Source organism: Pinus tabuliformis, chromosome 8 (genome assembly GCF_031772625.1).
Source record: "Pinus tabuliformis cultivar Carrire ecotype Pingquan chromosome 8, CPIR1, whole genome shotgun sequence".
In the NCBI taxonomy this organism is placed as follows: domain Eukaryota; kingdom Viridiplantae; phylum Streptophyta; class Pinopsida; order Pinales; family Pinaceae; genus Pinus; species Pinus tabuliformis.
Window position 1 is genome coordinate 839,248,028 of NC_142294.1, and position 288,358 is coordinate 839,536,385.

Below are 288,358 nucleotides of genomic sequence, written 5' to 3' on the forward strand. Positions count from 1 at the left end.
TCGACCGATTACATCACCATGTGGGTCGCCCATCATCATTGTGTTGAAGAAGGATGAGACTTGGCATATGCATATAGATTATAGGGCATTGAACTAAATCACACTCAAGCACAAATACCCCCTGCCCAAGATAAATGATTTGTTGGATCAACTACAACAAGTAAAATACTTCACCAAACTGGACTTGAAGTCTAGATATCACAAGGTTCAGGTCAAAGAAGAATACACCTAGAAGGCCACCATTAAAACTAGGAAAGGTTTGTATGAGTGGTTAGTCATGCCATTTAGTCTATGTAACGCACCAACTATGTTTATGATATTAATGAATGATGTATGGCTCACTTTTATAGATTCATTTGTTATTGTCTATTTGGATGATATTTGGTATATAGTGCTACCTAGGAGGAGCATATTTCATATTTGAGGCACATGCTAGAAACATTGAAGAAGCATCGACTTCTAACAAATCTTAAGAAGGGTGAATTTGTAAAGTAGCCCTTGGTTTATTTGGGGTATGTGATTGGTGGATGAGAACTAAAGATAGATGCTTTTAAGATTAAGACCATCATAAAATGGTTGGTGCCTAGTAATGTTTTTAGGTCACGATTTTAATTGGGGAAGCACATTACCTAAGGAAATTCATAGTCTCATTTTCAGTGATAGAAGCACCACTCCACACGATAAAAGCAAGTGGAAAGAGTTTCTGGTGGGGAAAGCATCAGCAAATGGCTTTCAAGGAGATAAATAAGAAGATTAGTCAAGCATCAATTCTAGTATTACCAAACTTACAATGACCCTTTGAAGTGGAGACAGATGCAAGTGGATATGCAATGGGAGTTGTCTTGATGTAGGGAGGAATTATTGTATATTACCATTCTGAAGTATTGCATGGGGAAGTCCTTAACTACCCTACCTACTACAAGGAGCTCTATGCCATGGTGCAAGATATGAAGAAGTGGAAGCACTATCTAAAGGGAAAAGAGATGTTAATCCACACAAATCACTAGCCATTACAGTACTTTCAAGCCCAAAGTAAGTTACAAAAGACCAGGCATTACAACTGGAAGTTGTTTTTATAGCAGTTTCATTTGTTAATCATGTTTAAGAAGGGAAGCACAAAAAAGTTGGCTGACATGATTTCTAGGCCACCCACATCAAATATTATAGCTTTGGGGACTCTTATGGTCATGGAGACATTCACGCATGATGGATACAGAGAGGCATATCGCAAGGGCGAGGACTTCAAGAAGGTGTATCAACAGTTCCAGAGTCAGAGTCATGTGCATGATGATGACAAGACTATTGACTACCATCTCTAACATAGGTTACTCTACAGGTAGGATAAGCTATGTGTTCCTAAAGGTGAGTGATTCTAGCTTATTAGAGAGGCTCACACCTCTAAGTTTGTAGGAACTTTGGTGTAAGGAATATCATGGGTAACTTGCAGAGGTATGTGTATTGGTCTAAGATGCGAGAGCATGTAGCTAGGTTCATAAGAGGATGTATGCTTTGTTACACCAGTAAGCCTAGCAATAGGAAATTGGGTCTATATCATCCCTTACCTATACCTACTCATCCTTGGGAAAGAATTTCCATGGAATTTTTGGGAGGTTTACAAACAACCAGGAATGCACTGTCTACATGTTTGTGGTAGTTTGTTCTCATAGGTTCAACAAGATGTGTTTTCTGATGCCCTATAGAAATACCATAAAAAAGAAAAAATCAACAAACTTTTTCTTTAGATAGGTTTGGGTGCACTTTTGGATACCAAGGAACATAATTTCAAACAACGATACAATATTTCTCAGTGCATTTTGGACTACATTGTGGGAGAAGATGGACACAAAGTTGAAGAGATCTACAACATCCCATCCATAGATATATGGGTAGACAGAAGTAGTCAATAGGACATTGGTGAAGCTTCTCATGGGATACAACCAAGAGCATCCGAAGACATGGGATGAAAATATGGTATATATACAACATTCTTATAATACAATAACCCACACTTCTACATGAAAGTTTCCCATTTGAATTTTTTTTGGATATTTACCACCTTCACATTTGGATATTGTATATGGGAAGCAAGGCAGAGTGAGGGAAAATCTTATAGAAGATGATTTGAGGGCTAGAAAAAATATAGAGAAGATTAGGAAGATCCATATATATGTACAAGAAACATTTAAGAAGTCACAGGAGAAGTATAAGGGTAGGCATGATAAACAAAAAACAGAGAATTCATTCAAGGTGGTAGACAGAGTATGGTTACACTTGAAAAAGGAGAGGCTATAAGGGATTGGTAAGAAAATCAAGGCTATGAGGTATGGTTCATTTCATATACTAGAAACTGTGGATGATAATGCTTATCAGCTCAGTTTACCACCATATATGTGCATTTACCCAATATTGAATGTAGAGAATTTGAAACTCTATGAGCCTTCCATGCTAGGTTAGGAAGAGGAGCAAGTCCTACCTTCTATGGAGGATTGGGAACCACATGCTCATGAAGAGTTGTTAGAAGATAAAATTTTGTAGAAGAGGTTTAGAACTGCAAGACAGGGACAATGTGACTTTTGGTAGATTGGGTTGAAGGGACAACTTATAGGAAAAGATAAATGGTACATCAAAGAGAACGTGGAGGAAAAATTTCCTCACCTCATTCGGCAAAAACTTTTTGGGACCAAAAGCCTCCCAAAATGAGGAGGTGTTATCTGGATTGGATCATTGTATTATTTTTCATCCATATCGATACAGTTGGAGTGGAAAACAAGGAGGAATCATACCGACAATGCATAGTATGGCGATACGAGATTTGAAACATTTCAAGAGAATTTTGAGGCATAAACTGATGCTTTTGGGGGGGTAAGACTTTATTTCTATAGTTTTTCACCACTCCATGTTATTCTACACACAAATATATTTCCAACGACACAAGAAGCACATCAATTAGAGTCCATATACAAAAGTTATGCCACTGAGAAGTTGACCTTCCTGTTTTCACACTTATAGTTCAGGAGGATGTCTTGTTAGCCCCCATTATTCATGGAAAAGGAGCTAGCCGTGTGATTATTATGTAAGAAAATCTAGAATAGTCTATTTTGTAACTCTGGTTAATATTTAATGTAGTCAAAATCAACCACAGTGGGCTATCGAGCTATGTTATAACTAGACCACAAAAAGGAAGATGAATTTGATTCTTTTGAGAGAATTTTGTTCCATAGTTGAGAAAAGATAGCCAAGAATGATAGGATGTAGAGAGCACATAGATGATCTGTGAAATATAGTAGCCCACAACCACAAGCATTACTTCTTTGTACCTGCATTCATATTTCCAAATAGAGAAAGAGAGTGAAGAAACCTCACCTTCTAGTTGGGTTTTCTCCCTAAAGGGTTTCCTAGAGAGAATATCTTGTGTCTTATTTGTGTGTGTGTGCTTATTTTCTTGTTCTCTACTTTTTTGCATAATTTTGATTCACATGCATGCACTAATCATAGTTAAATCTACAAATCTAGAATTTTAATAAAACTGTAATAGTGGAAAATTTCAGTGTTTTAATATATTTTTATCAAATCTTTTGTGATGAACAGTGTAGTGGAATATCCACAACTAATTACAGATCTGTAGCAACATCTAATTTTGAGGTCTTTATGGAGTATTGATTCAATGAAAAAATATATATTTTTTGGTTTCCTTGTTAACATAATATACCTAAGGCTCAAAAGAGATGTAGATGTGCGATATGTTAGTGAACAAAGTCTAATATCTCTTTTATTGTAGAGTGATCAAAAGATCTATTGAACAAATTGGAACTAACGATTTTTGGTCAATTTGAGTGTGATATTTTTGTTTTGGGTTGTTGGAAAAATTGTAAAGCTTCTTGTAACTAATTCTTGGGTCCATGGTTCCATTAACCTCATGGAGATATTTGAATACAAATTTAGTTAAAATAATGCAATCTCAATGAAATAGATATAAATCTATTTGATCTTTGAGTTTTATTCGTAGTTAAAGACTAATACATAATTGTCTTTGGTTCATACTAATAAGTATTCGTTGTGCAATATTACTCTATTTCAGTTAAATTTTGGTTGCCTCATTTGTGGCTTGGGTTTGACAAGCTCATTGTTATGTTAGTGATCACACTTTTGGTTTAGTTTTGACCAAAGTTTTATTAATCTCACTACGATTATGGCTATGATATGTTTTACCGCAAAATAATTTTCGGTTAAACAAGTCGTTGAAAAGCCTTGGCATCAAATTGACATGTCATAGAGGATTACATGAACAACTCTATTTGTGCAACATGGACTTATGGTTGATTGGTCCATTACACCATAGACAAAAAAAACTCTTGATCTGGAAAAAGCTATATCGTGTCGTAGATGACAGAAAAATTGTCATAAATAGAAAGATCCAACATGGAAAACACATAGCATTCACTGGTCAACAAATAATTTATGTGGCAACCTATGCTAGATGGTTGAAATTCTAAGAACATACTTAGCTGGCCCTACATTGGCAGGTCTTGTTACATGAGTTGACATATCCATTTGAGGACCATCACATTTCAAGTGGTTATGAATACAACGTAGCCAACATAAAGGTATGGTATTCTTGCTTTTGTAAAGCCATGAATGATACATCATTAACAAATATGGATAGAAGGAAAATATGTTTTGAAGTAACACAAGTAGCACACTTGGATTTTGGTTTTAGTGATTTTCCCAAGTCATAGGTTTAATACACAAATCAATAGGATTTCTAATTTATTTATTATTACCATTTTGTCAAATGATTAGTACTTTCTATTGACCAGTGCTTAAACCTATTTGTCTATTGAAAACGCCCACAGTAGAGTAGTCTATAGAAAATTTTATTTAGTTTATGCTTTATTATTGTTACTTTAAGTTTTTGGAGTCATTATTTTTCGAAATTGAAATTTGTAAAAAGTTTGGTGATAAAGGCTTTAATATTAATGCCACTAGAGGGGTGTGATGCAATTTTGACTTATTTGATGACCAAAATATCTTGTGATCTTTTGGAGGGTTCATAAGCATGTTGCAACGTGTTTTGAACACGTGATGTAAACAAGTTTCAAGGAAGGGTTTGAATGACTATATTGAAGTTCTAGTTGAATCAAAATATGGAAAGTAGTATGGAAACTAACAAAAGTGATTGGTGTGACCATTTCAATGTTAGTTGTGTAGTAGTACATTGGTTGTAGGTTATAAGATAGCAGTTGCAGGTTGTATGGTGATGTAGTGGTTGTAGGTTGTATGGAAGAGATAGTGGAACTCACTATATGTAATGGTTAGGAAATTAATTATCATTTAGTGATATATGATGATAGTGGATATATTTTGAAAATGAGATGAAATAGAAGTCCACAAAGAGGTATAGAAATGAGGTTGGAGCCTCAATTATATTTTAGCCTATAGTGAGAAGCTAATTTCATTCTCAAGCTCAATGTCTTAATTAGGTTGTAGCCTACCGTAAGTGGCATCTTGCATATTTTGGTGGTAGTCGTATCCTGCTAGTTGGGGCTTGCAAATTGATGTAAATGCATTGAAGACTCACTAGAGGAAGATTTTGGGGTTTTCTCTCTCTTTGGTTTACACCAAAAATGTGTTATGTCTCCTTATGATGTGTTTCTTTCATGTGTTTCTATTTATGCTACTTATGAGGTGATGCATTATGATAACCGATGATACAATTGTTGTTAAATAAATGTATGATTGATTAATATTGTCAAATTGTTAAATTTTATTTACAGTAATTCAGCTCCCGCCCCCTTAGTGTAACTTTTGGGCCAACAAGTTTTACCAGAGAAGGTCATTGTTGAAGGGAAAAGTTCACAAGGGTTAGGATTAAGAGCCCTAACACAGTGCAATAAAACATAAAAAAGAGAACTAATGCAATTAGATCAAGCACTCAAATTCATGAAGGTATCGACTTGAGACATACTCATATGTCTTACATTTGAAGTAGATCCATCAAGTTACAAACCCTCAACTTTCTTCCAAAATGTGGAAGTTGCAAATATATCATAGAAACACAAGCAAATGATCGAATTCAAAGTCTCTCTCTCTCTCTCTCTCTATCTAGATATATGTGTGTGTGTGTGTGTGTGTGTGTGTGTGTTTGTATGTATGTATATATATATGTATATGTATGTATGTATATATACATACATATATATATATACACACACATAGATATATATATATATATATATATATACACACACACACACATGTATATATATATATATGTATATATGTGTGTATATATATGTATGTATATATACATACATACATATCTATATATATATATATATATATATATACACATATATATACACACACACACGCACACACACACACACACATATATATATATATTAATGAGCTGACATAGCCTTTTATGGGCCACCAAATTTCAAGTGATTAGAAAGAAAACTTAGCCAACATAAGGTATTGTATTTTTCCTTTTGTAAATCCATGACTAATGCATCAATGAAAAATATGGTTATAAGGCAACAGATTTACAGTTAACGCACATAGCACACTTGTTGTTTGGTTTAAGCTATTTTCTCAAGGTCATAAGTTCGATACACAAATCAATAGGTTTGACTTATTTTTAATTTATCGATTTATTATTATTTCTTTATGAAAATTCCTTAGAAATCCTTATGAATAACGAATTCCAATTAATCATAGACCACAGATTCCCTTAAATATATTGCTTCTACAATTGTATTAGGAATCTCTTTGAATGAAAAGATAAAAACAAGTATAACCATGACTGGTTGATATTTAAAATATTTGCCAGCCCCATATTAGAAGAACTGGTCATGAATGGCCTCAGATAAAATTTGATTGAATTTAAATAAAATTTGTGGTATCTTATTTGGAAAAAATGTTGACAAAAAACCTAGAACTCCTTCATCCACTTTCTCATCACTTTGATATCCTAAAATGCAACACCAATGTATATGATTTTCCTTGAAAAATCTGGAAACACTAATGAAGGGTATGGTGGACTGTAAGTGGGATTGCATATTCCTCCAATCACGAATAACTAAAAGCTAAAACCTCTTTCTTCAAAGGTTAACTTCTGATATATTTCACTAGAGAATGGGTGAAAAGAGCTGGACAAAGATATTCACAGGGTCTTTAAAATGGACTCAGAAGTTACAGAAAACAAGTTTTTTCTGTTTTGTGCAATTATAGCTTCCTCACTAAGCAAGTACCCACCTACACACCATACCATGAAATCCGGAAAGAGAGGATTTTGTGGAAATATGAACAGTGGTGAAAATGACTCCCACAGAGAAGACGCATCGCTACTATCTTGAAATATTTGGAAAGCCCAATTATCCAATTCATATAGGTCAAACTCTAATTTAGTGTCTTCTATTTTGATTTCTCTATGACCTAAGGGAAAATCATCAATTTTTTGTGTCGTTTAAGCATGGAGGGTTTCAGACTAGACCTCAGGCTCTTTTTCTTAAGTTGAACTAACCGTCAAAATATTGGTTTGTAGCAATGAACATAATTATCTATAAAATGGATTGATGTATTCCAAATTGTCATTGACGGTTGACTGTAATTATGTACTTCAATCTCTACATCTAGTGACCGAAGAAAAGGCTATAGTAATAGGCAATGGCAGGAGAAAGTAAATTATGATCAGGAGTGAAAATGCAATGAAATTGACATTTGGATAATGAGAGCATGTAGAATTAAATGGAAAAAAATCAAGAAAATAATGGTGGGAAATGTTTATTACCTAAAATCAAGAATTGTTTTTTGCACGGGGGAGGTAGGCAAAAACTAGTAATAGGTGAAGGGGAGTGCACAATTCATATGATGTTTCCACATTGAAAAATATCTTTTGAAAAAACAACATTTTTCCCACTCCCCTTTGTTAAATGTCAGGTAAGTAGGGGGGGTTCGTGAATAAAACAAGAACTATTAATTGCCAAGATTTAATCGCCACCAATGAGAGATGCATGATATTTACTGGGCACATGATTAGACCATTTTATTTACAAATAAAATAAAAGAAGAAAAATAATATATCACATTATATCATTGTGCATAATTTTATTACAAGTGCATAATTTTATTTTATTTTTGGAAATTTTATCATAACAAAGAATGTTACAACAACAACATCAATTGTTGTAACATTTTCAGCTAATTTATCATTGACATGTTTTTATGGCATTTCTTGTTACAACATCTGCTATTATAATATATGCTTCTCAATCTATTGTTACCTATGTTTGCTTCTCAATTTGTTTTCTTAATCCCCTAAGTGTTGGTATAATGTTGGGTGGCATAGAAACCTCTTTGGTTGCTCACTTTCAAGCTTTGACAAGAAAGATGAAATAGCTTGTTACAAAATCTATTATGGCATATGTTGTTACAACATTCCTTGTTACAACATTTTCTTCTCAATCCATCATTACCTATGTTTGTGGTTGTCAATTTGTTTTCGTGATCCCCCAAGTGCTAGTGTAGTGCTAAATGGTAGAAACACCTCTTTGGTTGTCTAGTTTTAATCTATGACAAGAAAGATGAAATGGATTTCTACCCCCTCTATTGCCACAACATATGTTGTTACAACATCCATTGTTGGATCATGTGATGTTCCGTCATCCATTGTAATGGTCATTGTTTCAGTAGATTCAATAATGGTAGTTCTTATAGCATCAACTTCTACAATAATTTCTGCATTTTCAACAGTAATGGATGTTACAATATCATTTGTTACAAAATTTTCAACAGACTTAGCATTGAAATGTTGTTATGGTATCCGTTGTTACAACATCTTCTGTTACAACATTTGTTATTATGACATTCATTGCTACAACATATGCTTCTCAATTTATTGTCACCTATGTTTGGGCTTCTCAATTTGTTTTCTTGATCTCCCTAGTGGTGGTGTAGTGTTGGATGACATAAACACCTCTTTGGTTGCCCACTTTCAAGATTTAATAAGCAAGAGGAAATGGCTTGTTATTACAACATCCATTGTTACAAAATATGCTTCTCAATCCATTGTTACCTATGTTTGTGCTTCTGAATTTGTTTTATTGATCCCCCATGTGTTGGTGTAGTATTGGACAGCAGAAACACCTCTTTGAATGACCACTTTTAAGCTTTGACAAGCATTATAAAATTGCATTCTACCCCCTCAATTTTCTCCTCAAGGTGCTACATATCCTTCAAGGTCAAAAATTTAGCTGCTTTAATAGCATATAATCCATAAACAATAGGCTTATGGCATGTTTATCTCATCAACATGGATCATTATAGAAATAAATATAAAAGAAAGCAATGATGTATCTAAAACTAAATGATTTCTTCCATGCAATTCATCAATCAGTTGTCAATGCAAATCATTTACAAAACCATAATTTTGTCAAGTTGATTTCAAGGATCCTTTGTTAGTTCAAGTGAGTTAAAGGATCCTACCCATGATGCATGGATGTAATTCACATAACCAATTCTCAACCTTCAACTTGTATATAATTGACTAAAAGAACCATTGGTTGGGATCAATCCTCTTGATCAACAAAGCTCATAATTGACTATGCTTGCATTAGGTTTTAAGCCTAGTTCCAAATGGATTCCAACACCATTCTAATTCATTAATAAGAGGTTATTTCATAAGTAAGTTTTATTATTTAGTTTCAAATTGTTGCAACATATAAAATCGATATTTTCACCTATGAATAGAAGCACATCATGCCCAATTTGTGAAGTGAATAATGCCAATTCATAGATTGCAAGGATTATCTTGATTTTTACTTTGAACCCTAATTACTAGCCTTGGAAAACTCTACCTTGAATATGTTCTCAAACTATTAGGAAAGCACAAATAATTTGGAACAATCATCTATATGGAATTTTTTGACCCTGTAGAAGTTGCAATGAACAAACAACATACAATTTTAGTGTAGACCTGTAGCAACCTTTTAGGACAACCTTAGGTCACCTCTAAGTCACCTTCCTTTCTCTTATTCTTAGACTAATTTCAAGTTCCTTCATCCTCCCACAAGTCTTTGACTTGTTTTGACCAGTATGATTCAGCCTAGGGTAGAACAATCCCTCTATCTCTTAGCTATTCTAGAAGTGAGTTTCAAACACAATTATTTCTCTAGGAAGTGATATAGACAAAGGGAAGTTCCCTTTCACCACTTCTTACAACTAGAGAGTCAACACTACCAGTCACAATTACACATGTGCCATTCCTGTTGATACTTCTGCTCCACCTAGGCTTGACTTTAGTCTCATTCCCCATAACCATTTCATCTTCAACACCTTTACTACATATATCTACTCAACATTGAAAGGAAACATTGAACATCCTTTCACTTGAGTGTGGAAATGTAGTGTATATATAGCACAAAATGGAGAGGATTTTTACTTAATATTATGTAATAGAAATTACAATTGATAGTTAAATTGTATAAGAAAAAATTATGATCTTTACTAACACTTTTTAGAATTGTTAAATTTTTTACATCATTGGAATCACATCTTAGTTGTAACTTCTTTCAAATTTAATTATCATATGTGCACTTTGATATGATGTAATATGATTATTGTCTCACTACATATGTTGTAATATTAGATATATAATAAAGAATTTAACTATTGCATGAAATAAATAATAACTTTTCATTCTAAATGTTTTTTTTTGTAGAACAGGGATCTTGTAGAAGATTTGAATGATCCTCATCACATAGATCTATATCATGTTGGGTTTGATGCTAATATGGAATATGACACTCATGATGACATAGATATAAATCACAATGAGGTCGATTTCGATATAGATGAAGATGATGATCATCATGATGATCATAATCACGATGGTGATGATGATTATGAGGCAGTTGTTGATAGCAACCAGTGACATTTTAATCATATATATTGCACCATGGATGATTATCTATGTACTTTTACGATGCCAATTTTCATGGTTACTATCATATGTATCATTTTCACAGCCTCCAGTACCATATTATTGAGTTGTATATTTTTGAGATGTGTCATTTTGACTTATACCATTTGGACATGACATATGATATTGACTTGTATCATTTTTTTGTACATAATTTATCACTTTTATTTATATCATTTGTACATGATGTATCACTTTGACTTATGTCAACTATTGAACATGTATCATTTTCACATGTTATTGATCTCATAGTATATGTGAATTTCACTTGTTTTAGTTATATATGATGATAATCTTATTATTATTGACTCGTTAAGTTTAATATATTGAAAGTGGCTGATGATTTGCATGCATATTTATTACATAGGATGGTTTTGACTTACTCCTCATAATGGATGTTGTCAAATTCACTTAAATTATTGATATTTGAGTCACTTGTTTTAATTATATATGATGATCATGTTACAATAATTATCTTGTTATTTTATATATAATGGATGTTGTAGATTCTATTTTTATGGAGATTTAATAAGTATAATTATTTTGTTAATTTGTATGAATGTCTATTTCCCTAAAAATTATGTACAAATGTTATCCTATAAAATATTTCAAATGTATTTATACGACTTATTGTATATTCATATAAATTATTTAAGAGACATGATATATTTAACTAATTAAATTGAAATGAAACATATTAATTTAACTATATGCAAAGCAATAATGATTTTTCAAAGAAAAAAGGTTGCAGAAACAATAGAAGCCAAATTCAAAGCAAAATTGGAAGCCACACTAGAAGGAACATTGGAAGCCAAATAAGAAGCCAAACTGAATCCAAATTCCAGTGACAAACATGGCACTATTCCCAGTAATTGGAAGCAAACAAAGAAGAAACAATCAAAGCCAAATTGGAAGCCACACTAGAAGAAAATCTAGAACCAAAACAAGAAGCAAAACTAGAAGAAAAACAAGATGCCAAACAAGAAGCCAAATTGGAAGAAAATCCTAGCATTAATTCTAGTGCTAAAACTGGAACTATTCCCAACGCTCTTTCTGGTGATATTCTAGGTGTTATTTTTATTGTTATGCTTCTCACTATTTATGATGTAATTTCCAGTGAAACTTCCAGTGAGATTTATGATGCTATTTCTAGTTCTATGATGAAAATTCCTGACTGCATCCTTTTTTACACCAAAAGAGGTGTCCAAATCCTGAATTGAAATACACTAAATTCCAAGTTATTTATGTGTTTTGTTGTAGTGATTCAAACCCAGTCACATCACATAAGACCTATCAAATAACTGACCCATAGAGTATTCAAGCAATGTCAACATTTAATCAGCTGGTATGGGTTTTGGATTTTCATGTAAGAAAAGAGGGAAAGCAACCTTTAGGCATTAAAGTAGATTTGGGTAAAGATTATTAAGCAAGAAAGTTTCCCCTTAGGACAAGGATCTACAAGGTTGTACAACCTTTGATTGTGTTAACTGATTATCAATAAATGTTATTGTTTAATGATAATTTCAACTATCATGGTCCTTTCATGATCGCATTGCAATCACATTGCAATAAATGGGGGTTGAAGAAGTGTACTTTATAGAAGATATTTCATATTAATTAATTTTTTGGTTTTCTTTTTTAAGTGTTTCCATGTATATCTTGTGTTACATTTCTATTTTATGACATTGATGTTTTATGATGTTTGAATGGAATTAAATAAGTAATAACTTTCACTATATAGATTCCCCCCCTCCCCCTTTAAATATAATTGTGAATTACAACACTCTCTACCTGGTGACACTTGACCTCAAAAAAATATTCATTATGGAGTTTGATTCCTTAGGCTATGGAATTGTTGTGGTTTTGATGCAAGAAGAAAGTCCCCTTTTCTTTGAAAGTAGTGAAAGTAAAAGAAATAACTTACTCAAACCCATCCATGAAATAATGTTGGCTATACCACATGTAATTAAGAAATGGCATCCATACCTAGTAGGGAGACAATTCAAAGTAAAAACAAATCATGATAGTGTGAAGTAATTTTTGGAGTAAAGGCTATATTGAGAAGAACGAAAATGGGTCACTAATATGTTGAGTTATGACTTTGAAATGATCTGTAAAAATGGAAAAAAATAAATGTTGTGCACATGCAGTGAACAAAAGAGGAAGACACAAATGGTTTGCTATGTGCTATTTACACAAGAAAATCCAATTAGGAAAGATCAACATCAATAGATATATTATTATCAATGAATAAACGCAACCAAGATATTGAAGTGAGCCTCAACCACTCACCTCTGGAAATATTAATGGAATTTATCAATCCTATTTAAAGGTTCCATTACATCAAAATCAATAGTTAGAAATTCATAGGCTAACACAACTATGGGCCTAGAAACCACCATTGTTTACCTTATCATAATGGTTCATTTTTCGATTTAAGTTTAACCTAAGGGATCCTTCACCTCAAATGAAACTCGTTGAATGGAAGTGGGTCTAAAGAACATGTAAAAAATAAATGGCTCCCTTAACAAGCACAAAGTGAGGCTTGTAGAAAAGAGGTTTACATAGAAACAAGGCATAGACTATTAGGAAAATTTTCTGTGGGACCCCCATAGAAAAATGGATGAGCAATTATGCAATGTTTTATTTGATTGCATAGAATATTTGGAAGACTGATTACATGGATGTGAAGACAACATTTTTGAATGGTGACCTGAAGGAGAATGTCTACATGTCTCAACTAAAAGGATTTGTTGTCAAGGGTTAGGAAGAAAAGGTATTAAAGCTCATGATGTCTTTGTATGGCCTAACGTAAGCACCTTGCACATGTAATGAAAATCTAACAAAACATATTATGAAAAGAAAAATCAAGAATGTTAATACTTGATGATGCAACTTTGATTATTAAGACAGCTAGAAAAATATTGTAAATTTTATGTTGCATGTATATGATATTTCAATTACAGGGAACAATGAAGCATATAATGCACCCATAAAGAAACAATTGAAAAATGATTTTGACATGAAAAAAATGGAACATCTTCACTACTACTTGGGTATTGAAGTAAATCAAAATCCAAAGCATATATTCATTTATATATAGATATATATATATATATATATATATATATATATATATATATATATATATATATATATATATATATATATATATATATATATATATATATATATATATATATATATATATATATATATATTGTAGAATTATTGACAAAATTTGGCATGGTTGACTGTAACTTATTTCTACTCCAATGAGAGAAATATGAATGTTATATCAAAAGAAGGGATTGAATTTAAGGATGCAACTTTGTGGAGAGTTTTTTCTACCATACGACTACCAAGCCAAATATTTCATTTGCAGTAGGGATCCTTTCTAGGTTCTTATAAAATCCTTATGGACACCAGTTCAGTTCAAAGTGTAAGGTCCCACCTTACCAACCATCAATGTAATAGATATGTAAGGGTGTTACTGAACAAAAGAATTGAAATATGACTTCTTTTTTTAATTGTGTCAATGGTGCTTTCAACAATATTTAATTTTCAATAAAATGGTGTGAGCAATAAACATTACATCATAATACTCCCATGACTATCATGAGGAACCATGTAAACTTAGAGTTATATTTCAAAGATAAGATATAACTGTATTGCAATGTTATCACAATATTTTACGTTTTGTTCCAAACACAATTGATAAGTGTTAAGCCAAGTGCTATGACGATTCTTATGACCAATTTTTAAAATCAAGAGTTATTAACATTGGCTCTATAATGAATTTTATAATACCTATATTATTGGGTTATAATACCCATATTGGGACTTCACAAGACCGATTCAAGCTTTTAGAACATCCCACAAAGCTATGGAAACAAACAAGATTTCAAACCCCTTCCATCGATAGGAATGTGATCAATTTTTTTCTTGGACTACTATTTTCGAAATACGATTGACTTACCCTAATAGTAAATTGGAAAAAAATAGAATATTTCTCCTATGCTCCTTAATTTGTAGATTAATTCACATACTCCATGCTATCCCTTTCCTTGGAAACACTAGCAACGCGAGGCCATAAAAATTCAAGAAAAACGAAGGTATGTACATAGAAAGAGTATGTGTGATCAAAATAGGGTATAGGCTCTAGCTATAGCCTGCCACTCTTGCCACATGCAAGTGCCATGTCATCGATGCTTCTCTTTCTCACTATCCTTGTGTACTGTACTCACTGTTTGAGTTTTCAATTTTTTCAAACCATCCTAAAATTTGTTTTTCTCCATTATGCGTCCATAATTCCTCCCCGACGAAAAATGTCAATGTAATTTCTACGTTTCTTTGTAATTTAATTTTTTTAGTGCATTAAAATTGTAAATTAGGAAAAATTTGCCACTACTTTTCAATTTTGTTTTCACCTGCATGGTTTGTTTAATACATTCATCTTGCATTGATAGCCATGCGCCCTTTAAAGTTATAGGGTGAAGTTAGTGTGTGATCATAACACATCATTGTTGCTGCATTGTGTTTTGTAAACTAAAACACACCTATATTGATGTGACAAATTTCATGTCAATGCATCATGCTCGGTGTGTTTATATTTACCAAATGCACTAGAAATTTTGTATTTTAAAATATAGCCATATTTTACATCAATGCATCACTCCCGGTGTGTTTATATTTACCAAATGCACTGCAAATTTTGTATCTTAAAATATATCAATAGCTCGGCACATTGGATAACCAAAACATTATATAATGGTCTGAAAAGGTTATCTGTGTGCACGAATTTATTTTTTTTAATTAAAAGTTATGTTTCAATATTTATAAAAACATGGTTCATTTAATAAAAAATAATTAGTTTATGTGTGAGGATGATGTATTTTATATGTCAAGCATGTAGTAGAGACATGAGAAGAGGGAGCACTAGTAGGATAAGGAGGAGTAGGAGAACCCATAAAATATGGTCAAAACATGGCAAGCCAGAGAGAGGTAGAGGGATTTATATCTTCACCCTATTACTATAGTGACCCAAAAACTCTTGAGGAATGTAGACCTCCTCAATTACTATGAGGAGGCTACATCCCTAAAGGCACACTATGTCTTTTTGGCACATATGATCCACCGATGGAATATCAAGGAGTAGGCTTTCCATGTCATTCCTACGGCGTTGTATAGGCCCACTTAGGAGGACATATACTTTATCACTAACCTATCCAAGAGAGGGGAGGATTTTCCCTAGTTTCCTTATGTCCTTGATGGGGTTGTATCTAGGAGGAAGATTGCCTACATTCAGAGATATGTCATGGCTCATGCAATCTACCTATCGGGTTTTCAGATTGTGGTCAACAGCTAAAGATTTCTTCTTTTGCTGCAAAAGAGATTAAGTGCCTCTCATTATTAGTCACCAAGATTGCACACTCTAGTAGTGATGGGGAGCACATTGACTTCCTCTTTTATATTACGTTGATTCTTTGATTCAGGTGCCATGTTGCATCAGATGGTCTACAATTTCCTTGAGGCGCTTTTGCATGTCATTATATAGATGTCGTGTATTGCGAAATGGGAGGAGACCTTCACTTTTGCTTCCTAGTTGTTTTGTTTATTTTTTGAGAGGTTTCTGGAGATGAGGACTACGTTTCACCATCACCCTCTTCGGCTGATCACTGAGGTATAGATGAGCATGTGGGGGCAGATGATTCCCAAGAGGGGCGTATAGGATTATTCGGCTAGGGATTTCTCCTAAGACGCTGGTGCTACTAGCCAATGAGGATGACCTTGTGTTTATCATGTTAGAGTTTCCATACATGGGGATTAATCAGAGAGGGTGTCCCAAAATATTCTTCACAATGGTTGAGCCTCCAAATGATAGAGGTAATATTAATGTTTTCTTTAAATTGGTCAATTAGTTTAATTTTCTTATTTTAATGAATTAGAATAAAATTTATTCTAACATGTTATTTAACTTGTTTTATTAAATTGTATAAGGAAATTGTCTAATTATTTATCTGTACTATATTTTGTAGATATTGACACATTTGATGGGGACATGCCTCCCCCCCACTGAATGTCAGAGGAGATGAGGAGATGGGTGAGGCCCAAGAGGTTAAGGCACATCCTTAAGCGGGTGTGGGCCGCCAAGGTCGTAGGCCTAGTTTTTGAGTTCGAATGGACTGCTACAATAGATTGGCTAGAGTTTCGATTGATACAGGAGTCCCCCCTACAAGGCTTTGAGATATCACCTTGGATCCTAGATTCGTGTTTCTGTATAGGGACTATCCATGCGAGATGATGTCTATTATGCATCATATCATCAGAGCTAGTAGGGTACTAATAGTAATGACGGATGCATGCCAACATCATGTAGCTATAGATACATTAGACGAGGGTGGTGATGATCATGATTAGGGTGATGATCATGATCATGATGATGAGGGTGGTGATCATTATGCTTAAGGTAGTACCACGCCATCGGATCATGGCCTTCAGCATGTTGGTGATCCTTCTAGTGTCACACCTCCTTGTTAGTCACTTGATGATGAGATGCCATAGCTAGAGGATGTGCCTCATTTTTCTCCTTACAGATCATACCAACCAGCTCCCCCCCCGTGATACAGTTCGCTAGACCACATTTAGGGTGCAGAGGTAGTTGACCATCCATCGCCTTATACTCATGTAGACCATCCACTTCCTTTTGCACCTCATCTAAGTTAGACATATGTTGATCATACAATGGCTAACTATCCATCGTCTTCTACTACAAACCAGCCTGGCACTACATCTATTTTATCAGATATGTGATTCCACTTATTTGACTTGATGTAGTTGTTTTATGGTGCAAGTTTTGTGTTCATGTTTATGTTCTCAATTTATACATTGGGGTTGATGTGTATATTGTTAGGTCATATTAGATATGTTAATTTAATGTGCTTGCAAATAGATGTGTATGTGGTAGCGGTTAATTGACATGAGATTTATATTCATTTGACGATGTGTGTGGTGATGATGTCAGATTAGGATGTTTGCGCTTTTTTAGATGTGATCACAATGATGATGCTCTGGTTGATTATTAGATTTTTGTGCTAGCTAATGACGTTTATATGTGCTAGAAGTGTATATAATTAAATGATGGTAGTCAATTTGAATGTGTATCTTATATGATGTTTATAATTGTTCGATGGTTATCATCATGATGTTTATTTTTATGAAATAATATTTATTATAGGTTATGTATTGGTGAAGTTATATCAAACTTTTATATATGAAATTGCATGCAAAATGACTTACTTTAAAAAAATGCAAAGATATTTTTTTAAATTACAAAGTTTAGTATGGTTGAAACTATGATTATAAAATTAGGTTGATATCATAGATTGATATGGCATTAGGCTAGTATAATATATACGGAGTTGACATTGAAATATTTTATTTATAATTCACGTTCTCCACATTAAAATGTTAATATCCCCCCTCATAATATTTTCCTGTGTGTATATATTATATTATTTTTATTATTAATATTTTGTAAAATATTACATATCAAATCCATATTAAACATTGAAAAAATTACAAAAATCCATTGTACATTGAATTAGAAAGCAACTATTAATGGAATAAGAATTCCCTCAATCTTTTTCAGTAAATTGAAAATATAATAAAAAATCAATTGAAATTATTTTACTTTTCTCTATATAAAGTATCTATAAAATTATGTTAATAATATGGATATTAAAATATTTTACTTGTGGTTGTGAGTAAAATATTTTTTGTTATAAATATATATATATTTTTAAATATCACATGTAAATGGAACATAGAACCAATTACACATAATGTGATATCAATAATACAATTTCTTGTCATGTGAAAAGATTACATTTCTTCCTTGTAGTAAAAAGTAAATTATATTTTTTACTCATTACATTTCTTCCTCATAATAAAATCTAAGTTATTTTTTTCTTATGTGTAGTTACTTTATACCTGTATATAAAGCTATATAATATTAAGGTGTAAATTGAAGTATTGAAATTATGGCCGGCGTTAATTTATTTTGTTATTACTATTTTTAATTTGTTAATTTAAATTATTATTTTATTATTTTTAAATATAATGTTAAGTGACAACATATCTTCCATGTTGAGTTGTAGAGCATCTCTCTGTGTAATTAATTTAGATTTAACATAACTTAAAAATTTATATTTTTATAAAATTTAATTGATTACTAAACTTATGATATTTTCAAGCAATTTAAATTTAATATTTATTGCAACTCTTACCAATTTAAATTAGAATGTTCTCTATCGAAATACAAGGATAAAGAAATGTAACATGATAAGGCTTCATGTGAAGTTACTTGTAGCTGGATATTTCCTTTATTGGAAGTTCTCCCTTAAAGAGGCGATTGGATTTTTTTTAGTAATAAAGATATAACAATTTGATGTTATTTTGGTTCTTTATTGGCTATTGTACTATTGGTTTAAATTTAACTCTTTTTAATAATAAATATGAGTTAAATAATACAAAAATGATAATAAATTAGATTTAAACTTTTGACAAATAATGTATTTGATTATTTTTTAATGAACAAGTGAGAAAATAGTATTTTTTCCACATACTTGTCACAAGATAGTCATTAGAATTCATGTTTTTCACATTTCTCCTAGTTAATGTTACATCATGTTCACAATGATAAAAATATGTCTATTTTAAATAATTTATTTAGAAATACATAACAAATAGGTATTTATTTCACATAAATAGGAGACAAAAATGCATCATCGAGTCTATTTCAGTGTGTTTTGATATGTTCTTGAGAAGGGTTGTGACCTTGAATCCTTATTATCATAGATAATGTACGCAATTGGAAATACTTAGTTTTAAGTAGTGTAAAATGTTTCCATTGCAAAAAAAACCTATAAAAACATTTGTGAATCTTAGCAATCATATTAAAAAATTTCAACCAGGCGAATAAAAAAAATAATATAATTAGTGAAATAATGACAACAAAAACATACAACAATAGTATAAATGACCAAATAACAAGTACATATCACTCTCCATTTTCATCACCCTCATTACCTTCCTTTCTTGGCATGATAACAATGTTGTTCTCAAAAATATGTTTTGATCTAGGGTCGTGTCTTAATACGAACCACCAATCCCTATCCAAAACATCTGGGTAAAGACACACTTGGTTGTAGTGTTTTGAAAAAACTTAAGGCTCCCTAGCCTCATGCCACATATTTCTAGAGTTGATAGACGTTAGCCCACTATCGTGATCCTCATTTATATTATTCCGAGCAAAGGTGTTCCACCACTTGCACCTAAAAATAGCACATTGGAAAAAAGGGAAGTCCACTTAAATGATCTTTTGTATCTTTCCAATATAACCTAATGTATCCTACATTAGGTTTTGATCACGGTGGCTAGCATGGATAGATTGGTTGAACTTAATTTCCACTCCATAGTCTTGTGTAATCTATCCATCATTGAAATCCTCTATGCGAAAATGATGTCCATATGCCCACATAGATGGGAAAAAATACACCTATAAAAAAGTGAAAAAAATCACAGTTTCATGTGTCTAATAACCGAGACATAATTAAAAATAATATGTGTGTGTGTGTGTGTGTGCATGTTACAATTCAAAGGTGCAATGTGAAGTTAAAATTGTACACAAAGAGAATATAATTACTGAATTTCTGCGTGCAATCCCCATGTTTATCACTTCCTCTTCAACACACGAGTAACGACGAGATGCACTGTATTTCTCTCTGACTTGATCAACGACCTAACTGTTAGGACATGTCTTTGGCATATTTTCTTTTAAATGATTAGGATAAGGCACTATTCTGCCATTCAATTGTTTGAATTATTTTCAGTCACAGTCTCATTTCTGCCTCTTCTTTTCATACAATGTGACTCACGATTTTTTCGTTGCCATATTGTAAAGAATGAACTTGTTGATGGCTTAAATTTTTGAATTCGTTGACGATCAAATCAAGGCAACATATATATATTTAGTATGTATGAGATCAAACTATGCACTAATATGAATCTAAGTGTGAATATTTACTATATAGCAATTTGAAAAATGATAAGCTTTCATTTACTCTTTATCACGCACCTCTTTCCATTTGTTTTGAGAAGCTCCCCTTCTATTGTTTCTTCATCCCTTTCATCATCCCAGATCACCGCAACTGGTGTTTTGTCGATATGCTTGATGTAATCACTCGCATAATAAAAACACTCATACAATATATACCCATCTTCCATATACCCCTCATATTTTTCCCTTTGTCGAACAAAACCTTTCAATTTATTCATATACCTCTTTAAGAAGAACATCCAATGATAAGAAACAATGCCAACTAATTCAACCCCATTCACTAGGTGAATTAGAATATGAACCTGCAAGTCCATGAAACGCGTCGGTAACTCCTTCTCAAACATACATACAATCTCATACATCTCTTGATGCCACCATGGAATGATATCCATATGAATCGCCTTTGATTTGATCCAACATACAAATGCAGATAATTTAGATATGGCACATTGTAGGTCTTGGGGGAAGTGATTGTTCACACACCCATGCACAAGCAGAGGATAATGTCACTGAAATATAAATAGTACATTATACAAAAATTAATTATAAAATATCCAATTACATAAATTAATAAAAAATAATAATTCATGTTTTTGACATATGTACACTTAAAAGGTTCAAATGGTCATGTGATTTCAACCTCGACAAATCTCCCACAGTGAAGTGGCATCATAGTGAATACTCATATAAAGAGGGAACCCTCACACTCTTTGTAACTTCCTTTCCCAGATAAAGATCATGTTTCTTTAGAATCCATGGGATATCACATTCTTTGAATGACAAAGAGGGACCAACCTCTCCTGTAGTTTCCTGTCTTGGCCAATGTTTCTTCATAGTTTTTGAAGAAATAAGATCTCTACTAATAGCCAATGTGTCACCTTGTTTCGGTGAAACATTTTTAAATATATGCATGGCATCTAGTAAGTGGGAAATCTTAAGATACTTATACTATGGGACCTCATAAAAGATAGATTTCCTTTCCATACCAATGGGAAATTCTCAACATAGGTGTCGAAGAATTATGGATCATCAAACATAGGCTCCCCATTTCAATAGAACAATTCTGCAAACTCCTTCTCCTTCTCTCTCTCATATTATTTAAGTCATTGAGTTGCTGTTGGGTTCTCTCTGATTTACCATTGAAAGCAAGTGTTTCTCCTTTGTAAAGGTGTTCTTCTTGGAGGAATACCCTTGAGCAGTTGTACATTGGATTTTGTAAGTGGTCAGACCACCTAGCCTTCAGAGAAGGTCCACAACATTTACATCCATGATACCTTTTTGTTACAAGACATGTGAAATTGTTGTATATAGGTCAACACGTTAGCAACCATGAATATCTAAAAAATTGCAGTGAATTAAACTAATATGCGAAACAATATTGTTACTAAAAAAGTCAATAGGAATGTAATTTACCAGAGAAGACTCCTAAGCTTGGATAATCATGTATGGTGTAAGCATATATGCCATACAAAGTAAAATTCGTCTTTTTTTCAATGGTTCTTGATACATCGTACACATGTATCCTTTCCTGTAATTCCTTCAATTCATCTACTAGTGGTTGTAAGAAGACATCTGTATTCTTCACTTTTATTCTACCACGGGTTATGAGAGCCAACATAAGATTTTCATTTTTCATGGAAAACCATGGGTGGATATTGTTATTGATCACTACTACAGTTCAAATAGAATAGTTGTTGTTTTGGACGAAATATGGGTTAACATCGTCTATAGCTATATTGAGTCATAGAATTCCTACTTCATCCTTTAATTTCTTAGGCCATGTATCATCTATATGTTTCATGGCTATTGAATCTATTGGTATTCACATAACTCTTGAATGACTTCTATGTGAGGCATGCCATTCTTCCAACATAGCTAATTCTATGTAATGAAAGATTCTTTGAATCCTTAGGATTATAGGCATGTTCCTCAATATCTTATCAGGAGGATAATTTTATTTAACCATTTTTTTTGGATTATAGTACCTGTCATGCCCACATTTTGGACATATCTCTTTGTCTACATGTTCTCCTCTATATAGAATACGATCATTTTGACATGCATGATATCATATGTACTCAAAACCCAACATTTTCAACAACTAATTTACCTCTTCGTAGCTACCTTGAAATACATTATCATTCAAAAGAACCTTATCTTTAAATATCCTGTATTTGGTGGGAATATAACTGTACAATGCCAATATTTAACATCCATAAAATTGACCATTTTTATTTTTGATTGTCTGACAAAATACAAGGAACTTGATCAATCATGCAATACAATTACCTCAATGTTTCGAAGAAACATGCTTTAAACATGCCAAACTTTACTTTCACATTGTACAAAAACATCGTTGTCCCCAATTGAGTAAACTTTGACTTGCCGCCAAGTCCAAAGAGAGGGTGGTGGAGCTATATTTTAGGCTTTCAAATAAGGTATTAGTGATATGAGCATCATCCCCTAGCTCATCATTCTAGAATGGATCTAACAACATTGCCTCCATGGAAGTCATATCTCGTAAGTAATCATCCATACCAACCTTCATTTGATTTCCTCCATTGCCAACTTGTGATGAAGAACTACTATTGTTATAGTCATTCCTAATTGTTGAATCTCAATGTAGTGGGAATTGAGTAGATGGTTGATTCAACCATTATCTGTATGCTTCCTCTCTGATTCTTGCTCTTAATGCAACCTTCTCTAGAGCTGACATTGTAGTGGGATGCTTCGAAAGGTTGTACGTTGGTTTCTCACCATCACTAGAATCCTAATTCTAAAAAATATTGAACATCATTAATATAATATCAATGATATTAGTAATAAAATAAATTCAATTGGCTTGTTGAAATTACATTATACCAGATAGTTATTACCATTATTGATCCATGATTATAGTTAAAAGATGCCATGTTCTAATTGGCAGGGTGAAGAAGCTTTCCATTTTCATCTACCAACTGCTTGTGATATGCTTCTCCTAATAAGAGCTTTTGATGTTTTCTGAAAACATGGAGTAATATTTTCTGCATCTAAGGTTGATTTTGAATTAGATTCCTAAAAATTTTGATACATTTATATTCAAAATGACATGCATTGAAAGAGAACAAATCAATTAGATAATCGAAATATAAATAAAATCTGAACTTACTGGGGAAAGGGACAAAATCATGAAGGAATTTGATCAGCAATATGGAACGAGCTAGAATTTAAGAGTTTCCCAATTGTAGATATTATTGAGATTTTGTCCTTGCATTTGAGAAAAATCAGAAATTAAAAATTTGTGTGCATATCCAAAATTAATCTCAACTACCATATAACCACAATTTGAATTTCAGTATAGTTTTCAAACCATTTTCCATGAATGAGGAAAATTTAAGGAGTACATTTATATTATGAACACTATAATTCATGTCAATGCATTCTAAAGGATAATTTGAGATTAATATGACATTTTCTATGAAATTAAAATTTTAGATAGCTTTTAAACCAAACCAGTGCACTTATCTAAACAAAATGCACCGATGCATTTAAAACATTAATAACACAATGGCGTTCAAATAATACCTACACCATTTTTTGACATTCTGGAAAAAATATGTTATCATATCAGTGTTCTTCTACAAAAACACGCCTATGAGTTAAAAAAAAAAAAAAACAACAACGACAACAACAACAACAACAACAACAACACTGCAATGCACATGTTTCCCAATTTTAAAAAATAAAAATGAATTCAACTAACTCAATGCTCTTATATGATTTAGAGAATTGACACTTTTAAATAGAAATCATACCATAGCATTAAAAAAACTAATCACATCATTTCAGGATTTAAAAAAAATATGTATCATGTAATTGCATTGAATTTTTTTTCTAGCCTAGTAATGTGAGTGCACCTTTTAGTGTGCTTCACAATCAAACACACTGATGTGCAGAAGAAATTGGAAAAAATACATGATTTTTTCTTTTTTAAAATTGAAAAATGACCGACAATTGGTTTTTTGAAATCTAATTTCATAAAGTCTTTTAAATAGTAAACATTTATTCACCATTTCATTATTTTACCCAAAATTTCAAGTTAGTGATTTGCAACAGAGACATACCAAGAGCGATGTGTAGTAACAAAATACTTTGGAGCATCAAAACTATTTAGAAGACTAAAAGTTGAAAGGTATGGTGATTCTGTCAAAAACCCGCATAGCAAAAGTTTTAAATTTTATTGTTTATCTTACTAATAAGAAATTTTACAATTTCTATTAGGGTTTAATTAAAAGACACATTATTTGGAGGAGAGACATACTGAGAGCATTGTGGAGTTTCAAAACATTTTGGATCCTCTGAAAGATCAAAAGTTGAAAGGTTTGGTGATTCATTGGAAACCCTAGATAGAAGCATTATTAAATTTTACTGTTAAAATATTTTAAAATTTCTATTATATTTATTCACAATTCAGAAAAAAAATTAAAATTAAAAACTCTATCAAAAAAATATTATGATAGATTTTACTTGTAAATTTTTTTATGATGTGCTTTCCTATTTAAATTTAATATATATATATATATATATATATATATACCTTTAACTCTTGCTTCTTCGGGCTAAATTTCACCTTATAGTTAATCTTCCTCTCCAATTAGGGTTTCCTCAATTTAGAGATTTTAGATTTAATGGGTTTGTGCACTTACTATATATAGGTTATCTAACATGTAAAGTAGGGGAATCAATTATTAAATTAGATTGAAATGCTGCCATTCGTCTCCAATATTTTTTAAATAGCTATATGTTCCACCAATGCTCCCTCTTAAACAAAGTGCACCGACATATTAGAACACTCTCTATTTTGTCTATTTTGTTAATCATTCCTCCCGATGTAATATAAAGCACCAACTCACCTCTTCCAAATAGCACCATTAAATTAGTTTGGTGTGTTTATCCTTACCAATCACACTCTAATAATTTAAAATTAATTTTCCATGACGGTGAGCCTGAACAATTTAAATGCTCGGTGCGTTTAATGTTCTAACCACATCAGTGCATTTATCTAAATAAACACACGAATTACCAGAGCTTTTTTGGCTGAAAACTATTTTATTTATTTGTAAAATATATTTAATGACTTTTATATTGAATGCTAGAGGTTGTATATTGATAAACAATGTCTCTAAAGGTCTCAAGTAATACAAATATTGATCGACACAGTAATAACACATAAAAAAACAGAAAGGCAAGCTCTTTGTAAATTCTTTACAGAATTAATATGTTTAAGTTATATATAAGTTTAAATAATATGTGTTGGTTGGTGTGTGTCATTCATAGCTGCAAAATGAACAAGGTCAATACGATTATTTCTAATCTAAGTGCGGAAGAGTGTAAAAGCCTGATAGAAAAATTGGAGAACGATGATTCAAGTGAATGAAAAAATACTATTAAATATGGTTTTTTTTTTTTGAATTTTCATTAATAATATACTTAAGAATATTATATAACATGTTCCAAACAACTATTAATTCATATATGTTTAATGTTCTATAGGGAGAAACAACGAAGGAAAAGATCAACGACCTTCTGTTGAAGCCCTGAACATCGGGTCTACAACAAGGGGGATACCCACCCGGTCCGGACCTTGGTTAGCAACTCCTTTTCCATTTGGTATAGTGGGTCCGACTAGGGATATGGAACCAGTTTCCCAATTTATGTGTGTGTGTGTGTGAAGAATTGATATTTCCTTTCTAAAAGTTCTTAAGTGAGATGCTCTAATTCTTACTCTAATCTAATAACATGAAAATTGTATTCTAATAAGCAGAAATATCTAAGTCTACACTAACCCAAGGTGTAATCCTTCTGTTATGCGATCTAAAATGATTTCAGATAACAATCGATAATAAATATCATTCAACTGTTATGAGAAAAGAATTCAATATAGATAAATTTACTTCATATAAAAATTTAGACGAAACAATTATGAAACGCATATTGCATAATAAGCTACTCATACATTAAGCATAAATAAATAGCTATCATCGTACAAAAGTGCCAAATGATAACTCAGACATTCACGCATCAATATATAAACAGTTGAACATGAATATCACCTTTAACACAAAGGTAGAAATAGTTAAGAGATAGAAGTACCATTTATAACTAGTTCTACTCATGAGCTTCAAGCGATAATGATTTATCTCTTCTTAATCCAACATTCACTAAGAGTACAGAAGTGCAACATCAGTAGCAGATATTAAATACAGATATCAATAAATCTTGTTCCATTCATTCATCAAAACCTTCTTGGAGGGTGCAAAAGTGCATGTTCTGAGGACAAGCTTTTGATAAATTTCAGGACCCTTCTCTAAATGCATGAGAAGGGTTTAAATACTACTAACTAAATCTAAAAATAAATTATTACAAAAATGTAGGATACAGTTTAAATGACCATCCTCATTTCAGGAAAAAATAAAGCAAAATTAAAACTAACATTGAATCTAAAATTAAAACTAACAACTAACTATTTCTATATTTGTTCCTTGAAATCGCAAGCGTTCAGCATTTGTTTGAGAAGAGTCGGCTGGCCAACTTCTGACTTTAGCTGTCCTACGAAAACGGCATCGACAAGAGCTGGCACCATCTTCTTGGTAGAATTGATGATACATTTGAGAGTCAAGCATTGGCTGTGTGGTTTTACCGAATGTGCCCAGTAAGAATCCAATTCAACTTAGTTAATATTTTGATCGATTCTGCCTTTTCTTGAGATTTCTGTCTCCAGCCTGTCTGAAGTTGTTGTGCATATATACATACCATTTTGAAGATATTTCTGACAAATACCATTGGTTTTAGGATTCAATCTTTACTTTTTTACCTCTAGCGTTGCTTTCTTACAAATTTCTGGGTTTATAGGTGATTGAGCAATTAGAGGCTTTCCCTTTCAAGAGGTTTTACTCAGTGATGTGCGATTAGTGCTAGGCGCTAATCGCGCATCAGAAACTGCCTCCGTTTCTTGATCTGAGCTTCTTTGGTGTGATTTTTTGCCTCTTGCGCGCTTTTTGTTAGCAAATATAAAGCTTAAATTTTGTGAAAATAATGATTCCATAAGTTGCTGACACTGAGTCTTAAATTGTTTGTTTGTGATGTCAGCGTTGTCCAGTACCCAATTAACCATGTCCGTGTATGGAATAATTTTGGGCCTCGCCGCTATCTGGTGTAAGAATGAGCAAGCTAGCTTTGTAATAGATGCCTCAGAAAACCTGTGTGAGCCTATAGTAGCTGTAACCTCCATTATTTTGGGATTCTCTTTCTCAAGCAGACTATACATGACTTCCCAAGTAGTAATACCAGCATCTCTATTACAGGCGATGTCTATATACAAGGGCGTCATTTCTTGATCTTAAGTACTTGGAGCTTTTCCTTTCTTTCCCATGGTATCCTGAATACTACTTTTTATCGTTCTTTGTTCTTTCTTCCTACAGTTTACAAATGAGGTGAGAGTCATGATAAGGAAAAGGTGATGGGAAAGCTTTAAATGCTGAAGACATATAAAATACACCACCTTACGTGAAATGGCTCTTCGATAAGTACGAAACCCTATTTCATTAATGAATGGCAACTAACTCATTAATTAGCATTAAAGCACATAACTAGGTCTCGGTTTATGGAAAATACTTTTTTGAGCAACGATCCCGAAAGATTTGTGATGAAGCGATTTTGTGATTTACTTCACAATATCACAGATCGCAAAATCGCAATATCGCTCTATCTCTTTATCGCTTTATTGCATTATCGCAATATCACTTTATCGCTTTATCACTCTATCGCTTTATCACTTTATCGCATTATCGCAATATCGCTGGAGCATAGCATATGACAATCATCTGTTAATGTGTTTTCCGCGAAATGCAATTTGTGATATGCGCCATCACATATCAACAGTTTGAGGTTTTTCAGCGTAAATGATATTTGATGCATGCAATGCGATGAAGTTTCGCATTGCCATCTCGCAATCTTAGAATTGTGTTTATAAGGAGGTATCCATTATCCTTTTTGCGATGCGATATTTCTTAAGGAGTGATTTTATCCTACCTTATCATAAAACTTAAGCTTTTTTAGATTTTTCAAGGGTATTCTCATAAGTTTATGATGGTAAGTTTTATTGAAAAAGGAAATTCAAGGACTAATTGATTTTTTAAATTTTTTGACTAAGGGTCCCCACTTATTTAATATTATTAATAACACTAATAATAAGGGGGTTGTTGTTGGCCACAACAATTGGCAATTCACTTGGAAGAACCAGTTATCTCTGCTTTTTTTTTAATTTTCTAAACTTTAAAAACAGAAAATTTTCCAGAAAATCAAACTTTATTATAAAAAGACAAAGTACATAATGCTTTTACCTATCAATGATATTTCATTTCTTCTATTTTTAATTTTGATTATTTACTCCCTCAAGCTAGTCGTTGTATCTACATCAGTCACTACTTGGTTTATAAAGATAAAAACAAAGCCTTCTCTGTAAATCAGTTTTAAATATGCTCATTTGTCGTAGGTAGACCCTCTGCTACCAATAGGCATTTATAGCCTGGACAAGGTTACCTATTACCCAGCAATGATCATGTATCCTACTTAGAGAAATTTACAACTTTCAAAGAGAAATCCATATCCACACTTATTTCTTTCATTTTCCTTTTTACCCTTAAAGAAAAATGTCTTGGTTTGATAGCCAATTTATGACACAGTCAATCACTTGATTTATGGCTTTGCTGAACAAGTTGGCTCACGATGAGATCCCTTGTTTTTTGATTGCAACAATCTTGAGTGATTGCCCTATTGCGGTATGCAGTATTGGCAAAGTTAGCAAGCTATAATATCTATGATCATGATAAGTCGGCTCGTGATGAGACCTCTTACTCTTTAAGTTAAAGTGTATCATTGGATTATTCTCTGAACGTTGAAGTTTCCTAGGTGGGGAGGAAGTCATTGTTTCCTTAAGATAGCTCTGGACGACAATGGTAGAGTTTTTTGGAAAGTGCTTTTCTACAGAGAATCTTCGTTTTGTTATTTACACCTTTCATTGGACTGATATAAAACAATTTCCCACTAAAGGTCGCTTTTCATCAAAATTTACAAGGTTGAAACTAGTATCACTTCTAGGCCTAGAGCCTTTGACTGTATCTTTTAGTGATAATGATCAATTTTCTAAAAGAATTCTATCTATACAAGTGAAAAAGAAAAATCTAAAAGAGAATTTGTGTCTTTTTCGTGAATTCTGAATTTAACCATTTACAACTAGTTTTATTATGAAAAAAAAAAAAACTAATCTACAAGATAGAAGAATGATCTCCTATGGAAAATGTTTTTTGAAGATCTGTCCATTAACAGGTAAAGATTCTCTTTTTCCTGTTAAATCCTGTAACATGAAAGTAGACGAACCTATGACTTCTGCGATTTGGAAAGGACCAAGCCACATTCTTTGAAATTTTGTATGTTTCCCTTTTTCCTCATGAGCCTTGTCCCATTTTAAAACTAGATCTCCCATCTGAAAGTCTTTTCTGGATATCATGTTTGAATCAAAAGAGGCTTTTACTAATGCTTGATGATGAGCTTGAGTTATTTTGGCCTGTTCTTGTTGTTCTTCTAACTTAATTATTTCCAGCTGCCTTAGTTGTAAGGAAGAAGTTGGTGCTTCATCAATATATTGAACCAAGTCTAAAGAGGGAATTGCCAAATGAGTTGGAAGAACCACTTCTTTCCCATAAACTAAATTTAAGGGGGAAGTGATGATGGAGGCTTTCTACATTATTCGATCTGCCCATAAAGCATATATTAAAGATTTGTGCCAATTTTTATGATTTTGGTCAATGGTTCGCTTAATAATTCTGATTAAGTTTTTATTTGTAGATTCAGCTAATCCATTCCCCTGTGGATAGTAATTTGTAGAATATTTAAACTTGAAACCCCTTTTGAGTGCAAATTCAGTCATCGCATTACCAAAAAAATATGATTCATTATCAAACATTAAAGCAGAAGGAAACCCAAACCTGGTGATTATGAACTGATCCATAAACTCGATGATATGTTCATCATTAGCCGTCTTGAGTGGAACTGCTTCTACCCATTTAGTAAGGTAATCTGTTGCTATAAGGATATATCTATGTTGTTTAGAAGAGTGAGGAATGATCTCACCTATTATGTCCAATCCCCACTGATCGAAAGGCTACTCAATGTTAACTGGTTGTAGTGGCAACGATGGTTTCTTTTGTCTCCCAGCAGTGGTTCTACTGACTTGACATTTCCTCACATAGTTATGTGAGTCTTTGAATAATGTGGGCCAGTAATAGCTTGAGCGTAATATTTTATGAGCAGTAGCATCTCCAGCATAGTGTCCGCCTGCTGGCCCATCGTGGAGTTCTTGCAAGACTTTTTCAGCTTCAGATTTCTCAAGACATCTAAGGGGAACAGAATCATAATTTATTCTAAAAAGAACATCATTCACGAGCTGATATTGTTTGGCTTTCAACCTTAGAGCTCTTTTCTTGGTATGATCGAGGTTTGAAGGAGCGTATCCATTCTTTATATAATAAATGATATCAGCGTATAATGACTCAACATCGTTTAGGCTTACCTCGTACATTTTTATCTCTGCAGATGGAATTTCGAACATAAGTGATGCTCTGGCCAACATTTTTCAAAAGCCTTGACCTTTTACAATACTTGCTGGTTTGATTTCTACGTCATATTCCTGTAAGGCAGTAACCCAATTGGCTCTTTTCTCACCCACGTCCTTCTGTACTAGAAGATTTCTTACCGCTAGAAACGGTACTATGATTTTTGTATGTGTTTTGAGTAAAAAAGGTCTGAAATATTTAATTGCTTTGAAAACAACATAAGCTTGTTTCTCCACATCTGAATAATTTAACTCAACCCCTTGTAAATTGGAACTGAAAAAAGCAATTGGGGCGTCTACCTTTTCTTGATTTTCTTGAGTGAGTATTGCAGCATATGATCTATCAGAGGCAAATGTATATAAAATAAAAGGATCAGAAAATTTTGGAGCTACTAATGATGGAGCATTAACAATTGCTTGTTTGATCAGATTGAATACCTCATATTCATCTTGGCCCCATTTAAAGTTTGAGTTCTTTTTAATCATTGCTTGTAAAGGAGACACGATTCTTGAAAAATCTAGAACAAATATCTTTACAAAGTTAATCTGGCCAAGAAAAGATTGCATGGCTTTCTTGTTGTGAGGTACGGGTATTGCGGAAATCTCCTTGATTCTGTCAGGCTCAATGTGAATTCCAGATTTTGACACTATGAATCCGAGAAGTTTTCCTTCACTTAATGTGAAAAAGGATTTTCTCGGGTTAAGTGAAATTCCATACCTTTGACAATGTTGGAAGATTTGTTTTAAATCTCTAAGATGATTCTTTCGTTTCTTGGAATACACAGTTATATCATCCAAATATATTACCACTGATTTATTAACTAACCCCTTGAATGCAATGTCCATGGCTCTCTGAAATGTGGCACCAGCGTTAATTAGACCAAATGGCACCTTTTGATATGCGTATGTGCCACATTTAGTTCTGAATGTGGTTTTTAATTGATCATCGGGATGTACCAAAACTTGATTTTATCCTTAGAATCCATCCAAGAATGACATTAATTCTAACCCCGTGACTGCCTATAGTATTTGTTCCATGGGAGGCAAAGGAAAATTATCCTTTTGGCAGGCTTTTTCAAGATTTTGAAAGTCAATGCAGATTCTAATGTCTCCATTTTTCTTTCTAACAGGGACCATATTGGAAACCCATTTGGAATGTTGAATGGGAAAAATTATTTTGGCTTTCAATAACTTATTGAGTTTAGATTTGATCTGGTTTTCTAGATTGGGATGGATCTTTCTCAACTTTTGTTGGACAAGTTTTTCATCGTCTGTCATTGGAATAGTATGTTGGATGATGGAGGTGTTGTACGTTTTGAGTTCATCGTAATTCCAAGCAAAGAAACTTTTGTATTGTCTCAAGAAATGAATATATGATAATTTTTCTTCAGGAGCTAGACCAAGGCCTAGACTGATATTCTGTGGTTTGGTATCAGTTCCTAGATGTACTAATTCATAGTTCAAAGTTGAACTTTGGAGTTTTGAAATTGTAGATCTTTTAAACCGATCTTTCAAATCATAAAGGTCTTCTAACTTGACTATTGACTTAGGTATGGCATTGTTAATGCTATCTTGTTGCAATTGTCGGTCATGTTGGTCTTTGTCAATTATTTGATTGGTGTAGGATCCTTCAGATGTTAGGAAACTCATGATATCAGGATCGTCGTTGAAAATCCTCCAATTCGTAATGTTATCAGGAATAGATGGTCTAAAGATTAATTCAATTGAAAATCGATCAGGGCTAAAATATTCTAAAGGAATGAGCTTGGAAGCTATGTTAGCTAAGAGGTCTGCACTAGCATTCTGGAGTCTGGGAATTGATGAAATATTAAACGCTATAAAATGTTCAGTCAGATCTTGAACTAAAGATTGGTAATGTTTTAAATGACCTGATAAACAATGTATAATATTACATACCTGTCTGATTACAATTTCAGAATCTCCGAAAACTTGAATGTATTTGATGTCTAATCCGATTAATTTGTATAACCCTTAGACTAAAGCCTCGTATTCTGCGGTATTGTTGGTGCAATCAAATTCGAGTCTACAAGTTAGCATAGTTTTATCTCCCTCTGAACTTATGAACACGCATCCTGATCCTGCTCCTTCGTTAGACATAGAACCCTCAAAAAATAATTTCCAAAATAAAGATTTATTTAGAGGATTATCTATAAAATTAATACACTTAGAATTATCTATTTGAGAGAATTTTATACTTGAGATAAAATAGAATGTTCTAAGTAAGGTGAAGTAGGAGCATTAAAATTTCCTAGGAAAGAATCAACTAAGTAGTTGCCAATTATGTTATTGTTGTATGATACTGGTTCATTTTCTCCCTCCAGTTCTGTTACTATGTATTTCTGATGTCTTTCCCACTCAACTTTTATTTGATTTGGTTTACCATTGCAAGGGAGCTACATGTGCGACCAGTTAGTTGTAAATTATCCATGAAGTTTTTCTGACCAATCTCTGCTAAGAATTAAGCCATAAAATTCTGGAATATCAGCAACTAAAATGTCGAGAGCTTGACATACCTTTGGATTGGATGACAACCTTGTGGTAACCTGATTTAATTCGCCGATCACTTCAACTTGTGATCGATCTAGCTGAACTATGCGCACAACATATTTTTGCGGTTGAACGTTCAACTTTGCACATATTGATTTTGGTAGAATATTAGATGAAGCTCTAGAATCCACTAAGCAATTATGCATATTTTTATTGAAAATTTCATAAGTAAGAAGAAATGGGGAAGTATGAGATCTTGACCTTCCTTCAATTAAGGTGATATCGTTTGGATCAACTTTATTAATCGCATTAGTTGGAGGTCTTCCCATGTCATGGGAAGCTTGAGAGGTTATAGTGGCAGGCAAAGGTGCAACTGGTACAACATGTAATTCTTTCAAAAGTATCTTTTGCTAGTGTTTTAACTTGCTCAATTCGTAAAAAGTGATATTGGCCCTAGTCTTTTTCATGTCTTCTATGATATTATACTCCATTTCATCCAAAACGATCAGCATTTTAGATGGAGTTGATGGTTTTGTTTGGACTAGGCTGGTTTGAGTCTCTTTAGGTGTCATTTTCTTGGCTGCAACTTTATCCTTAGTCATCGAGCTTGCGCTCTTTGGCTTAGGTGTAGGTTGAGGAGGATCAAGTTGATTTCTACTGCAAGTACTAACCGGGGATGCCTCTTGATCCTCTTCATTTGGGAGGATGCAATCCCACATACCTTGTAACTCTACAACTTCTTCTTCATCGGTATGTTCTTTAGTAGCGATTTTCTCTTCTTCTTATTCAGATTCAACACTTGTAATAGTGTTAGGGCATTTGGAATTGGTTGAAGGGTTTCTTTTAAAAGGTCTGTATGGCTTTTTAGAAGAAGTTTCTGCCACTTGTTTATTAATGTCGATCATCTTGTTAGACATGGTCTTTAAAACTTTTTGTAATCCTTCTAAATCGAATGGATCTTTCGATTGTTTTTTCTTGGGATCTTCCTTGAAAGAAACCTTCTTGGATTTTCATTATTCTATCACGTTTTTCTTTTCTAGGGCTATAATACGTTTCTCTACTGCTATTGCTTCTTTCATATTTTCAGCTAAAGTTGTTTTGTTAGCCCTATCAACAATGATTGCTATGTTTGATGGTAAAGTAGTGATGTACCATTCACTTTGCACTTCTTCGCTAGGCTTGGAAGCAGTAGTAATTTTGTCTAAGAGTTTATTGAAACGTGAATTGAAATATTTGATAGGTTCTTTTGACTCAGCCCTAAGGTTAGATAGGTCATTGATCAATGTCACCGTAGACCTATCATCAGTAAACTTAATAAGGAATTGTTCTTGGAAGATATCCCAACTAGTGATAGATCCAGATGGTAATGAAAAATACCATGATCCGGCTGCTCCTTGCAGAGTATAAGGAAAAAGTCGAACAACAAAGTCGTCGTTGGTAACTCCATTGAGATTTATGGATAGCATAAAGTTATTTATATGCTCTTCCTCTAGCATGCCTACCTCAGGATTAAACTTAGGTAGCCATTTTTCAGGATGGGCCAGTAGTTGACTCAAGGGTGCAGGCATTAAGACTGCCCCTGGGTTATTCCATGGAGATTGGGCCATTGCTAATCTATTAACAGAGGAAAGTGCAGAAGATGATCCCTGCGGTTGAGAAGATGAGGATATTATGACTCCAGATGATTGAAAAGGAGATGTGGGAGTACTAGTGGACTGATGGACAATGATCTGAAGTGGAGGAGTGGATGGTTGAATTCATGGTGGAGAGGTTGAGATGGATGATTATGATGAAAGAGTCTCACTATCGGATCCTTTAGGAGATTTCCTTGCTCTCTTCCTTGTGGGTAGAGGTAACTCGGTTGGCTGAACGCCAAATTTTTCGCTCTTTAATCTGGTAAGAGGATGAGCAGGGTTATATTGCGAAGTCACGTTGCCTTGAGATTTGTCAGATCTTTGAGATGATATAGAAAATCGCTGAATTTTATGGATCAAAGATTCAAATTCAGGAGGTTCAATAGTAGATTGTTCTGAAATGTCAGGGTTTGTAGCAGCGGCTGTTGTTCTTTCGACTTCTAGCTCTATATTTAAAGATTCTTAGTGCGATGGAGAAGTCGAGGGAGATGGTGAGGGTGATTTACTCTCAAATGGTATTTAGATTTAGACTTACTTGCCATTCACAGTTCGAAGCCCTCCTTCTAGGGCCAAATATGTTGAAGCCCCAAAAATCGGGTCTACAACAAGGGGAATACCCACCCGGTCCGGACCTTGGTTAGCAGCTCCTTTTCCATTTGGTATAGTGGGTCTGACTGGGGATATGGGACAATTTTCCTAATTTATGTGTGTGTGTGAAGAATTGATATTTCCATTCTAAAATTTCCTAAGTGAGATGCTCTAATTCTAACTATAATCTAATAACATGCAAATTGTATTGTAATAAGTAGAAATACTAATTCTACACTAACCTGGGGTGTAATCCTTTTGTTATGTGATCTAAAATGATTCCAGATAACAATCGATAATAAAGATCATTCAACTGTTATGAGAAAAGAATTCAATACAGATAAACCACTTCGTATAAAAAGTTAGACGAAACAATTGTGAAAGGCATATCGCATAATAAGCTACTCATACATTAAGCATAAATAAATAGCTATCATAGTTCAAAAGTGCCAAATGATAACTCAGACATTCACGCATCAATATATAAACAACTGAACATGAATATCACTTTTAACACAAACGCAAAAATAGTTAAGATATAGAAGTACCATTTATAACTAGTTCTACTCATGAGCTTCAAGCGATAATGATTTATCTTTTCTTAATCCAACATCCACTAAGAGTACAGAAGTGAAACATTGGTAGTAGATATTAAATACAGATATCAATAAATCCTATTCCATTCATTCATCAAAACCTCCTTGGAGGGTGCAAAAGTGCATGTTTTGAGGACAAGTTTTTGATAAATTTTAGGACCCTTCTCTAAATGCATGAGAAGGGTTTAAATACTACTAACTAAATCTAAAAATAACCTATTACAAAAATGTAGGATACAGTTTAAATGACCGTCCTCATTTCAGGCAAAAATAAATCAAAATTAATACTAACATTGAATCTAAAATTAAAACTAACAACTAACTATTTCTATATATGTTCCTTGAAATCGCAAGTGTTAACATTTGTTTGGGAAGAGTCAGCTAACTGACTTCCAACTTTACTGTCCTATGAAAATGGCATCGGCAAGAGCTGGCGCCATCTTCTCGGCAGAATTGATGATACATTTGAGAGTCAAGCACTGGCTGTGTGGTTTTACCAAATGTGCCCAGTAAGAATCCAAATTCAACTTAGTTAATCTTTTGATTGATTCTGCCTTTTCTTGAGCTTTCTGTCTCTAGCCTATCTGCAGTTGCTGTGCATATATACATACCATTTTGAAGATATTTCTGACAAATACCACTGGTTTTAGGATTCAAGTTTTACTTGTTTACCTCTAGTGTTGCTTTCTTACAAATTTCTGGGATTACAGGTGACTGAGCAATTAGAGGCTTTCCCTTTCAAGAGGTTTTGCTCAGCGATGCGCGATTAGTGCTAGCCATTAATCGCGCATTGAAAACTACCTCCATTTCTTGATTCGGGCTTCCCTGGTGCGATTTTTTGCCTCTTGCGCGCTTTTTGTTAGCAGATATAAAGTTTAAATTTTGTGAAAATAATGATTCTGTAAGTTGTTGACACTGAGTCTTAAATTGTCTATTTGTGATGTCAGCGCTATCTAGTACCCATTTAACCATGTCCGTGTATGGAAGAATTTTGGGCCTCGCCGCTATCTAGTGTAAGAATGAGCAAGCTAGCTCTGTAATAGATGCCTCAGAAGACCCGTGTGAGCCTGCAGTAGCTGTAACCTCCATTATTTTGGGATTCTCTTCCTCAAGTAGACTATACATGCCTTCCCAAGTAGTAATACCAGCGTCTCTGTTACAGGCGGTGTCTGTATATAACGGCGTCATTTCTTGATCTTAAGAACTTAGAGCTTTGCCTTTCTTTCCCATAGTATCCTGGATACTGCTTTGTATCATTCTTTGTTATTTGTTCCTGTAGTTTACAAATGAGGTGAGAGTCATGATAAGGAAAAGGTGACGGGAAAGCTTTAAATGTCGAAGACATATAAAATATACCACCTTACGTGAAATGGCTCTTCGATAAGCACGAAACCCTATTTCATTAATGATTGGAAACTAACTCATTAATTAGCATTAAAGTGCATAACCAGGTCTCGGTTTATGGAAAATAATTTTTTGAACAACGAGCCCGAAAGATTTGCGATGAAGTGATTTTGTGATTTGCTTCACAATATCGTAGATCGCAACATCGCAATATCACTCTATCGCTTTATCGCTTTATCGCATTATCGTAATATCACTTTATCACTTTAACGCTCGATCACAATATCGCTTTATCGCTCGATCGCAATATTGCTGGAGCGTAGCATATGACAATCATCTATTAATGTGTTTTCCATGAAATGCGATTTGCGATATGCGCCATCGCATATCGGTAGTTTGAGGTTTTTCAACGTAAGTGATATTTGATGCATGCGATGCGATGAAGTTTCGCATCATGATCTCGCAATCTTAGAATTGTGTTTATAAGGAGGTATCCATTATCCTTTTTCTGATGCGATATTTCTTAAGGAGTGATTTTATCCTACCTTATCATAAAACTTAAGCTTTTTTAGATTTTTCAAGGGTATTCTCATAAGTTTATGATGGTAAGTTTTATTGAAAAAGGAAATTCAAGCACTAATTGATTTTTAAAATTTTTTGACTAAGGGTCCCCACTTATTTAGTATTAGTAATAACACTAAATAAGAAGGGGGTTGTTGCTGGCCACAACACTTTCTAAGAAAAGAAAAATTATAGAACATGTAAATGACAATGAATGAGTCCTTAGCTGATCTAGAGTGGTGCTAGAAGTTAATGAAGGGGGGGTGGGAGGATTTACAAAACTATGAGGGATCTAGTGGAATGAACGTATCGACATGCTTTCCACTTACAGTATAAAATTCAATCCAATGATTGTAAGAAACAAATTATATCTATACTATGGGAAGCATTTCAAGAGAAATGGTCAATGAGACATGTCATACTTGCAATAGGAAAAACATACAACAACAAAAAAACCATTCAAAAGGTAATATTCCTAATTATATAAAATGGTTTTCTATAATTAGATGTATATATTACTATAAACCATTCATTTATTAATATCGATTTTGTTATATATAGTTTTCATATATCATTATAAAAATAGTTTATTACTTTTCTCACGAAGATTATGAAAATCCCAAATGATGAACACGTTGATATGAAAAACATGTTAGTAGGAATGTCCAAAAATGTGTATAAGGCGATGGTCAAAGAAAGGGACATGATTGCATCATAGGAGGAGCCACCTCAACAACAATGTGCTTCAAATGTATGTAATAGTGATTGACTTTGTACATATAAAAAATAATTTAACATTAAATATTAATTTTCAAGTATTTTTTGCAGAAAAAAAAACAAGATGGAACTCATTCAACACATAAAACATGATGACAAGGAAGAAAATGTTTGATTTCAAAATTTGTGTGTAATTGTTAATATTTCCTTATAACAACTCAAGGTTCCATTTTTGTATATTTTAAGTTGTTTAATTTACAACAATGATCCTTGAATGTCTTGAAATAGGTGTTAACATACAAAGAAGAGCCATTAGAAGAATTCATTGACATTGGGTTAAATAAGGGTTGTGAGTATATGTTGGCATATAAAAAATTAATTATGGAATTTGTAAGTATCTATGTTGTTTTACTTCTATGAGTTTATAATTAATAAAATAAAAAAATCCTTTATATTAAATCTATAATTTATAATGGGGTTTAAAACATGTAGGAAACAAATTATGGAACTACGTCAATAGAAGACTTGTTGCGACAAGGCATGAAAATTTGTTTTGAAACCATGTGCACAATTTATGAGTAAATTCTTGCTGTTGTGTATTACTATTAGATTTACATTGATGCATATTATTTATTTCACTTTTCATTATTCTCACCAATGTAGATACACTCATTACACTTTATTTTTATGTTTGCATACGGATCAAGATCAAGAAGATGAAAATAGTCAGTACAATCAACAAAAGAATCCTCCAAATGACCCAAGTCATGGAAGTAGCTCAAGCAGTGACAACAATTCTAGTGAAGAATGATGATCGATTTGGATATCAATGCAACTTGTTGTATTTTTTGAAATAATTGTCTGTGAAAATCAAACATTTTGCTTAATGTAATGGAGATAGTGTCCCAATTTAAAGACAAGGCGTTACCAATAACAATCCCATTTTGTATGAAAAAAAGCCTCTTATTGATATATAATAAAATACATTTTAATTTATTCTATTGTCTTATCCAATGTTATTGTGAAATGTTCACCATTGACTAAATATATGGATGACTAAATATTATAATGAAGATATGTGAAATATGATAATATAGCAAATTAATACAAACATCATATACAAATGCACTAATCAAATATTAATTTATATGAATATTATTATAATATATATGTCGAATTTTCAACGAATAACGGATTTAAAATATTATGACAATTTCACTATCATAGGTCAACCTTTCCAAAAAAGAGAAAATCTCACTCAAAAAATAAATGCATCTATAACATAAAAAAGCATTGGTGTGGTGGGTTATATCAAAAGAACCATGACAACATCTTTTTTCATGCTCAATTCCTTTTAAGAAAACGAGAGCATCATCATGTGTAATTGTTAAAACACTAATCCTATTCGAGATGAACGCTCGAGTGCACTGCAATTCTTAACACAATAGTGCTTTCATATAGCTAACTCCCTAGTCTTACAAAATATTATTTCCAACCCAGGGCTTTATTAAAACTAACAACACTAGTATGTTTGTATAACTAATGCATTGTGGCCTTTATACTAACGATATGCATTGTCACTGCAAGTTTAAAAAAACTACCAGCACAAGAATTATTTTTCATGTGCCTCGGTGTCATTACTTAGGATAACTCCCTAGAACTTTTTTTATCTCTTAGTACCGGTGCAGTAAATATTACGCACTAGTATTCTTTGCATTCAATTCCTTAGTGCTTTTAGTTATGTATCTCGCCAAGTGAATTTATGTATCTATCGCATTGGTGCAACTTGTTCCATTAAGCACACCAAAAAAAAACATCTGCTAGAGCCTCCAACCACTTATATTTTTCAACTGTAATGAAATTCCATTAAAACCTCTTATAAAAGGTCCACTATACCAAATATATGTTTTAGTGGATGTTTTTTTGATAAATTTTTCCAATTTTATAACACTAAAAACCTCCATTATAACCTCTACTAGAAGTTATTTTACTTGCACTTGTGACATGTTATGAATTAATATTGTTAGTGCACAAAGAATGACTTCAATTTCATCTTCTCATAGCACAAAGGCCACCTACATTGTGCCTTTTCTTAGGCATAGGTGCTCCGAGTAGGAAATCATCTCTTGCAAACTTAGTTTTAGCTATAACACCTTCAGAAAGCTGATCTCCCATAGCCAACTTAGTAGTGCTAAATCTAGCTTTAGATGTTGACGAGTTAAGAGTATATTTTTTACATATATATACTCTTATTGATGATTAATTTAAAAAAATTGAAGAATCCATGTTAAATGTTGTCGCCACCCTTTATTATTAAAAAGAACAAAATGAAAATGAATAGAATAATAATTATTGCAACATACAACAAAATTGCTTCATAAATATAAAAGTACTAGTAAGATAGGAACAAAATAATAAATTCTACAAAAGGAAATTAAATTCATTCATAAACAGATATGTACTAGTCAAATATGTTTAAATTGAGTGTTTCAGTTGGCTAGAAACTAGTAACTTTATTTACAATTAAAACAAAGAACTTCAAACTGAAAACAATAACATAAACACTTGTAATGGGTAGAAGGCATAGGAATTACAATTCTCCTTACCATATAGTCGAAAAACATCGTAATCTATTTAAATAATGGAATTATTATCTAGAGATGTGTTTCACCCGTGAGCTAAAACAAGCCTACTCATGTATTTTTGTAATTTCAAGAAATATGGAAAACCATTAAACGTAATCAATTTTTTTACAAAGACATGAGCTATCTAGATAGGTAAACTAGCTACAATCTTATCAAAAAATTTAATTAATACTAAATGTAACAAAAATAAAAATTATAATTAAGAGATCAATCGATCGATCTATTCAATAGCTTCCCTTCCAACTCCAACAAACTAATCATTCTTTACACCCAACCATATCTAAGGGAAATATTTCTCCCTTAGAATCCTTGAGCCATATGAGCTAAGAAACTGTACCAACTTCAACAATAGTTAGAAAGTTCAAGAAAATTAAGGAACATATATGATCATCCTCTCACACAACTCAATCTCCATCAAATAGGTCTACATGGATTTTTTTAGTTTAGGCATTGGGGAATCATTTTGGCAGCATCTTGTTACTCACCCCAGTCTCTCCCGCATGGGTAAAAGTCCTTAATACTTATATGCATTGAGCGGAGTGAAACCTCACCCCCTTCATGTAAAAGTTAAAAAAAAATTATTTTTATTTTTAATAATTCATATTGTTCTCCAACACCATCCCCTAAGGTCGCACTTCACCAAATTTTATTTTTTTAAATTTCCTAAATTATGCAATTTTCATCGTCCATGTATCCACTCAAAGAATTTTCTTATTTATTTTTCTTCAAAAATAGATAATTAATATGTATTTTTCTTGTTATTCATTTTTCAAAAATATGTAATTCATATTTTGTAATCAAACATTGTTTATTTTAAATTCCCCTCCATGGAAATTATTTGGGACTAATATTTGCAGGTGGGCTAATTTTCCATGAATTTTCCATGAAAAATATTTGCCAATTTCCATTTTCTATAAAAGCGATTCACCCAAATTTTACAATATAAAAATATTTTACCTTAAAATTTGCCAACATTGTATAGAGACTATATATAAAATTGAATAATTTTACAAATATATCAATAAACATTTTATAGTTTGCATATCAGGGACTAGTGAGATTCGCCAATGTTTTTAAACTTCAAGAAAACTTCCTTTGTGTCCTTCTAACATGGGTAAATTGAATTTATTTCAACTCAAATTTTAATTTAGATTAATTCCCTTTATTTATGTAAGCCCTTGAGTGGTGTTACTCTGTATGAGAATACATATTCTGCATGCATATTATGCACTTCTCTTGATTCATTAAAACTTCACACAATTGCCCTATACTTAGGAATCTGTGTCCTAATAGAATAAATACTCTCGTCCTTGATCTATTACAAAGATGCAAGGCTCCACACCTTTATCTTTCAAAATGCTATGAATTTTTACCCAAACTTTTCCCATATATTCCATCTATACTTCTTTGGAGCTACATTATTTGCCTCAATATTGATTGTGAACTCATACACATCTCATGATCTGCTAGCAATGTATTGTTTCCCTATACCTACATATATCTAAGCCTTGTAATCTAGAATATTCAATTAAAATCCATAATGAATTATCTCAATCACACTCAAATGTATACATGACCTCCATAGTCATTTGAGCACCCTTTTTGCAAAGTAACTAAGTTCCCTACCAAATCCTTCTAAATACAGGATTAAGCATGAACAATAATGTAAATCATAGATCATCAACAAGATTATGGTCAATTAGATGCTCCACACAATAGCTTTTATTCATATGTCACAACCATATTTCATAAGCTAGATATAAAACAAAAGGAGGCACATGACAACATAGATATGATACACATAATCAATGGTGTAACCACACATAAGAGGAAATATAAATTTGTATGTAATATATGCAACAATGTTCCCCAATCAAGCAATCAATCCAAGTTCATAACACATAAGTCTTCCATACATAATCTGTCAAAAAAATTGCCCTCAATATGGGTCACAAAAATTTACTAGGAAAAATAGGACACTGAATAAAGAGAGTTCCACAATACAATCAAAGAGAGTTCTACAATTCAAAATTTCATGGTGATGAGGAGAATGGAGTGTCTAATTTAAGATATTCAAGATTCTTCGAATATTAGCTATATCTCGTGGATCATGCAAATAATTGATTCCATCGTATTCCTCTATAGAGGTAAAGTATGTGACTACTACAAAAGCAATAGAGGATATTTTGTGGCTCAAGAAGATACTAGAGGAACTAGTGGTGGAAGTGGGACTGTATGGGTCCCATTGAACATTTACTTGGTCCACCATGCCATGTTTGAGCTATCAAGTGTGATGGTCCAAAATTAAAACATTCTATGCCTTCAAATCACCCTTGTTTGTTACCTATAATTGATGCCATTCTAAATTGTCAGAAGTATCATGAACAGACTTACATATTACTGAAACATTAAATATATTATGCATATGATGAGAAACTAGTGGTTGAGAAAGAATGTTTGCTACATGTCTAATCCTTTCAATGATCTCAAAAGGCCCAACAAACTGAGGATAGAGCTTAGTTCGATTCCCGAATCAAATAGATCTCTTATGAGGTGTTACTCAAAGAAAAACAAATTCCCCTTCTTCAAAACTACAATCCACTCTTTGCATATCGACATTTCTATTATTTCTAACTTGTGCATCCTTTAATATTTGCCTAATATGACACACCTATTTTCCCATTTCTTGGAGCATTTCAGGACCTACCAGGATCCTTTTCTTCAACCTATCCAAACTTAAAGTTGTTTTTCATGGTCTTCCATACAATAGCTCATAAGGTGCCATAGCAAAAGAGTAGTGATAATTGGTGTTATACACAAGATCAACTAACTGAAGACAATATACTCACTTATATTGTGATCTATTACATACATTATAAAGATATCCTCCAACACTTTATCTACTCTTTCAGTTTTACCATCCATTTTTGGATGATAAGCTATACTGAAATTTAATTGAGATTCAAGAACTCCCTCAAAGTTAGTCCAAAATATTCCTATGAAAATAGAGGCCCTATCTGATATGATTTTCTTAGGAAATCCATGAAGTCTAATAATCTCCTTGATTAATACATGTGATATTTTAGATGCTTTATAAATATCTCTAACAAATATAAAATGAGCACTCTTAGTTAGCTTTTCCACCACCACCAAAATCGAGTTATACCTCCTAGTTGTTTCAAGTAATTCAATAATAAAATACATATATATTTCTTCCCATTTGAACTCAGAAATGTTATGTGGTTGTAACAATGTTTTTTATTATTTTATTTTATTTTAGTTATTTTTTTATTTTTGTATTTGTGTTTTTCTATTATATTTATTTTATTTGTTTTCTCCCTTATACAATTAGTTTTACTTTTTCTTTAGTTTTGGTTTGTTTATTTTGTAATATCTACTTTTATTCTTATTTTCATTTTTTTAAATAGTTTCATTTTAGTTTATTTTATATTATTATTATTATTTCATTTTTTTTATTTTAATATGGTTTTATTATTTTAGTGGGCTTTATTGTTTTATGGTTTATAACTTTTTAATTAAATTTGTGGCCTTTTGTTTGATTATTTTTTTTTATTTTTTTTTTATTCCTTAGGTATTATTAAGCAGACTCTCTTTTTTCTCTCTTCCTTCGATGTCCTATTTATAACCTCATAATTTTCTCTTCTTCTCTCAACATAATTGTCTTGATGATGAGGCTGGTTGGAGACTCGAAACATAGACTTTAAAAATGACACCTATGGATTCTATTATGAAATATCACTCTTCAAATCTCAACCATAGAAGTCCCCAAATAGAAATATAACCTAATCATCAAGCTAACCATCATATAACCAAAACATGTTAACCTATAACATATTCATCAACAATATATAACATAATCACCAAGTTATCTAACATAAAACAACAATAAAAATGCATACAACCACAGGTTACTATCATTCATGACGATCTAACACATGTTTATATGACTACAATAATCAAATAACATCTATCATGTATGTAACCATAATGTCAATAGAATGAAAGGCATACACAACCATAATGCATATAATAACCCTTAACCTACATACCTGCATGCCCAACATACAAACCTATATGACGACATGCTCTTGCCTTGAGCTCCATTGATTCAACTTCATTTTGATGGTATGCATCTCCTTCTTTATCTCAACCAACTCATTAGCATCATAACATACCAATAATATCATGGTGACCTAAATTCATACAATGACCTCACAATGCATCTCTGACCTACCATACATGCATAACCATAACCATGAAAACGCATTGATAACAACATATAGACAGTGACATGCATATACAATTGACATGAATTCATGACTAACACATCCCAACAGCAACATCATCAGCTTCCACATGGCAATACAACTGTAGCAATGAGCATTACCATGCATACATAATAAGCACATATACAACCTACATGCATGCATGACAAACACATTCTACCCATCAAGTCCAAGTGTTGAACTTGGCTCTGATACCACTATGTATTATCATATACGACCAAAAGAGATCACAAACCACTCTGATAGCATTTTGTAACACCCTCCTCCCACATCTACCCAAGCAACCGGCCAACCAGGTTAAAAATGTGAGGAGAAGTTACTATGATATGAGTTGATTCCTATGTATCAGTTAAGAAAGTGGACCGAGCTGAACACTTCACACAGACCTTCCACGTCAGCAACAAAACTCTGAGGAGCCATCCCAACCTCTCAGGTAACCGGCCCCTAGGTCCCACATAGTTTTTAGAACACTAACCCCCAACCATTCCCTTGATATGGAGAAGCATGTGTCTAGGAGGCTCCATATGCTCCCACAACATGGGTATGGATGCATCTAGGGACCTTCCTCCTCAGACCTGTGTTTGCGATTCCGAGATTTGTGCCACCTTTTCATGCCCAGAGCCCGGGTCACTGCCCAAAACTCAATGAAACCTTCAGAGATGAATTTACACAATGGAAAAATGATACATTTGAGAAAACATTGAAAAGGATTAGACTGGACCCCTACTAGCCATGATAGCCATTTTATCAAACATGTCACAAACATGAAAGCTACACCTCTTAACAACAAAATTGAGCATAGGGGTCTCATACTTATATGAGAATCACTAAGAAGCATTGATGCCTCAAGAAATTAGCTGCAATTTTATCCATTAGGCGATAGATACATTATTCATTCATTTACTAGTAAAAACATGCTTAGAGCCATACATAGCCACTACCATAATACACATTAATAACTAGCATAATAACAACATATATGCCAAGGAGACAACTGCCATATAATCCACATATAAACTAGTACAATACTCATGAAATAACAGGAGAAATAACCTCATATTAATGATGAAAAGGCCAACAAGGTTTGAGACTTCCACAAACTACCTGACCATACACATGGTTGAGCAAAATCTCTCTTCAACCAGTAACCCCCATTCCATATTCCAAGGATGAATGCGGAATCTCATTAAACACATCAATAAAAAATATCCAAGGCTCCCAAAGGCCAAACCACCTCAACCCATCAAATGGTGATTTCACCTCATGGTCAGACATCACAAACCATCACGAGATCGGTCTTTACCCAAGTTCTAAATTGATTCAGAGCGTTTGTTCCAACAAAGGCTTCTAGGACTATTATCTCAACCCACAGTGGCCACTAGGATTCCAGAGTGTTTTTCCAACTAGGGCTTCCATGGTTGGTAATTTAACCCACCAAGCGCTTCAAGAGTATTTTTCCAACCAAGGCTTCTAGGACTAGTGACTCAACCCAAGCTGTTACAGGGCTTCCATAACATTTTTCCAGCCAAGGCTTCTAGGACTAGTAATTGAAACCACCAAGGGCTTCAAGAGTGTTTGTCCAACCAATCCTTCCATGACTAGTAACTCAACCCACAATTGTCATCAGGCTTCAATATAATTTGTCCAACTGGGGCTTCCATGACTAGTAACTCAACCCACCAAGGGCATCCATAGTGTTTGTCCAACTAAGGCTTACAAGACTATTAAATCAGCCCCAAGATGTTACATGGCTTCCTAAGAATTTTTCCAACCAGGGCATCAAGAAAATAGTAACTCAACGCAAGATAAAGAAAACATTAGAACCAACTAGAAAACTAAAGAAATGAACCCACAACACCATGACTATGCTAGAAACGACAAGGCTAGGAAAATCCACTATCAATGCAGGCAATCCTCCATGCCAATGATAGATCATGACCAGTAAATGACATGCATGTGCCATGTATGCCAAAACTAGTGAGGAAAATAGACATGCAACTCGGGACCTGCAAGAAAAACCCATTGTAGTTGTTGATCCCAATGTCTTCTTTCACTTTCCTTCTCTTCTTTTTCCTTCTTTCAACAAGCATCCAAGTATGTCACACTCTCCAAAAGTTCTCTAAGAAAACTCTGTGTCCAAGAGTATGAGATAGAGAGAATAGAATGAGAGCTCCAAAATTGAACTGGTAAAAGGTTACACTGACCAAGCCTTGAACAAAAGCTTGCCAATTGATCCTCATAAGCCTTTTTATCGATAAGGCCTCTATTTTCTTCATTTTCCATTATTTTCCTTTAATTTTCTCCTCACATGCAACCTGTAACCTTTCACCTTCCTTTTCTCCTAATTTCCATTATTTTCATAAATAAATGTGCCAAAAATGTTGTTTTTCCTTTCCAAATCCTTTTCCATTTCCTTTGCCAAATTCCTTTAGCCATAATAATTGAAATTAATGCCCACTAGGATGTTTTTCCCACCATTCAACTTGGAGTATGTGTCCCATAACCATGGTCTTATATATTTTTACATGGATTTTGTAACCACTAGGATTTTTTTCCCACCATTCAACTTGGAATATGTGTCCCATGACCGCGGTCTTATATATTTTTACATGAATTCTTAACCAAGGCTATTAAAAATTGAGCATGTTTTGATGATGTAAATGTTTCTCAAAACAAAAGTGCACAAATTGTAAATAATACTAAAAATAAATATTAAATTGAAACACACAACCCCCTACCCAAGAAGGAAATCAATTTTCAAAGGACACACACAATGGCTAGAATATCTCATGTCTAAGGGACTCAGTTATAGAGGAAACAATCTATTGAAAATGGTGTAGAAAACTAGCAAAAATCAGAGGTGAAAATGTTGGAAATGTACAAGAAAGAAGCTCCAAAACCTAGGATACAGAAGGGCATCCTAAGGGGGAAAGGAAACACCATACTATAAAGGGAGTAAAATTTTGAATAAACCTATACAAAAGGGTTATAAAATAGTGGGAAACCCCCTAAAAATTAAAGGCTAAAAATGTTGCTTACTAGACTCCTCAACTTAGGAAAACTCTTCCTAATTGGTGGAGGTGTACTCCAAACCCTACCGGGGATTTTTCCTTCCTCAACGAGAAACTACCAAGTGGATATAGGCATAGAGGTGGATTAGAAAATAAAAAGAACCCTTCTCAGCACACAGGCAACACTACCGGCAAAATTGGAAAATTTTGAAAAAAAAATATGAAAAATGACAAAATGCAGAAGATGACGTGAAGAGTGCATTGGCACAGGTTTTGGGAACAAAAGTGTGTTATGGGTGCATTTATTGCTACACAAATTATGCTTTATTCTGATTCTCTCACTTGGGAGATCTAGTCCAGAATGTGTCGTTTCCTGCTCAATTGGTACTTGTGATTTGCGGAAAGATGTGGAACCGCAACACAAACGACGAATTTTATAGAAAATAAAGTAGATCAAAAAAAGAAATTGAGAGGGCTAAAAATAACTGGAAAAACATTGAAGATAGTTGAAATATCAGTCACCAAGGTTCTAAATTACTACACTAGTGGAGTCATCATTTGTTGATGACTACGTAGTTAATTCCCGAGAGGAGTCGTCATTTGTTAGTGTAGACATTTGAGAGAAGTGTAATCAAGCCAAAGGGTGGGCCAATATTTAAAAAAAAAAACTTTTAAATTAAAATTATAATGTTATTTGAAAAACAAAATTTAAATTTAAATTTAATTTTACATATATATAATTTAATAATAATAATAATTTATATATAAAATTTTAATAATAATTTTTTTTTTTAATTTTAAAATAATAAAAATAAATTCATATATAGATTTTTATTAATAATGTTTTTATAAAATTTTAAAATAATAAAAAAAAGTTTATATAATATTTTTTTATATATAATTTTATTAATACATTTTTTATAAAATTTTAAGATAATAATAAAAAAATTATATATAATTTTGTTAATAATTTTTTATATAATTTTAAAATAATAAAAAAGAAAAAAAAAAAAAAATATATATATATATATATATATATATATATATATATATATATAAAATTGTTGATCTTTAATAATTTAAAATTGAATATCTAATATTTTCTTATATATATATATATATATATATATATAGTTAATTTTAATAATTTAAATTTCAATATATAATTAATTTTTTATAAAAATGTAGATATAAACCATTTAAAATTGTTTTTTTTTTTAATTTATATTTAATAATTTTTTTAATAATTTCAGAAATATATAAATAAAATTTATATATAATAATTTCTTTATAAATTTGTAGATATAAATTTTATAACATTTTTTAAAAATTACATATAATTTAACTTATTTTTATATTTAAATAACAATTATAGTGTTATTTTTTTTATTTTTTTTTTAAGTAATATATATGGGTTTTTGATTAACTAATTTACTTGTTTATATATATAGATATATATTTGTTTTTCAAGAATATGGCATCAAGGAAGGTCTCTGTGAATATGTCTGGAACAAAGACAACAATTCCATCATCTAAAGTTGCAGGTGGACATGCTTTGAAGACTATCGAACATACCAAAACTGAGAAACAGCATAAAACTCGACCAACTAGCCCATCAAGTGCACCAAAGATTATTTCTAAATTGATGAATTCATGAGAAATAAATAAAACAAATTTTACATGGCATGTTAAAGATGTTGAATCTAATGATAGTACACATCTCTATCTATATTGTGGTATGATTTACATGGGTGAACCGTATGAGGTGATAGGTAGAGTACGAGACATATGTTTGGTGCCGAATTCAAACATTGTTTATGTTCTTGCAAAATTGTCCAAGTCACATGAAAAGGTTAGATATCGTCTCTCAAAGAAAAAGTATGACACAATTGAAGAATCTACACCATTGTGTGAAGACATCTCATCCAACATTTCAAATAACATTGTAAGTACGCTTATTTATATTTATGTGTAATCTATTATTGTAATGATCATTAATTTTTTTATAAATGATTGATCATTGACATATTGTATTTTCTTTGATAGGATTTAGCTGTGAGTATTTTAATGATGTTGGAGGGTATTTATTATATGGAACTAGATATTATACATGTAATCAACAATTTCCATATAGATTCAAAACAAGAAAAGAGAATGAAGAAAAAAGATCAACAATCCATGACATTACAATGGTACATGTACGAGATCAACAAAGAATCTATATGGTGGGTCAATCTAACACAGATAAACATGTTTCTTTTGAAGATGTGGAAATTGTATCTCAAGCTGAAGCTCAAAAAAATGTTTCCATTAGTGAGGAGGAGGTTAGAATTGTTGCTGAAAAGGAAAAAAGAAAAAAAACACCGAAAATAAAAATGCCCATGGATTTCGCTCTTCAACTTGATGATGAGGACATTATTTCTATAGAAGAAGATATGTTAACTACGAAGAAGAAGAAATAAAAATTGGTGAATTTGTTAAAATCATAAGCAACAATGAAGAAAAAAGTGAAATTTATGAAGGCAACAAAGAAATCATAACACCAGGTGCTGATTTAGAGGATGACACTATGAAAACAAAATAAAATGGCATTTAGAATCACTAGAAGAAGAATAAATTAGTTAATAGTGGCAAAACATTTGAGCTTAATGTCACGCAATTCTATAGGTCAGATGAAGGACAATCTCAATATCAAATTAGAAAGGCACATTACCTACATGTCCATAATTTGAAAACATTGTTTAGGTACAATCCATATGCACATGTGGTGGACTATGTGGTTCTTGTTGATCCAAACCAAGTTCCCAATAAGGAGGCATTTGATAAGACACAAAGTTTTGACTACAAATATTATGTAATTAGAGGGAACCATTCAGCAGAGGTCAAAAAAAAAATGATCGAGGAATATCCTAGAAACTATCATTTTGAAACAACGAAATGCATAATTTATGTTGGTTTAATAGAAACAAAGGCAAAGTTATTGGCATGGGATCATAATGCAAATAATGAGTATAGAATGTCTATGAATTTCGTCCAAAGGGTCAGATTTATTGATAATGATTTTTTAGAAAACTGTGATGGGGATAAGACAAAGGTCAGTTTAAGCTTTTGAAAGGAATGTTGTATGGAAAAATTTTATCAAATTGAGATAGAATCAAATGAAAAGGTGAAAAAGTAAATTCAGAATTATTCAAAGGCATATAACATTTTCTAGTTGGCATTTAGAACAGGGGAGATATGGGAATTGATTCATGGCATTTTCGAAAAGTGGGAGAATATTGCGATAAAAAATCAGAAGGTTAAAAGGTCTAAACCCATAATATGTACCAACAGTAAGACAGGTCATGAAATGAAGCAACTTTCAGATGGTATGACTATCATACCTTGGAGAACATTGCAAGGTGTGAAAGATGACAAACTAGTCAAATCAATATTATGTCGTGTGAAGTCAAGTGAATTGTCATTGGAGGAAATGTGCTCGAATTTGAAAAGTAAGTTTGTTGAATTACTTTTACTTTTTCTTGGATTATAATTTTATTTTAAATATAACATATTGTTGTTGATATTATTTGTTATACATGTCACTATATTAACAACTTAAATTACTTTATTTATTGAGTCATAAGATTTATATGAAAATACAAAAACATATGGTTAAAATGTTGAATGAAGAGAGTTTGTTGTACTCAACTACCCAGAATCAGGTTCTACAACAACACTTAGAGATTTTTATCTTGCGTTCAAAAAGGTGGGTTGATTTTTATATTCATTTTATTCATATAATTTTTTATTTTATTATATTACTTATAATTATATTTATTTCATTAAAGATGTTGAAGAAGGATGTGAATGGAGTAACAAATAATTTCAAAAGTTTCATTGAAAAAATTAAGTTGGAAAGGCTGAGAAAGCAGCATCTTTGGAATGTTGAACTTGATCATAGTCTTACTCATTTCATTTGGAATGGGCTGGACACCATTCAATATCAAATAATACAAGGTGACTATGAAGACATTCAAAAACTCGTACCTAAAAGGGAATTCACCCTAGTTATTGCATACATTCCTCATGGTTTCAGTTTCCTAAACATTTAATATGATATTGATGGGCTTTCAAGAAGTCACAACATTTAGAGATTTATGACATTTCATTTAGACACACAATTTGCAATGTTATTAACAAGCTTCAAGGGGAAATCAAACTCAAGGATAAAGCTTACATGGTAATACACTGAAATTGTATGTTTTATTGATGTAATTTTTTTTTTTTGATGTACAAATGGATTGAACTTTTACTATGTTGTGTTAGAGGCAAAAGTCAAATCTTATTTCTTCCAGAGATCAACCAATTACAAGTGATTGTGAGTTCATCCATGTTGAATGTTGGGCAAAAGATGATAGCTATAAGTCCATTATTCTGAACCAAGTAGATGGAAAGAGTCATAGCCAAATACTTGTTCATGATGTTGTCGTAAAAAAGTTAACATATGAGGATAAAGATGCAAAAAGAGAGATAGTTAACATTTATCAAAAACCACAAACATTGATTAACTATCTTATAGATTTATGTTCAAATGAAGGAGATTGGGTTTTGGATTTATTTTTAGGCTCAGGTAAGCTTTATTATATAAAATTGAATTTTAATATTTAGTTTTTTTTGTTTTTATGTGTTTATACCAATTTATTTATTGTTTTTGTACTTGATGATTAGGTACAACACTTGCATGTTTCCTACAAAAAGGAAGAAATTGCATTGCAATTGAAAGAGACCCACTACAATGCAATTTTATTCAACAAAGAATTAATGCTCTTCAAATTCTTCCAAATGCAATGCAAGAAGTTGGTTTGAGGAAAGGAGATTTTAATGAGTCACATGTGGCAAAAAAGGCAAAGGAACATTAACCACCATTATATGTAATGATTAGAAAAGGTGACTTTGGGAGATTTGCAGACATGAAAGATCCATTAGAAGAAGAAAATGAGGAAACTCAAGTAGGAAATATTGTGGAATAAGAAAATAATGAAGCTAAAGAAGACGATGAACATGGATTATATGATATTCTTGATGACATTTAAGTTATTATTGCAAATCAAACTCAATTTGGAGAGAGCTTCATTAGTTTTACTTGTAATGTTTTGACTTTGAGATTTCATGAGAAGAATGAACATTTGATTATTGTTGTTATATGTTCAATATTTGTATTATCTCATTTTCACTTCAATTTTTATGTGAATCATTTTTTTTTTCTGTAAAAAAACCTATGATTACTATTATTTTTAACATAAAATTCATACAAAAAAAAAACTATTTTTTAAAGTTATTTTGTTACGATTTTCCCATAAAAATCGTTTATTTGACATGTCATTTTTGACAAAAATTCTAAAAATGTGTATATTTATTCATTATATTTATATAGAAAATGTGCTTTTTTAGTCAAATGTTTAAAATTATTGTGTTTTAGTGACAATTATCTGATGTCCATTGAAATATTAATTAACATTACATAAACATATAGAAAATACTAACTTTAAAATATTGACCATTTTTTTTTTTTAACTATATGAAAAAAATAAGATTTCATTACAAACAAAATTGAAAAGAAAAATGAAAACACACAAACACGAAAAATACACTCAAAAAAAGTCTTACAAGAAGAAGAAGGCATTACAGAATTTTAAAGTGTCAAAAATCAACCTTCTAAAAAAAGGGGTCGACGCTGCATTAGCACTTTTCAAAATCAACATGAAAATCACTAACATCTAAAAAAAATGTTCATACTTGATACATAAGAAAATTTAAAGTGCCAAAAATATGCTAAAAGAAAAAGTGTATTATGGCATAACCACTTTTCAAAATCGGGTGATTTTTTGCTACCTCAAAAAAACAGGTACCAATTCATTTTCTCATTTGATCGTTAACTATGTTGGCATTCTATACCAATAAAGAATTAAAGAATTATTAACCATTGCAAGTCAATAATATAAAAATAGTTGTTAACAATAGTAGATTAAAGAAGCCCAGATTACACGAATAAAAATATATATATATTAACCATTGTCTTAATGATATGACTCTCTAATACAATAAATATAAGTTCTTCATGTAAACAAAATAACTCATGAATAACCAAATTTGGACTTGTCATAGTTGTGTAAGAAATATAATCATTTCAATGTTCAGTAACCAAGATAATAAGAGCCAATATATTGCTAAATATATAATGTGATACTTCAATAATTTATGTGATCATAGAGCATCCCAATTGAACCATCCAAGTATGATTTTTTTGGAAAATAAAAACTCAAAAGACATTAACTCCACGTCTTAGACATTCAAATTGTTAGCACAAAAAGTACAACTTCAATTTCTTCTTCTCATAGCCCAATGACCACCTGCATTGTGCCTCTTCTTTACATATAGTCACTCTAAGTAGGAAATCTTCTCCTTGCAAAATAGTTTTAGCTATGAGCCCTCTAGGGATGTGATCTCTACCAGCCAACTTAGCAGTACTAACTCTATCTTTAGATTTCGACGAGTTAATAATATATCTTTTACATATACATATTCTTACTACCGGTGAATTTAAACAGTTTGTAGAATTCATGTTAAATGTCGTGGCCAAACTTTATTATTAAAAAAACAAAACATACATGAATAGAATAATAATTATTGCAATAAACACTGAAATGCCATCATGAAAAGATAAGTAATAGTACTATAGGAACAAAATAATAATTTCCCCAAAAGATATGAAATTCCTTCATAAACACAGATGTATAAGTGAGATACATTTAAATTGATCATTTAATTTGGCCAGAAGCTATTAAGTTTATTTATAATTAAAATAGAGAACCTCAAATTCAAAATAAGAATAAAACACTTGTAACGGGTGGAGGGAACACGAATTACAATTTTCTCTACCATATACTTGATGAAACCTTGTTATCCATTTAAAAAAAGAGATTATTATCTAGAGATAGCTTTCACCCACGAGTTAAAACAATACTCTTGTAGTTTTATAATTACAAGAAATATGGAAAGCCATTAAACATAACTATAACTTTTAGAAAGACAAGATCTATTTAGATAGGTAAAGTAACCACAACCTTATCAAATCATTTAATTAATATTAAATGTAAAAAAAAATGAAATTATACTGGAGAATTCAATTCATGTGCCAATAACTCCCATACCAACTCCAACAGACCAATCATTTTTTACACCCAACCATATCGAAGGGAATCCTTTCTCTCGTGGAATGTCTAATTTGTATGAGATCACAAACAATACAACTTCAACGACAGTAAAAAATGTTGGGAAAATTAAGATATATTATCTTCCTCTCACACCACCCAGTCTCCATCAACCAGGTTAATCTATTTGGATTTTTTTCTTCCAGTTTAGGACTTAGGGAATCATATCGACAACATCTCATTACTCCCTTTTGTCTTTCCCCCATGGGTAAAAATCCCTAAATATTTATATGCATTGATTGGAGTGACACCTCACTCCTTTTATGCAAAAATTAGCCTATTTTTAATTTATAATAATTCATATTATTCACCAGCCCCCCAAGCTGGCACTTCCCAAAATTTTCATTTTCTTTTTTTTCCCAAATTATGTAATTTTCATCACCTATGTGCCCACTAAAATATTTTTCTTATTATTTATTCTTAAAAAATAGATAATTAATATGGAATTTTCTTATTATTTTTTTTCCAAAAATAGCTAATTAATATTTTGTATTCAAACACTATCTATTTTAAATGAACCTCTAAAGTGGATAAATTCAATTTAATTGAACTCAAAAGTTTAATTTATATTGATTCCATTGGTTATGTAAGCCCTTGAGTGGTGTTTCTCAGTCGAAGAAGAGCAATTCTACACCCATATTGTGCATTTCTCCTAACTCATTAGGACTCTACACCATTTCCCTATATCTATGATGTTGCATCCTAGTAGAATCAAGATCAATGCATTACAAAGATCCAAGACACCATGCTTTGATATTTCAAAAAGTTATGACTTCATGCCCTAATCATTACCATATATCCTGATGCAGGAAAACCCTGCTTTTACCCATAGTATGCATATTGAAATGCATAAACCATTTTGCTCCAGGAATTAATATGACCTATTCAAAACTTCATTAGATAATGGTTAAGGCCCCTTTTATCAAAACTCAGTGGAATGATTTATTAAACTAACCATAGATCAACCCTAAATCAATCCTTTCAATTGGGACATTGTTTGACCCTCATAGCCTTCACATATAACTTTAATGAACCCTTGATTAAACCTTAATGCCCACACACATATAACCTTACCCATTCTTTATCCATTGGTTATATTGGACTTAGCCACAAATCTATCTATTGGCATTATTTTTAGCATGATTCTCATACAACAGAAATATTCATGAAAACATGCATAACCATACCTTTTCCACTTATTCCTCATCTCTGCACATTTCTCGATGCATGCCTTATCACAATCGCAATCCTCTATTGGTCACACTAACATATGACTTCCTCCATCGCATCCAATATGTGATAACACATCAGATTCCAAACTATAATAAATTGTGTTCATTACCTTTCGGGTCTGCTCTCATTACATGTCGCAAAGTTTCTCGGTCCGTTTACATCACACTTCACAATGTCGCACATCGCAATTGCTTAGGGATCAATACATTACCATGGAATATTTGAGATCCGATCAAATCTTCGATCACATCGGATATCGCATATCGCACACCGTACTTGCTTGTGGTTGAAGATTCATTCCTCATAATTGAAGCATTGTGATGCAGGATTTAACAAAAATTCTCCACCATTGATCAGATCATTTGATCCAATGGTCAACAATCATTTCACATGTCATAATCGTCCATCGCTTAAGGCCACTTTACTCACTCTTGAGATATATTGCAATGCGATTTCACTTATTCTGTTCTCTGCGACTCAATCCTGTCCGTTGATCTATTAGATCCAATGGTTACTGTGTATCGATACTTTATGTCATCGTTCCTCTTTTCACTTGGATTTTATGCTATTTCTTCAGTTCAACCATGGTTTCAGATTACTCTAAGGTTTCTCTCCCTTCCACTGTTCACTGCGCAACTTCTCCTAAGCTTAACTCTATGTGTTTCTTTGATTACCGTCCCTCCAGAGCTTTCACTTTGATATTTCGAATGGTTTCAAAGGTCCATTACGTTCCTTTGTATTATTCTTCTCCTTTATGTATTCATGTTGACTCTACTTGCACACATTTGTTATACAAAATACTCTGATTCATTCATAATTCATCATTCAATACTCAAAACACACACTTATACAATCTCGAAATTAATCTTTGTATATATAAACAAACATTTACACAGTCTCACTATGTTTGGCCTGATCTTCTAATGTCAATGGCCTCTATTACAATTTACCCATAGGCTTACAGTCACCCTCCAGTTAGCTTAACTTTCTAACTATCTCACCATCTAATCCACCTTTATCTCTGACTTTTTAGCTTGCATTTATATAAAAGGATTCTAGAACCAATTCCTGGTTTAGATCCATAAGCTTCTCAACAAAATCATAAAATCTCTTCGTTATCCCTAAGGATTATCTTGAATCCACAAAATCATGAACTAACTCCTAATCTGAGTTTTACAATTAATTCTCAAATCCCTCAGTTGTCCCAACTATCATAAATCTCTCATATTCTCCTATATTCGAGAATATTTACAAATATGTATCACAATATTCAATTAAATCCTAGTCTAGCTTCTCTCATTAAAATCACTCAAAACTCTTAATAATTACATTAATTCAATACTTAGGCAACCAACTTCCCTAAAACACAAGGCCCCCTATGTCTACAAAAATACAATGATAATGTTGAGCTGAATGCTCCTACATCAAACTCCCCGTGTAAGGAAATTTATGACCACCTGGTCATAAGTCTGGATAATTGATTCCTCCTAGATCCCATATTTTATTTTGTAATCTGTCTTTGTTGGTCAACTGTTCTATTGTTGCTGTCATCTGCTACTATTTTCCACGTCTCCATACCTTATGTTGTAATGCTCCACTTGCCATGCTTTCATAATCTACTACTGTCTTCCTCTTGTTGTCACTCTTTCCTTTCTTGTTGTTATCTTCTTCTGAGACACTTTCATCATTAACCTTCTTATCAACTCAATTTCCCTATTTAGTATATCCTCTGTCTGTTGATTGTCTTCAACTCTTAATTTCTGAATTTCCATTACTACTGCCACTCTTTTATCCTTACTCTCTTATTCATTATTGTCTTGCACCTTTTTAGTTGTTCCATATTGTCTTTTAATACAATTTCTTGCTTCCGTTTCCTGTACCTGTCAACTTCTTCTTGTCCTTTATCAATGGAAATTTCTTTGTCATCCTTCATCAGTAATTTATCCTGAACATTTATCCTCTGCTCTTCCAACTTCCTCCTTTGAAAGTCTAACTCTCTATATAATTCAATGATTTTATTTGGAGTAAATTTTGGAAATTTTACACAATCTCCCATTTCTTCATTTTCTATTGACCCATCATCACATGGTCCTTCTTCCTTTTCTAAATCTTTCTTAACATCCTTCAGTAGATGTTATTCCTCTTCTTCTTTCATTTAGTTGTCCACCTATGCCAAATATGTTCTAGTTTCTGCAACAAAATCTGCACTCATAAGACAATTATCAAAATAAAAAATATAAGGCCTCTCTACCTCTTCTTCTCCTTTTGGAAACCTTTCAGTATGTTGCTCTGATCTCTCCTTTAACTTCTTTATCAGCACATCATTATGCTAATTCAAACTCAAAGAACTCTTGAGACTATCAGCAAGTCTCATTCCAACACCATCTGTTTTAATGATGCCTCTCTGTTCTTGTTCTCTGTAGTGAACTATTTCTTTTCTAGTCTCCTTGTCATATTCTACTTCAAAACTTTCATTTTCAAGAAGGTATTCTTTCATGTTTTTGACAGTTTTAGAAGACTGCCTATTTTCTTCCAAACTTACAACCATACACAAATTATCAGTTTTAAAATCACAAATCCTTACGGTCACATTTGATACTTCAGTCATCAAGTCTTTTGGCTACTCTGAATCATTCATATGATCCAACTCCACTGGCTCTTCATTACTTTCAAAAAGTAATGGTCCACATTCTCATTCACATATAAAAACTCCAACATATTCTTTAGCATCTCCCTTTTGTTGTAGCTCAACCCTTTCAAACTTCTCTGTCTCCAATTTGGCATCTAAAATCTATTCAAGTTCCATCATCTCCTTTATTCACTACATATTCACTTGTTGATTCCTCTTCTCTTGTAGCCTCTGCCACTTCACTTTTTTTCTCATGACATAACCATATTTCTGGTCCGTTTCATTTTCCTGCAACATCTCTACTAATACTTCAAGCTAAACTGCTATCTCATCCATTTCTTTATCATATTCTTCATCACTCATTCTCATGCCATTTTCCTTGGCATCCTTCTCCTTTTGTCCTTTGCTATGATCTCTTTCAGAACCTCTGTTATGACTATCACTATTCATCATCCTCTCCATTTCTATGAGTTCCTCACTGACTTCACTATGAGTTGCACTAAATCTTCTACAATAGCAATTCTTGCTTGCTACCACTTACCTCACCAAGCTCTCCTTTGTACTTGGTCTTTTGGCAAGCACTTGGTTCTCTATCTCTAGAACCTCCTTTGAGAAATTCTCTTTGCTCCTTCTATACTTCAACTCATCTGCATCTTCTAAGAACAAAACTGTCCTCTTTATCCAATCCCTGTTGGAATTCCTGAAGGTTTTGCCATATTCTTCTTTCACATAGAAGCTTTTACCAGCTTCTTTTATCTCTTAGCAATTCTACCCACGTCCTTTGTGGAATTGCCTTTAAGATCTCTCTATGATCTTGTCTACCCATTCACCTGCACTTTGAATGGACTGTTCTTTTCACTAGCCTTCAGTTGTATCTTCAAAATCTGTCACTTCAATAACTTGCAAACATCCCTCTTACAATTTAACTACTGTAATCCTACTCTAAATTTCACATATTCAATATCTGCCATTAGAAAAATTTACATACCTTCACCTATCTTTAGGATCTCACTCTTATCACCCCAAGAAACTCTCCTAGGTTGTAGCTCGAAGATGCTCGAGAACATTACAAACTCAACTTAATGTTGGAAATGGATGAATGGAAGGAATAATGCTTGTTCAAGCCAATAACCACTCCTACTTTGCTTGACTCCAACATGTGTGAACACCCCTATACTACAAGGCTTTAGACAACCAATTACTCATAGTTCAAGGATTGGGTGAATATGGAGAATACTGACCACACTAGTAGATGCACAGGACCCTGTGATGGCTGGCTACAACCAATAAAGAGGTCTGCAAATCTAATTCCCTAGTGCACAGACATGATGACAGCTCTATGTCACTAAGTGAAAAGAAACCTAATTAACACATTCACTGATACATGCAAGATTCAAACACAAAGGTAGGATGATAGCTCCTCTAATGCTATACATCAAGATTTCAGGAAGACTGCATATCAGGCACAGGCTGGAATAGAATAGAAATGGAAAGTGAGCAATTAATAGCAAAAGAAGCTTGTATTAGCTGAAAATAAAGACGAGACGCTGCAAGTATCAAAGCAGTTACAGTCTCCAAAAGTTGAACCTTACATCAAAACAACAACCATCAACCCTGATTACATCTTGTTTCTGGGTACATATAGAGTTTGAATACAAAGGCACTCGGCCATTCTAAGTATGAGGAAGTCATAATTGACCACCAACCGCTTTAACTATCTGATGGAGTTCTCGTGCAATTTTTCTTCTTCAGTGAATGATTTGATCTTCTCTAGTGCTCCGTTGTCCTTCTCGAGCATGTGGAGTGTTATATGGGATGAAGTCCCATAACTATTGAATGCATTTAGTTGCTAGGCTCAGTACCTTTCCTTCTCAACCATACTACCTCTTGAATATGGTGGTTGAGGATCTATTACAAACGGTACTGAGAACTGGCTATATTCATCCTTTGGGTGCATGGGACAGTTCAAGGACATGGACTACATAGTAGGTTGACGAACTAGATGGAGGAACAAGATTGGCCATCGGATTGAATAGATGGACGGTGGATACGGCTTGGCAAGGGATATCAAGAAGGTGAGGCAGAAGATGATCGTGAGTCGTTGGATCTCGAGCGGACAAATCCAATGGTCATTGAGCTTCGAAGATGAATTGGCATTACCCGGCGGGAACTTGGGTCTGAGCGGTAAGTGGTATTGCCCGCACCGCTTTCGGATGATGGGTGGTAAATGTACAAGGGCTTACGATACCATTCAGATGGTGACACGTGGTAGCGGGAAACATGGAAACCACTTTTCATCGTGAGTTAACGTGCGGTTGGTTCACAAGAGCGGGGAGAGCGAACGCTGTTCGATCGCGGCAGAGATGATTGGACGGCGGGGAACAAACAGGTAGGTTATTCACTGACTATGGCGGGGGGATCGCTGGATCGAGGTGCGGCAATCAACAACTGCGATTAAAAGATGATGATGAGTTATAGAGGCGCGGGGTCATGTGGATATAGTCTGATGGGATTTTAAACTTAGCGTTCAGGCTTAAGAGTGAGGGCACTTTATTATGGTTTTTAGCCAAGAAGCATGAGAAATGGAGATAAGAGGAGGAGGGAGATAGAGGAGGAGGGAAGGGAAACCACCATAATCCTTTCTCCGAGCATGATCGAGGACCAAACTTGCCTCCAGCCCTTTAGGACCCACGTTATATAGTGAAGCTAACACTGGCTCCTTCTGGGGATGAGATCCTCCCTGCAAGGTCTCAAGAACTTGTAGATCAATGCCTTTCATATGAAAACAAATTAGCAAAATTTCCTAGTGTTCCATTGGGCATGGAGTCTAACTGAGCTTATACTAAAAACTAATAAAATAACATATTTACAATCTTAAGGCCAGAAGACCTTAAGCAACATAAATTTTCAGAAAACACACATTTACTGGGCCATCAAAAACTGTCTCCCCTCCCATACTTTGTAGTATGAAAGTGTTGTTCCCTTGAATATGAGAAATAATAAAAGGCCCTGTCCAGAAAGCATCAAACTTCCCATGGTTGCCTTTCTTCTCTTTCAGTGCATTCCACTTCAGAATGAAGTCTCCCACTAGAAAGTTATCTAATTTTGTCCACCTATCAAAAACTTCCTTGATTTTCTGCTGATGTGCTGCTAACCTTTCAACTAGTTGTTCTTTGAATTGATGTACCTATGCTAAATCAGTGGTCCTTTTTGCCATGTCTTCTTCCTCATTCTGGTCTTCTTGTAGGAACTTTGCCACAGGGAAAGATAACTGAATTGGGAACACAGCCTCAGTACCATATACCAGCTTGAATGGAGAATTCCCTGTGGATTTCCTAATAGTCACTCTGTCAGCCCATAGTGCATATTTGAGCTTAGAATCCTAATTCTTTTTGTTGTCTTCCAGTAGTTTTTTAATTATCCTTATCAGGCTTTTGTTGGAAGATTCTGCTAGGCTATTTCCTTGAGGGTAATATGAGGTGGAATGAACCAACTTAATGCCCATTGAGTCACACATATCCACCAATTCTTTTGCCCTGAAGGCTACTGCATTATCTGTGATTATTTTATGTGGACACCCAAATATGGTGAAGATATGCTCTGTCAAGAACTTCATGACCACCTGGTGATCAACCTTTTGGTAGAGATTGCTTCAATCCATTTAGTGAAATAATCAGTGGTTACTAAGATCCATCTGTGTTGGCCACTGGAATGTGGATTGATTTCTCCAATGAAATCTAAGCCCCACTGCTGAAAAGGGCCATTTTCATGTATTGGTTTCAGGGGCAGGGACTTCAATTGTTGTTTCCCTTCAAATATTTGGCACCTGCCACAAGATTTAACAAATGAAAAGACATTAGAAAATAAAGTGGGCCAATAGTACCCAGATCTGAGAATCTTGTGGGCTGTAGTTTTCCAATAATGATGTCCTCCACACATGCTGGAATGAAACTGATGCATGACTTCAATGGATTGTTCTTCATCCAGACACCTTAGCAGAATTCCAGAGGGGTCCCTCCAATAGAGCAGACTTTCATGGATGCAATATTTAGCTGCCCTGAGCTTAAAATTCTGGCTTGTCTTGCACTAAGACCTGGAGGGATTTCTAACTTCAGCAAGAATTGGGCTATTGCATAGTACCATTCACAAGAAGCTAGATTTTTTTCTAATGACTATTCTTTCCCTGGTTTAGCTGGTACCTCTTTTGTCTGACCATTCTCTGGAATCATGCTCATGAGATTTATGTGCAGCGTTCTGCAATTTTCTTCTGCCATCAGTTTGGCAAGGCCCTGACCTCTGCCCAGTTTGGTGGGCTTGAATTATATATTAAATTCAATCAGTTTTGCAATCCATTTAGCCCTTCTTCCATTAGCATTAGGCAGCATTGGAACATCCTTTATTGAAGCAGAGGGTACATATGCAATTATATTGGAATGCAGAATGTAAATTCTGAAAGCTTTCAAAGACTTGATAAGAGCATAAGCCTGTTTTTCAATGATATCATACTTTAGCTCAGAATCCCTTAATGTTTTGCTGAAAAATGCCACTGGAAGCTCTGAGCTTTCTTCATCTGCTTGCAATAAAACTGCTACAAGGGTGTCTTCAGAGGCAAATGAAAATATATGGAACTCCTTGCTGTAATCTAGACTTCTTAAGGTGGGAGCTTCCATAATAGCTTTCTTAATGGACTCAAAGGATCTTCTTGCTGCATCAGTCCATTTTATCTCCGACCCCTTTCTCAACATGGAGGTAATATGCTTTATAAGATCCACAAAATTTGCGATAAACCTCCTTACAAAATTTATCTTGCCCAAAAAGGACTGAATATCTTTCTTTGATCTTGGAACAAATAATGTTTGTATTGCTCTTACTCTTTCTGGGTCAATTCAAACACCTGTAGTAGAAACGACATGCCCTAACAGCTTGCCCTCTTCTAAATAAAACTGTGACCTTTTAGGATTGACTGAAATTCCAAACCTTCTGCACTTCAGGAACACTTTCTTTAAATGTTGTAAATGGTCTTGATGGCTGTTGGAGTACATTGTTATATCATCTAGGTAGACAAGGACAAACTTATCCTTCTCTCCAACAAATGCTATATCCATAGCTCTCTGAAAGGTGGCTCCAGCATTCATCAACCTAAAAGGCATCTTGGAATACATAAAAGTGCCCCAAGGAGTGGTGAATGCAGTCTTCTCTTGGTCATCCGGATCTACAACAACCTGATTATAGCTTGAAAATCCATCCAGCAAGGACATCACTTCGGCCCCTGAGATTTATACAACCAATGCTCCATCTTGGGTAGATGATGATTGTCTTTCTTGGAGCACTTGTTTAAGTTTCTGAAATCAACGCATAGCCTAATTTCTCCACTTTTCTTCCTTACTACCACTAAGTTGGCTACCCATTTGGAATATCTGAGAGGAACTATGTTTTTGGCAGCCAGTAACTTCTTTATTTCATTTTCAACCAGAGGAAGGAACAAAGGATTTATGGGTGGTGTCTGTCTCTAAAGGGATTTTATGCTGGATGATCTTTTTGTCATATGTTTTCAGGTCACTATATTCCCAGGCAAAGACATCAGCAAATTGTTTCATTAAATTGTAGTATTCAGCACTTTGGGCAGCAGACAGATGAGTGGATAAATTTATGTATCTTGGTTGTCCTAGATTCCCTATATTATGCTTATAGACTGCAGATTGGTCTTCTTTTTGGGCAGCCTTATAAGGCACGTCGTTTAGGTCAAACAAATTTTCTAATAGAACTAGACCCTTAGGTATATGATTGCTAGGCAGTTGGACAATGCTATTTTTACCAATTCTGTTTCTAAGCTGGGATTGGGGACTTTCTTCCAAGGCTTCATTTTCTTGGTCAATTTGCATTTCAAAAAATTCATTAATGACTTGCAAAATCTATTCACTTCATCATCATCTTCAAAGACTTTGTAATGCTAGACATTATCAGGCAAGGATGGTCTGTATTTCATTTGAACTTCATAAACTAGTCTAGGAGGCATGGGAGGGATAAACATGCTATCAGACACAACAAGGGAATCAGAAAGCTGATTTTTTACTCTAGGGATATATGAGATACAAAAATTATCAAAAGAATCTTTAAGTCTCCATACCTCATCTCTGTATGCTTTCAACCTTGGGTGCTTTGCTTGGAATGTTTTATTCACTTGCTGAATGATAAGATCATCATCTCCAGACACCTTTATGTTCCTGATTCCTCTGTCTTTAGCTACATTGAGACCCAATATCAAAGCCTCATACTCTGCTATATTTTTGGTAACTTGGAGAGCCAGCTTAAAAGATAGATTTGTGCTTTCTTGTTTTGGAGACATTAGCACCACCTCTGCTCCTACAGTCTCCCTAGAACATGCTCCATCAAAGATCATTTCCCAAACCTGAATTCCTTGCTCTCCGTCGGCTTGATTCACTGGTTTCTTGATCTGCATTGAGGCCTTCTGAGACTCTTCTGTTTGGAGGATACATGCCCCAAAATCATTGTCCACAACATAAATAGGATGATTAGAAGGATTCTTCTCATCACTGATGATGTATGCCAGTTGTGCTTCTCTGTACAATCTCTTGCTTTCTCCTCCAAAAACTAAGACCGTGGCATAAGACAAATCATTTTGTAGTGTCCCACCTAGTCTCTTAATCCACCCTCTAGACAACAGCATGCCAAACATAGGAGGGACATCTGCTACCACAATGTCCATCACCATACTCTTCATGGGCAACTGAGTTAGGGTGATAGCTAAGTCTTTGATTAATCTTAGGCATTTTACCTTCCTTGAATCAAATGAGAATAAGTCATTATATGGTCTAGTGATATCAAGGCCTAACTCTTCCATGACAGCTTTAGGCATCAAATTGTGGAGGATTTTGTCATGAATGGTTAAGGAGACATAAAATGATGGAGAATTATCATCAGTAGGTTTAGTCATTGGGCTAAGCACAACTGCAGGCTTATCATATTGCAAATTGACATAGTCAATGGGGGTTTGTGTGGCTTTCAGCTCAAGGGCATCAAGGATATGCTTTCTAAAAACTTCACTCTTTACTAGTTCTATCAGAGGTACAGATATTTTTTAACTTTTGGACTTTTGACTCAAAACTAAAAGGGGAAGGGGACTTATCAGGACCTCTTACCTCCTGTGCTGGTGCTTTGAGGATGACTGGATCAGCTACTAGTCTCTTTTGTCTGATACTCTGTTGCTCTGTTGGGACAACAACTCTTTGGGCAGGGTTCTCCTTGACATTGTTTGCTTTTGACCTCAGGTTTTATCTTTGTTATTCACTAGTCTGCAGAACAGCCTCTCTGTCCCATTCTTGACTGGTTTGGTCCTACAACAATGATTCTTCATATGCAGCCACTATAAAAAATGTAGCATTGCCTTTATCTTCCATGCAATGGATTTCATCCTCTTCTTCAAACTACTCTTCCTCCATGACTACATTCTGGAAAGGAGCTCTCACTCTTTGTTCCTCATTTGCTTATTTACCCCTTTGAATGATTTGCAACTGTTCATTTACTCTTCTGAATGGATTTTGATTTCTTGGAGAAAATGTGTTTTGAAGCCTTGTCTTTCTAGAGCTCTGCTCAACCTTCAGCTTAGATATCTCAGCAGCCAATGACTCTATCATCTTAGTCATTTTATCTAGTTTAGGTTCTAAAGATGAAGCAGAGGAAGAAGAAGCCTCACCTCTCTACCTCCTTCTATCAACATGGCTTTTAAGCTTTTCTGCAGCCATAATATTTGATTCCACCTCCAGTGCTACATCTTGCATATCAGCTAGAGTGGCACATCTTATTTCTCTCAAAAGCAAGCAGAAATCCGAGTCAAAAGCATTAGCATAAGTGAGTTTGGCAGTGGTGGGGGTAGGCTTTACTTCAGTTGGTATCTTACTATACATACGGTTGAATCTTTTATTGAAGTCAAGCAATGATTCCCCATTTTCCCTCTTCAGGTTACCAAACTCAGTATGGTAATATAGCAAGTCCTTCCTATCTCCCCATTGCTTCAGGAATGTATCATCCAATGCTTCAATGTCTACTATGGACCTATTGGGCAGTTCTCTGAACCATTTTCTATTCTCTCCATCAAGGTTCTGGACAAACACTCTCATCCACCCATCATCCTCACCGATATCTAGGTTATCAACATAGCTATAAAAAGATTCCAGGTGTTCTTCAGCTGTTACTCCCTCTGTACCAGTGAATTTGGGTATTTATTTCTGATATTCTCCTACAGGCATGGCATTCAAAGGAATAGGAAAGACCAGGGGTCCATACCTAGCAGCTATGATTCTTTCCATCTTTGTGGGAGCTTGCTGGCTTGCCATGACTGGGATAGGGGGAAGGATACTGGCAGATTGAATGGTAGGAAGTAATGAAATAGATGACAGACACGCAGGAATATGATTTACTATATGGGAGGCTTTCTTCGGACTGAGATTCAAAGGGGAACTGACCGAACAAGGAGCTTTATGAATCTCTGAAGGTATTTCTTTACTAGCAAAGCTAGGCTCTAAATCTTCAAACTGTATATTTTCAGCTGAAATATTTTCTTTCAGAGATGCATAAGATTTCTTAGGCTTACCTGATCCTGATGCTCCTTTCTATGATGTTTTCCTTTTCTTAGAAATCTTCTCAAGGTCAGGCACTGGGTCAGCTGGTGCTTTCTGAGGATTTCTCTGAGTATGCCTCACAAACTGACCTAGAACTATAATGTGGAGTCGCCAAAGGTTTGTCCTCCAGTAGGGTCATCAGATAGATGACTACAACAAAAAATGTGTCTAGACTTTGTCTATCATGAAAGCTAGAACTATGTCATTTCCCAGGGAAGCTGAGCTTCAATCTCCTCTCCCCGTCAATGGCACCAATTTATGTTATCACCCCAAGAAGCTCTCCTAGGTTGTAGCTCGGAGATGCTTGGGAACATTACAAACTCAACCTTATGTTGGAAGTGGATGAATGGAACAAATGATGCTTGTTCAAGCCAGATAACCACTCCTACTTTGCTTGAGTCCAGACATGTGTGAACACCCCCAAACTACAAGGCTTTAGACCACCAATTACACACAGTTTAAGGATTGGGTGAATATGGAGAATATTGACCACACCAGAAGATGCACAGGACCGTGTGATGGCTGGTTGTAACCAGTAAAGAGGTCTGCAAATCTAATTACCTAGTGCACAAGCAGGATGACAGCTCTCTGTCACTAAGTGAAAAGAAACCTGATTAACACATTCACTGTACATGCAAGATTCAAACACAGAGGTAGGATGACAACTCCTCTAATGTTATACATCAAGAGTTCAAGAAGACTTCATATCAGGGACAGCCTGGAACATAATAGAAATGGAAAGTGAGAAATTAATAGCAAAAGAAGCTTGTATTAGCTGAAAATGAAGACGAGACGCTGCAAGTATCAAAGCAGTTACAGTCTCCAGAAGTTGAACCTTACATCAAAACAACAACCATCAACCCTGATTACATCTTGTTTCTGGGTACATATAGAGTTTGAATACAAAGGCACTCGACCATTCTAAGTATGAGGAGGTCATAATTGACCACCAACCACTTTAACTATCTGATGGAGTCTCTAGCACAATTTTCCTGCTTCAATGAATGATTTGATCTTCTCTGGTGCTTCGTTGTCCTTCTCGGGTAGGTGGAGTGTTATATGGGGTGAAGTCCCATAACTGTTGAATGCATTTACCTGCTCAGCTCGGTACCTTTCCTTCTCATCCATACTGCCTCTTGAATATGGTGGTTGAGGATTTATTACAAATAGTACTGAGAACTGGCTATATCCGTCCTTCGGGTGCATGGGACAATTCAACGACATGGACTACATAGCAGGTTGACAAACTGGATGGAGGAACAAGATTGGCCATCGGATTAAATAGATGGATGGCGAATACAGCTTGGCGGGGGCTATCAGGAAGGCGAGGTGTAAGATGATCATGAGCCGTTGGATCTCGAGCAGACAACTCCAACGGTCATTGAGCTTTGAAGATGAATGAGCACTACCGAGCAGGAACTTGGGTCTGAGCGGTAAGTGGTATTACCCGCACTGCTTTTGGATGATGGGTGGAAAACGTAAAAGGGCTCGCGATACCATTCAGATGGTGATGTGTGGCAGTGGGAAACACGGAAACCACTTTTCATCACGAGTTAATGTGTGGTTGGTTTGAGGGAGTGGGGAGAGCGAACGTCGTCTGATCGTGGCAGAGATGATTTGACGACAGGAAACAAATGGGTAGGTTATTCACTGACTGTGGTGGGGGGGTCGTTTGATCAGGGTGCGGCAATCAACAACTACGATTAAAAGATGACGATGAGTTACGAAGGCACGAGTTTGTGTGGATACAGTCTGATGGGGTTTTAAACTTAGCACTTAGGCTTAAGAGTGAGGGCACTCTATTATGGTTTTTAACCGAGAAGCATGAGAAATGGAGATAAGAGGAGGGCAAGGGAGATAGAGGAGGAGGGAAGGGAAACCACCATAAGCCTTTCTCCAAGCATGACCAAGGACCAAACTTGCCTCCAGCCCTTTAGGACCCACGTTATATAGTGGAACTAACACTCACCATTCTGTAAATTTGTTTTAACAAATCTCCATGCTTCCATTGGTCAAACTTTCAACATTCAACTATTGTTAATCAGATTTAGAATCTGGTTCCTTCTTTCGATATTTTGGCTTTATCTTGGCAAAGCTTAACTATCGGCAACAATTTCTCCTTCACTGAGTTTTCTTCCACTCAAAAATCCTTACCAGCTTCTTTCATTACTACTTCTTTTGCTGAGATACTTCATTTGCTGCAATTATCAATCTTTAATCTATTTCTTTATCCAGCAAAACTCAAATCAGAGTAAAATAAAAAAAATACCTGCATGATTTCACAAGTAGTCTCCATCCACTCTTCAGATTCGAGTGAACCTCCATTCATCAAAACGTCGTTGTGGATTCTTTATGTTTCTATAATCTCTTCTTAATTCTTACTCACCTTCCTCTAAGAACTTAACTGTTCCTCTCCAATTTCGATTTCAAACATTTCACAATTCCAACTATACAGATTTGTTGGCTATAAATCACTTGCTCTACTTTTCTCAAAATCTGAACATTCTATTAAAATGCAGAAATTACAAGATTAGTATTCCTCTTACCAATCTCCCAACTTTACCCTGGTTGAAATCACCAACTGTCAACAATACTATGTCCCTTATTTTGCATGGGAATCTTCTTTTGCTCTGATATGACTTTGACGCAGCAAAAACTCTACTTTTACCCACAATATGCATATTGAAATGCATATACCATTTTCCCTGGGAATTAATATGACCTACTGGGTCAAATATCCATTAGATAATGATTAAGGCCCCTTTTATTGAAACTCGGTGGAATGATTTATCAAACTAACCACATATCAACCCTTAATCAATCCTTTCAAACGGGACTTTGTTTAACCCTCATAACCTTCACATATAACTTTAATGAACCCTTCGTTAAACCTTAATGCCTGCACATATATAACCTTACCCATTATTTATCCATTGGTTATATTGGACTTAACCACAAATCTATCTATCAGCATTATTTTTATCATGATTCTCATACAATAGAAATATTCACAAAAACATGTGTAACCATACCTTTTCCACTTATTCCTTGTCTCTGCACATTTCACTATGCATGCCTTATCATAACCACAATCCTTCACGGGTCATACTAACACATGATTTCCTCCATCGCATCTGATATGTGATAACACATCGGATTCCAAACTATAATAAATTATGTCCATTACCTTTTGGATCTATTCTCATCACATGTCGCAAAGCTTCTCGGTCTGTTTACATCACACTTCGCAATGTTGCACATCACAATTGCTTAGGGCTCAGTACATTACAATGGAGTATTTGCGATGCGATCAAATCTTTAATCGCATCAGATATCGCATATGACACATTGCACTTTCCTATGGCCAAATATTTGTTCCTCATAATTGAAACATTGCGATGAAATATTTAACAATGATTCTCCACCATTGATCAGAACATTTGATCCAATGGTCAACAATGATTTTGCATGTCACAATCATCCATCACTTAAGGCCGCTTTACTCACTCTTGAGACATATTGTGATGTGAATTCACTTATCCCGTTCTCTACAACTTAATCCTGTCTGTTGATCTGTTAGATCCAACGAATACTGTGTATAGATACTTTACTTCCTCATTCCTCTTTTCACTTGGATTGTACGCTATTTCTTCAGTTCGACTGTGGTTTCAGATTCCTCTAAGGTTTCTCGCCCTTCCATTGTTTCGCTGCGCAACTTCTCCTGAGCTTAACTCTATGTGTTTCTTTGATTACTGTCCCTCCAGAGCTTTCACTTTGATCCTTCGAATGGATTCAAAGGTCCATTACGTTCCTATGTATTATTCTTCTCCTCTGTGTATTCGCCTGGACTCTACCTGCACACATATGTTATACAAAATACTCTGATTCATTCATAATTCCTCATTCGATACTCAAACCACACACATACAATTTTGGAATTAATCTCTGTATATATATAAGCAAACATTTATACAGCCTCACTATCTTTTCCCTAATCTTCTAATATCAGTGGTCTCTATTACAATCTGCCCGTAGGCTTACAGTCACCCTCTAGTTAGCTTAATTGTCTAGCTATCTTGCCATCTAGTCCACCTTTGTCTATGTCTTTTTGGCTTGCATTTATACAAAAGGATTAAAAAACCAATTCCTGGTTTTGATCCATAATATTCTCAACAAAATCCTAAAATCTCTTCCTTATCCCTAAAGATTCTCTTGAATCCACAAAATCATGATCAAACTCCTAATTTGAGTTTTACAATTAATTCTCAAATCCCTCAGTTGTCTCAACTATCCTAAATCTCTCATATTCTCCTACATTTGAGAATATTTACAAATATGTCTCATAATATTCAATTAAATCCTATTCTAGCTTCTCTCATTACAATCACTCAAAACACTTAATAATTACATTAATTCAATACTTAGGAAACCAACTTCCCTGAAACACAAGACCCCGTATGTCTACTAAAATACAATGATAATGTTGAGCTGAATGCTCATGCATCATATCCTCATCTATACTCCTTTGAAGCTACATGATTTGCTTCAAGGTATTCACTATGAGCTCATACACATCTGATGTTCTGTTGGAAAGGTCTTATTTCCCAAGACTTGCACACATCATAACCTCATAAACTAAAAGCACCAATTAAAATTCATAATGAATTAATTCAATCACATTTTACCCAAAATGTATAGATGACCTCCATAGTCATTTGCACATCCTTCTTGACAAGTAACTAAGTTCCAAGCCAAATCCTACTAACAAGGTTAATCATGCATAATCATGTAAATCATAGATCATAAACAAGATTTTGGTGAGTTAGCTACTCCACGTAGTCGATTCCATTTATATTTCACAATCATATGTCATAGTCTAGATATAAAATAAAAGGAGGCATACATCAACATAGATATGATACACATAATTATACATAAGAGGAAATATAATTATGTATATAGTATATATAAAAGTGTTCCCCAATCAAGTGATTATCCAAGTCCATAACATAGAAGTCTTCCATACATAGTCCGTAAAAAAAAACACTCTTAATATGGGTCTGAAAACTATACTAGGGAAAATATGACACTACATAACGAGAGTTCTACAATACAATCAAACAGAGTTCTACAATTTAGACTTTCACAGTGATAAGGAGAATGGGGTATCTACTTTAAGAGACTTAAAGAGTCTTCAAATAGTAGCTATACCTTGTAGATCATGCAAATAACCCATTCCATCAAATTCCCCTATAAAGGCAAAGTACGTGACTACTACAAAAGCAATAGAGGAGATTATGTGGCTCAAGAAGATACTAGAGGAACTAATAGTAGAAATAGGACTGTATCAGTCCCATTGGACCTTTACTTGGTCCACCATGTGACATATGAGTTGTCAAGTGAGATGATCCAAAATGAAAACTAGCTCAACCTCAAAGCCCCCTCAGTTGCACCTGTAATTGATGCCAATCTAAAATGTGAGAAGGATCATGAACATACTTATGTAGTACTAAAACATGAAATACGTCATGCATACACTGAAAAATTGGTGGAAGGGAAATATGATATGCCATAGGCCCAATCCTTCCTATGATCTCAAAAGGCCCAACAAACTAAGGAGAAAGCTTGGATCCTTTCCCAAACATAATGGATCTTTTCTGAGGTTTCAATGGAACAAAAACAAATTACCCTTCTTCAAAACTATGATCCACTCTATGTATATCAACATAGCTCTTATGTATACCATGTGCCTCTTTTAATATTTGTCTAATATGAGACACTTGTTATTCCATTTCTAGAAGCATTTCAGGACCTGCCAAGATCCTATCCTCCAACCTATCCTAACCTAAAGGTGTTCTTCATGGTCTTCCATATAATAGCTCACAAGGTTGCATAACAAGAGAGTAGAGATAGCTAATTTTGTACACAAACTCCACTAAATGAAGATAATCTTCTGACTTATTTTAGTGATACAATACATACATTCTAAGCATATTCACGAACACTTGATTTACTCTTTTAGTTTGACCATCAATTTTCAGATGACAAGTTGTACTGAAATTTAATTGAGTTTGAAGGTCTCCCTAAAAACTAGTCCAAAATGTTCCAATGAAAAAAAAGGCCCTATCTAATATGATTTTCTTACAAAATCCATGAAGTCTAATTACCTCCTTGATAAATATTTGTGCTATCTCAAATGATTTATAATTATCTCTAACAAGAATAAAATGGGAACTCTTGGTAAGATTTTCCACCACCGCAAAAAATGGAGTTATGCTTCCTAGTTGTTTCAGGTAATTCAACAATAAAATCCATAAATATTTCTTCCCATTTGAACCGAGGAATGTTGTGTAGTTTTGAAAATCCTGCTCGATGACCATGTTTTTCCTTAACTATCTCACATTCTAAACATTTAACCACAAAATTAGCTAAATCCTTCTTCATTCCTTCTCAAAAGAAAATTTGCTTTAAATCAACATACATATTTTGGACTCTCAGGTGTGTCGTATACACTATTTATTTTTAAATCCCCTGTAAGGTGGGTAAATTAAATTTAATTCAACTCAAATTTTCATTTATATTAATTCCCTTGGTTTATGCAATCTCTTAACTAGTGCTTCTTAGTTGGAGAATAGGGATTCCACACCCCTATTATGCACTTCTCCCAACTCATTAGGACTTCTCACCCTTGCCCTATACCTAGGGCTCGTCATCCTAGTATAAGCAACACTCCATGTCTTGATCTATTCCAAAAATCCAAGACTCCATGCGTTGATCCTTCAAAAAGTTAGGACTCATTCCCTAATATTTCCGATATATTATCATCTATATTTCTTTGAAGCCACATTCTTTTCCTTAAGGTACTCATTGTCACCTCATAGAAATCTAATTATCTGTTGGCAAGGTCTTTCTTCCTGAGACATACACACATGAAAACCTCATAAATTAAAAGTGTACATTAAACTTCATAATGAATTAATTAAATTACATTTTACTTGAATGTATACATGACCTCTAGAGTCATTTGAGCCTCCTTCTCAGCAAGTAACTAAGTTTTGTGCCAAATCTTACTAAATGCAGGGTTAATAATGCATAATAATCTAAATCATAGATAATAAAAAATATTATGGTGAGATAACTACTCCACATAGTGGCTTCCATTCATATGTTGCAATCATATGTCATAAGCTAGATATAAATCAAAAGAAGACATAAGTCAATGTAGATATGATACACATAATCAATCACATAAATACACAAAAGAGGAAATATAACTATGTATATGATATATACAATAATGTTCTCAATCAAGTGACCAATCCAAATCGGTAACATATAAGTATGCCATACATAATATGTAAAAATAAATCACCCTCAATAGGGGTCATAAAATTGTAATAAAAAAATAGACACTACATAAAGAGAGTTCCACAATACAATCAAAGAGAGTTCTACAATTGAAACTTTCATGGTTATGAGGAGAATGGAGCGTCTAGTATAAGAGATTTAAGAGTGTTGGATAAGTAGCTATGTTTGGTAGATCATGCAAATAATCCATTCCATCAGATCCCAATATAGAGGCAAAGTATGTGACTACTACAAAGGCAATAGAGGAGATTATGTGGCTCAAGAAGATAATAGAGAATTTGCAAGAGAAACACGTAAATGGTACTATACATCTAGTTTATAATACTTCTACAACCAACTTAGATAATAATTTGTTATAAATAATTAATAATTAATCAAAGAATGATGAATTTAGGTTAAGTACTTTTGGGGAAAGGTGCCATAGGCTATATTTAAGGTGGGGTAGACATTGTAAAAATAACCTATTAATTATTGTTGATTATATATATATATGCATATTCAAATTTATCTACAATATCTTGTACTAGATAAAGCAAAATTATAAAATCATATCAAAGACATTAATTGCATCATATATTCATCAATTGTTTTGTATACACTTTGATCTCATATTGAATGTAATGTGATCACCTCTACTTTTCTTGTAGTCATTAATACAATTGTTCACACACTATTCTATTGCCACCCATACATAGTCCCAGTGCTGCTATACTTGTAAATCATTGTACAACCATAATATTGAAATTTCTATCTATACACTCTCATCACGGTTGCCCTATCAACCACCATATGAATGAACATTATCAAGTATTTCTTTTTTTTCAAAAACCATATTTGTATGGTGAATGATGCAGGAGCATCCAGCTAAGGCACCATGACCGAGTGTTGGTCTCTGCCAGGTTGGAGAGTTGAGTTAACATATTGTTTGTCTTATATGTTTAGTTTGTCAGAGTAGGAGGTAGGATTTTGTTTTTATCTTAATCTTTGTATTAGTCAAAGGTAGTTTGGTCAATTAGGGTTATTTACTTGTCTATCTTTAATAAACAATAGATTAATAATTGTCCTGTCATTTTAAGAGAAAAAGACAAATGTGTCTAAATGTAAAATTTTGCCATATAGATAGAATTGAATACTTAAAAGTTATGTAACTATAAGCTCTACAACTGAAAGTAACTACACAGTTTCATTAATTGTAGACAAAGCATATAAATGTAACAATGAAAATCATGGACAAGGTTCAGCATTTTCGGATACAAATAATAAAAGAGACAGAGCACAAATTTAACTATTATCCATCTGTATTATCGTCTACATGCTGTGCAATTATGTTTTTATCTATTATTTAATAGAATTCAAAAATAACAAGCAGAGTGCAGGCCTACAACTTTATGTTGTTTTTCCTATCTTAAAATAAAACAAACTATTGTAGATCGCATGTAATTTCCATGACTAGAATGGATAAGCACGCAATGAAGCTCGCAACCAGGAGAAGGTCCATATAGCGAAACAATTAAGCAAAGAAAATAGAGTCCAGGCACTGGTTGAATAAACCAAGACAAGTAATTCATTATGAACTATGTTACACCATTTTCGTTCCCTTAAACAAAAAAGAATTAGAGAGAATATATAATTGTTATTAGATAAAAACAATTATTGTCAGTGTTACATTATCCAAATGAATGGAGTAAACAGTGACTGCTAGACAGGGCAGACCCTAGTTAAGGTTTGACATTGTGAAACCCTCGAGCCTAACTAAATAGCTAGACCAAAATGAAATACAAACTAGGATTTGTAAAAAGAAGTATGCCCAGGTCGTGAAACTACTCAAATCATACACAACAACTGAATAGCGAGGAGGAGCCACCATAGAACTACAAACCCTAACTACAATTCGACAAAACTATGGCGACAGAGCCTACTGGCAAAGCATTGTAGGGTTTGAAGACCAAAACGTTGAAATCATCCACACCCAAGGTCGAGCCCTCAACCTGTGAACCAGAACGAACCAAAGTCGAATATACGACACTTAACAATGAACAAACAGTGATACAATACAAGTGAAAGGAGAATATCACTCACCTAGAAGTGTGATAGAACAAATACCCTCATGCAATCAAGCCATAGAATACAAGAGAAGCTTGAGACAAGAGGAGCGGACATTGATTAGCCCCTAAACCAGAAGAGGGCAGAGGTAAAGCAAGGAGAGACAAATTATCTGAAGATATAGCCGAGTGAGCCATTGTTCCTAAACCTGTGCACACAGGAACCATAATATAAAATGATTTTAGCAGCAGAACAGTACCAAGAAACATAGCCAACAACAGGAAAGAATAGCTGGAAGCCCGACAAACAAAACTAGAGATCGATTCCAAGTACCAGCAGATGAAATAACCCACTGTGCAGAAGAAAACAAGCAAACTAACCTCCAGAGTTCAAAATAGGTTCATACAACAAGGAACACAGTTGCCATAACAACACAGGCAAGTCTGTGAAACCATATACACTCGCAGACAGGACCAGAACAGAGCCTTTCCAAAGAAATCAGGACCAGAATAGAGCATTTCCAAGAAACCCTCGCAGAGCTCCCACAGCAGAGCGAAATACCGAAAATGACCAGAATGCCAAAGGGTTTTGTGTAAAGACCAAGCGGGAAACGAGGACCGAGGCAGGAGTATAGGTCAGGTTCATATTTATGAGCCTTATTAAATGATTGCAACCACCAACATAAATATCCATAGTTCATATCCATAATCGAAAGCCAAATCATCAACCAAATCCGCATTTATCATTAGCACTAGACAGACCTTATATTAAGTTATACATTGGAGTGTGGGTTGGGTCCCATCATAGTGGTATCAGAGCAAAATTTTTGTTTTTAAGGTCAGTTAGAAAAATGGAGGTAGGAAGGCGAGGTTGTGGCAGAGGTGTTCGAAGGGTAGCAGAGGAAGGACTGAGAGAGGAGATCAGGATTCTTACTGCCCGTTTGGAGGCAGTAGAGGCAAGGAGAAGAAGGGACCCAGAGGTAGGTGATGACAGCGAAGAGGAAGCTGAAGTAACAACAGATGGATCAGATGGAGAGGGCCCATAGATGAGACTATTGAGATCTATCTTAGTGGCAAGCAGTAAACCCAAACCAGAACTTCCAAATTATGACGGAAGCCTATCCCTAGAGGTTCTATTAAACTGGATCAGTGAGCTAGATAAGTATTTTGAGTGTGAGGAGGTCAGTGAAGACCACAGAGTTACGTTTTCTGTGATGAAGGTAAAGGGACACGTAGCCCTGTGGTGGGACATTGTCCAAACACAGAGAAGGAGATTGGACAAGTTGCCAATCAAAACCTAGCCAAGGATGGTGGCCAAGTTAAAGGGCAGATTTCTGCCAAACGATTATCAGATTGCACTACACAGGCAAGTGTAGAATCTAAAACAGAAAGGAATGACAGTAAGGGAGTACACAAAAGAGTTTTATTGAATGAACCTAAGGGCTAGTTATACAGAGGATACCACAGAAAAGACAACCAGGTACGTAAATGGTTTAAGGCTAGAAATTTTAGATGAAATTAGTACTCTATCTCCAAAGAACGTTAAAGAAGTGTATCAGAGTGCGATGGAAGCTGAAGAGAAAATTACTAGAAGGCAGAATGCCCGGAGATGACGAGGAACTGGCAAGGGAAAAGGCCAATCATATGGCAGAGGATGGACTGCTAGTAGTAATGAGGAAGGCAGCAATTCCAGAGTTTCCAGATCAGCAGATAAAGATGATAATGCGAGAGGTGGTAGGTCATATCAACGAGGCAGGGGAAATGGCTGAGGTAGAGGAGTTGGTTATCAATGTTATAGGTGTCATAAGTGGGGACACAGACCATTTGAGTGTCCTGAGGTAGACCAAGTTGGACGAAGAGGTGCATATGTTTCCCAACCAGAGGAAGTAGAGGCACCTCCCCAAGAAGCAGAGAATGCTCTAGAAACAGGGGAAGCCCTGGTGCTGAATGATGTGTTGTTAAAACCAGCCAAGGAAGCCACCGAACAAACACATCAGAAGGATTTGTTTAGAATAGTTTGTAAGTCACATGGTAAGTGTTGTAAGTTAATTATTGACAGTGGTAGTACAGATAACTTAGTGGCCACAGAGATGGTGGAAAAGTTAGAATTGAAGTGATTGAAACATCCCACCCCTCACAAAGTTTCATGGTTGCAAAAAGGCCATTAGTTGCTGGTGGATGAAAAATGTGAGGTGGAGTTTCAAATAGGTAGATATAAGGATAAAGTCATTTGTGACATCATGCCAATGGATGTATGTCACATATTGCTAGGCAGGCCATGGCAGTACGACAGAAAGGTGGTGCATGATGGATTGACAAATTGTTATAAGTTTGTCAAGGATGGAATCAAGGATATGCTTGTGCCCATCAAGGAGGAAGGGACAACAAGGACAAGTGAGGCAAGATTATTTTTGATTAGTGGAAAACAGTTTCTGAAACAAGTTGAGGATAGCGAGATGGGTTATGCAATTGTAAGAAGAGCAAAAATAGTGTTGTTGCATGTAGAGGCATCAGATTTACCCCCAGAAATTCAACAGATGCTACAGGAATTTATAGACATAGTGGTGGATGATTTGCTAGAAAAATTGGCCCCCAAAAGAAGCATAAGTCACCATATTGACTTCATACTTGAAGCCAGTTTCCTGAATAAGGCAGCATATTGAATGAGCCCCAAGGACAATGAAGAGATTAGGAAGCAGGTGTACGAACTGCTAGACAAAGGATTGATAAGGGAGAGTTTGAGCCCTTGCGCAGTTCTAATGGTTCTTGCTCCCAAGAAGGGAGGAGAGTGGTAGATGTGCACAAACTCGAGGGCCATAAAAAAAATCACCATCTGGTACAGATTTCCACTGCCATGGATGGATGACATGATGGATGTTTAAGCAGGGCAGCATATTTTTCTAAGATAGACTTGAAGAGCGGGCATCATCAAATCCGGATACGAGAAGGGGGCAAGTGGAAGACAAACTTTAAGACGAATGAGGGACTGTATGAATGGCTAGTTATGCCATTCAGACTGAGCAAGCGCTCAGTACATTTATGTGGTTAATGAATGAAATGTGGAAAGAATACATTGGAAAATTTGTGATAGTATACCTAGATGACATACTAATTTTCAGCAGGACAAAGGAGGAGCACCTTCGACATGTTTGAAAAGTGTTGGAAAAATTACAACAGAATAAACTGCTGATAAATCTAAAGAAGTATACTTTTCTGTAGAAGGAATTGATTTATTTGGGCTTTGTAATAGCAGAAAACGAACTAAAGATGGATCCAGAGAAGATTGCAGCGATAGTTAATTGGCCATCTCTGAAAAGCTTATTTGAGGTACATAGCTTTCATGGACTAGCGAGTTTTTACCGGAAATTCATAAGAAATTTTAGTGAAATTTGTGCACCTATGTTGGACACCATTAAAAAGGCCAGTCATCCTTTTCGATGGACTGATGCAGTGGAGAGAAGTTTTCAGCTACTAAAGAAAAATATCACAGAGAGGCTGATCCTGAGATTGCCAGACTTTAAGAAGCTTTTTCAGGTTCGCTATGATGCTAGCGGTATGACTATTGGAGTTGTACTTAGCCAGGAGGATAAACCTGTTGCATTTTTCAGTGAGAAGTTAAATGAGAGCAGGCAGAAGTATTATTCCTATGATAAGGAGTTTTATGCTGTCATCCAAGCACTTAAGCACTGGAGACACTATTTGCTGGGAAACGAATTTGTGTTGTTTTCAGATAATTCTGCACTATAGTATGTAATGCAACAGTATAAGCTGAATCACAAACATACCAAATGGGTGGAATATTTGCAAAGTTTCACCTTTGTGTTGAAACACATCAGCGGGTAGGCCAACAAGGTGGTGGATGCACTGAGTAGGAGAGCTTTACTTCTACAGGAGAGTACTTTACAAGTGTTGGGTTTTGAGTACTTGAAGGATTTATATCAGGTGGAAGTAGATTTTAAAGAAGCCTATGAGGCATGTTAGAATCCCTTGGTGAGAGATAACAGTCCATGGTTGGACTACAACTTGAAAGAGAAACTGTTGTTTAAAGGAGGATAGATATGCATTCCTGACTGCTCAATGAGAGAGAACATTATTCGAGAGAAGCACAGTGGAGGTCTAGCCGGGCATTTCGACATAGACAAGACACTTGAGCAGCTCAGTCATTTCTACTCTTGGCAAAAGATGTGAAGGGATGTACAACGATTTGTGACCAGATGTAAAGTGTGCCAGTTGGTGAAGGGTCACAGTCAAAACATGGGACTGTACACACCGTTACCAGTTCCAAGCTAACAGTGTGACTCAGTCAGCTTGGACTTTGTCTTGGGTCTACCTAGGACACAGTGAGGTTACGACTCGGTGATGGTAATAGTGGACAGATTCTCGAAGATGGTAGATTTTATCCCTTGCAGAAAAACCAGTGATGCCACTCACGTGGCCCACTTTTTTTTCACAGAGGTTGTTAGGCTACATGGGTTGCCTAAGTCTATTCTTTCAGACAGGGATGTGAAGTTTACAGGGCACTTTTGGCGTACCCTGTGGAAGAAGATGGATACACAGTTGAGTTACGGCTCTGCTTATCAACCGCAAACTGACAGAAAAATAGAGATGGTAAACAGGAGTCTCGGAAACCTGCTACGAAGCCTGATTAGTGAGAATTCACGGATGTGGATTGAGTGCTTGCTCAGGCAGAGTTCACTTATAACAACTCGCCTAATTGTAGCACCGATTACAGTCCATTTCAGATCTTGTACGGCATGCATCCTTGCGGAGTGCATGAGTTGTGAGATCTTAGACTACAAGAAAGGTGAAGCGTAGATGGAGAAGATTTCGCTAACGCAATGAGAGATTTGCATGAGCAAATGAAAATTAAATTGCAGGACAACAGCCAAACATATAAACAACAAGTAGATTTCAAGAGAAGGGAGGTACAGTTCAATGTAGGAGATGAAGTCCTCGCACATTTGTGCAAGGAACACTTCCCTAGAGCTGTATACAATAAGCTGAAGTATAATAAAATAAGCCCATACAAAATCCTATGGAATTTTCAGCGAATGCCTATGAGATACAGCTGCCACCAGGGATAGGCATTTCACCCATCTTTAATGTAGCAGACCTATTCCCTTACACTGCTAACCCAAAAGAAAAAGAAGAAGAAGACATAACTACACTGCCCACACGGAATACCCAGGATGGAGGAGAAACTTGGATGAGACAGATGCCTTAAGTTCAGCCTCCCGAGATCGAGAGCATCCTTGATACTCAGGTGGCCAAATGAACTCGACGGAAGGAGTATCTACAATACCTGGTCAAGTGGAAGAACCGTCCTATTGAGGACAGTTCATGGCTTGATGCCAAGTAGATTGAACAAACGGTTTCTTCAGTCGAGAAGCTTATGGACTGGAGTCATGATTTATTTTTGCCCCAGAAGCCTGATGCAGGAGCATCCAGCTAAGGCACCATGACTGAATGTTGTTCTCTACTAGGTTGGAGAGTTGAGTTAACATATTGTTTGTCTTATATGTTTATTTTGTCAGAGTAGGAGGTAGGATATTTTTTTTTATCTTAATCTCTGTATTAGTCAAAGGTAGTTTGGTCGGTTAGGGTTATTTACTTATCTGTCTTTAATAAACAGTAGAATAATAATTGTCCTGTCATTTTAAGAGAGAAAGACAAATGTGTCTAAATGTAAAATCTTGCCATATAGATAGAACCGAATACTTAATAGTTATGTAACTATAAGGTCTACAACTAAAAGTAACTACACAGTTTCATTAACTGTAGACAAAGCATATAAATGTAACAATGAAAATCATGGACAAGGTTCAGCATTTTGAGATACAAATAATAAAAGAGACAGAGCACAAATTTAACTATTATCCATCTGTATTATCGTCTACATGTTGTGCAATTATGTTTTTATCTATTATTTAATCGAATTCAAAAATAACAAGTAGAGTGCAGGCCTACAACTTTATGTTGTTTTCCCTCTCTTAAAATAAAACAGAGTACTGTAGATTGCATGTAATTTCCATGACCAGAACGGACAAGCACGCAATGAAGCTCGCGGCCAGGAGAAGGTCCATACAGCGAAACAATTAAGCAAAGAAAACAGAGTCCAGGCACCGGTTGAATAAACCAAGATAAGTAATTCATTACGAACTATCTTACACCATTTTCGTTCCTTCTTAAACAAAACAGAATCAGAGAGAATATATAACTGCTATTAAATAAGAGTTCAGTGTTACATTATCCAAATGAATGGAGTAAACAGCGACTGCTAGATAGGGCAGACCCTAGTCAAGGGTTTGACATTGTGAAACCCTCGAGCCTAACTAAAGAGCTAGACTAGAATGAAATACAAACTAGGATTTGTAAACAGAAGTATGCCCAGGTCGTGAAACGACTCAAATCATACACAACAACCGAATAGTGAGGAGCAGCCACCATAGAACTACAAACCCTAACTACAATTCGACAAAACTGTGGTGACAGAGCCTACCGGCAAAGCATTGTAGGGTTTGAAGACCAAATCGTTGAAATCATCCACGCCCAAGGTCGAACCCTCGACCTGTGAACCAGAACGAACCAAAGTCAAATATACCACACTTACAGCAAACAAACAATGATATATTACAAGTGAGGGGAGAATATAACTCACCTGGAAGCGCGATAGAACAAAGACCCTCATGAAATTGAGCCACAGAGTACAAGAGAAGCCTGAGACAAGAGGAGCGGACATTGATTAGTCCCTAAACCAGAAGAGGGCAGAGATAAAGCAAGGAGAGACAAATTACCTGAAGATATAGCCGATTGAGCCATTGTGCCTGAACCTGTGCACACAGGAACCATAATATAAAACGATTTTAGTAGCAGAACAATACCAAGAAACATAGCCAACAGCAGGAAAGAACAGCTGGAAGCCCGAAAAACAAATCCAGAGATCGATTCCAAGTACTAGCAGATGAAATAATCCACTGCGCAAAAGAAAACAAGCAAACTAACCTCTAGAGTTCAAAAAGTTTCATACAGCAAGGAACACAGTTGCCATAACAACACAGGGAAGTTCGTGAAACCATATACGCTCACAGACAGGACCAGAACAGAGCCTTTCCAATGAAATCAGGACCAGAACAGAGCCTTTCGAAAGAAATCAGGACCAGAATAGAGCATTTCCAAGAAACCCTCACTAAGCTCCCACAACAAAGCGAAGTACCGAAAATGACCAGATTGCCAAAGGGTTTTGCGTAAAGACCAAGCAAGAAACGAGGACCAAGGCAGGAGTCCAAGTGAGTCTCATATTTACGAGCCTTATTAAATGATTGCAACCACCAACATAAATATACACAATTCGTATCCATAATCAAAAGACAAATCAACAACCAAATCCACATTTATCATTAGCACCAGACAGAGATTATATTAAGTTATACGATGGAGTGTGGGCTGGGTCCCATCAATTAATGATTTGTGTCCATATGATTAATTTTGATTGAGGCATATTTTAATTAGAATAAAAAATTAAAGTTAAGAGAGAGAGAGACCATGTATGATCATAATATTGAAATTTCTATCTATACGCTCTCATCATGGTTGCCATGTAAACCACCATATGAACGAAAATTATCAATTTTTTTTTGGAAAAAACATATTTGTATGGTTAATGAGTTGTGTCCATATGATTAATTTTGATGGAGGCATATTTTAATTAGGATAAAATTTGAGGTTAAGAGAGAGAGAGAGAGAGAGAGAGAGAGAGAGAGAGAGAGAGAGAGAGAGAGAGAGAGAGAGAGAGAGAGAGAGAGAGAGAGAGAGAGAGAGATTTATAATTAGTTTCAAACAAATTTAGTCAAAATAAGTCAAAGAACTACACCAACCATTATGGCAATGTCTATGAGAAAATCCAGTATGAGGTTGACCAAAATTAAAGGATGCCATGATGCAGTTCAAAAGGATTTGGAAAAGAAATATGCATAGTTAGAAGAGAATATCAATCAAAATCGTGATGTCATATAACAACATCAAGTAGAGTTAAGGAACTTGGTCAACAAAAATCACAAGGAATTAAAAAGCTAGTTCACTATATTACAATATGTCATAAAAAACATTGCCACATCACAAAATACGGCTAATCCTAGACAAAATTCTTTAGTTACATCCAACCCACAAACCCCGCCTAATATTTCAAATCCATAGTTAAATATACTGAATTATGGCATGATGATCTATAAACAATGCATACATTATAACTAAAAAATATTTACATATCCAGATAAAGAAAATTCAAAATTATTAAAATTCAATAGGAGTGGAAAATAAATTGTGGTATGGTTCAATAAAACAAAAGAATAATTTTAAATCTACAATATTTATAATGATGATGAAAAGATAAAATATGCTAATATGTAATAGGAAGAAGATACGTATAATGGGTATATACGGTTGAAAAAGTCATTGTATTCAATAAATTGAAATAAATTTAATGATGAATTCTTTAAAAACTTTGAAGGTATCAAGAAAGATTATTTTTTCATGTAGCTTACTAGGATACAACAAAAGGGAATTGTGGATTAAATTACTCATGAATTGGAAACACTAGCTCTAAGAGCACCTAGATTATTGACTAGATGTCTACTTTGATCTCACATCACTAGAATAAAACCACACATATAGAATGAGATAAAGCTAAATGATATTATACCTATGGAGGATGCAATACAAAAAGTCAAAGATACAAAGAAGATATTTGAAAGTGTCACGACGAAATTTGAGAAAGACTATTCAAGATAAAAGATTCCCAAAACTACAAAAAAGGAAAATTCAAAATACCTTTCATCATAGTTAAGAGAAGGAAGAAAACCTAATTTGGAAGCACAATGAATAAAATAAGGTAAATGCAAACATTGTGGCACAAAATCGGACCCTAGACATACATTCCATAAATGAAGTAATACAAAGAGTTTATATAAATGTGAAGTGAAACATGATTCAAATACCGAGGATTTAGTGAAGGAAGAAGATGAAGACCCTCAAAATTTCTCCTAAGATATAGATAATGAGAATACACCACAAATATCAATACTAACCATGATAGGAATAACTCAACCCGAAACCTTAAAATCAAAAGGGAACATCAAGAATAGAAATGTCATGCTCCTCATTGATATAAGAGGTAGTCATTATTTTGATGACACAAATCTCGCAAAACAATTAAACTTTTTTTATATATTGTATGTATAAAATGAAATTTATGCTAGTAAATGGGAAAACTAATCGAAGGTGTAGGGAAATTCCATAAAGTTAAAATATAAATTCAAGGCTACAATTTATAATCTCAAATTTACATTGTACTTCTAGGAGGAGAGGATGTATTCCTAAACATCCAATAGTTGAAAACTTTACACACTTACTCTACCAACCATAAAAATCACTTTATAAAGTTTCAACAAAAAGGAGAGAGTATAAGTTACATGGATTTGAACTACCCCAAAAATTAAATTATATCCTCCCATCAAATGGTGAATTTAATCTAAAAAATAGAACTAACATATATAGTATAACGTAATCAAATAGAAATATTAGCTCATAACTAATTAACATCATGCCTACATAGATTCAAGAATTAATTTAAAAACAAAAAATGTATTCTAATATTCTCATGTAGAGATGACTCCTAAAAGAGAGATTGAGCACATCAACTAAGTGAAGACAAGACCAAACCCTATAAACATTAAACCATATTTGTATCCACAACATCAAAAAATAAAACTAGAGAGAATAGTCCAAGATTTAGAAGCTCTTATGCAACTCTTATACTCCTTATTTTAAATAAGGATAGGTATTAAAGGATAAGAATAGATTATAAAGGAACGAATAAAATAAAAATACAAAAACAAGTTTCTTATTCCCTTCATAGATGGAATTTTAGATGAGATTCATGGAGTTAAGTAATTTTCTAAGATGGATTTGAGATCAAGATACAATCAAATTAGAGCACAATTAGAAGGTGTAATGAAAATTTCTTTCTAAACTCATGAAGAACACTATGAATTCAAAGTTTTGCACTTTGGAATAACTAATTCTCAAACCACCTTCTAAGAAACCACGAATGAAGTGTTCCAACCCTACCTAACGAAATTTGTGCTAGTCTTCTTTAACGATATTCTTATATAGAGTATAACATGGGATGAGCATATGAATCACTTGGAGGAAGTTCTTTTTTTTTTCTATAAAAGAATCGATTTTATGCAAATATGTCTAAGCTTACTTTTGGAAAAGAAGAAATAGATTATCTCGAACAGGTGATATCAAATAAAGGCATAAAGGTAGACCTTAACAAAATTAAGGTGATCACATAGTGGCATATGCTAACTAACCCCTAACAAAAATTATAACAAGGAACAAGTTTTAATGGGATGATAAAGCATAATGATGTTTTAAAATATTAAAGGAGATGATCTCCGGCACGTGTATGTTAGAAACCCTAGATTCTTCAAAAGCATTTGTAATCAAGTGTGATTCTTCGGGTTTTAGAATCGCGGTAGTGTTGATGTAGGATGGACTGCCTATACCATTTGAAAATAGGAAGCTCAGTAAGAGATAATTTCTAAAATATACATATGACAAAATGTTGTTCATAATTATGCATATTCCATCCAAATGGTGACAATATCATTTCGGAAGCAATTTTTTGATATGAACCAATCATACTAGTCTTCAGGATTTTCTCCGACATGAGACATTTTCTCCATAACAATAGGAATGGGTCACAAAATTTTCCACTTTTGATATGTATATACTACACAAGAAAGGAAATAAAAACATAGAAATAGGTGTTCTCTCATGAAAATATGAAGCGGTAGCATCACACTTTTTTAAATTATTACTCTAGAATGGCTAAATTAAATTTAATGTGAATGAGCAAAGAATCCATAAAAATAAAAAATAAAAAAAAATTATAATCAATAATCCTATTCAAAACTCTAATTAAGAATGGAAAATGGCATGCTTTGGTATAGAGGAAGCATTTACCTAAGCCCCACTTCAAAATTTAAATCTAAGGTTCTTAAGAAGTCTCATGACTTGCTAGCAATAGGACATGTGGGTTTCTTTAAAACCTATTATAAAGCACAACGCTCATTTTTTTTTGAAGGGATGAGTAAATATGTTGAAAATTATGTACGAGAGTGTAATGAATGAAGAAATCAAATTGAGAATATTAATATTCCCATATTGCTTCACCCCTAAAAATTCGAAACCAAGAGTGTCAAGAAATATCAATGAACATTATTGAAGGATATAACACTTCATATGGACTGGATAAACTTCTCGTAGTAGTTGATAGACTCACAAAGTATGCACACTTCATGGGAGTAGAGAAATCATGTTTTTCAAAACAAATCACTGAAGTATTTTGCAAAAATGTCCACAAAATGCATTGGATTTCCAAAAATCATTGTTATCAATAGAGATGCCAAATTTAAAGGAAACTTTTTGGAGGATTTTTTTCAAACATATTAGGACATATCTCAACACTAGTTTAGATTTTCTTCCCCAAATAGATGGTAAATAAGAAATTTTCAATATATGTTTGGAAGTTTACATTTGTTGTTATTTAACAAATAAATATAATAATTGATTTTAATGGTTATTCCTTGTTGAATAGTGGTACAACTCACTTTAGCTAAAATGAATCCATTTCAAACTCTTTACAATTATGAACCCCCTAAATGGAAGGAATTTACTACAAAAGAAACAAATTACCAGAATTAATGATCAATTACAAGACAATCAAAAGGTCCTCAAGACACTCAAGTAAAATATAAATATGACAAGAAATTGTATGAAACAACAAGGTGACCAACAAGAAATTGAATGAGAATTGGAGACCAAATATTAAGTATTTGTGAAGCTTCAAACTTACAAATATTTATACCTAAAAACAAAAGGAAAGAACAAATTAGCACCAACTTTTATAGACCACATCAAATTAATAAAAACACCAGCATGGTAGCATACATGTTGATCCTCTTGGAGAAAATATGCATTCACAATGTTTTCCATGTATCTTTCCTTAAGATATAACTAGGTAATAATGAAATAGCATAGACAACAGTTCCCATGTCCAATGATGAAGGGAGTATCATTTTAGAAGTCAAAGGCATCATTACCATTAAAGAAAATAAATTATTATCATGAGTAATTAAAGAATATTTTATTAAGTGGAAGAACTTACTGAAAGAAGAAACTTCTTTGGAGACATAACCTTCTCATTAATAATACTCTTTCTTAACAATACCTCATGGGCACAACATTTCTTTGGAAGGGAACGAAATATTATATATAAATTATAATTAATTAAAGGGTCATAACTATTTGGGAAAAGGTGCCCTAGGTTATATTCAAGCCCAGATCAAGCGTTGTAAAAATCATCTATCAATTATTATTCATTATATATGTGTGTATGTGTACCATTTGATTTGATATCATCTGGAATTCAATACCATTCAACTTATACAATGCTCCATACTTACACTCATCAGATTGTGAACATCTTCATCTAATCACTTGGAAAAGAAAAGTTCAAAAAGTCTAGAAAAATACTTAGACTCACAAACACCCATTTATATTAAGAGGATAATGTTAGATACCTAATCCTTGGGATTACGATATTTTTTAAATCATTAATTTAGGAGAAATATGAGAAATTAGGTGAATATAAAGATTTATTAAGCATCTTGGAAGATGCAATCAAAATTCACTTCACAATGTATTCACAAATTACTCATTTGAATTAAAAGCTCTTAATGTGTGTAGTTACTCAATACTTTGTATTCATAATTATTTTAATAATTTAACTTTTGATATTTTCTAGTTTCCCTTGAACTTGTAGCACATTAAACTTTTTTCATCAGAAGACTTTCTAGATTGCAAATGGGAGGTTTATAATTAACTTAGTATCTATAACTTTTCCTCCATTGACAACTTATGTTAGTGACTTCAACTAATAACATTAATTAAGGATGGAAGATTAATGTGCTCCAAGTGCACTTTAATGTGCACTTTAAGAAAGTAGAACCCCCCTATCTACAATTCTCCTTGTGCTTGCCACTTCTCCCTCTTTTACATTAATGGTAAAGGGATACTCTCCTTGAACTTGTGCTTATCCTTATGTGTAACTCTTTGTGCAACATTTCTTAGTGTCCACAACTCTCACTTTATTTCCATTTGTTAGTGACTCCAGCTAACAATGACATCAATTAAGGACATATGGCTAATGTGCTACAAGTGCAAGAGGAAGTGTAGAGTTAAAATAAGCATGGCACTAATTAAGAACTAGCTTAGGGGGTGGCATGGCATTACGAAGGTACTTAATGAAAGTCAAGGAAAAAAATATATAAACCCCCTTAACTTTTGATGAACTTTTAATAATAAGAAAACATAATAAAATATAAATCTCAAACAAAATCCTCAAAATACATTATAATTACACTCTTGTAATCACTAGCACGTACCCCATTACACATATTTACATTAAATATCATAAAATTAACTTAAATGTCATAATGCTTATCAAATTATAAGAGATGCATTTTCATGGGAACATATAATTTTTTATAAAAATATTATACATTTTCTTAATTTTTAATATGGTTGTTGCAAGTTTTTTCTGGAATTTATTATTGATATGAAATATATCTTTTTTTACTTTGTATTACTCTTAAATTTTTGTATTTAAAAAACCATATATCTTTTTGATCTCTCTTTATTTTTGTATTGGTTATTGGAAGATTTTGTTCTCTTCCTTATCCTTGTAAGCAAAGATTTAATATATTTTTTTTCTTAATATAAATTTTAATAACAATAACTTTCATAAATAATATTTATAATGATTTTAGTTATTCATCTCTGAACTCCTTTTCTATAATCCTTTTAATTTTTTGGTTGATGTATTTATAATGATTTAATTATTCATCTCTTATTATTCATCTTTTGACTCCTTTTCTATAAACTTTTTAATTTTCCTTTTAGGAGTTATTTATCAACATAAAATTCATTCTCCAAATATATTATAGCGTAAGTTTATTTTATATTTTTTATATCTCATAAAAAAAATGAAATCTTAGATGGTAATTTATTATAAAATATAATCATCCAATATGTTATAATTAAAAAAAAATACTAAATTAACTATTACTTAAATACTAATAAATTATACTACATTAACTATTACTTAAATACTAATAAATTCACATTTTAATAATTATGTAGTAGTTTTTAAAATGAAAATATAACTAAACCTTTTATAATTTCTCTCGCACCTTTTTTGTACACGACAAATCTCGTGCAGTATGGTATAAAATAAGAATGACTCTGCACTAAACACAGGTTGGATTTGTTGTTTAGCAAATGAAATATAAGCATGTAATTAGTTAAGTATTATAAATTATAAATTTTTAAGTGCATCTGAAACCCAATCTTTATATAACTGCACTCATGCAATGTGTTTATATATATAAAGAGTTTAAACATGTGATACACTCGCATGAAAAATATGCATTCTTTTGCTTTCATCCATATTTATTTAATAAACAACAAAATTATATATAAAATCGATACATATACTCTGACTTAGACATGATGATATAAATAAAATCATACATTCTTTCAGTTCAGACATGATGATGTAAATAAAAATGATAATTGTTTATTCATACTTGTTTAATGAACAATAAAATTATATAAAACACAAGATAAAATAAATAAATAAATATACCAACTCTTCACCTGTGTTGCATATACTTTATAATTTAATAGATAGTCGATATAATTTTATTGCTCACTGAACAATATGGATATATCTCCACACACCGAGGCTAGAAGACATGCATAGCACAGAGTTGCACTAGATGTTATGATCAAGTTTAGCAGTGCTGCAATACTGTAAATCTTCTTAATATATGGATCGGCAAGGTGCCCACTGCCTACCTAAAGATTTTTAACGATTTTTAACGGGACTTTTTAAATGTAAGCTTTTGTAAAGTGACTTTTTAAAGAAATTTTACAGAACTTTTGAAATCTGTACGGAGATCTTGCCACTATCGGATGTTCTTCAGATTTTGTTTATTTTAATGGTCGAGACTTTCATGAGTTGCAGTCAGATTTCCTCCGTGGCCCCTCCAATGATACACTGTATTGCGCCAGATAAAGCAAATTCGAGATGGGGAGTACGGATGGAATTTGATTGGTAGTTGATCGGTCATTAAATACAATTATTTTTTTATTTTCGCTAGTAAATGTTGTGTTAAAATGAATGGGTATTAAAGCAAGTTCAAAGGAATGAGGAGCAGGGAGGGAAGGGATGGAATTTGACTGGTAAATGGTGAGTTACAGGGTGATTTGTTTTTTAATATAATTATTTTTTTACTTGGTAAAATTGTGTGTTAAAATGAATGGGCATTAAAACAAATTCAAGATAGATGAGAGCAGAGATAGAATTTGACCAGTAAATAGTGTGTTATCTCGTGATTTTTTCATATATATATATATATATATTTATTATTAATATTTTATGTTAAAATAAATATAAAATATAAATTTAATAAATAATTCAGATTTAAAATTCTTACCCAATTTCGCATATTGATACTCTTTGTTTGATTACCAATCATATAAAATAAACATTTTGGTCTTACACTCTCACAGAATGGACAGATTTGCCAGAACAGAGTAGTTCATATGCTGAGTGGGAGCAGTACTGAAAGAGAAATAGGAGTTGTCTATAATGCGACTTTTTGGAGATTCCGGTGACAGAATCCGGCGGAAGAAATTGAGGTTAAATCTTGATTTGTTGTAGTTAAAATGGTTTTTTAACTGCATATTTGGATTCAGCACCCTGGAAAACCCCTGGGACGCTTTCATTGTGCAGAAACTAGCTATCAAACTTGCGATTCCAATAAATTCCTGCCGAATTTCTACCGGAAAAACCCGCCGGAAAAGCTTTCAAAAAGTCGCGTTATAGACAACTGCAGAGAAATATGGTTATTAATATTGTACATGGACGACAACTGCATTATTTTGCGTGTAATAGTGTAGCGCAGGCAGGCAGGCAGTATGTTCAGAACTGCTGAGCAGTCACAATCTCCTGTCATCTATATACAAGTCGATCCATCATTGATTCCATTTCCAAATTTCGAGTGATCCCAACTACTATCGGGTTGCTGTCCTGTATGGCGGAGGCCATCTCTCGGTAGAGTTAGATTTAGGAAAAAGAAATAAGAAAAATGAAAGACATGGTTAGATAGATCATTTTAATAATAATTTTGATAAGGATATTTTTATTTTTGGCTTTATATTGTGTTTATGAATGGAAATGTCCAAAATCTGTGGTAAACACTTCACTTATTATTTTTATTAACTTATTTTATTAATTTATTTTGTGTTTCATATTGATGGATGGAGTGTCTACTTAAAATTGTGAATTAATTTATGTTTAAGTATCATAAATAACAGTGAAAATTTATACAATCAAACTTAATAATCTAAACTTATATACCATATGAAATTGTATTGTATAAATTAAGATTCAGCTAGAAAACAATGAACAAAATAGGTAAGGAAAAGAATTAATAAATTCAAAAAAATAAAGATAGAATACAATTCAACCCCATATATTCTAAATGGATGAATCAATATAGTAGTAAACTAATATATATGGTTAAATGGGTCAACTAATATAGTAATGAGTTTAGTAGTGAAGCTAGAGAGATGTGAATATGTATAGAAGAAAACTGAGGCCTAGTTAACTAGCCATGCATTCATCAGTTAACTATCTCACCTAAGTGAAGAATAATAGAACTCATATGATAATAATGAAGCTAGCTGAAGTACAGTTATAATTAAGTGTATGTTCTCTCAAATATTATTAAGCCTTAGTCTAAGTTTTGAAAATATTATTTAGTAGTAGTTATATTTTGGAGTTTTCCCAAACATATTTTCTAGTCAAATTTACATAGAATCTAATATGAATTTATTGGAACTACAAGTTTGAGTTTTAAGGTTTTTCAGGGTACTTAATTTATATATACAGTAAAAAAACACATTTTAAATGATACAAAATAAAATTTGACCATATTTCTCCTCATTCCAATCCAAAAATAAAATAGTGAAACAATCATTATTAATAATATCTAAAAATTTAAAGACTTATATCAAATTTGTTATTATATATATATATATATATATATATATATATATATATATATATATATATATATATATTATTTTAAATATACCTTTAGTGAAGTAATAGATGTTATACGTATTAGAATATAAGAGTAAGTGAATCTTAGGGAACTTTTTTTGAGATTATAAGAAAAGAAGTTAGCAGAAGTTTTAGTTCGAATTGAGATTTATCATACTTAAAATTATGAAAGTTAAAACATCTCTTAAAAGATTTTATCAAATCTGATTTAAGTAATACTTAAACCATTAGAAGCTTTATTTTTCTTCTGTATGGCAGATGACGAGTGAGAAAAAATTCTACAAAGACTCTGGATACGCACTGTCAAATTTTAAATATTTCAAATCTGAACCCGAATGTGCCAACATGACTCTGAAATATGATGGCAGTTATATGTGACGATACAATAGTGGAACAATCGAGGAAGTCGTTGGCAGTCACTTTCAAGGAACGAATCCCTAGGCTCCCACTTGTGTGTATTATTATTTTTGTCTCTTACAACACAAATCAAGTCATAATAGAGAATGGTTCAAGTTTCAACGGTCCTATATTGTCGGCTGCTGGGCAAATTGGTGAGCAGAGATGGGCCATTGCACTTTTGCCATTTCAGGATAATTGAGAGCCAGAGCTGCATGTGCGTGACTTGGAAACATTATCGTTATTCATCTTCCCGTCTCGCTTTTTCATTGAAAGCTGGGGCTTTGTCTAGTCAGGATTGCAGGAAGCACGCCCATGGCACATGGCTTAGCTTTCATGGATGACAGAGTTTGTGGGTAACTCGTGTTTTTTTATTTACAGAATTAAGGATATCAGTGACTGTTTTTGTTCGCTACAGGTAGTCTGAAATGCTCAATCCTCGTTTTTTCAGGATAAGTTTGTGCTCAATCACGTTGCAATTATTCCGGAAGTCAGAGTTTTAAGTGTTGCGTTGATTTTAACATGATGTGAACTTAGTTCGAGTGTTGTTTTTTTTTTTTTTTCAAAAGGTGGAAAAATCTATCAAATTCAGTTTGTCAAACCAACAGTGAGGACAGCCATCTCTGGCTGCTATCCGCGAATGTCAGTTGACACATCACTGTTATCAAGGAAAACCACGCCACCTGAAATAACCCGCTGGTGGTCCGTAAGGGAGCAGGCTTTCACTCCTGCCAGATGCCTCTGGGTCTTGGGCTGTTAACCTGTTTCCTGTCTTGGGCTGTTAACCTGTTTCCTTACGTCCGAGGAAGACGAGCTCTTAGCTAAGCAGAAGCAGTTTTAGGGCATATCCAGGCCCGTTCGAGTGTTGCTTTGATTTTAACATAACGTGAACTTAGTTTTTTTTAAGTTTTTTATAATTTTTTTAAAATAATAAGTTTAAGTTGTGTAATTTATATAATTTAGATTTGTATGGTTTTATAACCTAATTTAAAGTTGTGTAATTTATACTATTCAAAAATATATTTTAAAGAATGAAAAATAATAATTATAAAATAGGTATACTGTGATCAGGAGTGGAATGCTCATCGAATGCAATAAAAAAAAAAAATCAGACAATATTTTGTTTTAAAACAATCACAACAGAAATTACCTGAGTGTTCAAATTTGAAATTCCTACTTAAAATTAGGGAGATTTGAATTCTGGATACTGGACACCATTTTTGACAAGCTCCTACAGATTTACTTCTTCAGTACCATTAGTTTCTAGTGTTATATTTGTGATCATATTGATAAGCTCAAAAGTTAGTGAATTTATTGTAAATGTGATTACCCAACAATGTAATGACTGGTATACTTTTAGAAAGTTTAAAGATTAAGAATATATACTTTTATTTTAAATTTATATATGTACTTGTAAACTATGAAAGAATCAAATCTCTTGAGTTATAAATACTACAGAATATAAAAAAGGTTTAGTTTATATCTATATATATATAAAGAGAGAGAGTGTGAGAGAAAGAGACACAATATGTGATTTTTCAATATTTAAATTATATGCATAAATAGATTCAAATCTTAAATTGAATTTTTTTAATGCATAAATGGATTCAATATCTTGAGAATCTTTTTTTGCCCCAGAATTGTGTACATTGCATAGCTTATTCCACCGAATATTTATTAGATTTTCAACAAACTGACTAGAAATATATCTCAAAAAATTCAAAACGTAAAACAGTAAGACTACTATATCTTAAAAGAGTTAAAATGTAAAATAGTAAAACTACTTGAAATGTTTTTACCATAAAAATATAAATATTTAATTGTTTTAGTTAAGTAGGAATTAGGATATTGTACTTGGCTACATTATCTCATTAAAATGTTATTTTGTTATTAATATATTTTGAAATATAACTCATTATTATTTAAATTTATATGTTAAAATATATATTTATCACCTACATTGAATATTATTATTAATACTACTATTTTTCCATATATTACTTGTATATTAGAATTGAATGAATTACCCATCTCCTTCTTATTAAAAAGTAATTGATTTTTTCTTACTTTCAATTATATTTTTATGACATTAAAATATTTTTATTTGATGAGAGTTATACATCTTTCTCACACTATAAATTGAACATATAAGGTTTTAATTACTTTATTTCTATTTTAATTTTTATATAAAATTATGTTACATGATATGGACATCAAAATATTATATTTATACATGACAATGAAAGTGAAATATTTTAGTGCTAAGTTGTAATATCAGCATGTAAGTGTGGGAATAGAGTGAGAGTGAGGTTATTAATATTTTACAATCTTTTTCATTAAAGCTAACCAAATAAGTATATTCACAATAGTTTTTTTATTATGGCCAATATTGTGTTTTATTTGGAAAGTATTTTACTTTTAATTATAATCTAGGTGGTTTTTTAATATTTAGAGAATATTTTTTTCTCTTAAAAGAAACATGTGTCAAGTCAAGATTGAGCATATAAAGAATTACACATCTCCCTCATATTGAGTTGTAAAATATGTCAATATACCAAATCACATAGTTTCAACTTCTAAAAAATAAATTACCTATATTACATTAAATTAAAATAATCCTTCCATAAATTAAAAAATATACCACCTTATCAAGAAAACAAAAGAAAAAAACTTGTATCAATTTAATTGGGACTATGTGATAACCTTAAAATTAGATTATTCTTTTTATTCTATTTTTATTTCAAATTTTATAATTAAATACCTATGTCAAATTATAATGAATAGATAAAGCTTTTGTTGGTAAGCAAATAGGTAGTGCTTAATTTAAAAATTAGTAATATTATTAGATAAATTTCAAGCTAGTGGGACTATGTTGCCTTTCTTTCTTTACATAGTTATTGAAAGCTTCATAAGTCCATATTTCTAATTTCTTATTTTTTATAAAATTTCTCTTTAATTGTCAAAATTCTGTAGTATTTGTGTTTATTTAGAATTTGGAAAACGTATATTGAGGCATTCTTCCTATTTAAAGGTTTTGCATCTTGGTAAGACTTTAGTCATGTTTGAAATTTCTTCTTCATTATTCATAGAAATGGAAAAAAAAAAGGTAATTTTGATTGTTATATGTGATAGTATCACATTCTAAATACATCATTTATTCTTTATCTTTAAACAAATAGATCTAAATGTGTATTAGGTGGTTTGATTATTAATAAGGCTAATTCGAAGCATGAAAAATAGTCTGCTAGTTATGCAAATGCAGTAGTTAGTTATAGGTTATTCTATAAGTAAACATGTTTTTCTCTTATATGTTATCCTCTATATGATTAGAAAACACCCAACACTAATTAGGTTGCCAAAATAATGTTCTATATAATAGATTTTGGGTATACATATAATCTCATAGTGCTGAATTAGTAATCAATCGTCCTCTTAGACCAATAGCATCGCCCTCCACTTTGAATCTATGATAAAGTACTTTCAACAGTGTCAAAGTGCATCTACACAATGACTGTATGCCCTCTACCACCTCATCTAGATATTGAATATCTTATATGAAGGTCTCTGATTTTAAATTTTCTCTTGCACACATAATTTTGACATTGTGTGTTTTGAACCCATAAATACAACATCTATATAAGATAAATGGGATATTGTTGCAAACAAGTTAATTAAAGGATTAATAGGTCAAGCATTTTGAAAGATAAAATTTATTCATGCTTAATTATTCCACTTTCCTCTCTGCCTACATATACTTATGTGATCTCCGTATATACTTTTAAACAAGAGCACCATAAAATTTTAGTACCTATATAGCCACCCATATAGTTGATTACCACCATTTGTGCCACAACCTACAATTGATGTGAACAACATACTATTGTTGATAACTAGAGTATTGTCACCCTCCTTACCAAGAAATAAGTTACGATGGAAGATGTTTTGATGGCTTGGTTAAAGATAACATGATGGTTGATTACTGAGAATTGGAGTCCCTCTAACAAGTGAAGTCAAGCTTATGCACCTTCTTAGGTTAATACTCACAAATTAAGAACTTTTATATTGTTTATGGCCTAAGGTTGGATCAAAGTTGTGGAAGGTCAATTCACCACTCGATTTTCCATAGATTGACTATAGGTGGAACTCCTTAATGAAAATGTCCCAAGTGCTTCTAGAGATTATGCCCTCTATCATGTCACGATAAAATAATAATGACAAGAGCATTGCTTGTTATCCCTAACTTAAGAATTCTGTCAAAACCTCTCATTAGTGTTTCCCTATGCACTAACAAGTGGAGATTGTTAGTTGGGGGCTATAACCATCCATTTTGGTGAGATCGTTATCAATTCATGGTTATCATTTTACCCTAATAAAATTGGTTATTAAAGGGTCCACTATAAGAGAATCATAGATAAAGTAAATGAGAAGCCTCATTGTCAAATTGTATTTAAATTCCTTTATTTAATTATCAATTAGAGTTCAGTTCATATTCTTGTGAAGCATAGACACTATATGTGTAGGAATTAGTGTAATGAAACAACTTATAAAACTATTTAAACCTAGTACAAAGATTAATCTCATTATGTGATTTGAAATTTAATTTTATGTCTAGAGTTGTAGTTTATCCTATGCACTAAAATGCGATCTTTTGAAATTTTTATGAAAGTAATATTTTAAATCATGAATAAAATCTTAAGTCAAAATCAAAATGCAAGGACATCGATAATTTCTAAAACTCAATCAAGTAAAAAATTAGGTAAACAATAGTTGCAAAATAAAACTAGATGTTAGAATGAAATTCAAATTTAAAATTGCATGTAAAACAAAATATGAATTCTAAAATAAAATGAGAAATGAGTACTTGCACAAGGGTCCTTCTTTCATCGGTCTTCCTTGCCTAAATAAGTTAAAAACCATTCGCAACTCATCATACACACATTTGAGAGAAACTCGTATAAATGAGTTAAAATGTTGTTTTATATTATTTACAGTATTTGAATAAAGGTATTTCTATAAACAATTAAGAATCATATCTACAAATTTAGAATCGTGTGTGTTTGGCCCTTTTTTCATAGAAGAGACTCACATCTAACCAATCATATCAACTTGATCTATAATTGCATATATTTGTGCATAATATTGGATATGAAATAGGGGATCCATGACCATAGAACATAGTATCTTGGCATCATTTATTTTGCATGATCATTTTAACTTTGATCTTGCTAACAACTATAATCTTAATATTTGCATATGCTAATTCTTGATGTTTTCCAACTTGGCCACATTGAAGAGGGGCTAGATGTGTGGATACTTTACCATTGAATACTTTCTTGACCAAACTACTTGAATGCCCACTTCATGCGATGAGCAAAAATATGTTTCCATAAAGCATGCTACCTTCTCCAATTCACACTTTATCTTCTAACTCCTTACAACCATCCAAATCTATAGTCCTTCCATCATTGAGCTATACTTTTTATGTTTGTTAAAAAATTAGAAACTTTTGTAGTAACCTCTCACGAAACAATACTAACTATAATCCTCATTTATTTTATAAAGATAAAAAGTGTAAAATTAGGAAATTAAGAAAAATACCTTATAATTCACTTTTGATGCATTATCATGAGAATTTGGGGAAACAAGTAATATTAAAAATGATGAAATTATAGAGGCCAACATCTCTCCACATTGAAGGTGTTGCATGTGATAAAAATGGCAATGTTGTATTAAAAGAAATAAAACCCACTGGTTAGCTCTACGAAAGAGAGTCTGAACCAGGAGAGTCTGGCTCTGCAGAACACTCTACATTTTTCATGTACATCACACATTATATAGTAATCATGGTTTTTAGGGAAGTTAGAACAATAACCTAAGAAATATAAACTAATTCCTATCGTGAGGTCATGTGAACCAACTCACACTATTCTAGGATATTCTCCATTATCTTCAACACTCCCCCTTAATGGAGAATGGGTTCACAAATATGCCTAACATCTCCCTAAACATTTTAAACTTAATCCTGCCAAGAGGCTTAGTGAAAATGTTTGAAAAATTATCACATATATTACAATATACCAAATGGATTTCTTTGGATTGCACTTTCTCCCTGACAAAGTGGAAATGTGTATCAGTATGTTTAGTGTTTTTGTGGAACACCAGATTATTAGCAAGTTTGATTGAACTCTAATAGCTACATCTAATTGTTGTTGCATCTATTTATTCTTCCTCGACATCTTGGAGAAGTCTCCATAACCAAACTGCCTAACATGTTGCTACACACATGGCTTGACACTCTTCTTCCACTGAGGACAAGGAGACTATGTTCTGCTTCTTTGTTGCTCCATGTGATCACCCCGGATCCAATGCTGGATGCATAACCTATTATGGATCTGCGATCATCTACATTTCTAGCCCAATCTGAATCTGCAAATCCTATCAATCTAACATTAGAAGAGTTAGTGTAAATAATACCATAATCTACAGTACCTTGTAGATACCTCAAAACACTTTTTGTTGCATTCCAATGGCTTTCAAGTGGCTTGGACATATATTGTCTTAGCACACTAACTACATAAATCAAATCTGGTCTAGTAGTGGTTAGGTAGATTAGACTCCCCACAAACTGTCTGTAAAGTGTCGCATCTACCTCCTTCGAGCCATCTTCACTTTGTAGTTTGATGTTTTGTTGTAATGGTACTCTTGTAGGTTTACAATGATCCATCCTAAATCTTTCTAATATGCCTTTGACATACTTTCCTTGGGATAGAAATGTTTGTCCTGAATCTCTCCATATCTCAAGAGCCAAATAGTATCTTAATTCTCCAAAGTGTTTCATTTCAAATACGTTTGACATTTGTTGCTTGATTTCTTTGATCAGATATGTAGCATCACCTATAATGATCAAATCGTCTACATACAGAGAAATCATCACTATGTGTCCTTGTTCATCTTTCATGGTGTAAATATTAGGGTCATTTTTTCTTCTGTTGTAGCCAACTTGCAAAAAAAATGAGTCAATCTTTTCATACCAAGACCTGGTGCTTGCTTTAGTCCATAAAGTGCTTTCTTCAATCTACAGACTAAATGTTCTTTCCCTTTTTGGACAAACCCTTCAGGTTGCTCTAAATAAATGTCCTCTTTTAGTTCTCCATTTAAAAATGCAGACTTTACATCTAGTTGGTGTATCATCCAATGTTTCTTAGTAGCTAAAGCAATTAACATTCTGATAATGTTTAGCTTAGCTACAGGGGCGAAGGTTTCTTCATAGTCTATACCTTCTTTTTCTGAATACCCCTTTGCTACCAATCTAGCTTTTAATTTTTCTATGGTTCCATCTGCATTAATCTTCGGTTTGTATAACCATTTACAACCTATGGTTTGTTTTCCTTTAGGAATTTCAACTAGTTCCCAAGTCTTGTTCCTAATTATTGATTCATATTCCTATTCCATGGCTGTTTTCCATTCTCTACATTCATTTGCTTCTTTATTACTACAAGGTTCAACCACAATCATCATACTAGTTATAAGAGCATTTTTCCTATATCTTGCAAGAAATTGAGCTTTCCTACCTGATCTCCTGAGAGGTGGGGTATCCTCAAACCTTGTCTAATCATCAATCTCTTTTTCTTCCTGCTGTTGTTGTTGCTACTATTGCTATTGTATCTGCTGATGTTGTTGTTGTTGCTACTACTGTTGTTGTTGTTGTTCGTCTTCTACCTTTGTCTCCTATTGATCTTGATTGTTTTCTACTTCTTCTTCCACCAAAGATTGAATATCCCATTCCTCATTGTGCTCATCAGATTCTTCATGATCCTATTCATGGAATTTGACATCTCTACTAACAAAAATTTTGTGAGTAGAGAAATTACAAAATCTATAAGCTTTATGTTGTGAACAATACCCTATAAAGGTACATCTCACGGCTTTTAAATCTAGTTTTCTTCTGTCTTCCTTTGGAATATGGGAAAATGCTTTAGACCCAAATACTCTTAAATATTTTACTGTAGGCTTAAATCCATATAATGCTTCATAAGGAGTTTTAAACTCATGACTCTTTGTAGGACTCCTATTTTTCAAATAAACGACAGTATTCAATGCTTCAGCCCAAAAAACATTCGAAAGATTCTTACCTTTCAACATGCTCCTAGCACATTCCACCAGTGTTTTGTTCTTTCTTTCAGTTACTCCATTTTGTCGTGGAGTATGGGGTACTATGAACTACTGCAATATTCCATGGTCTCTACAATACCTGATAAGCTCATCTTTCTTGTATTCTCCCCCTTGATCGGACCAGAGAATTTTTATCTGTTTCCTGGTTTGCCTTTCAATCATGTTTTTGAACTGCTTGAAGTATTCAAATGTGTGACTTTTCTTACTCAAGAAATATACCCACAAAAAAATTGTGTAGTCATCAATAAACAGTAAAAAATATAGTGCACCTCCTAATGATTTTGTTTGCATGGGTCCACACAGGTCTGTATGCACTAATTCAAGTATATCCCTTGTTTCTTTTCTACTCGAACAGGGAATTCTTCTCTATGCATTTTTCCTAATGTACACGCATCACAATCATTATGTACTTGCTTTAGCATAGGAAGATCTCTTACCATTTCCTTCTTCTGTAGTAACAACAAATCATTGTAGTTGATATGGCCAAATCTCTGATGCGACAACTCTTCTGTAGTCAAACTTGTAGCTGTCAAGGCTCGAACTGGTGCAGCTCTTACATCCAACTTGCACAGACCTCCTGTTTGGATTCCTGTAGCAATTGTCTTCATGCCATCTAACAAATCTTTAATATAACAATTAGATTTTAAAAATTCAACTTTAAGATCTTGATCTATGATCATGGATACAAAAATCAAGTTCTTTGTTACGCCAAGCACATACATGACATTATGAATTTTTTTTACATTACCATTAGGTAGAATGCCACAAATTTTCCCACACCCTTTGATCTGATGACTTCTATCATCACGTAGGTAAATTTGTGCTCCTTCATTGATTTCCTTAAAATATTTTAACCAATGCTTGTTCCCTGTCCTATGAGTTGATGGTCCCAAATCTACATACCAGATGTGTGCATCAAAATTCTCATCAAAATATGCCATAAAAATTCTAAAATTATGCACATGATTTTCATTTACGAGATGACCTGCATGTCATTTCTACTTCTGTTGTTCTTCATGATATTTCTTCTTCTTGCACTCCCTAGCAATATGACCAATTTTTCCGCAATAAAAATATTTAATTTCAGAGTTGTTTCTATTTGGATGCATACCTTGGGTCTGACTCAGTCTTTTTTGTGAATGTCCTCCGTTTTGCTATTGTGGATTTCCTTTCCCTTTGAAGAAGTTCTTCTTCACCATCAATGCAAGATCAACACTCTCGGGCTTTATATTTGATCTTCTTTCTTCTTCTTTCATTAGTATTCCTGTCAACTCTTCAAAATTCGGGATTTTCTCTCTCACATTTATCCCAGTGATGAAAATTTGGTAGTCATTGATCACACCATTCATGGTAATTGTTACAAGATCTATATCGTCAACTGTATGACCAATGTCTCCCAACTTGTTCTTTAGATCTTTGATCCTTGATATGAAGGCAGCAACTGTTTCATTCTCCTCCATCTTCAGGGATAAGATTTTGCTCTTCAGAAACAGAAGACGATTTGTATTCTTGATCTCATACAGATCCTTCAGAATTCCCCAGATCTCGTTAGCTGTCTTACACTCTCTGATGTGTGGTATGATGCAGTCTTTCACTGACATCTTCAATAGTGTCTTTGCTCTACCTTCTCACTTCTCCCAATCTAGGATCGATGTTGATCCAGCCGCTAGCTTCGGCTCATCACCATTTACAATCATCCAAGCACTCTACACTTCTAACAGAGTCTGCATCTTAAATTTCCAATTTGCATAATTGGAACCATCGAGCTTGTTATTCTCATTCAAGCATGCTTCAAACATATTATTATTCATCTTGGCGTTTTACACAAAAAAAAATAATTCGATAGGTAAAATAAGATGTTAGATTTACCCCAGATCTGTGATAAAGATAGATCACCGATCTTCAATGTTGTTTGATCTCACAGCACACCCGCAGATCATCGTGGCTTCCTTCACAGCCTCTAGACAACCTCTTGTTGTCAGCCTCTGCAGCCTTCTCCAAGATGCAACCTTCTCTCGACCTCCACGGATCCTTTTTGTTGCTTACACGATCGTCTCAGATATGCACCACTTATCTAAGACATCGTCATAGGTGTACACCACTTATCTACAACGTCATAGCAACTATACGCCTAATATCAGAGACGGTGATGTTAAGAGTGTTTGAGTAATCATCGCGTTTATTCTCCTGAAACCTGCGACTATTTCGGTTTAGTCACACCCTCCTCTCAGTGTACAGGATCCTCAGCCCTCACGCTCTGATACCATGATAAAAATGGCAATGTTGTATTAAAAGAAATAAAACCCACTGGTTAGCTCTACGAAAGAGAGTTTGAACCAAGAGAGTTTGGCTCTACAGAATGCTCTACATTTTTCATGTACATCACACATTATATAGTAATCATGGTTTTTAGGGAAGTTAGAACAATAACCTAAGAACTAGAAACTAATTCCTATCCTGAGGTCACGTGAACCAACTCACATTATTCTAGGATATTCTCCATTATCTTCAACAACATGTCCTTATGCAACAAACTCTCTCCTTAAAGTTTGTGTTCCTACGCAAAATTTTGAAGCAACGAGGTTGTCACTTATTTATCTCTATATTCTTTGTGGAATTAAGCACAATATTTAAACGAGAATTGTTGGCTCATTGTTCCTTATTCTATATGAATTCAATTTTAAATTTTTGATTCTCGACTTTTGTCTCCAAACTTTTCTTGTACCACTTTTTTTCTTATTTTCCCAACAATTCTCTCTGCATCTTTTTAAGCTTCGATTTCTCCTCTTGTAATTTTTCCACAATAGCCTTTAATATTTCATTGTCATATTAGATATATTTATTCTAAATTTCTAATTATTGAATTTCTTCCTTTAATATTTTGATGTTACTTACATTTTATCCTCTCTGTGTCGAAGGTATGGATTCCATTTGTTTTGATGACTCATTTGTTAGTAAAGTTCATCTAAACTCTTATTTTATAAAGATGTTTTCAAATTATGAGATTGTAGAAGCCACCAATTTTGTACCTTGTTTTCTTTTGTCACCCAGTATTTTGTAAAACTTTGGTTCTAATGGAGTTTTTGAATAGGAATTTTTCTTGAAATATTTATCTAAAATTCTCAATAATATGTTTTTGTTGGAAATACTCACAGGGGATGAATGAATATTTCACTTTAATTAGTTAATTTTAAACTTTACATAGCATTAATTGTCATTATCATCCTATAAACATAAACAATCATCAACACCATTCAACAATGCACAATATCAATGATTCATATTTATGCATGAATTAAACTTAATACAAATTTAAACATAAACACAAAGCTAAAACAAAAACTAAACTTTAATACATTGATAATGTTGTAACATGCATTCTTGTTGCCTGTATTATTCATTTTTCATTCAAGAATCACTTGAAAATATTTCAAAAAAGTGATAAAAGAAAAATGAAGAAGTGATAATGGCATAGTGGAATCACTAAAAGAACAAGTATAAAAGAATTGGCCCCGGTATACCCATGCGACCAAGTTAAATCATATTATAAATGGTTATATGGAGCCATAACCAATATATCTATATATATATATATATATATATATATATATATATATATATATATATATATATCTGTGTGTGTGTGTGTGTGTGTGTTTGTTAAGTGATGCGATTAATGACAATTGCAAAGATGCAGTAGGAAGTTATGTTATGACCTCAAGAATCACTGATTCCCGATTGCGAAGCAGTTATATGATATCAACCTTGGCCAGACCTAAAAGATTATATATCGTGTTTGTTACTTCCGCGGGTCCACAGAGCAATGGATTTTGGGTTCTGCTAATTGTGATATGCAATGGCTGGACCCAAAAATATATATAACGTGTTTATAATTTGGGCAGGTCCATCATATCACATAATGTATTATATATATGTGATTAGTTCATTCGCCAATTGCGATATGCAATGGGATTCCAGACCCAATATTGTTATGTATTACATTTAATAACTCAGGCGGGTCCGTCATGTCTCATATTGTTAAAGATTGGGTTGATACATCGTTTGAAATGGGTCGATTGCAATTTGCGATGGGAAGTTAATGCAACACTGAACGGATGGATCCGATGGAGTTATTAAACTGGGTTAATTCTTTTTCAGTTCCACTTTTGCATGCTTTGCGTTAATTTTTCCGTGTAAAGGAAAAAATTAGTGTTAAAGTCGAATTTGAAGAAAAGGCAGTTGGTCAAGTTTCTTAGTGTTTTGGCCAATTGAAATGTTCCCGATACATGTGTAAGCCTAGGTTCACACAAGTCAAACACATTTCATTATGGCTAAAATGAATTAAACATCATTAAGGCATATACAGAGGAACTCAGCAACAGATTAACAGAGCAAGCCAGCAGTTATCGTCCTCTTCTAAATTCAATTATTTTCCTGTTATTTCATGTTCTTTGAGGTGACTTTTACCGTCTGTAAAATTCTATAATAGTTTTTACTTAAGATAGTTAGAGAAACAATTTAGTAGTTTGACAGTTTCAAAGATCAGTAACTGTTTCACAAATATGTAAAAGGAGGAAAACTTATTGGGGGGGGGGGGGGGTTGTTGGAATTTTGGAGAACCCAGAGACTAGGCCACTGTATTCTTGATATAACTGTTGATTTATGAAAGAATCAGAAGTTTCCATGAATTGTTGGGTATAATTTTGTTACTTCTTTGTCATGTGTCATCTTATATTTTCTTCTTTCAATTATAGTAATGAAGCTACAAGTATTTATTTGCTTATGTAGATAAAGTTAAAATTCCTTAAAAGAGTGCTCCTATACTTGAAGTTTTCATCTTCATTTCTAAGTTATAGATAATAGTTTCTGTGTAAGGCAGCATATTATCCTTAACTTCTCCAAGGGTTGTAGATAATAGTTTCTATGTCAAGCAGCATATTATCTATGATTCAGTTCTCATTTTCATAATTCTTCTAAGTGACAGATAGTAGGTTCTGTGTTAAGGAGCATATTATCTTAAACTTCTCCTTCAAGCTTTCTTCATTCATCATTTATATCTAGCAACAAATGGCATTCTAAGATTTTTCGGTCACATATGTATTAAGGGTTAAAGACCAAGTTTTCCAAGTCCTTCATTTAAGAATACAACAAACAATAAAGTGAAAAATAAGTGACAACAAACAATAATCATTAATGTGTTAAGCACAATTTCTCCATAGCGAGGAAATTGGTTTCTTAAGGTACAACATTAATTGGTGTCGTTGCCAGGGAGAGAAGACAAGAACACTTTTCCCTAGGTTTTCACTATTTTCCTCTGGTTGTTCAGTGAGGAGGAAATATTTGGTTGTTTTGAATCAAAGAAATAACTCTGGCTTAAAGGAGACCCCATACAAGATCAAACACTTCACAACAGAAGGTTCAAGCTCTTTCAAATCCTGAAAAGCTAGTTTCTAGGAGGGCTGGAAAGTCTAAGATCCCAATTACACCCATCCCTACATTGTCTGCATCAGGCAGTAACTTATGTGAACGTTCATCTGATAAAGAGTCATCTTTTTCATCATCTTCATTTCAGGAACCTAACTGTTAAGAGAAATCTTTAGAGTCTGATACTTTTCATTTACTTGCTATAATTATTCAACCTAAACCAATATCCATATTACCACCTCTGCACACTCCATTTACCTCTAAGACAAGTTCAACATCTGTTGGTAATCAAGGTTCAATAAACATGGTAGTGCTTGCATTCTTGATGAATAGGTATGCACACCTTCAACTTCCACAACCATTTAATCAAATGCCACAGGATTACCTCACAACTCTTCCTCGTTTTACAGGGGAAGATGAACAAGTAGCAGAGAATCATGTATCAATATTTTGAAATTTTGTAGACAGCCTAAACATTGAACATTTAGATGTTATTCTAAGACTTTTTGTTCAGTCCTTGGATGGAGAAGCAAGGAAATGGTTCAAACGGCTTCCTAATAATTCTATTCCTTCTTGGGAAGAGATGGAAAGTTTATTCATCCAGAAATGGGGAGGAAAAGGAGACCATGGGTATTCATTAACAGAGTTTAATGCTATAAAGAAGAATTCTAAGGAAATTGTGGCCAAATTTGTTAGAATATTTAACAAATTGTACAATAGTCTCCCAGTGGAGATTAAGCATCCTCCTGTTGGTGAAAAATAACTTTTGCAGGGGCTTTTGAATAAAATTTTGGATTCAAATTAAGGGAAAGAAGATCTCCAACCCTTGATCAGATCCAAGTAGATGCATTAGAGATAGAAGGAAATCTAGTGGCTGCACGAAAAGCACCATAGACACAGCCTACCCAAGACAAGGGAAATGAAAAGATAGAATCCTCTCAAAGTCAAGCATTTGGAGGATATGTTTAAAACTTTGTCAGATAAGTTAAATGAATTAGAGTTAGAAAATAAGAATTTTTAGAAGAAAACACAGTATAATAAGAACTTTAATCCCCAATACAGAAGACAACCTTTGCAAATCCTGCAAAGGGAAAGAAAATATCAAAATTAGATTCAAGCACCATTACATATAGAAGCAGATCCTGGTGAAGAACAACCTAAAGATAAAATTTCTACGTTATATGTAGTAGGTGAAGATGAACTTGGTATCGGAGGAGAAGAATATGTATATGATGAAATAGATGCCATTCATGATGAAAATGAAATTGATGAATATTGGAAACACTTTTCTGATTTTATGCAGGCTGAACTACATAAGAAGTATGACTTGAGATCGAGGAAAATATCAAGAAATCAAGAAAATGAAAGTGAGCAGCAAGTTTCAGCTTCCTCACCAAAGGTGACTCCACAAGAAACTTGCCTGCAAAACAAGTAAATAAAGGAAAGCAGTGACAGAACGCAAATGGCAAGACACAGATACTTCAAGGTGAGTCTTCTTAAGATCAAACTGAAAAAATTCCTTTGGAGAAACTTGTTTCAATTCCTCAAGTAATTCCAATCATGAAGAAAGGTGAAGATGAGAATGAAAGGACTACTAAATAGGGTTACTTGTTTAGTCTTACTAAGGAGTTGGAAAAGGTAAGAATACAAGTTCCCCTTACAGAGTTGGCAAAAACACCTATTTACCAAAACGAGATTATTGAGTTTATTAATTTAAAAGAAAATGAGAGTATAAATGACACTGTAAATCTGCAGGAAGATAAACCAGTAGTGGTTTAGAGGAACTAGACTCTTCAATATCTCCTTTTTATATTTACTTATTGGTTCATGATTTCCTCCAACATAATTGTATTTTTGATTCAGCAGCTTCACACAATCTTATGCCTTTGTCAATAATGAAGCAACTAAATCTACAAGTTACCAAACCTTATAGGGACTTGTATTCTTTTGATTCGAACAAAGTTAAGTGTCTGGGGGTTATTAAGGATATGGCAGTGTCACTAGCCCAAATTCCAACTAGAAGATTGGTCATGGATGTAATAGTAGCAAATATCCCTGCTATGCTTGGAATGCTTCTATCTAGGTCCTGGGGCACTAAATTGGGTGGTGGTTTGAAACTAGATTTTACATATGCTGTTATACCAATTTTTGGTGGGGAAGAAAGGAGATTGTACAGAGAAACTATATTTGTAAAAAAAATTACAAAAAATGGAGCAATTAATTCACCTGTATATAGCCAGGAGAAGGATGATTTTGCTTGTTTCACACTGCATGATAATGCAGAACTGGTTGAAGACAATCAGAAGCAACTTACTTTAGCCAATGTAATTATAGAGCTACAAATCGAAGGAGTTTGGAAATGCTTCTTTGATGGATCTTATTCCAAGGAAGCAACATGTGCTAGTTTTCTTCTAATTGCGCCTGGAGGTAATATGTTCCCTTTTTCTTTGAAATTAGAGTTAGAGGCAACAAACAATGTGGCAGAATATGAGTCCTTGATTATTGCTCTACAAACAGCTAAACATATGGGAGTCAAGTCAATTTCTGCTTTTGGAGATTCAGAGCTGATCATTAAGAAAATAAAAGATCACTACCAAACAAAGCATCTAGGCTTAGGGCATATAGAAATGAGGTATGGGATTTGATTGAGAACTTTCTTGAAGCTTTTAACATTCAATTCATTCCAAGAGATGAGAATAGATTAGCAGATTCATTGGCTGGGGTGAGTAGTACCTTCAAGTCTCCTATTAATCCAAGACTAAGATACGACATAGAGATGAGACATAGACCCTCTGTTCTTGATAATGTGAAGAATTGGAAAGATTTTGAAGATGATCAACAGATTAAAGAGTTTTTGACTATGGTTGAAGAGTTTGAGGACACATAAATTGATGAGGGTGAAGAAGAGACAACAAAAATTGCAAAAGTCAGTGGTTTAAAAGATTCAATAGAAAACCAAAAAATCTTTCAATTGAAAGATAATATTCTACCAAAGGGACTTGTTCCTCTTGAAAGGCTTTTTAATTCCAATGATGTGGTTGTTGACTCAGGGAAAATTTCACAAGATGAACATATTCAGGATCACAACATTGCAACTAAGGAGAAACCCATATTAGTAAAATTATATGATGGAGTTTCACCTAATTTTCAGGAGTGATATATTAAACTTTTCAAGAATTGTGTTGATGTCCTTGCATGGTCCTATGAAGATCTCAAAACTTATGACGTAAATATTATTCAGCATAAAATTCCTTTGAAGGAGGGAATTAAACCCTTCAAATAGAAGCTTATACAGATAAATTTGTTGCTTTTACCACCAATTGAAAAGGAGGTCAAAAAGTTGCTTGATGCCAAAATAATAGTTCCACTCAGGTATTCTGATTGGGTGGCTAATTTAGTGCCTGTAAGAAAGAAAAATGGAGAAATAAGGTTATGCGTGGACTTCAGAAATCTCAACAGGGCTTCTTTAAAAGATAACTATCCATTGCCTAAAATGGATCATGTACTGAAAAAGGTAACGGGATCTTTTAGAATGTCAATGTTGGATGTATTTTCTGGGTACAATCAGGTGGCTATGAATAAGGATTATTAGAAAAAGATAATATTTACACCCCCCTGGAGAACCTTTATGTATGCGAGAATGCCTTTTGGATTGATGAACGCAGGTGCTACGTTTCGGAGGGCTATGGACATTGCTTTTGTGGGAGATGAATTTGTAGTAATATATTTGGATGATATTAATGTTTTCTCAAAGAACATTTGGACCATTTGAAAAAGACTTTTGATAAATGTAGAAGATTTAGGCTTTCCCTGAATCCTACGAAATCCATTTTTGTTGTGGAAGAAGGAAAAATATTGGGGCACATTGTTTCCAGAGATGGAGTAAAGATAGATCTGGCCAGAGGACAAGCCATGCAAAAAATACCACTGCCTAGAAGTAAAATGGATATCCAAAAGTTTCTAGGAAAGATTAACTTCCTAAGATGATTTGTGTCCAACTATGCAGAAATCGTAAAAGAAATCACTGATATGCTGAAGAAGGAGAATGAAGTGCATTGGACCAAGGAAGCTAAAGAATCATTTTCCAAGATTAAACAAGGCATTATAGGCAGCTCCAGTCCTAATCAGCCCTAATTATCAAAAGCATTTCCAAGTTTTTAATTTGTGTCCTCAAATTCAATAGTTGTTGTCTTATTACAGAAAAATGATGAAGGGAAAGAATAATCAGTTGCATTCTTCAGCAAGATTCTCAGGTCTTTAATTCAAGTAAGTTCACTTCTTTTTGTCACAAGTATAATGTTATTTTTTCCCATTCAACAGCTTACCATCTGCAGGGAAATGGATTAGAGGAATCTACTAACAAAACTTTCATGAAGATCCTTAAGAAAATAATTGCAGAAAGTCAAAGAGACTGGGATTCTAAGTTAAAGTTTTCTCTATGGGTTGCTAGAGTAACTACAAGAATATCTACAGTAAAATCGCCTTTTGAATTAGCATATGGGACTCAGGCTCTATTTCCAAGTCAACTTGTCAAGCCGGTGATTGCAATGATTTAGGAGACAAAAGAAGAACCAAATGCTTTGATAAGAAGAATGAATAAAGTGGTGGAGCTAAGCGAGAATAGGGATGAGGTAAGAGACAACCTGATTATGTATCAATCCAAGATGAAAAGTATTTTTGACAGAAAATCCAAGGAAATTGACTTTAAAGTTTCAGATTTAGTGTTAAGATGGGACACCAGGAGAGAAGATAAGGGTAAGCATGGGAAGTTTTATCCTCTCTGGTATGGCCCTTTTAGACTTATTGAAGCAAGATCCAATAACACTTCCATTCTTTAGAATATTAATGGTGAAATTCTACAGCTTCCTGTCAATGGGTAGTACCTTAAGCATTACTTCCAATTCTGAAGAATAATAGTCTTTCATTGTAAATACCGAAGTGAAATCAGTGTACAAATGCCATAGAATTTAAATTTATGCAAAGCAATATATGATTCCATGCCTAAGGTGAAGGCACTAATTTGCAGTTCTTAGTGCTTATGTGGCAAAAGAACTATCCCCAGGTGGATCCAGATGTTGTAACATGCATTTTTGTTGCTTGTAGTATTCATTTTTCATTCAAGAATCCCTTGAAAATATTTCAAAAAAAGATAAAAGCAAGATGAAGAAGTGATAATGGCATTTCCGAATCACTAAAAGAACAAGTATAAAAGAATTAGCCCTGGTATACCCATGCGACCAAGTTAAATCATATTATAAATGGTTATATGGAGCCATAACCAAGATATAGATATATGTGTGTGTGTGTGTGTGTGTGTGTGTGTGTTAAGTGTTACAATTAATCGCAATCACAAATATGTAGTAGGCAATTACGTTATTACCACAGGAATCACCGATTCCCAATTGCGATGAGAAGTTATATGATATCACCCCTGGCCGGACCCAAAAGATTATATATCATGTTTATTACTTCTACCGGTCCATAGAGCAATGGATGTTGGGTTCCACCGATTGCAATATGTGATGGCCGGACTCAAAAATATATATATTATGTTTATAATTTCGGCAGGTTCGTCATATCACATAACGTATTATGTATATGTCATTAGTTCATTTGCTGATTGTGATACGCAATGGGATTCTGGACCCGATATTGTTATGTATTACGTTTAATAACTCCGACAGGTTCGTCATGTCTCAGATTGTTAAAGATTGGGTTTATACATCATTTGAAATGGGCTTGTTGCAATTTATGATGGGAAGTTAATGCAACGCTGAATGAACGGATCCGATGGAGTTATTAAACTGGGTTAATTCTTTTTTAGTTCCGCTTTTGCACGCTTTGCATTAATTTTTCCATCTAAAGGAAAAAGTCATTGTTAAAGCCGAATTTGAAGAGAACGTAGTTGGTTGAGTTTCTTGGTGGTTTGACCAATTGAAATATGCCTGATACATGTGTAAGCCCAGGTTCACACAAGTAAAACACATTTCATTATAGCTAAAACAAATTAAACATCATTAAGGCATATATAGAGGAACTCGGCAGCGGATTAACAGAGCAAGCTAGCAGTTACTTTCCTCTTCTAAATTCAGTTATTTTCCTATTATTTCATGTTCTTTGAGGTGTCTTTTACCCTCTGTAAAATTCTATAATAGTTTTTACTTCAGATAGTTAGAGAAACAGTTTAGTAGTTTGACAGTTTCAAAGATCAGCAATTGTTTCACAAATGTATAAAAGGAGGAAAACATACAGGGGGGGTTGCTGGAATTTTGGAGAACCCGGAGACTAGGCCACTGTATTCCTGATATAATTGTTGATTTATGAAAGAATAAGAAGTTTCCATGAATTGTTGGGTATAATTTTGTAACTTATCTATCATGTGTCATCTTATGTTTTCTTCTTTCAGGTATAGTAATGAAGTTGCAGATCTTTATTTTCTTATGTAGATAAAGTTAAAATTCCTTAAAAGAGCACTCCTATACTTGAAGTTTTCATCTTCCTTTCTAAGTTATAGATAATAGTTTCTATGTAAGGCAGCATATTATCTTTAACTTCTCTAAGGGTCGCAGATAATAGTTTCTGTGTCAAGCAACATATTATCTATTATTTAGTTCTCATTTTCATAATTCTTCTAATTGATGGATAGTAGGTTCTGTGTTAAGTAGCATATTATCTTAAACTTATCCTTCAAGTTTTCTTCATTCATCATTTATATCTAGCAACAAATGGCATTCTGAGATTTTCCGGTCACATATGTATTAAGGGTTAAAGGCCAAGTTTTCCAGGTCCTTCATTTAATAATACAACAAACAATAAAGTGACAAATAAGTGACAACAAAAAATAATAATTAATGTCTTAAGCACAATTTCTCCACAGCTAGGAAATTGGTTTCTTAAGGTACAACAGATAACAAAATACTTAAAATTGTTTACATGTAGAATGGAAATAAACTATCTTGGACAATACTAGCTTATCTCTCACAAGAGATGTGTCGGATACATGCCTCTCAAATAAGTTACAATGAGGCTCGCTATTGAGAAACAAGGTAAAACCCCAAACATCCAAAAACCTAACCCTAGGAGATGAAGCCCCAAAAGTTTGTGGGCCCCATTGGGGTTATTCAGTACACCAACTTATGGGGGTCACAACCTTGGCATATGATTTTCATTTGATGTGTACTATACCTCATTAGAAATATCTATCCAAGAACTAAATATTTCAACTACAAACCCCTACAACTTAGTTTTAGTTTTCCCATTTTCCAAAAACATGAAGTTTGGGGCCTTAAAATGTCTCTCAAAGTTTAGGACCCAAAAAACTACCAAAAATAGTAAATTGTGCTACAATTATGGAAACGGAAAGAAACATTGTTAGGGATCCAAGTGGAATAGGTGGGTTACCACCAATATCCACCTAGATCAGTCCAACATCCTTAGAAATGAATGGTCTCCATTGCATAGAGTGCCTACATGAGATACAGAAATTTCTGTTGAACTTAGTCCTTGGTGAGCCACTTTCCCTCGTGCAAGAGTTGGCCATCACTGACAACTCAATACAGTTTGATCCTCTATTTGCAAATGTTCTTGATATGTGTGTCCATGATTCGACTAGTTGTGGCATGTCCAATGCAGTTTGGGTTGATCTCTATTAGTGTCAACTACTTAGGAATTTATGTTCTGTCAATTAATTGTGGAAAGTATGGCCGAAGGTGGTCCACATTGAATACAGAGTGCAAGCCAAGGAATGGGGGGATACTGAGCTTGCAATCGTTATCTCCCACAACCTTGGTGATGGTGTATGGCCCGTATTGGAGTGGTTGAAGCTTATGACGAGCTCTAATGAGGTGCTCTTTCTGTAGATGTAACCAAACTTTGTTGCCCACTTGAAACTTATGGGGCGCCCGATGCTGATCATGTCGTTGTTTATATTTGGCATTGGCTTTCTCCAAGATGTTATGAACTTGCTGGTGGATGTGTTGAATGAGATCAATAAACATGGTGGATTTATTAGGTTCGGACTGAACATGGGTAGATTCTTCCTATGTAGTTGCAAAAAGTAGTGCAACATCATGGGGACATAATCGTTGAAATCCTATGCCCACTTCAAAGGGGTAGTGGCTAGTCAAGTTATAAATAACTTTGTTATAGCTGTGTTGAACATAGGGAAAGCTATTATCCCATGTCTGTGGATACTTAGAGTTGTGCATGCATAGTATGTGCACAATCATCCTGTTGATGACCTATCTCTCACCATCAGTCTAGGGTGGAGTAAAGTCAACTTTGTGAGATTGGTGTCCAATAATGACTAAAGACTCAACCAAAATGTACTTATGAACCTACTATCCTGATATGATATAATGTTCTGCGAGATCCCAAAATGTACCCACACTTGGTCAAAGAAGAGTCTGGTAGTGGCCTCTACTGTGATACTCTTCTTGCATGCAACTAATATGGTCATCTTAGAAAGTTTGCTCACAACCACAAATACGTAGTCATTTCAATGCTTGGCAGAAGGAAGGCAAGACATATAGTTTATGGATATTAACTCCTAAGATTGACTAAGAGTAGGAAGACGAGTATTGATATGAAAATGGGGCACTTAGGCTTCTTGTCTAGCTTAAAAGAACCTCTCCCACTTCCAAAGCTTAATTATTTGCAAGTCTTTATGATTAACCAGTGGGGAATTAAATATGTGCTTGAAAAGAAGTTGTATGCTAGTGCTGTTTATTAAAAAAAATTTTGTGTTGTAAATGATTTTGTTTAAACTAATATAAAGCATATAACAGTGAACAATGCAGCAACAAGCATCACACATAAGACAACAAATTAATGTGGAGTTCACCCAAACTCTTGGGCTACATCTCCTTGAGCTCTAGTCAACTCGACTAGGCTCTCTGGGATTATGGTCTAAGTTCGTTTACAAGCTCTTGGCTCAACTCCACTGTTTTACACAGGAACAATGGGCTCAGAACACCATCTCCTCCCTGGCTCGGAAGCTCTTGGCTTTCTAGCTCTAGCTCTAGCTCTAGCTCTGGCTCTTGGCTTTGGCTCTTGGCTCTGGCTCTTGGCTTTGGCTCTGGCTCTAGCTCTTCGGCTCTCAACAATGTACAGCTCTCTAGCTTTTCACTTGAACTCCAAGTGACTCCCTTAGCTACTCTGTGTATTCAGCTTTTGCTCTCTCAGCGTCTTTTTTCTTTTGCCTTTTGCTTTCTGCACTGCTCTCTTTTGCCTTAGCTTCCTGCTTTGGCTTAGCCTACTGCATTCCTATCCCAGTGCTCTCCTATGCCTATTCTAGCTTTTTTTCCTTTCTCTGTCATTTTGTGGATTTAAGCCAATCGGCGTTGTCCATTTGCTTCCTTTTCTCAGGCTCTCTGGCTCCCAGCCTCTGTTTGCTCAAATCCCCTTCTGAGCATTAGAAATCATGGCATAACATCTCTAGGGAAGGTGGCCACCATTTTTGCAATGGAAGGGACCATCATTGCGTTGAAAAGCCCAAAAATAGCATTCTCGGCTTACATAGGAAAGTACACTAAACACGAGGAAAATCTACAAAATCATTGTTTATCAGACTTCAAATATTATGAATTTTGCCTTATTTTCCATTGGGTCCACCTTTAAGTTGCTTATCACAAGTCGCATAGGCCCCTGTGCCATGGTTCCCTTTGTATTTATAAAAATGCATTAAAAACATTGAAAATTTGACAGAGGACCTTATGGTAGACTTCAAACAATTATGCAGCGGCATTTTCATACCCTTTCGGGTCCAGTTTCGTCACATCGCATATATATATATATATATATATATATATATATATATATATATATATATATATATCCACTCCGTTGTACTGCTCTGATGTGATATTGCGATGCGATTTATTGTAATCGCGCATCGCATGGACTCGGGGTCCTGTGCATATGGCATGGCCTATGCCAACGCAGATTGCAATTCAACGATATCGGCGATCATGATATTGCTCATCATGGGGTCCCACCTTTACCTTGTGGTATCGCCGATTGTGATCCGCTGATGTCGGCGATTGCGATATCTTTCAGCCTAGTCCCACCTTTATGTTATATGTGCATGTGCCTTCCTCCAACCCGATTTGTCAAGGATCGACAATAAGGGGTGGTTCCCATTTTCCACTTAAATCCACTCTTTTGCCCTGGTCTAATGTAATTTCCCTTTTGAAGGGTTTTTTTGCCTTTTTTAAAGGATTTTGCCTCTTTTTCTAAGGAAAAAACGACATCTTATTTGAGCGATAACTTCTGCATCCTAAGTCCAATTTTTCCCATTCAAGTTGTAGCAGATTTAGAATGAGACGATCTCTGCAATGGGGCTAGTTCTAGGAACTTCCTTGGACTTTCATTTTTCCTTTGTGAGGAACACTTAGACTTAGGAGTCTATCCTAAATCCATTTTGGATCATGCCTTCCCACTGAAAGAACTTTTCGTCTCCAAAGGATTGATATATTCATCTGAACAGTAAATGAGAGTGACTCACCCTCCTCTTTCAGCCTCCCACACTTGCCTTGCATAGTGCCTCTGAACTAAAGTCTTTGACCACTTCCCTTCTTGGATGGGCTAGTTTCCCTAGGAAGAGCTATCTTCCTCCTTGCCTTCCCACAGAACTTCTGCTGAAATGGTCATAGAAGGTGGTTTGAACTTCTTTTCCTTGATCATTGATCCAAGGTGGCTCAAAAAAAAGTGAAGTACATCTGCTCCACAAAACATTCATTTGTACTTATTTGAAAAGCTGTCAACAACAACTGTTAACAACAACATAAACATGGACAACAACTGGATGGCCTAAACTCCTGCTTCAAAAGAAATAGATTTTCACATCTTGCGAACACCTCCATGTATTATATCTACATATAAATGATGGACTAGACAACAAGCCCACAAAACATGCCTTTAAACAAATGACCCTTCAAGTCAAGCATGTAGAAAAATACCATTAGGACTCTTTTTCAAAAGATGAAACACTTCATCATTATCTCCATTTGGAGACGAAGTTAACTTCTCCCAAGTCAACATGGCATCACATGCATGTCAAAGAAATCAACCCTACAAGTTAATTACACATACATGTTCAAAAACAAGGAAATCATCAAAATCCCTCTGTTCATGCATCTCCTGCTGATGCATGCATTTCATACTTGAACTTTCACTTAAGCACACTATAATTTCGAAGCTGAAATGAAATATAATGTAGATGCATCAATAGACATGAAATCTTAATCGAATAAGAACTCTAATCGTTTCTTACCAATCCCTTTCAAAGGTATTACCTTTGTCTGCACATCAGCATCATCATGTGAATCATCCTGAGACACATCATTCATGGAATATTTCTTTCCATTTCTGCCATATTCTCTTTCCACTTTCTTCATCTTTTGTGGAAGCATTGCTGGATTCAAAGTCCAACATTTTGCATCAAGATGTCCTTGCTTATGGTAGTAAGTGCACTGCATGTGCATCCTCTTGACAGCATGATTTTCCTTGTCCAATGGACCTTTGGCTTCTTGCTTCTTTTCCTTCAAAAGTTTCCTGTATGTGGCCATTCTCTTCCAACATCTAGAAACATTATGGTTATCCAACCCACAAAAGGAACATGCAATTCTTTTCCCATACATATGTGGAAATTTATCATGCTTTGCACAATCAAAAGGAAAATGTTTAGAACCAGATTTATACCTTTCTCTTTCACCTTTATTTCCTTCATGAGGAGGTGAATCAAATGAAGAAGTGGCTCCCTTTGGGACACCATCAATCTCTTCAAGGCTGTTAGAGTCTCCCCAACTCTCTGGTTCAAGTGTGTGCTTCTGAACACCTGCATCCTGCAAATGATGTTTCAAGCTATTGCATTCCTCCTGAATACAATCTTCACACTCTGTAATGCAACTCCTTCTTGGAGTTGTTTCAATGGCCTTCATGGCAGCTTTGGAACTTTCTCCATAAGCTTGTCCATAGCCAAGACCCAAATACTTAGGCCTTTCCTCAATAATTATTGGCTGAACAATACCTTGTGCATGTCTACCCAAGCCTTTTCCTTCAAAGCCCATCTTGGAAATTAGCTTGGAACCTATGCCTCTATTATGTTTTTCAAAAGAACCAATATAAGCATCCTTAGAGGAATTTGAAGACAAAATGGAATAGTTTACCTCTTCTTCAAGCTGATACTTGACTAAGGCTTCTTGGGCAACAAAGAGTTGTCTCTCTAACTCATGCATCCTTTTCAGGTTCATATTTGCAATATGAAGTTGCCTCTCCATTTCCTGCAATTTGTCATAAAGTAACTACTTCTCTTCCTTCATGGAATTCAAATGCTCTCTAAGTCTGCTGCTCTTCCTTCCATCCTCATACATTTCTCTCACTATATCCATCATGGTGGACAATTCTTGCTTTATGTCTTCATCAAGGAATCTTGTGAAGAAAGTAGAATTTGAGGACCCACTTGTAGAAGTTGTGATTATGCCAATGAATAAAAAAACTTCAACAAGATAAATAAAGAGCTTATTCAACAACCTTTTGCAACAAATCTCTTGTGATCCAAGGATTGCCTTGAGGTCCTTTGGGATAAGAAGAGTGCCTTCAACTCTCTTTCCTTCTTGTCCTTCCTAGACTAGGCTATCAATAGCTTTCCCTTCACATCTGCAAACTCAAACAATAGTCAGTTTGAAACAAGCATACAATCAATCAGAAAATCAATCCTTGACTGTCCAAACACCTTGAAGACAAGCAATACTTGCTCTATTAATGAAGAATTCTAATATAACCTTCTTTGAAAGCATGGTTAATAAATCTCAACCTCTAATACCACCTGATCTGAAAATGGGGCACTTAGGCTTCTTGTCTAACTTAGAAGAACCTCTCCCACTTCCAATGCTTAATTATTCCCGAGTCTTTATGATTAACCAGTGCGGAATTGAATATGTGCTTGAACAGAAGGTGTATGTTGGTGTTGTTTATTAAAATTTTTTATGTTTTGTAAATTATTTTTTTTTAACTAATATAAAGCATATAACAGTGAACAATGAAACAACAAGCATCACACATAAGACAACAAATTAATGAGTTCACCCAAACTCTTGGGCTACATCTCCTTGAGCTCTAGTCAACTCGACTAGGCTCTCTGGGATTATGGTCTGAGTTCTTTTACAAGCTCTTGGATCAACTCCACTGTTTTGCACAGGAACAATGGGATTAGAACACCATCTTCTCCCTGGCTCTTATGCTCTCGACTTTTTGGCTCTAGCTCTGGCTCTGGCTCTTGGCTCTAGCTCTTGGCTCTGGCTTTAGCTTTGGATCTTCAGCTCTGGCTTCTTTGGCTCTCAGCAATGTACAACTCTCTAGCTTTTCACTTGAACTCCAAGTGACTCCCTTAGTTGCTCTGCACATTCAGCTTTTGCTCTCTCGGCCTCTTTTTGCTTCTGCCTTTTGCTTTATGCACTGCTCTCTTTTGCCTTAGCTTCCTGCTTTGGCTTAGCCTTCTGTACTCCTGTCCCAGTGATCTCCTATGCCTATTATCCTTTTTTTTCTTTCTCTGTCATTCTGTGGATTTAAACCAATCAACATTATCCATTCGCTTCCTTTTCTCAGGCTCTCTCGCTCCCGGCCTCTGTCTGCTCAAATCTCCTTTTGAACATTAGAAATCATGACATAACGTCTCCAGGGAAGGTGGCCACCTGTTCTACAATGGAAGGGACTGTCATTGCAGTGAAAAGCCCAAAAATAGTGTTCCCAGCTTACACAGGAAAATAGACTAAACACAGGAAAAATCTGCAGAATCAATGTTTATTAGACTTCGAATATTATGAATTCCACCTTATTTTCCATCGGGTCTACCTTTTTGTCTCTTATCGCAAGTCGCATAAGCCCCTGTGCCACGGTCCCCCTTGTATTGATAAAAACACATTAAAAACATTGAAAATCTGATAGAGGACCTTATGGCGGACTTCAAAAAATTATGCAGCGACATTTTCATACCCTTTTGGGTCTAGTTTCGTTGCATCGCATATATATATATATATATATATATATATATATATATATATATATATATATATATATATATATATATATATATATATCCGCTCCGTTGTATTGCTCCAACGCGATATTGTGATGCCACTGATTGCAATTGCGCATCGCATGGACCCGACGTTCTGTGCATATGGCATGGCCTATGCCAACGACAATTGCGATCCACCGATATCGGTGATTGCAATATCGTTCATCGTGGGGTCCCGCCTTTACCTCATGGTATCGCCGATTGCAACCCGCCGAAATCGGCGATCGCGATATCACTCGGCCCGGTCCCGCCTTTATGTTATATGTGCATGTGCCTTCCTCTGACCCAATTTGTCGGGATCGGCAATCGGGGGTGCTTCCCCTTTTCCACTTAAATCCGCTCTTTTTCCCTGGTTTGATGCGATTTCCCTTTTGAAGGGTTTTTTTTGCCATTTTTAAAGGATTTTGTCTCTTTTTCTAAGGAGAAAAGGGCATCTTCTTTGAGCGATAACTTCTGCATCCTAAGTCCAATTTTTCACATTCAAGTTGCAGTAGATTCAAAATGAGACGATCTCTACGATGGGGCTAGTTCCAAGAACTTCCTTGGACTTTCATTTTTCCTTTGTGAGGAACACTTAGACTTAGGAGTCTATCCAAAATCCATTTTGGATCACGTATGCAAGCCTTGCTTCTTAATAGTTGAGTTGGTGATGGCGCAAGTAGTGCAAGATCCAATGTATTCATCAACATCCTATCAAAGATTTGGCCATGAAAAATACTTTTGTAGTATGACCAAAATTTTCTCCACACCAAAGTGTTCTACGACCAGAATTTAGTGTGCCTCCTAAATCAACTTGGCACACTCACACAAAGGAACACAAAGGTGGCCCAAGTAGCACAATAATGCATCCTAGAGGTGGAAATATAGAACTTACTTGCCATCCACTAGCATATGGTATCTGGTGGTGAACTCTAGATCATTTTTACATAGTTGTGGTCATCGAGAGGTCTCGTTTCCATAAGAGTTGAGTGTTAGGTCCCTTTAATACTAGTGTATCCCCCTTATTGTTATTGTTAGTGTAGCCCCTATTGATATTGTTGTGCACATGTAGCCCCCATTTTGTTATTTTTGTGCCCTTATATTATTATTGTTATGCAGGCTCTGATTATATTGTGACCCCTTATACTCCTATATATATCAAGAAGGTCTTATCATTTGTATCATTCAAGAATTGTTAATTTATGTAATATAAAGGAGGCTTCCCCCCGCCCCTCGAAGAGGATATTTCTCAAGTTGTTGAGCCTATCTTTTCTTCTATTTTGTGAGCTAGTTGCATAACATTTGGAATTAGAGCTTTGGTTTCTAAGGTTTCACTTATTCAAACAGGTCATAATGGAATTTTCGCTATAATATTTTTTATACGAGGCTTCAGAAGTTAAAATTACAACCACGAAAAGAATAAATATTGGTGAACTTCTTATATGAATTTGAGATCTTGGTTCGCTATATTTTTCGAGATATGATCCAAGGAAGTTAAGGTTTTTGCACGATCCAAAAATCCATCTCAAATAGGTGACCTAGCAAATATCATCATAACTTTCTCTCCAAGCATCGGATTTGAATTTCATAAAAATTTACTAAAATATTACAAAATGTAGTTTTTCGTGTATCATTTTCAAGGCCAAAAGTTGAAAAAATAATACGTGCAACTCCATAAAAGTTTTCTCTATTGAACTTATCTATAATCAGGTCAACATGGGAGATTGGGAATAACTCTTTGTTGAATAATCCAATCTCAGTGTAACTTGTGGGGTTAGAAAGAAAACCCAAAGGGATACCACGAAATGAAATTTTAGACTTTGAAGATCAAAAATTACAGAGATAAAATGATTTCAATATCGAGCTCCTAGAAAAAAAGAAAAAGGTGGGTATTTTTTAAATTGTGTATGAATTTTGTTTGAAAAAATAGTTTGGAGTGATTCAAAGGGCATAGTGAAGCATAGATATCATTGTTTCATTCCAAAATTCTATGAAACAAAAAAAAATGATACACCTAGTAATAAAATAGAAATCTCTTCTATAACACATGAAGAAGAGGAAGAAATGAAACATGATATATCAATATTATGAGACCAAATGGAAGAAATTTCACTTTTGCAAAGAGTAACCAAAAATGAACTAGAAGCTAAGATGGATGGTTTGAAATTTGACATGGAAGAAATGATGAATGTTAATATGGAAGGTTTGAAGGATAGTTTAAAAACATAAATGAAAGGGGACTCAGAAGGTTTGAAGGATGGTTTAAAGACATAAATGAAAAAGGATCTGGAAGGTTTGACAAGGTTGCTACAATAAATGCTTCCTAGTGGTGACAAGATACTCCGCAAAATTCACGACGAGGATAAAAGGAATACAAATTATGGCTTTAGACACTACCATAGTGGGTTGAATACTAAGCACATCCCAAAGATCTATATGAGGACGTTTGACGGCAAGGATCCAATGACATGGATACTATAGATGGAGTAATTATTTTCTATACATGATGTGTCAAACACACAAAAGGTACGCGTTGCATCCTTATATTTAGAACAAAATTAGTTTGTGTGGTATTGATGGATTTTTTCTCGTAATCAATTGTCACTTGCAAATTTTTTGTGAAAGAATTGGTAGCACATTATGAGGATACAAAGAGAAACACCTTCTATAGCCAATTGATAAATCACAAACAAAAGGGTTCAATGGCATAGCACATTGAGGAATTCCAAAGATTGAATATAAGGTAAATGATATTCGAGAGGAGCATAGGATTGATGCCTTCATAGGGACTTTAAAGGATAACATACAACATGAGGTTCACCTTTCTGAACCTGATTCATTAGAGAAGGCATTCAAGGTGGCAAGAAAAGCTTAAAGCAAAATTATAGAAACAAGGAAGTCTAGCACTCACAACTATAAAGTTGGAAGTGTTTTTTCTACTAGCCTTCCACAACCTACAAGTTTGACACCACAAAAAATGGAGGAAGAAAGAGAAAAATGGATTTTTTATAGTTGTGACGGAAAATACACTAAAGGTCATAAGTGTGCTACGAAGAAATTATTTTACACATATTGTGAAGAGGAGGATGAAAAGTAACAAGAAGCATCAAAAGAAGAGGATATACACCAAGAACCAACCCCATAAAAATAAGAAATGAATATGATGATATCTTGTAATTAATTAACAGGAATTACAACTCCTTAAACTCTCAAGTTAGAAGGATATATTAAGAAGAAAATGGTAATAGTGATGATTGATTCATGTAGCACCCATAATTTTATTCGTTGTTAAATAGCCAAGGAATTGAATTTCTTTCTATATCTAACGCCAAAGTGTCAAGTGATGGTTGAAAATGGAGGAACTATAAATTTCTCTCAAAAGTGCCATCATATCAAGCTAACCATGAGAGAATATGTATTTAATAGTCCAATGATTTCCATTACAATGTGTGGTGTTGATATTGTACTAGGATTCCAATGGTTAGCATCTTTGGGGACAATAACTTTTAAGTTTCAAGAACTTTTCTTGGTCTTTTTTTGGGAATGAAAATGAATTGAATTAAGGGGTATCATAGTGAAACTAGGGAAGATAATCAACTTTGTCAACATAACAAAACATTTTAAGACAGAACATGAGGGTATAATTGTATAATTATGCTCAATAGAGATTCAAACATCGAAATCATATATTTCTTAAGATCTACAAAAGGCCATGGACAACCATTCAAAGGTGTTTGAGACTCCCAAAGGCCTCCCACCAGTTATTGATTATGATCGTGCTATTCACTTGATTCCAAGAAGTGTTCCTCCAAACATCAAACCTTACAAATATCCTTATGCCTAAAAGAGTGAAATTCAAATGTATGGTTGTATAAATGCTAGAGGTCGATATAATTGAACCTAGTCAAAGTTCTTTCTTTTCTCTAGTAGTGTTGGTGCACACAAAGGATGGATCATGGCATATATGTTCGGATTATAGGGACATAAACAAGCTCACAATTAAAGATAAATGTCACATATCCGTCATTGATGAATTGTTGGATGAATTACATGGAGAAATTTACTTCACTAAGTTGGATCTTCATTCAAGATATCATCAAATTAGATTCAAGACTGAATACATTCAAAAAATAGCAATCATAACTCATGAAGGCCATTTTTAATTTTTGGTCATGTGTTCTGGCCTTACTAATTCACCTTCCACATTTCAAGGTTTGATGAATTCCATTTTCAAATGCTTCCTTAGAAAATCTGTGTTAGTATTTTTTGATGATATACTAATCAACAAGAAGTCTTGGAAGGATAATGTTTAACATGTTGAGTGGGTTCTCAAACTATTGGAGGAGAAACAATTATATGAAAAACACTTCAAATTTTTATTTGGAGTACAAGAGGTGGAATATTTGGGTCATATTGTATCTCATGAGGGTGTTAAGGTAGACCCTAACAAAATTAAAGCCTTTAAGGAATGGAAAATACCCACAATCCTAAAGCATCTTCGATGATTTCTTAAGTTGACAGGGTATTATCGCAAGTTTGTTAATAATTATGGGAGAATAGTAGTGCCTCTAACAACACTACTAAAGAAAGATTCATTTTCTTGGACTCTAGAAGAAACTGAGGAATTTGAACATCTTAAGGCAGCAATGTGCCAATCACAGGTCTTAGCTATTCCAAAGTTTAGAAAAATAATTATTGTGGAATGTGATGCCTCAAGAAATGGACTTGGTATTGTTTTAATGCAAGAAGGAAGACCCATTGCTTTTGGAAGTTGTCCAATCAAGGGAAAATATTTACACAAACCTATTTATGAGAAGGAAAGTTTGACAACACTACATGCACTAAATAAATGGTGACCTTACCTACTGGGAAGACACTTCAGGGTAAAAATAGATCATGATAGTCTTAAATACTTTTTGGAACAAAGATTATCTTCATAAGAGTATAAAATTGGGTCACAAAGATGTTGGGTTATGAATTTGAAATCATCTACAAAAAAGGAAATAAAAATGTTGGTGTAGATGGACTCTCAAGAAAGGATGAGGATTTGGAAGCATTTCTCTATGCCATTTCTATTATCCAACTTGATTGGTTAACTGAAGCAAGGGATGAATGGAAGAATGATGAAAATGTGTGGACACTTATTCAAAAGTTGCAGCAATATCCTAGTATATCACATACATCTATCTAGAAAAACGATGCATTATGGTACAAAGATCCCTTATATCTCTATAAGAATTCCCAAATGAAAAAAATATATTCATTTGGAATTGAACATCTCCCCCTTAGGAGGAAACTGACGATTCTGAAAAACTTACCACAAGGTCAAGAAGGATTTTTTTTGGGATAGCCTTAAATATGATATTCAAACTTTTGTGGCAGAATGTTTGGTTTGCCAACAAAATAAAGTTGATACAATTAAGATCTTGGGTTTGTTACACCCTGTATCCATTCCAAGTCAACATTGGGAGGAGGTCTCAATGGATTTTATAACAGGTTTACCGAAGTCTAAAGGAAAGAGTGTCACCATGGTGGTATTTGGTTGAATTACCAAGTATGCACACTTTTTTGCACTATTTAATCCTTTTAGAGCCATTACAATTACTACTACATTTATGCAAACAATTCAAAAGCTACATGGAAACCCAAATATTATTGTAAGTGATAGAAATCCCATTTTCATTAGAAATTTTAGGGAAGAATTATTTTCTTGTCTTTGTACTCAATTAACTCATACCTCATCTCATCATCCGCAATCTGAAGGGCAAACAGAGACAGTGAACAAAATTTTGGAAGGATATGTTCATTTAATTGTATCTGAGAAACAAACACAATGGTTCAAATGGTTACCTCTCGTTGAATGATGGTATAACACTTCCTTACATACTACAAATAAAATGACGCCATTTATGGAACTTTATGGATATCATCCACCATCCATTTAATCATATTTGAGAGAAAATTCTAAGGTTCAAGTAGTTGAAGATCACATCGAGCATCAACAACAAGTTCTCCATCTCTTAAAGGATAACCTCACTCTCGCACAAAATCGAATGAAATAACAAGAAAATCAACATCACAATGAAAGAATTTTTGATGTAGGTCACTTGGTATTTTTATGGCTACAACCATAAAAAAAATGTCCCTCAAGAAAGCTATGAAGGATAATATTTTATCACCCAAGTGCTAGGGTCCTTATAAGGTGTTGCAAAATATTGATACTATGGCACACAAATTGGAGTTGCCTGCATCTTCCTGAGTACACCCAATTTTCCATGTTTCTTGCTTAAATAAGGTTATCAATGACATGCTCCCAGTTCAAAAAGTATTGCCAGAGCTTGATGAAGAAGGAAAAATCATATTGGAGTCTGAAGAAGTCCCAGAAATAAGAACTTGAAAGCTACAAAATTGATTAATTTCAGAGTATCTTATTAACTGGAAGAAATTACCCATTGAAGATTCCATATGGGAGGATGAGAATTTTATATAGAAGCATCCAAAACTACTCAAGTGTTGAGTACAATACCTTTTTGAATGAGAGGGGCATGTTAGGTCCCTATAATACTAGTGTAGCCCCCTTATTTTTGTTGTTAGGGTAGGCCCCTATTATTATTATTGTTCCCATGTAGCCCCCATATTTTTATTGTTGTGCCCTTACATTATTATTGTTATGTAGGCTCTAATTATATTGTGACCCCTTAAACTCCTATATATACCAAGGATGTCTTCTCATTTGTATCATACAAGAATTGTTCATTTACGTAATGTAAGGGAGGTTTCCCCCTTGAAGAGGCTATTTCTCAAGTCATTGAATCTATATTTTCTTCTATTTTGTGAGTTGGTTGCATAACATTGAGAATAGTGGTTAGTGATGCAATTGGTGGCTAACTGAGGCAATTTGCAACATGATTGGTGTTTCCCTTCTTATACTTGATATTCAAATGAAATTGTTGCAGATATGTGGAACACTTCTGATGGAAAACATTTTGCAACTTCCCTTGGGTTTGTATAAACTGTAAGGTTCAATGATCTGTGTGGATGTCCATCTCCTTCCCTAGAATGTAATGTTTTCATTGTGGGAAAACCTGCATGCAACAACCCTCATGAAAATTCCATGTAAAAATATATAAATACCACAGATGATGGGACACGTATTCCAAGATGAATGGTGGACAAGAAATCCTAGGGGGTGTTCATTTGGTTGTTTATGTCTAAGGAAATTGGCAAAGGCAATGACTAAGGCATTAAAGAGGCAAAAAGGTATTTTGGCACATTTATTTATTAAAATAATGGAAATTAGGAGAAAACGAAGGTGAAAGATCACATGTTGCATGTGAGGAGGAAGTTGAAGGAAAATAATGGAAAATGAAGAAAATAGAGGCCTCATTAATAAAAAGCCTTCTGAGGATCAGTGGGCAATACTTGGTCAGTTTAGCTTTGGAGCTCTCTCATTATTCTCTCTCTCTCTCTCTCAAACTCTTAGACACTTAAAGTTTTCTTGGAGCAAGAAAGGCAAAGAAGTTAAGAGGAAGCAAATATCAAGTAGGGAGAGCCAAGATCAAGTAGCTACAACAAGCTTCATTGCAGGTATCAACATGCACGTGTATTTTCCTTGCTATATTTGGCATGCACGGGATTGCATGTGTTTGTTTTCTACCATGGCATGGGTTTTTCCAAGTGTGACAATATTTTTAGCCTAGCCTTGCCATTTCCTGATAGCTTTGATGAGATGGGTTCTCTCATGCACTTTGTGGGGGATGGCCAGATTGGATTCGAAGCTGAGTGGGGTAGATCTCTGAATTGACAAACACATGGTGGTAGTGGTCCTTGAACCAAACTGAGGATGCACGAAGCCACTAGCGTAGCAACCCCTGAACTGGACTGTGGGTTGCAGTAAAGCTAGATTGTGTGCCTCGGTGGGCCTAGGAATCCTTGCCGGTGAATGGCAGGATATACAGTAAAGCCAAGAGGTGGATTTTCTCTCCATTGGGCCTAGTGATTCCAGGATGGAATGCATGGTAAAGCATGGAGAGTATGTCTCAGTGTAGGGCCTAGTGATCCCTGGATCAGATTGCAGATGCACAGTAAAGCCTGAGAGACTAGAAGGCACTCAAATTCCTCACATTGTAGGTGGAGAACTCCAGTGGCATCCACATTGATTGGTGTTTTTGATGTCTTCTATGAGTCCCACATTCATGCTTGGAATATGGCACGGTGGTGATTAGCTGAAGAGAAACCTGGCTTAGACATTCTATGGTTAGGTGGAACGTGGTAGTCCCATCACCGGTTGGTTCATTTCATTTATTAATGAGAAATTCATTCCCTTGATTTTCATGTGAAAATGTACTGATATATATATATGGATTTTGATGGCTGATATGTCCATTGTAATTTTGTTCCTATTATGTTGGTTATATGTACATTTAATGCCAGCAATTATGTTTGTCTTTCATCATGTTTTTACTTGTGTTTGAATGGATATTCTATTTATGACCCAATAAGTGATAAGGCAACAAAATACATAAGGAAGCAATGGTTCATGGTGATTCTCAGATAAGTATGAGATCCCTAAATCCAATTCTGTTGTTTACACCTGTAGGTTACATGTTGATGATATGTTTGATGAAATGCCTATCATGTCTAGTAGGGGTCTGGTTATGATTTTGTTCATATTATTGCTTTTGTATTCTTGTTACCTTGTATCCTTACCAATTCTAAATGATCATTCTGTTCTGGCTAGTGTCCCAGACTCTGGGCCAAAAATGGTGGCTCAAATCCCAGAATGCTAGCATTAATGTTGAGACTAACTCACCTGGGCAGTGTTTGGGAAGTGTTATAAAGAACCTAGGCAGTGCCTGGGAAGTGTTATAAAGCACATAGGCAGTGTCTGGGGAGCGTTAGTCCTGAAACTAACTCATGTGGGCAATGTCTGGGAAGCATTATAAAGCACCTGGGAAGTGTCTGGTGAGCATTAGTCCTGAAAATAACTCACTTGGGCAGTGTGTAGGGAGCATTACCTCGCCCTTAAGTCTCTCAAATAGTGGTAGGACCCAAGGATAGGCAGTTTGAGTGGCTGACTTGTCTTATGAAGGTTATGTCGATGATGTTGGATGATTGTTTGTGATGTTCTGTAGATTCCATTTCCTTAAAGTCACCAAGGAGATTGAATCTTATCATAGTGGCCTCTCATCGCATGTTTACCCCAATTGGCGGGTTGCTTGGGTAGATGTGGGGGGAGCGTGTTACAGGGTGGTATGAGAGCATGGTTCAACTCTCGGATTGAATGGGTTGAATGTGTGTTGCTCATGCATGCATGTCAGTTGCATTTATGTCTCTTACACTTATATATGTGTTGCATTGGCTTGATGATTGATTATGGTTGTAGTATGGTTGTCATGGAGAATTTGATGTTGATTTTGTGAAATGCATTGGTCATGAGTATGTGACTAGTTTCATATGGATTATATGTCACTTACATGTTGATTTTATGTCGCCTACTTACATCCTTGTATGTTAGGTTACATTTTTAATATTTTGATTACATGCATCAGTCTTGTAGGTTGATTACAAGAACTGATCGATTATGTTAGACTACATGCGGTTATGTGTATTGGTAGTTGGTTTGGCATTGCTTATGCATATTGTTGGTTGCATGTGGCAATGTGTACAATGGAGTAATGGTTATTGTCATGCATGAAGTCATGGTTTCTGTAGTTGATATGGTCACACATTGATGATTGGACTCTAGCTAGAAGGATGTGTATATGGTTTTGTACTTATGTGTTATATGTCTATATGCAGTTGTTATGCATGTATGGTATTGGTTATAGTTATGCATGAATAGTAGGCCAAATATGCCTTGTGAAGTCATTGTATGCAATTTAGGTCATCATGGTGCTAGTGGTATGTCATGATGCTAATGTGTTGAATGAGGTAAAGCAGGAGATGCAGATCATCAAAGTGAAGTTGCAGCATTTGACCTCTAGGCAATCACATGTCATCATACAGGTTTGCATGTTGGGCATGTAGGTATGTATGTTAAGGATTTTATATGCATTAGGTTTATGTACATGTATTTTGACATTATGGTTACATTCATGATGGATGTTAGTTGATTAGGGTAGTTATATGCACATGAGTCGAATAGTCAAGAATGATAGTAGCTTGTAGTTGTATGAATTTCTATTGTTGTTTTATATTAGATAACGTAATGATTATGCTATATGTTGTTGATGAGTATGTTATAGGTTAACTTGTTAATTGTTATATGATAGTTAGCTTGATGATTCAGTTTATGTTGTTCATGAGTATGATATATATCTTATTGTTGTCATATGCTATTAACTTGATGATTAGAGTTATTTCATTGAGATCTTGATGTTGTAATTTGGATTGGTCATATGTGTGATGGTTATGTTCATTGCATTGAAGATATTGATGTTATATGTATTGTGTTAACCTGTTTTGACCTATGTAGATGGTTATGGTTGTGATAGTCAGGTATGAGCTGACATATTTGTGATATGGTGTCATACTAATTTAGACTAATCATACATATGTGATTGTTATGCATGAACAAAAAATGCTTATGAGCTTATGATGTGAACATATTAGTTAATTACTTTATGGATATCATGATTTATGTCTGAACTATGCTAATATGGATTGATTGTGTAGACAAGATAGTCTCCCCTAATATACATTAAGGTATGAGTTTTTTTTGTGTCGTATATTTGGTGCTTGGTTGTTTGATCATGATGTCTATTTGGTGTTTGAGTGATTGGTGCCTAGTTGATTTATTCAACATGGTATGATTGTAAGTGGTTGAATGATTAATGAATTGGTTAATATGAGTATGTGTTCCAATGATCTTGTTTTAAGATGATTGCTGAGACAATTGAAATGTACTTGAGTGTAATAGGTGATAGATGTAGCATTGTGTCTAATGACTATGGGTTGACTATGGATTATGGCATGATTGTTAGTTTTGCTAAAGATTGATTTCAAATTGATAGATATGATTGTCTTCATATTTGGAACATGTGGTTTACATGTGTGAGAAGTTGGAGGAAACATGTTTGGTATTTGCATGACAACGTAACAGTTGATGTTTTTACATAACTAATAGTTGGGTGATGTGACAACGCATAGTAAGACACAGTTGCAACAAAGTAAAAAGGTAAAAGGAAGGAATTGGACAAGAATTCCTTTGGCTATGTTTGGAAACCCTAATTCCAAATGAATGTGTGCTTTGCACAAAAGAAGTATTCTTAACCTTGATTTTGTTTGACATTATGTGGATATGTGCTAGATTAATTAACATGTACTTAATAGGTATATTAGCTAGTCGTTAGTTACAGGTGGATTTGTCAAAGCATTGGTGTCCCTTGAGACCTGGCACAAATCTATTGAGTTGCAAGCTAGCAAGCTTGGCACAGCAAGATAAGGTAACTGGTGTATTTTTATTCTTATTTATACATTAATAGTTATGTGTTTATGGCAGCATGATGTAGGGAGTTGCATGGCAAGAGAGATTGCCATGAAATCTTAAGAAGGCTCAGGTTGAGCTTTCCCTTAGATGCACTAGGAACCATGGGGATTGAGTCATGGTGTTTGTCGTTAGTCTTGTGATTTTGGTCTTTTGTTATTTGCTTGCGCTTGATTTGAGGTTTTGTTATGTCAAGTGCATGATCATGCCACTTTGTTGTGGAGTCATGTTGTTATTGGTTTTCATGATTTTCTTCTTATTTATTTCTTGTCTTGCCTTTTACATTTTGAGTATAGGGAATTGGTTGGGAAAAAGAAAAGTTAAGGTAGCTCAAGAAGAGATATGTGGTACCCAACAAGTAATGAAAGACGTAGATGAAGCTTTGTGTATGAGTGAGCATAGCAGAAGGTAAGACTATGATATCATTTGAACTGGTTGGGTTCATTGTGGTAAATGGATAGTAGCAGTTCATACAAAAGAAATGTAACCAAAAAAGGTAAATTAAATGGATCAGAGGTGTCAGATGCCTTAGCTATGTTGGGAACTATTGTTCTCAATGTTGTGTATGAATAAAGGAAGTTCTCTCAACCTTGACCTTGGTATTTAGTAATTATGCTATGATCATGATTATGTTGATGTTTATACATGTAGGTATGTATGTATGTCATTTTTGACAGGGTTGTCATGGATCATGATTATTAATGCTAACATTTATATCTACACATGTATGTATGTATGTTGTTGACTAACTAGATCATTAGTATTCTATGTTGATGTTTGTGTGTATGTATGTATGTATCCATCTATCTATGTCCATGTTTGACAGGGCATTAGGAATCGTTCTCATAGAGGAATGATTGCTTATGCAGGAGAATGGCATAACAAGGTTCTTGGTCTTATGAGAAATCAATTGGGAAGAGTAGTCACAAAAAATATACAAGGTCAATATCATGTGGATATGATTTGGTATTGTATACTTGTATTATGTCTATGTTTATGTTATGACAGGTAATGTTGAAGGATACATCAGCAAAATGAAAGTAGTGTGGTCTGCGGCATGCTAGGATAAGCATGGAGGAGATACTGGAAGCAAGGTTTCTTGGTAAGGACAATGTGGTTTTGGATGTGTGGTACTATTGTTGTGCATATTTTTTGTATATTGTACATGTTGCATCTATGATGCATGCAATTGTGGTGTTGTGTATACATAGCATGTGTACATGTTACTTATACAATGTTATGTACAGGATGGTACAAATAGGGTTGTGCGAATATTGCATATGAGGTGTTGTATACATATTGTACTGTCTTCATGACGTATATGCAGTGTGTGTGCATATGGTGCTATGTACATGTTGGATATGTAGTGTTGTTTATAGATGATGTTATGTACGTGTTGGATATGCAGGTACAATTGGTGTTGCATGCATGTGGTACATTGGTACTATGTACATATGGTGTGGTGTGCATGATTATACAAGTGGTACCATGCGCATGTGGTCTTGTGTATACATTGTACAAGTGGTGTTGTGTGCATGTGGTGCTATGTACATGTCGTGCATATGGCACTGTGTACATGTGGTGTCACATACATCTCGTGCATGTGGTATTGTCTACACATTGTATAGTGGTGTAGTGTACATGTGACTTTGTGTACACATTGTGTAGGTGGTGCCATGTACATGTGTTGCTGTGAACACGTTGTGCAGGTGGTGTAGTGTACTAGTGGTATTGTGTACATGCTGTACATATGGTACTGGTGTACGTGTGGTATTGTGTGCATGTCTTCGATGTTGTGTTAAGGGCATGTGGTATTATGTATGTGCATCATGTAGTCTTGGTATTGTGTCATGTGCACTTTTTTTGTGGTACTATGTGTAGGTACATGTATTCTATGGTTCTTCACATCGGGTATAGATGGATGCATTGTATTGTATACACTGGGTGTAGGTGTATTTGTTGTATGTCACATGTAGATGCATGTATCGCATGGTGTGGTATGTTGTGTGGTTGTATGTGTGTGATGCACACTATGCATATGTGCACCTGGTAGAGCAGAACACATTGGGTTTTTGTTGGGTGTGGAAACCGATCTAGTGCCTCTACAAAATAACAAAGGTAGAAGCTAAGGATTAATGAAAGGATAAGTATCAACATTTTATTTCAGTTTTATTATGCATGTGATTTATGATTATGGTTTATGATGATTATATGGGATCTATGATTTTGGTTTATGATGGTTACATGTGATTTTGATCTATGATGGTTTTGTTTGAGCTAACCTGGTGTGATATCTTTATATATCTTGATTTGGTCAAGTATGCTAGTTTGACTTGTTGTGACAGGAAGCGAACATGATTGTAAATGCATCTTACTAATGAGCTTCCAATGAGGTATGATGTGAATTTACTTCAATTAATTTTAAATCTAATGGAAGTTATGTGCTTGGTACAGGAATGCATGAACATGCCTAGTGGAGTGGTCAAAATTGACTACAAGAATTAGTAGCAGCAGCAAAGGAATTGAAACAGGCAGCAGTATGTCGGTAAAGTTGTTGAGGAACAGGGCCATTGTGGGACACTGGCACCCAATAGTGTCAATTGATTTCCATGAGCATGCTATGACTAGTATGATGTGTTGAGGCAAGTATATACCTCGGTTTTTGTATCTTTCAATGTGACGAATCCTTTCCAAGGGATGGACTGCCCAGGATGGGGGTGCCAGCAGAACTTGGAAAGTGAGTGACTACACAGAAGAGGTGACTGGATTCCCGAGGGACTGTGTAGCAGAGAAGGGAATGTCATAGATGGATTTGTTTTGGTCATTAGCATTTCTAGATGGAATCAAATGCACATTAGGAGTGTGCCTTGGAATAATGCGCTGGTAACTGTTCACTGAGAGGACATGTGGCAAGGCATTATTTCCTTGGAAATTGGATGCAAATTTGACTTTGTAGTGGATTTTGGACTTCTTGGGAAGGAGGTGAATCCTGGTATTACTTTGAGGGTGGAGCTGTGAGCCTCTGGATTCCCTTGTTGATTGATATGGCATCATATCGTTTATTTGTTGGTTAAGAAAATGTGTATATGTGCATATCATTGTAAATACCACAATGAGCTATGTTATAAAGCTCCAGTATGCAGTATGTTGTCATTTTGTCATGATGTTTTTCTTTTGAGTGGGTCATTCATTGTAAATAATGAAAGGAGTTGTTTTATAAAGCTCCATGGGTAGTATGTTTTTATTTCAGCATTTATGTTGGATATAGGTGTCATTGAACACCGAGGACAGTGTTCCCCCAAGGGGGAGGGTTTTGTAATAGCTCTAGTGAAAATTCCATGTAAAATTATATAAATACCACAAATGATGGGACACATATTCCAAGCTGAATGGTGGGTAATATATCCTAGGGGGTGTTCATTTGGTTGTTTATGGCTAAGGAAATTGGCAAAGGCAATGGTTAAGGCATTAAAGAGGAAAAAAGGTATTTTGGCACATTTATTTATGAAAATAATGGAAATTAGCAGAAAAGGAATGTGAATGGTCACATGTTGCATGTGAGGAGGAAATTGAAGGAAAATAATGGAAAATAAATAAAATAGAGGCCTCATTAATAAAAAGGCTTCTGAAAATCAGTGGGCAAGACTTGGTTAGTTTAGCTTTGGAGCTCTCTCATTATTCTCTCTCTCTCTCATACTCTTGGACACTTAGAGTTTTCTTGGAGTAAGAAAGGCAAAGAAGGCAAGAGGAAGAAAATATCAAGCAGGGAGAGGCAGGATCAAGTAGCTACAACAAGCTTCGTTGCAGGTATCAACTTGCATGTGTATTTTCCTTGCTATATTTGGTATGCATTGGATTGCATGGGTTTCTTTTCTACCATGGCATGGGTTTTGCCAAGTGTAACAATATTTTCAGCCTAGCCTTGCTATTTCTTGATAGCTTTGATGAGATGGGTTCTCTCATGCGTTTTGTGGGGGATGGCTAGATTGGATTTGAAGGTGAGTGGGGTGGATCTCTGAATTGACATACACATCGTGGTAGTGGTCCCTGAACCAGACTGAGGATGCATGAAGCCACTGTCTTAGTAACCCTTGAACTGGATTGTGGGTTGCAGTAAAGCTAGATTGTGTGCCTCGGTGGGCCTAGGAATCATTTTCGGTGAATGGTGGGATATACGGTAAATCCAAGAGGTGGATTTTCTCTTTGTTGGGCCTAGTGATTCCGAGATGGAATTCATGGTAAATCTTGGAGAGTATGTCTTGGTGTAGGTCCTAGTGATCCCTAGATTAGACTGCGGATGCATGATAAAGCCTAAGAAACTAGGAGGCACTCAAATTCCTCACGATGTAGGCAGAGAACTCCGGTGGCATCCACATTGATTGGTGTCTTTTATGTGTTTTATGAGTCCCACATTCATGCTTGGAGTATGGAACATGGGTGATTGGATGAAAAGAAACTTGGATCAACCATTCTATGGTCAAGTGGAACATGGTAGTCCCATCACCGGTTGGTTCATTTCATTTATTAATGAGAAATTCATTCCCTTGATTTTTATGTACAATATGTACTGATATAGATATATATATATATATATATATATATATGGATTTTGATGGCTAATATGCCCATTGTATTTATGTTCCTATTATGTCGGTTATATGTACATTTTATTGTAGTAACTATGTTTGGCTCTCAGCATGTTTTCACTTGTGTTTGAATGGATATTATATTTATGACCCAATAAGTGATATGGCAGCAAAAGACATGAGGAAGAAATGGTTTATCGCGATTCTCAAATAAGTATGAGATCCCTACGTCTAATTATGCTATTTACACCTGCAGGTTACATGTTGATGATATGTTTGAGGAAATTCCTGTCATGGCTAGTAGGGGTTTGGTTAAGATTTTGTTCATATTATTGCTTTTGTACCCTTGTTACTTTGTATCCTTACCCATTCTAAATGATCATTCTCTTCTAGGCAGTGTCTTGGGCCTTGGACCAAAAAAGGTGGCTCAAATCCTAGAATGCTAGAATTAGTGTTGAGACTAACTCACTTGGGCAGTGTCTGGGAAGCATTATAAAGCAACTTGGCAGTGTCTAGGGAACGTTAGTCCTGAAACTAAATCACCTAGGTAGTGTCTGGAAAGCATTATAAAGCACCTCGACAGTGTCTGGTGAGCATTAGTCCTGAAACTAACTCACCTGGGTAGTGTCTAGGGAGAATTACCCTGCCCTTTAGTCTCCCAAACAACTGTAGGATCCAAGGACAGGCAGTCTGAGTAGCCGTCCTGTCTTCTGAAGGTTATGTGCATGATGTTGGATGACTGTTTGTGATGTTTTGTAGATTCCATTTCCTTAAAGTTACCAAGGAGGTTGAATCTTATCATAGTGGCCTCTCATTGCATGTTTACCCTAGCTAGCTGGTTGATTGGGTAGATGTGGGAGGAGGGTGTTACACTACACAATGGAATACATCTCCTTAGTGTAGGTGTGTTACTTTTGAATTTTAAGCAAATGTCTCACTATAATATGCCACCAAATGTCATTTCTCACTAAGAACAACAAAAATAGCATAGTCACAAATGTTTCTATGAATTTTGAATTGTTGTTTCGACTATGGAAATGTGAGTACCGGTGCAAAGCAAATGTGTTGCTTCAACTGAATGAATGTTTTGTATTGGCCCGAATGACTTGGATCTTATCTAGATCCACATGCACACCTTTCTCATCATTGATGTAACCGAGATATTGGACCTCTCTCATGCCAAAGGTGAATTTCTCCAAGTTCACACACATTTTGTGTTACGATAGGGTTTGAAGGACCTATCAAATGTGTAGCAAGTGCTCTTCCCAACTCTTTTTAAAGATGAGGATGTCATCTGTATATACAACCATAAACAATTTTGTAAAGGACCACAAGATGTCATCTACTAGCCTCATAAAAGTTGCAGGGGAATTTTTCAACCCGAAAGGCATGACCAACCTCTCAAAAAGGCCCTCCTTGGATTTGAAGGTGACCTTCCATACATCTGTGTGCTCTATTGGGATTTGATGATAACCAGAATTTAAATTGATTTTTCTAAAATACATTTCCCCTTTGAGTTGGTCAAGAAGGTCATCAATCTATGGGATTGGATACATATTCCTGACAGTGGTTTTATTTAGTGCCTGATAATCAATGCAGAGTACCAGGCCCCATCCTTATTCTTTACAAATACAATTGGGCTCCCACAAGGTAAGTAACCTTGTCAAATGTTCCCTTTCTTCAACAACTCCTAGATCTACCACTTGATTTATTCATTTTCCATAATAGAGTGATGGTATATTAGACCATTTGGTAGAGGTGATGTGAGAGATACATTAATCGAATGATTAACTTGACAGTGCAAAAGTACCTTGTGGACAAGGAGAAGATATCCCTGTATTCTTCCAAAACCTTATCCACCTGATTTAGTTGTGTGGTTTAACCCTTCTTGGGGGCCATGGATTTGGTCATAATCTTCCCCTTACTTTGTGAAGGAATAAAAAAGAAAAAAAATATTCTAGGTTGGGAGATGATATTACTACATTTCTTACCAAAGATTAAAGAGATGGTTGTAGGCGAGGCTATGTCTAGTATTTTGTATAAATTACTACCCAAAGTAGCAATAATCATATGAGGCCTTGACTCATACATAGCATGAAGCTTCCATAAGTATGGTTGGCCTAATAATACATCACAAAATTCAATAGGATCAATGTCGCATAGTATGTCATCCATGAAGGGTTTGATGTCGTAGGGAAGACAACACTACTAGTTAACATGAAGATATCGTCCTAGATATATTTTTGTAGACAGTCATAGTACTTGAGTACCAAATGCTTATCAGAAACCTTGATACCTAACTTTGTGAGAAGAGTATGAAAAAAATTCATGAACTTTGGCATGTCTTGATCCATTCCCCACCACAGTGCGGTCCACTTTATGTACTTATATTCATAGCTCCGGACGAGGTAATAATGTTCCTTAATGGAATCTCAAAAAGAATTCCAAGTCAGTGCGGCTAAAAACACTGAGGGTTCCCTCTACTCAAAATAGGTTTCCCACCACTCCTCAATGTCAGGGGTGGCTTTAAGGAGTGAAAAAGTAATCTTTTCCATATTGGAAAAATAATGAACCAAAATATATCCTTCCAACAAATTTAACCATTTATCTACAACACATACATCTATCCTTCCTTCAAATATGGGAATTTTAAAGCTGACTTGTAACTTAAAGGGAGTGGCTCCTCCAAGATGGTTGGTTGATGAAGATGCGTTTCTTGTGGGCATCTGACAAAGGATCTGGGAAAAGTTGTCCATCATCACATTACTTTGTCACTCAAGGGCTTCTTCAATAAATATTTTGAAAGGATCTCTTGCTCCCTCCTCTTTCCTTTCTTCCACCATGGGAAGCTGTCAGGATCGAAAAGGCCAGTCTTGCAAAGGTTCAACCAGTTTGAGCCCTAACACCTTATAACTCGACCTTGTTGGGGATATGCACAGAAAAACAGAGAAAGAGAAAATCATTCTGATACCACTGATGAAATTTCATACATGTTTAAATAGAAAAACATATCTACAATGAAAACTATACTTGAATTCATTGATAACAAAATACAGAAAATTGTTTACATGCAAAATGGAAATAAACTAGTCCAAAAAATGTTAGCTTGTCTCTGAAAAGAGATGTGGCTGCTATATGCTTCTAAAATATGTTACAATGAGGATCACAAGTGTTTTTACTATTTAGAAATAAGGGTAAAACCCAAACATAAAATAACATAACCCTAGGAGATGAAGCGCTAAAATTTTGTGTGCCCTATTTCGGTTAGTTGGTACACCAACTTCTCGAGGTCATAAATTTGGCATATGATCTCCATCTGATGTGTATGATACCTTGTTATAAAGATATATCCAATGAATACAAATTTCACCTAAAATCCCCTACCGCAAGCTATATATTTTCCTGCTTTAAAAAAAAAACTTTATTTAGGTCCTCAAAATGGCTCCAGAAGTTCAGGACCTGAAAAATTGCCAAAAATAGTAAATTGTGCTACAATTAGGGAAATGGAAACAAACAGTGTTGGGGTTCAAGTGGTATAGGTGAGTGGCCAGCAATATCCACCCAGAGTAGTCCTTCCTCCTCAGAAAACAATGGTCTCCATTGCATTGAGTGTCTCCTTGAGATTGGAATTGTTTTGCTGAACTTAGTCCCTGGTAGGCCACTTGCTCTAGTGCAAGAGTTGGCCAACTTTGATAATTGAAGAGAGTTGGATCCTATATTTATGAGTGTTCTTTGTCTAAGTGTCCATGATCCTATTAGTTGTGGCCTGTTTAATGTACTCTAGCTTCAGCTCTACAGGTGTCAACTACTCATTAATGTCTAATGTGTCCAACAATGGTGGAAAGTATGGCCAAAGGTGGTCCACATTGAATATGGGGTGTAAGCAAAGGAATGGAGGGATATTGATCTCCAAAACATTGTCTCCCATATCTTGGTTATTGTGTAAGGCCCATATTGGAGTGATTGAAGCTTACAATGGGCTCCAACGAGGTGCTCTTTATATAAATATAACCAAACTTTTTCACCCACTTGAAACTTATAGGGCACTGAAGTTCATCATATCGTTGTTTTTATTTGGCATTGGCTTTCTCGAGGATATCATGAAATGGTTGGAATATGTTCTTAATTCTCTCAGTAAACCTGGTGGCTTTATGAACTTCTTCTTGAACATTGTAATATTCTTCCTGTGTAGTTGCAAAAGGCATCGCGACATCAAGGAAACATAATGGTTGAAATCCCTCACCCACTTCATAGGGTTTATGGCTAGTCGAGCCATAGGTAGCTCTGTTATAGCTATGTTTCACATAGGGAAGACTCTCATCCCATTTCTATAGATTCTTGGAGGTGTACATGCATATTAGTTGCACAATCATCCTATTGACAACTATATTTTGCCATCAGTCTAAGGGTGGAATGTAGTCGACTCAGTGAGCTTGGTGTCAAGCAATGACCAAAGTCTTGACCAAAAATGCTTACGAACCTACTATATTGACTCCATATAATGGTATATAGGATCCTAGAATTTATCCATGCTTGTTCAAAGAAGAGTCTGGTAGTGGCATCTATTGCTATACTCTTCTTGCAGGCAACCAATATGGCCATCTTAGAAAATTTGTCGTCGACAACAAATACATAGTCATTTCCAGGCTTGGCGGAAGGAAGGACAAACATATAGTTCATGGAGATGGATTCCTAGGGCCCACTAAGAGTAGGTATAGGAGTATACAAGCCTCACTACTTAATAGTTGGCTTGGTGATGGCATAGACAATATAGGATCTTATGTATTTTCCAACATCCTTTGAGATATTTGGCCAACAAAAATAATTCTGTAGTATGACCATAATTTTCTCCAAACCAAAATGTTCTGCGACCCGACTATAGTGCACCTCTCAAATTAGCTGACACTCTTGCCTGAAGGAACACAAAGGTGGCCCATGTAGCATAATAATACATCCTATAGGTGGAAATCTTGAACTTGCCTTCCATCTACTGGCATCTAGCATGTGGTGGCGAACTCTAGATTATTTTTAAATAGTTGCAACCATCTAGAGGTATTATGGCCATAACAGTTGAGAACAGTGGTTAGCACTACAACCGGTGGTTGACTAAGGAAATTTTCTATATGATTTGTGTTTCCCTTCTTATATTTGATATTTAAATGGAATTTTTGAAGATATGTGGACCATTTCTGATGGAGATTGTTATACAACTTTCCTTGGGTCTGTATAAACTACAGGGGTTGGTCACCTAGGTAGATGACTATATCCTTCCCTAGAATGAAATGTTTCTATTTATGGTAAGCCTGCACAATGGAATACATCTCCTTATGGTAGGTGGGGTATTTCCGAATTGTGTCTGAAAGTATCTCACTATGATAGGCCACTAAATTCCCTTGTTGGGTGAGAATTGCACCAATATCATAGTCAGAGGCATCTGTCTCAATTTCAAATGGTTATTGCAAGTTTGGAAATGTGAGTACTTGTGTAGAGCATAGGTAGTGCTTCAGCTCAATGAACGCCTTTTGTTGGGCCTAAGAGAAGATTTTTTTTCTTTCACTATACCCTTAGAAACTTGACTCAAAGGCCAATTGATATGAGAGAATCCCAACACGAACCTATGATAAAAGGTTGCAAGGCCTTAAAAGTTACAAAACTCTATTAGAGAGGTCGAGGCTAGCCAATGATGAATGAATTGGAGGATATATAGATCGAAATTGATGCCTCTATCTTGAATGATGTAACCTAAATATTGGACTTGTCTCATGCCAAAGGTGCATTTCTCCAAGTTGGCACATAGTTTGTGCTGCTACAGGGTTTGAAGGACTTGTCAAATGTGTTGCAAGTTCTCTTCCCAACTCTTGCTGAAGATGAGGATGTCATATAGATATACAGCCATGAACGATTAGGTGAAGGGCGGCAACATGTAATTCCTTAATGTCATAAAATTTGTAAGGGCATTTTTTAACCCGAAAGGCATGACCAACTACTCAAAAAGGCCCTGATCAGATTTGAAAGTTGTCTTCCATACATATGTGGGTTCTATTGGAACCTAGTGATAACCAAAATTTAAATCGATTTTTTTGAAATACTTGGCCCCTTTGAGTTGGTCAAGGAGGTCATCAATCTATGGGATTGGATACATGTTCATGACAATGATTTTATTTAGTACCTGATAATTAATGTAGAGTCTCTAGGTCCCATCCTTCTTTTGTACATGTATAATTGGGTTGTGACAAGATGAGGAACTTGGTTAGATGTGCCCTTTTTGCAACAACTCCTAGATCTTCCACTTGATTTTGACATTTTCCATAAAAGAGCAGTGGTATATCAGCTCATTGGGTGGAGGTTCTCTAGGAGTTAGATTGATTGAATGCATGAGCTGACATTGCGAAGGTATCCATGTGTCCGAGGAGAAGATGCCCCTATATTCTTTCATGACCTTATCCACTTGCTCCTATTGGGTGGTGAAACCCTTTGTGGGGGTCATGGATGTGGCCATGATCTTCCCCTTACTTTGAGAATGAATAGAAAAAAAAAAAAAAATCCTAGTCTAGGATATGATCTTACTGAATTGCTTAGAAAATATCAAACAGATGGTGGTAGGAGGGGCTACCTCTAGTATTATCTATAACTTAATCTCTGAACTAATAATAATGGTTTGAGGCCTCCACTCATACACAACATGAAACTTCCACAAGTTTGGTTGGGATAATAATACATCACAAAATTCAATAGGAGGAATATCACATAGTACCTCATCTATGAAGGGTTTGATGTTCTAGGGAATATGACACTGTTGGCTAACATAAAAATCTTGTCCTTGGTGGAGTGAGTTGATTGTGTATGGTTACAGGTGTGGTGTGGTCAATATGGCCAAATAATTAAAATATGTATTCATATGAGGTTCTTTTGGCTCTTGTTGTCGACAATGAACTATGACATATTCCCATTCACCTATATATGTGAGTGGAAGAAACAGTCCCCTTCCTCTAGATGTTTCGGGTCAATATCCTAGATCATGGTGGTGGCAATGGTGACACTAAGCTTTGCATCAATAATTTTTTTCCATTTTTCATTCCCCTTGTCAAGTTCTGACTCAGAGTCAGAACATGCATCAAGCTCTGAAGCCTTCAACTCGTCCACCAGTGACTGCTTGGCTTGACACTCACTTGTGTTGTGAGTGTGGATCTTATGGAACTCACACCACTTTCCTATGTCCTTCTTTTTCTTTGTGGTGGTTTTCTTTGCTTTTGGCTTTAGGGGGTTGTCCAAGATTACCCTTCCTTTTATTTTTCTTTTGTTCTATGGTTTGGGTGCACCTTTTACTTGCTTCAAATTCCCATATCCAAATTCTCACTTCTTTTGTTTAAATTTCTACTCGATCTTAACACCGTATTGATAGGCGATGCCAAGCAAGGAGATGTCCAGGAAATCCATCTCATATAGGACATATATGTGTAGAATGTCACAGTACTTTACTTCTATATGGCGCCCAGAATCCTTGATACCCATCTTTGTGTGAAGGGTATGAAAAATATTTGTGAACTTCAACACTTCTTGGTCCCTTCCTTGTCGCAATGTGGTCCACTTTATGTACTTATCTTCACAACTCAAAAAAGGGTAATAGTGTTCCTTGATGGTGTCTCAGAAATAATTCCAAGTTGATGTGGCTTAAGATAGTGAGGGTTCCCTATTGTGTGTTTTCTCACAATAGGTTTCCCACCAGTCTATGATGTTTGGGGTGACTTTAAGGAGTGAAAATGTAATATATTCCCTATTGGAAAAATCATGAACCAAAAAATATCCTTCCAACATATTTAACCATTTGTATACATTTATTTGGCCTTCAAATATGGGAATATAAAAGTTGACTTATGCCTTAAAGGGAGTGGCACCTCCAGGGTGGTTGTTGGATGAAGATGGATTGTCTGTGGGCATCTATCAAAGGATTTGGTGAAAGTTTCCAATCATCTTGTTCCTTTGTGGCTAGAGGGATTCTTTGAGAAATATTTTGAAAGGATACCTTACTCCCTCATCTTTGTTTCATTCTTCCATGGGAGGTCGTTAAGGTCGACAAAGTCGATGTTGCAAAGGTTCAACTAGTCTAAGCCCTAACTCCTTATACCTCAACCTCGTTGGGGATATGCAAAGAAAAATAAAGAAAGAGAAGACTATTTAGTATCACTTATACATATTTAGGAAATATTGAAATGTAATATATATTTAAATAGAAACATAGAGCTACAATGAATATTGAACTTCAATTCATTAATAACAAAATATTAAAAATTGTTTACATGTAGAATGGAAATAAACTAGCTTGGGCGATGGTAGCTTTTCTCTATGAAACGATGTGGAAGCTACATGCATCTAAATTATGTTACAATGATTCTTCTAGGCCTTCTTAATATTTGGAAAAAAGGGAAAGCCCAAAACGTATAAAATCCTAACCGTAGGAGATGAACTGCCAAAAGTTTATGGGCCCCATTGGGGTTAGTTGGTAGACCAACTTCTTAGGGTTGTAACTTTGGCTTAAGATGTTTGTTTGAAATGTATGATACTTAGTTAGAAATATCTATCCTAGGACTACAAATTTCAACTACGAACTCCTACAATAACTATGGGTCTTCCAATTTTCCAAAAAAATGTCATTTAGGGCCTCAAAGTGGCTTCAGAAGTTCAAGACCAGAAAAACTGTCAAAAATAGTAAATTGTGCTATAATTAAGGAAATAGAAAGAAACAGTGTAGAGGGTCTAAGTGTAATAGGTGTGTGGCCAACAATATCCACCTCTATCAATCAAGATAGTTGACACAAGAGGTTTTTACGTGGAAACCCTTCTAGGAGAAAAACCATCAAACACATCTTAATATTTTTCTTCAATAGTTTACATCAATTAGGAAGCTCCTACTTCCAAGATTTTTAGCTTCAACTGAAGGACTTTCCAATTCCTTGGTTTAAAGGCTCCAACCTAAAGGATTTTGTAACACCATGTTACTAACTCCAACTCGAAAGACACTCCAATGCCCTGTGCAAGCTCCAACCTACCTAGCACCACCTTGCTACCTTGAAGAGTTATCATGATCGAACCTGAAGGAGAATCCATACTCCTACCTTGCACCACCCTGCCACCTTTCTTATCAAGTTTCCAATTTCCTTGAAGGATCCAACATCTAACTCACCATGGCGGACCACATTTCACAATTTTTAGATTGGATCCCCCTTTTCTTAAAAAGATAATAAAAAAAAATACTAGGTTTCGTTGATATGTAATACCGACACAAAATGGTCAGCAACAATAACAAATTCCTCTTCTTAAAGTACCAAACCATAGTTATCAATACAAATGCTCTGGCATAAACCTTCTACAACAAACATCAAACTAAATACAAACCCTATTTATTCCCAACACTGCCAAACCTCAGTAGTAACCTCACTCTTTCCATTACAAACTATTTCTCCTTTGTTATTTTCTAAAAATTCCAAATGCAAGGATATCAAGGTATCTCTTCCTCAACATGGACAAGAATGGATGCACTAGATGTATGTTGGCTTAGGGTGTCCTAACATAGTTCAGTGTTAGCTGCACCAACCAACAAAACCCTACACTACTGGCCCTTTTGGTAACAACCGGCGTAGTGCAGGCTGCAATCTCACCCGAAGCAGTATGGGGTAATGCAAGAACTAGGTTTCTGCATCCAGAGACTAGTGTGATGTTTTCCAGTGCCTCAGATCTACCTTCGTGTAGATCAATAAACTCCTAGGGCAAGTTACTGCCACTATGTTAAAACAATCTTCAGACCTTCACGAAGGTCTACGATCAATATTTTCCGACCTTTAACAATCAATTTATCCACTTACACGCATCACAGAAAAACCATAAATTAGTGTTCACGCAGATCTACTTAAGTCATTAGTAAACATAACAAAATTAATGACAGTCTTTGCGAAAGTAATTATACATACATTGCATACATCATTAACATTTATTTAAGAGAATCTCGTAACATTCCATCAATATTCCATAAAACACATCATTCATCAACAACATATAGAATTAACAGAAAGAAATAGAATTACGCAAGAATTCTTCGGAAACTATCTTTATTGATATTCAATGCAAGGTTACAGACTCAAAACTGCCCTATGCACATAGTTGCAAGGGTCCGCGCACTCAGTTGCAAACTCTACCTAGGCATCAATGCACTCATCTGTGGAGCCTTTATTCTATCTTGCCCACTTCCCTTCTCTATCACTTCCCCTTCCTTATCATAAATTGTCCATTACTATGACTTAGACTCCCTAAGACACACCTATTTATAGCCTTTTCATACAATGCCATGGTCCATGGACCATGGGTGAATCTCAAAACCAACTCAAACTTTAGATAAAACAAGGGGCTAAACCCCTTTGACTCCTATTTATCTACGTGCTCCGCATCCACTAATCGCAGAGAATTTACATTATTTACAAAAACTGTACCAAAACTTGGGTTTTGTTAACCCCAAAACTGACCCAGGGGACCCCATCCCAACAGCCCCCCAACAGGCTCCCAACATAAATATCATCACTCACCATTGAGTCACTCTGTTTGTGATATGATATTACTGTGAAGACCTCCTAGCTCCACCTAGACCACTGCAACTTTGGTAACGCTCTGCGTTGTTGCCTGCTTGACTTCCTTGGCCAATTTTTCCATGCCTGGTCCTTCTACGGCCAACCTCATCATTTGTTGTGTTTGCTGCAACCCTTTAATATTATCCTAAATGGTAGTCATGACTTGATAAGCTTCCTCCAACCAAGGCTGCAACCTAGCCTTTAGCAAGGCCTCCTTCTTTTTCACTTCCTCTACCTGTGCTAGGAGCTTCCTTCCCTCCTGTTATTTGGCAAGGTGCTACGCTAATGCTAAGGAGCATGCAGTTGTCCTGACTTCATCATATTTCCGTTGCAGCTCCCATACCTTTGTCTTTAGTGTCTGCAAGTTTAGATCATCATTTATGTTTGTCACGAGCTCCATAGCCTACTCAAATAATGTCACATAGTCAGTGACTGTGGCATCCAACATATCCATGCATTCCTTGATTGTGGCACTACGCTGCTCCCAGACCTAGGTGGATTTGTGGGATGCAACTTTAACTACAACTTTGTAATCTTCATGTTGAGATCAAATGCGACTCAGCCAACCTCTACTTTATCCTCACACACACCAGCAACTAATTTTCTGATTTTGGCTTCTGGTTGTGCATCCTCCTAGATGTGAAGTTCAGGCACTATCTTGTATGCCTCTGCTACTGCTAACTCCAGACTGGAACTACACATCTGAAGTTCCTCCTTCTCCTTCAAAGCCTACATATTTTCAATGAACATTTGCTCATTATTGACTTTGTACTCACTTATGAGGTTGAAGGTGCATTGCTCCCTAGTTCTCAATTCACTTTCCACCCCAATATGCAGTGCATGGAGGGTCTCATTGGAGACCGCCACTATATTCAGTCTTATGTTCTTGATTGTACTCAGGATAATGCGATCATCAGCGGACTCTGCGCGAATAGAATTTTTTGGTAATGGTATAGTTCCGAGGTCTAAGGTCCTTACTATCTCTACTTCTTGGCTTATCCCAAGTGTTAGGCTCGCTTGCTCCATGCTCGCTTTTCCAGTGCCCACCTATATTCGGCTTGCTTGGATCTGTAGCTCACACAGATCCTTTTGGACACTCGCTAGCATCTGCATGTATTACTTCTCAAACTGCTATAACACTTCCGTGGTGTTGTCTCGAATTTTATCCCCAATCGCATCGAGATCACCCTCTATTAACTCCATGGGATCACCCTGCGACTTATCTGATTTCTGCATCTTCCTTGTACCACCATGCTACTCCTTGCCATGTCTCTTCAGCATAAATGGGGTGCTCTACCCCTCATCCCCTCCGACACCTTGTCCTAAAATTTCTTCATCCTCTATCTTCGGTGAAGGTGACTGGTCACATTTTTGTGACTCACGTTGTTCTTGCTCCACCTACTCCTCAGTAGCACACTCTTCTTCAACACGAGCCTTTTCTACGACTTCCTTCCTTTTTTGATCTGCGAGTGTATGCACATCTTGCTTAGCTGCCTCCTTTCTTTTCTGTGCAGTGCTTATAGACATATTTGGGCACTTCAACCCCAATCTTATATGTCAATATGTTGAAAATAATACTGAGAGGGGGGGTGAATCAGTATTATCAAGTCAATTCTTTTTCAATTCAACCACAAATCTGTATACGCTACTTTAGTTAGAGAAACCAGCGTATATACGCAATTTCAGATAAGGAAAACAACGTATAACTCACAGACTTGTAATTTAGTTATTCTTCAGATGTTAATCTTAAATTTGTGTGTCAGAACCATATAGACATCAACCAAGAACAGAAAAATAGTGCAGATAGTCACACACAAGAACACAAGATATAAGGTGGAAACCCAATGTGGGTGAAAACCACTTGCTGCAATTCATCTCTATCTTCTTTCAATTAGAAACTTCTTTTTACAATATTTCTGTACTGGTGCAGTCTTATACCAGTACACAGGCTGCTACCTGCAGAAGGCTCCAACCTTCTCTCATTCTCTAGCTTCACCTGGAAGGGAGCTACAACCCCCTTAGCTCTTGTACTAGCTGAGGTACTAGTACACAGGCTAATACCTGCAAAAGGCTACAACCTTCTCTTTTCTTCCAGGGACCACGTTTCATAAATTTTCAGACTGGATCCATGAATAACATCAATCAAACATCAAGAATTTCTACATCAAACAATCTCCTTTTCACCAATCAAAACTGAATCAAATAGATACTTCTCTAAAAGTTGTACCCAGAACAGAGTAACAGTAACCATAAACCAATTCTGAACCTAGATCACTGCAGTAATCAACAGAAGTAGCTAGAACATAATTTAAGAGACGTACGCTACTTCAATATTTAGAAACTTGCGTGCATACGCTTCTGTGTTAAGACCAACCTGCGTATACGCACTTTTGACTTTACAGAAACAACGTGTATATGTGCCTTCGCTTCACTGAACCTACGTACAGATCTATAAAGATAATTCACTCCTTCAAATATTCAGACATTAGTTAACCTAGATTATTAGATTTATAGATCAAGCATGCGCCACATATAACAGATCAAAATCATACAAAGATACTATTATTCAAGCCTTAAGTTTTTGACCCATCAATAGAACTTATCCTTCTCCTTGCGCTTAGGTTCCTCCTTCATTCAGATCCAGCTCTGCACCATAACCCAATCACCGGTATTCCAGATCTAGCACTTTATCAGATCTTCAATAATCTAGATTGTGACCTTGCCTAATGATCTCCTTCCTCTATTATAGGCTTAGGCATTTCACAATACCATAGTCCAAAACCATAACAAATCAATACCATGGACCCAATACTTGGGATCAACACTTCAGACGAGATACAATGGTCCAAAACCATAGGTTCAAATACCAAGGACTAAATACCACAGACCAAACATAAGTTCTCTCACATGTACGTGATTTTCCTTGCATGAAAGTGCATGTATACGCATACGCGTCTTTGGAATGTCTAACCCACGGGTATACGCTGCTTGGTCACAATGAACCTGTGTATATATATTTTTCCTTCATTCTGAGAGCTTGAACTGAGATTTGTCACCAGAGTGAGTTGCCATCAAGGACAACACCTGTGCCATAGCGCCAAACCTATGTCATAATGCCAACAATATCCCCCTTTGGACTTGATGGCGACCCCAAGATCCTCAAAGTCATTCTCCCCCTTTGTCATCAAGGGCAAAGGGTTATGCTCCCCCTGAGTACATGCTGAAATATCTACTCTTCTGTGCTGGCCATGCTCCCCCTGACTGTAGGCAAGATCTACAAAAAGATGTTCTTCAAGAAGAACCATGACTCATACATCATAACTGACCATCCTATCATCAAAGACTCTATACATTCATGTATCACCCAACCAAGTGGGGATCATCCACCCAATCAAATGGGAATACATCAGAAATTTACATATGATAACCAAGTACATTACATCATTCATCCCAGGCATAGTGAGGAAACCAAAATAGGCCGTTACATGACCTGGATAATAATAAAAAATATACATGACATAGAGACGAAATATCTAGAGCAAGACTACGAAAGTCACCAATAACTAATATCAGCAGCACTATTCAGATCAGTAACCATGTTCTCCTTTTGTTCTCCTTCTGTAGCTGATCCACCTGAACCCAAAACAACTTGTGTAATCGAACCAAGAGCTTCTAATGTAATGCCAACAATGCATTATTAGAAGATTATCTGCTCCCCCTGAACCTGTGCCAAATGGTCTCTGTCAGACCCATATCAGACTCTCTTCAACCAGAGTCTGTCCCCACTGATTTCCTTCAAACCACCATATACGTGATTGTATCTACATAAATCGACATATGTACGTGGATCCTCCTCATGCAACTCACGTACAACCACATTTCTCTAAAACAGATAGGTTTCAACAGCAAGATGATGCATCAACTACTCCCAGCTTCTATCTGAGGTATTCAAATGTTTCCATGGGCAGTGGTTTGGTAAGTATATCAGAAACTTGTTCCTTAGAGGGAACATACTCCAACTTGACCTTTTGTTCAAGCACTTGTTCCCAAAGAAAATGATATTTGATAGGTATGTGCTTGGTCTTTGAATGCATGACAAGATTCTTTGAAATGCTGATTGCACTTGTATTATCACATAAGATGGAGATAGGTGGAGTACAAGTGACTTGAAAATCCTGCAAAGTTTGCATCATCCAAAGAAGTTGTGTGCAACAAGATGCAGCAACCACATATTCTGCTTCAGCTGTAGATAATGCAATTGAACTTTGCTTCTTGCTGAACCAAGATACTAATCTGGAACCCATAAAGAATGCACCACCACTAGTGCTTTTTCTGTCATCCACACTTCCAGCCCAATCTGCATCTGTATAAGCATGAATTGTGAGATCTGTATCTCTAGGATACCATAAGCCATAGTTTTGAGTTCCTTGAAGATACTTGAAAATTCTCTCTTCACTGCCTGAAGGTGAGTTTCCTTTGGATTTTCCTGAAATCTTCCAACCATTCCCACTATATGCATGATGTCTGGTCGGGTACCTGTCAAGTATAGCAGATTTCCAATCATGGATCTGTAGGTTGGTTGATGCACTGCTACTGATTCATCATTTGATTGAGGCTGCATCCTGTGACCATAGGGGTATATGCTGGTTTCGAATCTTCCATGCCATATTTCTTCAAGATATGCTTGAGGTACTTGGTTTGAGATAAAAAGATACCGTCTTTAGTTTGTTGGATTTGGAAACCAAGAAAATATGTCAGCTCTCCAAGCATAGCCATTTCAAACTCTTTCTCCATTACTAAGGCAAAAATTTTACTCGTGTCTTCTTCATTGCTACTAAAGATGATATCATCAACATACACAACAAGTATTAGCAACTTATCATGGTCAATTTTTATATAAAGATTGCTATCAGTTGATCCTTTTATAAAACCTTGTTAACGGAGGTATTTATCCAAGCGATAATACCAAGCCCTTGGAGCCTGTTTAAGGCCATAGAGATCTATTTTGAGTCTACATACAAGATTTGGATCATTTCCAAGGATTAAACCATCTGGTTTGTCAATGTACACTTCTTCATTCAAGTCTCCATTCAGAAAGGCAGATTTTACATCCATCTGAAATACTTTGAACTTCTAAAATCTAGGGAGAGCAAGGAACATTCTTATAGCCTCAAGTCTAGCAACTGGTGCAAAGGTTTCTTCAAAGTCTATGCCTTCTTGTTGTGCATATCCTTTACAAACAAGTCTTGCCTTGTTTCTAACCACATCTCCATTTTCATTCAGTTTATTTTTGAAAATCCATTGTCCCTATGACATTCTTATCCTTTGGTCTAGGAACCAACTCCCAAGTGTTATTCCTTTCAATATGTTCAAGTTCTTCCTCCATGGCCTTGACCAAGCATTCATCTTTGCATGCCTCTTTTAAATTTTGTGGTTCGGTGGAGGAGAGCAATGATAGATAGCTTCAAGCTTCTGAAATGGTTCTCCTTGTTTGTACACCTGCCTCCTTTTACCCCAAAATTTGAGATTCTAGATGATTCTTTTGAACGTATCTGGATGGAGTCTTTTTTTATATTCTTATTTGTTCTTCTGGTGCCTCATGGGTTTCTTCTTCATCGTGAATCTGACTTGACGTTGAGGGATAGTCCTCATCATCTTCGAAAACTTCAGATCTTTCCTGCCTAGAGGTATTTTCTTCTCCATCAATCACTACATCAATACTTTCAATAATTTTTCCAAGTCTTTTATTGTAACACTTATATGCTTTGTTATGGGGAGAGTAACCAAGGAGAATGCCTTCATCTGCTCTAGGTTCAAACTTGCCAAGATTTTCATCAGTCCTTTTAATGTAGCATTTGCTCTCAAAAATTTTGAAGTATTTTACCGTGGGAGTCTTACCATACCAAAGTTCATGAGGAGTCTGAGTGCCATTTACCCGGACATTTGTCTTGTTAAGAAAAGTTACTGCAAAAAATGCGGCTTCACCCCAGAAGGTTGCGGGAGTTCCAGATTCATCGAGCATAGCACGAGCCATTTGTTGAACCATTCTGTTCATCCTTTCCACTACTCCATTTTGTTGAGGTGTCCTTGCAGCAGAAAATTCCCTTCTTATGCCATGTTCTTCACAAAAATCGAAAAATTCATCTGAGGTAAATTCTCCTCCTCGATCAGATCTGAGGCATTTGATTCTGCGATCTGATTCATTTTCAACCAAGGATTTGAATGATTTGAACTTTTTGAAAGCTTCATCTTTATACTTCGTGAGTCCTATCCAACACATCCTTGAAAAGTCGTCAATGAACAATATGAAGTACTCTTCACCTCGAGGTGACCTTTTCCTAGTTGGACCTATTGATGCCTCGAAAATTGCTGCAACAACATTTGGGAAATCCACCTGGTCCGGACCTTAAAGGCAGCTCCTTTTCCATTTGGTGTGGTGGCTTCGACTGGAAATAATGGGACCAGTTTCCCAATGATTGGTAAATAGGATGGATAAATGGTTGATTCTCTGATATCTAATGATAATGGATGAATGATTTAATCTAAAGGTAAAATTATAAACAACTATCATATCCCGGGAAATTATGCTTTAGTGTAACTTTTGATGATCTTTATACACAAATGGGCATATAGATGACTCTATTGGTAAATAAAAAAATTTATTCATATGATAATTACTTTGTCCAAGTAGTTGAACAAAGTAATCAAGAAAAAATTATTACACTGTTCTTCATATATATCACAGACATAAGTATGATTGAAAGAATAACACCCCTTAGACATTCAATAGTGAAAAGTACAAGGATTGTTGTTAAAACACATACATATATCCAATGATAGCAAGATTAAACAAATGCTGATTCACAAGCAAGAATGAGGCAAGAGCATAGAAAATAGTACCATATGTTATTTGAATCACTCACGATATCAATCGCATTCAAATTCCTTCTTCTAACTTATAAACACATCCACAATAAAGCAATAGTGCACATGTCATCAAAGCTTTCTTCTTTATAATTTAGAATACTGGCCCAGTCTTCATAAAAAAATAGATCAGAAGCACAATAGTGTGACTTACTGATTTGAGTTCATACAAAAACTGAGGACCCTTTCTAAATGCATGAAAGGGCCTATAAATACTAATTAGGCTAACTAATTACAAAATAAAAATTCTATTAATTGGTACAACTACATTATGAGTATCTCCTCAAAATCGGCTTGTTTGTAGTCGGCAGCATGATTCATTGTTTCGGATGATCTCCCTTTGGCTTTTCCTGGTAGATATCAAGCGTCGATTGCAATTCCAGAGGACGACTTAGACGAGAATGTTGTTGGACTGAGTATGTGGCATCATGGATTTCTGGAATCATACAACCGATCGCATCGATTAAACATTTGAGTGTGGCCCTTTGACTGTATGGTTTAATTAAGAAAAACCAAAAGGTATCCCAAGTTAAACTCTGGATGCCGACGATTAATTTTCCATTCTTCTCCAATTCCTGATTGCATGTTTGTTCCAATGCTTTGGCTGGCGGCAATTTACCTAGAGTGCACTGTGAAATCATGTTAGACAGATAAAGAGTGTCATTGATTAAGTCAATTAAGTTACTGGTAGATAATCTGCATCTTGATGTTTCTCTCTCTGCTTTCATTAGGTGTGACTGCCATTCTAGAAAAAGGATTTCTTTGTGTGACTCTAGAATTTTAGGCAGATTCGCCGCTTGCCCTTCACTGGTGTCTTGCCAAGCCAAAAAATTGGTCAACGTCTCATCGACATGTTCTAAATCATGCCTAGCACCGAATGATTTGTCAACTATCGATGCAGTAACCTCACAAAGGGGCTCTACCAGAGAAATTTTATGACATAGCAGTTTTAGCAGTGTAATCAATGCTTTGTTTATTTGGAGAGCTTCGGACCTGAAATCTATTGGTTGCGGAAGACTCTTGTACTTTTCTAATTCTTGTGATAGTTGATCGATCTACTCATCTTTCGTCTTATTCATTTGTTCATTCATCGTCTTCAATCTGACCAATGCTTCGGACAATTCCTTTTGTTTCTATACTGCGCTTAAGTCTATCCTCTGCTTCTCCTTGAGCAATTGCTCATTTAATTGATTGTTTATCTGCTGCTGTGTTGATAGTTGTTGTCCTAACTATTCTATTTTCCACTGTGCTTCGGACACCTGTGACTACAATGAAACAATTGTTTGGTCTCTTTCCTTAAGTAGATTGCTTACTTCCGAGGCTTTATCCATGGTGGCTATTGAATAGGCTCCTGCATATTGAGAAAGTTTTGTAAGGTCATCAGAAGGGTTAAATTCCTCCTTCCACACCACATTAGCCATCTCTGTTTGCTCTGGTAAAAGGGAAGATTGATCAAGTCTCCTCCTTTTCCTCTGTCTTTTCACTATAGCCCTGTGTTTGGGACTGTAAAAGACATCTAATGGTGGTATGTCTTCTATCTACAAAAAAATTTGATTGGATGGATCTTTAGGAATTATTTCTGCATCTTTGCTGACGGACAGGCCGCTGGTCCCTTCAATTGGAACCGTAGTTGTTGTTGTCTCTTGACTGACTGTTACTTGAGGTGTGTCGAATCCTTGTGAAGTCTCGGTATTGCTTATAATAGAGTCAAATTTTTTCCACTCTTTGAGGAGTTTGGGATCAATTTGAGTCTCTAGATCAATATATTCACTGTCCTGCTTCTTCTCTTTCTCCTGCTCTGTTTCTTGTTCTGGCTCTTTTCCCTTTTCAAGAATTTTCTCTATAGCAGGAGATTTGTCAATAATTTTCTGTTCAGGCTCGCTTGACTTAGTTGTTGGTGTAGTAGCTAATAAGTCCAGAGGCAGAGTTTACAACCTCTATTCTCTGAGTCTATTGAATTCTACCAATCCTTCATCTTTATATTTCATTTTGGCCAATGTTTTCACCTGAAATAATGATTCTGCTGAAGAAAATAGGTCGTCAAATTCATCTTTTTCATGGTCAAACTTTGTAAGTTTGGCTTGTTCAAGCACATTATAGGCAACTTTCCTTCGAGCGAATTACCTGTTAGGAATGGTTGGAAGAATGAGCATATTTATTTTTCCTGCCTCCTTTTCCACATGCTTGTAATCATGTAGAGTATAAACACCACATCTCAAAGGAAATATAGGCCATGACTGCTTTTTAGAAGTCCTATGTTGGGTCCCTATAATACTAGTGATTACCCCATTACTATTGTATTTATACCCCTTATTAATATTGTTGTGCCCCTATTGCCCCCATATTGTTATTACTGTGCCCCATAGAATCCCTCTATTGTTATTTTTGTGGCTTTATATTATTATTGCTAGGTCGGCTGGATTATATTGTGACTCCATAGACTCCTATATATAGAAAGGAGGTTTTGTCATTTGAATCATCAAATAATTGTTCATTTATGTAATGTAAAGGAGTTTGCCCCCTCGAAGAGGCTGAATTCTAAGGTGTTGATCTATCTTTTCTATCTTTTCTTGAGCTGGTTTCATAACATTTGGTATCAGAGCTTTGGATTCTAGGGTTTCGCTGCTCCAAACAGGTCATCGTGGCATTTTCGCTATAACTTTTTTTCTACGACGTTTCAGAAGTTGCAAAAAAAACCCATTTGAGAAGAAATCGCGCTAAACCTCAGGTCTGAATTTCAGAGCTTTTCGCGCTATATTTGCAGAGATAGGATCTGAGGAAGTTGGTCTTTTTGTAGACTCCTGAATTACATTCCAAACAGGTGACCTGGGGAAAATCGTCATAAATTTCTCTCTGGGGATCGGATTGAAATTTTGCAAGAAGGTACAAAAATAGGATGGACTATAGTTTCTTGTATATATTTTTCAGATCCAAAGGTTGAAACAGTGACTCGTGGCACGTCGTACAAGTTCGCTCTACTGAACTAGTCTATAATCAAGTCACTGTGGGAGATTTCGCATAACTCTTCCTTGGAGAATCCAATTTGGGTCAGACTTGTGGCATTGGAAAGAGGACACAGAGGGCTACTACAGATCAAAAATTCAGAACTAGATGATTGAAAAGTACAGAGATACATCAGAGGCAATATCGAGCTCGTACAAAGTGAAAAAAGGTGTGTAGATTTTCTTAAATTTTTGCTTAAGCTTGGTTTGAAAATTTATTTTGAAGGAATTCAAAAGGCATAATAGAGCATTATTATCGATAACTGATGCCCCGAGGAAAGAAAATGCAAAAACCTAGTAAGGAACCTAAAAGCTCTAGCATGACTCATGAAGAAGAAGAAGAAATGCTATATGATTTATCAAAATTACAAGAACAAGTGCAACGAGTGTCACTTGCACAAAAAGCAACAGAATCTAAGATGGATGGTTTAAGGAAAGATGTAGAAGCTAAGATGGATGGTTTAAAGAAAGGCGTAGAAGCTAAGATGGATGGCATGGAAGCTAAGGTGAATGGCATGGACACTAAAATTGATGGCATGGATGATAAGATGGAAGAATTGAAGATAAATATGAATAAGTTGCTACAAGAAATGGTCACTAAGGGTGAAAGGGTACTAAAGGAAACTCATGATGAGAACAAAATAAATGTTAATCATGATTCCATAGACTCTAATGTTGGATCGAAGACTCAAATTTCCAAAAATCGATATGAGGAAGTTTGATGGCAAGGATCCCGCCACATGGATATTACAGATGGAGCAATTCTTCGATTTCAATAATGTGCAAAACACACAAAAGGTACGTATGGCAACTTTATATTTGGAACCAAATCAGTTTGTATGGTATCAATGGCTTTGCTCTCGTAAACAATTTATCACTTGGGCAATTTTTACGGAATAATTGATAGCACATTATGAGGATACGAAAAGAAACACTTTTTTTAGCCAACTAATAAGTCTCAAACAAAAGGGTTCAATAATGGAGCACATTGAGGAGTTCCAAAAATTGAACATAAGGGTAAAAGATATTCCAGAGGAGCATAGGATTGATGTGTTCATAGGGTCTTTAAAGGATAATATCCAACATGATGTTCGCCTTTGGGAACCTGATTCATTAGAGAAGGCATTCAGGTTAGCAAGAAAAATGGAAAGCAAAATTATGGCAACCAGGAAGCATACCACTCACAACTATAAAGACGGAAGTGTTCTTGCCCCTAGTCTTCCACAACCTATAAGGTCGAAACCACAACAATTGGAAGAAAAAAGAGAAAAAGGGGTTTGTTACAGTTGTGATAGCAAGTACACTAAAGGTCATAAGTGTGCTGAGAAGAAATTATTCTACATAGATTGTGAAGAGGAAGAAGAAAAGGAGCAAGAAAGGTCAAAAGAAGAGGATATACTCCAGGAACAAAGCCTATATGAAGAACAAATAAATCCAACCATATCTCGTAATGCATTGGCAGGAATTACCACTCCTCAAACCATCAAGATACAAGGACAAATCAAGAAGAAAAAGGTAATAGTGTTGATTTATTCAGGAAGCACCCACAATTTTATTCATTGTAAGGTAGCAAAAGAATTGAACTGCTTCCTATATCCAGCACCAGAGTGTCAAGTGATGATTGCAAATGGAGGAACAATAAATTGCTCTGGAAAGTGCCATAATATCAAGCTATCCATGGGAGAATATGTATTGACTAGCCCAATGCTTTCCATTCCAATGGGAGGTGCTGATGTTGTACTAGGAGTCCAATGGCTACAATCCTTGGGTACAATAGCTTTTAATTTTCAAGAAATTTTCATCAAATTTTCTACGAAAGGAAAGGAAGCTGAAATAAGGGGTATTGCAGGGAAACCAGGAAAGATAATCAGCTCTAATGGTATGACAAAGCTTCTAAAAAAGGAGCAAAGAGGTGTAATTGCACAATTATGTTCACTAGATGTTTCCACATCGGAATCATCTATTTCTCCAGATCTCCAAAAAGTCCTGGACAATCATTCCAAGGTATTTGAGACTCCTAAAGGTCTCCCACCTATGCGTGATCATGATCATGCTATTCATCTGATTCCAGGAAGTGTTCCTCCAAACATCAGGCCGTATAGATATCCCTATGTCCAAAAGAGTGAAATTGAACGTATGGTTGCAGAAATGCTAGAGGCTGGTATAATTCAACCGAGTCAAAGTTCCTTCTCTGCTCCAGTAGTATTGGTGCACAAGAAGGATGGATCATGGCGCATGTGTCCGGATTATAGGGAGCTCAACAAGATCACTATTAAAGATAAGTTCCCCATTCTTGTCATTGATGAATTACTGGATGAATTGCATGGATCAATTTACTTCACCAAGTTGGATCTTCATTCAGGATATCATCAAATCAGAATGAAGACTGAAGACATTCCGAAAAAAGCATTTAGATCTCATGAGGGTCATTATGAATTTTTGTTCATGCCTTTTGGCCTTACCAATGCACCTTCAACATTTCAAGGTTTGATGAATTCAATTTTCAAACCATTCCTTAGAAAATATGTGTTAGTATTTCTTGATGATATACTAATCTACAGCAAGTCTTGGAAGGATCATGTTGAACATGTTGACAGGGTGCTACAACTATTGGAGGAGAAACAATTATATGCAAAAAGATCCAAATGTTTCTTTGGAGTCCAGGAGGTGGAATATCTGGGTCATATTGTATCTCATGAAGGAGTTAAGGTAGACCCTAGCAAAATTAAAGCCATTAAGGAGTGGAAAATCCCCACATCCATAACGCATCTGCGAGGATTTCTCGGGTTGACAGGGTATTATCGCAAGTTTGTTAAGAATTATGGGAGAATAGCAGCACCTCTAACAACATTATTGAAGAAAGATGCATTTTCATGGACTCCGGAAGCAACAAAGGCCTTTGAACATCTTAAAGAGGCAATGTGCCAAGCACTGGTCTTAGCTACACCGGACTTCACAAAAACCTTTATTGTGGAATGTGATGCTTCAGGAAATGGAATTGGTTCTGTTGTAATGAAAGATGAAAGACCCATTGCTTTTGAAAGTCGTCCAATCAAGGGAAAGTTTTTAAGAAAAGCTATTTATGAGAAGGAAATGTTGGCAATACTCCATGCACTTAAGAAATGGCAACCCTACCTAATGGGAAGACACTTCAAGGTAAAAACGGATCATGATAGCCTTAAATACTTTTTAGAACAAAGATTATCCTCTTAAGAGCAACAAAAGTGGGTCACAAAGATGTTGGGTTATGACTTTGAAATCATCTACAAAAAAGGGAAGCAAAATGTGGTGGCAGATGCACTCTCAAGAAAGGATGAGGATGTGGAAGCATTGTTGTGTGCCATTTCTATTATCCAACCAGATTGGATAAACGAAGCAAGGGAGGAATGGAAGAATGACGGAGAAGTGTGGGCACTTATTCGAAAGTTACAACAAGATTCCAGTACGTCTGATACATTTAGCTGGCAAAATGATTCGTTATGGTACAAAGATCGCTTATACCTCTATAAGAATTCCCAGCTAAAACAAAAGAGTCTTATGGAATTGCACACTTCTCCCTTATGAGGGCACTCAGGATTTTTAAAAACTTACCACAGGGTTAAGAAGGAATTTTTTTGGGATGGCCTTAAATCATATATTCAAAAGTTTGTGGCATAATGTTTGGTTTGCCAACAAAATAAAGTTGAAACAATTAAGACACAGGGTCTATTACAACCTTTATCCATTCCAAGCCAACGTTGGGAGGAGGTTTCAATGGATTTTATCACAGGTTTACCCAAGTCTGAGGGAAAGAGTGTCATCATGGTGGTAGTTGACAGACTTACCAACTATGCACACTTTTGTGCATTATCACACCCATTTAAAGCCAGTACAGTTTCTACTGCATTTATGGAAACAATTCAAAAGCTACATGGAAACCCAAAGATTATTGTAAGTGACAGAGATCCCATTTTCACTGGAAATTTTTGGACAGAATTATTTTCTTGTCTTGGTACTCAGTAAGCTCATAGCTCATCTTATCATCCTCAATCTGATGGGAAAACTGAGATAGTAAACAAATGTTTGGAAGGATATCTTCGTTGCTTTGTATCTAATAAACAGACACAATGGGTCAAATGGTTGCCTCTGGCTGAATGTTGGTATAACACTTCCTTCCATACAGCAACAAAAATGACCCCATTTATGGCACTTTATGGGTATCAACCACCATCCATCACATCATATTTAAGAGAAAATTCTAAGGTTCAGGAAGTGGACCATCACATCGAACATCAACAACAAGTCCTCCAACTCTTAAAGGATAACCTCGTGTTGGCACAGAATCGAATGAAACAACAGGCAGATCAACATCGCAGTGAAAGAAGTTTTGATGTAGGTGATTGGGTATTCCTACGGCTACAACCATATAAGCAAATGTCCCTCAAGAAAGCTAAGAAGGATAATAAATTATTACCAAAGTATTATGGTCCATACAAGGTGTTGCAAAAGATTGGTACTATGGCATACAAATTGGAGCTTCCTGCAGATTCTCGATTGCACCCAATTTTCCATGTTTCATGTTTAAAGAAGGTTATAGACGACAAGCTCCCAGTTCAAACAATATTTCCAAAACTTGACGAGGAAGGAAAAATTATATTGGAACCGGAAGCAGTCATAGAAACAAGAACTCGACAGCTACAAAATCGATCAATTTCAGAGTATCTTATCAAGTGGAATAACTTATCCGCTGAAGATTCCACATGGGAGGATGAAAATTTTATGCAGAAGTATCCAGAACTACTCAAGCGTTGAGGACAACACTTTTTTGAAGGAGAGGGGCTTGTTGGGTGCCTATAATACTAGTGATTACCCCATTACTATTGTAGTTATACCCCTTATTAATATTGTTGTGCCCCTATTGCCCCCCATATTGTTATTATTGTGCCCCATAGAATCCCTCTATTGTTATTTTTGTGGCTTTATATTATTATTGCTAGGTCAGCTGGATTCTATTGTGACTCCATAAACTCCTATATATAGAAAGGAGGTTTTGTCATTTGAATCATCAAAGAATTGTTCATTTATGTAATGTAAAGGAGGTTGCCCCCTCGAAGAGGCTGAATTCTAAGGCATTGATCTACCTTTTCTATCTTTTCTTGAGTTGGTTTCATAACATCCTAAGAGTTTTGGATGTTCCCGCTATTTTTATTTGGTAGGCCAACTCTCGGGCTAATAGCTTATCAGGTATATACAAAGGAAGGACATGGGGTCTTGCAAGGCTACCAAAAACTCTTATATATGTGAACTTGTCCTCCCCGAACCAATTTCCTATAACAGCCAAGTCAATCTCTGCCTCCTCGGAAATCTTTGATGTGGGCTTATCAAAAGTGGCATAATAGATAGGCAACATGAAACTATTACAGATTTGATACAAGTGGTCTTTATAGTGCGCCTTCCATAACATTTGATGATAAATGTGGATTCGCTTAGGGTCTTGTGGCGTCCATCTCCATCCAAGTACTGGGTATTCAGAATTAAAGCAAAGCATATCCATAACATAAGCACTGTAATAGAAAGGGGAATGGTCCTGGTGGTTTTACGTGAATTTGATCTAAAATCAAGAATTGCAGGGGCTAATTTATCGGACAGTATGTTAGTCCAATCCATCACATAACTGTCAACAACCGCTTCCATTAAAGGAACCATTTCAATAGTAAACTTTGCTGAATCATGCATTCCCCATATCCTACACATCATTGCCCCAGCATAATGGTAAGGAGATGATAATGAATCCACGGAGTACTTACCTGATGATTCATGTTTATGCTTTGCGGGATTTTGTCTCCATTACTTAATCGGGGCTGATTCCATTTCGTTCTCTACTGCGAATTTCTCCACAAAGGATTTGTTGTATTTCTTTTTAGGTTCAGGAAAATGATACATCTTCCTTAAGTCATCAGGCTGAAATGAACCAAAAATTCTTCCATCAACTGTGCAAAACGTTCTGTTTGAAACTGGAATTTCTTCAACCACCCATCTGACTACATCAGTGTATGGAAGAATTTTCTCCCGAGCTGCTATCCTGTGAAAATATGAGTCGGCTAAATCTTTCAGGGAGGCTTCTGATTTATTAGTCGAGTCTACAGTAGCTTCTTCCGACACTTCCTCAGGCTCCTCTGCTTCAATTAAATTATAGATGCTTTGCTAGCTTGTATTTCCAAGGCCGAGACATGTAGTATCTGAGATTAGGCCTTTTTTACTTGGTCCTAGATCACTGTTTGGCTGCACTGTTACTGTAGGGGTCGCTGCTGCCGCGGATCTCTTGGATTTCTTTCCCATTTGCTTAAAACTTGTTATTTCGGCGGAATACTGCACAAGGAATGAAACCAGCGTGATACAGGGAAATAGGTAGCATGAGCCAATATGAAAGAGTTATATCTATTAGCGAATAATCAAAGATTATAGTGAAACTACCGCAGATAGAATCTAAGTGGAAAATCTCGGCATAACTGCTTCATTAGTTGGTTGCTTCACCTGTCAATCATGATAAGGGAGCTTTTAAATACCCATCATAACGTTTATATGGTGAATGATTGATTCAAGCGTGGCTTAGAGTTTTGGCGGATAATCGCATTTGATGATTGGTGACATGAATGGGAAGGTTTTAATAATAGTCCAAAATATCCCTTGATCACCAAAAGGTGATACAATGCATGCAAGCCTTTCAAATATGTTTCGAAATACATGCCTTGATTTAATGTATCACAATCGGAAATGGGCTCAGGTCATATTACTTATGCCATTGCGAAATCACAGATCGCCAATGGCGATACGCCTTATCACATCGGAGGATTTGAAGGTGTAACAATTCATATGCAGGGTTATTGAGGCCGATTTCCAATGGCGATGCCCTTTATCGCATCGGAGGAATGGGAGAGGTGTTTTATATATACGATGTGTTTTTCCTTTCCCCGATATCCGATAGCGATCTCGTTTTTCGGATCGGAGTAGTTAATGGGTCTTTTATATATGTTTCTCTTATTATTATGATATGCAATCTTGCGATCACTTTATCATAATAATAAAGAGCTTTGCAATTATTTAAAAGACCTATTGTATTATTCTTCAAAAGGTTTATAATATATCATTTCCATTGGACCTTTTGATGAGGATTTTTGAAAAGATGGGTTAATACCAATTTATTCACACATCTAAGTTTTTTAAAAGGGTCCCATTTCATATTATGATTTTTCAAGAAAATTTTATGAAATGGTAGTTGTTGTACAGCACAACAATTGGCGATTGACTGGGAGAAACAGTTACCTCTGAGAAATGTTAAAATATTTAGCTTTCTTAATCTAGAAACTTTAACTAGGAAAAATTCTAATATAACTAGGCAATCATAAATTCTAAATATAATGATAACTCTTTCTGCTATTTTCTTCTCGTGTTAAAATTAAATACATTCTATGTTTTAAATTAGCCTTAATTGGTTGATAATAGTAAAACAAAAACTTTTCCAACTTAGCTTTATAATGATTCCTCTGTCATAGGTAGAGCCTCTGCTGCCAGCAAACGTCTATATTCTCGACAGGGATACCTTTTAACCATTTGATCATTCATTATCCCATCCATTTCAAAGTATAATTAAAAAGAATGAATCCATAAATATGTCTCCATATTTTGTATTACTTTTTATTTTTTCCTTGTTTTGTAAGATAAAAAGCCATTGTCCTGGTTTGGTGGCCAGTTGTTTGACATTGCCATTCACTGGTTGTAATTTAACTGAACAAGCTGGCTCGTGATGATACCCCTTGTCTTATAATTATAAGCCATTACCCTGTTTTGATATGCAGTATTGGTAATGTCAGTTAAACTATTCCCCTAATGATCATGGTAAGCAGGCTTGTAATAAGACCTCTTATCTTTTATATCACACATATTTTAGAATTACACTCTGAGTAATTATAAACTTTGATGAATGGGATGAACAGTTTTCTCCTTAAGAGAAAATGGATGACGGGATAAGAGTTGAAGATGCTAAGATTGAATCAGTTTCTATTTTGTATTGATAACCGTTTTTAGGCTGCTTAAAAACAATAAAATGATTTACAGTAGTTCTAAATCTTGAGAAGATTTCACAAAAATAAAATGGGGTTTCAGAATATAAATCTACCTAATTTCCTAGAAAGTTTTCTTTCGTTTAAGGCTTCCAATTTTAAAAGAAAATATCAGAACTATTTCTTTTGAGAAACTTTTTCAATATAGCAAAGACCAATGGAAAGCTTCTTACAACTTTATTTTCTTAAATCCTAAAAAGTATAAGTTATATACAGAAATTTTGCTGAAAATTGAATATTTACAAAGGGAGAAGGGGTTACCTTCTCAATTGAAGAATTTTTTCAAGATAAGGCCATTAACAAGAATAGAATCTCTCTTCCCTGATAGATCTTGCAATATGAAAGTAGATCTTGCAATACTAGTTGAAGTTGTATCAAAAGATTATTTGATAATTTTTTGATGTTTTGCATGTATAATCCTGGCTTTTTCCCTTTCTTCTTCTAGTTTTAAAATTTGATCATGTCTTAGTTGAATAGAAGATGAGGGACTTTCTTCAATAAACTGCACTAAAGCTAGAGATGGAAGTACTAAATTTGTTGGTATGACAGCTTCCTTTCCATACACTAGATTAAATGGAGAAGTGTCTATGGAGGCCTTTTGTGTTATCCTGTCAGCCCATAGCGCAAATATCAAAGATTTATGCCAGTTTTTATGATTCTGCTCAATAGTTCTCTTAATAATTCTAATAAGGTTTTTATTGGTGGATTCTGCCAAACCATTAGCCTGGGGATAGTAATTTGCAGAATACTTCAATTTAAATCCCCTTTTGATTGCAAACTAAAATATAGAATTTCCAGAGAGATAAGATGCATTATCAAAAACAAGAGCGTTTGGGACACCAAACCTGGTAATGATGAATTGATCTATGAATTCCATGATTACCTCAGTGTTCGTTATCTTCAAAGGAATTGCTTAAACCCACTTAGTAAAGTAATCAGTGGCAGTAAGCATATACTTATGCTGTTTGGATGAATGTGGAGTGATTTCCCCAATGATGTCCAATCCCCATTGCTTAAAAGGTTGTTCAATGTTGACTGGTTGCAAAGGGAAAGTTGGCTTTCTTTGTCTTCCACTAGATGTTTGACAACTTTTGCATTTCCTTAAATATTGATGAGCATCTCTGAATAGGGTGGGCCAATAATATCCAGCGTGAATGATTTTGTGAGCTGTTGTATCAGCTCCAAAATGTCCTCCTGTTGGTCCATCACGTAGCTCCTGCAAAACCTTTTGCGCTTCAGGTTTTTCTAAGCATCTTAATAAAATTGAATCATAATTTCGCCTAAATAATACATCATCAATAATTATGAAGTTTTTTTCTTTTAATCTAATGGCACGTTTGTTTTTATAGGAAAGATTAAAGGAGTGTATCCATTTTTTAAATAAAAAATCAGATCTGCATATTGTGATTTAGGATCCGTGATACTTATCTGATTGATTTCTTCAATATCTTCTATACCTTCAGGTTCTTGAATGTTGGATGCTCCTGCTAACAACCTGCAAAAACCTTGGCCTTTTACAATCTTTGCTGGTTTTATTTCTAAGTCATATTCTTGTAATGCTGTGACCCAATTTGCTCTCTTTTCTCCTAATTCCCTTTGAACTAGTAATTGTCTTACTGCTGAAAAAGGAACTATAACTTTTGTATGAGCTTTCAAGAGGAAGGGCCTGTACTTTTTAATAGCTTTGTACACAGCAAGGGCTTGTTTTTCAACTTCCGAATAATTTAGTTCAGCACCTTGAAGATTTGAACTGTAAAATGAGATTGGTGCTTCCAAGTTTTGATCATTAATTTGAGTCAATACTGCCGCATAAGACGAAGCAGATACGAGGGTATATAATATGAAATGATTTGAAAAATTGGGAGTGCTTAAAGCAAGGGCATTTATGATTGATTGTTTGATAGAATCAAATGCCTCTTTTTCTGCAGGTCCCCATTTAAACACCAAATTTTTCCTAATCATCATTTGCAATGGTAAAATAATCTGGGAATAATCTGGAACAAATCTTTTGACAAAGTTAATTTGACCCAAAAATGACTGCATGAATTTTTTATTATGAGGGAATGGAATTTCAGAAATCTCTTTAATTCTGTCTGGATCAATATAGATACCATCCTTTGAAACAATGAAGCCTAAAAGCTTTCCTTGATTAAGAGCAAAAAATGACTTCTTGGGTTTAAGAGAGATACCATACCTTCTGCAGCGTTCAAAGATTTGCTTTAAATCATGTAAATGATTAGACCTTTTCTTGGAAAATACAGTAATATCATCTAAATAGACAACTACTAATTTATTGAGCAATCCTTTGAACGTTGTGTCCATTTCTCTCTGGAATGTAGCTCCTGCATTGATAAGTACAAAAGGCATTTTTTGGTAATCATAAGTTCCCCACTTAGTTCTGAAGGTAGTTTTAAGCCTGTCATCAGGATGGACCAAAATTTGGTTATATCCTGAAAAACAGTCTAAAAAAGACATTAACTCAGAACTAGCTACTGAATGGAGTGTCTGCTCCATGGTAGGTAAAGGGAAGTTACCTTTTTGGCTTGCCTTATTAAGATTTCTGAAATCGATGCAAATTCTGATATCACCATTCTTCTTTCCAACAAGCACCATATTGGACACCTAGTTTGAATGTCTGACAGGAAAAATTATCTTAGCCTTCAAGAGTTTATTTAGCTCACCCTTTATTTGACTCTCTAGGTTAGGATGAATTTTCCTTAACTTCTGTTGCATTGGTTTTTGTTCGGAAAGCATTGGAATAGTATGTTGAATGATTGATGCATCGTATGTTTCCAAATCATCATATTTCCAAGCGAAGATATATTTTTTTTTCGCAACAATCTAATGAATGTTGATCTTTCTTCTAAAGAAAGTCCTAATCCCAAATTGATTTTTTGAGGTTTTTCCTCAGTACCTAGGTTTATCAATTCAAATCTTAAAGTAGAACTCTGGAGTTTTGAATTGGTCACCTGTTTAAACCTATCTTTAATATCATAAAGATCTTCAAGCTTAACCACTAGTTTTGGTATTGAGTTTTCTTCTTGCTTTTCTTTCATTTGAAGGCCATGATCACTTTCATCAATGATTTGATCATCATAAGACTTATCTGAAGTCAAGAAATTTAAAATGTCTTCATCGTGATTGAACACTCGCCAATTGGTGACATTATCAGGAATTGATGGTCTAAAAATTAATTCTACTGAAAATCTGTCTGGGCTATAATCTTCAGATGGTAGGAGTTTGGAGGCCACGTTAGCTAGCAAGTCAGCTGCTGCGTTTTGGGACCTAGGATGGAGGAAATGTTGAATGCTAAAAATTGAGATATGAGTTCCTGTACCAAAGACTGATAGTGTTAGAGATGACCAGAAAGGCAATGAATTGTATTTCTAACTTGTTTGATAACAATTTATGAGTCACCAAACACCTTCAGATATTGAACTTTGAGACCAATTGCTTTGTAGAGTCCTTGAACTAAGGCCTCATATTCAGCTATATTGTTTGTGCATTCAAATTCCAATCTGCATGATAACATAATTTTTTCTCCCTCAGAACTAACTAAAATACATCCTGCTCCTGCACCTTCACTAGATTTAGACCCATCAAAGTATAATGACCAAAATAAAGAATTATCAACAATTTTATTTACAGTTTCCTCAGCAATATTAACACATCTTGACCTATCTATTTGTGAGAAGTTTTCGATTTGAGATGTGAAATTATTAACTGGGAAAGGAGATGGTTGGGCAGTGAAATTGCCAAAGAATGATTCAGATGAATAATTCCCCAAAATATTGTTATTGAATGCTATTGGTTGATTTTCCTGTTCGAATTCGGTAATAATATGGGTCATGTGTTTCTCCCGATCGATTTTGATCTGATTTGGTTTTCCTTTATAAGGTAACCACATATGGGGCCAATCGGTGGAAATATAACCATGGATTTTTTTAGACCAATCTCTACTTAAAATCAACCCATAGAATTTAGGTATATCAGCGATTAAAATATCAATTCTTTGAACCACTCTTGGATCAGCTGATAACGTGATAGTTACTGAGTTGATTTCCCCTAAAAACTGGACCTTAGTTCTATCTAACTGTATAATATCAATTGCAGAATTTTGGGGTTCAATGTTCAGTTTGGAACAAACTGAAGCTGGCATTATATTAGAGGATGCCCCTGAGTCAATCAAACAGTTGTGTAGATTTTTATTATAGATCTCATAGGTCAAGAGGAAATGAGGACTATGAGAATTTGATCTATCCCCAATTAAACTGCATCAGTAGCTTCTACCCTACCAGGGGGTGGTTTACTTGAATTATTAGCAGCTTTGGACAATACAGCATTAGGAAGAGGTGAAGAAGGTACGCCATTTAGCTCCTTAAGAAGTAATTTATGTTGAGCTTGAGTTTGCTAAGTTCAAACATAGTAATATTTGCCTTAGTCTTCTTCATTTCTTCGATAATATTGTAGTCCATAGAATCTATAACTACTAACGTCTTAGATGTTGAAGGTGAATTTGAAGATGATGGCTGATTTTGGGATGCTATTGGTGCGGCTTTCTTTGTGGGAACCTTTTCTTTAGTAGTAGTGGTACCTGAATTCCTTTTCTTCGAAGTTTCCTGAACAGGTTCAGGAGTACCTTTACTTCTGGTAGTCACAGGAAAAGCTTCTTGTTCATTTTCTGTATCGGAGTTGGGTAAAATAAATTCCCACATCCCATGGCATTCAACAGTCTCTTCTTCTTCTGGTTCCTCGGATGGCAAGACTGCTTCATCTTCTTCTTCCTCTTTGGGATGTGAGTCTGTGTTAGAGATGGCATTTGGTGGTTTTGATTCAAGTTTCTTAAAATTTCTAAATGGCCTTTTTGTTGAAGTTTCAGCTACTTGTTTTTTGATTTCAACCATTTCATTTGACATAGTCTTGAGGAATTTTGTAAACCTTCTATATCATATGGATCTTTAGGGGTTTTCTTCTTTGAATCATCTTTAAAAGAAACTTTTTTGGATTTCCTATGTTCAAGAGCAGCTTTATTTTCTAAAGAAATAATGCATTTCTCTACCGCAAGCGCCTCTTTCATGTTCTCAGCTAAAGTTGGTTTAGCAGCTCTATCTACAAAAATAGCTATATTTGAAGGTAGGGATGTTATATACCATTCACTTCTGATTTGCTCACTTGGTTTAGAGGCAGTTGGAATCTTATTCAAGAGTTTATTGAATCGTGAGTTGAATTCCTTAATAGGTTCTTTAGATTCTATCCTAAGATTTGAGAGATCATTAATTAATGTTACTAAAGATCTATCATCGCCATACTTATTAAGAAACTGTTCTTGGAAAATGTTCCAACTAGTAATGGATCCAGAGGGCAGGGAAAAATACCAAGACCCAGCTGATCCTTGTAAGGTATAAGGGAAAAGCCTAATGACAACATCTTCCTCTGTCACTCCTTTCAAATTAATGGATAACATGAAATTGTTAATATGCTCCTCAGTTGGTGTCCCTGTATCTGGATTAAATTTCAGCAACCATTTTTCAGGAGAATATGGAAATTGGTATAGTGGTCCAAGCATATTGAATGCACCAGGACTACTCCATGGATTCTAAGCCATTGAAAAACTAATAGCAGAAGATATGGCCGATGAAGTTCCAGATATTTGGGAAGGAATTGATATTGAGGTTTGAGGTTGAGATGTTGAAGTTCCTTATCCCTATTGAACAACAATATGTAATGGTGGGGTGGATGGCTGACTTCACACTGGAGAAGATGAGATGGAGGATGATTATGAGAAAGTTTCACTGTCAGATCCTTCAATATTCTTTTTTGCCCTTTTCCTTTTAGGTAAAGGCAACTCAGTAGGTTCAATACCGAGCTTTCCACTTTGATGTCTGGTGAGAGGGTGAGGTAGATTAAATTGTGAAGTCTCACTGCCTTGAGATACCTCAGATTTCTATGGTGATATCAAACAGCCTTGAAGTTTATGGATCAGAGACTGAACTTCAGGGGACTCAGGAATTAATCATTCTGAAGTATGATGGGTATGAGCAGTTATGGTTGACTCCTCTTCTTCTCGTTTGAATACTGGTGTTCCAGTATGCAAATGGGAGGTTTGAGGTGAGGTGGAGGGAGATTTACTCTCATAATGGGTTATAGGTTTGGGTTTGCTTGCCATTCACAGTTCGTTCCCTCCTTCTAGCGCCAAAAATGTTGATGCCTCGAAAATTGCTGCAACAACATCGGGGAAAACCACCCGGTCCGGACCTTAAAGGCAGCTCCTTTTCCATTTGGTTTGGTGGCTGCGACTGGAAATAATGGGACTAGTTTCCCAATGATTGGTAAATAGGATGGATAAATGGTTGATTCTCTGATATCTAATGATAATGGATGAATGATTTAATCTAAAAGTAAAATTATAAACAACTATCCTATCCCGGGAAATTCTACTTTAGTGTAACTTTTGATGATCTTTATACACAAACAGGCATATAGATGACTCTATTGGTAAATAAAGACATTTATTCATATGATAATTACTTTGTTCAAGTAGTTGAACAAAGTAATCAAGAAAACATTATTACACTATTCTTCATATATATCACAAACATAAGTATGATTGAAATAATAACACCCCTTAGACATTCAATAGTGAAAAGTATAGGGATTGTTGTTAAAACACATACATATATCCAATGATAGCAAGATTAAATAAATGCCAATTCACAAGCAAGAATGAGGCAAGAGCATAGATAATAGTACCATATGTTATTTCAATCACTCTCGATATCAATCGCATTCAAATTCCTTCTTCTAACTTATAAACACTTCCACAATAAAGAAATAGTGCACATGTCATCGAAGCTTTCTTCGTTAAAATTCAGAATACTGGCCCAGTCTTCATAAAAAAATAGATCAGAAGCACAATACTATGATTTACTGATTTGAGTTCATACAAAAACTGAGGACCCTTTCTAAATGCATGAAAGGGCCTATAAATACTAATTAGGCTAACTAATTACAAAATAGAAATGTTATTAATTGGTACAACTACATTATGAGTATCTCCTCAAAATCAGCTTGTTTGCAATCGACAGCATGATTCATTGTTTCGGATGATCTCCCTTTGGCTTGAGCTGGCAGATATCAAGCATCGGTTGCAATTTCGGAGGACGACTTAGATGAGAATGCAGTTGGGCTGAGTATGTGGCATCATGGATTTCTGGAATCATACAAACGATCGCATTGGTTAAACATTTGAGTGCGGCCCTTTGACTATATGGTTTAATTAAGAAAACCCAAAAGGTATCCCAAGTTAAACTCTGGATGCCGGCGATTAATTTTCCATTCTTCTCCAATTCCTGATTGCATTTTTGTTCCAATGCTTTGGCTGGTAGCAATTTACCTAGGGTGCACTGTGAAATCATGTTAGACAGATAAAGAGTGTCATCGATTAACTCAATTAAGTTACTGGTAGATAATCTGCATCTTGATGTTTCTCTCTCTGCTTTCATCAGTTGTGACTACCATTCTAGAAAAAGGACTTCTTTGTGTGACTCTAGAATTTTAGGTAGATTTTCCGCTTGCCCTTCACTGGTATCTTGCTAAGCCAAAAAATTGGTCAAAGTCTCATCAGCCTGTTCTAAATCCTGCCTGGCACTGACTGATTTGTCAACTATCGATGCAGTAATCTCACAAAGGGGCTCTACCAAAGAAATGTTATGACATAGAAGTTTTAGCTGTGTAATCAATGCTTTGTTTATTTGGAGACCTTCGGACCTGAAATCTGTTGGTTGCGGAAGACTCTTGTACTTTTCTACTTCTTGTGACAGTTGCGCAGTCTACTCATCTTTCGTCTTATTCATTTTTTCATTCATCATCTTCAATCTGGCCAATGCTTCAGACAATTCCTTTTGTTTCTGTACGACGCTTAAGTCTATCCTCTGCTTCTCCTTGAGCAATTGCTCATTTAATTGATTGTTTATCTGCTGCTATGTTGATAGTTGATGTCCTAACTATTCTATTTTCCGTTGTGCTTCAGACACCTGTGACTGCAATGAAATAATTGTTTGGTCTCTTTCCTTATGTAGATTGATTACTTCTGAGGCTTTATCCATGGTGGCTGCTGAATAGGCTCCTGCATACTGAGAAAGTTTTGTAAGGTCATCAGAAGGGTTAAATTCCTCCTTCCACACCACATTAGCCATCTCTGTTTGTTTTGGTAAAAGGGAAGATTGATCAAGTCTCCTCCTTTTCCTCTCTCTTTTCACTACAGCCCTGTGTTTGGGACTATAAAAGACATCTAATGGTGGTATGTCTTCTATCTGCAAAACAATCTAATCGGATGGATCTTTAGGAATTATTTCTGCATCTTTACTGATGGATAGGCCACTGGTCCCTTCAATTGGAACCGTAGTTGTTGTTGTCTCTTGACTGACTGTTACTTGAGGTGTGCCGAATCCTTGTGAAGTCTCGGGATTGCTTATAATAGAGTCAAATTGTTGCCACTCTTTGAGGAGTTTGGGATCAATTTGAGTCTCTAGATCAATATATTCACTGTCCTACTTCTTCTCTTTCTCTTGCTCTATTTCTTGTTCTGGCTCTTTTCCCTTTTCGGGAATTTTCTCTGTAGCAGGAGATTTGTCAATAATTTTCGGTTCAGGCTCGCTTGACTTAGTTGTTGGTGTAGTAGCTAATAAGTCCAGAGGTAGAGTTTGCAACCTCTATTCTCTGAGTCTATTGAATTCTATAGTACTTCATATTTATATTTCATTTTGGCCAATGTTTTCACTTGAAATAATGATTCTGCTGAAGAAAATAGGCCGTAAAATTCATCTTTTTCATGGTCAAACTTTGTAAGTTTGTCTTATTCAAGCACATTATAGGCAACTTTCCTTGGATTGAATTGCCTGTTAGGAATGGTTGGAAGATTGAGCATATTTTTTTTTCCTGCCTCCTTTTCCACATGCTTATAATCATGTAGAGTATAAACACCCCATCTCCAAGGAAATATAGGCCATGACTGCTTTTTAGAAGTCCTAAGAGTTTTGGATGTTCCCGCTGTTGTTATTTGGTAGGCCAACTCTCGGGTTAATAGCTTATCAGGTATATACAAAGGAAGGACATGGGGTCTTGCAAGGCTACCAAAAACTCTTATATATGTGAACTTGTCCTCCCCGAACCAATTTCCTACAGCAGTCAAGTCAATCTCTGCCTCAGAAATCTTTGGGGAAGGCTTATCAAAAATGGCATAATAGATAGGCAACATGAAACCATTACAGATTTGATACAAGTGGTCTCTATAGTGCACCTTCCATAACATTTGATGATAAATTTGGATTTGTTTAGGGTCTTGTGGCGTCCATCTCCATCCATGTACCGGGTATTCGCAATTAAAGCAAAGCATATCCATAACATAAGCACTGTAATAGAAAGGGGGAATGGTCCTGGTGGTTTTATGTGAATTTGATCTAAAATCAAGAATTGCAAAGGCTAATTTATTGGACAGTATGTTAGCCCAATCCATCACATAACTGTTAACAGCCGCTTCCATTAAAGGAACCATTTCAATAGTAAACTTTGCTGAATCATGCATTCCCCATATCCTACACATCATTACCCCAGCGTAACAGTAAGGAGATGATAATGAATCCACGGAGTACTTACCCGATGATTCATGTTTGTGCTTTGTGAGATTCTATCTCCATTGCTTAATCGGGGCCGATTCCATTTCGTTCTCCACTGCGAATTTCTCCAGAAAGGCTTTGTTGTATTTCTTTTCAGGTTCGGGAAAATGATACATCTTCCTTAAGTCATCAGGGTGAAATGAACCAAAAATTCTTCCGTCAACTGTGCAAAACGTTCTGTTTGAAACTGGAATTTCTTCAACCACCCATCTGACTACATCAGTGTATGGAAGAATTTTTTCCCGAGCTGCTATGCTGTGCAAATATGAGTCGGCTAAATCTTTCAAGGAGGCTTCTGATTTATTAGTTGAGTCTGCAGTAGCTTCTTCTGACACTTCCTCAGGCTCCTCTGCTTCAATTAAATTATAGATTCTTTGCCAGCTTGTATTTCCAAGGCCGAGACATGTAGTATCTGAGATTAGGCCTTTTTCACTTGGTCCTAGATCACTGGTCGGCTACACTGTTACTGTAGGGGTCACTACTGTCGCGGATCTCTTGGATTTCTTTCCCATTTGCTTAAAATTTGTTATTTCGGCGGAATACTGCACAAGGAATGAAACCAATGTGATACAAGGAAATAAGTAGCATGAGCCAATATTAAAGAGTTATATCTATTAGTGAATAATCAAAGATTATAGTGAAACTGCCGCAGATAGAATCTAAGTGGAAAATCTCTGCATAACTGCTTCATTAATTGGCTGCTTCACCTATTAATAATGATAAGGGAGCTTTTGAATACCCATCATAATGTTTATATGGTGAATGATCGATTCAAGCGTGGCTTAGAGTTTTGGCGGATAATCGCATTTGATGATTGGTGACGTGAATGGGAAGGTTTTAATAATAGTCCAAAATATCCCTTGATCACCAAAAGGTGATACAATGCTTGCAAGCCTTTCAAATATGTTTCGAAATACGCACCTTGATTTAATGTATCGCAATCGGGAATGGGCTCGGGTCATATTACTTATGCCATTGTGAAATCGCCGATCGCCGATGGCGATACGCCTTATCGCATCAGAGGATTTGAAGGTGTAACAATTCATATGCAGGGTTGTTGAGGTCGATTACCAATGGCGATGCCCTTTATCACATCAGAGGAATGAGAGAGGTGTTTTATATATACGATGTGTTTTGCCTTTCCCCGATATCCGATAGCGATCTCCTTTTTTGGATCGGAGTAGTTAATGGGTCTTTTATATATGTTTTTCTTATTATTACGATATGCGATCTTGTGATCGCTTTATCGTAATAATAAAGAGCTTTGCAATTATTTAAAAGACCTATTGTATTATTCTTCAAAAGGTTTATAATATATCATTTCCATTGGACCTTTTGATGAGGATTTTTCAAAAGATGGGTTAATACCAATTTATTCACACATCTAAGTTTTTTAAAAGGGTCCCATTTCATATTATGATTTTTCAAGAAAATTTTATGAAATGGGGGGTTGTTGTACAACACAACAGGACCACATATATCAGTATGGACAAGTTCAAGTGGCCTGCTAACCGATCCTTCCTTCTCAGGGAAATTAGTTCTGGTTTGCTTACCAAATTGACATGATTTGCATATTGTATTGTCTGGAATTCTGATGTCAGGAAGATCACGAACCGCCTGATATTTGCATGCTTTCCTTATGTGAGAGAAGCTAAGATGCCCCAATCTTCTGTGCCATAGCCAGTGTTCATCATTCTTGCTTAGATAGCATTGATGTTGTCCTTCTTTGAATATGTATAAATTATTTGGAGTTCTTATGCCTTTGATCACTGTTTTTCCTGTATCAAGATCACGAATAGTACATCCATTTGATCGAAATATTACCTCAGCTCCTTGATCACACATTTGACTGACACTCAATAGATTATGCTTTAAGCCATCAACATACATAACATTTCCAGCCTTGACCTTTTCTTTCAACTGAACAGAACCTTTACCTTTTATGAACACAGGGGTGTCATTTCCAAATGAGATCTTCTTTTCCTTTTCTAAGGCACTATATGATTAAAGTTTTTCTTTATCACCTGTCATATGTTTCAAACATCCACTGTCGATGTACCATTGATTTTCTTGTCCTTCTGCATATAAGGCTATCCCATGACTTTCTGGTTGTGGTTCTTTCTTTCTCCATGTTCTGGGGTTCAATGAAGCTTGCTCGTTCTGAGTTGTTTGCCGGAACCTGCTCCTGCATTCAGACTCCACATGACCAAAGTTGTTGAAAATAGAACATCCTATTTCATTTTCAAGAGCAGTAAAGTTGTTGTAGGTCCTTTTCATGTTCCCAGTCATACTCCCTTGTTTTTGAGCTTCCCTAGTCATGATGGTCTTGTAGGCAACACATTGAGCGGCTTTATGACCAAAGTAATGACAAGAAAAACATTGGCCATTGAAGAAATTCCTTCGATTATCAAACCTACCAACCAATTGATTGTAGTTTCTATTGACATCCATTCTTGAGCCAAATTGTGAATGATTTACCTGTGGTTGATTGAAGCTTCTGTTCATCCTTGAAGTAGATTGCCCCCGCCTTACTTGGTAATATTTGTTCATTCGTGAAGCCAATGGTCCCTAATTTACCTGGTAGTCTGCATTATGCTTTTGCTGTCGATTGTCAACCTATTCACTTCTCCTTGCTGCATCAAGATAACTTTTGGAGGTGGATGGCTTCTATGCTTGCTTCTGTGCATGAGTCGTTTCTTCAGAATATCCGAGACCTATCTTGATTAGAGGAGAGCGATGTACTTTGATAATCTCATCTAGAGTTTCAGATCCTTTAGCAAATATGCGATTAAGGGCTTTTGTTTTCTCAATTTCTTTTCTAAGTCCCACAATTTCACATTCTAACTCTTCATTGTGTTTATCCTTTTCAGCAAGTTAGAATGTTAGAGGATCTATAATCATATTCTTTTCCTCCAAACAAACTTTAAGTTTAGAAATTTCTTCATAAAGACCTTCTTCATTTATAGCATCCAAGAAATCATCATCTTCAAAAGCCATCAAAATTCTATCATCATTACCTTGTTCATCTTCATCACTATTTGACAATCCATCACTGTCTTCATGCATGTAATAGCTCTTCTTATTTACATTCGGTTTTCTATTCCGTCTAACAGGTTCCTTACCTTTGTCTAGTTTATCTTTATGAGGACATTTTGCAGCATAATGACCAACTCTTCCACAAGAAAAGTATTTGAAAGGCAGCTTACCTCTGAATCTTTCAGTTCCCCGTTGAAGGTTCTTGAAAAAATTTGATTCTTGCTCTTCGTCTGACATATGTCCTGACTCATAGTAATCTCCTTTGCTTGAAGCCTTGAATGTAGCCCCTCTCCTATCTGATGGTCCTCCTTTCCTCATTTCGTAAGCAGATAGAATTCCGTGCAGCTGTGACATGGTAAGGCTCTGTAGATTCTACTTTTCTTCTATGGCAGAAACTTTTGAATCAAACTTAGGAGACAAAGATCTTAGAACCTTTTCAACCAAAACAACTTATTTTATTTCTTCACCCAAGTTCTTCATACAATTTACGATCTCATCTATACGTAGGAAATAGCTAGCCACACTTTCATCATTATGCATTCTGAGACTTTCATATTGAATTCTAAGAGTTTGTAATTTTTCTCGTTTTACCTGTTCATCTCCTTCATAGCTCAGAATGATCTTGTCCCATATTTCTTTTGCGCTTTTGAGCTGCATAACCTTGACGAATTTTGATTGAGATAGACTTCCTAATAGAGTATTGACAGCTTTTGCATTTGTTTCATACTGCTTTTTACCAGCTGCATCTGTAGGAGTTATTGATGGAAATGTGTATCCCATTTCCACAATATCCCAAACTTTTGTACCAAGATATTGAAGATAGGCAGTGATTCTTACCTTCCAATAGATGAAGTTGCTCCCATCAAAAATCGATGGCCTGATAGATGCTTCTTTTTCGTAGTTGCTCATGATGATAGATCTTCCTTCAAGCGATCAAGCTTCTTCTGAAGGACCTGCTCTGATACCAATTGTTGGAAATAATACTGAGAGGGGGGGTGAATCAGTATTATCAAGTCAATTATTTTTCAATTCAACCACAGATCTGTATACACTACTTTAGTTAGAGAAACCAGCGTATATACGCAACTTCAGATAAGGAAAATAGTGTATAACTCACAGACTTGTAATTTAGTTATTCTTTAGATGTTAATCTTAAATTTGTGTGTCAGAACCATATAGACATCAACTAGGAACAAAAAAATAGTGCGGGCAGGTACACACAAGAACACAAGATATAATGTGGAAACCCAATGTGGGTGAAAACCACCTGCTGCAATTCGTCTCTATCTTCTTTCAATTAGAAACTTCCTTTTACAATATTTCTGTACTGGTGCAGTCTTATACCAGCACACAGGCTGCTACCTACAGAAGGCTCCAACCTTCTCTCGTTCTCCAGCTTCACCTGGAAGGGAGCTACAACCCCCTTAACTCTTGTACTAGCTGAGGTACTAGTACACAGGCTACTACCTGCAGAAAGCTACAACCTTCTCTTTTCTTCTAGGGACCATGTTTCATAAATTTTTAGACTGGATCCATGAATAACATCAATCAAACATCAAGAATGTCTGCATCAAATAATCTCCTTTTCACCAATCAAAACTGAATCAAATAGATACTTCTCTAACAGTTGTACCCAAAACACAGTAACAGTAACCATATGCCAATTCTGAACCCAGATCACTACAGTAATCAATAGAAGCAACTAGAACATAATTTAAGAGACATACGCTACTTCAATATTCAGAAACCTGCATGCATAAACTTCTGTGTTAAGACCAACCTGTGTATACACACTTTTGACTTATAGAAACAACGTGTATATGTGCCTTCACTTCACTGAACCTGCGTATAGATCTATAAAGATAATTCACTCCTTCAAATATTCAGACATTAGTTAACCCAGATTATTAGATTTATAGATCAAGTGTGTGCCACATATAACAGATCAAAATCATACAAAGATACTATTATTCAAGCCTTAAGATTTTGACCCATCAATAGAACTTATCCTTTTCCTTGCGCTTAGGTTCCTCCTTCGTTTAGATCCAGCACTGCACCATAACCCAATCATCAATATTCCAGATCTAGCACTTTATCAGATCTTCAATAATTCAGATCATGACCTTGCCTAATGATCTTCTTCCTCTTTTATAGTCTAAGGCCTTTCACAATACAACGGTCCAAAACCATAACAAATCAATACCATGGACCCAATACTTGGGATCAACACTTCAGACGAGATACCATGGTCCATGTTACACAAAAATATCGTCACCATGATTATTTGCAGTCAGTATGGGTCTATCATCACTTGTACTGTCCTCCTAAGCAAGTCTCAGACCTCAGCTCTTCAAGTCAAGATTTGGAAATGAGAGAAAGACATTAAAAATCAATGAAACTCTGGTTCTGCACTTTCTCTCACTGTCACCTATGGTCCTGCATCTTCTGTTTACAAAAGCTGTGGACCTGCCCGCTCTGTCCCTAACGGTGTGGGTACAGACCCCTGTGAAAGTCAAAAGGCGCAAGTTTTATCTTTAAAAACTCACTTTGGGTTAATTCTAGAGGATTCTAGAAGGAATATTGACGTCGATTGTTCGCTCTGAGGTGGTTCATGTATCCCAAAAGAGAAGGAGCTAATCCCTTGATGAGAGGAGCTATCCCTTTGAAGGAGGGCTTTATCCATTTGAAGGAGGACCTAGTAACCTCCCTCCATTGCACTATAAATTCAGGCATTGGGCTAGTTGCTGGAGAGGTAAGAAGCTGAACATTTTTGAGGGTAAATGCTGGTGAAATCAAGACTTCCTAGTTGAGCTTAAGAGGAGAGATCACATACCTTTTTGGCTTCATTGGGGAGTGAGTGAAACTTGTCAAAGTATAGGAGACTTCTTGCTGGACCCTGGGAGGAGCTTGTACAGCATCAAGGCAAAGGTTGTAAAGTTCTTCTTCTTTTGAATTAATACAATCAAACTCATTTTTCTCAACAAGTATCTCATGTTACTTGTTTCAAGGACTCCTTGAATTTCATGTTAAATATGTTTTATGATATTGGTTTTTTAGGTGCTATTTAATTTGTTTTCCTTGTTTTTGTTTGCAGATTTGCGACAAAGGAGCTCATTTGGATCGAAGGAGCAAGGGCATCCACAAACTTGCGTTGGACCTAAGGTAGGCCCTAAAAACACTTGTTTGCCATTGTTTATAAAAGCATATTTAGAGAAAGATAGTGTTTGGTTGGTTTGCTTGTCATTAGGTCTTCTTTAGATTCTTGGAAGGTCTATCTTGTCCGCAAGATCGACTTATTCCGTGTGACAAAATGGCGACTACGCTGGGGACTTGATTGTTTTCCTTGTTTTTACTTTGACCTGAGAAACTGTGTTTTTGTTTCTGTTTTTGGCTTGTTGTGTGTAAAATTGGGTAGAGTTTGTAGATCCAGGGTTATTTTTCATTTTTCATAGCTTTGGGAGAGGACCGCACCCTAACCCTTTGACACAGTGCATACCTACCCACACCTTTGCTTTAAGCACAGAGCGGGACCGCACCTGTGTCCACTGTAGGCCTGCGGACCCTGTCAAAATTTTGAAAAACCTAAGATTTCCTCTGTTAGTCAACTTGGTGTTTGTTTAGAGATTGTTATCCACTGCCTAGACCTGCATATAACTTGTCAGAAGCTTTCCTTAGGTTGATTTTAGTGTTAGGGTTTTAGGTGAAATTCCGAGGAGTTTTGCTTGTTGGGTTTTTTTTTCATTTTGGTTGTGTAATGGCTCTAAGCTTAGAAGCTGTAGGGACTTCAGATCACCTTAGTGTCTACCAGCCTTCTTATGAGTCTGACCATTTATGAAATCTCCCCTTGTTGAGGAATCTGCTTTGAGTTTTCTCTTTACAAAACTTCGAAAAGCTTGTGTTTAAAAGTTTGGATTTTCATTTTCAAAAAGAAAACAAAATTGGTTTTTCTTGACTGATTTGTGATTCTGCATAAATTGGTTCTTAGCTTACATCTAGCTAAGTAAAACATCCCTAAAAAAGACATCTTGTAGGCTTTCACTTCAAATAGGTTTTTATAGTTTATAGATCTCAAAGTTAGTCATTTTCATAGTTTTGAGTGTTTTATAAAAAATATAAAAAATCTCTTTTGAAAAATGTTTGTTTTTTGTAGTGGTTGAGTGCTTTGAAACGAAAAGGGAAATTTTTGTGAAATAACTAGTTGTCTCGTTTTGAGTGCATTGGAAAGGACAAAAGCTCTTCTTTTAATTTGTTTCTTAAGAAGGATTTGTGTTTACAAAGTATTTGAATTCTCAAACTCTTTCTTAGTTAGAAGTTCATCGAAGAGAAAAAGATTGTTTAAATCATCTTAGGTGCATTTTCAGTGATTTTGAGTCGAGTCTTCATATCATGAGTTTCATCGCCGCACCTTTTGACTTAAACAAAAACCAATAAAAAATAACGCTTAAAGTAAAATTCATCTAGTAATATTTTTATTTCTAGGGCTCTGATACACCAACTTAGCTTAGGCTAGTGTCTTGGAGTAGGAGAGTAATTAGCTCTCCAAGATAGTAAAAACAAACAAGTAGCTGTATCTTGTGGTAGGGAAGAAATCCAATTGTTGCATTTATGCTCTGGGAAAGCTTCTCTTAAAGGAGAAGCAAGAGATCATGTCCGAACCAGTGTGGGAATCAATCCTTCCTCATCGGGAACGACGCCAGATATTCACGTATTAAAAACGGTAAACCTCGGATTAACCATTGTCGAGGAGCCTGGGGTCACTTGTTGGTAAACCTTGGATTATGTCAAGGAGCCTTCAAGGGGATTGATCTTGCTACTCTGCCCTTGTGTTCATATTGGATCGTAGACTGTTCCCCTAGGTATGTTTGTTTCAGTTGGTAACCTTAGTGGCCATATTCTTTAGGATTCTTCCTGAGGTGACAGTGGTGGGAAGATCCTACTGTACCTGGAGTAGACGTCGGCTAGACTCACTTGGATTTTCTGGGGGGTTCTCTTCACTCGAGACGGTTAAGTGGAGGAACTTGTGCCAGTCTATTCATTAAGCAGGTTGCCGGGGTAACTGTTCCAACCACCGTTTCTGTATTGAACTCTGCGACGTTGGATTTCATCACCAACTAGTGTTTTTAGTATGGAAAGTTACTATTTGTGTATGTTTGATCTCCTAGATTCTTTAGGCGTATGATTCAAATTTGTTTGGTTTTGTAGAGGCTTTAGGTGGTTTTCATTGAGATTTTACTTTGTTTGCATGTGAAGTAGTTAAAAGTTTTTAACCATGGCTGAATTACCAAGGCAGTCCCATAGACTTCGGGGCCAATCTCCTGAGTTTTTAAACGTGGCTGATTTACTGAGGAAGTCCCGTAGACTTCGGGGCCAACCTCCTGAAGAAGTCCTGAGCCAGCTTGAAGGCTTGAAAGTCCTCGTAACTCCTAAAGACAGTAGAGTTGGGTCACCTGAAGAAGGAGAATCTTCTTTGATAGTACATCCTGATTTTCAAACGTCAGTGGTAGATTATAATCCATAGTCAGTGTCTGTTTCTGAAGTTACTGGTAGATTTTCATCTACTAGTGATATAGGTGAGGAACCTGAAATATCTGAGCCTAAAAGTGAATTTGCTGCTACTCCAACATCGGGGTTTGTTTCTCCAACTTCTAGTGGTCCTGGTTCACCTAGGGTAGAAAGAGTAATCACTCAAGATCTTCCTTCTGGACTTATTGCTATTGAAGAACTTGCTACTCCAGAAGAAGAAGTAGGCATCCCTATCCCTGAAACTCAACCTGTTATTGAGCTAAGGGAGCGTGAATCAATTTTTTATAGTCCACCTAGGAGCAGTACTTGGCATCTTTCTTTGACTAATTTCTTAGAAAACCCAGGGTTAAGTTTTTCACCACCTCGTGCTCCTTATCACCCAACACCTAAAGGTTATTATCCTCCGTTAAATATGTCAGGTCAGTCGTCCATGTTTACTCAATCTCTTGAATCCTTTTTGTATGGCGGTCCTTCTATTCCCTCTGGGTATCAGTCACTTTCTGGTACTTTTTCGGGAGCATCTCCTCAACCCATTGAGCAAGGGTTATTAACTGGAAGCAATGGTACTAAGCCGTTGAGTGTAGAAGACATTCTCATGATGTCAGGTTCTATTCCCAATCCTCAACCTCAAGGTGGCCAGTTACCGCCTGGGGGGCAGCCTCAATTAACACCTGGGGGGCGACGTCAAGGTACCCAATTTGCATCTGGAGGGCAACCTCAAGGACAGTACATACCTGCGGGACAGTACGTTCCTCAAGGTCAACCCTAGACTCAATATGTACCTGAAGGTCAACCCCAGTATCAATTTATACCTCAAGGTCAACCCCAGTATCAGTACGTGCCTCAAGGGTAACAACCCCAAGGTCAGTACTCGAACCAAGGTTTCCAACCACCCTCCGGTCAAACGTATGTTCAAGGAACGAGAAATGTACCTTTCAATTATCAATCCTACCCTCAACCCGGTTATGGTCCTCAATATTCTCAACCTGTTATGGGTCAGTACCCCAGAATGAATATAGTGTGGGATCCATCGCAAACTCAACAGGTGTTGCAGCCAAATGTACAGTTGTCATCTCAATCTGGACAACCCTTAGTTTCTGGTACACCCCAGCAACCTGTCTAGTCTAACATTCAAACTTCTTTACCTTCGGTAGTTTCTCAGTCTGGGCCTAGTACGCCTCGTACTCCACCTCAAACGACTGCTACAACTTCCGCAACATCTGTTCAATCTACCCCACCTACTTCTAGAGTATCGACAGCTCCAGTTTCTACTGTTCCTGTATCTACTCCTCAGACATCTTTACCACCGTCTGGATCCACGATTCAAACTTCGGTTCAGATGCCTGTAGGACAACCTGGTTCAAGTACGGTTGTCACAAGTCAACCACAATTTACTTATCAACTGTACCAGGGACAGTACCAATTCGGTCCTGCTGTACAACAGCCAGTCTATCAGTATCAACCGTACCCTGGGTACACTTATCAACAACCTCAACAACCCCAGTATGGTCCAGTTAATCCTAGTTTCTCAGGAGGATACAATATCCCAAACGCAATTCCTATTCCTAGTTAGCCTAGATATCCTCCTCCTGGGGCTAGTCTCATGACCCAGAGTTTTAGGGATCCTAATCGGCAGTTACAGTTTATCGCAACTTTGGACTTGCCTGACTTGTCACGCCTAACGAACGATCCCATTAATTATAATCCGTTTTGGCCGCCAATGCCGAATAAGTTGCCCAGTGACATTCCTAAGTTCGAAGGTAAATCAGGAGAGGACCTGTCGAACCATGTGATGACTTACCACCTTTGGTGTGCGTCTGACTCCATTTCAGATGATTCAATCCGTCTTAGACTTTTCCAGTGCACTCTAGTTGGTCTCGCGGCCAAGTGGTACATTGAGTTACCGCGAGGCACTTTTTATAATTTTAGTCAGTTAGCTACCTCGTTTTTAACTCATTTTCAGTTGCCAGTCCGATATGACAATGGCATGGAATTGTTAACTCACTTACATTTCAGATCATATTCATGAGTGGAGACATCGACGACGTTTAGTGAAGGTTTTTATTCCGGATCAGATCTTGGCCGAGTGGTTTGTAAAATCTTTGTTGCCAAAGATCACTGAAGATGTAGCTAAAGCCGGAGTTGTTACTGAGGAGCAAGTAATTGCTCAAGCATAGTACCTTGACTTGCTCTATACTCAGTCAGGTACATTACACGAGAAAATCGCTGATCTTCCCAAGCAGAATCAAATCGCTGCAGCTCCTTCGGGATCTCATGCCGCTGATGGTATGATTGGTACAGTTAACACTGAAAGTAAGAAGAAATCTTCCAAGAATTCTTCTCCTACCATAACCTTGTCTGATTCCCCAACAGGAGATTCTTCTGCAGAGATTTCCGCCGATATTCACGTTGCAGAGTCATCTATAGCCAAATCAAAATCCGGTGGGAAGAAGAAAGGAAAAAATAAGAATAAAACGGACAAAAATTCAGAGGAGAAACCTGAAAAATCGGAATCCAATGATGAAAAGCGCAAACCTCATTATCCTTGTCTCATTTGTGACGATGAACATTTTATAAGAGACTGCCCTCATGGTGTAGAGGTTGCGAAGATTGTCAAAGGTTCCTAAACTCCTGCTGTTTTGAAGGATCATTTTCCAGCTCAAGACAGTAAGATGATAGGTTCGTCCTCGAGTGCCAATGAAGAACCCATATTGATGATGTCCCATGTTAGAATTGCGACTCGATCGCAAGATTATGGTAGTAAAAGTCCTGTTGATGGTAAAGAATCAGAATCTTCTCATTCTAATCCATCAACCTCAGCTCCTGGTTCCGATCCACTACAGATCGAGAAACCTAATCCAGACTTGGTAATCAAACCGCCCGCCAAGGGTATACTTTGAAAGTCAGCTTTCAATCCACATGCGAGAGCAGCTTAGAATTATAACATTGTTGAGGATTTAGCTGTTTCACCCTCAGCAATGTCGGCTTTGGAAGTGCTGCAATCATGTCTAGCACAACGTAAATTACTTTTGTCGGCTATAGGAGCTGTTGATGTTCAGGACTCGAACCTAATAATTTTCGATCTAGAAAATAGTACACCGTGTTTGCCTCATCAAATGGCTTTCTAGATTCCAGTGATAGTAAAAAACAGGCCTATTCATTGGACTGTAATTGATGAGGGAGCCTCAACGTGTATTATGTTGATACAGTGTTGGAGATCGCTTGGTTCTCCTTCGCTAAATCAATCCCCGATGATTCTAAAGGCCTTTGATGGCCGTGGGTTTCATCCTTTTAGCATTCTACAGGATTTGCCTATAGGGGTTGAAGGAAAAACCGTTAGTCTAGATGTGGAGGTGGTTGATACCCCTCTAGATTACAACCTTCTCTTGGGTCGAAGTTGGTCTTACGCTATGACAGCAGTCGTTTCATCGGTCTTTCGATTAATAAAATTTCCACATAATGGAAAGATCATAACAATAGACCAGCTGGCTTATTTTTCATCCGACCCAGCTTCTTCGGAAAGTATTCAGCATGTCGGTAAAATGACTATCCCATATAAGGATGTTGGAGTAGGACTAGTTAAAGATGCCGATTTACTGGGAACTTTTCCTTTTCCTCCGATCAACCCAACGTCTTCATTTGCAACCATTCATATGATTACATCAGACACCATTGTTTATGATGATCCTTGGATCATTCCTTCTGAATTTGAGATAGACTCATTTGGTGATGTCATGCCTTTGAGTCCATATGAAATTGCGTATAAGGCCATGCAATCGTTTACCGACCCATTTTCAACCGAAAATGACTTCATGAATGTGGTCCGTGAGGAATCACTTTTCACATCAAACTCGGATTTAATCACGTTTTCTGAACTTGTTCACTTTGATGAGAAATTCGTGAAATCCTATGTGTAGATGATTTACCATGGGAAGATCTCCATCACAGATCTTCGTTTTTACCCGAGAATGATCGTTTTGAAAATGATTTCTCATCAATTTTTACAACTGAATATGTCAAGGAACCTCAGAATCCAATGAAGCATCCCGATTCAGAGTTAAATTTGGGAAACATCTCTCGAACTATTCCTATTGACATTTCGGTTAAGCCTGGAATTGTTGAGAACATTCATATAGGTGCCTCGTGTATAGATGACGAAATTCAGATATATAAGGCCCTATTTCAAGAATTCCGCGACGTGTTTGCCTGGTCCTATGAGGCAATGCTAGGAATTGATCCCGCGATTGTTGTTCATGAGATCAAGACTTACCCGGACGCTAAACCTGTCCGGCAACATTTGCGTCAGATTCGCCCAAGAAAAGCTACTGCAATTAAAGCAGAAGTTGAAAAATTACTGAAAGCAGGTTTCATTTATCTGATCCCGTTAACGGATTGGGTATCGAATATTTTTCCTGTCAACAAAAAGCAGGGAACAATAAGAATATGCATTGATTATAGGGACATTAATTGAGCCTATCCAAAGGACAATTACCCAACTCCCTATATCGATCAATTTATTGATGATTGTGCCAGCAACGAAATATTCTCCTTCATGGATGGTTTTTTCGGATACAATCAAATCAACATTCTACTTGCCGATCAACCAAAAATGGCTTTCATTTGTCCATGGGGGACATTTGCTTATTGCAAGTTACCTTTTGGGCTTAAGAATTCCGGAGCAACTTTTCAAAGGGCGATGTCTTATGCGTTTCATGACATCAAGCACATTATGCAACCCTATCTCGATGACTTGCCTGCTCATTCATTACATCGAGCTGATCACCTCGTCCATTTACAAGCAATCTTTATGAGGTGTAGGCATTATCGGATTCGGTTGAACCCACACAAATGTGTCTTCTGTATAAAAACAGGTTGATTGCTGGGATTTGTAGTTTCGAAAGCCGGCATTTGCTTCGATCCCTCGAAGGTCAAAGCTATCATAAAATTTCCTCCTCCTTCGAGTCTTCGCCAACTCCAAAGTTTGCAAGGGAAAGCAAACTTTTTACGATGATTCATTCCTAACTACGCCGAGGTTACAAAGGGTTTTACCCGGTTGTTGAAACATAATACTCCATTCTATTGGGATGAGATAGCTCAGAAATCTTTTGATGCACTTAAACACGCGTTGACCCATGCACTGTTATTGCATCCTCCCAACTACAACTAGGATTACTTCTTGTATCTCGCCGCCTCTCATTCCACCATTGGAATGGTCTTAGTTCAGGAAGATGAATTCGGAACTGAACATGTGATATATTACCTTAGTCAAACTTTAAATCCAACTGAGCTAAAATACTCACATGTGGAGAAATTGGCATTGGCAGCTGTTCAAGCTGTCTAATGTTTTCGTCACTACATTTTACTACGTAAAACTACAGTAATTTTGGATTGCAACCCTATGATCTACATTTTGGCCAAGCAATTGCTAGGGGGAAAGTACTCTAAATGGATTGTTATCGTGCAGGAGTTCGACTTGGAATTTGAGAAATCTAAGTCTAAGAAATCTTTAGTCTTTGCAGAGTTAATGTGTGACTTCCCGCATGCTGACACGGAAACTGTGGTGGAAGAGCCCATTGCGGACGAATCCTTGTTTCTAATCAGTACTTTAGATCCGTGGTATGGGGATATCATCGGACCCAATGCTTTCGGCTAGAAATTTCAAGGTCAGAACGTCGAAAAATTCGATTCTAGTCCCAACAATTCAGGATTATTGGAGATACTCTTTATCGCCGTGGGGCGGACTCTGTGTTTTGACGTTGCTTAACTCACGAGGAAGCTGAAAGGGTTCTAAATGACTGTCACTCTAGAGCATGTGGTGGTCATATGTCTGGGTATGCCACAGCCCAAAATATATTGCGCGCTGGCTACTTCTGGCCATCTTTATTTAAAGATTATATTACGGCGGTCCGAAAATGCCACAACTGCCAAATTTTTTATCGAAAGATGCACACTCCACCTGCTCCTCTCCACCCTATAATTGCTATTGGTCCTTTTGCCAAATGGGGTATCGATTTTATTACATGTAACCCTCACTCGGCCGGGGGGCATGCATACATCATCCTTGCGGTAGATTATTTTACCAAGTGGGCTGAGGCGATGCCTACATTTGAGGCAGACAGCAAGACAGCTGTAATTTTCGTGTTCAATCATATAATTGCTAGGTTTGGTGTCCCGCAAGCGATAATCACTGATCATGGGTGTCATTTTCGAAACGTTATGATGATCGAACTTACAGGCTAGCTTGGTTTGCATCACGATAGTTCAACTCCTTATTATCCACAAGCTAATGGTCTAGTTGAATCCATCAACAAAGTTTTAGTTATCATGATTCGATGAATCATTGGGATTCATCGGTCGAATTGGCATAACATGCTATTTTCAGTGCTTTGGGCATACCAAACTTCAGTAAAAACATCAACAGGGTTCACTCCTTTCCAACTAGTCTATGATTTGGAAGCTGTGTTACCCATTGAATGCGAAATCCCGTCACTTCAAATGGCCATCGAGTTACTTCCAGCCACTTCCGAAGAGGAAAAGCGTTTGTTATACTTGGCTCAATTAGATGAGAATCGACGTGATGCTACATTGGCGATCGAGACTTACGTAAAACACATGAAAGCTCAGTATGATCGAAATGTGACCCCTCGAAATTTTTCGGAAGGAGATCTAGTCTTAGTTTACGATCAAGCTAATGATAAATTAGGCGTTGGAAAATTCGTTCCTATGTGGCATGGTCCTTACGTTGTCAAACGAAAGCTAGCAAAAGGGGCCTATGAATTGGTAAACTTTGACGGGGACTCTTTGGGTAAACCCAGAAATGGTCTTTACTTGAAGAGGTATTATGCTTAAAGAATGGGTATGGAGATTGTTAGTTAGGATAGTTTTTCTTTCTAGCTGGTGTGTTTTAGTATAAACAGTGTGCTTAGCTTAGAGAGTGTTTTTTCGTCATTATTCCTGCTTATCATGGTTTTACTCTTGATATTGCAGATGTCGATGCCTCTCCAAACATACATTGGTTTCGCTGATGGTGCTTGTCGTAATACACGGAACATCTCTTCTGCAACTTGGGTTATCTATTCGCCCTCTGACGAGTTAGTATCTATGTATGGGGTAAGCCTCGGTCAAACAACGAACAACATTGCCAAGTATAGTGCAGTGATTGAGTTATTATCTGAATCTATTTCATTTGGGATTCGGAGTTTGATAGTGAGGTTAGATTCTGAACTCGTTGTATTACAGCTTAATAGAGTGTATGCCATTAGAAATCCAGTGTTATTAAGATTGTTTTTGAGAGTGCGTCTCTTGGAATGTGAATTTGATTATATTGAATATCAGCATATTCCAAGATCTTTAAATACATTAGTAGATGCAATTGCTTCTCGAATGTTAAATAGACATTTGCAATAATCATACATGTAAATTTAAAACCATTCCATAACATGATTTACAAGACAAGCCAGTAATAGTGATATATATATATAGGAGTGTGTCAAAAAATACATCGTCTTCGATCATAGGTTGAAAAACACCTTATGATCGGCAAAAATGATAAGTACAAAAAACAAAAATGTCATATGTGCCCACAATAGGCGATCTTCCTATCACTGGTGATGATCTCTATAAGAAACCACTGCACGGGCCACCTTGTAAAGGAACCTCCTAAAAGGTCCCGGGACCCCAATCACATAGCGCTGAAGTCGACGAGTAATGTCATCTATAGTGGTCTCCGGAATATCTCCTGTCAAGCGCTCGAGATGACCCTCCAACTCGGCCAAAACCTCTGTTGATTCGTCCTGTGGGGCTAGTGCGGGTGCAACTGGTTGTTTCCTCTCGTAAGGCCGGAGAGTGGCTGGTCGCTGTGGACCCACATCTGCATTTGAAATTTTTACTATCAGTTTTGAGACGATGGAAAAATAATAAAAAAACTTAAAATAGGAAAAATGTTGAAAATGATTTTACTTGAATCATCCCACTGCTCTCCTAGTGGAAGAACCATGTCTGGTTCACCACAAAAATCTACCCCAGTGTAAGGGAAGTCCTGAATAGAAAAGACCTGGTTTTCGAGCCATTAGAAATACTCAGGTTTGAATCGAGCAACCTCTTTCCTCTCGTCCGGGTGACGGGCCATAACTGCGACCCATCGCATTAGTTTGGGCTCTCAAGGAAGCCCAGCTCCAACAGTAAGGTGCTGCAGGATCAACATGGGAACCCTCTCCAGGCCAAAACTCACAACCAAAGCCCCATAACCAAAGGTCTTTAGTTGTCCGTTTTTTACCCTGGTTAGTTGGCCTTTCAGATTGGCCAACACAGCATCGCACCAGTTGAAGATGGTGCCTCGGAAGCAATCAACTGCCATACAAATCTGGGATCCGGTGGCAATATGTAATGCGGCAGCCCCGCAAAGTCTGGTGACAATAAATGCAATCACCATGAGTTCAGGATGGGATATGGTCTTTATGTCTATCCCTTTGTCTCTAGCCTGGCTGTTGCAGAACTCTAGCCGGAGGCTATCGACAGACTGGCCACCTAGCCTAGCCCCAAATAGAGTCAAGTCTTCGCCTCTCTTAGGAAAACCAGTCAAGAAATATATGTCCATCGGCTCGATTTCGAGCTGGTGGCCACCAATGAAGAAGCACTAGTCCTGTATGCTCCATCTGTCAACCAACCACTGTAAGAAATCCACCTGAGCCCTCATGCCAGGAATGGCCCAGAATTTGTACAAGCCGCATGCCCTCAAAGCATCAAGTGAAGGTTGATGATTCCATACAACAGCATCCACGTCCTCATGCTCTCGTTCACGCCACTCTAGCATGATGTACTCTCTGCATCAAGTATAAGGATAAATTAAATTGCTAGAAAATATTTTGATTGGTCCATTTTTGAGAATTTTTGGGTTAAATACCCTTGCGACGGGGACCGCACCCTCCAGGTTAGACACAGTGCGTGGGACCGCACCTTGTCTACATGGAAGGTGAGGACCCCGAGCTTTTTCCCAATAGAGAAAAAGTCGGGGTCCACAGGCCAGCAGTGGTAAACCTGTAGGCCCCCGCACGCGGGTTTTAAGCCTAAAAGCCCTCCCAAAAAATGAAATAAATGACTAAAACAAAAAATGAAACGGTTAAAAATGAAGAGTAGGATGATGTAGATTACCTGGAGAAGATGACGTTCGATTCCGACGGTTGGATTTTCCGCAATCTTCACGGGAAGTTTTCTGAGCAAAAGCACTATTTTCTCACCCAAAACTCAAACGGTAAAAATGAATTGACGAAGGCCCTTTTTATAAGTTTTTTGAGTAAATAAATTGCAAATTTGTTTATGTTTCATTTTGGAAAGGTATTTTTGCAAGATTTTTATCCATTTCAAACAGGTATGAGTAATGTTTGTGTTTTTGTGCAGGATAACGGATTATTCAGGCGAAATCTATCGTTTTCGACGAAAAAACATTTAGAGTCACCTTTAAGCTCTTTTCTAACTCCTGAAACATGAAAAGATTGCCGAGTTTTTCTTTTAAACTCGTTAAAACGGAATTAAAAGACGGTCCACTTATAGCTCTTTTCTGACCGTAAAAACATGAAAAGATTGCCGGATTTTTGTCGTTTCAAATTCGATATTGGTTATAAAACGACGTGTCATTGATCGCTTTTTTACTTTTTCGGGTCAAGGGCACTAATTACGAAAATTACTCCTTGGTCGTAAAGATCAAGCGGTTCTCTCAAGTATTATTTTATACTTTTTCGGGCTTGGGAGACACAAATTTATGAAAAAGGTCAACCCTGGAGTCTTCTTAAGTTTTTTCAGACTCTCTAAAATTGAAAAACGCCGAGTTTCTCCTATACTAGACTCGTTAAAATTTCACAGTAAAGGACCTATTCAATTACAAATAGGAATGAAACACTCCTTCTTAGGGTCCGAATTTAAACTAAGTTGGACTCATCCGAAGGATGAGCTTATAATCAAGCAAATGTTATCCTCCTCAAGCTTGTAAAAAATAAAGAGGTACTTGCCAGAAATGGTGGGGGAAAAGAGAGAAAAATGAGCCTGTTTGTCATACTTTCTAACCACTCTTGAACACGACACTTTTATTCACCTGGGTTGGGAAATCCTTTGCCTAACAGTTGATCAAACCACATTGAAAGTCTTCAGCCGGTTTCTGGGTATTAACTTTGGGTCAATTGTCACCAAGCCATCTGTCGTGTCGTTATGTGTTCAAGAGGTCACTGCCAATAAGCCATTCATCTGTAAAATATCTGTCATCCATCTTGACCATCCCTGAGTTAGTCCTTGCAACTAATTTCTTCAACTTGATCTATGATTTCGTGTTGTGGGCTTGCCTGCGACGGATCGCTTTATATTGACTTCAGCTCATTATCTAGAAGGATGATCTAGAAATCGTCAGTACCTTGAGATCTGCATGCCTCAATGGCAGGTTTCTCGCCTTTGATGACAGGTTGCATCATTGACCTTCGATCAAAGGATTCCATGACATGTTCAACATCAACACATTTATTCACATCTCATGGATTGTACTGGGTACTTTGAGAGCCATTGACATCATTGGTGGTTTCTCTCACACTTGTTAACAGTTTACATCATTGACTGGTAATCAAGTGGTTTCTACCATGTTCGACATCAACACATTTATTCACATGGATAGAATCGTATTGTTTCGGGAAGTAGAAATGAAGACCCTGGATCCAGTTTCCACAATCCAGGCTGCGAGGAATTTTGTATTCATTATATAATGGAATATTCATAAACAGATGGCTGCATCCATACTGTGTCCACATGAGTCTATACTTGTGATGTTTTACAATATCATTCTTGTATCAGAGCAGTAGTTAGTTTTCTAGTCAGTTTTGATCTGAGTATGGGAATGCCTACCTCAATGACGATATGATCTCATATATATATATATCTTGCAATGAATATTTTTACAGGTTCCAACCGGGCTCTCCACAAAGATGATCCTCGAAATGATAAAGTACTTCACTCTTCCTAAATGATAAATGAAATCCTCATCTACTACAGACTTCGCACTTTAGGGGGTAATCTGTTAGACAAAAATATCGTCACCATGATTATTTGCAGTCAGTATGGGTCTATCATCACTTGTACTGTCCTCCTAAGCAAGTCTCAGACCTCAGCTCTTCAAGTCAAGCTTTGGAAATGAGAGAAAGACATTAAAAATCAATGAAACTCTAGTTCCGCACTTTCTCTCACTGTCACCTGTGGTCTCGCACCTTCTGTTTACAAAAGCTGTGGACCTGCCCACTCTGTCCCTAACAGTGTGGGTGCGGACCCCTGTGAAAGTCAAAAGGCACAAGCTTTATCTTTAAAAACTGACTTTGGGTTAATTCTAGAGGATTCTAGAAGGAATTTTGTCGTGGATTGTTCGCTCTGAGGTGGTTCATGCATCCCAAAAGAGAAGGAGCTAATCCCTTGATGAGAGGAGCTATCCCTTTGAAGGAGGGCTTTATCCCTTTGAAGGAGGACCTAGTAACCTCCCTCCATTGCACTATAAATTCAGGCATTGGGCTGGTTGCTGGAGAGGTTAGAAGCTGAACATTTTTGAGGGTAAATGTTGGTGAAATCAAGACTTCCTAGTTGAGCTTAAGAGGAGAGATCACATACCTTTTTGGCTTCATTGGGGAGTGAGTGAAACTTGTCAAAGTAGAGGAGACTTCTTGCTGGACCCTGGGAGGAGCTTGTACAGCGTCAAGGCAAAGGTTGTAAAGTTCTTCTTCTTTTGAATTAATACAATCAAACTCATTTTTCTCAACAAGTATCTCATGTTATTTGTTTCATGGACTCCTTGACTTTCATGTTAAATATGTTTTATGATATTGGTTTTTCAGGTGCTATTTAATTTGTTTGCCTTGTTTGTGTTTGCAGATTCGCGACAAAGGAGCTCATTTGGATCGAAGGAGCAAGGGCATCCACAAACTTGCGTTGGACCTAAGGTAGGCCCTAAAAACACTTGTTTGCCATTGTTTATAAAAGCATATTTAGAGAAAGATAGTGTTTGGTTGGTTTGCTTGTCATTAGGTCTTCTTTAGATTCTAGGAAGGTCTATCTTGTCCACAAGATCGACTTATTCCGTGTGACAGTCCAAAACCATAGGTTCAAATACCAAGGACTAAATACCATGGACCAAACATAAGTTCTCCCACATGTACGCACTTTTCCTTGTGTGAAAGTGCGTGTATACGCATACACACCTTTGGAACGTCTAACCCACGTGTATACGCAGCTTGGTCACGATGAACCTGCGTATATATATTTTTCCTTCATTCTGAGAGCCTGAACTGAGATTTGTCACCAGAGTGAGTTGCCATCAAGGACAACACCTATGCCATAGTGCCAAACCTGTGTCATAATGCCAACACGATAAACTAGGGCTCTTTAACCCCTAAAAGTGTTGTTTCATATCCTAAAGGATCATGGTCAAATGATTACATCATTCCCCAGAAGTTCCACCTGAAAAACCACTTAGAACTGGCCAAAACTAGACCATACTAACTGCTCCACTGTCAGGGTGCGATGCATTCTGACTCCTACACTAGCCAGGTGCGATGCATACTAAAGAGGCCCTCTATGGGGTGCGATAAGCGAGAATGGACAAATTTCTGAGACAGTTTGCTAAGTGGATGCTCATGGAATCTTCTAGAAACTTCTCCTATGACACTTGCCTCTTTGAATTCGCCCAGGGATGAGTAAGAGATCCAAGAAATATCCAAGTGGAACCAAGAACAACAAGTGGAATGACACTAATAAAAAACATAGAGATGACTCACACCCTTGCACACATATATAAATGGATCCCTCATCTGAGAGATCTAGAGGCTAGAATTTTGTAATTTGCAAGGAAGTGCTGATAGTTTGTCTTTGAGAAAGAACATTGTATTGTTGGGTGATCTTACTTTTCATGAGGTGAAGAGGGCTTTGATGCTGGGAGGATGATGCTAGATCAGACAGCTGGGTTGTAATTCTCCCTTCATATTTAATAAAGTTCTTTGAGTTCTCCTCCATACAATTGTGTATTTGTGAATGTTGTTATTTTTGAATGCCGTTGTATGTTCATTATATTTCTGATCCTACAATGCGTATGATATAATAGATGTTATAGACATTTTTGGGCACATCAACCCCAATCATAAATGTCAATAAACCAAGGGCTCTTAAGTCCCTAAAAGTGTTGTTCCGACCCCTAAAAGAACATGGTCAACTGATTACATCTTCTCCCAGAAGTTCTCCATGAAAAACTACTCAAAACTGGTCAAAACTAGACCATTTCACCTGCTCCATAGGCAAAGTGCGTTGCATCCCACCTGAATACACACAGTAGGTGTGATGCATGTCAAAAAGCCCTTCTATGGGGTACGAGGGGCGAGAAGGGACAAATGGCAGGGTCAATCCGCAAGGTGGAGGAGCATGGAATCTTCCAGAAACTTCTCCTGTGACACTTGCCTCTCTGAATTCGACCAGGGATGAGTAAGAGATCATCAATCTCCAAGTGGAATCAAGAAATATCAGAGAGAAGACACTAATAAAATCTCAAAAACTGACTCATCCCCCTTGCAAACATCTATATATGGATCCCTCATCCCAGAGATCCAGAGGCTGGAATTTTGTATCTTTTAAGGAAGTGCTGCTGGTTTCTTAGTGCAATATCATAGTGTTGGGTGATATAAGATTTTCATGAGGTGAAGAAGGGCTTCTTGCTGAAAGGATGATGCTGGCTCAGAACAATTGGTTGTAATTCTCTTGGCTCTTTCTTGATTATCAATAAAGCTATTCAAGTTTTCCTCCACATGTTTGTATGATTGATGTTTTATGCATTTGTGTGGTTAATATACATCTGATCCTATATTGCTTATGATAATAGATCTATGTTCTTGTAAAGTGTTATGGTGCTTTGATTCTACAGGTACTCTATGAAGCTGGGTACACAAGAAAGCAAGTAGGAAAGGACTATCAGAAGAGAGAGGAATCGAGCAAGGAACCAAGCTCAAGACAGAGGTTGGTCTCCTTTATTCTTCTCTCATCTATCTCTCATACAGGAAAACAAAAGTAGTTTTAGTTTGTTTGTTTCTAAGGTAGCTACCAGCCTTAGTGGTATTAGCAGCTCTGCATAGACACTATTCCCGGTAACAAAATGGCGACTCTGCTGGGGAGCAAGTAGATTGTTTGTTCATATGCATTTGTTTACTTTATGAACTTACAGACGGAGCCTGAGGTCAAGCCAGCTAGCCTTCGAACTGCATTTGCTATGCAAGTGCAAAGTAGATCAATGCTGCTTCAGTCAATCGCTGGGTTTTGTTTATGAATTAAACAATTGATTTACAAGCTCTCTAATTTCCCTCGTGGTGGCTCTAGTAACCTTTTTAGATCTACCCCTATGATTGATTTACTGATTACCACTTGCTCGGCCAAAATCCCTGAACTGAACTGCAAACTGTGACCCGGAACCCAATCAAAGTCTCGTCCCTGGTCCAGCACACTGTCTGTTCTGTGAACTTCAAATGCAGCGCACTTCCCGAGTGTAGTAGGTGCATTGCATTTCAGTTTCACTGTGTTACAGGTGCGCTGATCAGACAAGGCCTTGTTCCTAAATTTTGGTTTCTATGTTCACTCTTTTTAGATCTGTTTAGGATTTTTGCTGCCTGTAGTCAGTACACCTCTGTTTGAAACCCCTTTCCTTGCTATTATTCCGCCTCCATTGTGCAAAGAACTGTAAATGTTTTTATGTATTTTTTGAGTCATTTTCAGTTCTCCTTTACAAAGAAGTAGCGTAATTGTACTGTCGTTTCTTGATTTGAAAGTGTCGCAAGTGGCGTTTTCAGTCATAAAAGAGAATATGATTGTTCTTGATAGTTGATTATACTGTTACTCTTGTATTTGATCTGAATTAGTAGTTTTTCTAGTGTCGAAAGCAAGTTTTCAATTCCAAATCGCAAAGTGTTGTCATTGTCCTCATTTTGTTTTGAAAAGAAACTTGTTAGTAATTGTCGCTTTGAAAATTAATTCAGATTTGCGCTTAGCTTTCTTTTTATCATTTACACATTAAGAAGGCTGAAAACAAATACATGCATGTGCATTTTCATTTAGACTGTTTGTCGGTTTGATCTAGGACAGTGCATATAGTGTGTGCTCTTTGCTCTTTGTTGAAAGAACGCAATCTCTCTTTCCTTAGTAGCTAGGATTTTCATTTGCAAAAAAAATACTAAACGACTGTTTATCATCTTAGATTGTATTTTAGGAATTGTACATCTACATCACGTGGTGAACCTGAAAGGAAAATTTCTTAAGCAAGATCAACTATAAAATAAATTTAATGAATCTAAAAATTCTTTGGAACCTAACACACAACATCTAGAAGTCTAGGCTAGAGACGTATTCCAGTGTCATAAAGCCTGGTAATTGTTGTTTTCACTGTTGGTTGGGTGGTTCCTCCACTTTGAGACAATAAGTGCCAGTATGGACTTGTGCTCCCACGTACCGTCGAGTATATTTCGGGAGACCAAAATAGACTTAATCCTTTATCCATAGGAAGTCGTGTCTGCCGCCCTATCGATTGCAATGCACTGAACACAGCATTCGGGAAGATTGACTGCCGTACCGTAAAAATTATTCTACAGTTTTTCGATTGGTTTGGTAATCCCTCTGTCTAGATTTCCAGAGCAGTCCCTTTTGTTCCTTTTCAGACTTCTTAACGGAAAAGGTCCATATGAGCACTTGTCACTTCAGGCTCATTCAAAATCGAAGGCAACTAGAGTCATCTTTTGTTTTTTCTCGACTCTTAAAAATTGAAAAAACAAGTTGTGTCAAAGCGTCTAAAATTTATTTTAAACGGAATAATTATCACCTTTCCTACGTTGGTCTTAGGTTGAGGAAAATGGAGTCCACCATCCAAGGAGTTCCCCTTGAAGGAAATCCTAGTCCCTTCTCCTCTTGGGGAGATGTTGGTGCACCCCATATGGCCACATTGTCGCTTCCAGGATTGACAATTGGCTTGCCCATATGGCTCTTCTCAACCTCCATCGTTCAGAACACCGCGATTCCTGAACAATCGAGTCAGCAACTAAACGATTCCAGAGTTACCCCCCAACCCTCTACTTCGTCCAATTCTTCCTCTCCTCCTTCCTCTTCGCTTGATGAAGCTGATAAAGCCAAAAATCAAGTACCTGAGAAGAAGAAAGAAAAGAAGAAGAAAGAGAAGAAGAAGAAGGAGCCAAAGGCGAAAAGGGGCAACCAAGCATCGTCTAGCGAAAATCCACACACTGCACTGACCATGCCTAAATTGCCATGTGTCATTTGCAAAGGAGACCACTATCATCGAGATTGTCCTTGCATCCCTCGGATCTTAAGGGACTGGTCTCCTCGTTTGCACAACCCGGTGTTGTCAACTTCTGATGATCATGTTGAAAATACACCGTCAACTAGTGAAAGTGAAGCCCCTGGAAAAAAAGGAAAATGTAAACTTCCTTGTAAACTGTGTGAAGGCAATCACGCCGTCCACCGTTGTCCCTTCTTAGATGTGGCTAAAAGAGTTTTGGACGACCATCCGATTTCACCATTACGGCTTCCTCCTGGATATAAAAAACTCTTGCCGAGTCCGTCACTAGTTGAAAATCTGACTGACACGCCCTTGTGGTCGGCCGAAGCATCTATCATTGAAGATAAACCATCTGAATCTACACCAGACGAAAGTCAAAAGGTCGAGGCGGCAGTTAACCTGGTCTTGCCTTCAGAGGTTCCATCTTCAGATGATACAGTCACCGAAGAGAACAAGGATGACACCATCCAAATTCTTTTAGCACAGACTCCGATGAACATGGGGGCAATCTGCCAATTCCTTTACTGCAGGAAGGAAGTTCGTCAGAGTCATATCCGGTTGTCTATTCGGTCCCACCTCCAAGCAACCTGGTTGTTTCCTTTGACTGGAATCTACTAGGTAGACCCCGTCTACCGGCTAGTGTACCATTTCAAATCATTGCTCAAATATATAGAATGGTCATGGCCAGTACCATCATAGATGAGGGGGCTTCTGTGATTATCCTTTCCTCAACTGCTTGGAGAGCGCTTGGTTCGCCATCACTTTTGCCTGAAATGAGAAATCTAACAGGCTTTGACAAAGGAACCAGTCGACCGTTAGGGATCCTTCCCAATGTGCCGATAACATTGAGAGGGAAAACCATTCACATGAACATAATGGTAGTCCAAGGACCCCTGGATTATAATCTACTCCTTGGACGAGACTATATTTATTGCATGGGAGCCATTGTCTCCTCACTCTTTAGAGTAATGTGTTTTCCACACGAAGGAAGAGCGGTCAAGCTCGTAGACCAGCTTTCATTCCCCGGTTCACGCATAGCAAATAGTCATATACCATCCCTGAATGGTATTTCCATGCAAGGAATGTCTCATCAATCCCCAGTCCATCCACTTGATGAGCGCGAGTGATTCGGGGGACATGACTGAAACCCAGTGGGCATGCACCTTGGTCTGCTTCGGCAGGAAAACTTCATGTATAGGGTAGGTTTCCGCGAGGGATATATGACTAGTCTGACACACCGTCCGTTTAGGAAAATGGGGATTATGCTAGAATAAGATTCCCTCGTCAAAGTTATGTGAGTGGAGGCATATACGCCACTCACCTTTGTCTATTTCGGTAGACATCGCCGAAGAAGTGTTTTGTTTGTAACACAGATAAAACAATCTTTGGTAACCTGAAAGAGGTAGGCCTTTCCCGATAAAACAAATGTTTTGTCTGCAAATTGAGGGGTAACCTCGAAACTCTATTTCACTATACCCGAGGGCATGAAAACCTTTTGGCATGCAAGCGAAGAACGACCATTTATTTTTTAAATTTGTAGGTCCTCTAACCCTCTAAACTCGTAGGATTGGTCGTTTCCTAACTTGCATAAAGAAAGGATGTGGGGAAAAGCTTTGAAAAAATGCCATTTTTAGATGAGACATTCTTATTTTATGACTGGATCGAGTAGTTTTAACGCGGACTTCAAGCTCATTAAAAAATAAACATAAGCAATGAGCAAGTGTTTCCCCCAGCGTTTAAGCTCATTTTAAAATAAAAAATGAACCAATTTCCGGTAAATAACCATCGTGAATGTAGTACTTCAGCCTTTGAAGCCTTGGTCGTGTTCTCATCATCACCTCCACTCTGTATTGGCTGATCATTCACCTCCACTTGATTGTTTACCCCTTTTGAGGAACAGCTACGAAGAGTGATTCTGTTAGCCATCCTTGTAACACTGTCATGATTGGAAAATTCCAAACCTTACCTGGAATCAGCTGCTACCTGAATTTATCACTCGTTCCTCAAAGACGAGTCTCCTTTAAGCTCTTTTCAACTGACTTGTAAAATATGAAAAGATTGCCGAGCCATTGGCCTTTCCAGATCGTTAAAGTGACCGGAAGTGCTATCCCTCCTTTAGATTTTAATCTTTTTGGACCTGAGGGATTATTACACAAAAAGATCGAGCGCTTGTTTTGTTCGGCTCGTTAAAAGTACCGAAAATTCATCCCTTTTGTATTATTTTATACTTTTTCGGACTTAAGGGATTAGATGAAGAAAAAGGATTTTTGGAGTTTCCTTTACGTTCCTTTTCAGACTCTCTAAAATTGAAAAGGACCGAGTTATCTTTGTCATTAAACTCATTAAAACCTAATAGCAACAAACTTGTCCATAACAGACAAGAACGAGTTTCACTATCTCTAGGCTCGTTAAAACATAGTGATGGGCTTGCCCAAAGGGAAAATTATAGAACAAGCATATGTTATCCTCTTCAAGCTTGACAAAAATAAAGAGGTATTGGTCAGCAATGACTGGGAAAAAATTTGGGAAGAAAACTTGAAGAAACTTTGTTGGTAGCAAGTCGCTCTTGAACATCACACTTTCACTCCGCATCCGAGTCGGGTTGGGTTGTTCCATTCACTGGTCACATCACCATGGTTCCATCACACCATCCACATTTGGCGTTAATGCTACCAATCCATCATGTCAGTGTCGCCGATATCTTCAAGAGAAGTCGCTCAGAGAATTCACCTATGTCTCACCCACTATCATACATTTTCGCTCCATTCTTTCATGACCGCCACCCTGAACCATATATCACCAGATCGTTTTCACCTCCATTAAAATCATTTGCTCCGTTCTGTGTCATTGATGTGGGATTCACTAAAGCCCTCCTATGACAGATCGCTTCTTGTCGACATCAGCTCATTATCCAAGAAGTCGATCCAGGAACAACCCTTTTAGTACTTTGAAGCTTGCATGCCTCAATGGCAAGTTTCTCACTTCCAGCGACAGGTTTACATCAATGGCCTTCGACCGAAAGATTTTGCATGGTGTTCAACACCAAGTCCTTTATTCACACCACGTAAATTGTACTGTAGTACCTTGAGGGTCATCATCATTATCGGTGATTCCTCTAGCGCCTGTTAACGGTTTACATCATTGACTGGTAATCAGGCGATGTCTTTCCATGTTCGACTCCAGAACATCTCTCACATGGATCGACTTATACTTTGAGTGAAGATTGAACAAGATTGAAGACCCCGGATCTAGTTTCATCCATCCGGGCTTCGATATATATTCAGGAAAATAAGGACATCAAATGTAAATCATTGCTACACAGATAATCATCCAATCTAAGGGATGATGGCTCTACCAGAATCATCAGTCTACACTCAGACAATTGTCTGTCTCATGTACATGAAAATGAATTTATAAAGCTGAGCATGGGAATGCCCACCTCAGCTAGATCATGAAAATATTATGAAGATAATGTATTGTACTGTATCTTATTACAGGTCTCCTTCCAGCTTGAAAGAACTTCAGATCCTCTTGATAAAGCATTTCACCTGACATCGACAAATTAACAACCTCATGCTTTAGGGGGCAACTGTTACAGAAATTTTTGGGCACTGCAGCCCCAATCATAAATGTCAATAAACCAAGGGCTCTTAATTCCCTAAAAGTGTTGTTCTAACCCCTAAAATAACAAGGTCAACTGATTACATCTTCTCCCAGAAGTTCTCCATGAAAAACTACTCAGAACTGGTCAAAACTGGACCATTTCACCTGCTCCATAGGAAACGTGTGTTGCATCCCACCTGAATACACACAGTAGGTGCGATGCATGTCAAAAAGCCCTTCTATGGGGTGCGATGGGCGAGAAGGGACAAATGGCAGGGTCAATCCGCAAGGTGGAGGAGCATGGAATCTTCCAGAAACTTCTCCTGTGACACTTGCCTCTCTGAATTCGACCAGGGATGAGTAAGAGATCATCAATCTCCAAGTGGAATCAAGAACTATCAGAGAGAAGACACTAATCAAATCTCAAAAGCTGACTCACCCCCCTTGCAAACATCTATATATGGATCCCTCATCCCAGAGATCCAGAGGCTGGAATTTTGTATCTTGTAAGGAAGTGCTGCTGGTTTCTTGGTGCAATATCATAGTGTTGGGTGATCTAATCTTTTCATGAGGTGAAGAAGGGCTTCTTGCTGAGAGGATGATGCTGGGTCAGAACAATTGGTTGTAATTCTCTTGGCTCTTTCTTGATTATCAATAAAGCTATTCAAGTTTTCCTCCACATGTTTGTATGATTGATGTTTTATGCATTTGTGTGGTTAATATACATCTGATCCTATATTGCTTACGATAATAGATCTATGTTCTCATATAGTGTTATGCTGCTTTGATTCTACAGGTACTCTGTGAAGCTGGGTACGCAAGAAAGCAAGTAGCAAAGGACTATCAGAAGAGAGAGGAATCGAGCAAGGAACCAAGCGTAAGACAAAGGTTGGTCTCCTTTATTCTTCTCTCATCTATCTCTCATAAAGGAAAACGAAAGTAGTTTTAGTTTGTTTGTTTCTAAGGTAGCTACCAGCCTTAGTGGGATTAGCAGCTCTGCATAGACACTATTCCCGGTAACAATAGATCAAGATGCTTTGATGGTGTTTTGTTACTTTGTTTCTATGGGTATTCTCTAAGCGGGATAAGTAGGAGAGGAGTTGCAAGCTCTGTCAAGGGAGAGAGAGATCAAGCAAGGAGTTAAGTGGAAGATCCAAGTTGGTTCCTTTGCCTCTCTCTTATCTATCATACATAGAGGAAATCGCAAATTGCTTTGAATTGTTTGTTTCTAGGGTAGCTGCCAATCCTAGAGGGCTAGTCGATCGAAAAGACACTAGTTTTCCCGGAAACAAAATGGCGACTCTACTGGGGAATGAATAGATGTTTTGTTTGTTGTTTTTGTTTGTTTTATAAACTATAGATGGAGCCTGAAGTTAGCCAGATAGTCTTCGAACTGTTGTTGCTTTGCAATTGCATAGTAGATGAATGCTACTTCAATCAATCTCCAGTTTAGTTTATGAGTTGAACATTTGAATTACAAGCATTCTAGCTGCCCTTTTGGTAGCTCAGTAACCTCTCAAGATCATTCCCCTGTGTTAGTGTTAGCCTTTGAAGCCTTCCATTAGTGATCAAATATGCTCATTTCAGTGAGGTTTCAAGTAAAATTTCGTTACTAGCTATTAGGTCTAGGATTTGTTTTCACTCCTTTCAAAGTTGTCCAAATTTTGGTCCATGTCACCATTCATCTGAGTGTACCATCATCCAGAGAGTTTTCATCATCATTTCAGGTTCCAATGGATCATTTTACACCTTGTTCGTGCTTCAGTTGTGCTTAGGTAAGGCTCATTTCCCTCTCCTAGGGTTTTGAAGGTAATTTCTCTTGGATGGTCAAATCATCAACAAAACTTGTGTCCTGATGTTCATACACCTTCCCCTATCCTTAATGTACCTTATTAAACACTTCCCATCACTGATATCCCTCAAATTCCCCATTTTTCCACAAACCCTAGTTTCTTGCTACAATTTGACAATTTTCTAGGCTAGTCCTGTGTTTTTCCCTTTTGGACCCCTTCCCCTCACTCAATCTTTGAAATTACACTTTCCCCTATTTCATAACATCCCTTCCTACTTCCTAAAATTTTCTTAAGAATTTAGAAGCCCCTTATCCCCTTCATTTCACTTCATTTCGACAAATCCCCTGTTCCACACATCGGGATAGGTTTTAGTCAAGTGATGTTTCTGAGAAAAAAAAAATGAATTTGGAAACAGTGAGAGAGGTTTTTGTACATAATTTACCAAGGAAGAAAAACCTCCTTCATTTCTTACAAAACTATCATGGTTTTAGAGAAATGTCAAAAATACAGTTGCCTCAGGAGAGTTGTTACACCTCTGGAGTGACCTTAGAAAAATGAAGATTTCTCCTAGCTTGGTTGCCCAAATGACTTTCTTGATGATTGAAACGATATCTAGATAGAGAGATATTTCCAATGAGCTATCTTGAGCTCAATTTGGAGTTGAGGAGGACCTTTAAAGGTTTACTGCAACAACACTCTGCATTTAGGCAACCTCATTTTGCACATTTTGACCAGTCTTTGGAGATTGGACTTTTGACAGAGCAAATGACCTCCAAATTGGAAAATTAAAGATATTCTGGAAAGTAGACTCGATAATAATTCTAACGGGATATCACACTCCCAATTTTGACACCGGGAAGTCCTCTAAAAGTGTCCTGCAAAAAGAGTTATGCACCTGTCAGCTGGCGCTTCGCATAGAATTGGCACTACGCACCTGGAGCAGGTTTTACACTGAGTTTTGTTCGAGCGCTATGCATACAAAGTGCGCTACGCACCTGGAAGTTATGCTACAAATTGTTGCAAATTTCACCATTTTGCCTCAAAAATTCAATTTCTCCCTCTAAACAAGTACATGAATCCTATCTTGTGTGTTAGGGTTTGTTTATTAAGATTGGTGTTTTGTGTTCTTCAAACTAAAACCCTAGATTCTAGGGTGAAACCCTATTTTTCTTCATTGCGCTAGTGGTTGTGTACATTTTTCCCTTAATCCCATTCTCCACATATAATTTCCCAAACCCTACACTACCTCCTAAACCCTACAAGCCCTACTCACATTATCAAACTCTACCCACTCTCCCTAAAACCCTACTCATCCCTAAACTCTATTCAGCATACATTTTCACACACACTCTACCCATTTCATTCCTTCACCTTATTTCCACACTACTATCCATAATACATCCATATACAACCACATTTTTCAAAACCAAGGGAAAACAATGGAGATGGACAGTGAGTATGAAATGGAGGAAGAAACCCTTAGTGACAGTTCCATGAAAGGCCTTAACGAGCAAAGAAAGAGCATGACAAACTCAAGATCTTGGTTGAAGCATCATTGGCCCAGAAAAGCACCTAAAAGTGATCACTCATGCCAAATTTCAAGAAATTTGGAGTGATTTTGGTCATGTTTGAAATTTTTAATGTAACAAGCAAGTTTTTCCAATAGGTGCATAGCGCCACCGGCGCTACGCTTTTGATGGGGGTCTCCATTTGCCAAAAAGTTTACATTTTTGGAATCAAGATGAAAATTTATGCTTTCTCAGAAATTCCCAAGAAATTTTGACAAGTTCTCGACCTCCAAAAGTGCCAAAAACACCCCAAAAGTGCCCTCTCTGCCACTTTTTTGCCACACAGGAAGCAATCTTGGGAGATTTCATTTTTGGAGGAGCAAATGGACTCCAAATCAAAAAATTCAAGTTGTCCCAGAAAGTAGACTCACCAAGCTTTCGAATGAGATTTTTTGCACCTGATTTGGACTTCGGGAAGGCTTCTAAAACTGGTTTGGAAAAAGCACTACGCATAGGATTAGTGGCGCTACGCATAGGAGAAAAATTTGCGAGTTTTGCCTGTTTGTTCAGAATTTCGCCCAGTTTGTTGTCAGTTTGACTTTTTCTTCTCTCTTTGGTAAATTGATGATGTACTATGATGCAACTTGATGTACTATGATGTAAATATGATGAAATATGACTTGGGGAGGTAGATACATCAGTTTAGAGTTGGTTTAAGGATGAATGAATCAGTTTCCATAGTTTTAGAGGCAAGTTGTTCCACTGCCTATTTTTCAGTTCCTAGTTTAGATCTTGTTGAAACAGCACCTTGACTCATGGATTCGACCTCTGATGGCTAGCATAGGTGGTTTGATTCCTATATCTTGTACTTTCTTAGTCATTTGTCAAGGTTGGACTCTTCTGGATGCATTGAGCACTATTGTAAATCACTTCTGCAGTTTGGCAAGGAAATGAACTAGGGTTTTGCAGCATTTTGTAGGATTCTTGAGGTAATGTGAATTAGCATTGTTTTATCCTCTATTATTCAGTTTATGTTATGTGTATATGTGCCATCATCTCTCTTTTTCTGCATAACTAAATGAAATCAAGATTAAAGGGTGGAATCCATTGATGTTTCAGTGCTCTGCCTTGGGGTTTTATTTAGTTTTAAATGTTTTCTGCTATTTGAAGAGGACTCATGAAACTTGCATGCCCTCTCCAACTCCTCACCAGTCTTTAGACTCACCATCACATTCATTTCAAAGTGCTAAAACACTTACCTACCTCGCCCCACAGAAACCTCTGGAAATTTGAGTTGATTTCACGGACCCAAAGCTGCCTTCCTCATTTGATCCAACAACCAACCATTAAAATCAATCAAATTGCTCTGAGCATATACGTAGCTTGAAATTAGTATTCATACTAGTCATATCAAGCCTTAGTTGCCATATTTTCTTTGATATTGACAAGGAAAGAGCCGTCTCCCAACCTGGTAGGGCTAGCTACCAGGTTAAGCATGGTTTGATGTTACCATAGACCTGCCTTTCTCAGCCTGAGGTAGATTTAGGCTATAACATAGTGGCGACTATACTAGGGAACATAGTTTTATGTTCCTCAGCAAAATGTAATCAAGTTCAGATTTTATTGTTGATGGTGAACAACGATCAGACATAGCAAGGCTGAAATCATTCACCCGACAACTCCAAATCAATTTCAATATCAGATCCAAGGACTCCACTAGAGGATGAACCCAACTAGCAGAAACATGAAAGGACAATATGGACAGATCAGGTATTCAAGTTGGTATTTTATCCAAGACTTTATGTTCTTTGTTATAAATTATTTCTTCTCTTTTCCCGAGAATGTCAAGAAGCCTTTGCAAAGTATATTGTATTTGAGAAAAGATCCTCGGCCTACATTTTATTCTTTCCCTTTGAAGATTGTGAATACCAAAGATTTGCATGCCTTTGAGCTTGATCAAGACCCTTTTTTTGAAGCTTGTGATGACCGTCTTCAAACTGATGAGCCTAAAGAGACTAAGACTAATTTTACACCTTCTGTACATACCCCACTACCTTGTAAAATTCCAAATCGATACAAGCCTTTGATTTTACCTCCTATATCTGATGCTTTCCCTAAAAATCATTACCTATATCTACCAAGATTTGATGGTGACTGTAATGACATCACTGCTGAGAGACATGTACTAAATTTTGAGTATTTTCTCGATATTTTTGAAGTTGATGAAGAAGATGTTAGTATTAGGATTTTTTCTCTTTCTTTGCAAGGCAAAGTCAAGAGTTGGTTCAAAACCCTGCCTGATGCAAGCATCTCAGATTTCCAGCAATTCATCAAAGTTTTCCTCGATAAATGGGTGGTCGGACAGAACCCTTTCTTGATTATAGAAGAGTATAACCAGTTGAAAAGACTACCATGGGATACAGTACAATAGTTGTCTGCCAGATTTAATCAAGTCTACTTTTCGATGCCGGTTAATATAAGACCTCCTCCTGGATCCACTCTCTTGCACTATCTGGAAGCCTTTGATCCGGAAATGGAGTTTCAGCTGAGAGAAAGAAACCTTGCAGCACTTGAAGAGATGCAAAATAGTGCAATGGATGTAGAGGCTAATCTGTTGATCAGAAGGGAAAAGTTGAAGGAAGAAGAGCTGAAGAACATAGATCTAGAGGAATCGACATATTTAGAGGTAAAGCTTGACATTTTGGTAACTGCAGTGGAAGCGATGATGCAGAAGATCACTACAAGGAATGACTATGATGTTCAAGATCATGGCTCGCTGATTGAAGAAGAACAAGTTGTTGATCCAAAACATCTTCTTTCTTATCCCAGATGTCATAGATCTGATAATGATTGTTTTATAGATCATCTTGGAGAAGAGAGATCTGTTCATATGACATGCATGCTTGATGATGTATTTTTTACTGATGATTTGCCTCAGTTTGATCAGTATGATGATGATTATGTTCTCCAAACAGAAGCTAATCTTGTAGACAAACCAGCAGCTAGTTTGTGGAAGGATGAAGTTCACTTTCAGTAGCTCAAGTGTTGTGATCAGCCGTTGTATATCAACTATGGAAGTGAGGAGGAAAGTGCATCAAATTTTGAAGTAAGTGAAGGATATTTGCCTTTTTGTTTCGCTTCATTTTAGTTCATCAGAGACAACTTTCATGCAAGCAGAAATCAACTATCGATGAGTCTTGATCTGGACCATCTTGAGGGCAATGAAATCCTTGTTCAAGACTTCTCATATCTAGAGTTGCAGCCTCCAAATGCCATTGATTGTCAAGTTGCAAATGAAGACTTGGAAGCTATACTATATGATTGAATGATGCAAGATGAGTCTGTACCATTCTGTTTTGAATCATTTCAGTTTTTGAAGGAAAATTTTCATAGTACATCTTTAGTAAAGGATGAGCAGCTTGTAGAAAATCATGTAATCTCATCGGAAACAATAGAAAATGGGTTGCAACAGACTTTTCAAGTTTTTCCCGATCCAATAGCTGATGTGTTGGATGGTGTCATTAGTCAAAGTCCCTCTCCACTAGCTAACTGTGAGATTGAGACAAGTATTGATACAAACTTGATCTGGCAGCCGGTTTCTTTGTCAGTTTCAGCAGGAGTCCCGTCACAAACCTCAGATGAAAGTTTGCATTCATTGTATGAGAAGAATCAAAGTAATCCATTGGATGAGCTAAGTCGCAGCGCACATGAATTTCATGATCCTTATGTACTCTTTTTGGAGGCGGATAGAGTATCCATATTATTCAACGGATCTATTTACAAGTTTTCATGGGAGTTGTCTTTCAGTATTTCTTTCTTCTTATTCATAAGCAAGCACTTGTGGAGAATGCAAACAGCATCTAGAGTGCTTACTTGGTTGCATTGGTTGTTTCATTTCACTTGATCAGGTGATGAATGGAACAGTTAGAGTAGGCTTTATTGAATAAGCTCTATTTTGAGAATATTTTCCAATTTTTCAGTTGTGTTTTAGTATTGAGTCAGTTTCAAGTTAGTTTGTGTTTTTGAGTCATCAGTATTGAGTCATGTAAGTTCATCTTAAGATTTTGACTCCATTGCCCAATGGATAAGGCACTGGTCTGCTTTCCTAAAGATCTACGGTTCATGGCACCTCCAAGGAGCTACCACCCCCATTGGAGCCAATGTTAGTGTCAGTCTTTGAAGCCTTCCATCAGTGACCAAATATGCTCTTACAAAGTGGTCTTAGGGTGTCAAAGTCAAATTTTGTCATTCCAGTGCGGTTTCAAGTAAAATTTGGTCACTAGGTATTAGGTCTAGGATTTGTTTCCACTCCTTTCAAAGTTGTCCAAATGTCGGTCCATATCACCATTCGTCTAAGTGTACCATCATTCAGAGAGTTTTCATCATCATTTCAGGTTCCAATGGGTCATTTTACACCTTGTTCGTGCTTCAGTTGTGCTTAGGTAAGTCTCATTTCCCTCTCCTAGAGTTTTGAAGGTAATTTCTCTTGGATGGTCAAATAATTAACAAAACTTGTGTCTTGATATTCATACACCTTCCCCTATCCTTAATGTACCTTACTAAGCACTTCCCATCACTGATATCCCTCAAATTCCCCATTTTTCCACAAACCCTAGTTTCTTGCTACAATTTGACAATTTTCTAGGCTAGGCCTGTGTTTTGCCCTTTTGGACGCCTTCCCCTCACCCAATCTTTGAAATTCCACTTTCCCCTATTTCCTAACATCTCTCCCTACTTCCTAAAATTTTCTTAAGAATTTAGAAGCTACTTATCCCCTTCATTTCACTTCATTTCGACAAATCCCCTGTTCCACACATCGGGATAGGTTTTACTCAAGTGATGTTTTTGAGAAAGAAAAAATGAATTTGGAAATCATGAGAGAGGTTTTTGTACATAATTGGAAAAGGAAGAAAAACCTCCTTCATTTTGTACACAACTATTATGGTTTTAGAGAAATTTCAAAAATACAGTTGCCTCACGAGAGTTGCCAGACTTCTAGAGTGACCTTAGGAAAATCAAGATTTCTCCTAGCTTGGTTGGCCAAATGACTTTGGTGATGACTGAAATGATATCTAGATAGAGATATATTTCCAATGAGATATCTTGAGCTCAATTTGGAGTTGAGGAAGACCTTCAAAATTTGACTGCCATAGAAATCTATATTTAGCCAGCCTCATTTTGCACATTTTGACCAGTATTGGGAGATTGGACTTGTGACAGGGAAAATGACCTCCAAATTGGAAAATTCAAGATGTTATGGAAGGTAGACTCGATATTATTTCCAATGAGATATCACAGACCCAATTTGGACACTAATAAGGCCTCCAAAGGTGTCCTACAAAAAGCGCTACACACCTGTCAGCTAGCGCTATGCATAGAATTGGCGCTACGCACCTGGCGCAGGTTTTACACTGAGTTTTGTTCAGGCGCTACGCATACAAAGTGCGCTACACACCTAGGTGAGTGTGCTATGCACCTGGCAGTTGGGCTACAAATTGTTGCAAATTTCACCATTTTGCCTCAAAACTTCAATTTCTCCCTCTAAACAAGTAAGTACATGAATCCTATCTTGTGTGTTAGGGTTTGTTTACTAAGATTGGTGTTTTGTGTTCTTCAAACTGAAACCCTAGCTTCTAGGGTGAAACCCTAGTTTTCTTCATTTCACTAGTGGTTGTGTACATTTTCCCCTTAATCCCATTCTCCACATATAATTTCCCAAACCCTACACTACTTTCCAAACCCTACAAGCCCTACTCACATCATCAAACTCTACCCACTCTCCCTAAAACCCTACTCATCCCTAAACTCTGTTCAGCATACATTTTCACACACACTCTTCCCATTTCATTCCTTCACCTTATTTCCACACTATTATCCATAATACATCCATATACAACCACATTTTTCAAAACCACAGGAAAACAATGGAGATGGACAATGAGTATGAAATGGAGGAAGAAACCCTTAGTGACAGTTCCATGGAAGGCCTTAAGGAGCAAAGAAAGGGCATGAAAAACTCAAGATCTTAGTTGAAGCATCATTGGCCCAGCAAACCACCTAACAAGGATCACTCATGCCAAATTTCAAGAAAGTTGGAGCAATTTTGGTCATGTTTGAAATTTTTAATGTAAAAAGCAGGCTTTTCCAATAGGTGCGTAGTGCCACCGGCGCTACACTTTTCATGGGGGCCTCCATTTGCCAAAAAGTTTACATTTTTGGAATCAGCATGAGAATTTATGCCTACTCAAAAATGGACGAGAAATTTTGACAAGTTCTGGACCTCCAAAAGTGCCAAAAACACCCAAAAAGTGCCCTCTCTGCCACTTTTTTGCCACATAAGAAGCAGTCTTGGGAGATTTCATTTTCGGAGGGGAAAATGGACTCCAAATTAAAAAATTCAAGCTGTCTTGGAAAGTAGACTCACCAAGCTTTCCAATGAGTTATTCTACACCTGATTTGGACTTGAGGAAACCTTCCAAAACTGTTCTAGAAAAATCACTACGTATAGGATTAGTGGCGCTACGCATAGGAGAAAAATTTGCCGGTATTGCCTGTTTGTTCAGAATTTCGCCTAATTTGTTATCAGTTTGACATTTTGTTCTCTCTTTGGTAAATTAATTATGTAATATGATGTAACTTGATGTACTATGTTGTAAATATTATGAAATATGACTTGGGGAGGTAGATACATTAGTTTAGAGTTGGTTTAAGGATGAATGAATCAGTTTCCATAGTTTTAGAGGCAAGTTGTTCCACTGCCTATTTTTCAGTTCCTAGTTTAGATATTGTTGAAACAACTCCTTGACTCATGGATTCGACCCTTTATGGCTAGCATAGGTTGTTTTATGCATATATCTTATACGTTCATAGTCATTTGTCAAGGTTGTACTCTTGTGGATGCATTGAGCACTATTGTAAATCACTTCTACAGTTTAGCAAGGAAATGAACTAGGGTTTTGTAGCATTCTGTGGGATTCTCGTGGTAATGTGAATTAGCATTTTTTTCTCCTCTGTTATAGATTTTATCTTATGTGTATATGTGCCATCATCTCTCTTTTTCGGCATAACTAAATGAAATCAAGATTAAAGGGTGGAATCCATTGATGTTTCAGTGCTCTGCCTTGGGGTTTTATTTAGTTTTAAATGTTTTCTGTTGTTTGAATAGGACTCATGAAACTTGCATGCCCTCTCCAAATCCTCACCAGTCTTTAGACTCACCATCACATTCATTTCAAAGTGCTAAAACACTTACCTACCTCACCCCATAGAAACCTCTGCAAATCTAAGTTGATTTCCCGGACCCAAAGTTGCCTTCCTCATCTTATCTAGCAACCAACCATTAAAATCAATCAAATTCCTCTGAGCATATACCTAGCCTAAAATTAGTATTCATACTAGTCATCTCAAGCCTTACTTGCCATATTTTCTTTGAGATTGACAAGGAGAGGGCCCTCTCCCGACTTGGTAGGGCTAGCTACTAGGTTAAGCATGGTTTGATATTACCCTAGACCTGCCTTTCTCAGTCTGAGGTATATTTAGGCTATAACACCCTGTACTTTTCTCTTTACTATTGATCATAGCTCAGCTTAACTCACTGAAATCAGTTGCAAATTTGAGCCAAAACCCATCTTAGTTGTGCTCCCTGGCCCATCGCACTGTTTGTCACTGTCAGCCAGTATGCATCGCACCTCCTGAGCCTAAAAAGTGTGATGCATCCCTGTTTCTGTGAAGCCCAGGTGCGATGACTGACTGAGCCTATTTCTCTCCTTGAAATTTGATGTTTTTGTCCTTGTTTTCAGCTTTGTTTAGTTGTTTTGCTGCTTATGAACAGTACCTCATTGCTGAAGCCTGCCTGCATTAAATAGTTTAGTCTCCATTAATTAGGATTAGTAAATGTTTTTATGTATTTATCCATCATTTACAATCCTTTGTCGAAAAGTTTCTTAAATCGATCTGTCGTTTTCGTACAAAAGTATCGTAACTGTCGTTTTGTGTCAAAAAGAGAAGTGTCGTTGAGTCTTCCTTCTTTGGATAGTCGATTGAACTTTTGTTCAAGTATTTGATTTGATTTGTTGATATTTTAAGTGTTGAAAGGAATTTCTATTCAAAATTGAAAACTGTCATTTAGTCTTCCTTTCATTTTGAAAAAGAAATTTTCGAAATGTCGCTTTGAGTAAAAATATTTCAGATCTTTACTCTACTTAGTTTTCCTTTTTGGCATTTTTCACATTAAGGGGAACGAAAAACAAATACATGCATTTGCATTTGCATTTAGACTGTGTGTGAAAAATGATTTAGGAAAAGTGCATTTAGTGTGTGCTCTTTTCTCTTTGTTTGAAATAAATTGAATCTTCTTTCCTTAGTAGCAAGGATTTTCATTGCTAAAAATAAACAACGATTGTTTATCATTGTAGGTTCCATTTTTAGGAATTTCAAATCTACATCACACAGTGAACCATTGAAAGGAAAAATTTTGAAAAATATCAACTCTAAAATAAATTTCAATGAACTTAACAACGCTTTGGAACCTAACGCAACACATCTAGAGGTCTAGGCTAGAGACATGTTTCAGCATCGTAAAATCTAGTAACCATCATTTTCATCGAAGGTTGGGTGATTCCTCCTCTTTGATACGACAAGTACTAGCATGGACTTGTGCTCCAGGTATCGTCAAGTATATATTGGGAGACCACAATAGGCTTATATCCTTTATCCATAGGAAGCCATTTCTGCTGCGCTATCAATCGCAATGCACTGAACACAGCATTCGAGAAGATTAACTGCCATACATAAGTCCTTGGTAATTTCTCTTTAATTTATCACCAAGGTGTATATTGCAGTTTTGTGATTGGTTTGGTAATCCCTCTGTGTAGATTTCTAGAGTAGTCACTTTTGCTCCTTTTCGACTCCTTTAAAGAAAAGGTCCATCTGAGCACTTGTCACTTCAGGCTCATTAAAAGTCGAAGGGGACTAGAGTCATCTTTAGCTTTTTCTCAACTCTTAAAAATTGAAAAATCAAAGCTGTGTCAAAGCGTCATTAAAATTTATTTAATTCGAAATAACATCATTTTCCCCTTAATTTTGAGTTGATCAAGTAATCCGCAATCGTGGAAGAAAGTTAATCAAAACCCCGTCGTTCGTGAAGACTAGCGAGTCAACCGTCTTTGACTCCATAAACAAAACCATTCCGGGCAAAACAGTCTCATTTAACTGAGTCCAATTCACCTGGTTTATTTGAAACTTGTGTTTCAACATTGTCAGAGACTACAGTTACTTCGATAATTTCTGGTACATCTGCCTTTACAGAAGAAGTTCCATAGTTACAAGAGGACATTAGAATTGATCCTAGTGTAATGGTAGACACTTCTATACCTGAAACAACTCCATCTAGAGTTGATCCAGAGACTCAACTTCACTTACCTGAACATCTGGAAGTTGAGTTCCAGAATTCAGAAGGTGTCACCCCTCCAGTATCTGTCACTGCAGAAGCTATACCTTCTTCGGCTCTAGAAATATTTTACGGACCTAACGGTTTAACTATTCCACCTATACTGATTGCTATATAGGAGATAGTAGAGGATCTTCCATCCAATACCTCATTACATTTTGGAACCGGGATCCACTTATATTCTTCTACTCCTGAAGTTGGTTCTTTTAATCATCCTTCATCGCAAGTTCCTATCGAATCGCTAGGAAATCTTTTGGATAGACTAAATATGTTTGAGAAACCATCAACATCTAGGACTGTGTCATCTGATATAGCTACAACAAAACTTCCTGCTGCCATTCCTACAATGTTTGCTGGTATACCATCTGTCCCAACTAGTTATTAATCACTAGCTAGAGTCCACTCAGGGGCTATTTCGACGACATGGTTTGTTCCTATTTTTCATTCGAAATCCATCTGGTATTTATTATGTTGAAACTCAGCAAATTGATCCTGCATGCTAGTATCAATTTGGGCAAACCAGTCTTCAAAGACCAATATATCCTTTGAACACTGGACTGCCGCCATATGGAGGGTAGTATGCTTTTTCATTGTTCCCTCCTGGAGAACAACCATATGAGAGTTTACAACAAAATTCAGGTCAAACTAGAATTACATCCAGCGGTTGGGTACCAATACTGCCTCAACAACCAAGGGTTGTATATTCAATGCAACCGATCCAACTTGTGTCAAATATTCCCATTACACCTACTATTGTGACTGTGTCGCAAGTACAAGCACTGCCTGTTGTATGTCAACCTCAAGTCTCTCAGGTTGCAATACAACAACCTCTTGTCTCTATGGCTCAATCACAACCTCAAGTTAGTGCTTCCTTACCTAGAATGACTCAGGCTCAAACGGGTACTATCACTCCACATCTTGGTCAATCTTCCAATAATGGGCAACAACAAATTGTTCAACAACCATGGCTGGTACAATACCAACAACCGCAATTCCAGCAAACCTACCAAGGACGTGAGCAACAAGGCTTTGTAGGTAATGGACAACCGTATTTTCAAAACGGTTATCAATAACCACACTATACTGGTTATGTCCAACAGCCTTATCAAAATTACCAGCATCAGATACATTATGCTGGTATGCAAAGACCTACTAGTCAGGCGATTCCATCTTACCCTAGGTATGCTTCACCTAACCTGAATGAACAGTTGCCTTTTGTAGCAACTCTAGAATTACCATATTTGAACTGGCTGACGAATGATCCAATTGCATATGCCCCTTTGTGGCCAGCGATTCCTCATAAACTTCCCTCCGATATTCCTAAATTCAATGAAAATCCAGGTGAAGATCCATTGAATCACGTAATGAATTTTCATTTATGGTGCTTGTCCAACACCCTCAATGATGATTCAATTAGGCTTCACCTTTTTCAGAGAATGCTCACTAGTCCGACAACGGAATGGTATATTGAATTGCTTAGAGCTTCATTGGATAACTTCAGCACACTTGCCACTACTTTTTGTAACCCACTTTTAGTTACCCATAAGGTACAAAACGGGAACAGAACTCCTTACCAACTTTAAAAAGACAACAGCCACTCACATATATGATCATCTTATGGTAAAGACGTATGCTCCTTATCAACTTTTAGCTGAGTGGTTTATTAAGTCCTTATTGCTTTCTATTACTGAGGACGTGGCAAAAGTAGGAGTTGTCACTGAAGAGCAAGTCATTGCTCATGCCCAATATTTAGACTTGATATATACTCAGTCTGGCACACTCTACGACAAAATTTCTGATGCTCTTAGACTAGAATTTTCCATTCCCCCCCCTCCTAAATCGAACAAGGACTCTCACGCCGGTGACGGCATGATCGGTACCTGAAGCATGTAAACCGCAAAGGTTCCATCTGGTAAAGCCCTTGTAGTTTCTATTCAAAAGCAAATGACAAACCTCTTGCCTCAGAGATTAATGTCGTGTCATCTAATAAGGGCAAGAATACAAAGCAACCAGGGGGCAAGAAGAAAGGGAAAAATAATAAGAAGAAACAGGAGAATTCAACTCTTGAAAAATCTTCTGAGAACCCTACTGGGTGAAAGAAACCTCATGATCCATGTTACATTTGTAACGAGGACCATTACACGAGATATTGTCCACATCGAGCTGAGGTTACGAAATTGTTAAAGACTTCAAGTACCTTGACGATGTTGACTGATCCATTTCCGAACCTAGAAACCAATCTGGTTGTTATTGATCCTTCTTCCACATCACATTGCTTATGTTATCCATCTCAAAATAGCAAAATGATGCTTTGATATTGACAAGGAATAAAGATTATGGGAATCCACAGTCGTTTAACAACAAGGCTACAGAACAACCCAGTAGTTCGACAACAACTTCGCCAGAAGTTGTTCCGCCCATTATTCCTGAATTAACTATAATGTTGCCAAAGGGAGTAGTACATAAATCGACATTTAATCCTCGTGCTTGAGCTGCACAAAATTATAATATAGTGGAGGATCTGGCTCAATCTCCATCCGCTATGTCAACACTTGAAGTACTGCAGAATTGCCCCTCACAAAAGCAGGCTTTGTTATCAGCAATAAGTGGGATTGATCCAATGGATTCCAATATTGTGGCCTTTAATCATAAAGGATACACACCTCAATTACCGACCCAACTCGCTTTCCTTATACAGGTAAAAGTCCTCAATAAAACTGTTCATCAAACAATCATTGATGAGGGGGCATCTACCTGTATTATGTCAACAAGTTGCTGGAAAACTTTGGGTTCACCACCCTTGTCGCAATCATCAATGACATTAAAAGCATTAAATGGGAGAACAGACATGCCATATGGGATTTTAAGTAACTTGCAAGTTGAACTGGGGGGCAAGACAGTAGAGATTGAAGTTGAGGTCATTGATGGAAACCTTGTCTACAATATCTTACTGGGAAGGCCCTAGATTTATGCGATGGCTACCATTGTGTCTACATATTTTAGAAAGATTGCATTTCCCTTCCAAGGTGGAACTACAATCGTTGACCAACTAACCTTTTTCCCAAACAGTTCGCAAGCTACTGGAAGCATTCCATTGATCCATGGAAGTTCTCAATCACTTGAAAATGTCGGAGTAGGTCTCCTGAAAGACCATTCCTTAATGGGTACTTTTTCCCTCCCACCTCCAAGTAATCTGGCAAAAGTGGCCACAGTGGAAACCTGTCATATGATATCTTCTACATCATCAATGATTAAGAAGAACTCTGACCATTTTGATAGTGTGGATCACCGCGAGGTGTTGCCCCCAAGCCCTATATAATCTTTGTAGCAATCAATTTTCTAGGCCTGGGCGGCGAACCCAAATCAGCGCTCAACTAGTGTTTGGATAGATAGGCCTCTAGAGTATGGTACCTCTTACGATCCTTGGTCTCATATACATTCTACAGATAAAGAGTCATCCATTCAATGATGATAGGAGAGATGTCGTGGGAAGATTACCACCATCGTTTCCACCTTCAAGATAACAATGAAGATTATTCAAGTGACCTTAACTTGGGGGCAGTCCACCCATTCCTTCACAACAGGAAGGGAATCCCCCAGTTCCCACGACTCAAGGGGTCATTTCTCCCACTTATTCGGTACCCCTCCAAGTAGTCTAGTCACTTCCTTTCATTGGAATCGACTAGCAAGATCTCATCTTCCTTCTTATGTACCATTCTGGATCATAGTACAAGTTTACAAAATGATTGTGTCTGGCACTATCATAGATGAAGGGGCATCAGTGAGTATCCTTTCCTCAACTTCTTGGAAAGCACTTGGTTTGCCATCGATTATGCCTGTTACATAGAATTTGTTAGGCTTTAATAAAGGAACCAGTCAATCGTTAGGGAACTTTCCTAAGTTACCGATAACTTTGGGAAGGAAAACTATTCACTTGAATGTGATGGTAGTCCAAGGACCGTTAGATTACAATCTACTCCTTGGATGTGACTATGTTTATAACATGGAAGCTATTGTTTCAACACTCTTTTGAGTGATGTGCTTCCCACATGAAGGCAAAATTGTCACTGTTGACCAGCTTTCATTTCCTGGTTCAAACATAGCTCCAAGTCAAACATCATCCCCAAATGGTCCTTTTGTTGGCATTATGATGCATGTGTTGTACTTGATGGCAAACAACTCATAGAAGATCAACTCACTTATATATATCTAGATGAATCTACGGAAGAGATATCAGATGACAATTCTCAGTATAACAAGTCCAGAGGGGGAGATTGTTGGCATTACGAGACAAGTGTTGTCCTTGATGGCAAATCACACAAATGATAAATTATAGTGCAGCAAATTTATTTGATAAATTATAGTGCAACAAAGTTTCCTTCATGTAGAGAAAAGTTCACGCACTTTTATGCAGAGAAAAGTTTATTCCATGTAGAGAAATGTTCACGCACTTTTATGCAGAAAAGTTTATTCCATGTAGAGAAACGTTCACGCACTTTTATGCAGAGAAAAGTTTATTCCATGTAGAGAAAAGTTCACGCACTTTTATGCAGAGAAAAGTTTATTCCATGTAGAGAAAAGTTCACGCACTTTTATGCAGAGAAAAGTTTATTCCATGTAGAGAAAAGTTCACGCACTTTTATGCAGAGAAAAGTTTATTTCATGTAGAGAAAAGTTCACGCACTTTTATGCAGAGAAGAGTTTATTTCATGTAGAGAAATGTTCACGCACTTTTATGCAGAGAAAAGTTTATTTCATGTAGAGAAAAGTTTACGCACTTTCATGCAGAGAAAAGTTCCCTTCATGCAAGAGAAAAGTTCACGCACTTTCATGGTTGGTTCATGGTATTAGTTCGACAGTTTTTGATCCTATGGTTTTGGCTCGTGGCATTGCATCCAAAAGTGTTGATCTCACGCACTTGCATGGTTGGTTCATGGTATTAGTCCGAGAGTTTTTGATCCTATGGTTTTGGCCGTGGTATTGCATCCAAAAGTGTTGATCTCACGCACTTTCATGGTTGGTTCATGGTATTAGTCCAACAGTTTTTTGATCCTATGGTTTTGGACCGTGGTATTGAGAAAGGACTAAGGCTATAAAAGAGGAAGGAGATCATTTGGCAAAGCATCATCTGAATTATCTGAATATCTGATAAAGTGCTAGATCTGGAATACTGTGATTGGGTTATGGTGCAGATCTGGATCTGAGCTAAAGAGGGATCTCACCGGTTGATGGAGAACAAGATCTAAGGATAGATCGGGATCAAATGGTTTGAAATGAACTATCTCTATATATTTGATTATGCTTATTCTAGATCTGTATATTGAATGATCTGAACTGGGTATAACTTAAGTTTGAAATCGCTGCAAGTCATGTTTGAATATTTATAGATCTGTACGTGGGTTGGCTTTGGTGTAAGCGCGTATATATGCAGGTTTGGTTCATTGTAGTAGCGTATACAATTTGAGCTATGATATTTGAAGTCACAGGTGGTTCTGGTTGTTGATGGGTTCTGATGACAGTTTAAAGGTGTCAGTATTCTGCATATCCTGTTTTGTTGATTGTGTTTAGCTTCAGTATTGATGGATGAGAACTAATATTGGATCAGGATCATAATGACTCATATTTATGTGATCTGATGGACTAGATCTGGGTGATAACACATATATTATCCTTGTATATGTATTGATCTGGTGTTTGGGTGATTCAGAAGATTGATTGATTGATGTTCATGGATCCAGTCTGAAAATTTATGAAACGTGGTCCCTGGAAGAAAGAGAAGGTTGTAGCCTTCAGTAGGCTAGCACATACATACTAGTATCTTGGCTAGTACAAGAGCTAAGGGGGTTGTGGCTCCCTTCCAGGAGAAGCTGGAGAACAAGAGAGGGTTGTAGCTCTCTGCAGGTTGTAGCTTGTGTACTGGTAAAGGACTGCACCAGTACAAAATCATTGTAAAAGGAGTTTCTAATTGAAAGAAGATAGAGACATATTGTAGCAGGTGGTTTTCTCCCACATTGGGTTTCCACCTTATATCATGGTGTTCATGTGTGTGACTTATGTGTGATGATCTGTTCTATTTTACTGCACCTGTTTACTGTTAATATGGTTGATAATGTTCTAATGCACTCATTAAGGATCAACTAACTGAATCATAAGAAGTTGTGGAAGTAGCATATATGAATCTGAATATGGAAATGAAAAAGTTTTATTGATGTGATAATACTGATTCACCCCCCCCCTCTCAGTATTATTTCCAACAATTGGTATCAGAGCAGGTCCTTTGGTAGAAGCTTGATCGCTTGAAGGAGATCCGTGGAACAATGGGAAATAAGCTTAAGAAGAAAGCTCATAGGAAGAAGAAGACATCTCAGAAGAACTATGACAGTGGGAGAATCGATTGGGGATTAGGTATAAGAAGCTCTTCAGATTCAGATTCAGATTCGGAATCATTTCAGAATGAAGATGAACTATCAGGTATGAATTTGCTATCCTCTGATGTTCCAGCTATCTATCCATTTGGAAAAGATGGAAGTGATAACGAAACAACTGAATGTGCTCTTATGGGTGAGGAAGAAGGATATCAAATAGAAGCAGAATTTAACAGGCTGACAAACAAAATTAGTGAACAAGAAAGACTTCTGAACATAAAGAGTGGTGCCCTCAAAGAAGCTGTTACTAGACAAAAGGCTCAACGAGAGTTATTCAAGGAGAAATATCAAAAGTTACAGGTTGAAGCAACATCTCTAAGAAATGAAGTCAATGAAAAGAACACAACCATCAAGAAACTTAGAGATAGATCCAGTTACTATGAAAGTCTTGAAGCCACGATTCGCTCTCTAAAGGAAGATCTTGAAGAATCAAAGAAGCAGAATAAAGATCTAGTCCAAGATATTGAAAAACAGGGAAACGAAGTTATCAGCTTAAAATCTCAGCTAGAATGTGCCTTCAGAATTCGTCAAATGCAATAGGATCTGAATGAAGAACAAGAAAAGGAGATTCTCAAGCTAAAGCATCAGTTGGAAGAAGAAAGGAAAGCTGAAGAAGACATGAAGAAGAAATATCTAGAAAAAGAAGAACAACTTCAGGTTGAGGTAAATATCTTGAAAAGTAAATTAGAAGAAAAGGATAAGCTCTTACGTTTTCAAGATAGTACTAAAGTCTTGGATGATATTCTTAATAGTCAAAGATATCCTGCTATCAAAACTGGTCTTGGCTTTCATGAATCTGTTGAAGGTGAATCTAGTTCACAAGGTGAGGCAAGGAACTCTAAAGAGAAATCTAAAATGATCAACAAGGAGATAAGAGAGATGAAAGGTCAATCTCATCATCAACCAAGGAAAGAAATTCTTCAAAGAAAATCTTTTACTCCTCCTATGAATAATGTTGAATGTTATGTATGTCATAACCTTGGACATGTTGTAGCCAGATGTAGAAGAAGAAGGGTTCAAGATCATCAAACAAACAGATCATCTCAGTCAAGGTACTTTAATGGATATTGCTTTGCTTGCAATATGTTTGGTCACAAAGCTGCTGATTGCTACAAAAGGAATATGAAACATGTAAGATGTTATGCATGTAACAAGCTTGGACATATAGCAAAGGAATGCAGGAACAAAGCACGGACATCACACCAAAAGGAGAAAACATCATCACACTTGAAGATATGGAAGAAAAAGGAAGTTCAGTCAGAAAGTGGCGGCACAACACATTATACAGACATAACAGAGGGAGCCGGAAGTGTAAAACTTCAATCTCCTACACAAGCTTGATAAAGAGAAGTTGCATATATACGTGAATTTGTTACTGCACAGTCGCGCATATGATTGTTTGAAGAAAGGCAGTAGGGACAGATTCAAGAAAAGGATAAGTTTTGCTCTAATTGATAATGGTTGCATTTTGCTAATGATGTGTGGATATGATGGTTAGAATTATTTTGGTTCTAACTTGATATTGCTGATGTCTTGATACTTCTTATTAATATGCATGATTAGATCTGACAGATGGCACAGGTTTAGGGGGAGCATATGCTCTTAATGCATTGTTGGCATTATGGTTAATAGTCCTTGGTGATGATGCTTATATGGATAAATGATTCATCTTGCTATGATATGGTTATGAGTTGTTCAGATGATTCTTGGGGTTACATAGTTGATATTTAGATCAGATTTGTGGTTGATGTTGAGCCTCAAACCTGCACTTCTTTACACATCCTCTCAGCCTCCTTTTCCTATTCATTTCCTTCTTTTGCCACTCATTCCCTTCATCAAATTGCTCAAATCATTGTATTTTAGGACTTTTTACATGGTTTGTTAATTATGCTAATGACTGTGTTGTTGGTTTAGAATTTTGGTTCAAGTGCTGCGTTTCCGCAGCTCACACAGGGTTTCCGCAGCTGATCCCGGTTTCCGCAGCCAACCCCAGATTCCGCAGCTGTTTTATTAAACGACATGTTCCAGGTGTCCTCCGGGTAGAAGAGCCACATGGGCAAGTTCGTGGAACCAAGGACATGGTGTGTGTCCTTCCAGCTCAGCCAAACCAGTCATAAAAACCCATGGTCAACGAGGGGGCAACTACGGTCAACAAAGGTCATTGGCGGTGGCACGGCTCTGCGTGTTATGTTTTAGAGCACGTGAAGAACATCTGGCCTCTTCCTCAGCCACGCAGACGGTGGGAAACACGAATCCAACAGAAGATTTAATGCCCACCACGACCGTTGCCTAAATCTGAGGACGCTGCCAGATTACATGTTTTTACACAGCTGATAGAATAGCCTAGTTTGCGTTAAGTTAGTTTGCTTTCTCTGCTATAAATAAAGCGCGTCTGAATGCTGGATAGTTAGCTGCTGATATGTAATTTTGAACCCCACTGTACTTTCTATTTTGCTACATAATATATGAGAAGACCATTCTGTTTCTAAGCGTGTAACTGATCTTTTGAGCTGGCTGGAGTAGGCAGAGGGCCCTTGTTTACTTAAGGCCTGTACAGTGCTTTCAATTTCCTGCATTTCTTTTTATCATTTTATGTATAATAGTTGTACAAAATGCCTTTGATTGTTGTGTTTTGATCATGTACAATAGCTGTATATAACTTTGAATTCCGCTTATCTATATTTCTGCACTTTTGTTCATGACTGATCAGTGTGTTCTTGCAGATTTCTTAGGAGCCTGCAACAGTTTTCTTTCTTCTGTTTTTACAACTAGTAGCATTTGTGATCGTCTTATCTAGACTACTGATCTTTATTTTTGATTTTCATTAGTATCATTGCTTTAGTTTACACTTTACTTCCTGCTCATAGCTTATCAAGTTGTTCATCTTTTGATGGCTCTTTTTGTCATAATGAACTAACTTTAGTGGAGCCAGAATATCACTTAGTGCAGCTTGGTTTATTTTGTTTTAAGACTCACATTGCTAACTTGCTCATAACTCTTTCTTATATGATCAATCTAGCTGAAGGCAGAAAGGTTAAGGGAAAATTAAGTAGTGTGATTTGTCACCTAGATTTTACATTGCTTAAGATTTAATTGAAGAGTTAAAGTAGTTGTTCTTGTTTTTTTTAATTGAGTTAATGTAGATATCATTTTCAATTTCATTTTCATCAGCAGTAGAGGTACTGGGCCGATGCCATTGGTCTTTTATTTGATGCCTTCATTTTCCTTTAAGAGTTGATTTCATTTCAGTTGTTGTTCAAAGCTTTCCCGTAGATTACTTTTAAGTTTTAAAATATCATTTAGAACTCATCACAATCACACACACTTCACTCACTTTATTTCATTTCCATCACATCATTGTAGGAGAAATATATTTGAAAACAAACTTAAAAAGTTAAAAACGACAAAAAACGTAAGAAACAGTTGCCTAAGTACATACAGTACATATCACTTCATCAGCTTACGAGCCCGGGTTGACATTTAAAAGTTGCAATTTAGACATCACTAAATTGACCAAACATTTTGGCGCCGTTGCCGGGGAAGTGAAATTAGGTAGCCAATTTCTAAAAAAAATTAAGAAAATTTCAAGAAAGGGAAATTGATAACCTCTCGAAGTATGCTCTCCTCTTGCACCTAGAGTGATCTGGAGGATCAGAAAAGAGAAAGTTATTGGTTTAATAGTTTCTTGAGTATGCTCTCTTCTTGCACCTAGAGTGACCTGGAAGATCAGAAAGAGAATTATTAGCCTGACTTGAAGGAAAATAAAAAATGACATGCATAGAGCAAGAGATTCTAGGGGAAGGTTTTTAGCTAGAGCTAAGAGTTCGATTTTTACAAGTCCATCTACTTCAAGGAATAGACAAGAGACACCTCCATCATCTCCAACTCACACTCCTAGCCCTAGGATTCCTGGAATTCAAGAGGCAATAGTTGACTCTCCCACACCATCCATCGAATCTGAAAGAGACCCTTTTCTTCCTTCCATAGGAGGACAAATTGTAATTGAAGAAGTAGAATCATCTGAAGAAGAGGGAGAAATTCCTTCTCGTTCACCCTTGGTAGAGGAACCGGAAAACTCTGAAGTCTCCGGGGAAACTACCATGACAGAAGAAGGAGCACCTGGATTTGGTAGGGGTAGAGGTAGAGGAGGAGGAGGAGGAAACAATGGAGGAGGTCGAGGTAACATTGGAGGAAATAGGGATGGAGATAACTCATTTGGATTTCCTATAGTCGATGAGGACTCCCGAGCCACCATGAAAAACATCTCACCATCTGTCCTCCCAAACTTCCATGGGTTAAGGAATGAGGACCCTGAAACATTTCTATTTGAGTTTGAAGTCGTATGTCAAACTTATGATTATCTGGATGACTCTCAAAAACTCAAATTGTTTCCTTCAACATTGAAAGGACAAGCTTTGAAATGGTTCATGGGATTACTCACTCAATCCATTAGGTCTTGGAATGATATGAAACAAAAATTTTTGGATAGATACCTGGACTATTGTATGCCCACCAATCACAAGGATGAAGTATTCAAAATGGTGCAAAGAGAAGATGAAAATTTGGAGGATTTTCTTGAATGATTTCAATACAATCTGAAAAGAGCAAAAATGAACAACTTAGATGAGGAGACCTTGAAAGCCCTTTTGTTAAAAGCCATTAGAGATGAATGGACAGACATTCTGAACATGATGGGGAAAGGAGATATATCTCAACTTTCACTCAATGATATAGCAAAGCAATGCGTCCATCTCTCAAGGGGGAAATCAAAAACTCAAAAAGGGCCTAGAGATCCTTCTCTCATTAGAGCGAATAAATCTGCAACTGGATCAATAAGTAGGGCTAAGATCGGCAACATGCTTGATGAATTCAAAACTGACATCTTAGGGAGTCTTAGTGAACAACTAGACACTCTTAAGATTCACAATAAGCAGAAAGCAGAAGCTGAGGCTTTGGCCATCTTTTGCCCAAAGTGTAGAAAGAAACATGCTCTAAGGGAATGTCCCTTGGAAGCAAAAGTTGTAGAGACATGTGTAATTTGCTCAGAGAATCATGAGACCAAGGATTGTCCTTCAATCCCTGGGCTCAAAGCTGTTTTTCAAGAAGATCCAAGTACACTTGAATCTCTCTGTTTTGTTGCAAGGAGACCTTGGCAGGGGCAACAAAATCAAGGGTTTAACAACTCTATGAATTTTCAACCTCCACCAAATTGGAATCCTTGGCAACAACCTTGGTCCCAACCTCAAAATCCTTTTCAATCATGGATACAAGGTATGCAAAATCCTTATGGGAGATTTGCTCAATTCTACCAATATCCTCCATCTTTTCAAAACCAACAAGCTCCACAACTTCCAAATCAAAGTCCACAACTATCATTACCATTTCCACAACAACAACAACCTTCTCAACAGAATCAAAATTCTCAACTCTTGCTTCCATTCCAACAGAAGTCAAATCAACTTCCTTCTCAGCCATTGCCAAACCCCAATAATAAAAACCCTCAAAATGCTTACATGATGGAAGGTCAACCATTCCCTACCTATATGATTGTTCCTCTCAATGAAGTACAACTCAGATCAGGTAGAATTCTAGATAAACCTTCTATAAATGCTCAACAGCAAAGCATTTTTGAGGAAGAGTCTCTTGAAGCCAATAAGGGTTCTGAAGCATCTCTTCAAAACCCAAACACTCAAAAAGAAAAAGAAAAAGAATCAACCCCCACAACTCCCATAGTTGAGCAACCTACATCTTTATCCACACCTCCTTTTCCTGAAAGATTACAAATTGACAAAGGAGTGGAAAAAAAAAATTGGTTGCCTGACTATAATTTCCTAGATGAATTGAAGAATGTCTGTATCAAGATTCCCTTGTTACAAGCCATTAAGGAAATTCCTATTCTAGCAAAAACAATAAAGGAGTTGAGCCTTAAAAGACCAGGAAGGAAACCAAGAGATACCAGAAGGATCCACCTGGTAGGAAAAATTGCAGACATCATGATGGGAAAGATTACTATGCAGAAATATGTAGATCCCGGTAGTCCAATTGTGAAAACACATATCAATGGGGTAGAAATACCAAATACTTTGATTGATTTAGGGGCTGCTATTAACATTATGAGTAGACAGACTATGGAACAGCTAAAACTTCCTAATCTTCTTTTTACACCTACTTTATTGCAACTTGCAGATCGATCAATTATTAAACCAGATGGTGTATTAGAAGACATTCCTGTCTCCTTAGATTCTTGGGAATATCTAGTGGATTTCATGATTTTAACTCCCAAGAGTAATTTAGGAGGACATCCTCTTATTTTAGGAAGACCTTGGCTAGCCACAGTTGATGCTTTCATAAGTTGTAGGTCTGGGGATATGTATATTTCTGATGGTAATTCGACAAAGAAGTTCAATCTGTATCCTCCAGCAAAAGCAATTACAGAAATAGGGGATAATGAGTGGGTTGATGATAAAGATACTATACAACCTGTCTTTACCATTTCTGAGATTAGTGAAGATAGTCAAATTCTGAACACATTAGAAAATTTTGAACCATCTTCAGAATATGACCACACACAATTTCAGTTGGATTCTGACATTGAGTGTCTATCATCTAGACAAATGTCTCTTTTCTCTATGGAAGAATTTGGTAGTTCTGCCATTGAGATATTTCCAGGAAAAACATTGAATATCAACAGAAACTTGGAAAAATCACAACATGAGGAACTAACCAAAATCTTGCAAAAACATTCTACTGCATTTGCATGGGAGTATACTGATATGAAAGGTATTGACCCTAAGACTTGCATTCATCACATCTACATTGAGGAAAATAGTAGACCAATCAGACAACCTCAAAGAAGGATGAATCCAAACCTTAGGGAGATAGTGAAAGAAGAACTCCAAAAGTTACTCAATGTAAACTTCATTTACCCCATTTCAGATAGCCGATGGGTTTCTCCTTTGGTTATAGTACCTAAAAAGAACGGTAAATGGAGGGTTTGCATTGATTACAGGGAATTGAACAAAGCAACCTTGAAGGATCACTTTCCTTTGCCGTTTATTGATCAAGTATTAGATACTTTAGCAGGCAAAAAGTATTTCTCATTTTTGGATGGTTTTAGTGGTTACAATCAAATTCTGGTAGCACCTGAAGATCAGGACAAAACCACATTCACCTGTCCATGGGGAACTTTTGCTTACCGAGTACTCCCTTTTGGATTATGTAATGCACCCGCAACATTTCAAAGGGTAGTACTAGGAATATTTTCTGATCTAATTCATGATTGTGTAGAGGTCTATATGGATGATTTTACAGTTTATGGTAATTCATTTGAAGAGGCATTAGAAAATTTGGAAAAAGTCCTTATAAGATGTAAAGAAACAAATCTTTCATTAAGTCATGAAAAATGTTTTATGATGTTTACTGAAGGGATTGTTTTAGGACATCATATTTCAGGAGATGGAATTAAAGTTGATAGATCAAAAGTTGAAGTCATCTCCAAATTACCTATTCCAAATTGTCAAAAGGATGTTAGAAGTTTTCTTGGGTTTACTGGATATTATAGAAGATTTATTGAAAACTTCACCAAGATAGCATCTCCGCTCTTCAAATTACTTACAAAAGACTGTGAATTCAAATGGGATCCTGAATGCCAATCTGCATTTGAAGCTTTAAAAACAAGGATATCTGAAGCACCCATTCTGAGAGGGCCAAATTGGAAACTTCCTTTCCATATTTCTACAGATGCTTCAGATACAGCTCTAGGAGCTGTCTTGGGACAAAAGGATTTGGTCCCTTATGCCATTTACTACACCAGTAAAAATTTGACTCCCACTGAGTTAAATTATACTGTGACTGAAAAAGAGTTCTTAGCCGTTGTTCATGCAATCAACAAGTTTAGACATTATATAACCGGCTATGAAACTTTTGTCCATACTGATCATTCTGCAATTAGATATCTCATGAATAAACCTGTTACTAATGGCAGAGTTACAAGATGGCTTTTACTTTTACAAGAATTCAATATTACTGTGTTAGATAGACCAGGGAAACAAAATACAGTAGCTGATTTCTTGTCTAGAATCCAAAATACTAATGAAGATTCTCCTGTAGAGGATAAGTTTCCAGATGAATATTTGTTTGCAATAACTACTAAAACCCCTTGGTATGCAGACATTGCTAATTATTTGGTTACAGGGAAGCTACCTCCACACTTATTTCCTAATGAGAAAAGGAAAATCATTCAGGAAAGTTCAAAGTATTCATGGATTTCTAATGAATTGTTCAAAACAGGGCTAGATTGTGTGATCAGAAGATGTGTTCGGGAAGATGAAATGCCTGACATCCTTAAGGCATGTCATGATGAACCGTGCGGCGGACACTTTGCTGACAAGAGGACGGCCTATAAAATCCTTTCTTTAGGATATTATTGGCCTTCTCTCTTCAAAGATGCAAAACAATATGTCAAAAGGTGTGACAGCTACCAAAGAGTTGGGAGACCAACTCCTTCAAATGAAATGCCATTACAACCACATGTATGCATCGAACCCTTTGAAAAATGGGCTTTAGATTTCATTGGACCCATTAATCCACCATCTAAGCAAAAGAAGTATATATTGGTTTGTACTGATTATGTTACTAAATGGGTAGAAGCAAAGGCATTGCCTTCTGCCACTGAAAATTCAGTTGTTCAAATTATTTTTGAGGATATTTTTACTCGTTTTGGTGTCCCAAGAGAAATTGTGACAGATCAGGGAAGTCAATTTACATCTAACTTGATGGAGAAGCTGATGGAAGAATACAAAATCAAGCACAGAACATCTACTCCATACCATCCGCAAGCAAATGGTCAATTGGAATCTACAAACAAAGTTCTTGAGAGCATCATGACCAAAACTGTTCATCTCCACAGAAGAGATTGGGCAGAAAGGCTTCCTGAAGCCTTATGGGCCTATAGAACTACATGGAGGAACACAACAGGACATTCTCCCTATGAACTTGTTTATGGGAAAGAAGTCTTGCTCCCCATTGAGTTTCAAATCAAGACCTACAAGATGGCAGTTCAGTTGGGGATGAATCTATCAGAAGCCCAAAAGCACAGAATGGAGCAGCTGAATGAGCTAGATGAGATAAGACAAGATGCAATTTTAAGGACTGATCTAGTTCAGCACCAAAGAACTAAGTGGCATGATCGACACATCAAAGAGAAAAAGTTTCAGAAGGGAGATTGGGCACTATTGTTTGATTCCAAGTTTAAGGACTTCAAAGGGAAATTTCAAACTCATTGGCTTGGACCATATGAGATTGATGAAGTCTTTAACAATGGAGCAGTTTGAGTAAAGACCATTGATGAGTTTCAGACTCCTCTCATTGTGAATGGCCACCGATTGAAAGTCTACCACAAGCCACTCTCAAAGGAGGAATTTGTTAAAATGTTCCAAGAAGATTCTGCAATGAGGCTGGTGGAGAAGAATTCTTCTCCTCCATCAGCCTAGTCTTTGTTTCTTTCAGTTGAAAAAAAAAAAAAAAAAAAAAAAAAAAGTCTCTTGTATAAGCCTGAAAACCAATCTTGAATTGGCAGTCTTATGCAGAAAATATAAGGTGAAAATCAGGGGCACCTGACACTTTGTATTTTCCAAAAAAAAAAAAATCTCTCTCTCTCTTTCCATCTCATTCGCCATTTCAGTTCATCCATCCCATCATCTCCATTCCACTTCATTTTCATTCCATTTCATTCATCTCACTCCATTTCATCAATAAAAGTCCCTCTCAGGACTATTTCATTCAGTTAAGTCTTCTCTAACTACTTCTTGGTATAGACAGAAGGGTGTTGTTTCAGTTTCCGCAGCTGAGAACTGTTTCCGCAACTCGCACCAGTTTCCGCAGCCAGCATCACTCTGTCTCTATAGCAGCAGTACTCTGTTTTCAAAAATCACAGTCAGAGGTATCAACATCACCAAGGGCAACAAGGATGGGAGGCACCTGCAAGATAAGAAAGCAATAAGGGGTCAGCAACCTTAATCAACAAAAGGAAAATCTATGAAGGTATGATCAAAAATTTTTTCCCAACAACAATTTAATGTCATTTTACGTATAGTTATTAAATCGTGGAAAGAGCCACTAAATGCAATGATTCGGCAAGATCATCCCACTCCTTCTCCATGATCATGCCTCATCCACCTCATACCTTTCTAACGGTTCCCTTATCATCATTAATTCAAAACTCGAGTTGGGGCTGCTCCTCCATTACTGGCTGTACCTCTGTGACGTAACCCAATGTACCACGGCTCTCCTTACCGTCATTTCCTCAGCCAATGTTTAAACGTGTGCGTAAGCCACCCGACTCTCAAGGATTCGGCCGTTAATCCGTTCATTTATCACTCCATCTCCGCATGCATCTAACTCATTTCTCGTGTTTGTCTTCTACTCTCTCGTATTCACACCATTTCCACTCTCATTTACGTTGCAAACTCCTCAGCTCTGTTCTCTGTTTCAAACCCCGACTACTATTCTGCAATACACCTCGCATTACGTTACGGCTACTCCACTTATAGCCGTAATACACCTGTTTTTCCTGTGAGCATCCTCCTTGACCATTCACACGCAGTCAAAGCTTCAGCCGAAGTTGAAAAGCCGAAGATGGGGAAGCTGCTTAGAGCTGAACCTGAGGGTCCGAAGTATTTAGAAGGGTATCCACAGACGAAGGAAGCACTAAAGAAAGCACAATGGCTCAAGTTTATTCAGAAATTCAGAGGGTATAACAAGGAGGTAACGAAGGCATTTGCTCGATCATTCAATGGAAATACCGTGGAAGTGGGAGACCTGAAGTTCACAGTAACAGAGAACACCATAGCCACAGCAACCAGTCTACCTCAAAAAGGAGAAAGATGGTTTAAGAACAGAACAGTGGAAGACCAAGGATGGAAAGACATGCTTAAGAACCCAGGTATGGACACTTCAATATTCACTAAGGGAATTCCTGTACATGTCATTAAGGAAGAATGGACTGCATTGTTGTTACTTGTTCAAAAGTTTATCACATGTGAGGGCCGCTTTGGCACTATGTATATGTACCATGCAAGAATTATGATGAACTTCATGGAAGACCATGCCCTCAATTTACCCTACTTTCTGTTAAGAAGCCTAACGAAAATGAGTTCCACTGTCCAAAAGAATATAGGCCATATTGAACCTCACTTGTATCATCACGGGTTCATTAGAATTCTCATAGAGAACCAATTGAAAAATAACAATGATACATGGGAAAAGTTTTTAGTCAGGAATCATTTTCAAGAGGTAACTGAAGCTTCCGCTAGTAGTTCTCCTAGAGTCCCAAAAAGAAGTAGGAGAAGGAAAAGGGATGTTGCAGCCCAAGATCCTCCTATTGTAGAAACTCAGGAAACTACTCAAGAAGAAGAGGAAGAGAGAGATAAAACTAAGAAATAGAAAAAGGATAAAGGGAAAACAATTGTTCAAGAATCATATCCATCACCTGAACCTTCAGTAGAAGAAGACTCTCAAACCTTGGCTGATAGACTCTCACAACTTCAAGCTGCTGCCCTCTCAAAGAAGAAACAGAAAGAAAAACAAAGTGCCCAGCAAAAGAGCACTAGTACACAAGTGAGAAGAAGCAGTAGACTTAAAGAAAGAATGAGTGTGACTAAATAAAAACAATCACATTTCATTAATTTGGTAGAAAGAACACCTGAAAAGGTTCCAACTCAGCTTGACCTTGAGTCCACTCCTCCACGGGAAGAGAGCCCCTTTCATCCAGAACCTCAAACAAAGTTTGATTTTGAACATAGCCCAAGAAGAACACCTGAAATTGACCCTGACCAGCAGGAGGTATACAATTATTTGGAGACCTTGGAGCAATCAGTTGCAGGTCCAAGCACTATATTGCCTCTTAATGAACAGGTCCAATCTTTAAAACAAGAGGTGTTTGAGCTAGAAGTCCTGAACCGGCATATTAAACAAGAAAACGAAGCATTGAAAGAACAAAGCAAGGTGGACAAAATTGTCCATGACAATACCATGCTTCACTTAGGACTCTGGCAGAAGAAGAACAGAAAATTGAAGAGAAAATGTAAGAAACTGAGCAGGGCCTTGATCAATTTGAAATTCAGGTGTTTAATTAAGAAACCAAGAACAATTTTGGCAGCAAGAAGAAAGAAAAGAAGGCTAGATGTTTTGGCAGAAGCATCTGAGCACATGGATTGAAAAGCAATAACAAAGTTTTGGTTGCATGAGGACATGCAACACCTTCACAGTGGGGGTATGTTGAGCCTCAAACCTGCACTTCTTTACACATCCTCTCAGCCTCCTTTTCCTATTCATTTCCTTCTTTCACCACTCATTCCCTTCATCAAATTGCTCAAATCATTGTATTTTAGGACTTTTAACATGGTTTGTTAATTATGCTAATGACTTTGTTGTTGGTTTAGAATTTTGGTTCAAGTGCTGCGTTTCCGTAGCTCACACAGGGTTTCCGCAGCTGATCCCGGTTTCCGCAGCCAACCCCGGATTCCGCAGCTGTTTTATTAAACGACATGTTCCAGGTGTCCTCCAGGCAGAAGAGCCACATGGGCAAGTTCGTGGAACCAAGGACATGGTGTGTGTCCTTCCAGCTCAGCCAAACCAGTCATAAAAACCCATGGTCAACGAGGGGGCAACTACGGTCAACAAAGGTCATTGGCGGTGGCACGGCTCTGCGTGTTCTGTTTTAGAGCACGTGAAGAACAGCTGGCCTCTTCCTCAGCCATGCAGACAGTGGGAAACACGAATCCAACAGAAGATTTAATGCCCACCACGACCGTTGCCTAAATCCGAGGACGCTGCCAGATTACATGTTTTTACACAGCTGATAGAATAGCTTAGTTTGCGTTAAGTTAGTTTGCTTTCTCTGCTATAAATAAAGTGTCTCTGAACGCTGGATAGTTAGCTGCTGATATGTAATTTTGAACCCCACTGTACTTTCTATTTTGCTACATAATATATGAGAAGACCATTCTGTTTCTAAGCATGTAACTGATCTTTTGAGCTGGCTGGAGTAGGCAGAGGGCCCCTGTTTACTTAAGGCCTGTACAGTGCTTTCAATTTCCTGCATTTATTTTTATCATTTTATGTATAATAGTTGTACAGAATGCCTTTGATTGCTGTGTTTTGATCATGTACAATAGCTGTATATAACTTTGAATTCCGCTTATCTATATTTCTGCACTTTTGTTCATGACTGATCAGTGTGTTCTTGCAGATTTCTTAAGAGCCCGGGACAGTTTTCTTTCTTCTCTTTTTACAACTAGTGGCATTTGTGATCGTCTTATCTAGACTGCTGATCTTTATTTTTGATTTTCATTAGTATCATTGCTTTAGTTTACACTTTACTTCCTGCTCATAGCTTATCAAGTTGTTCATCTTTTGATGGCTCTTTTTGTCATAATGAACTAACTTTAGTGGAGCCAGAATATCACTTAGTGCATCTTGGTTTATTTTTTTTAAGACTCACATTGCTAACTTGCTCATAACTCTTTCTTATATGATCAATCCAGCTGAAGGTAGAAAGGTTAAGGGAAAATTAAGTAGTGTGATTTGTCACCTAGATTTTACATTGCTTAAGATTTAATTGAAGAGTTAAAGTAGTTGTTCTTGTTTTTTTTAATTGAGTTAATGTAGATGTCATTTTCAATTTCATTTTCATCAGCAGTAGAGGTACTGGGCCGATTCCATTGGTCTTTTATTTGATGCCTTCATTTTCCTTTAAGAGTTGATTTCATTTCAGTTGTTGTTCAAAGCTTTCTTGTAGATTACTTTTAAGTTTTAAAAAATCATTTAGAACTCATCACAATCACACACACTTCACTCACTTTATTTCATTTCCATCACATCATTGTAGGAGAAATATATTTGAAAACAAACTTAAAAAGTTAAAAATGACAAAAATGTAAGAAACAGTTGCCTAAGTACATACAGTACATATCACTTCATCAGCTTACGAGCCCGGGTTGACATTTAAAAGTTGCAATTTAGACATCACTAAATTGACCAAACAGTTGATTCTCTAATGGTGCTTACATGGTGATCTTCATAAGGATAAGGAGAAGTACATAGCTTGAATTCACATCTTATTTACTTGATGATGAGTCACTCATATGCTGTTGTTGTCATATGCATAAAGATCATATATTACAGTTATGATGCAGGATTCCTATTGTTCTTGGCACATATATGGATGAGGATTGTTGGCTGGATACATGGATGATTATTCAAAGTTGCATTGTTGGAGACTTGATGATGATGAGTTCTTACCTATATGATGATAAGTTGTTTCATAAATATGTTGATTGATATTCCCAATTGATGATACTTGGTCCATGCAGATCTGGATGGCTATGGTGTTTCTCACATATGATAGAATGATTCTGTATATACAGAATTCTGTTCAAAAGGATGAGTTGATACGGACATACCTTGATGATTCATGCACTAATACAAGTTGCTGGTGACAGATGCTATGGAGCAGATCATTCAGTGTCGTTGCTGATGTTTATCATGATCTTATTTAGGTGTTTGGTCTCTGTTATAAATGTCATGTATATCATTCGATGTAAAGGTCATATCAAGACTCATGATGTAATAGTGTGTCTCTATCTATTGTAGTCATTTGATGAAATATTTCAGTCATATCAAGGTCATGTAACGACCTATGTTGGTTTCCCCACTATGCCTGGGATGAATGATGTAATGTACTTGGTTGTCATTTTCTGGTATATCCCCACTTGGTTGGGAGATGGATGTATGTATGAGTATTTGGTGCTAAGAAGGTCACGTATGATGTATAGAGTCATGTTCTTGTAGAAAACCTTTTTGCAGACCTTGCTTACATACAGGGGTGGCATGAACAACACAATTCAGCAAGAGCAGAGCTTTCAACATGTAGCATGAACAGATTGGTACACCTTGGCATATACAAAGGGGGAGCTCATTCAGAGATTTCAACAGGTACTCAGGGGGAGTATGAACAACAGAATGCCCTTCTAGGAAAGAGAATATCTTGGTTCGCCCTTTGCCCTTGATGTTAAAGGGGGAGAGTGATTTGGTATTGTTGCCATCAAGTCCAAAGGGGGAGATTGTTGGCATTATGATGCATGTGTTGTACTTGATGGCAAACAACTCATAGAAGATAAACTCACTTATATATATCTAGATGAATCTATGGAAGAGATATCAGATGACAATTCTCAGTATGACAAGTCCAAAGGGGGAGATTGTTGGCATTATGAGACAAGTGTTGTCCTTGATGGCAAATCACACAAATGATAAATTATAGTGCAGCAAATTTATTTGATAAATTATAGTGCAACAAAGTTTCCTTCATGTAGAGAAAAGTTCACGCACTTTTATGCAGAGAAAAGTTTATTCCATGTAGAGAAAAGTTCACACACTTTTATGCAGAGAAAATTTTATTCCATGTAGAGAAACATTCACGCACTTTTATGCAGAGAAAAGTTTATTCCATGTGCAAAAAAGTTCACGCACTTTTATGCAGAGAAAAGTTTATTTCATGTAGAGAAAAGTTCACGCACTTTTATGCAGAGAAGATTTTATTTCATGTAGAGAAATGTTCATGCACTTTTATGCAGAGAAAAGTTTATGCACTTTCATGCAGAGAAAAGTTCCCTTCATGCAAGAGAAAAGTTCACGCACTTTCATGGTTGGTTCATGGTATTAGTTCGACAATTTTTGATCCTATGGTTTTGGCTCGTGGTATTGCATCCAAAAGTGTTTATCTCATGCACTTGCATGGTTGGTTCATGGTATTAGTCCGACAGTTTTTGATCCTATGGTTTTGGCCCGTGGTATTGCATCCAAAAGTGTTGATCTCACGCACTTTCATGGTTGGTTCATGGTATTAGTCCAACAGTTTTTTGATCCTATGGTTTTGGACCGTGGTATTGAGAAAGGACTAAGGCTATAAAAGAGGAAGGAGATCATTTGACAAAGCATCATCTGAATTATCTGAATATCTGATAAAGTGCTAGATCTGGAATACTGTGATTGGGTTATGGTGCAGATCTGGATCTGAGCTAAAGAGGGATCTCACCGGTTGATGGAGAACAAGATCTAAGGATAGATCGGGATCAAATGGTTTGAAATGAACTATCTCTATATATTTGATTATGCTTATTCTAGATCTGTATATTGAATGATCTGAACTGGGTATAACTTAAGTTTGAAATCACTGTAAGTCATGTTTGAATATTTATAGATCTGTAAGTGGGTTGGCTTTGGTGTAAGTGCGTATATATGCAGGTTTGGTTCATTGTAGTAGCATATACAATTTGAGCTATGATATTTGAAGTCACAGGTGGTTCTGGTTGTTGATGGGTTCTGATGACAGTTTAAAGGTGTCAGTATTCTGCATATCCTGTTTGGTTGATTGTGTTTAGCTTCAGTATTGATGGATGAGAACTAATATTGGATCAGGATCATAATGACTCACATTTATGTGATCTGATGGACTAGATCTGGGTGATAACACATATATTATCCTTGTATATGTATTGATCTGGTGTTTGTGTGATTCAGAATATTGATTGATTAATGTTCATGGATCCAGTCTGAAAATTTATGAAACATGGTCCCTGGAAGAAAGAGAAGGTTGTAGCCTTCAGTAGGCCAGCACCTACGTACTAGTATCTTGGCTAGTACAAGAGCTAAGGGGGTTGTAGCTCCCTTCCAGGAGAAGCTGGAGAACGAGAGAGGGTTGTAGCTCTCTGTAGGTTGTAGCCTGCGTACTGGTAAAGGACTGCACCAGTACAAAATCATTGTAAAAGGAGTTTCTAATTGAAAGAAGATAGAGACATATTGCAGCAGGTGGTTTTCTCCCACATTGGGTTTCCACCTTATATCATGGTGTTCATGTGTGTGACTTATGTGTGATGATTTGTTCTATTTTACTGCACCTGTTTACTGTTAATATGGTTGATAATGTTCTAATGCACTCATTAAGGATCAACTAACTGAATCATAAGAAGTTGTGGAAGTAGCATATATGAATCTGAATATGGAAATGAAAAAGTTTTATTGATGTGATAATATTGATTCACCCCCCCCCCCTCTCAGTATTATTTCCAACACCTTTTGCATCAAGAGTGTCTCTTCAACCTTCATTCCATCCACCTAATTATCGCGAGTAGTCTAGTGAATGTAACAAAGCTTAGGGCACATGCACCCTGGTCTACTTTGGCAGATGAACCCACCTGAAAAGATAGGTTTCCCTATAGGTTATGTGATTGGAAGTGCCATCCCACACCATTCACCTTTGTCCACTATGTGGACGAATCTCAGGAAGTGTTTTGTCTAACCGTTGACGAAACCATCCTACCATATGAATTTCCCTGTAAGTTAAGTGATTGGTCTGACACACCATTCACCTTTGTCTATTTGGCGGATAAAGACACGGAAGTGTTTTGTCTAACCGGTGACGATAGAATCCTCCTTAACCACAGTGATTTCTGTATGGTTACTAGAGACTCTCCTTTTCAACATGCTGGGGGCATGCAAACCTTTTTCAATTTCATTTTCTAGCCTTTTTAGCTTTTTAGCTTTTTAACTTTTTTAGCTTTTTAGCTGTTTAACTTCTTAAGTTAGGTGATTGGTCTGACACACCATTCACCTTTGTCCGAGCTGCGGATGAAGCAAAGGAAGTTTTTTGTCTAACCGCTGACAAAACCATCCTACCTAACCTCAGTAGTTCTTTAGATTTTTAGTTTTTCTAGCATTTTAGTTTTGTCTTTTCTAGATTTTTTTAGTTATGTCTTTTCTAGCTTGCATAAAAAGAAAAAACTAAAAACTGAGCATATGTTGTCTCATGGTTGAAGCTCGTTAAAAAATAAACCTACCCTTCAACAATGTAATCACATGGTTCAAGCTCATTAAAAAATAAACCTACCACTGAGCATAGTTCCCCATGGTTCAAGATCGTTAAAAAATGAACATGCCTTCAATAAAGAACCTTTGTGATTGCCATGCTATCAGCCTTTTGAGCCTTGGTTGTATTACTGCTATCACCTCCATTCTTTTGGCTGATCATACACTTCCATTTGATTTGTTTACCATTTTGAGGAACAGCTATGACAAGTGGTCTTATTAGCCTCCCTCTTCACATCACCATGTTTTGAGAAGTTCCAAGCTTACCCGGAACCAGTCACTACCCTAAACACCACTCATTCCTCAAAAACGAGTCTACTTTAAACTCTTTTCAAACTTGTTAAATATGAAAAGATTGTCGAGCTATTGGCCTTTCCAGCTCGTTAAAGTAAAGGGAAGTGCCATCCCTCTGGTATATTTTAATCTTTTTCAGACCCGAGGGATTATCTCACGAAAAAGTTCGAGTGCTTGTCCTTTTAGCTTGCTAAAGTGATCAAAAATTCATCCCTTTTTTATTATTTTATCCTTTTTCGGACTTAAGGGATTATGCTATGAAAAAGAACTGTTGGATTTTCCTTTTCGTCCCTTTTCAAACTCTCTAAACATGAAAAGGACCGAGTTATCCTTGTTGTTAAACTTGTTAAAATAATAGCGACAAATTTGTCTCCTAGACAAGAACGAGTTTCACTGTCACTAGGCTCATTAAAGCATAGCGACAGGTTTTCCTGAAGGGCAAATTATAGAATAAGCATATGTTATCCTCCTCAAGCTTGACAAAAATAAAGAGGTACTAGTCAGCAATGACTGGGGAAAAAGGGAAGAAAACTTGAAGAATTTTATGGTAGCAGGTTTCTCTTGAACATGACACTTTCACTCCATCACCATGATTGAGTCAGGTTGGGTTATTCCGTTCACCAGTCATTTCACCATTGGTCGTCCACACCATCCATCTATTGGGTTTAATGCTACCAGTCCATCTCAGTGTCACCAATATGTTCAAGAGAAGTCATTCAGTTGAGAATTCACCATCCAGTTAATGCCTCATCCACTGCAATACCTTCACCCTCCATTTTTCATGACCGCCATTCCTGAACCTTGTGTCGTCAAATTGTTTTCACCTCCAGAAAATCATTTGCTTCGTTTCATGTCGTAGATGTGGGATACATTAAGGCCCTCCTACGACGGGTCACTTCTTGTCGACATCAGCTCATTATCTAAGAAGTTGACTTAGAAACAACCCTTTCAGTACTTTGAAGCTTGCATGCCTCAGTGGCAAGTTTCTCACTTCTGGTGACAAGTTGACATCAACGGCCATCGACCAAAAGATTTTACGTGGTTTTCGACATCAGATCATATATACACACCACATGAATTGTACTATAATACCTCGAGGGTCATTATCATTATCGGTGATTCCTCTCATGGCTATTAATAGCTCACATTATTGGCTGGTAAACAGGCGATGTCTTTCCATGTTCGACTCCAGAACATTTCTTCACATGGATTGACTTGCACATCGGGTGAAGATTGAACGAGATTGAAGACCCCAGATCTAGTTTCATCCATCTGGGATGTGATATATTTAGGAATATAAAGACATCAAATGTACACAGAAGCTACACAGATGGTCATCCAAGCTAGGGAAGATGACCCTACATATGAAGAATCATTAGTCTGCAACTGTAGACGATTATCTGTTCTACATACATGAGAATGAATTTATAAAGCTAAGCATGGGAATGCCTGCCTCAGCTAGATCATGAAAATTATATGATGATGTATTGTATTGTATCTTATATAGGTCACCTTCCAGTTCGAATACCTTGGATCCTCATGATAAAGCATTTCACCAGATATCAAAGATTTACGACTTCATACTTTAGGGGGCAACTGTTATAGACATATTTGGGCACTTCAACCCCAATCTTATATGTTGATAAACTAGGGCTCTTTTACCCCTAAAAGTGTTGTTTCATACCCTAAAGGATCATGGTCAACTAATTACATCATTCCCCAGAAGTTCCACTTGAAAAACCACTCAGAACTGGCTAAAACTGGACCATACTGATTACTCCACTATCAGGGTGCGATGCATACTGACTCCTACACTAGCCAGGTGCGATACATACTGAAGAGGCCCTCTATGGGGTGCGATGAGGGAGAATGGAAAAATGTCCGAGACAGTTTGCTAAGTGGATGCTCATGGAATCTTCTAGAAACTTATCCTATGACACTTGCCTTTCTGAATTCGCCTAGAGATGAGTAAGAGATCCAAGAAATCTCCAAGTGGAACCAAAAACAGCAAGTGGAATGACACTAATCATAAACCCAGAAATGCCTCACACCCTTGCACACATCTATAAATGGATCCCTCATCTGAGAGATCTAGAGGCTGGAATTTTGTAATTTGCAAGGAAGTGCTGATAGTTTGTCTTTGAGAAAGAGCATTGTATTGTTGGGTGATCTTTCTTTTCATGAAGTGAAGAGGGCTTTGATGCTGGGAGGATGATGCTAGATTAGATAGTTGGGTTTTAATTCTCCCTTCATATTTAATAAAGTTATTTTATTTTTCCTCCATACAATCGTGTATTTGTGAATGTTGTTATTTGTGAATGCCATTGTATGTTCATTGTGTTTTTTATTCTACAATGCCTATGATATAATAGATCAAGATGCTTTGATAGTGTTTTGTTACTTTGTTTCTACAGGTATTCTCTAAGCGAGATAAGTAGGAGGGGAGTTGAAAGCTCTGTCAAGGGAGAGAGAGATCAAGCAAGGAGTTAAGCGGAAGATCCAAGTTGGTTCCTTTGCCTCTCTCTTATCTATCATACATAGAGGAAATTGCAAATTGCTTTGAATTTTTTTTCTAGGGTAGTTGCCAATCCTAGAGGGTTAGTCGATTGAAAAGACACTAGTTTTCCCATAAACAACAACATAAGTTCCCGTGCCCGTGCTTGTTCCAACATCTAAGTCTGATGGGGCACGCCACTCTATAGGACATTTTGATACAACCTCTTGGACTTCTGTTTATGACACTAAGTAAGGAAAGTCATGCCATTTTGGCTCTGGATCCTTCCACGCTTGGATATATACTCTATGGAAGCTAGCCTTAAATATTATGTAGGCTAACAGTTGCATCAACAAGGTTAGGGACAACCTTGGATACTAATTGATGGCCATGTGGAGACTCATTTCCATAAGAACCCAAAATATCTTTGTTTCTATAATTCACGCAACATCTTTTGTAGACCATAAGGAAGCGAATTGCTCTTCCTCCGCCAATCCTTCCTCAAGCGGAGGAAATTGGCTATCCTCCGACAATTCCCATCCAATAAGCAAAATTGACATCAATAACCAAGCATAGTGGAACAACTTGGATTCATCTTGGGCCTCTTGGAAGTTCACTAGGAACTCATGACAGAGGTATCTTGACCAATTAAATTGGATACCTTTCACGCACTGCACAGCAAGGGAAACTACACACGCCAGAACTTCGTCCACACAACATTTTCTTATCACCTTCCCTGCTAAAATTTCGGTAGCCAATTGAACTGTTGAGTCTGTTATAGAAATAATTGAATACCCTTGCCACTTCTTAAAGAGGCCGTAATCCCTCTTCATCCTTTCTACGAGGTCTTTTTCCCCAGTATTTCAGCCAAACTCCTTAGTCGAGTTAGCGCCTTTATAGGGTAGGTGCATGATTCCGTGAATGAGCATGTCTGTAATGGGGATAGACCCTCCTAGCCATAGAGACCCATCGTGCACCAATGTGAGTAGCTGGCACACACATATTGTATTAACGGGGGTGTGGTGATAGTGGGGCATTCAAAACAGATTGAGTAACCCTGAGTGCTCGACACTACAGATCCATTCCTTTGTTTCAAGCACTGTAACACCTGATCCTACTGATAGACCCTATGGATATACTTGTCTGTCGCCAAGTGTGGAAAATTAGCGTGGTCTGCGAGGTCCCAATCCTCCATTTTCAGCAACGGGACCCTGGCGAGCCACGGGCCTTCAAAAGGGACCTGCTCAGGTAGTAGGGGTATGGAAATTGTGAATTTCTCAGCATCTCGGTCCTTTGTGACCTTTGCTTTTCCCTTCCACAGAGGGATATACTTGGGTAGCTTTGTTATGGGTTTTGCTCCTTCAACGTCAACATCTTTTGTTCCCTGTGCTTCTTCCGCCTCTAGGTGTTGGAAATAATACTGAGAGGGGGGGTGAATCAATATTATCAAATTCTTTTCAATATGCCTTCCAGATTTATACTTTAATTTATTCTTCATATATTGATCATTAATTTGTATGTCAGTGCCATATAATAATGAACAAAAACAAGAAAAATAGATAAGCACACCAAAGAACAGCAGATATAAGGTGGAAACCCAATGTGGGTGAAAACCACCTGCTGCAATATGTCTCTATCTTCTTTCAATTAGAAACTTCTTTTACAAGGATTTTGTACTGGTTCAGTCCTTTACTAGTACGCAGGCTGCAACCTGCAGAGAGCTACAACTCTCTCTCGTTTTCCAATCTCTCCTGGAAGGGAGCTACAACCCCCTTTGCTCTTCTACTTCTTTAAGGACCACGTTTCATTAATTTTCAGACTGGATCCAAGAAGATCAAATAATCATCAAGTACATGCAAATCACCCAATCTCCTTATAAAATCAACCAATGAATCACCCAACTTCTCAGAATGCTATAAACAGAAAAGTAATACCAGAAATATAAACCCAGAACTCTACAGCAATAGATAAAAGACAGCCAACAAATGTTTCAAGACAGGTCCGCAACTTCACCAATATAAACCTGCAGATATTTGCAGCCTTTTTGTGCCTGAACTGTGCAAATCTGCACTGGATCCCTCTGCTGCTCTGCGTACCACCGCACTTACTCCTTCTGTTGAACTGCGTACCTTAGCTCAGATCCACACCTTCACTATCTGTCTGACAGCGTACCTCCGCACTGGTCCTTCTGTGCCTCTGCGTACCTCCGCAATGTGCTTTCTTCTGCACTGCGTACCCCACACTGCGCCTTCTGCTGCACTGCGTACCCCCGCACTACGTCTTCTCTAGCGCTGCGTACCCCCGCACTTACGTCGTGGATCACCTGCGAACCTCTGATTAGGGCCAAATTAACAGTCCTCCAATGTGTCACAGACAGTCAAATCCACAGATCTGATCATGTGCCCGAGAGATCACGACTTATCAATAGATTCGCCTTAAGTTTTCTCCTTGATTTAGATCTAGCTTTGTAAAACCAATCACCCAAAATTTCAGATCTTAAGATATTCAAATTTCACAAGTGACTAGCCAAGTGATCTCCTTCCCCTTTTTATAGTCAAACCCTTATCCACACCATGGGACAAAACCATCAAAAACCAATACAAGGGATCCAAACCAGGGTTCAATAAATTAGATCCTATACCACGGGCCAAAACCATAGGATCATGAATCGATGGGCTAAATACCAAGGGCCAAACATAAGAAACCCCACGTGAGTGCACTTCTCTGCATTGGAGTGAGTGAACTGGGGGACCGCACCTTATGAACGGAGAACCTACGGGTATGTCCGCACTTCCTGAATGGCAAACCTGCGGGTCCGCACCTTTTGAACGATGAACCAGTGAACCTATTATTTTCCATCATTTTGAGAGCTTGATCAGAGTTTTCCACTTGAGTGAGTTGCCATCAAGTACAACACCTGTACCATAGAGCCAAACCAGAATCATAATGCCAACAATCTCCCCCTTTGGACTTGATGGCAACCTCAAGATCCTCAACGTCATTCTCCCCCTTTTGACATCAAGGGCAAAGGGTCATGCTCCCCCTGAGAACATGCTCCCCCTGACTATAAACCAAATCTGCAAAAGGAAAGAAATTTCTTGAAGAAGAACCATAATCCACCAAACACCATAATTGACCATGAAAGAGATAGAGACATATTTCAGCACTATTCAGATCAGCATCCATGATCTCCTTCTGTATTTCCTCCAAGATCTTCTACCATAATTCCAACAATGCATTATATGCTCCCCCTGAACCTGTTCCATTCGATCTTCGACCAATCCGCAACCCAACAAATGTACGCGTATACCCCATATGAAACTTGCGTACACCCAACAATCTTTGAAATAGATGAGATTCAACAACAGGATGATGCATCAACAACCCCCAGTTTTTTCCTGAGGTATTCAAAGGTCTCCCTGGGCAATGGTTTGGTGAGTATATCAGCAACTTGTTCCTTAGAAGGAACATACTCCAACTTGACCTTTTGTTCAAGCACTTGTTCCCTGAGAAAGTGATACTTGATCGGTATGTGCTTGGTCTTTGAATGCATGACTGGGTTCTTTGAAATGTTGATTGCACTTGTATTATCACATAAGATGGAGATAGGTGGAGTACAAGTGATCTGAAAATCCTGCAAGGTCTGCATCATCCAAAGGAGTTGAGTGCAACAAGATGCAGCAGCCACATATTCCGCTTCAGCTGTAGATAAAGCAATCGAACTCTGTTTCTTGCTGAACCAAGATACTAATCTGGAACCCATAAAGAATGCACCACCACTTGTGCCCTTCCTATCATCCACGCTTCTGGCCCAATCTGCATCTATATAAGCATGAAGTGTGAGATCTGTATCTCTAGGATACCATAAGCCATAGTTTTGAGTTCCTTGAAGATACTTGAAAATTCTCTTCACTGCCTGAAGATGAGTTTCCTTTGGATTTGCCTAAAATCTTCCAACTATTCCCACTACATGCATGATGTCTGGTCAGGTACCTGTCAAATAAAGTAGACTTCCAATCATAGATTTGTAGGTTGGTTGATGCACTACTGCTGATTCATCATTTGCACTGAGGCTACATCCTGTGACCATGCGGGTACATACTGGTTTTGCATCTTCCATGCCATATTTCTTCAAAATCTGCTTGAGATACTTGGTTTGAGACAAGAAGATCCCGACTTCAATTTGTTGGATTTGCAGTCCAAGAAAATATGTTAGTTCTCCAAGCAAAGACATTTCAAATTATTTCTGCATCACCAAGGCAAAGCTTTGACTCATAGCTTCTTCATTGCTGCCAAAGATAATATCATCTACATACACAACAAGTATTAGTAATTTGTCATTTTCAATTTTTATATAAAGATTGCTATCTGTTGATCCCTTTGAGAAACCTTGTTGATGAAGATATTTGTCCAAACGGTAGTACCAAGCCCTTGGAGCCTGTTTAAGACCATAGAGAGCCTTTTTTAGTCTGCATACAAGATTTGGATCATTCCCAAGGATGAAACCATCTGGTTGCTCAATGTACACTTCTTCTTCTAAGTCTCCATTCAGAAAAGCTGATTTTACGTCCATTTGAAATACTTTGAACTTCTGAAAGCTTGAGAGAGCAAGGAACATTCGGATGGCCTCAAGTCTAGCAATGGGAGCAAATGTTTCTTCAAAGTCTATTCCTTCTTGTTGAGCATACCCTTTACACACAAGTCTAGCCTTGTTTCTAATTACTTCCCCATTTTCATTCAACTTATTTTTGAAGATCCATTTTGTCCCTATGACATATTTATCTTTTGGTCTAGGAACCAACTCCCAAGTGTTGCTCTTTTCGATCTGCTCAAATTCTTCATCCATTGCCTCCACCCAGCATTCATCTTTGCATGCCTCTCTTACATTTTGTGGTTCAGTGGAGGATAGCAATGCCAAATAGCTTGAGGCTTCTGCAATTGTTCTTCTTGTTTGTACACCTGCTTCTTTCTGCCCCAAAATCTAAGATTCTGGATGATTCTTTTGAACGTATCTGGATGGAGTCTTCTCTTCTATCCTTATCTGTTCCTCTGGTGCCTCATGAGGTTCTTCTTCATCATCTGTCTGATTTGGAGAGTAGTCTACATTATCTTCGATATTTTCATGATTTACTTGCCTAGGGATGTATCCTTTTTCATCAACCACTACATCAATGCTATCAACAATTCTTCCAAGCCTTTTATTGTAACACTTATATGATTTGCTGTGGGGAGAATAACCAAGGAGAATGCCTTCATCTGCTCTAGGTTCAAGTTTGCCAAGATGTTCATCAGTATTCTTAATATAGCATTTGCTCCTGAAAATTTTGAAATGCTTTACCGAAGGAGTCTCACCATACCAGAGCTCATGAGGAGTTTGAGTGTTGTTCACTCGGACATTTGTTTTGTTGAGAATAACAACCGCAGCAAAAGCAGCTTCACCCTAGAAGGTTGCGGGAGTCCCAGACTCATCAAGCATAGCACGAGCCATTTGTTGGACCGTTCTATTCATCCTTTCCACCACTCCATTTTGCTGAGGAGTCCTAGCTGTAGAGAATTCCCTTCTTATTCCATGTTCTTCACACAAATCGAAAAATTCATTTGAGGTAAACTGCCCACCTCTGTCGGACCTGAGGCACTTAATTTTGTGATCTAATTCGTTTTCTGCCAAGGCTTTGAAAGATTTGAATTTTTCGAATGCTTCGTCCTTGTTTTTCATAAGTCCCAACCAAACCATCTTGGAGAAGTCGTCAATGAATAATATAAATTATTCTTCTCCTCGAGGTGACCTTGTCCTAAATGGACCACATACATCTGTATGGACTAGTTCAAGAGGCCTGCTGGTTGATTCTTCCTTCTCAGGGAAGTTAGTTCTAGTTTTCTTACCAAACTGACATGATTTGCATATGGTGTTGTCTGGAATTTTGATATCTGGAAGACCACGAACTGCCTGGTATTTGCATGCTTTCCTTATTTGTGAAAAGCTCATATGCCCCAACCTCCGATGCCATAACCAATGTTCATCATCCTTGCTCAAATAGCATTATTGTTGTCCTTCTTCAAATATGTATAGATTATTTGGAGTTCTTCTGCCTTTGATCACTGTTTTTCCTGTATCAAGATCATGAACGCTACATCCATTTGATCGAAATATTACCTCGGTTCCTTGATCGCACATCTGACTGACACTCAGTAGATTATGCTTCAAGCCATCAACATACAAAACATTTCCATCTTTGACCTTTTCTTTCAAATGAGCAGTGCCTTTTCCTTTTATGGCTGCAGGGGTATCATTTCCAAAAGAAACTTTCTTACCCTTTTCTAAAGCAGTATATGATTCAAGTTTTTCTTTATCACCTGTCATATGCTTCGAACATCCGCTGTCGATGTACCATAGATTTTCCTGTCCTTCTGCATAAAAAGCTATCCCACATCTTTCTGGTTGTGGTTCCTTTATTCTCCATGTTCGGGTGCTTGAGGCTTGTTCCTTTGTCTGCTGAAACCTGCTCCTCCATTCAGAATCTTCATGACCGAAGTTATTACAAATAGAACATTCAATTTCATTTTCAAGGGCCGAAAAATTGTTATAGGTCCTTTTCATAATCCCGGTCATACTTCTTTGTTTTTGAGCTTCTCTAGTCATGATTGTCTTATAGGCAACACATTGAGCTGCTTTGTGACCAAAGTTATGGCAAGAGAAACATTGGCCATTGAAGAAACTTCTGTGATTATCAAATCTACCAGCCAAATGATTGTAATTTGTATTGTCATCCATTCTTGAAGCAAATTGAAAAGTTTTTACCTATGGCTGGTTGTAGCCTTTGTTCACCCTTAAGATGGATTGCCCCTGGTTTACCTGGTAGTCTCTGTTTGTTCTTGATGCAATTCGTCCCTGCTTTACCTGATGATCTCCATTGGGCTTTTGTTCATTCCTCCTTGCTGCATCAAGATAACTCTTTGAGGTGGATGCTTGAGATGTTTCTCCATTATAACCTAGACCTGTCTTGATTAGTGGAGAACGCTGTACATTGATAATCTCATCCAGAGTTTCATATCCTTTAACAAACTTAAGATTAAGAACCTTTGTTTTCTCAATTTCTTTTCTAAGGCCAACAATTTCACATTCTAACTTCTCAAGAGATTTTTCTTTTTCATCAAGTTGAAATTGCAGAGTATCAATGATCACATTCTTTTCTTCTAAACATGTCTTGAGTCTAGAAATCTCTTCATAAAAGTCATCCACATCTACAACATCCATGTAATCATCATCTTCAAAGGCCATTAAAAGTTTATAATCATTACCTCGTTCATCTTCGTCACTATTTGATAGGCCATCACTGTCTTCATGAGTGTAGTAACTTTTCTTAATTGCATTCTGTTTCTTGTTCCATCTAACAGGTTCCTTTCCTTTGTCAATCTTATCCTTGTGAGGACATTTGGTAGCATAGTGACCGACTCTTCCACAAGCAAAGCATTTGAAAGGTAACTTACCTCGGAAACGACTAGTACCCCATTGAAGATTTCTGACAAAATTTGATTCTTCTTCTTCTTCTGACTCGTGTCCTAACTCATAGTACTCTCCTTTGCCTGAAGCCTTGAAGGCAGCTTCTCTCCTGTCTGATGGACCTCCTTTCCTCATTTCATAAGTAGTTAGAATTCCGTGCAGCTGTGACATTTTAAGGCTTTGTAGATTCTCTTTTTCTTCTATTGCAGAAACTTTAGATTCAAACCTAGGGGACAAAGATCTTAGAACCTTTTCAACCACAACAACCTCTTTTATTTCTTCACCCAAATTTTTCATACAATTAACAATCTCATCTACACGAAGAAAATAGTTAGCCACACTTTCATCATTATACATCCTGAGATTTTCATACTGAATTCTGAGGGTTTGAAGTTTTGCTCATTTTACCTGATCATCTCCTTCATAGCTCAGAACAATTTTGTCCCATATCTCTTTTGCGGATTTAAACTGCATTACCTTAACAAATTCTGATTGAGATAGGCATCCTAATAGAGTATTAACCGCCTTTGCATTTGTTTCATATTTCTTCTTCTCAGCCAGATTTGTAGGAGTTGCTGATGGAAAAGTATACCTTGTATCTATTATATCCCAGACTTCTGTACCAAGAGATTGAAGATAGGCAGTAACTCTTACCTTCCAATAAACGAAGTTTGTCCCATCAAAAATCGGTGGCCTGATTGATGCTTCCCTCTCGCAGTTGCTCATGATGAAAGATCTTTCTTCAAGTGATCAAGCTTCTTCTGAAGAACCTGCTCTGATACCAATTGTTGGAAATAATACTAAGAGGGGGGGGGGTGAATCAATATTATCAAATTCCTTTCAATATGCCTTCCAGACTTATACTTTAATTTATTCTTCAGATATTGATCATTAATTTGTATGTCAGTGCCATATAATAATGAACAAAAACAAGAAAAATAGATAAGCACACCAAAGAACACCAGATATAAGGTGGAAACCCAATGTGGGTGAAAACTACCTGCTACAATATGTCTCTATCTTCTTTCAATTAGAAACTTCTTTTACAAGGATTTTGTACTGGTGCAGTCCTTTACCAGTACGCAAGCTACAATGTGCAGAGAGCTACAACTCTCTCTCGTTTTCCAGTCTCTCCTGGAAGGGAGCTACAACCCCCTTTGCTCTTCTACTTCTTTAAGGACCACGTTTCATTAATTTTCAAACTGGATCCAAGAAGATCAAATAATCATCAAGTACATGCAAATCACCCAATCTCCTTATACAATCAACCAATGAATCACCCAACTTCTCAGAATGCTATAAACAGAAAAGTAATACCAGAAATCTAAACCCAGAACTCTACAGCAATAGATAAAAGACAACCAACAAATGTTTCAAGACAGGTCCGCAACTTCACCAATATAAACCTGCGGATATCTGCAGCCTTTCTGTGCCTGAACTGCGCAGATCCGCACTGGATCCTTCTGCTGCTCTGCATACCACCGCACTTACTCCTTCTGCTGAACTGCGTACCTCAGCTCAGATCCGCACCTTCACTGTCCGTCTGACAGCGTACCTCCGCACTGGTCCTTCTGTGCCTCTGCGTACCTCCACAATGTGCTTTCTTCTGCGCTGCATACCCCGCACTGTGCCTTCTGCTGCACTGCGTACCCCCGCACTGCGTCTTCTCCTGCACTGCATACCCCCTCACTTACGCCGTGGATCGCCTGCGAACCTCTGATTAGGGCCAAATTAACAGTCCTCCAATGTGTCACAGACAGTCAGATCGACAGATCTGACCATGCACCCGAGAGATCACGACTTATCAATAGATTCGCCTTAAGTTTTCTCCTTGATTTAGATCTAGCTTTGTAAAACCAATCACCCAAAATTTTAGATCTTAAGATACTCAAATTTCACAAGTGACTAGCCAAGTGATCTCCTTCCCCTTTTTATAGTCAAACCCTTATTCACACCATGGGACAAAACCATCAAAAACCAATACAAGGGATCCAAACCGGGGTTCAATAAATTCGATCCTATACCATGGGCCAAAACCATAGGATCATGAATTGACGGGCTAAATACCAAGGGCCAAACATCAGAAACCCCACGTGAGTGCACTTCTCTGCATTGGAGTGAGTGAGCTGGGAGACCACACCTTATGAACGGAGAACCTGCGGGTATGTCCGCACTTCTTGAACGGCGAACCTGCAGGTCCGCACCTTTTGAACGATGCACCAGCGAACCTCTTCTTTTCCATCATTTTGAGAGCCTGATCAGAGTTTTGTCACTTGAGTGAGTTGCCATCAAGTACAACACCTGTACCATAGAGCCAAACCAGAATCATAATGCCAACACTGGGTCCACTACCTTCTCTGGTTTCTTATCTTTCTTCAGCTCCTGTGTTTCAGTATGCCTCCTTGGGGATGTGTGCACCAACACTAGCCTCTTCTGCTTGTCCTTCACGGATTGCTTTGATTTTGTCGATTGGCTTTCTCTGGTAGGGGTAGGCTTCATCCTAGGTGACCTCAACATCGTAGGCACAGCAGCTGGAGCTTCCATAGTTACAAATTCTAGGGCAGCGGTATCAGAGGAAACATCGCCAGTACTAACAGTTTCTAGAAGACTTGGTGCAGACATTTTCTCGAGAACAAGCTTCTAGCTTATCTCAGGCAATCTGGCAAATGCGGGGCTCACTACTAAATCTTCCCAAACCAATGGGTTCATATGAAATAGATAGTGAATTTCAATAACAATTCTGAGAGCTCAAAGTGTTCTCTGTTGGATCGGCATGCGTAATTTATAAGGATTTTTGAATTCAAATCCGACCGTTCCCCCCAAATTCTTACAATAAATGTTGTTTTGGCGACAGATCTTCAAGCATTTGTACCTTAAATGTCGCCAGCCCGCTCCACTTAACCGTCTTATGGCCATCAAGTCATGAACAATAACTTCAATAGTCACTTTCCTGCAGTGCTACATGACACCTTCCTCTATGGCGCAGCTTCCTGCACATAGCTTTATGGGTTGTATCTTTGTCATTCTCTATGCAGCTTGCCCGCTGCATTGTCCTCCAAACTAGGCAATGTAGTTTATAGTCCCGTGCTCACTTGCAACTGTGTGGAGCACTAAGACTATCCTGCTGCCATATAGTCATTGCACAGGATCTCCTATTGACTACTTCAACATGCTCCCATTCACTCTTCCAAGGAAGGGTTCCCCATTCAACTTCACGAGCTGAACTATGCCTCCATTTGTAATTTCTTTGACAATATATGGACCTAACCAATGCATCTAGAATTTACCCAAAAATTTAGTGAAATTACTATCATATAACAAGACAAGGTCATTTACCTTGAATGTGCGAAGCTTGATATGGAAATCATGCCATGCTTTTTCTCATTCCTTCTGTACTTGTTGATGAAATCCTGCCAAAAATTAGTCTTCTTCAATCTACACTAACTGCACGAGTCGTTCCTCCAAGGTCTCATGATCCTCCATATTTTTCAGGGCTACAATGCGCATACTAGGCACAATGTACTCCATTGGCATTACAAATTCATCCCCATATACTACTCTAAATGACATTTTCCCTGCCAGCTTCTTGCAAGTAGTCCTATAACCCATAGTACTACAGGCACACGCACATCCTAGTCATGCCGTTGCGTGTTGCAGATATTCGTCATTGTGTTCTCGAAAATCTCATTGAAGGCTTCAACAGTCCCATTTGCCTATGGGTGATACGGTGTATGCTTCTAACGGTATACCTAGAATTCTTCATTCAACACGCTGATTGTTTCGTTCAAAAAGTCCGTATCCCTGTCACTCATCAACATTTTCAAGCATCCAAATCTGGTTAAGACATACTCAAACAAAAGCCTTGCTGCCATAGCCCCTATAAAATCCTTAACCATATGTGTTTCTGCCCATTTGGTGAGATATTCCGTCATGATGATAATAGAGCACGTGCCTGTTTTCTTTCCCGGGGGCTAAATTGGCCCAATGAAATCAATCGCCCATTTCTCAAATGGTTGCAAAGATACCTAAGGATGTAATGGCAACTCATCCCTTCATGATGGTCTACCAGTTCTTTGACATGCATCACATAACTTACAATACAGCTTGGAATCCTTGTGTAAGGTATGCCACCATAGACTTATGCGCAAAATCTTCTGTGCAGTTGCCTTGCTTGCATAAATCTCCCGCAGCTCCCTCATGATCTTCGGCAAGAATGCTATCCCACTCAAAGTCTAGCACATATCTTTTCAATATTTCAGCTGCACCCATCTTATACAGATGTCCCACAATGATTGAAAAATTGGTCGTGCGCACTACTAATTCCTTCTTTTGTTGACTTGTATATCCTTCCAGTGCCATCCACATAGTCAAGAAGTGAATAATGTTTGCAAAATGATTATCTGCCATGCGCACCTCAAAGAGATGCACATCTGGCAATCCTTCCTCCAGATTATTAGGCTCCTCACCTATTTCAATCAGCGATAGATGATCAGGTCCCACATTTAACCTCCCTGGCTTCACAATGACTTCAAAGTCATACTCCTAGAATAATAGCAATCAGTTGTAGATCTTCCCCCCCCAGCACAGGCTTATTGACCACATATTTCAAGGTAGAATGATCTATGTACATCTTGAAATGCCCTCCTAACAGATAATGCCTAAACTTTTGTAGCATACACCATAGCCAACCATTCACGCTTAGTTGTTGAATAATTATTCTCGGCCTTTGATAACTTCCTGCTTGCGAAGGCTATAGGATGGTCTATTTCTCCTTCATCGACTTGCATTAACACTACACCCAATGCAATGCAAGAGGCATCTACATGTACATGAAACTCCTTTTTTCAATTAGGGAATACCAAGATTGGTGCAGTAACCATGTTTTCTTTTAATACATCTAAGTTGCGCTAACATTCTTCATCCCAACAGAATGTTGTGTCCTTCTTTAGCAACTTCTCCATGGGCGTAGTAATTTGACCATAAGCTTTGATAAATTTTCTGTAATATCCCGTATGTCCTAGTGTCGCACATAGCTGTTTGACGTTCCTAGGGGCCTCAAAATTCACCATTACTGCAATCTTTATAGGGTCTACCATCAATCCTTACTTGCACACCACGTGACCCAACAAGATCCCAAACGGAACGCAAAATATGCATTTCTTCAAATTTAGTGCAATCTGGTATTTGTGACACATATCCAACATCAGGCATAGACTTGCTACATGGCACTTCAATAATCCAAACACCTTCTAGTCATCAAAATATACTTCCAAGAACTTATGAATGAACTCCTTGAGTGTTGCTATGACTACGTGGGAAAATATCACAGGCGCATTCATGATTCCAAACAGCATCACAGTGTATTGAAAACAACCCGATTCCATTGCGACAGTCACTTTTCTCCTATCCTCTAGTATGATCTTAACTTTATGATACCCAAAAAACCCCTCAATAAAGGAATATGCCTCCTGCCCTCCAACATTGTCTAATACTTCGTCTATAAACAACGTTGGGAATGGGTCGTGAACACATTCATCGTTAAGCTTCTACAGATCTATGCAAATCCTTATTTCTCCTTTCTGTTACTTTTCTTACACCACCATTGGGATCACCCAATCAGATTCTTCAACATCTTCTATGATGCTTGCCTCCATCATCTTATCCAACTCTTCGTGCACCTTCTCCTTGTATTTTAGGATTAAGGTGATACGACCTCTGTTTAATAGGCTTTGTGTCCGTCTTCAGAGTGATCTTCATAATGCCCAAATTGCCAACTACGAACATCAAATCGAAAAACTTAGTAGGGAAGAGATCCTGGTATTGGTGGAGTAACTTAGAAACTTTATCCATAGTAGCATCATCCCAATAATCTCTAATCTTCACGAACTTCAGTTCTGGTTCAAGACCAATATTCACTTGCTTTGTCTTCAATGATGCAGATATGTCTGGGTTTTCTATTTGTGGGCCTTCGACTTCACGGTGCCCTTCTACCTCTGGAATGTTAATGTTTCTCGGATCTTCATTCTCCTCTTCAGCAGTCACATTATAGCATTCTAGAGCATGGCACAGCTGGGTGCTCCAATCTAGTTGGGTCCATTCTGTAGGTTCTTGCAACACTCTGAAGATAACCGTCTTAATCTCTTGTAATGCTTCATCAATTCTTGTGAAGCCCTCTTCAAAGTTGAAGGTCAATAAGAACCCTTCCTTCAAGATATCCCATTCTGCAGTTCCATGGTGGAGCTCCGTTTCCAGATATCAGTTCAGGGGAATTGTGTCCAAAGTATGACAAAATACAAGTACCCATTCTGGTTGCAGCTCTGTGCCCCATGCTTTAGTCCATTTCACTAGGTGATAGAGCAGATCGTCCCTTCCATTATATTTCTCAGTCATTCTAGTGTTATTACATTAAAACCATACCTTCATCATTCTCTTGTAATCTCACCATCCACCAGAACTAATCTTAAACATCCCCTAATATCATGCAGGCGTAGTGCGCAGTGCCAACTCTAATGGTTGGAAGTGGTGATCCTCAAGGACTTCACGCTCAAATTCATCCATAAATAGATCAACGTCAGTTAAACCATCATAATAGGGTAATTTCCTTACCTCCGACAAAACACAGCGTAGCGACTTCGTCATCATATTGCATCGCAATGTAGACACTTCATGCAAGCGGTTCTTCCAATGCTGTAACTCCCTGTCTGAATTAGAGGTGCAGGAACTCTCTCGATCCCATGCAATCTTACCATCAACTACCGTTGGATTGATCCAGTATTGATCTCGTGCTGTTATTTGTAGATTTGATCCAGTTCATCATCACTTTCCTCATAATCATGGATTGGTTTAGTATATCGGGCCCCTTCTACAGGGTCCAACGAGCCCAAAGTGATTTTCTTTCAAACAACATTGTCCTCTTCTTCAAATTGATGACCCCATTCATATCAATGGCCTAGTAAATTCCCAAAAGCGCGGGGAATGGATTACTGTCATCGACGATCTCTATAACCTCAAAGTCAACCATCATGCTCGCACCTTCTATATCAACTCTTACTCCATATAATCGTCCCACTGGGATGATTTTCTGTTGGTTCGCCATTGTGATCTAACTCAGAGACCATTATAGTACAGGTCTCCCCATTCTCTCCCATGTTTGTTTTGGTAGTATGTTCACATTGGACCCCAAATCCAATATGACCTGGTCCATCTCATAATCACCTATCTGCGCAGCTAAACTCATCTCGCACCCTATTCATGCCTTATGTTTGCCAATTTTTCTAACCACCCAATGTCCATCAGGGACATTCTATTTGCTAGCGCATTTATTTATTAATTCCTATAGGCCTTCCACAAATTTTCTATCACACAACAGTTTTATGCAGGTGTACAAAAATGTAGTCATTACAGAGGGATCAACCTCTGCAAGTGTGTTGGTTTCTTGCACCTTGTCCTGGCTTCTTGAGGTGGAGGCCTCAGCGACTCTCTTAATGGCTTCCATAAATGTTTCCTTAGCGTACTCTAGATCAAATACACCTTCTTTTTCCAATGCTTTGTGGACCCATTCGTCCTCTTCATGTTGTTTTCCTTTATCATTGCCAATCGTAACTCCAATCCTCAGCACGATATTCACGCTTTGATCCTCCTCCCCGGGAACAAATCTCATCATCTATAAATTATTCATAGGTTTCTAAGGCTGCTCTTTCTTCTCTTGCATTTTATCTATCAGCACCAGGCGTTCTTCTATAGTATGGTCAAACTGGCTGCAATATTAACATGACAGAGGTGTCTGATTTGAGCATTCTCATGCATAGTGCCCTGGTTTTCCCTAGCTGTAATAGATAATCTAACCCTTGACGTCTACCAAGTCCTCCTCCTCCTTAGCCCTGTCCTCATCCTTGATAACCTCTGTTCACCCCTCTGGCACCCTGACCCAGAGGCCAAGCTTTTGCTTGCATCCAGTATGTAGGTGTTATTTCCATCATCAACTCATAGCTTCGACAGTGGTGCTCATCGTGGCCCACTAATTTGCAGAAGTTAGAGAACAACTGCTAGGGCATCTAGATGAACTTTTGAAGTAAATGGCAATTATCCATCACATGTCGTCCGGTAACTTGAAAATAACACACCATAGTGCAGCCTGCACGCTCGACCTTATTGGGTCTTTTGGCTTTAGGGGAATCGGTCCTCCTCCTATAATATAATTTGCGTACATGGGACAGTGGTCCTTATCATGCCCTTGGCCCTTGCACTTCAAACACTAGAATTTCGTGTGTGCTTCCGGTTTAGTCTCATTGTCTTTCTTCAAACTCTATAACTCTAGGTGTAAGCTCTATAACTGAGAGTGGAGTTGTTGTAACCCTGAGGGGGCATCATGAACAGGTGATGCATGTAACCTCATCATGATTTCCAAGGCCTCTACCTATGTTCCTATCTTTTGTTGTGACAGAGCAATTCTCAGGTGGTGTAGAAGCGAAGCTATAAACCATTCGTGATGCCAACTATCTGAGAGCTCCATGTTAGCTTCTCGAATCTGACACTTCAACCTTTGATCTAATTTCCAAGGTGTCTCATTGACCCTCATCATGATTTCTTTGAATTCGATTACTGACTGTGAGTTAGACTTATACTTACTAAACTCCTTGTTTAAGGCCGCCTTAGTCTCTACTAGCGATGCAAGAGGATTATCGGAACAATACTTAATATACCAAGTTAGCGTAAGATCCACAAAGCGGTAACCAACTATACCTTCTTTATAGTGTCCTCAGTAATCTATTGCACTGTCCACATAGAATTCGCAACAAACCAAAATTTCTTTGTATCTTCACTCCCTATGACCTTGAAAATCGGCAGCTTTATTGCGTTTGCCATGTTGAATGGTGGTGGTGGAGGTGTGGGTGAAGGTGTATGCAATGGAGGTAGAGGCGGAGGTGGAGTGGACAGATGGTTTAATCGAGGTATCCCTTGATGATTAGCTAAACAACACTTCACGGTGGATTTTGTTTTGCCTTTTCGTCGTCACTTAAGGGGTTTCCAATTAGTGGACTATAATTCAGTCCTGATCCTTCCTGATTTCTAAATAACCGTTTGCTTCACGTAGCTCCGAACATCAAGGTAATGGCTTCACCCTTTTTTCACATAATGACATTTTAATCTAAGTAGTCAATGATCTTAGATACTTACCTCACGGTCCTTTTAAAAATCATCGCTCTGCTTTTCTATAGCTGACCGAGGTATCAACTGCAAATTTTGTAACAAATCCTCCCAGAATTTGATCAAGCTAATGATCAACAACCCGTGCAATCTTGTTTTCAGAATCTTCTAATCGTCGCACTAATTTTGGAGTCTGCACTATAGGAGTGTCGAGCTTCCACCTTCCTTGACTATCTATTAATTTAGCTAACCACTCATACAATTCAATGGCAAAAGTGTAAAAGAAGATTTCATGTATCCTCATATAGAGATACCTATTCAACCACTCTTCCTTTGACAGGGAGGGATTCCTAATTTCTTCTGTTGCAAACTCGTGAATCTTCCAATCCAGCCACTTTTCAATCTCTTTCTTGGTCAGATTCCATTGATGCAACATCACACCTCTCTTTTAGGAAGATCCTGGTCCCACCAATAGAACCATTTGTTGTATTAGGGGCTCCTAACCCAGGTTCAGAGTTAGTTGCGCCAACCAACAAAACCCTACACTATTGGCCCTTTCGGAAACAACCCACATAGCAGAGGCTGTAGTATCACCCAAATCTATATGGGGGGATGTAAGAACCAAGTTTCTGCATCTAGAGACTACCATGATCTCTTCAAGTGCCTCAGATTTGCCTTCGAACATATCGATAAACTCTTAGGACACATTACTGCAACTCTGTTAAAACAGTCTTCAGACCTTCACGAAGGTCTAAAATTAGTCTTTTCGGACCTTTAACAGTTAGTTTATCCACTTACGCGCATGAGAGAACAACCTTAAATTAGTGTTCACGGAGATCTACTTAATTCATTAGTAAATATACCAAAATTCATCAGAGTCTTCACAAAAGTACTTATACATGCATTGCGTACATCACTAACATTTATTCAAGAGAATCGTGTAACATTCCATCAATATTCCATAAAACACATTATTCATCGAAAACATATAGCATTAATAGAAATAAACAGAATTATGGAAGAATTCTTTGGAAACTGTCTTTATTGATCTTCAATGCAAGGTTACAGACTCAAAAGTGCCCTGTGCACACAACTGCAAGGGTCTGCGCACTCAGCTATGAACTCTACCTAGGCCTTTGTGCACTCTACTGCAGAGCCTTTCTTCTATATTACCCACTTCCCTTCGCTATCACTTCCCCTTCCTTATCATCAATTGTCAATTACTATGCCTTAGACTCCCTAAGACACCCCTATTTATAGCGTTTTGATACAATGCCATGGTCTGTGGACCATGAGTGAATCTCAAAACCGACTCGAACTTTACATAAAACAAGGGGATAAGCCCCTTTGATTCCTATTCATCTACACACTCCGCATCCACAAATCATAAAGAATTTACATTATTTACAAAAACTGTACAAAAAATTGGGTTGTATTAACCCCAAAACTAACCCACGGGTCCACAAGACTTTGCAAAAATTAAACAAACATCAACAATTATTGCTTGACATCAATTACAACCAAATGTCATTCTACTCAACAATATCCAACAAGATTTCCTCAAATTTGACACTCCCTGACATCAATGACTACTCCTTTGACATCAATGAAAATGCTTTTCTTAAAAATCTCCCCTTTTAGAATTTATGGATACACTACTAAAGATTGTTGGCCATTCATGGCAATGATGCTTGGTAGAATTCCTCCTCATTTCTTATTCTCCAATGTTTGTTAATTATTCCAATTTGACATCAATAAAAAATGGATTAGATACTCTATCTCTAACCACCCCCCCCCAAGAGAATATAATATGGTACCGATGATTCTGCCTTGGGTTGAAAAGCAACTTCCATCTTCAAAAATTTTCTTACTTCTCCACTATCGTTGTGTGTGCATGTAGTATAGAAACCAAGGGTTGATCACTCTCCATCTCACTATTCATCTTTGTACTAGTAACTATACTGCATATCTCCATTGTTCTTCCAATGTTTTCTCACTCTACCACTTTAATCATGCCCCGTTTAAAATGGTTTCACAATATACATGAGTATTTTACTATTGATATCTTCCTTATTTTCTTCTATTGGAAAGTTGTCCCTATCGGTCTACCTTTACTCTTGTAAATGGAATCTCCCCTATATAACATATCCCTTTTAAGTGAATCTCCCCCTATCTATAACTTCTTTTCTCGTGAAGACTTTATTCTATTTTCATCTTCTTCCTACATCTGACAACTCCTATTGATCTACTTATCTTTATGACATATGGAGATATTCTCCTCACGATGAAAAAATATTTGATCGGTTATAAGTGTCCCAATATCATGTTCCTTGAACTACTCAATTTATTCCTTTAGTGACTAGTGGATCAATTGTTGTTCAACGGGTTTTCTAATGAAGGACCTACTTCCCTCGTGTATAATCTCTTTACATTCCTCTTGCGACTATACTTTCCTTACAAATGACTTTCACTAATTTTCTTCTTTTTGAATTATCTAACATGCATGATCTTGCTTCATGTTTTTCTTCAAATAATTATGTTCTTCAACAATCCTTCACCAATGGATTAGATCTAACCTTGGTTCTTCTTGTTTCATTCTCCCTTCCTTGAAGTTCACTCTTGAGTTATTAGAGAATCCTTTTCTCCTATACCTTATCAAACATTGATATTGCAGCCACGTGCTATGTGTCCTTCATTATGACACATATAACACTCCAAATTAGGCTTGAACATTGGTGGGAACTATCCATATGATCTATTGTAACTCCTAGTTTGATCTATATATCTAACCCTAGGAATTTGATTGTATCCTCTTTACCTTATATGATCATCATATATATTGCAGTCCTTTTATTTTTTTCCAAATTTTGAACAAGAGAAACAATGACCAAAGAACATATTTTGGTATTTGGTGGCATAAAATTGTTTTGATGAAGCATATCTTCTAAATTTGTTCATCGGAATAGATTCATCCCTTTGCGAATTTTTTATTCTTGCTCCATTTTTGTTTGTCAACCCTTTAGGAATAATTTATATCATGGGGGCTTCATACTTTCATCATGAATTCATATTACATGGACTCGATGTATCTTGCTTATTCGTTAGATATTTCTAAGGTTAATCTAAAATGGTGATGTGGACATGCTTGGTCTAATTCATTAATATTCAAATGAGTTGTTTCTCATGACTCTTAGGTTGTTCCTCATTTGATATTTTTGAGAGAGATTTATCTTTGGATGTCTCACAACCTTCCTAATAACCAAGGCCTATTTTGACAATAGGATATACTTGAGTGTTGAGGATGTGATCTACAGACTTAGATCCTTTGAGAAGATTTCAGATGTTTTTGAGTTGTTCTAGTTCTTCTTTAAAAGAACAACTTCATATTCTATTGTTTCACAAAGTTCTTCCTTTTTTACAGTTGTTCTAACAAAGAATTCTTTATCCTTTTGGCCTCTTCTAGTTTGACATTAAGAGAGACAATGGAATTTACATTTCAGTCTCTCTCTTGAAGTTGTTATTCTAGATGACCCACCATCCTTTTACAATTTTTTTTTCTTTCAATGCACTTCTGATTTCTCCTTCATCATCTACTTCTACTTCGATTTATTCCATTTCAACTAAGAAAAACATCTCATCTCTTTCTTCATTAGTCACACTTTCATTACTCTTGTAATCCATGTGGGCTTCATTGGGGGAGAAATACCATACCACGTGCATTCATATTGGGGGATGTATATTGAGGAAAAAATGATGATATATTGAACATATAATCGAGGTTAAAGGGTTTCTATATTGGTAGCTATAAAAAATGGAGCTAGAAGTTAATGAAAAAATATAAAGAGGTACAAAGATGTTAATGAAAAACTTGATACCTACAATATCTAGTGAAAGTAGGGGTTTTTTAAATTGGTAAGGTGTATTGGGTTCATATTGGTAGTGGGTTAAATAATGTGATATTTAGAGATATTTTCCAATATATAGTCAAATTAAGGGTATTTTTTAGTATGCCACGAATGCATGTACTATGTCAGAGGTTCATTGAGTGAAGCCCTTGTGTTGTAATCACTTTCTTCCTTTGAGAAGAATTGTTTCTTTTTCACATGTCATCTTTTCTTTCAATCCTTAGACTTGAATCTCACTTCATCATAATTATCATTCATTTTTTCTTAAGTAAATTTAGAAGCATAATGTCGTATTCTTCCACATTCAAAACATTTGAAAGGAATCTTACCTTTAAACTTTCTAGTTCTCTTCTTTAGCTTTTTTATGAACTTTGCTTCTGGCGAGACTTTGCTTCTTCCTCGCCAGATTCATGACTAGCATCTTCTTTTGTTGTTTTAAATGGCTCTTCTTTTATTCATTACTTATCCTTTTCTATACTCAACTCATATACAATAATATTTCTAGGAAGCATATCCATGCTTAGTTTTCCCATATCTGATAACTCTTAAAGGGAAAAATCTTTGGGATTGAATCTTGAAGGATGTGATCTTAATTTGTTTTTAGCAATACCAAATTATTTGATCTCAGCACTAAGATCTATGACAGCATTAATGTTTTCTACTTGAAGAAAATATAAATCAATACTCTCATCCTCTTCCATTTTCAAATTTTCAAACCAATTCCTATAAGTTTTTAGCTTGGCTTCCTTCGCATTATTGTCCCCTTTATAATAATTTTTGATCTTGTTCCATAGATTATGGGTTGACTTACAATGGATTACTTTGAAAATTTGGTATATGATAAACCTTTCAAAATGATAAGTTTATCTATTACATTGGATGTATAAAGAACCTTACCATCCACATAATTTGGTGGAGTATTAGGAACTTGATAACCATTTTGTCTAGCTACCCATGCATCAACTCCCAAGGATATGATGTAGGTTTCCATTCTTATGTTTCAAAAATCATAGTTGGTTCCATCAAATTGAGGAGGATTTCCTAATGATATGATAAATGCCATCCTCTTGAGATCAAAATTCTAGTCATTAATTGTTCCTAAAGGATCCTACTCTGATAACACTTGTTAGACTAAGGATTACACTAAGAGGGGAGGTGTGAATCAATGTAATGGAAAATTTATCATTTCATCAAATAATGCATATATAACAGTGCATCAGTAAATTACATATATCATAACAATGAATGAAACTATGAATTAATTAATAACCATCCCATCAACACATAAGGAAATGAACTTTTACATGGTAACCATTTTGGGAGAAAAGCACAAATTATTTCTTTTTTCTTCTTCAATTTGATTACATAAATTTTTAGGGACCAACCTATTGGAGGCACCGACCCCTAGAATAAAATTTGTAGACACTAACCTCCAAAATGTGCGAGCACCCACTTGCAATAGGATACAACATTATTGAGGCACCAACCTCAAAAATGAGTAGGCACTGACTTGTTGTAGGCTTCAACCTGATTTAAGCTATAACCTCAGTAGAGGCACCCACCTTCCTCTTCAACCTATTCTGGAGAAATTTTCACAATATTTTATACTAGATTCACAACCTTCTAATCTTTAAAACTTGTTTATCTTTCAAAACTTAAAAAAAATATGCTCAGACTTGCTCCTCAATTTAACAATTAATTTTTTCCATGTAATCTAGATCAATTATAAACTCAAAAAATAAATTTGGCCCTGCAAATTTGTTGCATATAGTGTTTTTGTTTATGACAACAATTGTCATTTATGTGAATGGGAATTTCTAATACAACAACAGTATCGCTTCTGAGTCAAAGGAAGCAGTATGACAACTGGATATGCTCATTAGGTAAATTCCAAGGAAGATTGAATTTTATTGAGCTTTTGACAAGGTTATGATCCTTTCATGATGCTATAAATAGCATGGTTGTGTAGCTCTAATTGAGACCTTTCTAATGGTATATTAAACTCTGAATAACCCCTCTGGATAAGAAGTTATGGCCATTTAAAAATCAACATTATTAGAGGCCCAAAAGTATATGGTAAAAACCCCCATTCTCAATATGTTAAAGACTGCACAAATTTCAATCAAATATATGGTTTAGAAATTAAGTCAATGGTGGATGGAAGTCATACATGCATGGAATTTAACTAGTTAAACATCAAGTAACTCTACCTAATCCAATAGATCAAATAAATGGGTGATAGATTAAATGGTCGATTTTTTCTAGACATGCACACTAGTTAAACTAGGGCAACATCCACCCCCATGGTTCACTATGATTAGTCAGATTGGATGACATAGATAACATGGGACTACCTACAACGTCAACCCCCACCATGGTGGGCCACTTACACATTGACACATAGCACATTGTGATAGGCCATGAATGATGACATAGATGCATACTCAAAGAGGATGACACAAGGCAACACATGATTGTGTGGCATGGCCTCCTTACATAGTCAGCATATGACATCATCAAGTGATGTTATCAAGGTGAAGTGGTTCCACTTGGCACTGCTACATGGTAGGTAGATTTGGAAGTTTTTGATTGGTGAACAGAAAAAATATGGATGACACACGACACCCATCATGGGCGGCCATAGTGGTAGGATAATATCATACTAACATTAGCATGCAAATTATTAGGGACCCCTAGGGACCCGGTCATAGGGTATGGCCACACAAATTTTAAGGGCATAACCTAGGTGACTGAGTCTTGGCAAGGTAATATGGTGATGGTTATATGGATAAACGACCAACTTCTAAGGAATAAACATTAACCCAGATTCAAATCAATTAAGCCCTAAGACCATATATATATATATATATATATATATATATATATATCAAGGTGCTCAAAGAAGAACATAATTTGAGTGTGATTGATATAATATTGTGAACTCTTTGGTTGGATAACTATTTCGAGTTTGTTGCATTGATTTGGTTTTGGTTACTATATATATCGAGGTGATCAAAGGAGAACATAATTTGGATGTGATTGATATCATATTGTGAACTCTTTGGTTGGGTAACTATTTCTAGTTTGTCGCATTGATTTGGTTTTGATTTCAAGTTTATCCTGACGAAGGATGAAGTTTTATTTTGTTCTATTTTTTATGCCCATAGGCATGATGAAGATGACAGAGTGGAGGTTATATTAATTTGTATATGGATCAACATTCAATTATGAATTTCATATCTCATGTTTGATTACTATGGTAGAGTTTGATAAACCGTGTTTATGTTGATAATGAGACCCACTATGTTAGCAAAGGCCCAACTACATTTGGAAAAGGAGGGTTGATGTTTGACTTTTGTAAGTAGAGGTATAGGGAAAGCTTGCACCCTTTGTATTGGCATGACATCCACCATATTGTTGTTCATTCACTAGACATGTGAATCTCCTACCAAGTCACCTGAATGGGTAAGAAGTGGTACACTAACACATTGGTTGAATGATATATGAGTTCAAACATTGGTTGAATGATATATGAGTTGGAAAATTGACATATGAGTTGGTGCAATTGATTGAATTAACATTATAGTGTGATTTAGCATTTCATTTGACCAGTCATGGGGTTGAATCCTTGCAACCTTCTTGTTCGCATGACATTTACCAAATAATTTATCATTCACTATAAACATTAATCATACACCAACTCACCTAGATGGGTAACAAGGACTATATTGACACATTGATTGAAATGTATATGAGTTAGCATGTTGGTCAAATGATATAAAATTTGGTGTCGTTTGATGAATTAATATTATATTGGAAATGGATTAATTTGTCGCATTTGACTAGTCACAAGGTCAAATCTTTGTGCCCTTCATCTTGATTGGACTCTAAAAATAAAAATAAAAAGGAATTCAAGAGCATGAAATTACAAGCCTCATTGTATAATTGATTTGGTAGTGGATTCATGTTGTGCACATCGAGACCTAGGCTTGGGTCATGGTGATTGACAGGACATAATTTTTTTTTCGTTGTTTATAATTTGCACTATGTAGAACATTTAAGAGGCTAGGAAATGACCTTTCTATAGAGTCGTTCATTGGATTTTTGACATTTTCTAGAAGTAGCTTGGATATATTGGGGGTCAGTTTGATCTAAGTGGATATTGGTGGCGACCCACCTATTCCACTTGGAACCCCACCACTATTTCATTATTTTCCTTAATTGTAGCACAATTTATAATTTTTTACATCTTTTTGGGTCTTGAACTTCTGGAGCCATTTTGAGGCCCTAAAAGACATTTTTTTAGAAAACGTGAAAACTTATAAACTATAACATGCATTCAAAATTGAATGTTGTAGTCCTTAGTTAGATATTTCTAATGAGGTATCATGCATGTCAAACGAAGATCATATGCCAAAGTCATGACCTTGGGAAGTTGGTGTACCAACTAACCCCAACGGGGCCCACAAACATTTTGTGCTTCATCTCCTACAATTAGGTTTCTAGACGTTTATGGTTTTCCCTTGTTTTTCAATAATAAAAAACCTACTAGCCTCATTATAACATATTTTAGAAGGAATGTAGTCGTCACATCTCCTCATAGATAAACTGTTATGCTCTTGACCTGCGAGAAATTCCAGAATGCCAAATATGCGAAGAAATACAACCCAGGAAACAGAATAAAATGAGAAAAACAACAAGCATTTTATTATTCAGATATAAAAGAAATGTTCACTTGCCTCTTCAAGGGGGCACCCTCCAGTAGAGTAGAGCTTGATTACAAAATAAGACTCAATGATACTTGTTATGCTCTTGAGCTGTGAGAAATTCCAGAATGCCAAATATGCGAAGAAATACAACCCAAAACACAGAATAAAATGAGAAAAACAACAAGTATTTTATTATTCAGATATAAAAGCAATGTTCACTTGCCTCTTCGAGGGGGGAACCTCCAGCAAATTAGAGATCGATTACAAAATAAGACTCAATGATATTTCCCTTATAACTACGACTATTTATAGCTAAATGACCTTCAACAACCTAACGACTTGTGGTCCTTTGCATAACATGGGTTAACCACTTTATTTGTTAGTTATGTCCCATTGCAACTAACTATGGTCCCTTTCTTAAATGTGGGTCAACCACTTACAATTATTAATACGGGGTTTATTGACTCTTTAACTAACTATAACTATGACTCGACCCTATTACGTAAATAAAGGGGTTAGGTTTGGACCCTAACATGCCCTCCCCCATGAAAAGTAGCCTTGTCCTCAAGGCTGAAGCTACGGAAACTGCTGAAGAATAGTGGTTGGTGCCCAGGTCGCATCTTCTGGGGAGGTTTATTTCCACTTGATGAGGACTTCCTTGATCATGCAACTGCATAGATGTTGTTCTTGTGTATCGAGGACCTATTCAGGTTGGGGCCAGAGTGAACCTTCTTCATCCAATTCAAGTAGACTGGTTTTAATTCTACAATTGTTCCGTACACTTTCTTAAGGCATGATACATGGAAGGCTGGATGGATTTTTGAAGTTGGTGGTAAGGCCAGCTTGTAGGCTATTGCTCCAGTGTGCTGAAGCATTTGATAAGGTCCATAGAATTTTGGAGCTAATTTCTAGAATCCCTTTTCTTTGAGCGATGTTTGCTTATATGGTTGCAGCCAGAGGAATACTTGATCCCCTTCTTGAAATGTGTCCTCTGAATGATGTTGTTCCGCCTGTTGCTTCAATCAATTTTGAACTTGATGGAGATTATCTTTGAGACAAGATAGCATGGTTGCACGGTTCTATAGGAGTTGATCAACTACATGCACCTTAGAGAATCCGGGGATATAAGAAATAGGTGAAGGTGGTATTTGGCCATACATTTCTTCTTACAGATTCATCTTAGTGGCTTTCATGATAGTTAGTATTATACCACCATTCAACTAAAGGTAGCCACTACACCCATTGATGTCACTTTTCTTAAGTGAAGCACCTTAGGTATGTCTCCAAACATTTGTTGACTGCTTCAGTTTGACCATTAGTTTGGGGATGATAGGAAGTACTTAGTTGGAGTTGGGTGCCTTGTAGCTTGAAAAGTTCTTACCAAAAATTACTAGTGAAAGTCGGATCATCATCAGACATAATGGAAGTGGGCATGCCATGCAGTTTAAAGATTTGGTCCTTGAAAGCTTAAGCCACCAAACTGGGCCTAAATGGGTGGGGTAGAGTGCAAAAATGAGCATATTTAGGAAGTCTTTCCATGACCACCATGATGATTGATTTGTTGCCTAACTTTTGGAGACCTATAATGAAATCCATAGAAACAAACATCAAGATGGAGGTAGGGATTGGCAATGGTTGTAAGGTGCCTAGTAACTTGACTATTTCTCCTTTTTGGCATTGACACAGTTCACATTTAGCTACAAAAGTAAGAATATCAATTTTCATGCCTGTCCAAAAGAAAGAACAACGAGTGAGAGCATAAGTCTTCTGAAATCTTGCATGGCCTGCAGTAGGAGATGAGTACAACTATGTCAAAATGCACATTTTGAGGGTGGATGTCGGTGATATAACTAATCTATCCTTGTAGTGAAGAATCTCATCCTTCCAAGAGTAGCCAAATGAGTAATTAGGATCTTCTCTCAAGTTATTAATGAGTTGAGAGAGAGAGGGGTGTGAAAATCATTCCTTTGGGCTTCTTCAATCCAATCTGGTATAGGAAGAGATATTGATAGCAGGGTGCTTTCACTCTCAAATTGGTGGGATAAGGCATCCGCTACTACATTGTCACTCCCTTTCTTGTAAATTATCTCATAATCATATCCAAACATTTTGGTGATCCATTTATTTTGTTGTGGTGAGGATAGATGTTGCTCCAAAAAATATTTGAGGCTTTGATGGTCTGTGTGGGTTTGAAAATTCCACCCCAATAAGTATGGTCACCAAGTATCTTCTGCATGTAAGATGGTCGTAATCTCTTTCTCATAGGTAGATTGTCCTAGATGTTTCCCACTTAGTTGTTGGCTGGTGAAATCCAATCATCAACATTCTTGCATTAAGACAACATGAATACCAGTACCTGAAGCATCACATTCAATCACAAAAGATTTGGTGAAGTCGAGTAGTGCCAATACTGGAGTGGAACACATGGCCTGTTTGATAGCCATAAATGCCAATCATGATGCATCAGTCTAGAGGAATAATTTATTCTTGAGAAGGTTAGTGAGGGGTCTAGCAATGCGACCATAATTGCAGAAAAATTTGCAATAGTATCCGGTGAGCCCCAAGAATCCCCTCAAACTCTTGAAGGTTTTTGGTGGGGGCCAATCTTACATTGCCTGTATATTTTTGGGATCTACCCAGACACCTTCACAACCGACAATGTGTCCCAAATACTCGACTTCTTCCATGCCAAAAGATCACTTGGACAATTTGACAAATAATTTGTGATTCCGGAGTAGTTGCAGGAGCAAGGCTACATGTTGAAGATGTTTTTCCTAGGTTAGGTTGTAGATGAGAATGTCATAAAAGAAAATGAGGATAAATTTTCGGAGATATGGTTTCAGCAGGTGATTCTTGAGGCTTTGAAAAGTGGATGGGGCATTACAGAGACCAGATGTCATGACCAAGAATTCATAATGGCCTTCACGAGTTCGAAAAGAAGTCTTGGGAATGTCTACTTCTTTCATGCATATTTGGTGATAACTAGAGTGAAGATCTAGCTTAGTAAAGAATTGAGCACCATCTAGTTCATCAAGCAAATCATCAACAACTAGGATAGGGAATCTGTCTTTGACAGTGAGCTTGCTGAGGGCTCAAAAGTCTAGACACATGTGCCATTCCCCATCTTTCTTGAGCACCATGACCACTGGTGATGAATAAGGATTGATGCTAGGATTAATAACACTAGCTTCAAGGAGTTCCTTGATGATTTTTCCAAATTCATTCTTTCGGGCAAGAGGATATCGATATGGGCGCACATTTGGCGGTTGTGCCCCTGGGACAAAAGTGATGCTATGATCATGTTCCTGTCTAGAGGGTGGAATCTCTTTATGTTTGTCAAATACCTGTTGGTGGTGTTTTAAGGCCTGTTACATCTCATGATGAATATGTGTTGGGTGTGGAGCCTGATTATCTTTTGTATTCAAAGGTTTCAGCCCGATGTATACCCCAAGAAGTCTGTACACCCCTCCATGCGGGGGGTGTGGCGGGGACTTGTCCTGCCCGCGGGGATTCGGGGGGGCTAATCCCCCCCTGGCTGGGGGGTTCGAGGGACAACGGTCCCCTGGTGGGAGTTCGGGGGCAGTGCCCCCAAAGCTAAAAATAGATGTAAAATTGCCTTGTAAAAGTCTAGTAATTTCTAGTCAATCTGGGCCATTCATTAGGCGGATGATCTGACGATAGAAGTTATGTTTAATTTAGGGTTTTTTGCCCTAGAAGGCAACCCCTCACTATATATGAGGGAATTGTATTACATCTATGTATATATATATTCTGAGTGAGGAAGAGAGAGGAGATTGAGAGCAAAGAGGGTGTTATAGCAGATCTGCCGTAGGTTGTATCTCTTCACTTTGTTGGATAATATAAAAGGAAGGACTGGTTGTTTCTCTGTGGATGTAGCCCAAACTGGGTGAACCACATATATCTGTGTCTCTCTTGTTTTATGCATTTTCTGTGTTTATATTTCTGCAATATTTTATGTGTTCCATTGCTTCGTAATATATAATTTTCTAACAACTGGTATGAGAGTCGAAGGTCTATTTGGCTGATAAACTCACAAGAGAGAAGGGTTCCTGATTCGAGTGGGAGCAATGGCAGAAGATGGTAGGTTTAGGGTCGAAAAATTCAACAGCCAAAACTACCAGTTGTGGAAGATGCAGATGGAATATTATCTGTATCAGAGAGATCTATACCTACCATTAAGCGGAAAGACAAAGAAGACGACGAGTATGACAGACACAGAATGGAATATTCTGGACAGAAAGGCACTGGGAACAATACGGCTGTGCCTAGCACCGTCGGTAGCATTTAATATTTGAAAGGAAATAACAACACAGGGTTTAATGTCAGCATTGGCCAAACTGTATGAAAAACCCTCGACCTCAAATAAGGTATTTCTTATGAAGTGTTTATTTAATATGAAGATGTTAGAAGGTGGGTCTGTTGTAGATCATTTAAATGATTTTAATATAGTTACAAGTCAGTTAAGTTCTGTAGGCGTAAATTTTGATGATGAAGTTAGGGCTTTCTTATTTCTGTGCTCATTTTAAGAAAGTTGGAATGGTTTAGTTAGATCTAGTACTTTAAAGTTTGATGATGTTGTTGGTGCAATCCTTAGCAAGGAAATGTGACGGAAAATCTCTAGTGAGACATCAGGTAATGCTTTAACTGCAGAGACTAGGGGAAGAAAAATGGAAAGAGGAAAGAGCCCAGGATATCACAGTAAGTCAAGAAAAGGCAGATCCAAGTCCAGATCGGGGATAGTGTGCTGGAAATGTGGGAAGAAAGGACACCTAAAGAAAGACTACAAGTCTCGGAAGGGAAAAGAAGGAGATGCGCAGCAAGAAACTAATCATGAAGTGAATGTAACAGATGATGTGTTGCAAGATGCTTTGATTCTTTCATTAGAAAATATTATTGATGCTTGGGTGATAGATTCAAGGGCCTCATTCCATGCCACACCTGATAAGAAACATTTTCATGATTATGTTCAAGGAGATTTTGGACAAGTTCGATTGGGTGATGATAAACCCTGTAAAATCGTTGCAATGGGTACAGTTTTCATAAAACAACAAAATGGAAATTAGTGGCTATTGAAGAAGGTAAGGCATGTTCTAGATCTGAAGAAAAATATGATTCCAAGAGGGCAGCTGGGACGTGAAGGTTGTGTAACTACTTTCACAGATAAAACCTAGAAGGTCACTACAGGATCCCTGGTAATAGTGAAAGGAGAAAAGGTTAGTACATTGTATTTATGCAATGGTATTTCTAATTTTGTTAATGCTTTAACCTCTACAGGAGAAGATACGGTATTGTGGCATCATAGGCTTGGGCACATGAGTGAGAAGGGGATGCAGATTCTTCACTCAAGAAATTTGTTATCAAGTTTGAAGCATGTTGATTTAAAATTCTGTGAGAATTGGGTTTATGGAAAACAGAAGAGAGTCAAATTCCTTAGAGTTTGGAAAGAAAAGAAGAGCGAAAAATTAGAGTTTGTGCATACAAATGTATGGGGACCTGCTCAGGTATCATCTCTTCGTGGCTCTCGTTATTATGTTACTTTTATTGATGATGCAACCAGAAAAACCTGGATTTATTGTATTCTAAATAAATTTGATGTATTTGATACTTTCAAGAAATGGAAAGCTTTGGTTGAAAATGAGATAGGGAAAAGGTTGAAGTTTCTCGTATCAGATAATGGAGGTGAATATTGCAGCAAAGAGTTTGATAGGTATTGTTCAGAGAATGGCATTCGCAAAGAGAAGACAGTTCCAGGAACACCACAAGAAAATGGTGTGTTAGAGAGGATGAATAGGACAATCATGGAGCGTGCAAGGTGCATGAGATTGCATGCAAGATTGCCTTTACAATTTTGGGCAGATGTTGTAGATACTGTTGTTTATCTAATAAACAGAGGGCCTTCAAGTTCCTTGGATGGTGGTATTCCAGAGGAAGCATGGATAGGTATGTTAGAGTCAGTCTGGTCAGTCCTCTGTCAGAGATCAAAACTCTTTATGCATTTCATTTTTAGGTGTCCCGCTCCATTCACTCAGCTACATTCCACTGGGGGGCATGCCATGATCTGACGGAGAAAGTCATGCTAGTCATTTCCCCTCATGTCTGGCTCCTGTTGGCTTATGTCTTTGTGTCAAATAATCAAAAAGCCCATAACAGTCAAGGTCTGGTCCTTCAACGAACAAAGGTCATTTTTGGTCATTAGGTCTAGGGATTGATCAATTTGGTCTTTAATATGTCCAGTAAAGCCATGCAGGCCAGAGGGATGTTCTTGCAAATTAATGATCTGCAGAGTTTCATCATCATGATGATAGACTCCGACTATTCTTCAAAACTCTGTTTTGAAGAAAAGTCAAATAGTGTCATTTGTGACAAAATGTTCAAAAAGAGTCGACAGTTGATTCCTTCAGGTGCAGTCATGATTCCTGTGACCAGATGCTCTGTCATGCAATCCCTGCAAAAAGTGTTGAAAATTTCATCGTTTCGGCCAAAATTTCAGAGGAAAAGTGAAAATCAGGGTTATATTAAAATCAGTGAAAAAGTGTTGAACAGGACATTAGAAAAGTGGGTTTTTTAAAAATTAAATTTAAAACATCACTACCAAGGCTATATATACAAGTGTTCATCAAAATCAAAAGTCATTATGCTAATCCAAGCCTTGGAGAAACGTTGCAAAGGGTGTGAGTGTGCATTGTGAGCATTTGAGGGAGTTGGAGGCAGTTTGAAGGCGTGCGGCACACACAGGCAGGAGTGCGGCGCACTCACCAAGCGCGGCGCATACAAAGCCTGCCCATAGTTCAAAATTACCACTGGTGCGGCACACTCAGATTTGCATGCGGAGCACAAGGCAAAACGCCCAGAACTTTGCCAAATTGACTCAAATTTTTTGTGGAGCTCTTCTATTTGCAAGGTAGGCTACCTAAATTCAATCGCGCACCAATTTTTATGGGTAATATGATGATTTTATGCTTGTAATAAAATGCAAAAAAAATTCATAAAGCAAGCACAAAGAAGACACCAAAGAAAACCATTATGCTAGGGTTTTTGCTACAGTGATATTGCTGCCAATGCTATTCTTCCTACCCTACCCCTGTTCCTTATTCCCCTATGCCATTGTCCCCATAATCACTACCCTAACCCTACCAAAATCATACTCCCTTTCCCCTCTTCCTATTGCTAAATAAATCCCAAACCATAGCTTACAAACCCTAAAACCTTACATTGACCAAAACATAAAACCTGCCCTATAAAAATACCCCAAAACCCCCTATATATCCCTAAACAAAATTCTCCTATACACCCATATTCCCATTATATTATCCCCCTCCTAATACTCTCATTTTAATTGTCCCCTTGGTGGCAGATTGTCAAAGGAAACTCCAACTTCACTATAATCAAAGGGCAGCCTAAATTCAATTTACAAACAACAGTCATGGCATCCAAGGTTTCTTCATAATATGAGGAGGAGACCCACAGTGATACAGTTTCAGGAGAACAGGCCCCCAGGAGACATCACCGGAGTGGAAAACATGTTAGAGATGAGCCAAACGCCCTCACCGAGTTGTAGGCCTGCCCTCTTGCTATGTCATGTTTCCAGCACTTAGCACGTTTTGAATTTTTTCAAAGGGTGGGAAATGTCAGAGTTCATCATGAGTTGGCCTGTCTTTTTGCACTTCACCTACATGGAGGTCAGTCTATCTTGGCTGGGGTCACTTTCACATTGACACCAGAAACCATATAAGTGGCAATAGGCATACCAATGTTGGAGAACAGAGGCATAAGAAGAAGAAGGTGGAGAGGCATCATTATGAGCCTTACATTAAGGCCAGTTGTTTGAGTCAGCTCACTAGAGTTTTCCCGTTTAGATTTTTGAGAGATGAGTATGCTCTGCTCATGAAACTGATCATGAAATACTTCAGTTGTGAGGGGAGGTTTTCTCGCCTTTATGCCTATCACATCAGGTTGCTCATGCACTTTACCAGGGTGCGAATGATGAACCTCCCATTTTCATCTGCGGGAACATAGAGACGATGAAAAATTTCATGCAGCACAAGACCCCTCGACAGCAGCTCAACAGTGTTTATCACTTTGCTCTTATCCAGATTTTGGTGGACCATCAGTTGGGATTGCAGGGTATTGCTTGGGAGGAATTTATCTCCCGTGACTTCTTCAGCGCTCAACAGGTGGTATCAGAGGAAGAGCATGAGATAGGTGGCCCATCTCATCAGTATGAGCGACATGAGACTGCTACTATGCCAGTATACATCACCTATTAGAGAGGTAGTAAACCCTTATTTGCAGCAGCAAAGCAAGTGTTATCTCCACCCGAGGTGGAAGGGGCCTCGCTTCTGACATCAACATCAGATGAGCAGGGCAGAGGTAAGGAGCCGGTGTAGGAGGAAGGGCCATCAGGTGAACGAGAGACCGAATTTGTTCTCCTCCATGATGATGAGACAGATGCAGAACCAACAAATGCAGAGCTTACAGAGATTATCCAGGAGAAGCAATCAGTGATTGAGTCCTTATCCCTTAACTTGGAGAGGGCCAAGTGGAACATGAAGTACCTGGAGCAGAGAAGCAAGTAGCTTGAGGATCAGCAGGTGATTATGGAGCTGCAAAACATTCGTAAGCGTCGCCAAGCTACTCAAAGGAGAAGAGTTGAGCTCACATCATTGGAGCAAGAGATCAATGAGGATCTGGAGGCCCATCTCGAGAGCGTGAACATGCACTTGGAGAGGCTGCTGGACAAGGCCAATCAGGACCTTGCCTTACTGAGACACATGGCTTATCATTACAGGACACGAAACATGAGTGCAAAGGCCCAGAGAAGGAGCTTGAAGGTGAAATTGAGGAAAGAAACAAGAAAGGAAAAACAAGCAAAAGAGAAATATCAGCTTCGAATCCTCGCTGAGGCTTCCTTGGCCCATCATAACACCCCATAGGGAACCCCCAGCCCAAATTTCAAGAAATTTGGGGAATTTTTGGTCACTTCACAAATTTTTGGGCAAAAAACAGGGTTTTTCTCCCTCTAAAATTCTAGAGCTCCAAATGAGGAATGGTTTAAATTTTTGGATTCAGCACGGAAAATCATGACTATTGGTGCCCAAACAAGAAATTTTGGTAAGAGATGAGTCTCCAAAAGGTCAAAAAACACCCAAAAATGGCCTCTCTGCCACTTTTTTGACACACAAGAAGTAGTCTTGGGAGAATGAAGATTTGGAGGGGAAAAAGAGCACCAAATTCAAAAATTCCAGTCGGGTTAGAAAATAGACAGGACAGGCTTTCCAACAAGCCCACTTGGGCACATTTTGGACACCTTCAAGTGCCCCAAAACAGGCCCCAAAGTAGCGTGGCGCACAGAGGAAAAATTGCCCAATTTACTTTCGTTTCGCGCAATTTCGGTTCGCGACTTCTCCAAGTGGGCCCGCTCATCTACACTTCGGTTTTTTGGCACCAAAGGCGGCATTTAAAGTGCTTTTTCTCCAGATTTGCTTCTATCCAAGTGGCGAAGGAAGGAAAATGGTCACCCAAGCCAAATGTCATGTTTGTAGCGCTGCACCTGTAGCTGATGGTTGGCTCTCCATCTCCATTTTGAAATGATTCGAGTAACTCCCAAACCCTTGGGAATTCTATCTCCTTCTTACACATTCTATATATTGTATGCAAAATATTTGCAAAGGGTTGGTTGGCTTGTAACTTCTAGGAGACTTGTGGGAAGGAAACTCTGTTTCTTCACTGTGTAATTTTGACAGAGAATTAATGAAAGGCAGCAGCTTTGTTTCATGAGATTCTTGTGGTTGTGAGTGTATCAAATGTGTCTCTTATGTTTTCATATGTATTTCATTATGTTTCATAATTCAATTGATGTTCATTTCAAGTGAAATTTTCTGAGTGAGATTAGGTAGAATTCAATTTTATTGCTCTGCCTGTGGGAAAATTTCATGTTCAGTGTTTTTCTTCTGTTGAAAAGGATTCATGTAACTATGCCCTTTTCACTTTCTTCAACAATCTATTCATTCCACGTTACCTCAAACTAAATTGCTACATTTTTCGCCTGCCTTGCCTCATGGAATAATCTGTGCCTTTGTATTAAATTCTCTATTCTTTGCTGAGCGTTGGTCCCATACCATCCCAGAAGCTCGGTCATTCATAAAATTTGTTTCTTGTATCCATTTTCACTTACTAGCCTAAGATCAATATTTCATTGTAAGTCATCTCAGACCATTTTTTGCTTACCTATTCACTGAGCGTGACTCAGAGAGAGCCCTCTCCTGTTCTGGTAGGGCTAGCTACCAGACTGAGCGTGGTTTGTGGTTACCCTGATTTTGCCTTCCTTCAGCCTAAGGCAGATTTAGGTGCTAACATAGTGGCGACCATACTAGGGAAAAAACTGGAATCAAATCCCCTTTTTTCATAATAATTCTAAGCTTCCGGATGATGAGCTTAGGATTGGAAAGGTTGAGTAAGTTGGTTGTGTCCTGTGATTTTTCTCAATAAGACGCTGGCTTCAAGACGATATACCAGAGCCAATCCAGACTCGGATCTTCCTCATATCTACGAAAACCCCAATTTGATTCCGAGACTCCTTCGTCAAGAAAGCACCATAACTCCCGTGTTCCAATCCCATTCATGTCCCGACATTTTTGAGTATATTGAAGAGCTTGAGTTTGACGAATGGTTTGAAATATCATTGTTTGAGTCCAAGTCTGAAAGGGTTGTTGACTATACTGTCCCCAATCCTCAATTCCTTGTAGACCTCGAAACTTAAAGAGCTAATAGGTTAATTGATAATTATATTGCAACATAGCCCCAAACTCCAACTAGTAGCCCCTTGCAAACTGTGCACACTCCTCCAACACCTCCAAGGCCAAATCCATCGAGAATGATGGTTGCCCATTTTGCACCCCTTGTTCTGCCCCAAGTTCTAGATGATATGCCAGTGGATTATCAAAGTAAAATCCCGTTTTTTGATGGTACTCCTAACAGCATTACTGCTCAACAACATGTGGACAAAATGGCAGAACTCTATGAACTCCATGAGATCGATGCGGAGAACGTGGCAATGAGACTCTTTATACAGACATTTGCAGGTGATGTGAGTAAATGGTTCAGAGGTTTGCCGGCAGCAAGCATCACTACCTTGGCCGAATTACAAAGACAATTTTTAAATCGATGGGAAGTGAAAAAGAATCCCCTTCAAATTTTGGCTAAATATGAACAAATCAAACGAAACACTAGTGAGTCGGTCCAAGATTATTGTGTTAGATTCAATACAGTTTATATCGAGATTCTAGGTCATCTAAAGCCACCTGTGGGACTGGCTATGATGAAATTTCCAGATGGCTTTGATGCTGATATGGCCTAGTAAGTAAGAGAGAGAGAACCGGCCACAATGGAAGACATGCAGAAAATCGCGGTCAGCGTTGAGGCAAATCTACTGTCCAAAAGAGCTAGAGCGAAAGCAGAAAAGAAAATCACTGTGAAAGAAGAGTCTTCTTCAATGGATAAACTACTCAAAAAGGTAGAGAATATGCTTGAAAGGGTGAAGCTCGACAAGCCTGAGCCATAAGTTAGAAATCCTAACTTCCATGGCCAACAGCAGCCACAATATAGAATAAGACAGAGAGATCAGCGAACCCAAGAGCAGACAGCACAACAACCGGTACAAACACCTTTGCAGCAGAATTTTGTGCATGAACCGGAGTCAGATGAGGACGAGAATGTAATAGGCAAAGAAAACCACCTCTTTACTCCAGATGAGCTGCCTACTTACATTACCGAAGAAGAAGAGTGTGCGGTGAGTTCAACTGCACACAAAGACACAGATTTCATTCTAGTTAGTGACACTGTTCTAGAAGAAGAATCAAAGGAGTGTCAAAGGGGGTATATGAATGCCGTGTCCACACAGCAGCAACGATATTCACTTAGAAACAGAGATGTGCCGGCCAAACCAATTTAGAAAAATAAGGAGGTTGAAGCAGCAACGAATGATTCATCAATTACACAAAGAAAAGGAAAAGAGACGGTTGGTCCGGAGAGCAGCAAATCAAAATTAGCAGAACAATCATAGCAGCAAGCTGCATCAAAAGAAAAATAAAAGAAAGAGATCCCAGTCAAAGAGGTAGAAAAGACTCCCGATTCTAGCTTAGAGAATGAGATTTCTAAGTTAAAGGTATCCATCCCCTTGACTAAAATAATGAAGAACAACAGTTATAAAGGACAAATTTCTAAAATGTTGAATTTGGACCCAATGTCCGACATGGTAAATGTAGAAGATGATCAGCCTGAAATGATTTTTGGGCCAGCATCGAATGGTGAGTCTCCTGACAGCGATGTGCCACCCTTCTATATCAGTTTAAGATTGCATGATTTTGTGTTACATAATGCCATGTTCGATTCCGGAGCTTCTCACAATCTCATGCCCAAGGCTATCATGGATAAGCTCGATCTGGACATCACCCAATAGTACCACGATCTCTATTCATTTGATTCCAGCAGAGTGAGGTGTATAGGACTCATCAAAGACTTGGTTGTGAGTTTGGATCAGCTTCCCATGAAAAATGTTTTGATGGATTTGGTGGTAGCAAATATTCCTCCAAGGTTTGGCATGCTTCTTTCTAGGTCTTGGGTAGCGAAATTGAAAGGGACACTACAGCTGGATTTCTCCTATGCAACAACCCCGGTGTTTGGACAAATGAGGAAATTATATTAGGAACAAAAAATGAAATATATGATCACAAGCAAGGAGAAACCTATAAATCATCCAATTAACTATGTACATATAGATTTAGTCTTTTGTTTTGTTTTCAGATAGTTTAAATGATATAGATAGTCAGATAGTAGAAGCAGATGATATTCTGGAAATAACAGAAAATTTCAGAGAAATTTTGAAGAAATAAGAACAAGAAAAGAAAAAAAATGTTGGGCAATCAGCTGAAAGTAATGGACAGCAAGCAGGCAAGGCACAACAAACAAATTTCCAGCACTTACAAGAGGAGGAAGAAGGCTTGTGGACCATGGATTTTGATGGAGCAGTAGGAAATGATGGCGTTGGAGTTGGAATTTGGGTACGCAGTCCTTTCTCCACCCCAAACAAAGTGCCTAACAGCGTGAGGGTTTGCTCTTACAAGCTGGCCTTTGAGTGTTCAAACAATGAAGCTGAGTATGAAGCTTTGATTGCTGGCCTGAAGATTCTTAGAAAGTAGAATGCTAAAAGGATTTCGGTATATGGCGACTCCTAATTAGTAATAAAGCAGGTCAGAGGTGAGTATCAAGCAAAGCATCCTAGGATGCGGGCCTATCGTAATGCAGTTTTAGACATCTTAAAATTATTTTCAGAATACACCTTGACATGTGTGCCTCGTATACAAAATAGTATTGCTGATGCTCTTGCCAAGGCAGCAAGCAGTTTGAAGATCCCCATGAACTCTAGCAATAAATTTGAAATCCATGTCAAGCATCGTCCAACCGTTCTAGACAATCAGTGATATTGGCAAGTGTTTCAAGATGATGAGGAGATTAAGGATTTTCTGCAAAACAAAGGCAAGTTCAAAGAAACCTCAATTGATGTAGAAAACAACAATGGCAAAGGGAATGGTACAGATGAAGTGTAGATCAATGAAATGGATGTGTTGCAGCTGAAGAATAACATTATTCCTAAAGGCTTGATAACTCTAGAAGAACTTTTTGATCAGGATGATGTAGCCCGCAAGCCAACATTGCAGCCAACAGAGAAGGGTGTAGAAGAGGTCAACATCGGTACAGCTGCCAATCCTAAGTTGGTAAAATTGTCTAAAGCATTACCGCCAAAGATCAAGGACAAATACATCAGTTTGATGGCTTCATTTGTAGATGTGTTTGCTTGGGATTATTCTGATTTAAAGACCTATGACACCAGTATAATTCAGCACACGATACCCATCAAGCCCAATCAAAAACCATTTAGACAGAAGCTGAGAAGGATAAATCCAAAGTTGCTGCCATCTATCGAAAAGGAAGTAAACAGGTTGTACAAGTCAGGTATCATTGTGCCCATCAGATTTTCAGATTGGATCTCAAATTTAGTGCCCGTACGAAAGAAGACCGGTGAGATCTGCCTATGCATTGATTTCAGAAATCTAAATAAAGTCTCATTGAAGGACAACTATCCACTGCCCAAAATGGACCATATACTTCAGCGAGTAGTGGGGGCATCTCGTATGTCACTGCTTGATGGTTATTCCGGATATAACCAAATTTCTGTCCATGAGGATGACCGAGACAAGACAACATTCACCACTCCATGGGGAACCTTTCATTATGCCAAAATTCCTTTCGATTTAAAGAATGCAGGTGCCACATTTCAGCGTGCAATGGACTTGGATTTTATGAATGAGAAGGATGTGTTTTTGGTGGTGTACCTGGATGATTTGACGGTGTTTTCCAAATCTGATGAAGAGAACATGCATCATCTAAAAACTGTCTTTCAAAAGTGTAGAAAATATGGTTTATCACTGAATCCTAAGAAGAGCTTGTTCACCATGGAGGAAGGAAAATTTCTCGGGAATATCATTTCAAAAGATGGCATTTGTATTGACCCATCACGTGTGCAAGCAATCCAGAAAATCAATCTACCCCAGAATAAAAAGGAGATACAATCATTCAATGGTAAGATGAATTTTCTGCGTCGCTTTGTGCCCAATCTTGTTGAACACTTAAGATAGATGACCAACATGCTCAAGAAGGATAGCCAAGTGAAATGGACAGAGGAGGCTGTAAAATCTTTCAACTTAGTCAAATTGGCCCTTTCTTTAGCTCCAGTTCTAGTCAGCCCGGAATACACTCAGGATTTCATATTGTTTTCATTTGCTTCAGAGAACATTATGGCAACAATATTATTGCAGAAAAGAGATGATCATGAAAGACCCATCGCATTCTTCAGCAAATTTATAAGAGATGCAGCATTAAATTAAAACATCATTGGGAAGCAAGCACTGGCACTGGTGAAGGCATTGAAGGATTTCCGGGTATATATTCTACATTCTCACATTTTGGCCTATGTTACTAACGCTGCTGTAAAAGATGTTTTAGTGCAGACCGATCCAGAAGGAAGAAGAGGCAAATGGATTGTAGCCTTTTTGGAATATGATGTGGAAATAAAGCCCACAAAGCTGGTCAAAGGACAGGGGTTGGAAAAGTTAATGGCCGAATCAAACTTGCATGCCTTGGACATCAATCTGATTGCTGCTATGTCTGATGAGAACAAGGAAATATCATCCATTAAGGTATCCAAAATGTTTGCTCTGTCCCCATGGTATTCAGATATAATATATGTGATAAAAAATCTATCACCACTGCCCGACACGACTAGAAATAAAGAGAGAACACTCAAGTTGAAGCCTGCCAAGTTTTGCATTCTAAATTCTGCGCTGTATTGGAAAGATCCCAGTGGAATTTTGTTAAATTGTTTGGTGGAAGAGGAGGCAAAGAAAGTCATGGAAGATTTCCACGGAGGAGAGTGTGGTGGTCACCTTTTTTGGAAGTCAACAGCGAACAAAATTTTGAGAGGAGGGTATTATTGGCCTACATTATTTGCCGATGTGTACAAGATGGTCAAGCACTGTCATAAAAGGAAAACAGAAATTACAGCCTTTGCCACTTAAGCCTATTGAGGTGAGCGCTCCTTTCCAGCAGTGGAAGTTGGATTTCATTGGGGAAATTCATCTCGCTTCTTCCGGACAGCATAGATGGATCCTTACAGCGATAGACAATTTCACAAAATGGATTGAGGCAACTCCCACCAGACAAGCTACAGATAAGGTAATCATTTCATTTCTTGAAAATAACATCTTGTCTCGCTTTGGTTGTCCGAAGAAGTTAATCACCGATAATGCAGCAGCTTTCAAATCAAAGAGGATGGTAGAATTTTGTCATAAATATCACATCATTTTGGGTCACTCAACTGCCTATCATCCACAAGGCAATGGATTGACGGAATCTTCGAACAAATCATTGGTCAACATCATCAAGAAGCTGCTGGAAATAAATAAAAAGAGTTAGAATAAGAGGCCGGTCCATGTGCTTTGGGCAGATCGGATCAGTCAGAAAAAATCCATTGGTATGTCACCGTTTGAGCTTGTTTATGGAGTTGACACAGTGTTTCTCACCTCTCTCGCTGCCCTGGTAGTCAGACTTCT